The sequence below is a fragment of the Sciurus carolinensis genome, chromosome 6 (genome assembly GCF_902686445.1).
Source record: "Sciurus carolinensis chromosome 6, mSciCar1.2, whole genome shotgun sequence".
Classification (NCBI taxonomy): Eukaryota; Metazoa; Chordata; class Mammalia; order Rodentia; family Sciuridae; genus Sciurus; species Sciurus carolinensis.
The window spans coordinates 105467501-105755858 of record NC_062218.1 but is presented as its reverse complement, the minus strand read 5'-3'; the positions used below and the strand labels follow the sequence as shown (position 1 = coordinate 105755858).

Below are 288358 nucleotides of genomic sequence, written 5' to 3'. Positions count from 1 at the left end.
CTGGGCACTTAGGCTACCAAACCTGGGGTAGAGCCAGGTGTCCTTCTCCTCAGGTTCTCCCTATACTCAGTGGAGACTCAAATGATGTTAGTTCTGCAAGAGTCTTTGTACCAGCTTGAGCACTTCTGCACTGTTCCTCTTTACTCTTATTATACTCCTAATGTTAAACCCACTTTATACAACAGCGAAAGAAGCTAGCTGCCAAGTTTCCTGTATAACAGGAACCCCCGTTGCCCTCAACAGTAATCAAACCAATTACTCCTTTTTCTCCTTTTTTTGTCTTACCTTTTCAGTTTCATCATGCCTGCTTTTTACCAAGTAAACAACTTTTCTTAGCCCCTGCTCTGTTGGTAGGTAGAAAAGGGTTAGTTAAAACAATGCAGCAGGCTCTGTTCCTTCTTCTGTTCTCCTAGCATCATTTGTATCTGTGAAATGATTAAAATTCACATAGCATTTTCACAGATGCACTCGTTGTATATGAACTATTAATCTGTAGGAAGCCATCCCATTCGCTTTGCAAATAAGGACACTGTGGTTCATTGTCACAGTGAAGATCATAATATTATTCACTGAACACAAATTATTCAGAGCTTACCACCATGTGGACAGAGCAATATGGAAACATGTAGGTTTAAAGCCATGTTTGGAGGGGTACAGGGTTGTTGATGAACAAAGGCTTCCCAGAAGAGGTGAAATGTAAATTGAGATGCAAGTGAATTGGTTCATAACCAACGGACAATCACACAGATCCTACCGTGCCCTGATAAGGAATTTGTATTTAACATAATTACAAAAAAGATGTCAATAAAAATTTTAATTAAGGCAGTTATAGATCATTCTGGAAACAGAGATCAAAGAGTAAAACATTGTTAGAAAGGATGAATAAATCTAGAGATCTAATACATAAAAAGATTATAGCTAAAAGTACTTTACTGTATACCAGAAATTTGCTGAGAGTAGATTTTAGGTGCCCTTACCACACACACATAAAGAGAGTAACTATGAGATAACAGATGCATTATTAATTGGCTTAGCGGTAGTAATAACTTTATTTTTGCAACTAATTTTATTTGTTTGGTAAGTGCCTTCCATACTTGTTATTGCTTTGGAGGCATAATTTAAATATGCATACCAAAATATCATAGTTTTTCCTAAATATGTGTAAGAATCAAAAAATATTTTCTTAAAAGAAAGAGAAGTCTCAAGCATCTTGTAGTGCCAGAGAGTAAAGAACCACTCAAACAACAGAAGAATAAGTGCATGTTCAAGAGATGCTGGTCCAGTGAGAAAGTCTTCCCAAATGGCATGGCTAGCACTGGAGCAAGGTACCCAATGAGAGAAAGATAAATAGCATGGAACTGGGTTATAACTACATATAAATGGTATTTATAATGAATTGTAAATCAATTACTGTATACATGAATGAAGAAATATGAGAGAAGAGACAGATCTTCCTTAGAGATAAATTCTAAATAATTTATGTAGATGTCCCATTCTCAGGAAGATGAATTTTTTTTTTTTAGTATGAGAAAATATTTTAATACATATTAAATACATATACAAGTAACATATATATAATACTTAGACTTTCTGTAAAATAAAAGCCTAATTGAAAAGTGGGTCAAAGATATGAATGAGCATTTCACAAAGTGGATATCTAAATGGCCAGTGAATGTATGAAAGGGTAGACAACCCTCCTAGTGGTTCTAAAAATAGAGGAACATTCTGAAACTTTACCATTCATTTGGTTTATTATTACTATTATAATAATTATTTTGAAGTACTGGGACTCCATTATGGAGCCTTCATGCATGGTAGGCAGGTCCTGTATCAGTGGGCTACACACCAGTCCCCATTCATATGATTTAAAAGTTAAAGGATTAACAACATTGCATGCCATCAAGGATGGGGGAAGTACTCCCTAAAGTTTGTTAGAGATAATTTAGTTGCTCTAACTCTTTGAGAGAGAGATATTAAATAGAAAACTGAAATCTACCTGAATGTTTAGCAACAGGGGAATGGTATAGCCAATATATGACACAGTTTTGTTTTTTTTTTTTCGTTTACATAGGGCAATGATGTTTATTTTTTTCCCTTCCCCCCCACCCCTCCCACCCCTCTTTTCCCTCTATACAGTCCTTCTTTCCTTCATTCTTACCGCTCTCCTTATCCCTAACCCTAAACCTAACCCTAAACCTAATGCTAACCCCTCCCACCCCCCATTATACGTCCTCATCCGCTTATCAGCGAGATCATTCGTCCTTTAGTTTTTTGAGATTGGCTTATCTCACTTAGCATGATATTCTCCAATTTCGTCCATTTGCCTACAAATGCCATAATTTTATCATTCTTCATTGCGGAGTAATATTCCATTGTATAAATATGCCACAGTTTCTTTATCCATTCATCAACTGAAGGGCATCTAGGTTGGTTCCACAATCTGGCTATGGTGAATTGAGCAGCAATGAACGTTGATGTGGCTGTATCTCTGTAGTATGCTGATTTTAAGTCCTTTGGGTATAGGCCAAGGAGTGGGATAGCTGGGTCAAATGGTGTTTCCATTCCAAGCTTTCTGAGGAATCTCCACACTGCTTTCCAGAGTGGCTGCACTAATTTGCAACCCCACCAGCAATGTATGAGTGTTCCTTTTTCACCACATCCTCGCCAACACCTATTGTTGCTTGTATTCTTGATAATTGCCATTCTAATTGGGGTGAGATGAAATCTTAGGGTAGTTTTGATTTGCATTTCCCTTATTACTAGGGATGTTGAACATTTCTTCATATATCTGTTGATTACTTGTACATTTTCTTCTGTGAAGTGTCTGTTTATTTCCTTAGACCATTTGTTGATTGGATTATTTGTATTCTTCGTGTAGAGTTTTTTGAGTTCTTTATAGATTCTGGAAATTAGCGCTCTATCTGAGGTATGGTTGGCAAAGATATTCTCCCACTCCGTAGGCTCTCTCTTCACATTTCTGATAGTTTCCTTTGCTGAGAGAAAGCTTTTTAGTTTGAATCTATCCCAGTTGTTGATTCTTGCTTTTATTTCTTGTGCTATGGGAGTCCTGTTAAGGAAGTCTGATCCTAAGCCAACAAGTTGAAGATTTGGACCTACTTTTTCTTCTATAAGATGCAGGGTCTCTGGTCTGATTCCGAGGTCCTTGATCCATTTTGAGTTGAGTTTTGTGTAGGGTGAGAGATAGGGGTTTAATTTCATTCTATTGCATATGGTTTTCCAGTTTTCCCAGCACCATTTGTTGAAGAGGCTGTCTTTTCTCCATTGCATATTTTTGGCCCCTTTGTCTAGTATGAGAAAATTGTATTTATTTGGGTTTGTGTCCATGTCCTCTATTCTGTACCATTGATCTACCTGTCTATTTTGGTACCAATACCATGCCGTTTTTGTTACTATTGCTTTGTAGTAGAGTTGAAGATCTGGTATTGCAACACCCCCTGCTTCGCTAGGAAGATGAATCTTAATTGTCCTCTCCCCAACATGGACTGCACTTACTAACTTTACTCCAAATAGAACACTATGAAAAAGAGATAAATAGGAACTTTTTAGCGGAGAAACACAACCTGGACCACATGATAAATTTTAACATCATCACTGAAGTTCATCCTCATGTTAATAGCATAGCTCCCTAATATGTGATCAGAAAAAATTTTCAGCTCTGTGATAATCTCCCCCAGATCCATAAGTCCAGTCAAACCATGAGAAAAACAGTAAAACAATAATAATACCTTGGGAACATTCTAAAAACTGCATGACTACTTTTCAGAAGTTGTCCAGATCATGAAAAACAAAGAATAACTGAGGAACTGTCATAGACAAGGGGAAATTAAGGAAATAAAAACCTAAATGTAATGCAGCTTCCTCTGTGAAACATCATTGCAAAAACTAGTGAAATCTGAATAAAGCTTGAACTTTATGTTAAGTGATGTGCCAGTTTTGATTCCTTAGTTTGACAAATCCAGGTAATATAAAATGTTAACAAGAAAAACTGGGTTAGGGATATACAAGAACTCTATACTCTACTTTCAATGCTTTCTGTAAATCTGTAAGTCTAGCACTTTCCCAAAATAGAATACCTATTTAAAGGAAAAAAAAATGGTAAAATGTAGTGAGAAGGCAACTACTCAGCAAATTGATCTTGGTGTGAAATAAGAAAGCATCAGTTAAAGATAAAGGAAAACACTGAGATTTTGGAAGTAGGTTCAATGTGACTTGGTGACTAGTTTGGGGGAAAAGGAGGCTGGAAAGGAAACAAGGGGCAGAAGTCAGAGTGTTGGCTAGTAGCAGAACCAAGTCATAAATCCAGATAGCCTGTGCCTCTGTAAAACCTTTTGATGCACAGCCCATCACACATAGGGGAGACCACCTGAAATTTTGGGGGACAATCCAGGCACAGGGCAGAGTGATGTAAAAGGAATAGAAATAAGGAAATAAAGAAAACTTATTTACTGATTCCATCATAGGCCATGTAAGAGCAGGGACCAAAGATGATTCTGAACCTGAAATCTGAAGTAACGATGATACTTTCAAGAGAAATGAAAAGCAAAGTTGGAAAAGAGGAATTGACAGGAAAGTTCAATAGATTCGTTTGATAATGTATGCATGAAATGTAACCAGGGCAGGGAGTGGAAATGCACCACTGTGGACGGAGGCCAGGAAGAGTCTGGGGATGTATGCTTTAGAGATGTGAGAAAGACCAAGGAAAGTGCACAAGAATTGGCAAGGATTAATTTGCTATTGGTAGGTGGGAGCTTTGCTTAGAAGTGGTTACAGGTAGATGTAATTGCTTTCATTATCTTCAGGTGCTCTCCCTCTTGCTATGGATGTTCCCTATTTCCTTATTTGAAATGTGGTTACTTATTAATTGATCTTTTGTCCCCAAAATATGCTACTTCCTTTAGCAATAAGATTCTTTGCAGTCCATATATCACACACACATTTTTTTCTTTTTTTCCAATAAACATTCATATTTCTTAACTGAAATGCTTCCTTATCTTCCTGTTTGAGCATTTAGTTAATCATTGCTGGAGGGGATCAGTCCAGGCTGGGAGAAGAGCAAAGCTTCTGAAAAGTGTGACTCAGGGGTCTATCAATGAGGAAAGCTGTATGGAGGTGCTCACAACAGGTCTGGGCCCAGCACAAGTACTCTCTAACAGCAATGGCTTGCCCCTTTGGCAAAAGTTAAAACAGAAGTTTCCAAAGTTTTCTGCAAATTACATATATGATAAAGATCCCACAATAAGAAGAAAGAGAAAGGGCAGGTAGTTAATGCCAACATTAACATGAACTAACCTATAGCAGCAGTAGACAACTCCTTGAAGTAAGTACAGTTGCAAGCTCCCTAATTCATAATTTCAGACCCAAAAGAAATCAGAAAACGAAAGTTTTTGATTTGTTTTATTTTGTAGCTCATTTGAGAGCAAAATTGAAGAGATGATTTAAGGTTACTTTTAATATATTTTTATATTTTTTATTTATTCTTATTATACATGACAGTAGAATATATTTTGAAATATTATATGTATATGGAGTAAAACTTCTCATTCTTCTGGTTGTACAAGATGTAGAATTACATTGGTCATGTACTCATATGTGCACAGAGGAAAGTAAAGTCAAATTCATTCTACTACCTTTTCTATTCCCATTCCTCATCCCTTCCCTTCATTCTCCTTTGTCTAATTTAAAGTCTTCTATTCTTCCCTCCCCTCCCCCTTATTGTGAGTTAGCATCTGGTTTGGGGGATTGGCTTATTTCACTTAACATAATATTTTCCAGTCCCATCCATTTACCAGCAAATGCCATAATTTCATTCTTCTTTATGGCTGAGTGATATTCTATTTATATATATATATATATATATAATATATAATATTTATAATTTATATTTATATATATATTGCATTTTCTTTATTCACCTGTTGAAAGTTATCTATTGTGAATTGAGCTGCTATAAACATTGATATGGCTATGTCATTGTAGTATACTGATTTTAAGTTCTTTGTGTATAAACCAAGGAGTGAGATAACTGGATCAAATGGTGGTTCCATTCCAAGTTTTCTGAGGAATGTTCATACTGCTTTCCAGAGTGCTTGCACCAATTTGTAGTCCTACTAGCAAATGTATGAGTGTTCCTTTGGGAATCAATCAAACAAAAGAGGTGAAAGACCTCTACAATGAAAACTACAGAACACTAAAAAAGAAATTGAACAACACCTTAGAAAATGGAAAGATCCCCTTCTTGGATAGGTAGAATTAACATTGTCAGAATGCCCATAGTACCAAAAGTGTTATACAACTTTAATGCAATTTCTATTAAAATCCCAATGACATTTTTCATAGAAATAAAAAAGCAGTCATAAAATTCATTGAAAAATAAGAAACCCAAAAAAAGTCAAAGTAATCCTCGGTAAGAAGAGTGTAGCAGGAGGCATCACAGTACCAGACCTTCAACTATACTGCAGAGCAATAGTAGCAAAAATGGCATGGTATTGGCACCAAAACTGACACCTAGACCAATGGTACAGAATAGAAGATACAGAGACAAACCCACATAAATACACTTATCTCATACTAGACAAAGACCCCAAAAACATACACTGGAGGAAAAATAGCCTTTTCAACAAATGGTACTGGGAAAACTGGAAATCCATAGGTAGCAAAACTAAATTAAACCCCTATCTCTTACCGTGCACAACACTCAAGTCAAAGTGGATCAAGGACTTAAGGCAATTTATTTCCTTATGGAAAATCCCCAAATCACAATTTTTCAACTTACGTTTTCACTTTATGAAAGTACCAAAATGTGTCCAATCATTCCATTTTTCACTTTAAGTACAGAGTTCAATAAATTACATGAGATATACAACTCATAACTATGGAGTAGGCTCTATGTCAAGTGATTTTGCCCAACTTTAGGCTACATACTGTAAGGGTTTTGGCCATGGTGAAGGTAAGCTAGACAAAGATAGACTGTTCTGCAGTTGAGATAAATTAGATGCACTTTTGATTTATGATACTTTCAGCTTACTAAGGGCTTATCAGGACTTAACCCATTGTAAGTCCAGGAACCTCTACATATTACATGTTTTTCCAAAGAATTGATTAGAGGATTCTGCCCATGTACTTCTGGACTTTCTGTAAAGTATTGTTCAATTTTTCTAAAATTAAAAAAAAAAAACTAAATTCCAAAATTCATCTAGCCCCAGGGGTTTTGATGGAAGTTTGTGAAAACTGAGACGTAAGTGGGAAGTTTAGCTGAGATTCCCACAGGCAGAGTTTGAACTGCGGTCTGCCCTTCTCAAAGACTGGGCTTGCAGTCATTTTGTAATGTTCTAGAAATATTATTTTAATAGCTGGAACCAGAATTCATCTTAGGTAAAGAGCTGTCTTTACTGAGAAATCATCCTGAAATGAATCTGTTGGATGTGGCATCTCCAGGGTTGAGGCATCATCTGGTTCTGTTCTAGACAAGACAGAAAACTGGTTGTTTGGATCCTGAGTGAGGAGTGTAGAAAAAAAGAAAGGAAATGCCAAGCTCTGTAAGTTGGCTACTGCTGGGAGGTAGGGGATGGGGGTGGAAGGAAGGAAGACTCCCTGGTAAGAAGGGTTATCAAGACCGACAACTTTTTGGAAGTATTTTGTTGTCTAGTATAAGGTGCAATCTCCTTCACACTTCCTTTTCAAGATTATTAAATGTACTATGACCACAAATGACTAGAATGAATGAATTCTTTCCATTTTATTAAGTTCCAATTGACTGAAGAGTATACTTGACTCTGGACACAAAATAAAAGGTCATGATGCCCAGGAGTTTAGTCTAGTAGAGGAGACAAATAAGAACATTGAAAAATTAGAATTCCCTATTTAATGTTCTGTAAGGGAGACATACTTAAGTGCAGAGTGTGCCTGGGTGGGGAAGGGTCACTTTCTGCCTGACTGAGGACCATTATTCCAGCTCTGCCTCCATGCAGCCCCCAAAACTGGGAATATCATATTCTAGTGCTGCTGGAAAGTGCTTATTTAATCCAGTTACTTGGAAATAAGCTACAAAGTTTCCCAGGACTGAAAGACATTTGCCTATTGAGTTGTACAGGTTTTTTTTTTTTTTCTCTCTTTCTCAGAAGTCCATCATTTAAAGGTATGATTACCTCAAGCTGTTTTCTTCCTCTATTACTTCAACAGGAAATACTTATCACCTGCCTTTTTATGTTGGAATACTGGAAGACTTTATGAGGGTTTATGACACAATTTTCTTTCCACTTTGGTAAGTGATTAAAGAAATTAGAGTTTTGAAGATGTAGAAAGGAACATATAGGAAGGGCCTGATAACCATCTTCCAAAATCTACATTTGAAATGTATTTCCCCTCTTAAAACACTTTTTAACACTACATCTCCTTTCAGCCAACACTCCCTATTTCCCACTTTCTTTAGAATATAACTTCTTGAAATAGATGTTGTACCCTTTGTCTCCATTCCCTCTCATTTGTTCAACTTATTTTAAGTAAAATTTATATATTCTTTCTACCAACACCTAACCCATTTTAAGTCTAGGTAGGTGCTTGTGGGACTTAAAAGTACATCAGTTATACAGTTTCCATGTGCTAGGGAATTGGTCAAGTCGAGTCACTTTCCTGACTCCAGGAAAAAAAAAAAAAAACCCTAAGCTGAGTGTCAGGAAAAGGACAGAATCAAGATCAGAAACTTAGCAGCATCTCATGAGGAAAAAAGAGATGGAATATAGCCCATGTGGTAGGGTGAGAAAATGAATGAGATTCAGACATATTTTTAGTGTTTTAGTGCCTAAAGCGTGAGAGGCGGTGATGGTCCCACAGGTCAGTGCACTCTCAAACTGTCCCAGAATAATGTTCTAGGCTGTCCCCTTTAAAACCACAAAGACACAGTGGAATCATTCTGAGGACTTGAAGCATTGGATCATTGTCATTATTAACAAAATATGTGAAGGGGTATCCTGGAGATAATGGAATAAAACTTTCCTGAGGTCGAGGATTAGGATAAAGAGATGAAAATTCCAGAAGAAAAGATTGCAGCTCCTTTTAAGGAACTGCTATTTCCTGTCCACTGAAGTATTGGAGCATTGCCTTAATGCCCAGCAGCAGATAGATGGGATTTAAACATCAAAGTGAGTTTTAGAACAGATGAATCTTATGCTTATGAGTAACATGGTTATTGGAGAAAAACTGCAAACCCTGGAATGACATGTTGACATGGTCAGCTGACATTTACTTTGCTTCGAAACATTTTTTTAAAGGTACTCAAACTGCCTAAGACTAACTAACCATAGGGTTTTCATGAAAATGATGATGCTAACATGTCCAGTTGATTGAAACAATGAGGAGCATCTAAGCTTAGTCAGTCCCTCACTGACACCTGCACAGGGAGGTGCTCGTCACTACCTCCAACATTCTTTCACTATCAAAACTCAAATCCAATGCAGTCATACTTTGCTGGTGGAACTGCAGATTTGTGCAACCATTATGGAAATCTGTATGGGGAGTCCTCAGAAAACTTGATATAGAACCATCTTTTGATCCAGTTATCCCACTCCTTGGTTTATACCCAAAGGACTTAAAAACAACATAGTAACAGTGACATCAATGTTTATATCAGCTCAACTCACAATAACTGAACTATGGAACCAAACTAGGTGTCCTTCAACAGATGAATGGACAAAGAAAATGTGGTATATATACACAATGGAATATTACTCAGTCATAAAGAAGAATGAAATTATGCGTTCATGGGGAAATGGATGGAACTAGAGAATATCATGCTAAGTGAAACAAGTCAGTCCCGAAACACAAATGGCCAAATGTTCTCTCTGATATGTGGATGCTAACACACAATAAGGAGGAGGAGGAGAATAGAAGTTCATTGGATTAGGCAAAGGGAATGACAGAAAGGGAGGGGAGCTAGAAAGAGGAAAGGCCGTAGAATGAATTAGACATAACTTTCCCATCCTTATATATGAATACTTGACCAGTGTAACTCCACATCATGTAAACCACAAGAATAGGATCCTAGTTAGGATACATCATACTCCATGTATGTATAATATGCCAAAATATACTCTACTGTCATGTGTATCTAAAAAGAACAAAACATAGTCAAGCCCTAGAAAGAGAATATCTTAACTCCAGTTAAATTCTTTGTAGGATCAGTTGAAGGCTGTTTTAAGAAACCAAAGTGATCCGATAGGTCAGTGTGGATTTTCCATTTCCTTTAGGGCCTCTACAAAGTCAAAAACCAATAGGCAAGAGCAAAGACAAGACATCACTGGGGACACACTGCATGTAACGTGCTTGATATTACACAAAGAGAGTGCAATGAGAGGGGAGAACCAGGTGGCAGGATGGCAAAGGGTGCCAGAGAGAGAAAGCACATTTGATAAAAAGTCCAATGGGCCACCTCAGCCAGCACAGACAAGAGGAGAGTATCCAGAAACTTGGCCACAACACTGTGGCCAATGGCTTCCAACAAGAGGGACAATACACTGCAATGGGAGAAAACAATATTGTCAATTATTTTAAATGAGTTGACTATCCACAAATCCATGTTGAAAAAAAAAATGTCTATCTTAAGACCTCTTTACCTTATTCACAAGCATTAACCACAAAGAACAGTAATCCTCTAGAATTATATAGAATGTTTTCATGACCTCGAAGACAGCAAATATTTTCGTGAATGGGATGCATAAAAACACTAACAATAAAGAAAAAGGATTGCTGAAAAAAGATGGGTACCATTAAAATTAAAAACTTTTGTTCTTCAGAAGGTTATCATCAAGAGAGTGAAAATATAAGCCACTCAGTAGAAGAAGCTTGTAATATGTAGGAAACCGAAGTTGGCAGAATAAAGAGAACTTTAAAAAATCCGGTTGTCATTGACAATAATGAATTAGGAATCCTGACCTTCTGATGTGTAAGCCAGTGTTCTAAATTAACTCCATTTTATATAAGTTCTATCTGATCTCTGTGACTAGGCTCGAGAAAATTGAAATCTCCTGTCTCATTTCCTTAATCATAAAAATGGAATAATAATGCCATAGTGACTTAAATGATAGAAATAAAACACCATAGAGACTGATGCAGAGAGATTTTGACAAATTCAGTGGTAGTTTTGGTTACAGCCATTAGTTATAGTAGTGGTTTTAGTGATGGTGACAATGATGTAATTAATACAACTAGTTTTAAATAATAGCGTTACAAACTGCTGGAGGGGATCATTACTAATTAAATCAAGCACCGCAAATCTTTCAGCCATGCTTTATAGGATGGGTACTATCAAAACCATGAGGCCTGATTGGAGAGTAAGAAATGAAAAGAAAAGAAGGGTGGTTTAGGAATGGCTGATATTCCCTGGATAATAACATCTCAGGCTGAAGAGTTAAGACGTAGCAATGTCAAAGAGGTCTTCAAATGTCATCACAGGCTCTCTATCTCTAGTTTCTGTCAATTTCCTTACTAGGCTAACCCCGGGCAGAGGGTGTGAAAATCAACAGGTGCCCCAACCAAAATACCCACTCCAGTGAGTTTTATCAGCACCCACTGGAGCAGTTCTCTGAAGTTCTTCTTTACTCAGGTGAATAATGAGTCCTTGGCCCAGAAGGGAGTAGGTCATGCCATATTTGCTTGAGTTCCCAGTGATAGACGCACACAAATATGTACAGAGAGGTAAAGAAGGGGGAATGATTAACACAAGGCTAGGCAATATAAACACACTACCTGTGACTAATTGTCTAGCACAGTAGCAGGATTGCCCTAGTCAATGCCACCCAACCCTCCAGAACAAACAGTATTTCTCCTGTCAAGACACAGATCATATTAAGCCTAAGTGTATCATCCATTGCCCCAGTCCATGACAGAGGGTGATGTTATTACTAGCTAGCAATTGTAATTCCAGGGAAAACGGAGGATGAAGTATTGGCATAATATTTATTTACAATTTTTAGGTTTATTTTCATACCAAATAAATCTATTATGATATGCATTTTAGTTGTCAAGGATGTTGGTTCACTCCATGTCAGATCACAATTGAAATGGCAGATTTATTTTTGAAGCCTGGCCTGTCTTCTCCATGAATTTTATTCACCCGCTTCTGCTTGCTGCCTCCAAAGATCCATTTCCCATCAGGATTTTGGGCCTAATTTATAACCAGATCAAAGAAATAGCCATCATAGCTTGGTAAATTGAGCAAGGACAGAGCTGGGGGTGGGAGTAAAGCAAGAGGGGAAGAAAGGAGTGAAATAATGCAGAGCTACACTCTTCCTGAGGAGTTTGAACAATCAGAAACTGGAAAATGACATGATTATATTTGCATTCTACAAAGTTCACTTGTTATTTCCATGGGCAGCATTTTGAGTAAGGAACAGTAGATGTTGGGAAAACACTTGAAGGAAATAGTGGAAAGTTAAAGAGGAAATACTGGTGTTATCTTAGATATGACAGTAGAACTAGAATATGATAAGCAGCATCCAGAATTGAGGTCATCTTGGGCATAGATCCAAGGAGAGAACCTGGTCACAAATTAGGTATGGAAGATGGTGCATGGTAAGGAGAGAGGAAGAAAGGATCAAGGAGAACACTTAGGTTTGGACTTAAGCAATCAGATAGAAAAAAAGAAGCAGCAGCAGCAATGGGAGAAGGAAGAGAAGAATATTGGTGGTGAATGATCAAAATAGTAGACTGGAACTCATCAGATCTGAGGTGCCTAAAGAGGTCCAAATTAAGATGTCAAGAAAGCACTCAATGTCTTCTGAGTATTTCTCTACAGTAAATTCCAAAGCACTTTATGGTCCTCACTGGTTCCCTTATCTCATCTCCTGTTTTTCAACCACTTTCCTCCAGCTAAAGCATCATCCTTGGTGTTTATAAAAAATCTCTGCCTCAGAGTCTCTGCACTTGGCCATTCTCTCTGTCTGGAATGCATATCTTTGGATATTCCAGTGGTTTGCTCCTCACTTCCTTCTGTTTGAATGTCACTTTTTTAATCAGCAATACCTCTCCAACACAAATATATCCAAAATTTTCCCTGATCTTCTCTTTTTCTCCACAGTATTTATCATAAAGTGATACATTTGATCAGCATTTATGATTTTTGTTGTCTGTCTCCCTCAACTAAAATAAACAGAGGCTCCACAAAGACAGGGACCTTGTCATTTTTATTCCCTAGTATTTTTGTTAGTACAGAACTTACCAGATGTTCAAGATCTGGATAGGGTTCAAGATTTTACTGTACTTAGAAGCTTAACAAGTTGGCCTACCACAGTTTAATGGATGCTGGCAGAAGACAGATTCCTGGGTCAGAGAAGACTACTTATTCTGTAGCAATGGCCAAAGTGACATCATTTGCTCTGGTTTCTCCAACCCCAGTTTCCACAGGATGACATAAAGAGACCCAAATGACACACAGAAAGTGCCTGTGTCACAAGAGAATAAGTCAAACTTTGTAAAAATTCTAAACCTTCTAAAAGGGCAAATAACCCACCTGAATTTTGCCTTGAAAAAAGATATTTCTATTACTCTAGACAATAAACAAACTTGTTCCTTGTAACAGAGGATGACTTAATTTTGTTTTCCAAGAACCTTTGTTATACAAACACCCTAGAAAAGACAGTCTGAAACAAAGGTGATGGATACCTCTACTCACAAGCCTTGCAGCAACATGAGGAAGAATGGAGAATTATCTCCTAACCACACATGGTAGACATGCAGTACATAGTATTTTTTAAGAAAAACATCAAAATTTTGAGTTAGATACTAACATTATTTCAATTTTCAGATGAATCAGTCAAGGCACAGCAAAAGTGAACCAACTATCCAGGAATGCACAGCTACTGCGTGGCTCTAATGGGCACACTCAGCTCCATGGCAAACACTTGGTCGAACTGAATCCTGCCTCGCTCTGACCTGTCCTCCATCAGCCACCTGAGGCTTAGTGAATGGGTGATTGAAAAAGAGAGAATGATAAAGAGTGGGAGAATGAAGAGAAAGAATGGAGAAGGTGTTTTAGCTCTCCTTACTTGCTCATCTATCCAGAACTACAGAGTAGACAGGAACTTTGAGTTCACCTTTCACAAAAAAACTGAGGCTCCCAAAGGAGGAGCTTTCCCACAACCACAGAGAGAGTCAGGGTTCAATTTAACTAGCTGACCTCCAGAACAGCTTTCCTAAGAGAATTTGAGCCGTCCCTTCCTGCCACCTGTTTCACACAGGTGGCTCTCCCCGAGTCTGGAGGCCAGGTCATGACAGTCAATCAATAACCCAGGCCACCTACTACACAACTCGGCAGGTGGAGCCTGTGCTTTCCTCAGCCTATATGACCTCCAGTTGCAGGGTTGTTGAGAGCAGTGGTAAGCTCAGTGCCGTTTTCACCTCACCTCTGGACACAGAACCTCAGCCATGAAGGTGTCAAGCATCTTTCTTCTCTGCGCCTTGGCCTTGTTGAGTTTATCTGGTAGGTGATTTTGCATGTGTCTCAAATTTAAAACTTTTTGTCCTATTGCATTGCTGAACATACAACCTTCTGGAAATTTAACATAGTCAATCTTAGTTAAAATGAGTCAGTCTTGGCTAGTCTTTGAGTTCCAATGAGATAAAATAAGATCAACAGATAAGAAGCATTTTTAACGTAAAATGAGGGAAACAATTCCAGTGAGAGGTGAACAGAGACAGACAGATTTTCCTCTAGGCTGGAGCTGACACTCTGTCAGGGATACCTCAACTTTAAATACCCTTCTCACTGTGTAAGTGCTTAAGGCCAATTTACAAATTTATAATTCTCATGGAATTGCATTAAATAGATAATAATGATTGCCAGTTATTTGGTATAAAACGTATGGTTTGACTGATTCGAATTTTTATTTTTGATCTGCAGAATGTTTTCCTTTGAAACATCCTGCTTAAGTAGATGGAATACATAGGTCCCCAAACTGCATCTTGACAAGGTTAGCAGACAATTCTGAATCCACAGACTTCAGATCAGATTCCTTTTTATCATTGAAAACGATTAACATTTTCAACTTTATATCCAATCTAGCAGAAACTATTACTGAGTGTTAAATCACCACTTTGGCAAGTAGAAGTATATCACTTGTTGTATTTGCTAAATATTTATGGGAGCAGAGGTCCCTTTTCCCTCCTCATGCATATTAATTAATGCAAATAGATTCCTGTGGTGAGCACCTGCTCATCAATTTTTAGGCTCATCTAGATTTGGAAACCCAATGGGACCCCAACAACAGCATCAGGTTCTGACTATTCCAGGAGCTGTTCTTCTCCATGTCCTCAGAGATCGTTGACATAAAAATTAAATCTCACCAACATTTTCTCCTTTGGGTGCTATCAGATTAGTTTCCTTTCCTTTCAGGGAACATTTACCATCCCCTACATGATGATAGCAAGACCTGCCACTTTCTGGAGAATAGAGTGTCTATTTTGACTATTTGTAGATTTGAGAAATGCAATTTGAACCATAGTCAGTCTGTTTCATGCAAGGGTGAGGAAAGGCTCCTTGGGAACTAATTATGAATTGGCAAAAAGGGTCTGGTTTTAATTTATGAAAGGGAACTTAATGCAATTATATCAGGAGACCTGTCACTATTAGCAATAACTGTTTCACAGCTAGTTATGTAAATATCCATACCTTCATCCATAAACTGAGATAAAGATACTTACACTCCACGCATTGTGAGATCAAAGATCTGATTGGTTGTGAGGATGTCAGTGAATTTTCAAAGTCATTTGCTCAGTGCTGACTTCAAGCAGGAAGTACACAATTTCTATTTTCAACGAAATGGATCAACTTTTCTGAAATACCAAATTGAGATACTTTGGTCATAATGAGATTTTTACTTAACTTCTTAGGATTTCAGCAGACAGGAAGTACGTAGAAACCAATCAGACATCCTTGAATGAGAATGGAAATAAGAGGTGGGCAGCAGAGGAGGCCAGCAAAGAAATTCCAGCCTTCTGAGAAAGCAGAAGGTTCTGGATAAGAATAGATCTGCATCTCTCATATAGGATTCAGCTTAACATATCTGATTTATGTTTTCTAGGTAACACTGCAGCTGACCTCCAAAGAAGAATGGTAAAGAGAATTTTAGAATTTTATAACAGGCTGAAAGTTTTGATCCAACAGAAGTACAGTCTAGCAGTCACCATTCAGTTTAACCTAAGGTCAGGATGAAGGGTATGATTGTTAGGAAGACTCAGCCTGTTCCAGGCGAATGGTAAGGCAGTTCCCCTGCCCCCAGTCCTGTTGAAGGACGCATTCACTGATGTCTGGGCAAGTTCTGTGCAGATGTCTGATGCTTGCTGTGAAGGAGCTCATGTATGCACTAGGGCTGCCTGAAAGAACAAGTATTTGGGATGGAAGCTTTTCTCTAGTCCCCTGAGTAGCCAGTTTGACCACGTTGGTGCCGGGGACCAGCCCTAGCAGCAGTTTGGGGTCTCGGGTGGATGGGAAGCGTTGGCGAGTTGGAGAAACAGCAAACAGAGACACCAAGTGTTCTGAGGCTGAATCTAAATCTTTATTTTTCTTACAACTTTTTATACTTTTCTTTTTGGCATTAGTACAAGGAAATATTATTTTTTAAGTGAAGAATTTAGAATTCAATCATCCCCTGAGTCATAAGAACACAAGATAAAATCATCACAGAGAAACAAAGCAGGCATGGCAACTCTTTCAAGGAACACAAAACAGTACATTTCAAGGACCACAAATCAGTACATTTTTTTCCATCTAACACTTTCTTATTATGTAAACTAAAGTAACATTTAAACTAATGATTAACTTATTTCTGAAACAGTATAGAACCCATGACAAACTAACCTTTCCATGAACCCTGCCTTGATGTAGATTATAGAAAAATTTTATTCAAATAATTTTGTAAATACCACATCAAAGCCCAGAGAAACTGATCCCTATGTAGCTAAAAAATAACTTTCATAACTTCAAATAATGAAGAAATCTCAGGCCCCTCACAAATTTTAAATGCATCCCAATTTTTTATTCTTTAATTTATCTAAGTAATAATATAAAGCTTATATGATTTTATATCCAGATATTGTAAAAATCTTCCCAGGAATCCTCACAACTCAAATCTAAAGATACATAGATAATTAATATAGAAGGACAAAACTTTTGTGAGTGAATGTCATGCCTATAACCCCCAAGAGATATTCAACAGATCGCGTCAGGTGTTGAACCATCAACTCCGACAGAGCTGTATCAAGTACCGGAGTGGTGGGCAATAGACGTGGCATGTTGACATAAAGTTCCCCCAGTCATCAAGATGCAGCTTTAGTTTACAATGAACAGCCGAAAATAGTGAACCAAGTTCTTACTCTAGAAAAATAATCTACACCTAACTTTTCCATATTTCCTTTTTTTAAAAAAAAGTAATTTTAGTAAATTTGGAGACCAGGGGAAGAAGTTTCCATCTTCGCCTTACACGTATATCTAGGCAGCTGATAAACCAAATGTTTATAAGTGAATGAATTATTGCATTTGTGATTAATTTTATAAAGAAGCTCTGGTACCATTAGGAACATGATATAGTTGAAAGAAGGTGCCCCTAAGTAAGTGACGGTGATTTTGAGCCATAAAGAATAAATGAGGGCTGGCAAAACACAACTGGTGGGAACACTATAATGGCCATTTGGTAATGATCAGCTGTCATTGGAGCAGAGCATACAGAGTACAAAGTCCGAGAATGGAAGACTCCTAGCGCATTTGCATGCTTGAGGGAAACACGTGCAGGGAAGAACATGCTCCAAGTAGCAACTGGCCCGAGAGAAGCCAGCACCTACAGTAGTTATAATCTGAGACATATCTTCCTCCCCTGAGGGGATCCTCACAACAGCACCATGACATAGGTGGGAAATGGTAGCATCATTCCCACTTTACAGATGAAACGACTGAGATTCAGGAAGGAACCCACAGATGCGCCAACATCACAAAACATGCACATAGTAGAGGCATTACTTATAACCAGACTTTCTGACTCCTGGTCTTAGATTCCTCTCCTTGCAACATTTAGTGTCATTTTCCCGATTGCACCCAAAGAAATTAAAAACATTTAGTGACTTTTGTTACCAACTCAAAGAATAGAGGATGATGGCAAATAATTGTGTTTAACTTCATTTTTAGCCATTATGCAAAATTCCAACTATTGGATGCCCCAAGATTTATAACCCTGTCTGTGGAACTGATGGAAAGACTTACTCCAATGAATGCATGCTGTGCTTTGAGAATCAGTAAGTACAGAATTTTATTTTTAATATGTTTTAAGCTCACTGTCCTCAAACTTTTATATATCTTATCTTCCTAAAGTCCCTAACCCTAACCAATACCATGACTCCTACCATGAAAAAATATTGAATTTTTCTAAAACATATTTTTCCCTTTTTTATATATCTGATTTAATATGATTTTAAACCACTTATAGGACAAAAACCCATGTTTTATAACAAAACAATAGATAGTTGTTTGTAGATTTATAAAAAGCCTATACACAAAATGTTCCTTTAACTTGGAAAAGTAATTCTTACTGACAGCAGTGATTATATTTTCAAAAGTCCCCAAATATACAAATATTAATTTTATAGATTTTGGTGACCAAAACTAAATTTGTGTATCATTTTTAATCGTGGATATCAACCTCAAAGATGTTTCATTTTCTGAAGTGCCTGTAAGTGGGTGATGGGAATTAGACTCAGGGTGCCAGATGTAGGTGTGCCACAGATTTTATATTTCATTCAGCAACAGAACATTTGACACTAGCCTATGCCATCTTCCTTGATCTTATGACTAGGAGAATATAGGTCATGAGCCCACATAAGCCAGCTCCTTATAACTTGTGGCAAATGCCAGTAAACAAGATATAAGTAAAGTATTACAAAAGTAAAGCAGAGATAGAGACACCTTTTTCTCTTTTTAACTAGTGCTAGGGATCAAACCCAGAGATTTGCACACGCAAGCAAGTATTTACTCTACCTCTGAGCTACACCCTTCCCTAGAGATCTCTTCTTGATGAAAGGAATCAATAAAGGATTTGTGAAAAGAATACCATTTAAACAGGACTCTAAAATTTAGCAGCATAGAAAAAGATCATTCTAGGCTAAATATGAGAAATAATCCAAACAAATAAAAGAGGCTCCATAAGTGATTCAGTAAACAGTTATTCTGGGGTTGACTTGTTATTAAAGACTTTGACAGGCTCAAATGACTGTGTACATTTCCATTATGTACTGCATGAATTCTCTTCCTATAAAACAAATCCCCTTCTTGAGCTGTTTTAAACTATCTCAGAAACTTCTCAGAGTTTACCAAGGTATGTGAAAAGAGGTCTCCAGAGTAAGAAGTCTAATATCCTGGAGTTTTCAACCCAAAACAATATGTATTCTGCTCTGTGGGGAATCTGCTTCCACACAAAAGACTTACAAAAGGAATCTGCAACCACTTGTTACTTTTCCCATGACCTATGCTGTTGACATAAGATCAACTATCATATTTCCACCTAAGGGGAGAAAAAGTAGAACAACCTTGAGACTTGGGAAATTTCTAGATGCCAACTTCAAAAAAGCCCAATAGTTAGGGTGACACATTGGGAAAATATGAGCAGAGGGCTGGTATACCTGATTTCTTTTCTTTTTCTTTTTTTTTTTTTTTTTTTTGATTCATTGTATACAAAATGGGGTACAACTAGTGTTTCTCTGTACACAAAGTAGAGTCACACCATTTGTGTAATCATACATGTACATAGGGTAATGATGTTTGTCTCATTCTGTTATTTTTCCTTCCCCCCACCCACTCCCCACCCCTGGAGATACTCGATTTCTTTGGCCTCTAAAACCTATTAATTCCTGCTTGCTCTTTTTATTCTTTCAAATATATGTAAATGTGGGGAAAATGTTTGGATGGCAGAAAAATGTAACACTTCTTCCTCTTTCTATTTTTCTTAGATAAGAAAACAAGCTTATAGGTAAAATTTGTTCTCTCAAATTACAACTTATTTCCTAATATATGATATTACCTTTATTTCTGTCACATATTAAAGACCCCAAACAGTGGGTGAAAATGTTGCTCAGAGGTAGAATGCTTGCCTCACAAGTGCAAGGCTCCAGATTCAATTCCCAGTCCTGAAATACATACATACCTACATACCTACCTACACACATATGTACATACATACAAATCCCAAACAAATTGGTTGCAGAGTAACTAGAGCCAAGCTCTGATCCTACATGCCAGGTTTTGAGATAAGCAGATAATATCCAACAAGGGCTGGCATGTGATAGTCTCCTTGGTCATTATGCACTTAGAAGGTATGTTTCATCAGGACTTTTTCCATTTCTTCTACATCTTCTTTTCTATAAGACCATCACCATCCAGCAGAACTTTCTATAATGGTAGGAATGCTCCCTATCTGTGCAATACACAGCTGCTAGTCACTAGCACTTAAACAGGCTAAAACAACTGAGACACTGAAATTTTTAAAAAATTATTGGTGCATACCAATTATACAGAATAGTGAGTTTATTGTGGAATGTTCGTGTATGCATGTGACATAATTTGATCAACTTCTTTCTCTAGTACTTCTTGTCCACTTCTCTTTCTTCCCTAATACCTTTCCTCTATCCCAACAGTCTCCCTTCTATTGAGAAACTGCATTTTTTATATTATTTAACTTATAATTTAAATTCAAATAGGCAAATGTGGATACCAAACATGCTGACCCATAGTAGACAGTAAGGCTATAGAAAACCAATCACCTCATGTGCTCTGTTTAGATCATTGTACTTACTGTATGCAACTGATTTAAAAATAGGTATTATTACTAGTTAATGATTATAGGACAAGAAAGCATCAAACTTTCTTAAAATAAGTAACCAAAACAGTACAGGTAAGTGGACATATACAAATAGGAATGTCAGATGTTTTCCAGTAATGGAGAAATAGAGGAATTTTTGAGGGCTAGTATATTCAAGGGAAGGATGGCTAGAAACATGAGAGATCAGGAAACAGTCTCAGGAACAATTAGAGGATTGAAGCATATTTAACAATTACAGACTTTAGAGTAGGAGGAGAACAGAGAAGTTTTTATCTGGAGAGGAGGATGCTTGCAACTGGCTGGCATCATATGGGCTAGAGAAATGATTTCCTTTTACAAGACCACACAGATTTGGATCCTCAGTTTTCTAAGATCAAAGACCAATGCAATAGCCTGGGCACCAGCTAAGATGGAAACCTAGTAGGTGGGTCAGTAGTATCAGAAGCAAAAGAAGCAGCAATAGATTGGAGATTAATTTCAGGGATCTACTGTAACACTAGATCTATAAACTCAGTAAGGACAATTTTCCTTTCTGTTGTATGCCTAGGGAAAGTAATAGTAATCAACAAATATGCAATGAAAAATTGAGTTAATAAACAAATGAGAGAAAGACAAAGGAATATATCTTAAACCTCTCTATGTTTAATAAAGCTGGTGTTTTTCCCATTGTGTTTCTCCCATAGATGCATAGAACTTTGGTCAACAAAGTTCTAAATTGTTTTTTCAATCTCTCCAACAGGCAGCGCAAGACTCTTGTCCTCATTCAAAAATATAAGGCTTGCTGAGAGTCAAGGTGTGAAATCCCTTAAGGTCACCAAGTTGCCTGGCTGGCCTGCCTGTTGAATAAATGTATTTGAATACACTTTGTTCTTCCCAAATGCTTTTCCTTCAAACACATATGTGATTACACTGGGGACAAGGAACTTAGCAAGATTCAGAACAGACCATGTTTTAGCAACTTCACAATCCCGTGAGCTCAGTGTTTCCCTCGCTATGCCTTTTCCTTCCCATCTTCTCACATTCTGAGTCCTCTGTCTCTGGAAACGTGACACTGATCATGAATTACAGCACACAGAGGATTGTGGGCTCCTGTAGTCCCACATATAACTACCTACCACTGTAAGGGATAGTTGGGAAACTCAGTCCAGAAACGTCACCTGTCACATTTCACTGATGAAAGTAATGCCAAGCATGGTGGCACATACCTGCAATCCCAGTCACTCAAGAGGTTGAGGCAGGATAATCTCAAACTCGAGGCTGGGGATGTAACTCAGTGGTAGTATCACTGCCACCACCTCCATCATCATTCCTTTAGATTTCCTTAGAATTTAACTGAGCATTTATTTTGCATGGCACAGGTCTGTATATGTGGACATAGAGCTACTATGTCTGGTAGAATAGAGTTTAGTCCTTGAGAGGTTTGATTTGTCAATCCCTTGAATAAATTCAGTCTAGTTGAGAACAAAGAAGAAAGACATTTCTTAAGGCTCCTAAGGATCATAAGCTAGGAACAGACTCAAGCAGTCATGGGTCTGTTCTTCAACCCTTTCCAAAATGAAGGCCATATATAAAGGGAAGAGAGAGGCATAGTATCATGTGAGAATATTGGATTGCTGTTGGTAAAGGACATGTCTTGTTAGTTCAGAACTGGACAACTATTACCATTTTCTGGACAGCTTCTCAGAAAAGCAAAGGAGTGTTTCAACCCAACAGATTTGCAGACACTAGCACACAGTATTCCAGTGGGTGATGGTTTGGTTTTATCCAAGACATGAGCTGACATTCTGGTACATATTGTAAGCAACAGGTTCAAAAGTCTGGATCTAGATATATCTGAGTGTCACCGCCCGCGGCAACAATCCCGTGGATATTTGTTATCGCCTGTAGCAACAATTGCGCGGGTATTTATCGGAGGTGGACTGGAAATAAACTACTTCTATTCCTGTGCTGCTTCCTTGCTTGCTTTTTTAGAGGAAGAGAGGCTTCTTTGAGAGGAAGAGAGACTTTGCTTAGCCAGAAGAGAGACTTTGAGAGAAAGATAGGCTTTGCTTATAGAGAAAGTTTTAGAGAAAGACAGGCTTCTACGCTTATCAGAGATCTATTTCTTCTTAGAGTTCTGCTGCTTCTTCTTAGAGGTAGGTCCCGTATCCTGTGAACTAGGTGCTATCTATCTACGACCTAGAGGTGTGTTCTTAGTTCTCTGCTCTACGATCTGCCTTCTGTCACTGCCTGCTGTTTACTGCTTGCTGCTTCTTCTCTCTGCTAGCTGCTTCTCTCTGCTAGCTGCTGCTTTTCTCTGCTAGCTTCTTCTCTCTGCTAGCTGCTGCTTTTTGCCTTCTGCTTACTGCCCGCTTATATTCCCTCCAGGAGGCGGAGGGCGAGGCCACGCTAGTTGTGATCAGGCAAGGAGCCAGCTGCCCTATCACCATGGCAAAGGTTAAAACAAGCAAGCCCGAGCAGGAGCACTCGGGAACACCTGTGCACGCGTTGTGTGCATGGATTTAATTAAATATGGCCAATGATAAATCACCTGGGTGTGCTTATATCAATCAACCTGCTCACTGCCGATGTGATCAAAACAACCTCCAGCTGGCCGCCAGGTGCCATCCCGGCACAGCCCACATGGCACAGCCCCAAACATCTGAGATCTGACTTAACTGCCACTTCCTAACTCCATTTTGAACTCTCTGGACCAAAATTATTCCATTTTGGGTATTTTTCTTGATAAGACAGAGCTCTCCATCAAAGACTTGCCTTGAATATCTGCTTCATAAACCCATGGATTTGTGCTAAGTCAACTGAGTTTGGAGTGGGGTGTGGGTATATGTGCAGGGGGTGACTGATTCTGAATTAATTTGAGGAGTGGACGCTTGTACCATCAAACCATCCTCAAGAGTTGATCTTGCAAGGGAAAAAGGGACAATATACCAGAGGAATTGATGGTGAGGACTTTGTGCAGTTTACCACACTTTATACGTGATCCACTGTAACGTTACTTTTACCTCCTGAGTAAACTTTAAAAAGTGAAGATGGGGCTGGGAAGATAGCTCAGTTGGTAGAGTGCTTGCCTTGCAAACACAAAGCCCTGGGTTCGATCCCCAGCACCGCAAAAAAAAAAAAAAAAAAGTGAAGATGCTTGACTAATATGATCAGCAAACAAAGTGTCAGAGTTAGGTTTTTAATTTAGGGCTGATTTCAAGTCCAATGTTTCCCTGAAACCACAATCACCTCCCATGGATTACTCACTATTAATTCTACAGAAACTATAGATAACATCCTTCTATTAAAAGAGTCCATGTGTTTATATTCAGCAATAACTAATAAGAGAAATAAGGAAGTGCTCCAAAAGAAAAAAAAATCTACAGCTACTAAAAATAAAGAAAGAGAAGGAAAAGCAGCTTGAGATCCTGAGTTTCTAAAGTGGAAAGGTGGCTAGAGGGCTGATGGAGGCTGAATTGCATCAGGTTGCCTGATACGTCGTGTGGAACAGATCACCCATTAAACTATAAATAACCAGTGAAAAACGATTCCACACTTGCAAAACATAGTTACCTGGCCCTCTCAGGTTTAAGTGAATTTGTTGTGATATTTCGAATATACGTGTCTCGACGTTTAACTCTGACCACTAGAGGGTGCTGTAGTCTGCAAGTGAGTCACCATAAGCAGAGCCTTAGGCTCTCATTCAATATTGTGCTAACCGAAGTTATGGAGGCAAGATGGCTTCCAGCGTCTCCACTGTCATGCTAGAGGATATTTGAAGGGCACCCCTTTTATTGAGGAAGTTTGCCATGGTGAATCATTGAATGCTACAAATCTTCATGTCTAATGGGACTGTTCTGCAAGTACAGAAAGAAGAGTTTGGAAATTATAAGCAGAAGCAAGTTGTAAATCCAGATTATCTACCTTGAATGACTGTGTGCTCCTCTTCTCTTCTCTTCTCTTCTCTTCTCTTCTCTTCTCTTCTCTTCTCTTCTCTTCTCTTCTCTTCTCTTCTCTCCTTCTCCTCCTCCTTCTTCTTTCTCTCTCTCTCTCATCCATCAGAAAACATAACCACATGTCTGGTGGTTATGTTTTAAAGAGATAATTAATATATTAGAATGTGTATAAAAAGAAAAGCAATCAAAATTGATAAGATTTTGAAACTTTGTCTTACGATGAGTGATTGAAAGAAGGAGGAAAATTTGAGCTACAGAATGAAAACTCTCAGATGGATCTTTTCAAACAATTTAAGGAACAACGATGTCAACACTATGAAAACAGAAACATTGTCCTTTCTTCACTGCTGAATTACAGGATCTAACACCTAGGTGGTACCAAATTAATATTCTTTTATTACAAAGAAATGAACACCTTTGGTTGTCCCAAAGGCTAAGAATTTAGACTTAATGGAATGGAGATTAAAGAGAGACTAACTTTGGTCAGTAAGAATTATACACTACAATTGTTAAGGGGCTTTGGTTTAGCATACATCAGCTTGCTCTGGCTCTGCCACTATATAGCTATAGGTCTTGGCAGAAGTCAGCGACTTCCCAAATTTCAGTCCTCATCTCTACTATGGGATTAGTTATTAACAATTCCTTCAAAGGCAATGAGCCCATGACTTGCCAAATAATATATGTGCAGGAAGCATTGGTTTTTGTTATTATTGCTATTATTCATCTAATTGACCTTGTAGCTCATTAAACAGTCACTTTACCTTTTGGAAACTTCTTCAATTCATTGCATTATTAATTTGTCAGGGATTTTGTGGAAGATATTCCTCAATCGTGTACCAGTGGACTAAAAGCTCTCTACTTACATATTTTTAAAACTTTAGAATTCTAAACCATACCTATGAAGTACAAACTCAAGTGTAAAGACTGATAACAAATTTGGTGGGTTGAGAAGGGTATTGTGGCCCTGCCTGGGTGGGAATGGGGTAGTAAATCCAGTGCCAATTATTAGGTCTCCTTCCCTGAATGGACTAAGAATTAATCCTCATCAAGTGCAGGACCACAGAACTACAGCATGTAGTCACAGGACCAAATCATTCCTGAAGTTTTCTTGATTTGGTCTTGGACTATTTGAAATATGAAGCTATCTGATGGGAAAGGATATTTTAAAAATGTTCCAAGGGAGAAGTAAACTCGTTTGAAATGAAACATTTTTCTTAAAAATAAATTATACTGAACCATTTGAGAAAAAGGAATATGAAAAATATTGAGCATTTATTTCCATTTCTCTGATCCAATTTATTTCCTAAAGACCTTTGCTTAATCTAACTATGTAAAAATAAACCTTATTTGTGTGAGACAATTAAGTAAAAAACAGGCAAAGCTCCTATTTTTCCAATATTTAGCACCTCCAACAGTTTCCTTTCATTGTTTAAACAGTAGCTAAATTTTAACTAAAAATATGAAATATGTAAATAATAAAATAGTGTGCACAAAATGAGATAATATAGATCTTTCCTTATAGCCAAGTCAGAAGTCACTAAAAAACCAACAAACAATAAAAAATAAAAACAGCTGATTGGAGATCAGGTCAAAAGCCACTTATTTTGAATAGAGTACTTTTGTAGTCAAGTATTTTTTAAATATGTTAAAAATAAAAAATAAAAAAATAGAGACTACAGTTTAGATACCTTAGAGTTAACTGTCCTTTGCAATTTAACATAATTTTAAAAACCTAACCCTGTACAAAACACTAAAATTAGTTTTTTTCCTTATCAGCATTATTCTTTGAAATTAACCAACCAGCTCTAGACGAATCATCTTCAAGTTTTCTGTGCCTTAAAAAAGATTATATGAGTAAGTCACGAAAGAGGCCAAAGGACTTCCTCCTCTGTACCCTGCAAGTTGGGCCACAGGTGCTGTAAAATTGAGATTCCCTGCTAGTTTCCAGCTTGAGAGTTCCCAGTTCATGAACTGTTCTTTTGTATTCTCAACAAACTCTTAAAATTCTAACAATCTGATTTTATTTTTGACAGATGGTAATAGGTAATTCATCGTTCTCATTGTATTTACAGTCATGAATACGGAGTGTAAAATAGATAATGTTTCTTGGTTTTATATTATCCCTTGTTAAAGGAAGAAAACGAGTGAGAAACTCTGGGGAATTAAGAGTCTCCAGGGAGAAAGTTGTGTCAGAAATAGAAGGAGAAAGCAGGGGCCCTCGCCTATAATCCCAGCAATGAGGGAGGCTGAGGCAAGAGGATCACAAGTTCAAAACCAGCCTGAAGATATGGAGATGTAGCTCAGTGGTAAAGCTCACCTGTACCAAGAATTAAACCCCCTGTACCAATAAATAAATAAATGAAAATTTAAAAGATAGAAAAAAACAAAGAGAAGACTACTAAAAACTAAATTAAAAAATAAGAAAATGACAAAATGTGGAAGTGAGAGAACATAAGCAGAATCATCCATATTTTTTATAAAAAAAAAAGCAAAACATGGACAGAAGTACCTCAAAAGACAAAGAATGAAAAGCAGAGAAAAAGTGAAAACAGGTGAGGATTTTAGTGAATGTGGTTCTGACAGCAACATTGAAAGTAAGTCACTACACTTTGAGCTGCTAGTGCTAAATTTCAGCTTTTTAAAGTCTCTTTTATTTACTAAAATGAATTGCATGCACTTGTCTTGGAACTTACTATTATAGTCTGGGGATCCTTTTACATCATTCTGGAGACATTTAAAATCTTTGAAATAATAAGAGAAATTAAATTTTAAAACTTACAGACGTAAATGAGTCCAAGGTGAAAATTGAAGAAGAATTAAGATAATAAGAGTTAACCTCTATGAGTAACTCTGTGTGCCAAGCCATACATTAAATGTCTCCCCTCTGTCCTTCCACTGAGTACTGACAAGAAGTCTTGAGATTCTCATTTAAGGAAGGAGAAAACTGAAATTCCAGCTCACTCTGATTAGAGCTAGTCATACTGCAGGCCTTGGCCTGTCCATATGTCACCCTGTTGACCCCTCACTTAATTGCTGCTTTTGCCTCTGCCTTTTGTAATAGCACTGACCACCTTCCTTTGAAAAGTCATCTCTCCCAGTCCTGACCATACCATGACATGCTTTCTGGCCTCTGCCCAATTTGGAGTGGTTTGCTCTGGTTGTTTTACTTCCACATGGCTCTATCTCCCCCCCCTCCCCCCGCCACATCTTCTCTTTCTCAGCTTCCCAGAATGCAAACTTCACCTGCTCTGGGCATCCTTCATCCCCCACTGTTCCATTCAGCATCCTCCATTTCTTGCTCTTTATTTGTGCTCACCTATCTATGAGATATATTTCTAAGATCTCTGCCACTACAACCCTCAGGGGTTGTTTTCCCCATGAATTTGTTCTGCTTTCTCTAATTCATCTCTTTCAAATTCCCGTAGTAATTTGTTGGTCCCTGTCTAATTATAGTCAACCTGTAAGTAGCATGTGCTTTCTTAAAACATTGTTCAATGGGTAATACAGCTTCCAACATAGATGAAAGGGCAACTTTTTTTTTTTTTAAATCAATGAGCCACTCTAAGAATATCTACCCACTGTCAGCAGTATAAAAGCAAGAACATTTTTGTTCAATACTATATTCCCAGAACCTAGAAGATGTATTGGCATGGAGCGGTGCTCAAAAAATTATTAAATGAATGAATGGTATCGAAAGGTTTCAATGAGACATAAATGTGAGAAAAAACTATGTGCATATGTGTTTCTCTTTTTAGCTTTCCACATAATTATCTCTGTGGTCTGCATTACACAATCACAGCACATTTCTAGTACACTGTCTCAAGAAATAAAGTTAATTTTATATCAAGAATGTTGGCGTACTCATTATTTTTTTTGAGTTGCGTTTTATTCCAACATTTTTTTTAGTTGTTTTTTATTCCAACATATGTTTGGAAATTGATCTGATCAAATATTTAAAGAATTTAATTGAATGCCTTGATTTAATGAGGTTGTAATGAAACTTTTAACAATAGAAACCTGAAAAGGAATAAAAAATACATCCTTATGGGGAAAAACAGGCACTTAGAAATTAAATATGTGTTTCTCTTTTTTGCTTCCCATTTTGTACTTAATTTTCCATTTTGTACTTCAATATTATCTGTCTGTGTTTGGTGATCTTCAAAAATCAAATTGGATTTTGTTTTAAACTGTGTAACTAATATCCAACATAGATTCTGCCTTTGCAACTACAGATGTACTATGCCACAGTAATTAATGAACTTTTTTTGTTCCCATTAAATAATGCTCCCTCTAGTGTTCCAAATATCAGGCATCAGACGTTCTTTTATACTTACTAACAAAAACAAAAAGGAGAGAAAAGCATGCTATATTTCCTTTGAAAAGTTCTAAAAAGCTAATTAAGAGCTATATGTAGGAAGGAATATCATACCTATTAAAGACGATTATTACTCTGGAATTAACTCTTTCAGGGTTCAGTAGAGACAAGCAAATGCCTACCAGCCACTCTCCATAGAACACCAGCTGAGATCAGTGACTGAGAACTCAAAGACATTCAAGTAAAAGTGGGAAGAGGGCTATTAGCTTGTGTCATGCTTAGGAAATAGGGGACACAACAAGTAATGAAAACAACAACTCAAATGACATTGAGAATCTAAGCATTTCATAAGTTTTCATAACTGATGGAAACACAATCATCATTTCAACTGAAAAGTATCACCGTAATGCCTTCTGAGGAAATAATCCTTATTAAAAATGTACAGTTTCACAGTTCAATGAGGTTGTACAAAGATATGTGGTTATGAAATCACATTGCAATCAAAACAGGACATATTTCTGTCACCCAAAAGTTTCTTGTGCTCCTCTGCAGTCAGCACTGCCCTCTCCAGCCCCAGACAACCCCTGATCAACATCAAGTCAAGGCATCAAGGTTAGGTTTGCCTTTCCTAGGATTCCGCACAGATGGGCTCGGTATTTTGTTGTGTCTGCCTTCTTTCACATGTCATAATGATTTCAAATTCATCTAGTTGTTGCATGCATCAACAATTCCCTTTTTATTCCTTAATAAAATACTACACTGTATGAAGATACCACAATTTGTTTAGCCATTTGTCTTGTTCTTTCCCAACTTTTGACTTAAGCAATTTCCACCTATTATCATTAAAGCTGCTATGCTCATTCTCATACAGGAATTTGTGGGGTGTATTTTTATCTTGTATAAGTACATAAAAGCACAATTTATGTTTCATGTCATAAGAAGTGGGCAGCTGTTTTCCAAAGTGGTTGTATCATTTTACATTTCCACAGAAATATATGAGTTCTAATTATTCCACATCCTCACCCACCTGTGGTATTGTCAATCTTTTTATTTTAGCTATTTTAGCAAGTTAGTATAGTAATATCTCATTGTAGTTGTAAATTTTATTTCTCTGATGACTAATTTTGCTGACAATCTTTTTATGTATTTTTTGTCCATTTATATATTTTTCTGTATTTATTAAAATATTTTGCCCATTTTTAATTTTTTTTTTGTCTTATTATAATCATTAAGTTGTGAGTGTTCTTGATTTCCCTCCCAGTGTGAAGTTTTGCTATGTATTTTGTAAATGTTTATTTTCAGGGAGTAAAAAGTTTTAATTATAAAGAAGTTTATTTAATCAGTCTTCTATCATTCTTTTTACTTTATCTAGAAAGTATTTGCCTACTCCAAAGTCAAAACATTTCCCCATGCTTTTTTTAAAAGTTTTTTCTTAGTTTTATCTTTTATTTTTAATCTGTGATCCATTTTGAGTTTATTTTGGTATATTTTAATCTGTAATATTTGAGATCCATTTTTTTTCATGTCATATTCTGTTTTTCTGGCACTATTTAATCATATTCTCATTTTAAGTTGAAAGAATAAATTAACAAATAGTAATATTCCACTCAAATAGAAAAGAAAAAAGAAATAAAGGGAAGATTGCAAGGAGAGAGGGTAGCAAGGAGAGGGGAAAATGAAAAGAAAAATGTAGGAAAAGAAAGAAAACAGAGGGTAGGAAAAATAAAAGGTCCAAGAACTGCTGAATCAACACCACGTTTTTATGTTTTCTGTGCTAACTTCTCAAAGTCAAGTTGTTGTCTGTATACATGGGCACATATATATGTATATGTTTATAATGTGCATATATATACAACATACGTGTGTATACACACTCTTTGATTCAAGAAATACTCTGAATAGGTAACATCTCAATCCAAAAGAGATCAAGAAAAAATGCATAAACTATTTAATCAAACAAGGCTTTCTATATTTTCTGGTGAATTGTACAGGTTTAAATGTCTCCTGAAGCTTTTAACTGTTAGTTTAAAATTGTGTGTCTTTACTGCAAGGGTATGGAGCCTTGGAGGGGAGGAAGAGATCTCTTTTCTCACTTGACCCTGGGTTCTTGACTGTGGCACCTATAACAAAAGACAGATTAACAGATTAACTATTATATAGTCCCCAAAGTACTATATACCCATAAATTAAAATGAAATGTTTTCAGACTAAAACAAACTCCAGTTAGAATAGACAGATAGGATAGATAGGTTCTTTTATTTCAGATATGGCATAGTGATAAAACACAAGTATAAAATAATATTATCAATTGGAAATGCCTTGATAAATTTTATTGATCTTAAAATGATGTGAAATTAATCCTAGTTGATTCTTTTTAGCTTCATACAGGGGGTTCTGCAGAAAACTGTCTACAGTAGGATCAATTTGATAACTCAATTCTTCATTATTGAACAAGATAGTAAGAAAATGCTTAGTATGGGTTGATTGTGATTAATTATTCAGAATTCGAAGAAGAAACTAAACCAGTATTTCAATCTTGCTCTAAAGCCTTCTCAGAACAAAACAGGCCACTGAAATCTTTTCACTATTCTTAGTACTTATCATCTAATCTTCAGCTGGCCTCTCAGTTCAACTTCCAGATAATATTGGAAGGAATCGATTCCAAATCAGAGTACATGCTGGCCCATAAGCTTCTCCTGTTGAGCCAAGTGTTCCAAATTTAATTATTCAGTCATTGATTAATTCATGCAATCATAATACATTGATCATCTACTATATGCCAAGTGCTGGTCATTCTTCTAATCCCTGGACCTTTGGTAATCACCAAGTCAGGAAAGATGCCTCCCCTCCTGGAGTTCACAGTCAAAGGGAGGAAGGAGCCTTCATTATCAAAAGGAAACAAATACACAAGCAAGGTCACCGTAGGAATGTTAAGAACTAGAGAGGAAATAATATGAGGACATTATAAGAGTGATGGGCAGACCCAGAAAAAAACAGCCACTCCTTAACTGCAGCACCACTAATCAAGAGATAGGAACCATTTCCCACCTCCGCTTCGGCTAGACTTGTGACATACTTTGACCAATAGAATGAGGCCTAAGTGACATTGTGCATCTTTCAATAAATACGTAGAGGGGTCTTTTCATCTCTGCTCTCACCTTCTTGAAGCACTACTTAGTGAGGAAACCTGAGCTAGCCTGCTGGACCAGCTCTGAGGGCAAAAACCGAGGCCCTCCGATGACAGACTTTCCAACTTCCAGGCAGAGGAGTGAGGCCGTTTAGAACCAGTCCCCTGGTAACATTTCAACTGACCACAAATGCATGAGTGGACACAGTCAACAGGGCAAAGACAAGCAGACAAGCCGAGTTCTGTCCAAGGAACTGGTCTACTGAGTCATCAGTAAATGCCTGGTTGATTTAATCCATAATGCTTTTGAGGATTTGTGACATGGCAAGAAGGTAACTGAAACTGAAGCAATGGTGATGCCAGTACTTTAGATGGGAAGGTCAAGGAGGGCATCCAGGAGGAGGCAGTATCTGAGCAGAAACCTAAATAACAATAAACTAGCCCTGAAGAGATTCACAGGACATGACTCCAGGCAGAAGCAAATGTAAGTTCAAGGGGCATATGGCAGGGGAAAAAAAAAAAAAAGGCTATGTGTGCAGAGAAACAGCAGGAAGAGCATTATGGCTGGAACACGTGGAGCAAAGGGAAAAGGTAACATCACTCTTGAAGACGAGATGGAAGAATGAGGCAGACCACACCAGGTAGAGACGGTAGACTACAGCAACAGCCGGGATTTCATTGTAGATAAGACAGAAAGCTACTAAGGTTTCTCAGAAAGGAAGTGAGGTGATATTTTTACAGGCTTAAATCTTATCCTAGCACTGGGGATGTAGCTCAGTGGTGGAATAACTTACGAATCATGTGTGAGGCCCCAGGTTCGATTCCCAGAACTGAAAAAAAAAAACTTTATCCTGGTGTCTGTGTGAAAAACAATAGAAGAATTGAACACAACCAATTAAGTGAGTTATTCTAACCCACAGAATGAACATGGTGACTTTGTTCAGGGTATTGACTATGAAGATGAAGTGGAGAAGAGAGATTAAAAATGTATTTTGGACCTAAAAGTCACATAGTTTACTGAAGATGTGGGTGCAATGTGTAATTACAGAGAGAAAAAGAAGAGAATGATTGGGAGCACTTTGGTGATATCACATGGGTGAATAATTGAGAAACACATTCAGAGTAGCAAGGAGGTAATGGCCATTCCATTTTTATGAATTTTTGTTTCCTGGAGTGGAAATGCACAGAAGGTAATTGGTGATGTGACTGGAACTCAGGGGAGAAGACACAATTAAAGGTATAAATTTGGGATCCTCAGCATGTGGATAGAATTCAAAGTTGTGGAAGAATATAACTATGGGAAGTTTAGATAGAGATGCACGTCTTGATCATATAGAGATGATGTAAAAAGAGTGATCAGTTAAATAAAAGAAAATAAAGAAGGTATGAAGTTATAAAAGATGATAGAAAAAAAATTTTAAATTGGTGGTCAGCTGGATCAAATGCTACTGGGAAGTTCAAGAACAGACGGGAGGAAGATCTGCTGGACAGTTTAATAGGGAAACAGTGAAAAAAAAGAATTTCAGAGATATGTTTATCAAATGAAAAGGCACACGTGGAACAAGGTGAGGAATAAATGTGTAGTGAAGAACTGGAAAGAGTCAGTAAAAATAACTATTTTGAGAAATTTTGCTGAGATAGAGAGCAGAGAAATAGAGCTGCATGCACAGGAAATGTAGTCAATGGATGACTTTGCAAGGGTCACAGTATGTTTATGTACCAATGTTCAGCCAAGAAGGAGAAACTGACGATTAAGGAAGGTAAGGGTTAGTTGTAGGTGTAATGTGGTTTGATGACCTGACATTTTAATCTCTCCAGATAATGTTTTACATTATTTTTAAAAGAAGCTTTTGAAAATGATATTGTGAGCAAGTTTTGCAGCACTGGAAAGTACCTGAGATGGCTGAGACTCTGAATAGACCGACTCCTATTGCACAGATTCTCCTCCTTCAAGGTCACGCCTATGACCCATCTAGAATTCTTTATTTCCAAGAGACATTCAAGGAAGTAAGCAAGGTCTAATTACGGATGGCTTTGCATTTTATGATCGCATTAAGTTAGAAATGCACTGTTGTAGCTTTATAGTCCCATTAAGGTCATTTTTATTATAAAGTGAAAAAAGGAAAGCCTGCAATTTCAAATAAATTTCAGTAGTAAATTTGCTAAAAGTTAGCTCAAGTTGTACTATTTTGTGGTAACTACAATGGGCTGGCCAGATCCTCAGGGACTTGCAAAGAATAGGACTGAAGATTTGATTACTAGGAGATTTGGGGGAAAGATATGTTCACAAACTTCTCAGAATGGCTAGAGAATGTGAGGACATTTGTGTTCCATGTAAATGCTTACCCAAGGGTACCCACCGCAGAGGATGGTCTGAGAAATCATATGGACAATATGGTATATTTTACAGACATCGATCAATCTCTTTCCCCAAGTACACTAGTGAAATTAGATTTACATGCCCATAGCTGTATGGATAAAAGTTTTGCAGCTCAACAACATGGATTTCTTCAGGGCTGATATGGCTACTGCCATTAAGAAATTCCCTACGACCTTGACAGACACTGAGGTCAAATTCTTCTGATAGCATTATTTCTGAGGGACCAGAGAGCTATGTTGTGCTAGGTTAATTTCAGTGGACCCCTTCCACTGAGGAGGAAGTGACTTATCATGAGAAGAAGAGAATCATTCTGGAAATGGATTTTCCATTCCTACATATAGCGTCTTCATAGGTACCATTATAAATGCCTTTTTTGATATTATAATATTCCATATAACATTGCTGCTATATTTGTTTCCTATTGTTGCTGTAAAAATTACTACACAAAGACTTAAAACACTCTGCTGCTTTGCCTTTTTCAGTTTCCCATGGCCCACCTGTATTCTTTGGCTTGGGATCCTTTTTCCATCTTCAAAGTTCATCACTCCAGTCTGTTTCTTGTCATTACCTCACCTTCTCCTTTTCTCTAATAATACCACCCTCTGCTTTCCACTTTGAAGAATGCTTGTGCTTATATCATTGGGACAACCACATAAGCCAGGATAATCTCCCTTTCTTAAGATCTTTAACTATCACACATGCAAAATCCCTTTTCATAGGTTCCAGGGATTAATAGGTAGACACACTGGAGGACCACTATTCAGGTGACCTCAGTAATTGACCAATGAACTTATTCTACAGAAAATAAAGCATGTTGGTGGGCTCACATCTATAAAATTCACAGATTTTTACTATGTACTGACTGCATCAGCCAGAAACATTCATCCCTATAGAACATTAGATTGTATTACTGGAGATACACACCACTTTCTGGCTGAGAACCCCATCCAAAGGTGTGATGTTGTTCTAAAAGACATGGCATATGCTTTGAGTAGCAATCAAAATATGATCCTGTTTCTATTATTACCAGAATTTATGGATTTGGGAATAAACAGATAGAAATATACCCAATAATCAACTTAAATAATTTTGGCTTCTTGTCCCCTAAGTTTAAGTCCTCTTTTTTTTTTGAGCTCTTAAGTCCCAAGAAGAATGTATCCACCACAAGACATGATGGTTCCATTGATCTGGGAGACAGGACACTCACCAGCCCATTTGGGAATCCTCTAATCCTCATGTCACTGAAACAAGTAAAGCAGGGTAATTGAACTCCAATATTGAGGGAGAATGGAATGTTACTCCACAATGGGAGGGGGTGGGTTATGTCTAGGATCTCAGGGATATTCTGAGGTGACTCTCAGTATTTCTATTTCAGTGATAAAAGTTGATGGAAAACAAGAGAAGCTCCTCAAAAGAGATTACTAAAAGCTCAGACTCTCTATGAATTAAGATTTTTTTTATCACCCAATCAGATAAAAAATATTAACCAGATAAGATGCTGCTTGAGGTCAAAGGAACATGGAATGAGTAGAAAAGGGAATTATAATATCATAACTTAAAATATATAATGACTTGTTAATAACCAATCACAGAAATGATGACTGTGGCAGTTACACATGATTTTTGTTTTGCTGTTTATGTAATATTTGTTAATATTAATTATTCAATTTTCTTTCCTTTTTTAAAATTATTTTTAAAAGAAGCTTTTGATGATGCCAAATTTTACAATTTAGAATTCAACTTGTGAATATTCAGGATAAGCATATTGTACAGAGGTTCATTATTTTATGCAAGAGCACCATATTGTTTTGATGATTGTTAAATGAAGTTTAAGGAAGGGCACAAGGGAAGCGAATGAACACTACATAATCAGGGGGTAGACTATTATCAACTCTAGCCCATTTCTCCAGTGCTCTTCTCCGTGTAGATGGCAGAAACAGGAGCTTTCCCTGGTTCCCATATCAGTAGAGGTTAAAGAGAAAAAGAGGAAAGCCATTTTATTTTCCACTATTTGCATACATCCAGTAGTGGAAGCAACATCAGTCAGAGTGTAATCTGAGGCCCTGCTCCACTGCAGTGGTGTGGATCCTATTGTAGGAGCAGTAGGGCCAGAGGGATTGTAAGCTTAAGGGCAGGGAGTCCGTTCCAGCAGCAGCACCTCCAGCAGACAGCTGGCAAGAACAGCCAGGCTCCAGTCCAGGTTCAATGGCAGTTTCTGGTTTCTGAGTAACAGCCTTCTCTTTTGCTCTTTCAGCATTTCCAAGTCTGTTGTAACCAATTATCCGCATTAAATCCCTTTTTGCTTAAAATATTTAGAATGGTCTCTGATATCTGGGCTTGACACTGATAGATTTGAACCTTTGATTTATAAAATATGTAAGAAAACTATTTCCCATTATTGTATGCTCTTTCTAGTAACTATTTCTTACCCTGGACTACACTATTGTTTGGGAAATTGGGATGACAGTCACAGTCAGGAAAACAGTGTGGCATGGTAGAAAAACACTTATGTGATTTTTAGGCATGTTAATATTACCATTCAGGTTATGTTTCCTTTAAAATGGAATAACAGATATGAGGTTGTGAAAAGGATTGAAATAATTATATACTCATTTATAAAATTAATTAATTTAAGAAAAATACCTGAAATCAATAGGAGGAGTGAAGCAATCTGTTATAAGGATGTCAGAGTTTCTATCTATTCCTTCTCTCTCTTTCTCTGTCTCTCTCTATCCTTTATTTACTCTTTTGCTCTCACTCTCCTCTCTTCTAGTTCCACCTCTATCTGTCTATATTCTTTCTTACCATTTCCTAGCCATTATTCCTCCTTTCATATGGAGAGATAGTTCAGAAGCCAGTTATCCCAGTTATCTTCATCCATAACTAAACACTTGGTTTATCAGTTATTATAAGCATTATCTATAGAACATTCCCCTGCCATGTAAAGTGTACATGGTAACTCAGGTATCACTTCATGTCCTGGGAATTATACCAGGGGTAGGTACTTAGAAACAAACCTGGAAGCTCTGAAGAGCATGGCTAAGCAAGATATTGCTCCAGGCTGATGATGAGGAGTCAAGGTTCTATCTGGATATAAAGCACCTTGGCTGGCAATTATCCTTGGGCAGTGGATAAGGATCTAAGGAATAAATTGCCATGATCACAAGATTCATGTAACAATGAGGAAGTCTGTGCTTTGATCACAGGAGAGGAAATTATGAACTTACCTATAAGGGGTATTCTTGCCTACCAGTAACTACCCTCTCCACTATGACCTGTGTAACCTTGACAGCCCATTGCCAAACATGAAGTTTCTCTGAGAACTCAGACAACTTACATGGGAAAACCAGGTGCTCTTTCTGCTACCCACCATGACTCCGACACTAGCCAACCAAGTTGCTGTGTAATTATCTATTCATTCTTTCAGATTAAGGGAATCTTATGAGTTTCTTCTTTTTCTTTCCTGAAAAAGGAAAACAGAGGTTTGGCCATCAGATAGCACCTGACTGTGTCTTCCGCAACTTCTGGTTTCTACATTTGGATAGTCACCAAATCACCAATTGTTTAAATTCTCTTTTGAAAAATAAAAAATAAAAAAGAGTATGTACTTAAGTTTTCCTCTTATGATGTCTCTACATTGCAGTTAAGTATGCTCCAAGACAATCACCTGCAATTACATTTGGGTGGGCAAGTCTTCCTAGGATCAATTGTTCCCCCTGAACTGGGAGAGATCACATTATATGTGAGAGAAGGAAAAGCAAAGATGTAGGGACTTTGAGGATAAGATTTGTCAGAAAGTATAAGATAAGGCACAGAGCAAAAACAAATAAGACATTAGACTAGGATTACCCAGGCCTACATCTTATAAATATAAAGATCAAAACTATTCTTACTCTTCTCTTTCCTTCCTCTCATCTAAGCTCTTCAATTCTCTCTGCCAAGTTTCATATTAATTCAAGCCCACACCTGATATAGCTTCTAAATCTCAACTTTACCTGTTTATCATGATCTTTTTTTCATTATTTCTGGCTGGACATATCAGTTGCCCAAGAAGAGCCAGATTTAACACATGTACACCTGGCTTTACAGATCAACTTTATTTAAGTGGATATGTCCTTCTTGCTGCACACAGGACTTTTTATTGATATTTCACAAAACTGGACTGGAGAGACTTGTCCTGAGAGACTGTTCTACTTTTATTTCATCAGAGCAGTTAGGAAAAATTGATTGAAGAGCCAAAGTTTTTATTTCACCATAAATCAAAGGAGTATGTATTGTGTGTTTCCATGTCTCTCAAAATGCAGAGAATGGAAAAAAATATTTTATTGTTACACAACAGAATTACATGGGTGATCTTTTTATTTTGGTATTAATATTAGATTACAAGTGAATTATATTTATAAAGCTGATATTTGTATAGTCATGAAATAAATACAAAAGTACTAACCTTCAGTGCTTATAAGAGATGATTCATGTATATTTAAGCATCTGAGGACTTTCTTTTTATCAAAAATACTGATTCTCTGGACTGTGAGACTACTATAAGTATCAATGAAAGATTTTGACCAAAAGCCTTTTTTTCAGAGATTTGTGCAACATTTTCTGTATGACATTCTACAGCCTGAACCCTACAGTCAGCCTGCCCCTAGGCTTGACCGCTCTTGCCAGGTCTGCTCTCCAACATACTCCTAACATTCTTTACTGCACCATACTTAAAATGTTTCCCTTTTAGCATGGACATGGCAGAAAAATCATCAGTCCCAATGTAGTGAGATTCATGAGAAGATGAAAAGGCAGAGTTTGGCTGTTTTTAAACTCCTCTTCCATAAGTAGGAGCTACAGAACCATTGAACTGTGACTTCTTGAAGAAAAATTTCATCATAAAATTGGTCAACAATGAAAATTGTTACTGGACCAGGTGCTGCACTCAAGACCTCATCCCAACCACTCAGAAACTCAGCTTAGCACCTTTATCAGGTGAGACTCATGGAGCAGGAGCTGAGAAGTCAAAGGGAAAGAGCATGTATCTCCTTTCCTGCCTCTTCTAGCTCCTGTTTTTACTCATTTACTCCAAACTAAGTGCCCTGCTCATTTGTGCTGCTATATCAAAATACCACCGACTGGATAATTGGCAAACAAGAGGAATTTATTTCTCTGGAAGCCTAAGATCAAGGAATCATTGACATGTTTGGTGTTTGATGAGGGCCATGACTCTCCTTCTAGGACAGGACCCTGTTGCCACACGGTTGCAGAGTGGAAGGTGTTAGGGTAATAAGAGGCCTTCTTAGTTCTTCCCAGCCCTTTTGTAATGTCCATTCAGAAGGGTTTTGCCCTCTGGACTTAATCAGCTCCTAAAACCCCCACTTCTCAAGGCTATCACCTTGGTAATTTAGTTTCAGCGCATGCATTTTAGAGAACATTCAGATCATACCACTAAGTGGGCATTTTCTTTATTCCATCATTTATTGTCTGGTTTTATCATCTTGAAAGAATCAACAAATTAAAGGAAAGCAAGTCTGAAGAAGCAATTGCTCACTGACTTCTAGATCTGTGAATTCCAGAGGCCTAGAGAGGCAAGGAGAAGGGGTCCCTTCCAACTACCCCAAAGCTCTGGCATTTTAATCAGGATAAATATTCAAATATAAAAAATTCAAAGCCTCTCCATATTTAAAATTAGTCCAATCTCTGTGTAGAGGAGGGAATAATAGATGCTTATAGAGGCAACTACTAATTTTAAATGTTATAATTTTAGTATAGATAGAATGCATTTCTTCAAAAAGTCAGTCCCTGGTAGAAAATCTCAGGGAAATAAAAACTCATCTTGGGGCACAGAGTTAAATCTGAATATTTCACTGGGATTGAGAAGGAAATACAGTTAACAATATGTATCCAATTTTAAGGATAAAGGGTAGAATATTAGGACCCAGCGAAAAGGAGAGACAAAGGGTAAGAAGGGTGGTGTAATATAAGTGGGTTCAGAGTGCAAGTTCCACTTGCATCAACCTATAAACTGGCTCGCTAGTAAAGTTCCTCATGGGGAAACACTTGAGAGAGCCAGAAAATGAGGGTACTTTTGAGCAACAAGAAAAGCATAGTGTCCTCCTTACACTTAATAAATCATACTGAATACTGGGCCTCTGAGGCCCTATATCAGATTGCTCTGGTAAGTTTAGGAAATTAATTCTTCATAAATCAGTCCCCAAATCCAACCCCACCTTTACTTTCTGAGGCAGAATAAATGCTGTTTTCTACCTTATACAAAGTCTGCAGAATGGGCAGAATCTCAGGGGGCTAAGGACTTGGCATGAAGCAATGTCTCCTTTCTCTCCTCTCAGGGTCTTCTATGACTCTGTATCCTGGACAGCAAGTGGGCAGGCATCTCAGGACCATGAGAATCTGAAGTATACCACAGGATCCTGCCTACTCCATCCCTGTACATTCCAAATGTTACCACAGTTTAGAGACATAAGCAAAGGGGATGAAAGATGAGGAATGGTTATAAATATTGTAGATCAGATGAAAGTTCCCCTTAAATCTGTCTGTGTTATTCATGACTAAGTTTGGCTTACAGAAAAGTTATTTTAAAATTACAATGAATCCTATATAACCATTTAGATCATTCCTGTAGTGTTGATTGATTTCTCTTTCTCTCCATGTGTACACACACACACAGAGAAACACATATAGGATGATCAAACAAAGAGAGAGAGAAGAAAGAGGAAAAACAGGAGGGAGGAACTGGAGGAGAATAAGGAAAGGGAAGAAAAGAGGGAAATTTTCAAGGAAGTTACAAACATGGTGATCTTTCCCTGAAATACTTTAGTATGTGTTATCTGAAAACAAGGACAATTTCTTTCATAGCAAGAGTTTATTTATCGAAATGAGAAAATCGACACTGATATGATTCTTATTTATATATCTTATCCAAATATTGTGGATTACATCATTAATGTCCTTTATTATAAGTTGGGTTTTTAAAATTCATTTTTCCAGGATTCAGTCTAAGATCCCATGGTATTTAATTGTATCTTCAGTCTCTTTTAAGTTAGATTTTTTTCAGTTGTACTTAGTTGTGTATTGCTTTGAGATTTTGAAAAATGCCAGCAACGTATTTTGAAAAATGTCCCTTGAATTGACTTTTTCTGCATTCCCTCAAGAATAAGAATCAGATTACACATTTTGGCAACTCTTATGGAAGTGATATGTCATTTTCATTGCATCATGTTTAGGAGTCTCATTATGTCTACCTATTTTATTCTCGATTTTAATTCTGATCACTTGATTAGAGGTATCAACCAGGTTTCTTAATTGCAAAGTTATCATATTTCCCTTCGTAATTAATAGGGACCTTGTATGGAGATAGTGTGTGTTTTAGTCAACTTTTTCACTGCTGTGACTAAATGACCTGACCAGAACTGTTGTAGAGGAGGAAAAGTTTATTAGAGGGTTCACAGTTTCAGAGGTTTCAGTCCACAGTTCAGAGGCTCTATTCCTCAGGGCTCAAGGTAAGGCAAAACATCATGACAGAAGAGTACGGCAGAGGGAAGCAGCTCACATGATGATCAGAAGGCAGAGGGACAGAGACTCCATTCTCCAGATATAAAATATATACCCCGTAGTCATGTCCCCAGTGAACCACTTCCGCCAGCCACACCTCACCTGCCTCCAGGTCCCACTCAGTTAATCCTATCAGAGATTAATTTACTGATTAGGTTAAGGTTATAACCAAATCATTTCTCCTCCAAACCTTTTTACATTGTCTCACACATGGGCTTTTGGGGACACCACATCTAAACCATAACAGCAAGAGACTCAGTAGATGCCCTCTCCCTATCAAACTTTTACCACTAGCTTCAATATCCACCAATGATTCATGCTTAAAAGTCTTACTGTGATGTTTGATAAATGACAATTTGCAAACATTGGGTAATTCCTCATGTAGTTATTAATTTGCCTTCTATTATATGAATGAAGCTTTCTTTTTCCACCTACTTACTTCATTTTATTTGGTCATAAGAGGATGTAGTCATTAATTCTAATTTTATTCTATGAATTACATTCCATTACACTATTATTTATTTTGATGATAAAACTTTTCCAGATTTTCTTAGTGGGAGTCCTGTCAAGCCAGTTCCTTTGACTTTTTTTTTTTTTTTTTTTTTTTTTTTTTTTTTTGTGGTGCTGGGGGATTCGAACCCAGGGCCTTGTGCTTGCGAGGCAAGCACTCTACCAACTGAACTATATCCCCAACCCTCCTTTGACTTTTGAGGAGGTATCTCCATCATTCTTTTATTACTTCTGTACTTTGTAGTACAGCAAGATGTTTCAGGCTCTTCTATATTTAACCATCCAAGCCCTAGAATCAGTCATTCCACCGAAGGTTCCTGGTTTCTTTTCTCTTAACAAAATATGGTATTTAGACTTCATGATGTGGATACTGGTATATCATTGCTGCTGATCTAGTCTTTCTGATTTGGCAGAACTAGGATATGTACATAATTAGAGTCTCTTTCTTTCTCCTCTCCTGATCCCATCACTAATTTGTACCCATATCAATAATCTATATGGATCCATTTCTAAATGACCTTATCAATAGATGCTTTTTTAAAAAGTCATAATTGGACTGTAGAAATTCCTTATGAAGAGTTCTAGTCATGAAGGCCTAACTTACACAGATCTGAGATAATGTATTTCACTATGGAGGCACAGAGTAATTAGATTTTCTCCCCAAACCCCTCAGAATGGCAGTTTAGGACTGAAGTTCTGCCTGCAGCTCTCAATGGAAGGTAGGTTAGGTATTTCCTAGTAAACTTTATCCATCTGTTCCATTGTATATGGGAGGCATAAGAAGAAGGACCAACAAAAACAAGAGCACAAATCACCAGAGATACATGAAGCCTTGTCTGAAGGGCTGCTTTCTGATACTGGATTAATGATTATCATGACCCCTGCTAATTCTGAAGTCCTCATAGGCGGCTCAATTAAAATAAAAATCTCCTTTGCCTTTAAAGACTGCGTATAAAAGTTTGCCTCAAAGATAATTTAGAGTGGGAAAGAATATTGACGAGATGAGCAGGTAACATGAAGCCAAGGGTTCTATTATTCCTCTGTGGTCTTCCTTCAATGCTAAAATTCTGGGTCAGAGCAAAACAGTGGGAAAAAATATATAGGATTAAAGGGTTAGGATGAAACTCTATTCTACCTAAATCTTCCATAGCAAATTTATTCACCAAAATATACATGTGAAAACCGATCCCAGATTGTTTATAGCATAAGATACAGAATAAATTCACGTTTAGATGAGGTCCTGCCAAAAGGCATGATCTAAAAGATCCTCTGGATGGCTAGACTCACCAAGTACTGGCGATTCTCCTGGAAGGGGTGAGACTACTTGCACTGTAGATGAAATTTAATGGAGCCAATACTGGAGAAAAGAAAGATAAATAAAACATTTCCTAAGGATTTTCACTGGAAAAGGAAAGTTCCATTCTAGAGTCCAGCTGCAGCTCTCATACACAATCACAAATACAGGGTTTTGCAGGGGGTCCTGATGATAGTCATGGCGTCATTTATCTATTGAAGGGTGAGTTGCAAGGGTGATGCCCACACAAAGAGGACACCAGGAATACTGGAGACACATCACTCAAGTACTTGCTAAGGGAAATGAGCAAGTGCATCAAGATTCCTCTCCAAATCGGGTTTCTCAGACTAAGCTCTGGACTAAGCTATTGTGATGGACTGTCATCATAAGAAGTAAGTAACAATTACCATATACTTGGAATTGTTAGTCTCATTCTCTTAATTTTCTCACCTTCCATTTTATGCACCATGTCTGGGTGTCAAATAGAGGAAACTATGAAGGCTTAAAGGAGTGAAGGAAATGACAATTACTTTGTGATATATTAGTCAAAGCTTAGACAGAAGAAATACGGGAAACATACCAGATGTTAGTGTAAGCATTAAGCTCTTTTTTCTCATTCTCCTACAATTTGCATTTAAAATTCTGCTTATAGCTTCTTACTTGTATTGATCTGAGGGATTGAGATTCAAAAGTGCAATTTAATTTCCATTTCGGCCTTTGGTTCAAAACATACAAAAGATTGTCAGTATGATTTATAAAAAATACAGACATGGGCTGGGGATATAGCTCAGTTGGAAGGGTGCTTGCCTTTCAGGCATAAGGCCCTGGTTCAATCCCCAGCACCCTCCAAAAAAATATAGGCTTTTGTCTTACATTAATTTAGATTATGGAGGTCAAAATTATGCATCAAATATTTAGGAGCTTGTTATCTCACACTTAAGTCTGGAACATGAAGACTTCTTCAGGGAAGGTATATGAAACATATCTATTGTTTGCATAAATATCTCTGTAGAAAGTCAGATCCAGGCTATTTTCCAGAGAATCTAGGAACGTGGGACCTTGTATGATGCAAAGCACTTGCTCTTTTTCCTTGAAATAACCAGGCTACAATGTCTTAGGGGCCAAAATAGAACTGGTTATAAGAATTGAGAAAACATTGGGAGCTCCATTCCCTCTGATTCACAATGTATTTTAATCCCAACAATGAAATATTTGAACCAGATAGTCATTAGTCATTCCAGTGTGTCAAAAGAAAAAACAAAGATTTACTCTCAATTATGAGGACCAGAAAACCCCAAGAAATACAGAGGAATTTGCATGAAGTTCGATGTGCTACATCTTCTTTGCTTTTATGTTCAAAAATTGTTCCATGTTACAAAGGCAGATCACAGCTTGCTGGGAATTCAGGGTAAGTGGTCATGAAACTGTGACCTCTTTCTCCTTTCTGGGTCTCCAGTTATTCTCTTAACTATAAATAAAATTAGGAAGGTCAGGAAATTGAGCTGTTTGGAGATACTAAAAGAAGACATTGTTAATTTAATCCTGAAGTAATGACCTTGAAAACCTCATTTAGAATAATATGGTAGCCTGAAAGGGTGGTTAAATCCATCACTGGTGGTATTATTACATGTGAAATCTTCAGGAGACAAGAGCAGTCTTGAATTCTGTCACTGATACTCTGTTTCCATATTGAAGGCCAAACACTCAGTGCACTGAGAAAGGGCCTGGTCCTATTTTCTATATTATAATGTGAAAACTCAATCATCCTGAGGTTGGTAAGTGACCCTGAGAAGTGCTCCCTGCCCATAAGATCCATTGAGTCTTTGCATTGCCAAGAAGCACTGCCCTCCTTTCTATAGAGAACAGAAACCAAATAGATCCGGATTTCTAAGAGGAGCTTCCATTTGAAGGGAGCATCAGATAGGAAGGGCCACAGAGTTTACAGTTCTGTGGTACAGAAGGGAAAACGGGAAATCCTGAGCTTTGTTCCATGAAGGCCTCTGCTGGACACCTGTAATCCAATCAAGGGACATTTTGAAGCCAAAAAATGTCTGTTTTTCTTTTACCTTCAAGAATTTTTTTCATGAAGACAAACAGTGGAATCGAAAAGAAATTTACCCCTATTCTGTGCTCTAATGTGGAGGCAGTGAAGCAGGAAAAGTCAGACAAATGGTGGGAAGGTGGCATGGCTCTGCACTGCATTCTGTAGCACACTCTTCGCTTACCTGTCTGCAAGGAAGATCCAGGAGATTGGAAAAGGAACTTGAAAATAACTATTTGTTCTATAACCACAATTTGCCTGTGTGGGTGAATGAGTCCTGGCCTATTCGCACTGAAAGGTCACTCCTGCCGGATATGACCTCTAACTCTACTTTGCATCTTCTGCTTCAATATTTCTCTAAAAGTCCCAAAAGGGGTTATTGCAGGAACTCAAGAATCAGTGCAGCAGTCTCTGGTCTTTGAATCAGGACTTGCCCTTCATCAGTACCACTACATAAGCAGAACCTGATGCTTCGGGATGCACCCCACACAGTCTGCCGTGCTTCCCACCACCTTGCAGGAGTCCTCATGTCCTCCGTGACACATGGCTGACCAGTTCACCTTGGCTTCCAATGCCTTCAATCCTTGCAGGCAGAAATTCTCAGCAGGTAGACAGAAATGCTTTCAAGATAGAGCATTCCCTCTCACCTCTGCCTTTTGCTCTTTTAGGGAAGAAGAAAGCTTTTTCTCCTCTTTAGGTGAAGTGAAAACAGTTTTTCCCACCTTCTTTTAGAAGAGCTTTCAGAGCAAGATTACTTGGGCCCCAATGTGTGAAAGTGTTTTTAGGGTGAATCTCCAGGTTTCCTTACAGAGCACAGCACACTGGTGTGGACACCCAGGATCAAGACTGGCTCAGGTTCCAGTGTCTACCTGGAAATGGTGTTTCCATCTGTTCTTTCTTGTTTTCTATTTTCATTTATTTATCTCTCTGCAGTAAAATAGAAGGATATTATAAGAGATGAGGACATGGATGAAACAAGACCCCAATATTTAAGTTTGGGTTTGTTGTGATTCAGTAAATGTGGGTAAAATAATCTGGCAGGACCAAAGAAAGTTGGGTTAAAAGATATGAAATTTCATTTCTCTGACTTTAGTGTCAGAGTATTGTGCCCTTAATGTCCTGAATAAGGTCTCTCTCAGAAAGACAAAAAGAGATTAATGTTCATTCCATTTGCTGATTCAGGTGACATAAGAGCTGGTTACTGTGACCTACAGAAAATCAACCATTGACTCAGTTTATTAGGGATCCTAAAGATCAATCTGTTGCACAATATTTTATTTCAAGGTCTTAGGATAACTGAGATACCATGAGTAAATCTGCTCATCTTCTCCTTTATTCATTGCCTGTAGATACCTAGTTCCTCAAATGTTTTTGTTTTTTGGTTTCTTTTTTGTTATCAGGGATTGAACCCAGGGGTGCTTAACCTCTGAGCCACAAGTCACATCCCCAGCCATTTTTATATTTTATTTTGAGACAAGGTCTTACTAAATTGAGTCTGGTTTTCAACTTGCGATGCTCTTGCCTCAGTCTCCCAAGTCACTGGGATTACAGGTGTGCACCACTTCGCCCAGCTTCCTCAAATGTTCTTAAGGCCAGTTTTAAAATCTAATTCAATAACTAATATGATTGATATATTCATTTTGCATTTGACCAAGACTCCTGATTTTATCAATTTGGAAAATTATATTTTCACAAAAATTAAGAATATTATAATTTATTTGAAAGATAGATTGGGCTTTTATTAAGAATTGAGGGGCTGGGGAGATAGCTTAGACGGTAGAGCGCTTGCCTTGCAAGCACAAAGTCCTGGGTTCGTTCCCTAGCACTCAAAAAAAAAAAAAAAAAAAAAAGAATTGAGAAATTTATTACAAGGAAAAAATAGGTACTTAGAAAAAGGAAGTAGTCTTAGGGTGAAAGAAAAAACCTGAAAGAGATAGGGTAAGAAAAGCCAGGTGGGGGTATAGCTCAGTGGTAGAGCACTTGCCTAGCATGTGTGAGGTTCTAGGTGCACTCCCTGTGAACACAGAGAAAAGGGGGGGGGGATGAGGAAAACTGCTTTTCTGACATTGAGTTTCCCTCTCTAGACTTGGTCCTGTTTTTTTTTGTTTTTTTTTTTTTTTTTTTATTAATCTTCACTCAGAATCAGCCCCACTTGGTCTAGAGCAGTCTTTTCCAGCATCTCAGCAAAATTCTTCAGCTTGTCCAGTAGCTGGAGCTGGGGCCATGTTAAACAACAATGTTCCAGGGGATGCCGTGGGGCAAACACATGCCTCCCAGGGGTTTATTGTCCTTGAGGGGGAAAAGAAAAAAGAAAAAAGACAAAGACCCTAAGAATCAAGCTCCTTTATGGTGCATCTTTCTAACATGGAAGCTCTGGCAGGCTCCAGGCTCTCAATTTCATACTTCAGATCAATTGTAAGAAACAAATCCAATAATAATAAAAAGTAAACACAGGATATAAATATTTTAAAAAGCTGACTTATGAATACGTGAGACAGACCACGAAATCTCTAAACTCCACTTTCTGACCATCCTTTCCTCCATCGGTTTCCTTGCACCTGGCATGTCTTTCAGAGCAAATTAAATACTCGGCTGTCTGAGGGAGAGGGACCCGTGGGATAGTTTGGGGATGGTGAGGTGGGAGGTCTTGGAAAGATTTCCAAAAACATGAGAACTTGAAGGAAAAGGCTAGGGCTTTCAAGAGTTTCATAAGAAAGAGGTAGATATGGAGAAGGTAATGGCATTGCAGAATATCTAGAATTCAGAGAGACACTTCTACGTGCCAGGCATGGACTCAGGTCTTCACAAACATAATCCACCTCAATATTCATTTATTAGGCAATGATGTTTATTATCCTGGCTTCTTCATAGATGAGGACACTGAGGCGGAGAGAAAAGAAATGGTTACAAGTTATAAGGTGGCAGGATAAGGACTACTACCAAGAAAGAAGCTAAACTGGTTGCAGAAGGGAACACGGTTTGATGTTGGGAGACCAGGAGAAGATAAAGTTTATTTCTTGTTTGTAACCCACTTTCCAAACACCTTGGGAATTTCCTGAATTAAAATGCTGGTGTTCATTCATGACCTCACCTGGCTATCTCAGCTTCATTGCTTTCATGGTAGCAAGATAAGCCTTGAGATGATTTGCCTCCTGCATTGCTTGGTGGTTAATTGCTAATTCTCAAGAACACCAGGCCTGGGAAGAAAGGAGAGGCCTTGCAAGCCGTGTGCTTAAACCCTGTCCACCAAGTTTCCAGACTGTCCCTAAAGCTCTGAGGCCTTTCCTCACCATAGACAGTAGAGGCTAAGGTTTGCTTGATACCCTTTTAGAGGAAGAAGTTAATTGTCCACTTAGAAGTATCCCACATAACTCCCTCTGGCTCAGCCCCAAAATGGAATCCATCCATGAGTCCTCGCAATTCCACTTCTAAAATGTGTTTGCAAAAGTCCAGTTTCTCTATATCCACTACTACTCATCTACCCATCATCATCTGGAGCCCAGATGATCACAGCCTACGAACTCATTCACTTTTGCTCAACACTCATTTATTTCCCATAACACTTGAAACCAAATTCAAACTTTTCAATGGTTCTTCCCTGCATTTAAGGAAAACTCCAATAACCTCACAATGGAGTACAAAGTGCTGCATAATTTGGATTTATTACAATTTCATCCTTCATCATTATGCTCCAATAGCATAGGTCCTCAAGAATATTACTCATTTCTGGTTTTTTCTCTCCTCAGTGCTCCACCGAAACTCTCTTTCTCAACTTTTCCACAATGCATATAATCCAAATCTCACTTCTTGGTGTGAATGTCACCCACAGTCAGCCCGCTCTCTCCGCGCACTGTCTTTATTCATCTTCTCAGTCCTTCATCACACCACTGCATTTAACAAAACTCATTGATGTTTGAGTGTCGTTGCTGCTCTTTGGCTGTTGAAGTCCCTAGACTCCACGCTCCACAAGGGCAGGAGCGTGTTTGTTTTGTTCCCTGTGTGTTGCGTGTACCTATTGTACTTCGTGGGTCATGTTATTTCTAGTGCTATAATAAGATATTTTGAGTCCCTGAGTCCTGCAAAAACTCTGAAAAGTGTGGTGCTTCCCCTAGATTACTGAAAATAAAAACTCTACTTTAGTTAAAATAAAATTTACTTGGCTTATTTATAGATTTTCTGGTTGCAGAAAGTTTGGAAAGGGTCACTAGAACAGAACTTTGATAACCCTTCCTGTTTCCTGTGTCGTCTGACATCATGTGATTGCAACTGTCCAGGACCTGAAAGGAAAGAACTGTTTGTCCTTTCAGCATCAAGTGAGGGTTTGCGTTATCACTCACACCTTATGTGGCAAGGCTGTAATAGAGCAGGGGTTGCTCTGAGAGTGTCGTACCTCTTCCTCTGTGAGAAGATCCATCTTTTGACCTCTCTTCATTCCTGTTATCCAATATAGCTTGTCATGTCCTTAGCTATTGATAAATATCAATTCTCCAAATAAATTAACAGAAGAAAATCAGGAAAGAAGTTGGGTTAATATGTGTTAGGAGGGAGAAAAATCTTTCAACAACCCAGGAGGCGCATGCGTGCCAGGTAGAGTGCTAGGTAGTAGGACTAACTGAATGCTGAATAATTTTTTCATTTCCTCTTCCCCTTTTCCTCCTCCCCCCTTTTCCTTTCACTTGCCCCTCTTCTTTCTCCTCCTCCCCCTCTTCCTTCTTCTTCATCCTTTGCCTGAAACAACCAACTCCCACCCCACCCCACAATCCCTCCCATAATATCTTCCCTAGGCACCTAAACAAATTGTTTCCTTCCTTTATTGGCTACCAGAGATCCCTGTATTTCTCTGTCGTAGCCCTTGACATAATTTATGTACTTACACACTATTTCCTTTTAGATTGTAAGCTCCATAGAGGAAGGGCTCATATTACCTGATTCACAGCTACATCCCTGGTACCCAGTACCAGTACGGTTATGGTTATCAGTAAACATCAGTTAGGTTAATGTATTAATAAATAAATGAATGAACTTTATCCCTGACCTCAAATTGATTACAATAAAATAGGAAAGACAAAATTATTTATCACTCATTATCATGAATGTAGTAATTAAGATGTGACCGCATCCATCGACATCATTTATAATGCTAATCCTTGTATCAGTGAAGGTGCCCTGAAGGAGGTTATGGGTAAACCCCAAAGGTTGAAACAACAGGGCAGGGAAGAGACTTTCAGAGGTAACAGGAGAAGCAAAATATATTAATCAGCTTCATGTTACTATAACAAAATACTTGAGTCAATTAACTTTTAAAAAGAAAGTATTCATTTTGACTCACAGTTCTGGAGGTTCCAGTTCATGATTGGGTAGCACAAATGCTTTGGGCCTCTCCTGAGGTGGTACGTAACGGCAGGAACAAGAGCAGAGCTAACTACCTCATTAGCCAAAAAGCAAGAAGGAGAGCAAGAATGATAGAGGGGCTGAGACCAGAGTTCCAAGGTCCCCTTTAAGACCATGCCCCCAGGGACCTAAGGACCTCTTATTAAATCTCACCTCTTGTTTTTATGGTATGGGGGTTGAACCCATGAATTCATGCCTGTTAGACCAGTGCTCTACCACTGAGCTACATCCCCAGCCCAAGGCCACATTCCTTAATGGTTCTGACACCTCCCAATACTATTTTCCTGGGGACCAAGCCTTTGGGGAACAATCATCCAAACCATGGCACAAAGATAGAAGTGCCCACCTGCTATGCAGGGAGTCACCCAAAAGTGGTAGGGATGTAGAGTTTATAGGAAAGTTCTAATACACTTGCTTACTGATACTGTAGATAAAGGACACACAGTGAGGTTAGAATCATATCCTTATTCTTGGTAAGCTTAAGCAAATTCTTACTGTTCACATTTAATGTTATCTGTAAACAGACGATATGTTAATCATCTCTTAGAGATTAGACAGGAGATAAACAATAGTCATTTCTGAACTCTTCACTTTTTGACCCTTGTTTGGGGAACATCAGAATGCTAACTATGATAGAACCTTCTCCAGATATCCTCATGACATCAGGAGTCATGACAGCAGGTTTGTAGAATGACCCCAAGTGCTCTGACTGTTTTGGATGTACGCAGACAAAGGTGCCATGTATGACTGTAGTTACTAAAATTATTTTCACAATGATACTAATATTATTTAGCATTCATCCTATGGAAAGTATCCTTAATACTTGGTACGTACAAACTTTGATCTTCAAAATCAGACAACTCAATGGGGTAGACACTGCTACCATGTCACAGATGAAGAAACTGAGGCACAGAGAAATTAAGCTACTTGCCCAAGAAAGGTCACAAAGAAAATGGATGGTAAATCCTGGACTGAATCCAGGCAGTCTGTCTCCCAAGCCCATGGTTTGCAACTTCCACCCATGAAACTGTGGTACCTCCTGAAACTTTGGTGCTGCTTAAAGCCAAAACCCACACCCTGTATTTTTTCAGACTTCTCACAGAATCCCGAAGTCTAAGTTGGAAAGTTCCCTGGAGAGGTAGACAACCTGGTCATCAGTTTTACTATTGGATAAGAAACTCTTGGAAGAAAATCAGCATTCTCAAAGAGCGCCACACACACCACTGGGGATGTTCTAGAGAATTCCGAGTATACCTGTGCAAACACTTTACGTAGTTATTTGTAAATTTGTGGTAGATAGACATTAGGCTAATATATATGCATGCTAAATAAGATAATTAGTATAATTGTCTTATTTTTACTTGAGAAGTATCAAAAATACATAATATTATAATAACATATTTAGTCTTGATTCACTACAGAAAGTTGTTATTGCATTTGCTTATTGGTTTATTCACCAAAAAATACTTACTAAGCAACTAATAAGACCCAGGCACTGGTCACAAATAATACACAAGAAAAATTTTCTGCTCTTTTACAGCTTACATTCTAGTTGGGAAAAACAAATCAAAAAAATTTAAAAGCACAAATAAGTAATATTATATGGTACATTATACATTATAGTATAAAGTATGCTATAAAATATTAACTATATTATGTTTATAATATGTCAGTGTACTAGATTATAATATTATATTACTAATATTAATCACAGAGAGAGGGCACATGGAAAAATAAAGCATGGTAAAATAAAATAAATAGGTAATGGTTTTCATTTTCATTCTCTGGGGTCAATCTGCTTAAATTTCCAATTTTATTTACTTATGTTCTGCTGAAGTCAGAGATAAATCTCATTTAAAAGTGATAGACAACAAATAAATCTTAACTAAATTAAGTAGTTAGAGAAAACTATTATCAAATTATGATAGCATGGATATGGTAAAAAAAATTTAAAAAGAAAGAAATGAAAAAAAGGAGAATAGCATTCAAGTAGGGACCACCAACCTTTTCCCTCCCTAGTTGCCTCCTGAGCATGTGTGTTAAAGTTGACAAAAGGAGGGGAAAGACCAGAACTACTTACTCAAACTGAGTCAGCTCTTGACACCAAAGGTGAGATGCACTGTCACTGGCCAATGGGGAGGGTCCTGTCACTTCAGCATGTCTGAGCAACACAGTCCTCTGCTTCCTCCTCTACTTGCCTACAAGATCTCTCTGTGGAAAAAGCAGAAGATGAAAAGTAGAGGATACAAGAAGAAGCAAGACGATGGGAACTGGGGATGTGGCTCAGTGGTTAAGCGCCAGGGGTTCAATCCCCAGTACCAAAAATAAATAAATAATTAATTAATTTCACTCATTTATTTTTGGTACTGTGGATTGAACCCAGGAGTGCTTTAGTCACTGACCCACATCCCCAGTTCTTTTTACTTTTTTATTAGAGACAGCGTCTCACTGAATTGCTTAAGGCCTTGCTAGGTTGTTGAGCCTGGCTTTGAACTTGCGATCCTCCTGCCTTAGCCTCTTGAGGTGCTGGGATTACATTCGTGTCCCACAAACTCATTCTTTTATGTTACACAGCCACATTTACGTGATGGTGATTGGCAATGTGTGCAGGCAGTATGTGAGTATAGAGGTTTGGGGAGAAGGCAGGGGCCATGAGCAACACAAAGCAGTATACAGGCTTCCCCTTGAAGAGGACTCAGTATCAAGTGCTGAGGAGGAACTGCAGCCCTTTTCTCTACCACCCAGTCAGTCACCTTCAAGTCAGTTTTATCAGAATAAGCCTCTAGCACCATGAGTGACCTCATGCAGGAATAAAGTCCTTTCATATTTTCATATTCATTATTATAAGTGACAAATAATTACAGTCAATATTTATGGAGTACCTACTATACACTAGACATTGTGCTTAAAACAGCTTTCCATTTAATTTTCACAATGACCCATGAGGATCTGAGATTACTATGTAGATGAAGAAACATAGGTTCAGGGAAGTTAATTAACTTGTCCCAACACATAGCAGTAGTAAATACTGGCATCAGAAATGAATGACTCTGAAATCTGTATTAATTCTACTTGAACTTGCAAAAACCTCTGAGTTAACAAAAATAAAGAATATCTTTATTCTGTGATTATGAGAGATGTGATAATGTTAGAAGAGCTGGTTTTGATTATTTCTCTGCCATTTATTAGTCATGTAGTTTTGAGAAAATCATCTGAGTCTTCCAAGACTTAAAACATCTTTAACTGGCAAGTTTTAGAGAACATGTCCTCTCTTAAGGTTTGATGTCTTGGCCATCTTCATCACCATCAGAACCATCACACATTTAGTGTTTTATCAACTCAATTTTTTCTCCTACCTGAGATTGCCATGCTCTTCCCTCAAAAGCCTTATAAAGCAGTGGCTACCATGTACTACTCTACTACTAATAGTAATAATAGTAAATACTTATTGTACACTTACTACATGCCAACTGCTTTTAGTGCATTATCTCAGTCAATCTTTACAACTACTGCATGCGAGAAATACTAGTGTCATCTATAATTTATACTTAGAAACAGAACATGCTTAGTACTCAACACTGCTGATTTCACTTGCATTTTTCCTACCTCCCTCTCTAACTGCCAGCTGGCTTTGGAACTCTGAACAGGCATCCATGAAAATAGCATGGAATTGCTTGCAGGAAATTGAAACTCCAGGAGTTCGACACTGAAAGGTTTTGGAACTGTCCACCAACTAGTGCTACCGAGAACCTGGGTTGTTCAAAGGAATTTCAGATTCCTCTATCCCAACTTCCTTTTCCTTAGAGGAGTGCCAATACCAACAGGTCCTCTTCAGAGGGGGAGCTGGTAAAACAGCAAAACCTGAGAAGGAGCCGGGAGTAGTGCAACGGAATCAAACAGACTCTTGGTTTATTGAAATATCCAGTCATTCGCTTTGCTTTTCAACAACCTTGAACGGCATTGAATGGAGTGGGGGGGGGTGTGCGGGGGAGACGCTATTAAGGACAAACGAATTTGGAGTAATAATCTTTTATCACACGACGTAATTTTCTCCGTATTTTTTTTTTCTGGTAGCAGATTTAATCCATTTTATTGGAAAACTATAGAAATTTCAAAAATAGCCAGATTTTCATTAAATTTTAATTATTCTTTTCCCGTGCCTTTTCACCCTTGCCCCGTATCTTCTGAAGCCCTGGAATCCAGGATAGGAGAGACCCAAGAGCACCTCAGAGGGCAAAAGCTCAACTTCGCTCCCCTGCAACCCCTGCAGCTTGCTGCGCCCCTCACCCCTCCCCCTTACCCAGCGCTTACCCATTGGCCATTGCCATGACAACCAGCAGCTGCCGGGCCGGCAGCCTCTACCGCAGCAGGGGTGGGGCCGTGGGGGTGGGGGAGGGAGAGGAGGAGCCAGTGGAGGTGTCTGCTGCAAGTTCCTGGCTGCTTCTGAGCTCACCCCATCCTCCAAGAGGGAGGAGGCCGGAGCGGTGATGCTGCTGCTGCTGTCGCTGTCGCCTCTGCTGACATTCTAGTGGGGCTGGAAGGGTGGTTCCTATTCGCAACATCGCCAGCCAGAGAGGAGGGGGGAAAAATCCCAGCAGCCGCGGCTGATGTTGGGTTCGGAGGCTGCATCCGACTTGGTCACAAGGAAAATGGATTCAGTTTGCATCTCTCCCTCCTTTCTACAGCTTCTCCATGTCTCAGCATGGTGAGTAGGAGACGAAGGGGCTACCTTCTTGGTTTAGCTGGTTATTAAGTGACTTGTGTATACATTTGTGGCCTGCATTTGAACAATGACTCCCGTCTCTCAGACTAGGAGGGGGGAGATGTGGAGACAGAGATGAGGATGGAGGGAGAGGAAGGTTGCCAGGGAGAGAAGTGAGAAGGCATCCGCTTGTGTTTAAAAAAAAAAAAAAAAAAAAAAAAAAATTCCGATTTTTATCACAAATTGGCTCAGAATACAGACTGAGCTACTTGATTCCTTCCCTCCCAAGCATAGCAACAAAATCAGGGGGTGGAAAAACCGCTAACAACAAGAAAAGGGTGCTGTTGAAAGGAATCATTTCATTTGCAGCTCTCAAATGTAGGGTTTGGGCCTTCCTCAAAACCCCATTTGGTGTCTCAACCTTCTTGGCCTAATTATCAGGTGGTTTTGTTTATTTTCTTCATTGCTAAGGTGGCCCCAGAATTTAACCTTCTATTTCATACTTTGAAGTACTCTTGTTGAGAAACCATTTGATGGGTCCAGAGTTTCATTTTTAGTACATAGATTTGATTGTGAACATGCAGACATGCACCTTATGGATATTCATATCAGACATACACATTACTTAGCATTTTTATTGCATTTATGAAACATATTTCTATGTGAAGGATGCTTGCTTTACTATCATTTTTATGGGTTTTAAGTGGCCTTGCATGCTTGGAAGTAATTGCATATTTTTGAAACTGTTTCTGGTTTGTATTATCATTCATTGACTTCCTTTGGATTAATGTGAGATTTATTCTTATTATTGTCCCTTAGTTTCTTTGTGACCAATTAAGACAGATGCCTATCATTTGATCTGCATTATGGAACTAGATGTGAATTCATAGAGTGGCTCTTTTCTTTATTTTTAATTGGATTTGTGGGGAGTGATATTGAGGGCCTTGGATTTACAATGAGGGGAAAGGGAGGTGGCTTGTGGTATTATTTTGCATCCAGCATCTTGCCAAATGAATGTTGGAACAAATCAGTTTTCTCAAATTCCACCCCAGCCTTTGTATGTGTGTACCTTGTGTCCCATGCAGCACGGCTGAGCCGAAAGGTGAAATGCATTCATTTTATTTAATAGTGCTGCTATTTGCTGTTCATTCCTTCAGTATCCAGGCACCATTTTATAGTTCTCCCAAATATTATGTTACTGATCTGCTTCTGTAAGTAATTAAGTAGGAAAGTAAGATTGTTTTGAAAATCTAAGTATTCCCCAAAACACGGGATAGCCATTTCCAAAACAGCCAGTTTATACAATGAAATGAAGGAGAAGCTTAGCTGGAGAATGGCTCTTGCTACTATGTGCTGAAATGGTAGGAGGGGGGTTGTAGTTTATAAATGCTTACTAGCATCTGCTTGACCTTTTATTATGTCAAGGTTTTAAGGCAGCTCAGGAAGACTAAAGATGCCTGAGATGAGTAGCATGCAGGGCTCCATTACCACCTAAAATAATGGATTTCATTGAATTAAAGCCAGAAAAATCCTTGCAGGTAAAAGTGTATTAGTAATATCCTATTCATCATATACACTGATTTCAGCCATCAGTCTCTTCTCCAACAGTATCATTGTCAGTGTAGTCATTTCTTTCAATGTAAAATCACATACTTTTTTCTTGTCTTCCTCTTTCGTTTTAACACTGCCCCCTCATTTATAATTTTTACATGTGTAAGGTTTGTAGTTTAATTTCTCTGAGAATAATTTTTCTATTTGGTTTGTATATGGGACACCTTCTTAGTGAGCTAATATAACATGTTCATAGCATGTCATATATTATGTAGAGTCACAACTCTGTAAACTCATGCTTCTATGTACCTAATTATAACAACTATATAAAATAGGACGAGTAAGAAAGTACTGGGTTGGTATGTCATATTAATTTTTTATAACACATTGCATCCTGAATATTTTAATGATAACTTTTGACTTCCAAAAAGTAAAATTTCTGACATATCTATAATAAACTGAAAAAAAAAAACATATGTAGTAGTTGACCATTTCATGCAATGAAAGCAGATATTATAGGGTTTTGTTTTTATTTCCTTTGTGTTGAGTTTTCATTTAGATGTGGTTTTCTGGGCAAAGTTGGTAGTTTGAACAGAGGCATATCACCGTCAGCCATGGACTTAATACTTACTACAGGTAGTCTGTTTCAGCTATATCTGGAGGTCTCGTGTCTGAGGAAGGATACAGAAACTAGGATTATTTCATCTGAAGAAGAAAAAAACTGAGAGATATCAGTTATTCGTTTGATAACAATTATTTGCTTCAAATAGGCTGATGGTTTTACGAAGGGGGTTGTATATTGCTATTTTTTGGAATGTAAAATATGGTCAGTGGGTTTAAACTTCATTAGGAAGAATGAAAATTTAAAATATAAAATGTAGAGGTTCCTTCTAGTAAGTGAGAGTAGTCATGTGGGTAATCAGATAAGGTGGTTTAATCTTCTCTCATTAAAACGTCCAAAAGCATGACATAGATATACATTTGTCTGAGATGGACTAATATCAGACTAGTATCAGACTTCTCAAGAACTCCTCTGATTTTTTTCTAGAGTAAATTGTCCTTTTAAGAGTGTGAGTTGCTTACTACCAGGTACTTCTAGATCTACAACAGACTGCATTTTGTATCGGGCTTCTAAATTACAAAATCTGGATATTTAAAAAAATCAATTGATCATCTGCCTGGAGAAGTTTTTATGTAATTCTGACAGAGTGCAGGGATTAATCTGTTCATTAGAGCCCTTCTTTCTCGGCAACTTTATGGAGTGTGATGCCAAATACCTATATTAAAACTTTTCCCTGATCAGGTCATGTGGTGAACACCTTCAATCCCAGTAACTCCAGAGGCCAAGGCAGGAGAATCACAAGTTCAAGGATAGCCTCAGCAACTTAGCAAGACCCAGTCCCCACCCCCCCAACCCCCAAAAAGAGAAGAACAGAACTGGGGATTCAGCTCAATGGTAAAACATCCCAAGGTTCAACCCCTAGTACCCCTGCAAAAAAATTACTCCCTGTTGTATGTTAATGTATTGTGTAACAAAAAATGTATTGTGTAACAAAAAATGTATTGTGTTACTTAGTAGAGCCTAGATACAAAGTGATTCAAGAGCTACCAAGTTGATGTCAGAAAGAAAATTTTATGATGAAGGATACATACAAAATTATTTTTTTTAAATGTGCTACTTAAATGTGTTGTTTGAGTAGTAAGTATTAATTACCTTTAACCAAAACAATTTTGAAAATGTCATTCTTGTTGGAATATTAAAGTTAAATATTTTAACAGTCATGAAAGCCCTTAGTAAAACTTGTTTTAATTAAAACCTAAATATTTTAATTCTTTGCTTGGTAATATGCTATTTCCTATTTTTTCAAGTGACCTCAGAACATGTTTTATTTCACACTTTAAGTCTCCTTAGAAAATATGTGGAAGGTAAAACTGACATAGAAAATATTTGGAGAGTAAAAACTGTTTTCTATATTCCTAATTGATTCATAAAAAGGTTAGTGCTTTTAGTGCTTTGTTTCTTGTGGTAGAAGCATAGAAGGAAACCGGATTTATTATGGAAATTTCAACATAAATAACTCAATAATAAACTTTCACTGAAATAAATAAACTAGGGTGTGACTTTGAAGTCAGATAAATTACTCCCTTATACATCCCACTATTTTTTTTTATCAAGTGACAACATGTTTTCAAACAGGATGAATTAATGAATTTACAAATAACTGTTAGTAGAACTCATATGATTAGCATAACTTGCATATGCTAACAACATAGAATTTCCTTGGAGGATATAAGTTATACACATTAAAATAGATAATGATGAAAATAATATAGTTATAGTTAGTACATAAGTATCATACATCTTATGTTAATATAATCATTAATAGTTCATAAGTTCACTTCCCATTTTATATTTTTTTGTTTTATACTCTCAACAGTTCTATCAGATCACTAAAGTTTTTATCATCATAATTATTTTAAATAAATGGAAACATATTCACTGAAGTTATACCTGGCCAAATTTGTGTTTGGTTAATGGTCTTATAGACCCAAATCTACCATATGAGAAAGTATAACAAATTGCAGGTTTGATATATAAAATATAAAATATTGTAAATCTACATTATGTGTCTCATTTTTATCTGTATTTTTATTTGAATATTTCAGGTACCACAATTTGCTTTTTGATAATATTGAATTGCCAAACAGACTAAATATATGTGTAAAATACCTGCAAAAACCAAAAAAAGACACAAAAATGTTTTAGAAAATATCTGGCCTTCAGAAAAGCATAGAAGCATTTGTCTAGGTGAAAATTCAAACTTTGTTGTAATATGACATGCACTAAAAAGCTATATACCACCTGCTACCTATGTCCTGAGCATCTCTCCACCTACATGTTCTTAAAAATAAAACTAATGTTGTTATAAAATAAGTGTACTTCAGTTTAAGAACTTTTTGGTGTTTTCCGAGGCAAATACTTCTAAACTTTTCTGAAATATCAAAAATTAATATTTTTCCAAAAACAATCTCATATTTTGGTTTCCTTTATTTAATTTTTTTGGGGGTACTAGGAATTAAACCCAGGTGCACTCTACCTTTGAGCTACATCCTCAGCCCTGTTTTTATTTTTGAGACTGCATCTCAAAATTGCCCTGTCTCAGCCTCCTAAGTAGTTGGGATTATAAGTATATGCCACTAGACCCAGTACTCACTGGTTCTTGACTTTTATTTTTAATGTCGAAGGCATACAGTTTATCTGACCACATGGTAATTCAACCTTGACCAACTAGCACATCATGCCATCTGGGCTATCATTCCATATGTGGAAAAAGGTATCACTCATAATTAACTTTCAAAAAGGTAAAACCTGTCACACTCAAGATAATCTATTTACATCATTATTCGCCAATACAATTAAATTTTGTCTTTCAAAGATTTTTTTACTTGAAAAGATAATACATCCTTATGTATTTTGGAGGAAAATCACAATGCAGAAATTTATAAAAGGAAGATGAAAATTACCTGTAGGCCTACTGTCAGGAAATCATTACTGTTAGCACTCTGGAATATTTTCTTCTACACTTTTTTTCATATGCACATAGAAATGCTCACAGACATGTCATTTCATAAATTCACCATACTCAACAGATGGATTTTCATGTTTTAATTGATAGAGAGTGGCCATCTTTTCATTTTAATAAATATATTTCTAAAAAATTTTTAATCTCTGTTCTTTTTTCTTGATTCAAGCTATTTTTTCCCCACTTAGGGGTCCTTATACTTAGATTTTAAGTACTTCTCCTGACATAGGTAGAACTTGTTTGTTTTATAGCAGCTGTGGAGCCAGGCATTATTTTCAGGAAATATGAGTTACCTTTCCCCGACCTGCTATTGCATCTCATAATGTGTATTAAATTAACCTTGGTCATCCCTTGTCTGCTGATAACTAATGAGTTGAAAACCCAAGTCAGTGAAATCCGTAGCTTGAATCACGAGGAAATTCACCAGGTGTGTGCCTCAGTATCAGTTAAAAAAAACAAGAACAAATCTCTTTCAGGTACATTTACGCCACATATGATGGTATGTATCCTGTAGTTTTAACCTCTATGACCAACTCACATCCTTTACAGAAACATATTTAAGCAACATACATAAGCTGTCACGAGACTTCTCAGAATACACCAAGGTGCATCTTTGTCCACTCCTGTTTTCACTATGTTCATTAAACATGTATATAATGGTTTTCCAATGCCAGCCTGATCTGACTGTTTTCTCTGTTTAAACATGAATGGTTGGATTCATCTTAAACCTGATGTCTGAACTTTGAGTCTAACTGTGTGGAGAGGATATCCTAGATGTGCTCCCTCTGTCCCTCCCTGTGTTTCCTGTGTTTCCTTCATAGCATTTGCCAAAAGTCATGACTTCGGGGCTATTTGATTTTGTTCTTTTTTTTGTTGTTGTTGTTCTTGTTCTTGTTTTGACTTTTTCTCTTCACTAGATTACAAACTCTAAAGGCAGTAAATTGAACTGTTCATGAGTTACTAATAAATGCTTTCACATAAGGTGGGTGCAATATTGGTTGACTGACTGACTGAATGAATGAATGAATTGAGGTTCCTGTGAAAACCCTTTGTCCTAAGATTATAGAGATTTTCACTACCAGTTCTTTAGACTGCGATTCTCATTGTTTTAAAGTATCCATATAGCTGGGGGTGTAGCCCAGTGGTTGAATGCTTGACTAAGATGCCCCCTGGGTTTGATCCCCGGTAATGAAAATAAATAAAGACATAAATAATCTGCACAAAATAGATCATATCCATATGTGAGATATTCTCAGAATGTTGTGTAGCCCTTGGTGGGGAAAATCAAATTCTTAAAGGTACCAAGTACAGTGATGGATTCATCATTAATGATGGCTCACGGGCTAGAGTTGTAGCTCAGTGGTAGAGCTCTTGCCTACCAGGTGAGAGGCACTGGGTTTGATTCTCAGCACCACATATAAAATAAAATAAAGGTCCATCTACAGCTAAAGAAGTACTTAAAAAAAAGATTGCTCACTACATGCTGTGACATAAGAACTGCTGTCAACCTTTCTGTGGTTGCTTTTATGCCTTCTCCAAAACTAAATTACAAATAGGAAATAGTGACATTGTTAAGGGGATACCTTTGAATTCACTGTAATTTATTAAAATAAGTTTGTAGTTTAATTATTAGTAGTAGTATCTAATTATGTTACACACAGTTATTTTGCTATTCTAGAAATCCCTCCTACTAAATTCATTTAAAAAAATTATTCCTTCATATCTTTACCTAAAGAGAAGCTGAAACAGAAATATATTCTAAAAATAAATTAAGGCAGCATTCTGCTTTCATGTAAGTTTGGAAATCAAATATAGAAAGGGTGACATGGAAGCAGGTGTACTTGGCAGGTGCAGAGCCTTACCTTCCAGCCACCCAGGACACTGCCTCCCTCCCCTCTCCCCTTGTGGGTGCCTAGCCTGCTGACACACCGAAACTGAAGTAGGAAGAAAACGTCTTTGTGGCCTTTGTTTGGCATCTAAGTCAAGATCATGGCATTGACTGCAGTCTTGAAATTCTGGAGTTCAGCTGCAGTTAAAATACACATGGAGAACCAGATCTGACCAAGTTTAGCTGACACAATCCGATTAGAAAACAACTCTTTGGTATTATTTTCAAAGAAGGAAATTTTGCCGAGATTATTATGCCTAAAAAAACCTGTGAGTATGTGCTGAAGAAAAAAGGGTGATATTTTCATCTTGCCTTCTGCTTCAAACTGGAAATATTCCCCTGAAAAATGCTTCCCAGTATAGCCACATCAAAAATGTAAACCAAGCAAATGTTTCTCACCCACATTCCTTGCTGACTCTTTCTTGTACAGCATTTCATGGAAAGAGGTAGTTTCCAAAACTAAGCTTAGTTCTTACTCTGTAGTCATCAATGATCCGTATTTAAGGTCTTTAAACTACTCTAAGGACAAACGTATCTGATTTAAACACATTCTCTAATAAAAAAAAAAAAAAGAAATTGTTCACATTTTTAATGCTACAATACTAATGAAAATAAACATTTTAATTTATTATTTATTTTTGATAATTAACCTTATTGACATATTATAATTATGCATAACAGTGGGATTCATTGTGACGCATTTGTACTTGCACATAACATAATTTGGTAATATCCTTCCCCTGGACTTCTCCTTTCCCTCCCTTCCTCCCTCCTCTGTTCCCTTTCTCTACTGGTTTCCTTTATGTTTTTCCCTTTTTTCTTCTCTAGCTTAAATATCATTCTATAACATCTAGACTATTGTATATTCTGCAATTACATGATGAGCAAAACAATCAACAGCTGATTTTCATATAAGGATAAACAATTTGCTGAATTTATAAAAATCCTGTGCAGAGAATTAACATGTAAAACCACAAACTGCTAATTTGACTAATTGGCACTGATAAGAAAGAAGGACTTAGATATTTTGAAGATGTGTGTTACAGATATGAAACTTAGTTTCTTACAAAGTTGCTAGACAATTCAGATTATGCAAATGGATACTCTGGAATTCCTGAGGTTTCTCCGTCATCTGCTCATCTCTAGTTACCTACAACCAAAGGCAGGAATTACCCAGGTGCAGTGGCTCTTTTTCTCCTGCCTTCAGGCAGGAGTAATTTTAAGTGGTAGATAGTCAACCATAAGATGGATTTCTATATTTTAGTGAATATATGTTTTTTAGCTGTATTATGGAAACTATTTGAATTTTGACTTCTTTTGTTTATTTATATATATAGTTTTTTTGTGATGCTGAAGATCAAACCCAGGGCCTTCTACTTGTTAAACATGTTCTCTATCATTGAGCTCTATCCCCAGTACTGTCTTTCTCTTATTTTTAAAACATTTCACTTAATAAAATCACCTATAAAATGTAGAATTTGTAGTATTTTAACCCAGATAACTAAAACATTAGTAATTATTAAAAATAAATTTCATCTTTTTTAAAATGAAGTAAAACGAAGTACCAATACCACCCTCTTCTTGTTTTTTTCTTTTGTTGGTACCAGGGATTGAACCCAAGGGCACTTAACCACTGTGCCACATTCCTACCCCATTTAAAAAATATATTTTTGAGACAGTTCTCACTAAGTTGTTCAGGGCCCTCCTGAGTTGCTGAGGTTGGCTTTGAACTTGCTATCCTCCTGCCTCAGCCTCCTTGGGATTACAGGCATGCGTCACTACACCCGCCTAGCCCCACTGATTTAACACAGGAGGCGTGTCATACTCCTCTTGCAATCTTCTCAGCTGGATTGTCACAACTTAGAGCTTCAGAGTGCATTGCTGCACTTGGAAAGAAGAGAAAGGAAATCGTTGGCTTGCAGTAGGGAAAACTGCTCCTCCAACACTTGAGTGACCATCAGGTTTTCATCCTCCATATGCTTGTAGGTGTATAAGGGACCGAAGTTCAAATGCATGCTAGAAACATACCCACGTCACTCTAATGCTCATATTTAGGCATATTTGACTACAAAACACTGTCCAATCTCTTTTGACTGTCGTGTATGATTTTATATTTTTCTCTATTTATGATTTTTGAAGCCAAGCCAACATAGTGAAGTCGCCTAGAAAGTAGTCACTGGTCACTTGCTTACTGAACTCCAACTAACATTTGCATACTTTGAAAACCTTAATGGTCCATATTTATTTTGTATAATCCTTTTACTTTGGAACATTGATTTTTGACTATATAATCAACTATAATCTAAGCAGAATTGATTGGGTCTCAGTTTACCTGGTGCCATCACTAACCACATTCTTGAGATGCTTAATGCAGTTTGACTAACCAGGAGACCTTTATGACAGTCGCTGATGAAACAGTGGAAGAGCTTTATTCAGCAGATGGATTTTGTACACAGATGCATTCTCCCCTGGGTCACACTGAAAATTGTTTCAGACTTGAGGCTGACTCATCTTTACTCTTTGGAAGAACTGAAAAGATCCATAGTTTAGAGTTTTTCTTATAATTCAAGTAAGACAATTTATTCCAACAACAAAGGAGATAGCTCTGACCCTCTTAATAGCAATGATATGTGATATACTCAGAGCATAATAGGTATGAAAAGTAAATTATTCAGAAAAGGAGAAAACTGTTAAATCCTTTGAGCACTTCTTTGGTTTCTGTGATGCTGAGTGTTTTCATTGGTGTAGATTTTTGCCATCTTCACAGGTTTGGTATAGTAGGCATTTTCTTCCTTTTTGCAAGAGGAAAACGAAGCTCTGATGGGTTAAATACCTTAGTCAGAGCCATCCAGCTAGTATGTTTTAGAGTTGAAATTGGAGTGAGGTCTATTTGATTTTACAGCACAGTTATTAAAACCTGGAGGCTTGGGGCCAGGTCTTACTTCAGGAAAGTGTTTGTAAACTTGGGTAAAATGTTAGTAAAAAGTAGTATGTATATCCAGCACAATATTTTTAAGAACATACTTTTATCCAAAATTTTTTAATTTTGATATGAGAAGAAATACAGGAATATCTGCTTCCTTTTAGAAAGTAAGAAAATTAGCAACAATAGGCCTGCATGTCTCCAGGCAAAAGTGTCTGTGGTTGAACAGGGGGAGGCCATCTTCTGCATGGGTATCCTGCTCCCCATATACACCACCTCCACTCCCCAACCTCTCTCCCCAATTGATGGCCATTGTTCTTCGGGTTAACATGGAACTTTTGTTAATATAGAAACTGAAAATGAACATATAGAATAACCCTGCAGACCAATGTTTGTTAAAAATGAATTCTGTGTATGAAATTTAATACTACAGATACGGACAATCACGATGACATTTCAACAGGATAATTTGTAGTTTCAAGTAATCCCTCTTATGTCCCATCAGTTATTTATTTTATGCCTTTCATGATTAGTAGGCTAAGCCTTTTTTTCACAATTAATACTTCTTTAGGATTTTATTTTATAATGTACAAAGAACTTTTAATATTTTTACTAAATCCACAAAAATATAGTGAAGTAGATATCATACTAATCTATATGACGTGGGTCTTCTGGTCACCCATATCAGATCCTTCTTTCACTTACAATCAACACCAGCCAACCCATGAGTGCCTGTGTATGGAGACAACTAAGTATGCCAAAGGCTCTGTGTGGTTTATTTGGTGGGGTGTAGGGAATATAAATGGGTGATTCTCACAAGTGTACCATTACCATCTTCACCAACACCACAAAAGCTTCCCTGAAGATCCTCAAAATAGAAAGTGTTTGTAGACTCCTGATTATTAGCACCATCCCTGTCCCAAAGGATGTGCTTTTGAAAGGGAAGAGAGCTAAATTTAAAGAGAATGTTAACATGGAATTATTACAGAGAATAAATAATACCCAGTTTCTTACAGAATTCTTTGTTATAGTAAACTGACCACCATGGCTGCTAGGCAGTGGACCAAAACTGTTAGTGCACATTTTAAAGAAGTTGGATTTGAATCAGTCTTCAAACCTTCCTTTGTTCTCTTAAGATCCATCTTTCATTTGGTAAGTCAAATATAATAATGTTTAAATTAGTAAACAGAAATTATTGAGATATATTCATTTACTTTTTGAACTAAATCCAGATTAGAAATTTTCTAAGGATTGCTTTCAGAACATATTTGACAATAATATTATTATAACTGTTTTATTTGCTGTACTGAATTTTTTTGTGTGTGCTGGGGATTGAACCCAGGGCCTTGTGCATTAGAGTCAAGCACTCTACCAACTGAGCTGTATCTCCAACCCTGCTGTGCTGATTTTTGTTTTGCATTATTTGAGGAGTTCCCAAAGAGGGGTGCCTCAAGACCTCAACTCAGGACAAGTGGGGTACTTGGGTTATATGATGGAAAATAATTTCAGCACATGCCAGTTAGAGACATAGATTTATTTAGAAAAGCATATACACATTCAAGGGAAGTGCAGGCTATCTCAGGGGAGAGAAGTCTTTGGGGAGTTGGGGTAAAGTAAGAAATAAATATTCGAGGAAGAATGCCAACCATCTTCAGAGTGAGAAACTTTGGGGGTAAAACAAGGAATTCACATTCAAAGGAGAATGTGGGCCATCTCCAGAGGGAAAGACAGCAACCCCTTGGTGTAGGGTGTTCATATTTATAGAGGGACAGTTGCTAGGGGCTCAACTAGAGGTGAAGCCAGGGCAGAGTTACACAATTTCATGCCAGTTTTTCCAGCGTTCCCACATTGCCCTCATGTTACTGTTTCCAGGGAAAGGACATGGGCCCAGTAGCTCTGGAATGCTTGTTTTGCATTTCAGAGGTTCAAGGATTTTCCCTGTTTTCCAGTGATTCATGGGTGCTTCTCTTATAAGACTATTTTTCATTTTCTGTATCCCCAAATTCCTATCTTACCAATGTATATTGAAGAAGGTGGTATTATCCTTATTTTATGCATAACAAAAGATTGAGATAAAGCAACAACATTTGTTCAACCTCATCCAACTAACAACTGATGGAAAAGATTCTAACTTTAAGTTGGATCCTAAGTTGCTCTTAACAAATAATCTACCTCACTTCCCTTTTTTAATGAAAACTTGACTATACTCTTGAAAATTAAAGTAAAAGAGTAAAAAGACAAACACATTTCTAATGTTATTAATGATAAGTATTAAAACCCAATTTTTGCCCTCAAGGATAAGCAACACTTGGGCTGGAGTTGTGACTCAGTGGTACAGCACTTGCCTGGCATGTGTGAGGCCCTGGGTTTGATACTCAGCACCACATATAAATAAATAAAATTAAAAATCCATTGACAACTAAAAAAATATTAAAACAAAAAATTGTTTAAAAAAATAGCAACACTGTTAAAATTTGTATCAAGATCAAAGTCCACATAACAACAGTGTTCTTAGGACACAAAATAAGGGCCTGAATGAATCCCAGTTCTAAAATAAATCCTTTGAAAGTATTATATTTAAATAGCTATTAAGACATCATGTGTGTTTTGTGTATTTGCAGCAGTGGGAATTGAACCCAGGGGTGCTTTACCACTGAATTATATCCCCAGCCCTTTTTATTTTTTATTTTGAGGCAGAGTCTCACTAAGTTGCCATTGGCCTACAATTTTCGATCCTCCTGCTTCAGCCTTCTGAGTTGCTGGACTAATATTTGTGCACAACATGCCCATCAGGTTTTGTGTATTTGTACTATATCATTCAGAATTCTCTTTTGAAAACAAATCTTTAAATAAGTATTAGTATACTTTTTAAAAATAATTACCCAGTTTTCCTTCCTACTCATAAGACATTAAATACACAAGACAAAATTTTGTTGGGTTTTTTCATAATTCTGCAAACTATGAACATTTTCTTTTCTTTTGAAGAAAGAGCAGTTTCATAGGAATTTTGTCTCTGGAAAAATCCCCAGCAAAATAGATTGAGCAGCATACATCCCAGAATTGAATACTCTGAATAATACAGTTCCTGTGGTCTCATAGACAGTTCCATAGTATAAATTCATGCAACTCAAGACTCTTCTATTTCAGTTTTTCCTTATAAAAGCAGGAGCTATAATGGGAATAGGTTTGATGAGAGAAGACTGAAATCTTGATTTGTTTATCTCTGTAAACAGATCAGGTATGTGGTATAAATTAATTGTGACCTATCCTAATCAGGGGGTGCATGGGGACACTTTAGCTGTAGAAAAATATTTAGCAATATAGAAACATATGTAAAAATGTCCTTTAGGTTTAAAAAAGGTACAAAAATCAAAAGATGAATTTAATTCCAATTTTGTGAAGAGGGAAACTATTACATAAGCATATACATTTTTTTAGAAGGATGAAAACAGTGTAAATTGAAAGGTAACAGAAAGTGATTCTAGGTGGTAAGTTTATGATTTCCAAATTTGCTAAAGTGTATTTTGCTTATCTAATTAGCAAAATGAGGTAAATATTTTTAAAGGAATGATTTTATTATCAAAATTTCTAAATCATCCATGTACACAAATACTTGACTATGTGGAATGCCTCCACAGGGCTTCTGGAAAATGGTTCTTTGGTTCTACCTGGGTCTGCGGTTCCAAGCTGGTTCTCAGAGAAACACATGGTTCCTGGTGCACTAAAGAGAGAAGCCAGAAGGAAATTAGAACCCAGCCCCTCTATGCAAAATACTCACTGGGTATCCTAGGGTTTTGAGAAAAGATCCTGTCTGAAATACTCTGAAACCCAATGATATAATTTATGTAATTGATATTCTGTGTGTCACAGTATCTAATTTCTTCAAAGACTAAAAATTCCAACTTTCACTCAAATTTCCGGCATCTTATTTTCATTATTCCCTGTAGTTTTAGTTCATAATAGTTAGTAGAATCCTTGGATATAACAAGATACTTTATGTGTAACCCTGTGTGGCTCAGTAATAATCCATTTTTTATTGAAAAATCTCAATGAAGGATTATTACATGAGAGACCAAAAAATCCACATCAATTCCTTAAAATCTTAAGCTTTTTCCCTTTGAGAGGTAGGCATAACTATCCCTATCAAGAAGGACCTGCCTAACTTTTGCTGCCTTTTCTGAAGTTTAAATGTTGTGAAATATTTTTATCTTGAGCCTAATAATGGTGATGGTAAAGGTGATGGTGATGTTGATGCTGATGCTGATGATAACTCACACTTTGAGGGTGGAGTCCAGAGTGACAGAGCTCCCAGGAGTACTGTGTGCATGGCCCCTCCCTCCACAGTACAGGGGTGCCTACTGAATTAGCATCTGCTGTATGTCAGGTGAGGTTCTGAACACTTAACAGACAACATCTTTGGAGTCGCTTCTATTGTACTTTTCTGTTTTGGAGGAAACAAAGACAGAGAAATGTCAAGGAACATGCCCAAGTTCAACAGCTAGAAAATAGTGTGCTGAATAACTCCTAAGTGCTGGTCTGTATACTAAGTGTATGGGATAAAGATCAGGACCCTATACTTAAAAGGTTTATAGAGTAGTAGGGATACTGGTCTGTAAACAGAAAGTTAATAATAAAACATTGCAAACATCGCCAAAGAATGGCTTTCCTTTCTGCCTTCAAAGAACATGGTCTCAAACAAAAATTTAACACCTTAGCACCTTGCCACCAAGAGGGGCAGTCTTATTTAACCTAAATCATAGTTGTCCTTTTACTGAAAAAATAAAAATGGAATGTGAATTATTTTATAGTACCTATTTCCTGCTGTATATTGTATAAGGTAATGCTGTATATTATATAGTATATTTTAATATTATTTGGTCAAATCTGTCTCAGTGATGAATATTAAGATTACTGAAATATCTTAATTCACATGTGTATTATTAACCAAAGATTATCTTTTTTCTCATGACATCACCTGGTAAATTTTTCAGTTTTGAGCAAGACAAATATTTGGACATTTTGAATCAGAACTATAAAATATTCTTCAAACAAATGTAAATGGGTGTTCTTTAACTTTGTGATCATGATTTTAATACATAGGAAAAATTAAGTTTAAAAATAATTTTGACACCTACGATGTGTTCTTCTAAGTTAGGTGTGTGTGTGTGGAGGAGTAAGTAGTGAATGGGGAACCTTCAAAGATGAGTAAGACTGAGTCCTAATGGTACCGTAAGCAGTAAGTGTGTAGGCACTGAAATTGTGCCGAGTTATTTGGAAGTCTTTATCAGAACATAAGAACATTCCCAACTGGGTATTGAGCTTGCAGAAATCTATACAGAAAAATTCGGTTAGGAACATCAATCAAAACCCATGGGTAAAGAAAAACACTAAATCTGGAAGACTGGGCTTAGGCACCTGAAGTGGGTGGGAGTGGGGATGTTGTCACCTACCTTGCCTTAAAGTTAAAAAACAATGCTACAGGTACACAGAATCGGGCCATAAACAGCCATTATTCAGGGAATAATATAGAATGTGGATATGTAAAGTAAAGCAAAATAAAATCACTCAAACAAAGCACTGTACAGCTTGGATGGTCTGCTGTATTCTGAATTTCAGCATACCTGAAGGTTTCGCTTGGATTGTATTAGAAAATGAACTATGAGACTGAAGTGAGAAATGACTGTCAAATCCTAAAAGGAAAATTATGAATGACTTTCTAAAGTCCCCCCGCCCAACCCAAACCCTTCCTAGTGTGTGAATCTAATGAGGTCATATGCACAATAAGTATTGGAAAACATGTTAGATACATCGATTCCAGTTACAGTCAAGGGACTCTTTCATTATTATTTTTCTTCATTTAGTCCATAAAAAATAACCCAGAAAGTGAGGAAAAATATAAATCCAGAGGGAAAAAGGTCACTGAGTGTTTAATGGGAGTATTGATCCCGACTAGCTTGCCTTTTCTTTGCTGATTTTCCTCCTTAGAGCCATAATTATTAGTACTCCAAACTCAGTATTAAGTAATCTGTAAGCTCTCCCTCTCTCAGTGTACAGTCACATGTCACTGAAGCAGGAGGCCGTAAAACCATCTCAAATCCCTTAAACTCTTTATTTCTCCTCAAGTAAAAAGGAAGTCTGGGTTTAGATTATCTATGAACACTCTTCTGGTTTATTGCATTTGCTGAACCTTCATTGCATTTGCTGTCAGTCCTGCATCATAATAAATGTTTTCCAAGGTAATTAAGCAATGTCAGGTTTTTTTTGTCATTTTCCCCTTTTTCTCTGTGTGTACATGTGTGTACATATGTGTGATATCATCATTCAGTTTAGCAAACAGATTCTGAAATCCAAACTATGCTTTTAAAAAATGTAGATAATGCAGTATGCTGCTGGGAAATTAGTCACCCACTATATAAATGAACTGAGTGTGTTTCTGTTTCAGCCCAGATACAGCATCCTTCAGTGCTGATATTCAAGCACAAGATAAATGCTTGATTAACAGAAATATTACTGAGAGGTTTCCTGGCTTATTATGGGGAGATACATTAGATCATATATGAGAAATATTTCCACCCAACATTGTGAGCATGTAGTTAGTGGAAGCCAAATGCAGGGGCATTCTCTGCCCTGTGAAATATTTTCCCTTGCACATTCAAATAGTTGCTGTCTAGTTTCTCTTCTTAGGGGCCATGTTGGAAGCCAGCATAGCCATAAATGTGCTATTTTAATATGTGTATTAATGTAGCTCTCCTTGGAAGAAAGAATCAGATGAAGGGTAAATTATTTTTTTCCTACTCATTTCTCAAGACATGTATTGCTGTCATGTATGGAATGAGGAGAGTGTCTCATAATCAGAGACTCTCTTGACAGGTTTTTTTTTTTTTTTTTTCTGCAGTCAGTGTCTAGGTACTAAGTTCTCCTATTTCACAGTCATGTTGTAAGGATGGATCAATATGACACAGTGCAAAGGCACAAAACTGGGATTCAGAAGTCCTGGGTTTAATCTTGGTTCAACTATAGCTAGCTATATGGCATGAGCAGGCATCCTGTCCATTTTTGAGTTTTGCTTTTTCAATAGTGAAAGGAGAGAAATAAAAGATGTCAGCTCCTTTTATCCTCATCTTGAGGGGAAAATAAATGGGAGGGTTTCTTACGTCTTTTGCTTTCAGATATGTAGGTATACTTGCAAGCTGATTGAAGAACTCCTTTGCTGAAATCCTGAGTCTTTCTATGCATTCTTTTATTTGTCAATCATAGGGATCACAATTATTTATGGAACTGGCATATTCTCCCATTAATCTAACTCTGCTTGAGAGAGTGAGGGAGAAGGGAGAAGGAGGAAAGGAGGGAAAAATACATTCCCGAGGAGGAGATCGGAACCCAGGTAGGAGTGAAGGAATTGTAGGTGGCTAAAAATGCATATTAATAAAATTAGAGTATTATAAAAATGCATATTAATTTTATCTCTTTGTAGTATCTATCCACACAAAACATAAAACTGCATAAAATTGTCTTGACTGGCTGGGACATAGGGAAGATAGAGTGAGAGAGCATCACAGAATGCATGTGTTATAAACATTTAAAAAACTTTATGGGACTGGGGCTATAGCTCAGTGGTAGAGCTTGCCTAGCACATGTGAGGCACTCAGTTCAATCCTCAGCACCACATTAAAAAAATAAATAAAACAAAGGTATTGTATCCATCTACAACTAAAAAATTTAAAAAAAACTATTATGATAAAAAATGTTAATGAAATACAAAGATGTTTAGAAAACAGTGAAAATGTAGACTTGAAAACACTTTGTCTATTAAAAATGTTTGAATATGCATGAAGAAAAAAGACCAAAGGAAACATTAAAAATATCATAAGTATTCAGGTGGTGGAAATAGAGTAAAATATTAATTTTTGTGCTTTTCTTCCTATTAACCTCTGTTTCCTAAGTGCCACCCCCACCCCAATGAGCATATACTACTTGGTTAATAAGAAAAGAAGCAGAACTGGGAATGTAGCTCGAAGGTTAGGGCACTTGCCTACCATGTTCCAGACCCTGGGTTCAAATCCTAGTACTGCAAAGAAAAAGAAAGAAAAAAAAGCAAACCAGAAAGAACTTTTAAAATTACCTTTACCTGAGCATTTCAGAGAGCTCCTCATGTATGTTAGGTAAGAGAAGATAGGCCTCATATTTTCTTCCACTATTAGGTAAGCAGTTTGTTTCCTTGATCTTTTTTATTTCACTGTGAATTAAAATAAATAAAATAAAGGCAAGAAGTGAAAACTCTAGGATTTAGACAAACCTACTATAGACCAGTAGTGCTGTCCTGTCCAATTTAAAACTAATGCTACTGAAGTAAAGTCACAGGACCAGGCCACACAATCCAAAGTCATTACACTATCATCACCTTCAATAGAAAAGAACAGAGCTTTCTTGGTGTTCTGTCTACTCTACTGGTTATGCAGATTAATATTGGGGTCATTTTTATTTTGGAAAGATGTGACCAATTGCTTTAAATGCACAAGTACTGGGCTGGGGATACAGCTCAGTGGGTAGAGTGCTTGCCTCGCATGCACAAGGCCCTGGGTTCAATCCCCAGCACTGCAAAAAATAAATAAGTAAATAAATAAATAAATGCACAAGTATTTCTTAATTTCCAAAATGAAGTCTGATAAATCAGTATTGTCCTCTATTAGTATTTATTCAGTGGATACTCATACTGAAATTTTCTAGTCCGAAAAGATATAACTATTGTAGGCATGTATTTCTCTTTCCATGAGTTAAAGATCAGTTGTCATTTTTGTTTGGCTTAACTTAATTCGGTATCACCGCCACTTTTTGTCTTTGCTCCAGCATTCCATCCTGACCCAACCAATTTTTAATATCCTCTTCACTCAACTAGCTTCTCTTAGATTGCTTTTCTCAGACACCGCATATCTATGACCCCGTAATTCGAAGAATCTTTCTCTGGTAGAGTAGTCAGAACACTCTTGATTTCCCTGGCTGGAATTCCTGTCGTGCCTGTGATCACTACTGTACTGTTCAGTGCATAATTGTTCTCCTTGTTTCAGTTGGTCTCATTTGAACATCTAGATTCCACATCTAGACTGAAAGGAACTTGAAGGATTTACAGTCCTCTTCCTGCTCCCAGGAGTGGCAGGAAACCCCTGTTTGAAGAGTGAAACCTGTGTGCTATGTACACCGGGTTTTTTGCATATTATCTCCTGAGCATGACAATTACTCTATTAAACTGGTTTTCAGATCCTCATATGTCGTGAGAGAAGACTAGAACTCAGAAAGGCTGTGTCTTTTCCTGAAGCCATACAGTTGGTTTCAATCAAACTTGTGTATCTCAAGGGCACTAAATGTTTTCGCTATGAGGTCTGGCAACTCACTTATAATTTTATTTAATTTTCTAGTTTTCCTTGCTCTTTTTTTATTTGTTTGATATAATTATGAAGTAAAATTTTAATGGTAAAAATATATTAACTGTAAATGATTCTTAATTATTTGCTCTTAAATGTCCTCTAGTCATGCCAAGTTTTCTTTTCTTTCTTGGCATCTTTCACATTTTTTTTTTTTTTTTTGTTTACCAAAACCACATTAAACTTTAAGTGCCCAATACATTAAATTACTCTTGTATCCCAGGAACTGTGGTTCTATTTCAGTTTGAGATTTCTGTCCATCTCTAAATTAAAATGTTCACCCAATTGTGAAGACACCAGATACTAGAACAAAATGCAAGAGAGGAGCTAGTGATTCCAAATTTAATATCCTGCAGTGCTCTAGGATATAGAGTAACCTGATGCTAGCAGGAGACAGTAGAACAGAATACTTATGGAGAGAATGCTGACTGTTCTAGTGCTTAGGAAGAAAGAGAAGCCACTCTCACTCTCCCCAAGTGAACCTGCCCATTCTCTCTCTCTCATCTTCAGCCCGACCTTGCTTCTGTTTGTCATTGGAATAAACTGACTTTTTTCTTCCCATTAATGCACTGCGAAGAAATGAAAGAGAAAAATTTAGAATACAGGCACCCTAAAGGAAATGTCTGAACACATCATCCTCTGGGTCATTGGAACTGCTTTCCTGGCAGAGTTCTCCTTTGCTCTCAGGATTCAGATGGAACTTGGGAGCAAGCGCACTGGCTGTGGGGGGTCTGATGCTGGGAACTGTGGCAGTCTGAGGCCCTCATCCTTTGTTCTGATCAAGAGGTGATGGCCTGAGCAAAGGTTTATTGTAAGCTTAGAGCATTTTACATGGGTATGTTACTTCTTATAACAGTCTTGTTTTCATTCTCCATTGGCACAAGTTCAAAGGGAAAAAGACTGTCCAAAAGACTTTGGATGTGAACTTAATAGTTCATGTTAAACATCTTAGACATAAACTTTGATCTAGCCGTTATTCAGTTAGGATTGTATCCTACATAGGGAAATAACTGGATATGATTACTTTATAATTTATCATCCATATGATCTATGCTACCAAAAAGTTGAAAACAATCTGTTATGAACAGAATTGTGCCACCCCCAACACATACAGAGAAGCCCCAACGCACAGCGTGGCTCTATTTGGAGGCAGGACCCTTAGGGAAGTCTTTAAGTTTAAACATGGTCAGAAGGGTGGAGTACTAATCTAATATGACAGGTGTCCTTTAAAGAAGAAGAAGGGACACCACGGATGTGCATGCACAGAGAAAGGCCATGTGAGGACACGGCAAGAAGGTGGTTCTCTGAAAGCCAAGGAGAAAAACCTCAGGAGAAATTAAACCTACCATCATCTTGATCTTAGACTTTAATCTTCAGCACTGTGAAAAAATAAATTTCTGTTGCTTAAGCCACCCTGTCCATGACCTTTTGTTATGATAGCCCTAGAAAATTAATACACAATGCAGTCATCCAATAATAGGAGAAAATTACATGAATTAGAGTGCAATCTAACAATAGAATAAATTTAATTATAAAAGAAGGGTTTATGTAACAGTATAGAGAATGCTCCCAGTATGCTTTCTGTTAGAAAAGGAGATAACCAGAAGCCATGCATAGTGTGATGCTATTTACATCAAAATGAGTGTCTGTGTGTGTGTGTGTGTGTGTGTGTGTGTGTGTGTCTATGTGTTCGCATGCACAGTGTCAGGAAAAACATGCAACAAACACTCAATCCTTTCTAGATACAGTTTTCTTCTTCCTTTTGCTTTCCCGTCTTCCTTTCTTTCCTTATAAAGTTGTCTGTCAAGCCTGTTTTCCCCTGCAAAGAACTAGAATTATTTTTGGAAATATTCATAAGATATATGTATTTTTATCTCATATTTTAAAGTAGATTTCAAACGGAATTACACTTATTCAGATTGTAAAGTTCCTGAGATCAATAACTACCAGCAGCTTATAAATTTAAACTTATATATATGCAATCATTATTCGATTACCTTGGTTATCATTATAAGTTAGTCTGCTTTCATTCCCATAATCAAAACAACTCCATTTCTACACTTGTCATAGCTATTCAGCATATTTGAGTGATGATACACCATTTACTATTTCTCAGATTTAGTAGTGTCAAGTGCTGAGAATATGCACTTGCAGAGAGAAAGATCTAGATCTGAATACTTGCCAAACCACTTAAACAGTGTAACCTTGAGAGAAAGTTACCTAACTTTTCTGAGTCTCACTTTTCTTAGCTGTTAAATATAAAGTAATTATACTTTCCTTGTAAGTTTGTTGTTAAGATGAAGCTAGCTAACAGTGGAGAGGATTAAGGGGAAGGATTTTTGTTTTTTGTTTTCTGTTTTTTTGTTTTTGGTACTGGGGATTGAACCCAGGGATGCTTAACCCTTAAGTCACATCCCCAACCCTTTTTATATTTTATTTTGATACAGAGTTTTGCTGAGTTGCTTAGGGACTCCTTAAGTTGCTGAGGCTGGCTTTGAACTCATGATCCTCCTGCCTCAGCCTCCAGAGCTGCTGGAAACACAGGCATGGGCCACTGTTCCCAACTTTTGGGGTTTTGATCTCAGCTTGCTGATTTGTTAGCTGTGTGGTTGCTGACAAGTTACTGCAACCTCTTTGTGCCCCAAGTTCCTCACATATAAAACAGGAACAGCAATGCTTCCTCCATATTGAGTATTGTTTTTGGGGTTAAATATGTTAAAATGTATACAATTCTTGTAACAGTACTGACATATAGTAAGACTATATAAATATTTATCAACTATGACTGATACATAGAATTAGTAGTTTAAATTTTTTGTGTTTTTGACAAACCACTATATATTTTTAAGCTTTTCCTTGCTGTACAACTGATAAGAATACCTTAATTTAGGAGCCTTTTCAAGAATCTGTTACTTTTTAAGCAGATACCAAAGGAATTCTAGAAGGAAGAGCCACCTGGTGCCCTCATTTAACTCTTCAGCTGCTCACATTTCCTTCCAATCTGCCTCATGTGCACATGAGGTCCGATTTAGGATTAGAGCGCACGTGCCTTCAGACATGTGCCTCATGCTTTTCATGATAGGAGAGTGTCCTTGTTCCCATTCAGGCCAGGGAGGAGCCTGTGACTTCTGTGTCCTCCCGACCCCCAACTCCTCTCACCACCCATAGGCTCTTGTACCTCAGATGATTTTTAAAAGTTCCTCTTCTGACCTCCACACACCTTTCAAATATAGTCCCATGGAGGTCTCGCTCTTCTTAGCAAGGTCTGCTGAAAATATTCTCTTGAAACCATCTACACCTCACCCCACATGCTCCTTAACTACCCTAGGTGACTTCCATTTCTTTCAGTCCACTGAGACTGCACCTGTCACACCCCTAACAACCTCTTTCTGAACATGGATGCCAAGTCTTAAGTCTTTTAGTCTCCGGGTTTTTCTCATTTTGTCCACTCAGGTAAGACTATTGACCATTTCCCGTTTAAATCTTCCCTTCATGGTTTCTGTAACTGCACACTCAGTTATTCCTTTCATTTCACCAACTACCTCTTCTAATTCCTGTGGCTGCTCCCTTTTCTATTTTCTGTCCCTAAACACCCAAGTTCACCAACGCACAGGGCTAGACCTCCTTGAGCATGCTGGCCACGCCCTGCCCAGGTAACATCACATGGGCCATCTATAGCAGGTGACACCAGTCTGCAGTTCTGCTTCTCCTCAGGATTCCAGGGTTAAACCCAGTCATCTACTTCACGTTACCCTACTGTGTTTGCTAGACTTTCAGGCAGAACAGGGACGTGGCAGAAGCCGTGTCTTGCATGCAGGCTCCACTCCAACACACACTTGTCCTTCCCTATTTCCATCTTAGTACATGGCATTAATATCCTCTAAAGGTTTAAAGCCAATCCAAAGACCTGTCTTTCATTTCTTTCTTTCTCTCATTCTATTAACAATCCTGTTACTTTCACCTTAAAACATTCCCAGCTTTCCCTTCTTCATCTCCACTTCCTATTCAGAGCCTCCCTCTTCTCCTGCCTGATCAAACTTCCTAACTCACTAGTGGGATGCCCTGCCCCCTCCCATTTCCCAGCTATACACAGTAAATTCTCCTCAGAAAAAAAACAGAACAACTCTTTTAAACATAAATTAGATTATAACTTTCTCTCCCAAAGTGTCTAATAAGTATAAAATTTTTGTCAAAAACCACAGTGCATGACCTCATGTACTTCTTTCTACTGGTCTCTTCCTCACGTCCTCCTCTTTCTTTTCCTCAAACACCCTCTTCTTGGTGTGCTTCTCTCCCTTAGTAAGGCTGGCTGCTTCTTGTCTTCAGATTGCAGCTTGTCAAGTGTCCTGTTCTCAGGAAGGCTGTCTCAGGTCATCCAATCTAGAGGAGCCACCAGATGCTCCCTGCCTCTTGCTGCCATGTGATGATCTGTGTGACACTCATCACTGATTGACACTTGGCTTTCTCTGCCACCAGTACTCTTTGTTCGTTTTCATAGGCCTGAAGCCTAGAGCAGGGTCTGAAGAGTAGGTACTCAGCGTGTGTGCAATAAATGTTCTGGAGTAGAACTCACTTAAACATTTCCTTGGATGACTTCATGGTTCTCAAAACTCTCTTCAACAACAATAATCTGATTACCATCTCAGTTCCTGAGACTTTCAGGTCACTTTCTTTTTTTCTTCCTTTCTGCTTTCTTTTTCTTTCCCTTTCCTTCCCTTGTTCTTTTATCTCCTCCCCCTCTACCTTTCTTGCTGTATATTCTTTTGTTTTGTTTCCTTTTTATTATTAGATAACACCAATGTGAACATTTTAGCCATATATCTTTACCCTTCCAGTTGGTTATTTACCCAGTAATGGAAATCAGTTCAAAGAGTAAGTCATACCTATAACCCTTAACATCTGTTGCCTCTCTTTCTCCTTCCTTTTAGGACTTCATCACCAAAATAGAAGGTGGGAGTGTGAAGAGATAGAGGTTTCCAAGAGCAATAGAGCACAGAGAGTAGAGTCCCTTAGTTTGTGGGTCAGTGATTGAGACTAGTCAGACGACCTTGAATGATGCACCTGGACCACACATGCGTCCACAGATTTTACTCTTGGGATTTGATTTTGCTTCAGTTTTTGTATGCATGTATGGTATCTTTCTGTATGTTCTATGGGAGTTTTCTGTGTACAAAACTCAAATACTTTTATACTCAAGTTCTGTTGAACTTTTCCTTTGATTTACTGTTTATAATTCTCAAACACTTGAAAGGCATCACTCTTTCAAAGATAGAGTGTTCATTTTCAGCTAGTTTTTCTGTGATTTGAAGATAAATGTTAGCTTATTAATCAACCTGAAATTTACTAAGAAATATGTATAAATATAGGTTATCTAAGTTTTTTCAAAATAATTGTCTTTGCTCTGTTCCATATTAAATTTTTGTTTTCAAAGAAATTATTTCTGCTCTCTTAAAATTAATTTTCATCTGAATCTGAGCAATTAGTCAGTAAGCCTCCCATTCCCATCAGAAATTGTTTAAATTATTTAATTGCTACATTTCCATGGATGTGTCTATTTAGATGAAGTTGTAAAACTGAAAATTAGTACACACATTCTAATTACCCCAGCAATTCTATATTCTCATTATTGGTCTAGTAACATTATAGTTGGAGGAGTTAAGTTTAAGGAACATTTATTATTTTCTGAAATTTTACTAAATTGTTATTGCATCTGATTACTCTGCCTAAAATAAAGTCTATGATAACTATGTTTTATTAGATAGATTTAGATTTGTCCTTTATAAGTTAAATAGACACAGGACAGCTTATACATAAGTTTAAAAAAATCATGGAGGGCTGAGGTACCTCAGTGGTAAAGCATTCGCCTAGTATGCACAAGGCCCTGGGTTTGATCCCCAGCACTGGGGGAAAAAATTTGTGGATCTTATTTTGAACTTAAAAATAAGTTAATTGATATTATTTGTATTTGATACAACCCAAAGAAAAGCTGAAGAAGGAGAAAGAAGAGGAAGAGGAGGATGAGGAGGGGAAGGAGGAGGAAAAGGAGGAGAAGGAGGAAGGAGAATTATTAGAGGAGGAGAAGGAACCTATAGATAGAAGTAAATTCCAAATGTATCTACTTTTTAGCATATCTCTATCAAAAATCATTATAATACCTTAAATATTATGCATAAATTGATACTTGGCCTCAGATACAAATGCATCATTTCTCCAAGTTTTAAAAAATGCTACCAGCATAAATTAATACATGTTGAATTCTTACTACATACCTAATACTATGCTAAATGTTCACATGTACTATCTCATTTCATTACCACAGCTGACCTGAGAGGCAAATATTATAGATATTGTTGTGATCACTCATTTTATAGATAAAAAACCTGGGAGCTGAGAGTCAGAACAAGGTCCACCTTCAGGGACAGAGGCTGGAGGCACACCCAGACCCATCTGATTCCAGAGCCAGTGAGAGTCTATTTCTCACTTAGGTGATTTGAGTAGCTCTCATCTGTGAAAGCTAGAACTTCTACGAGGTCTTCTTAAGACTTTTATAAAAATTTTAGGACCAACTTAATCCTGCGGGAGAAGAGATGTTTCCAAGAACATGTCTCTTTAATGGCATGTCACAGTCTGGTCTCTGCTTTCAAAGTTAAGAATAAGGCTATGTTTTAGTCAGTTTTTTTTTTTTTTCTCTTCTCACTGTGACAAAAAGATCTGATGAGAAGAATTTTAGAAGAGGAAAAATTTATATGGTGCTCATAGTTTCAGAGGTCTCAGTCCATAAATGGTTGACTCTATTTCTTTGGGCCCAAGGTGTGGCAGAACATCATGGCAAAAGGGTGTGATAGAGGGAAATAGTTCAGGACTGGCACCAGGAAGCAGAGATGTCCCTGATCACCCAAAGGAATGCCTCAATAACCTATCTTCTCTAGCCACACCCTCCCTGCCTACAGTTACCAGTTAATCCCTATTAGTGATCAATCCACAGAGTAGGTTACAACTCTCATAATTTAATTATTTCCCCTCTGAATGTTTTGCATTGTCTCACACCTGAGCTTTTGGGGGACACCTTGTGTCTAACCTATAACAGACAGTAACTTCTTTTGTGGAGTGTTCTTTCCTACCCTAAATATTAGTCCACTTCACTAGAATGAAGGTGTGTGGAAATTTTCTTTTCTGTCCCAGTGGCTGCTTCTATCTATGGGGTTCTTCGTTTTTGGTAAGCAGTATTTTCTGTGAACGAATAGGTCCCAGTTGGATGTAATCATTATGTGGAACATGCTAACAGACCTGGACCCAGCACCCTGCCTTTTCTTTCAGCTACCAGGCACCCTTAAATTAGCTTCATTCATGATCAGCAGCATTCCTTCCCAAGGACTTTCTTCTTTTTCTCTACAAAAATTAATTTTCTTTAACCAAATATCACAAACTATGTGAAAGGGGAGAAAAAAGCATTTATTATGCATCTCCCATAAATGTGACAGCTTCTGGTACAGTTTCCAGAGCATGGGGAAGTACGGTGCTCTGTAATTATTTGTTTTTGTCTTCCTTCTTGCCTTCCCACTCTCTGCACTTCTGGTGTTTTGTTCGCTGTTGCTCACCTGAGTGAACAGATGGCAGATCCAGAGACAACAGCTAGCACATGGGAGGGCTGAGCACAGGCTATTTATATTGCCAAGTCCTACCAGAGGACAAACGTGTAGCCCTCTACTACTTTGGTGACTCCAGACAACAGAAGGACCTGTCCACCCTCCTTTTCCCCTCCCAGTCTCTGTTCTCCCTTTGCCTGATCCAATCTCCATCTGGTGGGCCAGAGTTTCCACAAGCAGTTGTATTAGAAAGATTCATTAGGCCTTGTTTGTGAAGCTATTTCAATTCCTCAAACAAAAAGAAGCATAAATACAACACAGCATGCTGAGCAAGTTATTTTCTGTTAATGTCTTACAATTAGGAGAACTTTTCAAAAACAAAGCCTTTTTGAATAGCCAAGAAGGTGAAGTATGTGGTTTCTCTATGGCTAAGTGGTTAGGATGCCTAATCCCTGTGTGTACCACAGTAAAGGGTAAAGGCAGGAGACTTCCTGTTATTTATTTATTTTTACTGACTTCTACTGACTCAAATGATTTCTCCTGTAAAAACAACACAAATAAAATGGCTCTGATAGATCTCTTCTCCCTGGCACTTCAGCAACTACATGAAAATATGAAGTGCTTTGGAATGAAATTTTTAATACTTTCATTTAGTTCACTATAGTCCGACCATTGGTAATCACAGTGAATTTTCCTTTTAAACAACATTTTAACATTCACATTGGTCCCTGCTCTTTGTACTGACACATTAATCTGTCATACTATTTTATGGATTGTGTGGATCAGCTTTTCATCACTGTGAGCAACTTACCTGACAGGAACAACTTAGAGGAGAAAAAATTTGTTTGGCTCATGAATTCAGAGGATTTAGTCTATGGTCTGCCAACTCCATAGCTCTGGGCCCAAGGTGAAGCTGAACATTATGGAAGGGAGTGGTGGAGAAAAGCTACTCAGTTCTTGGCAGCTATAAAACAGAGAGAGAAAGTGTGGCTTCAGGGACAAAATATAAACCCCAAAGGCAAGCCCCCAGGGCCCTGATTGCTCCAGCCACACCCTACCTGCCTACAGTTACCACCCAGTACAGTAGTCCTTTCAAATTATGAATCCATCAGATGGATTAATCCACTGATTAGCTCTTATAATCTAATCATTTCACCTACGGACATCCCTGCATTGTCTCACACATATCCTTTCAGGGGGACACCTCATATATAAAACCATAATGTAGATGTTTGTAGTGGTATTCATATAAAGGCCTGTGGTTTGTTTTTTTGTTTTTTTTGTTTTTTTTTTTTTTGTTAGAACAATACAGAATATACACATATTTAGATCAAATAAATGATCTCAATTCTCCTTGTGGGCCTCCAAAGCAAACATATTAAATTTGCTGATACCTTAGTACCAGTAAATGCTCAGAAAACCTTAGCTATTAATATTTATAGACAGACTAATTAAAAAAAAAGTTATTCTGTCATGTTCAGTTGCAGTCAAATAACAAAAACAAATTACTGAGACACTGAGAAGAGCACTAGCTAATATCAGGTTAACCATTATCGATACTATTCATGTTTGAGAAAAACTGCTATTTCTATTGTACCTTTATCTCTTTGGATTCTACACACTTTCCCTAGGTGAGATAATCTCCCCTTGTGATTCCTAAATTTATGTTTTCAGGACAAATCTCTACATTGCCAATTACTTCTTAGACTTTTCTGTTTGAACATGCATGGACCTTCCTGTTGTGTTTTAAATTTCAGAATCCAAGATGTCATTCATGACACCTCTCCCTCCTCACTCCAGTTAATCTACTCTGAAATCATGCTGATTCTCCCTCCACGGCATCTTCATGCATCCTTATCTTTTTTGTCCCCATTGCCAGTACCCTTGTTTTGACCCTTATCACCTTACATCTGGGTTATTTAAATAACCTCTTGATAGATTTGCTAGTGTTTGGTTTCTGCAAAACTTATTTGAAGCTCTTGGGTTTACCTAATAGCTTAGTTTTGATCTTGTTACTCTGATTCTTACAAGCATACTATGAAGTAAAATTTCAATTCTGTAGTCATAAAATGGGACCCAGTTTACTTTGCAAACATTTTACAAGTTGGACATCCCTCATACCAAAATCCAGAATCCAAAATGCTTCAAAATACAAAATTTTTTGAGTGCTAATATGATGCCACAAGTGGAAAATCCCATACCGATGTTATGTGACAGGTTATAGTTAAAACACAGATGTTCTAAAACTACTGTATAAACTGAGCTTTGGGCTATGTTTGTAAGTTTTATATGAAATATAAATGAATGTCTTGTTTTGACTTAGGCCCCAGCCCTATATCTCATATATATACACATATTTCAAAATGTGAGAAAATATGAAAATCTGAAGCACTTGTCTCAACCATTTCAGATAAGGGGATTTAACCTGTATTTCTGCCTGTACAGCTGCCCCCCAGCACACATTGATGCAAGCTACCTTCTAATGATGGGCTAATCTGTCCTCAGATCAAAAGATTTTATGTCCTCCTGCCATTTACACTACCACCTAACGGAGATTAGTGTTTAAAATACTAGGCTTTCAAATTATACAGAATTGGAAGAGAATGCAAATTTTGCAGATAATTAGCTGTGAATTTCTGGTTAACTTATTTCAACTTTCTGGGCCCTATTTTTGTAATATGAAAAGTGGGGCTTTAAAATAAGCTTAACTTACTGGGTTGTGAGGAGTGAGTTGTACCTGCAAGTACAGAAACCTCACTTGTGGTCATACAATGTTGACCACATTGTATCTATTAGCTAGTGACCCAGAATGTACCTCTTAATACACCTGAAATCTGAAATTCTAGCCAAACTTAAAGTTAAAACAGATCAGTAAACTTTCCTGTGTAGTTTTCCTTGACCTAGACTTTTTCCCGTGAAGTCATTATTTTTTTTTTACCAAGAAATGTTTTATTTTTCTTGCAGTAGCTTTGTTAATTGCACATGAAGTCATTATTAATCATCCTTTGATCTAACTTCCCAGAGCATTTTGTAATTCTTTTATTATAGTATACATTGCAATGTATTATTTTTATGAGTCCTCTCTCATATGAACAGTGAGTGTTGGTGGATGGGTGTAATGGCTTATTCACTTTGTATCCTGGGACACAGCACAGATTCAGTCTAAAATAGGCATTCAGCAATTGTTCACCAAATTGAACTTGTTAAAAGTGTGCACATCTTTAAAAAATATATATGGGGCGGGGAGAGATAGAGTTGTAGATGGACACAATATCTTTGTTTTATTTATTTTTATGTGGTTCTGAGGATTGAACCCAGTGCCTCACACATGCTACAACCCAAGCCCCATTTAAACATCTTATTTCCCTCCTCTTTACACTATTTATAGGTTGTTATGCTGAGCATTGAAAAGATAAGCCAGTGATCACATTTTCTAATCTTCCATTTTTATGAAATTATTTTGAGTAAATGCAATATGATATCCAGTCTTCAGAAACCAAACGTGGTGACTAGAATTAAATTTTGAAAAAGCAGGGGTATTGTTCTAAATTTGCATGGCTCTTTGGCACAGTGAAGTCGGCAGGGTTGCATCGCTGCCTTGGGAAGACTGCAGGAATTCATTAGCCACTCAGACAATATGATTTGGTGTTTCATGCTAGTCATCAGGCAGATGTTTAGACCTCGGAGAATGGATACAATGTTCTAAACAAAAAGGCAAGTGCTCAGTGCAATCCTTTAGTTATGATATGAAACATCTTCAATCGAAATTGCATTTGGCTGAACACACAGGGACAGTGTGATACACCAGATTTACCTATAATATTCACTAAGGATCGATTAGTTTTTCTCTCCACCAGAAAGATAGTTAGTACACAAAACGTGTGAAAAATGGCTGCTAGGATTGTCTTTTTTTGTTATTGTTGTTGAGAAATTACATATGTATAAAATAAACTGGATTTCTAGCTCCTTCTGAAAAATCAGACCTGGTCACATTTACACAGAACAATGCTCAGGGGCTGCTGGGGAGCAGCTGCCCACTGAGGAAGGTTGTTGCCCTTCCAGGTCCCATTCGTCAGTACCTGGTTGCCTTCATCCACTTATGCATCCTCTTCTGACCCTGCAGGACAGGCATTTGTACTTTCTACTCTTTCTTCTAAGCCTTAGTTTCCAAGTGTATAGAATTAGTATAGCAGCAACTTGCATGAGGGACTTCAGTAAGGATTAAATTAAGTAATGTTACTTCTGTGAAATGCCTCCTTCAATTCCTGATGCTGTAGTAAGTTCTCTGTAAATGTGTACTATTTCTTCTCCTCAAAGGCCAATATTTATTGAACTTCTTCTATGTGCCAAGTACTGGATTAAGTATGGAGATATAACAGTGACTAGTGCAGGTATTGTTCCTGCCTTCAGAGAGTTTATGTGTTAATACCACCCCCTCTGCAATAAAAAAAAGCAAGTTATAATGCTGTTGGGTAATGTGGGTTTTGTTTGTTTTATGAAACAAGGAGGTCGAGGTCATAGGGTTACTTTCAGAATCACTGCACTGAACTGAAAACAAAAACAGCAGAGAGGTCCTATGAAAAGGTCATTGAGCAGAACTTCCGCTAACAGATCCTCATTTGCATCCTTCCCATGATGCGGCTTCTTCCCCAGAGCGCCCTATCTCAGCAGATGGCCTTGGTATCCACTCAGCTGTTCAAGCCCAAAAGCCAGAAATATTTTGATTCCACTCTTTTCCTCTCTTCTGTCTCTCACAATGTTTAATTCATCAGCAAGTTCTGTCACCTCTTCTTACAAAGCATGTCCTAGATCTGTCCACCTCCCCACATCTGGACCGCTACCAACTGCTGTGGTCCAGGCCACCATCCCCTCTCCACCAGATAACTGCACAGCCTCTTGACACCTCCTCCTGCTTCCACTCCAGCAAACATTTGCTGTAAAGGGCCAAATTGTAAATGTTGTAGATTTTGTGGTGTCTGTTGCAGTCACTCAACTCTTCCCTTGTAACACAAAGTCGGCTATTGACGGTAACGAAATGACTGGGCACGGCAGTGTCCCAGTCAGCCTTTATTTACAAGAACAGGCTGCAAGCAGATTAGTGAGGGTGATTTTGTGAAAATGAAATAAGTTCATGTCACGTACTTATCTTAAATCCCTGAGAAATGGTTTTTCAAAGCAAGAGGAATACATCCCCAGCTTTCTCCATAATGGTCAGGCTGGTCCTCTTGGTCTAGCTCCTCTTTCTGCCTCAGCCATTGTATTCTCCATCCTGATTTTCAAAGGAAACAAGACAATGCCCTTCCCAGGGCTTTTATACTAGTTGCCCTGCACTGTCCTCACCCTTTCAGATGACTGATCCCTCTTTACATTGATCCTGGAGAATACTTCCTAACTTAAATTCAAGACTCCCTCCAAATGACAGCATCATCCATGACTGTTTATGTTCTTTCCCATGCTTACCACCATCTGAAAATTTCTTATTAACTTGGTTAATTTTGTAGAAGGTTCTTTAATTACAAGCTAGTTTAATAAGCCAGAGGCCAAAACTTAGACTACTGTTCTGTCCCCAGGGTTTAGTCCAGTACCAGGAGCAGAACATACTGGGAAAAGGGAAGGTAAGGGAGGCATTAAGAGGAACGGAAGGGATGGGAGAGGATAGAGAGAATAGAAGGGAGAGTGGACACAATCAATGCACCATACATTCATAGATGGAAATGTTACAGTGAAGCCCATGAATTAGCACATATTAACTTAAAAAGCACTTTTCAAAGGAAGAATAAACTATCAGGATAAACCACAGCACCAGTTCAAGCTGGACATCATTAAAGGCCTGCAAAACCTCGTCTCTCAGGGCACAGCTTTTTCTGTCCTCAACTAAGAATTGCAAAGTACAACGGGCCTCAGAAGATGGAATTGTAAAATCTTTTCAACCAGAAAGAATTTAAATTTCAGAAAGAAAAGGAATAAAATCCATCTAACAAAGAGCCTGTGTCATTGCTAAGTGTACCCATGGCTGTGTGGCTGGTCTTTGTCTCCCTGTGGCCCTCTGCTCATGCACGATGTCTGGAGGGAGGTACTTAAGGAAGAGATTTCTGAAAAGAGACTCTACAAAGCAAGGGCTTTGTTTCGGGGTGTTATTAATCTTTTTCTGTTCCTTTTTTTTTTTATTGTGTACTGGGGATGCTAGGCTAGTGCTATACCAACTGAGCTACAGCCTCAGCCCTTAATTTTTCTTTTTGTTTGAAGTATGAAAACCCAAAGATAAAATCTACATCCCCCAAACAGACCCTTTGACTTGAACAGGACACAGAAATTCTTTCTCTTAAAAGTCATCCTGACTCCTCACTGGAAAAATAAAACTATTATTTTTATAGGAAGATGGGAAATAATTTAATAAAATGTTAGTGCATTCTTTTGCTGAGAATGCCATAATGGAATACCACAGACAGGGTGACTTAAACAACAGAAATTTACTTTCTCACAGTTCTTGAGGCCAGAAGGTGGTGGTGAGGTTGGTCTCTGGTGAGGGCTCCCTTCTGGATTGCAGATGGCAGCCCTTTCACAGATTCCTTGCATGGCCTCTGCTCTGTGCATTAGGGGAGAGATTTCTGGTATTTCTTCCTCTCCTTGTCAATATACTAGTTCTGTCAAATCAGGGTCCCCAAATGTCCTTGTTTAATATTAATGACCTTCTCAAACCCTGTCTCAAATACAGTCACATTAAGGTTCAGGGCTTCCACATATGAATTTGAGGGGGACAAATCCAGTACATATCATTGAGGAGTCTGGCACGTTCAAATGCTGCAACGGACCTTAATAAAGGCTTCTCGAGAGCTTGTTTGGAGGTTCCAGCAGGTGAGCACAGGTACTTGTATACCCTTGACAGAAGAACAGTAATCCTTTATCAGGGAAGGTGGTCCTGTTCTACCTAGCACACAACTTCTGGAGGGACACACATGAAGTGGTGAAGGAGGAAGGGGACACCTGCCTAGCCAATCAGATCAGTCAAATCAACTGTGGCAATCAATGGGGTGACAGATATCGCAGCCAGATCACCCTTACATCTGAAGTAAAGGCTTCTTAATGAAGTGGGGGGAGGGTGGATAGTGTGTGTGTGTGTGTGTGTGTGTGTGTGTGTGTGTGTGTTTGAGCGAGGGTGTCTGTGTGTATGTTCTGGCAGCATTAATAGCACCCTGTTTGGTAATCTGTGCTTACTCTTTTTTTTTTCTTTTCTTGTTGACTGTCGTACATTCCATCACTTTTAATAATCTTGTAGCTTTTACCAAATTGAAGATTAGAATTTCTAAATAAACGAATGCTACATGTGAAATTCACTTTCTCAGTGAGACTGGAGAACAAAGGAAAGCCCTCCCCCGGGGCCTTTCTCACACATCTTGACAACACACAGGTCCACAGGGACATTTCTCATCCCTGGGGATGAGAACGAAGCTGTTTACCACCAATGGCCCCCCTTCTGTCATTTCTCATGTGTTTGGCCCTTTTGGGGTACCTTTCCCAAGTGACTTATTTATTTTCTGTTCTCTCATATTCACTTAAGTTTATTTCACAATATTCGTTACCTACCCTGAGGGAGATTTTAAATCTAGACAAGAGCAATTGCTCGAATGATAAGGAGCTATTCTTTAGTTGTTTGACCTGAAAATAATAAACTTTAACCTATCAAAACATTCTTGAGTACTTGCCATGATTTTTCATGAATATTCTTTTTTTATCACATCAGCAATCCTAAGAGGGAGATAGTATTCTTATTTTCTCTTTTTAGATGCAGTAACTGAGGTTTGGAGTGAGTAAGTAGAACAATCAAAAAAGTTAGTATCATGTCCAAGGTTTAATGTGAAAGTTGTTTCTTGTTTATTAGTCATTCATGCAGGAACTGAGCTCAAGTCTATTGTATTTAAGTGTCTGAATGTATGTCAAATATGTTCTATGCACCATTTGATTATTCATAATCCAAATTCCAATATGAAGTTCAATTTAGTCCAATATTGATTGGGTCTCTACTGCTTAGGAAACATTCTTAGGTAGGTTGACAGTGTGAGAGGCAGGGTCCTGCTCTTTAGATGACTGACAGATTGGCAGATATGACTGATACATGCACAACTAATAAAGCGCCAAGTGCCATAAAAATAGCTACCAGTGAGAGACCTGGAAGAGCAGAGGGGTAAGGAATAACCAGCTAGGATCTCCATTCAGGGAAGTCTGGGTTTGAGTCCTGGCTCTTTCACATGTAAGCTGCACAACTAAACAATTTTCTCTAAAGCATAGCTTCCTTCGCTTCCTTCTCTGTTAACTGAGGGTAAAGATCATCTCACTCACTAAGTCTGCTATGAGAATTAAATGAGATAGTACATGAATAGCAATGAATACTGTGCCTGGCACATAGTTAAACTTCAGTAAACACTACCACATATTGTTGCTTTCATTGTTTAGCTCTCAGGAAATCATTAGACTAAAGCAAAGACAGCCAAGCTGCCCATATTGCAGAAAATAAGATCACGGGTTTAGAGCTGAGAGATTTATATGCGTTCTAGACATCACATACCAGCTGTGTAGCTTTGGACATGTTTTCAACCTTTCTAAGCCTCAATTTCCTCCTCTATGAAATGGGAACAATGATGATATCAACTTGTAGCATATTGTGACGTATAATGGTAATGGTATCAGATATTTATATTGTAATTGCAATGTGTCAAGAACTGTTCTGAGAGATTTATAGGTACTGTGTCATATAATCCTCATAATAACCTTATTAAGCAGTACCTATCTTATCATTATCCCTGTTTCATACCTGAGGACTGTGAAATACAAGCTCCCAAGTTCACGCAGCCAGTGGAGTAGTAAAGCCTGATATTTCATACTCTTGAACACTTATGTGATCCTCTTCTCATTTGCTAGATAAGTCTCTGAAACTCTCAGCATTGTGCTCTGAAAAGTGTCAGTATTCAGAAAGTGTTCCTGATTATCGTCATAAAAAATAAGTAAGGAAAAATAGCCCCTCAGAGGAGGTAGCACATGAAATGCAACTTGAATAATATTAACACATTGATTTATAATAAGTATAAATAAATAAGCAAATAAATAGTCCAGCAAACCCAGAGAATTTTTGTACTTAGACATTCCAGACAGTGTAAATAGTTTCACAAAGATTCACAGGCAGGAAGGCACAGGGCATCTAGGGAGAATAGGGAGAATTCAGTTTGGTTGCAACATGGTGTGAGGGAGGTAGTCCAGGGCAATATGTCAGAAAAAGATAGCCTGGGGTGAAACTTTGGGATGGTTTCAATAAAATGTCAGAAATCTGGTGAGAGGAAGTCACTTACTGATTTGGAGTATTAAAGACACTGAATCTCAGGCGGTAACTTGGATGGCACCTTGAGATGGTTTGTAGGACAGTGCGGATAAAGGGGAGCCTAGTAGAAGGCTGCTGAATTCATTCACATGGCATATGATGAGGTCCCGAGGCTGACCTAGGAGCCAGGAGGATGTATCAGAACAGAACTGCAGCCTCTCTGTTGACTTCCATCTTTGATAATTGCCAATCATTATTGCTAATGGCCTCACATTTCAGGCCAACTTTTTCCCTGTGTTGTAATTTGTTTTCCTTCACTGGTTTAATTTATCCTCAGAACAGAAACTCTGTGCCTTTAGAAGTGTGGTTTAAAAAACCCCTTTTCTGCTTATATATGTAATGATTTCTAGGCTTTATCCCCAACTGAGAAATGGAGAAAAGCTCACTTCCCTGTGCTCCCTCGTTCGACTGTGCTTAACTGAATGCCTCTGTGCTGGTGAGACTTCTCTGGTTGCACATGGCACTTCCAAAACATAAAAGAACTTTGTGCTTTAAAGAGTGCCTAATGACTACTGGGCAAAAACATAGGCACTCCAGCATGTGGGCAGTAGGAGGCATTGATGCTTTGTGGAGTCTCTCTCTTGGCCTGTGAATCAGTGCTGTGTGATCATCAGTGAGCACTGGACACTGGCTAGCATTTTCTCAGGGAGTGCTGGTCCTGCTGAAGATTCTTAGGAGAAAAATTCAGTCTTCTGAGTTACAGCACAAACTCAGGGGCACTCGCTCCTTTAGTGACTTCATTTTGGGGGGTAGGATTTTTGTTGTTGTTGTTGTTTTTCGTTTTAGTGGGGAATGAACCTAGGGCCTTCTGCATACTAGGAAAGGACTTTATCACTGAGCTATATCCCCAGCATTTTTAAAAAATTTATTTTAATTTGAGACAGTGTCTTGTTAAGTTGCCAGCATGGCCTTGAACTTTCAGTCCTCCTGCTTTAGCATCCCAAGTAGCTGGGATTAGAGGTAGATACCATGGTGCCCACCTCAATTTCATTTTTTCCTAGTAAAATAAATGACTTAACTGTTCAAAGATGTAGGACTCATTAACAAACTATGCTGAAGCAAAGAACTGAATGGCTAGATTGCCAATTATAAAGTTAAATATATAAACTTCAGCAATGCTTTAAAAGAATGTATATAAGAATTTCTAAGTAATAACCATTTTTAGAAAAATGTGCTTTTATATTAATGAATGAATGAAGACACGTGAATCTTGAGGAAAACACAGTCTTATATAATTAATTAATATTTTGATGAGGATATTATTTGCTCTACAATGATGGGACTAGTTAATTCTTCTTGAGCATTTTACATGGTTCAAGTTCCATAATAAATAGTGTATTTACATATGTGTGTGTATACAGATTTATAGATTACATGTTTTCCTTCGTATACCTATTGTTTTATATATTTATCATATTTATTACATTTATATAATAATATTAATATATTTATATTTATGAACTAGTTTATAAAGCATAAGAAAACCTAGAGTCCCAGAAGAGCAATTGGTTTCAATAAATTGTCATTCTGGCATTTTGGAGTCCTTTGTGTTATTTCTCTTCATATTTTTCCTTCATGGATACAATTTACATCCCCAGATTTTCTCTAGGAGAAGATTGACTGTGGAACTACCACTACAAGACATGTCTGAATGAAGGGCCATGGAGAGTTTTAAAATTCTGATCAAGCCTTGCTACACCAAGGTAGCTTAGTTGGTTGATGGAGTGGCTTCCTCTGGCTGAGTCTAATACATGCAAAAATCCTCTTCTTTCTAATCATATATTTACCTTTAGAGTCTCCCAGTTTGGATCCTATACTCTCTGTGTCTCAAAATTTGTTATCATCTCCCCAGAATTTAGCCCTCTAAAAACATTCTCTATCTTCAACACAACTAACAATCAGAAATAATAATTTTAAGTACGAGTTGATATTGGTTAAGTATAGTTTCATATGTAATACTGTACTCCTATAAAACATGAGGTCTATTTCTATTATACTATGTGAATATATTAATCTTCATTAAAATTCTGGGCACAGTGTTTAAGAGTAAAGAATCTGAGGTTCAGAGAGTCTCTGAATAAGCAAATATACAAAAAGAAATTCACCAAATTCACACACTAAAATTGATGCCTTGTATCCTCATTTCCGAATAATATTGCCCCAAGACTATGTCTTTTCCTAAAAGACACAGCTAACAAAGTTGGTTCTTTAATCTTTGAGTTTCCAGTGAATACAAAGTTATAGATTGGAAGAGACTCTTATTATTCGTAGACTCACTAGCAGATGTGAGAAATGTTATCACTAACAACAAACGGGAAAGGAACAGAAGGTCATAAAAATCAAACTTGATTCTCTGAGGGTTGGGGGTGACAGGGGATAAGTGTCCTTATCCTCCTGCATAGACTCTATGGGTATAACCTGGCCACACCAAGTGGTTTCTAAATGCAAGCCATAATTATGTTGACACAGATGACAAAGACTTGGCTGCTTCTGGCATTCTCCATTCATAAAGCAAAGGGTGGTTAACGAAGCAGAATCCAGCGTAAGTCAGAACTTGGGGAATCTAAGAGAACAGGTCTGTAGGTGTCCAGATCATTTTAACACAGCTCCAGCTTCCTTTTCCTGAACTGGTTACTACTGTGCTGGTGTGCTGTCCTCGGGGCTCTGGTAAGTGTTCCCCTGAGGTTTGTGTGTCTCTGTTTTCCTGAAGGATCTGGTATTCAAGACGCACTCAGTGCAGCTTGCAGCACCTAGAATAGGGACTAAGGGTGGCAGATCTCATTTCCAAAGAGGATCTTGCATCTACATGACAGTGCTATGTCCACACACAGATCTGTATAGTCACAGAAATGCTGTGCAAGATTGAAAGACATGCAGCAGCCATTCAAAATCTTTACATGTTTCTACCATTGCAAAAAATTACTACAGCCTATAGCAACTATGATTAATTTTGTATAGTAAATATTAGAATGATTTTTATGAGGAACACGTATATTTCTTTGCAACTTTTGCTTAAAACAGTATTAATTGGTAATAGGTTTAAAATATAGAATAATTTTTGGAAAATTGTTTTGAAGTTTTTCTTTTTCTTAAGGTTCATTTAAATTATAATTATTAATACATATTAATTGTATAAATCAATGGGGATTCAGTGCTACTTCCATACATACATATACTGTGCATTCATCACGACTGCCTATCCTTCTTCTGCCCTTGCCACCCTCCTCTCCCTCCCTGCTGCTTGCTTTGGGTTTTTATTCATTTGCAATACAACTGGAGCCCCCAAAGTGGACGTGGCTTAAACCTCACTTAACTTTCAGTCTTGGGCAATGAATTTGTTAACATCAAAGTCTAGTAAACCTTCAAGAATCTGAGCACGTTCTTACGATGACATGGTTCAAGTTGGAACCTAGTGATTCCTTATAGATAGTGACTACCACAAAACATAACATGACAGGCTGGAGAAGACCTATTCCTTTGTCAAGTAGAGTTGGGGAACATTTTATTGGCCACCCTATGTCCTCTCCAGGTGCCCTTTGGAAACAGGCCGATTTTGTGTTGGTTCATTTATTTGTCTTTTTCTCTTTCAGAAAAAAATGAGGCAATTCACTTGAGAAAGAGAGAGACGGAGAGAGAGAGAGAGAGAGAGAGAGAGAGAGAGAGAGAGAGAGAGAGAGAGAGAAGAAAGGAGGGGAGGAAAGGAAGGAAGGAGAAGGAAAAAAGAGAATGAGCAAGGAAAGGGATATTGGATTCAGGCTTCTGATTAAACTTGGAAAAATGCCAGCCTCCACAGTGAAGCATAATTTTCAGTTCTATTTTTCAAGTCTGAACCTTTTGGAGAGGAACATGATTAAAAGGTTAAGGGCTTCCAGGGCCTTTCTGGTAGCTTCAGAGTATTCACCAGGAAACCACAGCCAACTTGAATATAATACCCTGGAGCAAAACCAAGAGAGGAGAAAAAAAAAAAATCCACTAGGCAGATTTTCTACATTCATTAGAATAGTAGGTGGCATGGAGCATTCCCTAATAAAAGCCCAGAGTAGCATTGCACAGTTCAATCAGGTAGCCTTTCTGAATTATTTTCTGGGGTAATGGAGCAAGTAAGGATAAATTGTTGATTCCAAACCTCATCCCATTAATGCTCAAGATATTTTAAAAATATCTGTGCTATAAGTTTCCTTTGAAATCAAGGTTTAATGCCTACATTTTATTCTAATTAAAATAAAAGATTTCTCCTCCACCCACACCCACTTCAGTACTATTATTCAACTTCCATTAGTGATTCCTGCATCCTTGGTAGGTTCAGTAGTCTTCGAGTGCTCAAAAGTTCCTTCAAATTAAATGGATAATGTGAGGTTTGTTTAGAAAGTGTGCTTGAGAATGAGGAACACTGGTTTGCCTCAGCACAGCTTTCTTGGCTCCAGAATTATGGTGTCTCCTGCAAGCTGTGTGATCAAGAGCATGAGGGTTACCTCATGAAGCACACTTCTCACCAAATAAATAAATAAGTAAATGAATAAATGAAGAAAAAATCAAAAGGATCAAGGAGTACTTTCTTTAGTGTAATGGGCAGATTCTTAAGATGATGATCTAAAGAACTGATACAGCAACTCAGTTATTTATTGTAGTAAGTGCTCATAATTGATTATGATTATGATTTGAAAGGTTTTTCATGGCAAGGAAACCAAATATTGCAGGTTGGAAAAGAGTATGCGAAATTTTTGAGAGAGAATAAAAATTTAGTCTTATTTCTGGTTTACAGTGCTATAGGTCAAGAAATATTGAAAAATACCTGCTGTGTGTCAGGCATTGTGCTAAATATTTTGTAAACTATTCCTCAATAATTAATTTTTCTAACACCAAAATAGGGTAGGGATGATAAAAAATAAGTTGAAAAAGAAACACCTGGAGAGGGGATGCTGGTCATCATTTCTTTAGGGACAAACTCACTTAACAAATGTAGGATTATATTCATAATGAGAACTTATTGACCCCAGCATACTGCTTTTTAAAATTTTTTTATTTATTTGTTCTAATTAGTTGAGCAGGACAGTAGAATGCATTTATGTATTTTGATAGATCATACGTAAATGGAGTATGCTCTCATTTTTATGATTATACATATTGTAGGATCACATTGGTCTTGCAGTCATACATGTACATGAGGTAATAATGTCTGTTTTCTTGACCATGCTGCCTGAATTAGCCCCTATCTCTCTATTCCTCACCTTGCTTTACTTTCTAAGTAGCACTTATCACCTGCCTCACTACATTCATATTTTTAGTTATTTTTTTATCTTCCTACATGTTTGCAAAATCCATGGTGCCATACTTCATCAATTGTTTCTCCTAGACCTGGAACATAGTAAATGCTCAATAAATTTTTTGAATATTTATGAAGGAAGGAATGAAATTGCTCCTTGCCACATAAAAGCTTAAGAATGCTTTGAAATATTAGATGGCATGATCCTAGGAGCCCAGGGTTTAAAGCAGGTCCCCCTGTATCATAATTGCATTGAATAAATAAGTATCAGGGTTTTTGAGACAACTCAGGAGGTCTCTGATTATCTTAAAGAGCATGTTGTAACCCTCCCAAACTCACTAAAAGATAAAACACAGTAGAATTAATATGTATATAACTCTCAGTGGTTGTGGACAACAAAGAGAGAACGTCACAGATAACATAGTTTCAAATTGTCCTTCCTTCCTTCCTTCTCTTTTTCAGTGCTCTTGATGACCCCAGTTCCTACCACATCATATGCTAACCAATTTCTCTACCACCCAGTGACACCCTCAGCCCCAAGTAGCCGTACAGTTTTTTGCAGTGTGGTTTTACAGCAGCACAGCTGTTGTGCTTTAGTGCAGTGTGCCTGTGTGTGTTTAAATGAGATTTCCAGCTGCAGCTTTCATTCTTTGTCCAACACTAATAGTATTGTCACCTTCATGGTTAAGGTCAGGTGATGTGGGGCAGCAGATGAAGTTCATCTTGAGTGCTGCTGCTTTTCAGCAGTTCACTGATGCATGCGCCCAGAGTTTATTCAGGCTCTGGTATTGATTGCACTGGCCATTGATTCTAAACTAGGAGTGTTAATTCAGTACTTAATTATAGCTTTCAGGCTTCCCCTAAAGCTAGAAAGAAAACGCTTTTTTGTGCCTTACTGAGGAAATGCTGTTTTTCTCTGGTTAAATATCTGGAATGAATATTATCCATCTCTATCAGTTTTCTGGGCAATTATTTTCTTTCACTGAGTAATGAATATATTACTAAAGACTCTGGACAATACATAATATTTTAAAACAAAGATTTCTTATTCTTTTCTAAAAATTATATATATGCATATATTTTTAGTTGTCAATTGATATTTATTTATTTATTTATATGTGGTGCTGATAATTGAACCCAGTGCTTCACACATGTCAAGCAAGTGCTGACCACGGAGCCACAACCTCAGCCCAAAGATTTCTTATTCTGGTAAATTAATCAAGGATGTGAGCAAAATTATTTGCTTCTAGGAAAAAGAATATACTTAAAACTTTTACCTTCTTACATATTAAATAACTTATGCATTCATTTTAGAAAATTTAGAAAACATAAATCAAATCAAAAGGATAGACATTAAATGCTACACATAATTCTCCTAAGAAATAGCATTTTGTCATGTGACATTCTGAGGTTAGAAAAGTTACATTTTTTTTAAAAAATGCAGTTATTGGAATTACGGTAAATATGTTCAGTGAAAATATTTTAATTTTGTATTTGGAGAATTACTGAAATTGTTTTAGTATTTACATAAGGTTTTTTCATGAAGTAATATCCTAATATGTAAATTAGCTGAGCAAGTTGATATTTTAGTTAATCATGGCTTTTGTAGCAGAATATATATGTGTATCTATATCTATATGTGTATGTGTGTATACATGCATATAACTGTAATATACTTTTTTGGTACCCAGGGGTGCTTAACCACTAAACCACATTCCCAGCCCTTTTGTTATTTTTTTTTTTTAATTTTTATTTTGAGACAGGGTCTCGTTAAGTTTCTGAGGGCCTTGCTAAGTTGCTGAGGCTGGTCTCGAACTTAAGATCTTCCTATCTTGACCTGAGTTGCTGGGATGCACCACTGAGCTTGACTGTAATATACTTCTCAGCCTGAAGGGAGGGAGCTCCCCATACTGATCAGCTTCATCCTAAGAAGTCAGGACTAGGTGAGGATGAGGAGTTTAGAATACTGTCAGGGGTGACAATAAATGCTCTCACTGGACCTTCCAGCTCTAGTGATTTATGACCACATTAGAATGCTTCCCCACATAAAAGAAATCCACAGCTGATTTTGAAGACAATGGCCCTCCTCACCAACCCTATATGTGAGACTTTCTCTTCAAGATGGATTGTAGTCATGGTAATAAGACATGCTTTCATTTTCCAAGCATGTATGAAGTGCCAATCACTATGCTGATCTCTGACCACGGAGACAAAACCTGATGTTGGTTTAGCCTTAGCTTTTGTCATGCCAGGGGATTTCAGGAAGATGAGAGAATACACAAGAGAAAGATTTCAGGATAAATTTGACCACTTTCAAATGTTTATGGAGATGCTGATACACTGAGTATCAGTGGGTATAACCTGGCACTGCAGGGCAGATTCATCAGGACAACTTCCAAATTCTACCCTGGGGAAGGCTATTGGTTAACTGGCAGAGAAAAGAGATATCAAGAGGCTTGTTCTTTAGGAACAAAACTATAACCAGACCTATTTGTCACAGTTCCCTCTCCAGTAATGTGCAGTCTCGCTTCACAGTGTGCTGATAATAAACACACTTTGGTTGTGTGTGGGATGGCAGTTAGTCCACAGTTCCTTCTTTAATCTGTGAAAGTGTGTCTTGCATTTTGCTTCTATAGTTAGTCATTGGACCTCTTTACATTCCCACCTTACATCTTATTGCCCACACATAACCTCATGCTGGAGTGTGTACAAGCCTTCTCACCCATGGTGACATCAGGCTAGAGCCAGATTGGCAGATTCAAAGTGGGGCTCAAGAAAAACACCCTGTGATTAGAGAGGACAGGGTCTGGTGTCCAGCAAATAAGATTTTCCATTGTTCAAGAGAGAGCTGTTTATTACGTTCATTATCAGTAATATTTAAAACAAGTACAGTTTGTGGAACATGAATCAAAACACTTCATTTTCATCTTACCATTGCTTTCTTTAAAATACGGATACTAAACATAGTCTTTCCATGATTCTGGATAGACAATAGGGGCTATCATTTATCTGGTCAGTGTAGATAGACCTGCGATCTCTTTTAATGATAGTCTTGTTTTAGAAAGTAGTCCGTCTAGTCTCAGAGATGAGCACACTCTGAACTTGAGTTTATGTGTGTGTGGGTGCCCTTGTCTTTTTCTCATCCTGCAGCCTCCTTGCTCTTCTCATCTCCCTCTCTAAAGTGCGAGCACTGGAAAGGGAAAGCGCAACAGGGACAGAGAAGGTATTGCTTGAACCTGTGCCACTTCCAGAGAGCTTCATGCTCTTTTCTCCTGTGGATTATTATTATTACTATTATTTATTTATTTTTTGTCCACAAGAGAAATAAGCTCAAAGCTGAGTTTGTGTCCATGGGCATTTGTGTGAGTCCTTCAAAGCCTGTTCCATGGGGTCCCACAGTTGTTACTCTCAGGAGCCAGGCATTGCTTCTCATGGCTGGCCACCCTTCAGGCTGCTGTCACTGTCTGAGCACACACCACATAGACCACGGAAAATCCAGTACTCCTTCCAGGTGCTGCTTTGGGACACATGCAAAAACAGCCCTGGGCCACCTCATCTCCTCATGTGGCATGAGAATGAGGAGAAGCTCACATATTCTTTGACCTTTGAGAGAGACAAGAGAAAATGCAGTCACCCTGCAGATCCAGAACACCCACCGTCTCTGGGAAGCAGCTCACTGGCCTCTCGGCTGTCCTCCACACTTCTTGGTGAAATTGCCTCCAGGTTCAAGTCTATTGCTTCAGGGTTCTAGGAGGCCCATCAAGCTCTCACTATGGGAGAAACCTCTTCCCGGAGAGGGTTAAGGGGCAGATGTGACTGACATACCATCTTACAGAACCTCTTTCTAAAACCACCCAAATGAATCACCTTCTTCTCATGCTGAAGCATTTTGTGTCCTATATCTCAATTAAAAATCCTTGGATGAAGTGTCAAAGACCATGAATCTGGTTCTTAAAATGTCCATTCTGATTTGATTTCTCTCTTTGATTTGCATTATCTATTATTCTCAGGCCTTAGAACTTGAACCTCAGCACCCTGTTACTCATGACCATCTCATGACCTGCTGAAATCTTATCCATCATGTGAGAAAACGGAAACTCTTGTCACACTCTTATCACACTTTGTCTTCAATGTAAAGATTAAAACTTAGAAAAGTAACTTGTTCAAGTTCATTTATTAGGTAAGTGGCAGAACAGTATTTGATCCTGAGCTTTTCTCACTCCAAAGCCCAAGCAAGCTCTTAATCATCAACTTCATATTTACTACATACTTACCATCATGAATCCAATGTCCTATAAAGGAAATTCTGAGGTATTCTGTCAGACCTATACATTGAATTTCCATACACTGTGTTTTTAAAAATTTCTCTGCAAAACATTTAAACCCACAATAACATTTTTAAAAATTCATATATATATGTGTACACACACACACACACACACACACACACACATATATTTATGGATTAAATAAGACACTTGTATTAACCTGGCCATTTAAGTCACCCAACTTAATCAAGAATTGTGACTGAATAATATTCCATTGTGTATATATACCACAGTTTCTTCATCCATTCATAGTAGCTGGATTCTGTTCATTAGAAGGATATCTAGGTTGGTTCCAAAATCTAGCTATTGTGAATTCAGCAACTATAAACATTGATGTGGCTGCATTACTGTAGTATGCTAATTTTAAGTCTTTTGGATATAAACCAAGGAGTGGGATAATTGGGTCAAAAGGTGGGTCCATTCCAATTTTTCTGAGGAATCTCCATACTGCTTTCCATAGTGGTTGCACCAACCATAGAAATGAAAAGTTGTACATAGTGAATCAAAATGCAGTCTGTAAAAATAAAAAAAAGAATTTAAAAAAAGAATTGTGGTTACTAGTTACTGGGGATAATAGGGCAAAGGGCAGGCAGAGAGATTGACAGCTCTATTACTATTTAATAGGAAGAATAAGTCCTAATTTTATATGATGCAGTAGGATAAATATAATTAAAAATAATGCATCATATATCCCAAAATAATTAGAAGGAATTTAAATGTATTCACTCTAAACAAATTATAAAAAATTTTTTAAAAACATCTGAACTTAAAAGGCAAATTGCAAAACAACCTGCAGAATACACCACAGAATCTAACAGTATTCAACAAATAATCAAGCCGTAGTAGCATTTAGTTAGTAAGTTAATTATGCCTTCCCTAAAGTCCCAAATGATAATAAGAAGTTGATTATTTGAATGTGAAAAAGTGATAATAAAGGTTAATATAAAAATTAGGAAAAAAATAATTCCAGCTACTGTTAATGAGAATATTATTTTCCAGTACAGGAAAGAATGTGTTTCATGAGCAGAATCTCAAAATCAGTCACCTTATGTTGTAATTAATCCTCATATGTTATTGTAAATAGCTAAACCTAGAGGTCTATCACAGTTTAATTGCATTCTGGGTCAGAATGTCTTAAGGATTAAAAAGTAGGAAAGTCATTCGAAGATCCTGCTCAGTGTAACATTTCCAATCTCAGAGGACAAATCTCTAAGTCAAAATCATCAACATCTCTGTTGAGGGAAGTTAAAATCTCAGTGCTATTTATTAGTGAGTGCTTTTATCTTCATTTATATCTATCTACAGGAAAAAGGTACTTAAATATCTTCTTCTAAAAAGCTATTTAAAGTCTTTGTTTCTTTCTAATTTGTTACTGGAAACAGAACCTAGGAACACTCTACCACTGAGCCATCACCAGCCTTTTTTATTTTTTCTTTGAGACAGGCTCTCACTAAGTTGCTTAAGAACTTGCTAAGTTACTGAGTCTGATCAGAAGTCTCGAACTTATGATCTTCTTCTTTTAAACTCTGGAATTGCAGGCATGCTCCACTGCACCCAGCAAAGTCCTGCTTTATAACACAGCAAGAACAAGGTTACACTCAACAAGGCTAGAACAGGGGACAGAGAAAAAATTCACAGTAATCATCTGCCTCAGCTCTATACTCAGTTTTATTGGGAGATGTTTTGACATTAAAGTGGGAAGTATTTTCATTCAGCCAGATGAAGCATTATTTAAATTTCAGAACATACAACAGACTGGGTGCAGTGACACATGCCTGCAATTCCAGTGGCTCAGGAGGCTGAGGCAGGATGATTGCAAGTTCAAAACCAGCCTCAGCAACTTAGCAAGGTCCTAAGCAACTCAGTGAGACCCTGTCTCTAAATAAAAATACCACACACACCATAAAGGGCTGGGGATGTGACTCAATGGTTAAGTGCCCCTGGGGGCTGGATTGCCAATACCAAAAAGAAAACAGACCAAAAAAAAAAAAAAAAAAAAAAAAGGTGAAGTACACATAACATTCAAAATCTCTATTTTTATAATGAATATTTCTGTAAATATCTTGAATTTTGTCCAAATCTGTGTTCTTTAATGAAGACTGCTGGGTCTGACATCAGGAAGTCAGAAAATATTTTACGTGAAAGGATGAATATTTATCCCTGTGGCAAGAAAAGTGAATGGTGAACAGCATTCAGGGTGAATAGCAATTAAGGATATCTCAGATCTTATCCTATTAAACTGTGTCTTCTAGAAAACTTCCCTTTTCTCCCCTAATTTGGGAAGTCAACTGGGAAATAGTTATAAAGATCTGTTGTCAAGATTGGCCTAAAATTACTCCTAGTTACCCGAATATCTCTAGTAGTAACAATACAGAACTCACATGAAATTTGTGGAAAAAAAACCCATACACTCAACCTCAAAAATCTTTAAAACCCATGGTTTTGATTTAGTGAACTCTAAGAAATCTCCTCAGCATTAACAGAACATTAGCTAATGTTCTTTAAATTAAATGGATTAATCTTCCTAGAATATCTGTTGTGATGTTTGAAATAAAATTTTAATTTTAATCAACCAGAAAATTAAATGAATTAGAAAATCCCATCCTTTGAGAAGCAGATTACTGTATTTCCTTTATAAGTCAGGTGGAGGAAGGAGGGGTGAGAAAGAGGACTAGTTTATAATCATCGCCCCATCTAAGAAGGCCTCAGTTGCCCAGTGTGAACTCAGATCAGAACCCGTCTGTCCAACTCCTGACTTCCAGTTTAGTGCTCATTAGACTTCTCTATGCTGACTTCATTATTTCTACATATGGAGTCTGTACTAGGTTCCTGAAAGTAGCACCACTGAAAATCTAGGCCTACAAAAACAGAATATTGTTAACTAAAGCTAATCATCATTAGGAATTGGATCTCTCAATTGGTGGAAATTTTTGCAGGATGATACCTGTAATAATAATAAGCAATATTTGAAGTGTGCTTTACCATTTGAAAATCATTTTCATATTCTCTGCATTGTCTGATTTGAGTTTCATGCAACTCACTTTGTTCAAATATGGGAACTAAGATAGCTTCAGTAATCTGGTCAAGATCACATTGTTGGTCTTGTTGAGCCAGCACTCTAACAGAGGTCTGGCAGGACAGAGACACATTAAAGTGGAGTTGCTTGAATGGCAAGGATCTCAGAACACACCATCTTCCGGGCCTGACCCATCATATGCTGAACCAAAGGAATCCCCTGAAAAGGGTGTCTCTGTTTCATCTTGCAAAACTACTTGAAGGAGCTACTTGCTTTGCTTTTCTCAGCACAGCATTTCCTTCTTACATAGATGTCTGCAGGGGTCCTCAGTCCCTGCCCCCAACACAAAGGATAAATCAGACTCTGTTCGCACCCATGAGAAACAGAAGGTGGTTTATTAGCAGTTTGCTATGATCTGCATGCAGTTTGTAAATCTTACCCCAAATCAATATCTGTTGTCCTTCTTGGAAAGTGGTTGGTTTTGTCAATAACCTCACATAATAAGATGGAGAAGCAGCAATGGTAAGTGGAAGAATGAAAAGTTAGTCAAGAATAAAGGGGGAAAACTAAGAGGCACAGGGAGCAGAATCAGAAACACCAGCATTCCATGATGGTGATTCGGAGAGGTGAGAATGAAGTAGGGCAGTGACAGCACCAACCTTATAGAGATAAGCGTTCGTTATCGCCCCTGCCTTAGTGAACACAGCCAGGATGTTGCCTATTTCAGTTTTCCTATCTCTGTGCTGCTCTCAAATCTAAAGTGAATATGTTATAACGAGTAAGTTTTTTTTCCCTATTTTTATCTAATTTATTTAATAAGTACAATTTGGTGACAACTATCTGTTGACTATTGTGCTCATCAAAGGGAATGAAATAATACCATCTCTCTAAGAACTTCAAAGTTTAATAGATTTTAAAAAATCCTTACCTCAGCCATGATTTAATTACAAGTACTTTCACACAGCTAATTTCTTATCAATTTAAAAAATGTAAACATCATAAAGATCCTAATCTTAGATATATTCTTGAAAAAAAACAGGAATTCTAATATAACATAGTAATATCAAATGGCATGATGGTGTCAGATATGTCAAAATTTCATGTAATGAAAGATAAATATCACCTCTTAAGCTGGGTTTCAGTCCTGATCTCATGAAAAATTACAGGCTGTGTGACATTGGGCAAGCTGCTTACCCTCTCTAGCCTTAGACTCTGTTCTCAGAGGATGAGATAGCACTTACCTCGTTGGGATTTCACAAAGACTAACAGTGTGATGCAGGCAAGACCCTCAGTAGTTAGTAAATGTTCAGCACACAATTGATATTATTATCACTAATATTAGTTTTAGTGTTATCTCTCATTATTATCTGAAAGAACACGATAAGCCCTGTGTTTTCTCCTATATCCACATTGAGGTAGTCAGGAAGAAATAGCCTTGTATAAACTTAGTATGTGTGAGACCCTGGGTTTAATCCCCAGTACTCCAGGAAAAAAATAAATAAAAGAAAGAAAGGAGGGGGAAAAAAAAGAGGGAGGAAAGGAGAGGAGAGAAGAGGAGAGAGGAGAGGAGAAGAAAGGAAAGAAAGCCCTATATAAAATTCTAACACACCCAACTTTACTACAAGTGATGGAGTCATGACTGTTTTCTGTGTTGATATCAGCAGTTGTGAACTGAACTTCAGTGACCCCACAAATACCTGCTGAAAGACTTTAACAATTGCTCCATCCAAACTGGAGAACATCATGCTAAGTGAAAGAAGTCAAACTCAGAAATGCCAACATTGACTGTTTTCTCTCACATGAAGAATCTAGAGTAAAATAAAGGAAAGGGGGAGGGGAAAATAGGAAAACATGAAGAAACAATCAGATATAAATTAATAGATGAGCAAAAGGATGTCTAGTAGAGGAAGGAGAATAGAGGGGGTGAGAGAAGTCAGTAGGGAAAAGGATGGGTCATGAACTGAAATCAATTTCCATGCATATATTATGAACCCAACTACTGTGTATAACTATGAAGGTCTAGTTTTAAAAACAGAGACAGAGAAACAAAAAGAATTGCTTCATTCACGCGGGGGACAGGCACAAAATAGCAATGATTGCAAATGAAGCCACTAATCTGTTTTATAGTTATTTTGGGCTATATGGGAAATACATGGAGTCACATGACCTTCTTTCTTAGATGCCATTTAATCAAACTTTATACTGAGTCAATTAAATATGCTGAAAATAATTTAGTGAACATGGACTGGAAACACAAAATGGAAGGAATTTGGAGGTGCACACCTGGAGTCTTCATTAACCACCTTTCTTAAAAGAAAACTCAGGGTCAAGGGAACAGGTCACTTGTACAGTTACAGGTTACATTTGCTCAGTAATATTCAGTTTTTAAAATCCATGATGTTCCAAGATTTTCTGTAGTGATGTTTTGTATGCACAACACACTGATCCTAATTGAAATGCTGAGTAGTTTGTTTCTCTGAGGCTCAAATTCTCCATACATCTTCTGAATATCAAATACCAAGAACAATGTTAAAACACTGGGAAATGTGCAGAATAAATGTGTTATGTCGGGTTTCTGCCATGATACCAAGAACAGCTATTTTCCAAACCATCCTCAGCCCCAGATGGCTGGAAACAGAATAGTTTTGAAATCTAGGTGACCTATTTTTCAAAACTATTGTTGCTATTATCTTGGAGGAAAATAATCTAGACAAAAGGAAGAGGGAATGATTGTGTTTGCTGGGACTCTGAATTTGAAGTTCTTTTTCCTGGATAAACATGATTGTGGATTTAAGAGATCATGAATACAAGTGCATGTTATTTTAGGAAGTGCTGTTTTCAGACCCCCTGTAAAAGTCTCATCCAGAATTCCTCCAAATATTTTTCCTTTATTCTGAAAGCTTCCGAAGTAGAGAGACTGTGTAATTATTGTCCAGACCTGGACACTTAGAGCGCAGTTCATAGTTATGCCAGGACAGCAGGTGTGAGTGAACAAGGTCTGTCCACAGTGAACTGGAGTTTGGCTTGTTTCCCTAACACATTGCCTTTGAGCCCATTCATTGCCTTCCAGTCTACCAACCTTACCTCCATTCTTCTGCTAAAGAAAAAAATTATTCATAATCCTTGATAATGCATAGTAAGAAAGACTTTATTTAGTATTATAACTATAGGTAGGGGGACTACTGCATTGGGGTCTTATGGTGGGGAGGAAGATTGGGCTCAACTCTGAATGCAGTGGGAAAGTGGGAACCTATAACCAAGGAGCAGGGAGGGACCAGTGAATGGAAATTTACCAAGAGAAAACATCAGGTATAAAGAGTAGAGGTCTAGCTAACCTGACACGCCAGGATTCTCATGAAGACAGCCCATAGAGATCAGACGTCACCTGGGAGTGATGGAGAATGAGCAACTCAAGCAGATATAGAGGATGGGGAGTTCTTGCTAAAAACTTCCAAAGTTAGTTGCTAAAGCTGTATTTTACAAGTGCATAGATGGACCTCAGGGGAGTTTCAGGACCCTGATCAAAGTCTGGTGAAGCAAAAAAGAACTCTTTGTCACTTCCATACAGTTCTTATCTGCTTGCATTCATTATCATCCTTCTAATGGAAACTGAAAATCATTCAGACTTGGGGTATAGTTAAAAGAATAGGGCAGAGGATATAGCCCAGTGATAGAGCACTTGCCTAGTATTCATGAGGCCCTGGGTTCAATCCCCAGCATCAAAACAAAAACAAAAAGCCAAGCATCTTAGGCTAGGAAACCACCTAGCATATCAGTCTCCAGGAACCATTTATTGAACATTTTCTATGTGCAAGGCACAATGGCAAGCACGTTGCCTATGGTAATTTTACTTAGCTTTTGCAACCATCTTTTCAGATAACTGTTACTCTCATTTTATAGACAGCAAAGTGAGGCTTAGAAAAGTTAAGCCATTTCTATGGTCTTGTAGATGGCATAACCAAGTGCACTTCTAACCAGGCATAGCCAACCTCACCTTTGCTTCCTTATTTACAACTCTCTGCTGCATTTCCTTTAACTCCTCCATCTCCTCTACTTTGTTCAGAAAGTTTTTCCGGGAATAAATATTTCACAGAACAAAGTGTTTTGTTGGACAACATCTAAGCCTGCTAACCCTTGAATTTATAATACTTTAGGGAACACAAAGCTTGGTGATTTTTCTGTATTCCTCCCAGCCCAGTTTTGTTGTTCATTTGTTGTTGTTGTTTTGTTTTGTTTTTTTGTTTTTTGTTTAATTCTACCAGAGCATCTTCTTTGTGTTTCCAAAGTGCAGTCTCAGGCATCCTTTAATTTACCTTCAAGAAGTGAGGAGGGGATATAGACAAGATTGGAATTATGACTTTATGACTAAAAAACCAAACATGGAAGGGGTGAATGTCTTGACCAAGGTCATGGGTCTATGACTAAAATTAATGTTGACCAACTCTTAAGTCAAGGACATCCTGATGTACTATGTGAGAAATTCCAACTTCCTCCCTTCTTCCTTTCTCTTCCCTTCCCCTTCCCTCCCATGCTCACCTTCCCTCCTTCCTTCCTCCCTTCTTTCCTTATTTATCAGGACAGTGGTTTTAAAGGAAAAGAGAACTTAGCACATTTTTGATCCAGCTCTGAGAATCAGCTCCCACTTCCCTAACCTGGGAAGACTCAAACATGAAGAGAGAGCTTCCTTCTGTGTTGCTCTTCCTTGAGTTTGAGCTGAGCCTCCCCTTAGCCTGGTTAACTGGAGGGATTTAGCAAATTGCTCTGACCTGAATTTCTTCTCATTACATGAAAATGTTAGTAGTTCTTATCTTATAAAGTTTCTTGATGGACTTTAGGGGGCAATACCTATAGGAGACATAGCCCAATGCTGGGTACACTAAATATACAACACTCACTATTTTTCTTTTTATTGTTCTTATGATTGAAAACAACCAAAAAAACCCAAGAAAAACATAAGAACATACTGCTGTATACCAACTTGCCTCATTATATGAAGCTGCAGGTGTGGTAAACAAATGGGAGGAAGATGACAGAAATAAGGGGGGTGTTGGTGTTCATCACCTGAGCACATGGTAAGGTGGATGGTGTGAGGGAGCAGCCGTGCATTGAAGTGCTCTAGAATGAAAGGCAGAGTTGGAGCTCAGTGCCTTGGATTCCCAGACCTAGCTCAGCACTCAACAAATACCAAGAATTGAAAAAGTAATCTGTGATTAAAAGATAATTTGTTTAACTTCTTACTTCTCTGTAATCCTATCACCTAGCAGTATGTCTGGCACAAAGTCCCTACAAGTCTGCTTAAGTGAGTTGTTCTTTATCATGACCAGCATCCTCTGGATGTTGAATTGCATTTGATTGAAGTCTCTTTGGAGATGGAAACATGTTTTCCACCAGGTAGTGAGAAAATATTAGGCCCTTGTACCACAGTGTCTCCCAGGTATGTTCTATACCTCTCCTTTTGGAATTTAGATTATTCCATTTTTTCAAAGAGCTGATGTGTTTAGGTTGCCTTTCCTGGGCTACTGTAAAGAGGCAGCTATGTAGAGATATCTGGGGGATAAGACAGAATGAGTGTTTTTTAAGCCAAGTGGTGTTCTTTCCTGTTATCTCTAATGGTGGTTTATAAAGACTGCATAATGAATGAGACACAAGGCAGAGCAGCAATTGCTAAAAATAACTGTGTAAAAGGCACAGAGAGCAAGAGAGAAGTATCAACTTATTACTTTATTTGACCAGTGATTACCTGATTTCAAAAATTGCTTATGATTTTACATGTGGAATTGAGAAAAAAGAAATTCTTTATTTGAAAACTGACCAAATATCACCCTAGAATATTGCCTAAATTAATGTTTATAGCCCAAAGAAAATTGGAATAGAATATATGACCTCAAATATACAAAGTCACATGTTAGATCATGTTTGAATATTTTAAAATTATACAATTATTTCCTATTTTTGGAAGAGTTATTTAACATGATCTATATTAATTTGAAAAGCTTCTAGTTAACATAGATGGAAAGCTGCCAATTTGTGGAATCGAGTTTTATTCTCTGAAGATGAAATATATTTTCACAGATTAAGTAGAAGAAATAAAACTATTTTTTCTTAAAATTTTATGTAAGCTAGAAAGTGGGCTTAAAATTATATTGTTATATGTTAGTTTAGAAAATGTTTATAAGATGCTAAGATATTAAATGCCAAGTAAATCAACACATTTGTAAAATGCATGTTTCTGGATTCTGTGTGTGGTTATGTAAGTTCTGTGATGCTTTTCTTCTCTAGTTTTGATATTAAAATGAAAGTACCAGGATATAAAGTAAAAACAGTTTAGAAAGACCATCTCTTATGAAATGCAAAATTTATTATTTATATTCTAAAATTTTCACTGTCTTTTAATGCTCTATGGTTAAATTTTTCAAAATTCAAAATGCAATCAATCACATAACTTTCTTATGAAACTCATGTTGCAAATCCAAAAGTTGTTTGGGAAATCATGGAGGGAAATTTTCAAGAAAAAACTACTTCTTACATAAGGAACCTCAGATGTATGCAAAATACACAATTAAAAAATATATGAAAAGAGAGAGAACACAGGGAGGGAAATGAAGGAGAGGAGGGGAGAGAAGGTGAGAGGAGAACAGAGAGGAAAATAACTAAAAAGAGCAAGGAGACAAACCTGAAACCTGTGATAACAAGTTACAACAGCATCCTTAAAAGATTGCACAGGTATTTATAAAATCATGAGGGTGAAAATTGCAACCAGATGCAAAATACTAAGATTAGTCATTTGCAGTAAAAGTTGGTAGAAGGTACAAACAGCAGCATTGATTTTGGAAATGTTATAGATTTGTGGGACCCTTTCGAAGTAGTTTAGTCACCTATTTTAAAATGGTGCACCATAAAATAATTCTGTGTCATAAATGATTTGTGAAAACCCAAGATAAATAGGAGTGATAGCCATTGAGAGGAAGGCTGGTGGTCCCATATTTTTTGAAATACTTTTGTCACTAGGTGACTGCTTCCCAAGAAGTCCTAGCCCTGGGAAAAATGAAGAAGGTGCTACTTATTTCCTCCCACACTGGATTGTGTGAGAAATATGATTTAAGCATAATAATATCATTAAATGTCTTGAGAGGCTATCTGTTATTTGGAGAATTTTATAAAAAACCTTCTGCTATGATTATGGTTTTGTCCATTTCTCTTTATAACTTGGATGACCTTTGCTTTATGTCTATATTGAGCATACATTAATAGATATATTAATAGATAGCATACAAATTTAGAATTGGCTTATCCTGCTAGGGGAAATTGAATTTCATCATTATTAAGTTACTCCTTTTATATCCAGTAAAATCTATTTTTCTGTTATTAATGTAGCCACTACAGGTTTCTTTCAATTTGGTTTTTATGTTATATATACTTCGGTAACATTTACATGTTATTTTATGTCTTTATGTAATAAACTCTTTAAAGAGCATATGACTTTGACATTTCTAGTTGCTTGGCTTTTTTCCCACTGTGCTTATTTTTATCTTTTAATTGGCATATTTAATTCGTCACATTTAATGTAATTACTGATATTTGAACTTACATCTGCTACCTCATTATGTTTTCTGTTTGCCCAAATAATTATTTTTCCACCTCTTTCTTGAGTTCTTTTGGATTATGGGAAAATTTTAATCAATTTCTTTCTTCTATTAATTTAGAAGTTATGGACTATTGTTTTAGTGTTAATCATATTATTACCTTATCAAAATCCAAAATTAATATACAGATTTATCTTCCTCCTAGACCTTATAACCATGTTTACCCTTCTTGAATTATACAATCAGATGTTATTAGTTTTGTGAATTATAATTACATATACATATCATAAACAATATTCATATTTTCAAATAACAGATGTTCATTTATGTATGCCCAGATATTTGTCCCTTTTCCTACTCCTCATTCCATCCCATATCATCTTCCTTCTGCCTAAAGAACATCCTTCATGTGTTTCTTTAATATGCATCTAGAATGTCTTTGTTTCCTCCTTATTTTTGAAGGATGCTTTCAGTGGGCACAGGACTCTAATTGGCAGTAACTGTCTTTCAGCATATTGAAAATACCTTCCCACTGTTCTCTGCTGCTGTTGAGAAGGCAGCTGTCAGTTTAACTGTTACTTGTGTGTAGGCTAGCCATCTCTTTTCCTCTGACAGCCTATAAGATTACATTTCCTCTTTGCCTTTGATTTTTGCTGATATTCACTGGACTTCTTGACTCTTTTTGATTAGCATGTTGCATCAATTATAGAAAAAAATTAGCCATTATCTCTTCCTACACTGCCTCTGCCCTGTTCAGTCTCTGGGATTCTTCCATGCCTCTGTTGAAGATAGCACAGACTTTCATGCTGTATCCTCCATGCCTTTTATCCTCTTTCATCTCTTAGGCTGTTTTCCATCTTGCTATCTCTCCCTGCTTTTGACCTTTCTTTCATTTCTTGATTCGCTTTCTCTTCTAAACTCCCAATAAATTCATGCATTGAGCTCTTAAATTTGGTTGCTATTTTTTAGTTTTATAATTTCTGTTTTGTTCTTTCCCCCATCTCCTATATCATTTTTTATATTTCCAAGTTGCCTTTAAAATGTTCAGTGTTGGCTTTTATCTCCTTGAATTAAGGGAGCATAGTGTTTTCCAGGACCTTTGTGCTGACCGTGGTATTTGAAGTCTTTGCGTGCCTGTTGTCTCTTGGTTCTGCTAGTCTTGTCTCCTCCTGTGTTTGGTTACCTTTGTGTGCTGTGGTTGGTGTCTTGATAATAATAGAGTTTGAGTTCACCCCAGGCAATTTGCTTTTGCCTTTCCCAGGTTTGTGGTAATAACAATCTGAAATTACCTTAATCTAAATCAGGTTTTAAATTTTTCCAGGTCACCCAGATCACTTGCAGTCAAACTGTAGTCCTTACTAGCTCCCATTTACCTTTATTTGTCTTTAGAATGTGACACTCTGAGTTCCTAGCCTAAAACAAGGATAGTTTACCTAGATTCCCCCTCTCACCCCATGAGTCTGTCAAAAGCACACATCAGCCTCTGAACCATCTCTCCTGGATCAGCAAATACCACTGTAGCAAAATCCCCAGGAGGACTCTGTGTTCTTGGCTGTGGGCTCCTATTTTCCACCTAGATCTCGGCCTGGTAATTCTTTTTAATCTTGTTTGCTTTTTATTGCTTTTTGAAATTGCAGGGGTTTTCCCCCTAGTCTTTTAAATTATCTTGATTGGTTGCGGATTGGATAGAATCACCCAGTCTGCCATTAATTAAATAGAATCCCCATTGTACTCATAAATTTTACTATTTTTTCCTCCTGTTCATTTCCTCATAAGTAAAACAAATTGGAGGGAGGTGTCAGCTGTTTCTTTGAATTGTTCTAAGCAAATTGATAATGGAAAGCACTAAGAATAATACTCAATACATAGCAGAATGCTTAAGTTTAGGTTATATGGTTTTTCCTAATATTTTGTTGTTTATTTTATTTTATTTATTCATTTATTTATTTATTTATTATTTATTTATTTTGGAACCAGGGATTGAACTCAGGGGCACATAAACACTGAGTTAAATCCTCAGCCCTTCCTATTTTTTTTTATTTTGAGACCAAATCTCTCTTAGTTGCTTACTTAGGGCCTCGCTAAGTTGCTGAGGCTGGACTTGAATTTGTGATCCTCCTGCCTCAGCCTCCCAAGCCACTGGAATTACCGGCGTGTTCCACCAAGCCAGGCTTGTTTATTAAAAACATCTCATGTAAGCAAAATCTGAGCCAACTACATTATATCATTCCTAGCTGTCAATATGAAATGTAAAATGAACCAACTTAGTTTTGTACAATGAATCATTAATACTCAGAAGAATGTTGTTTATTTTTGGAGCTTTCCAGTTTTGACAGTGCCTTTCCCTCTCACTCCCCTCTTCCCATACACACACTTCTAAATCAGCAGCCCAGTTCCTTAAAGGAACCCTGCCTACCTAGAGTTGCTCTGATTTATGAGTTCAGCATAACAAAGAGAATGTATCTCAGTCCTCAGCATTCTGGACAGCACTACTGCTCAGGCTTTTGAGAAGGAGAATGGGAAGTGTCTGCCTTTGAAGGGAAATGTGCACTCATCCATTTCTGCTTTTAAGCGTTCATAGGCATGACCATTATTTCCATCAGAGTGGAAGGGGTGTGTGCTCAGCGCTGCGTGGTTATGTTGTCTAAATCAAGACGGATGAGGGAGCAACAGAGCGAAACGCCCAATTCCTCGATTTAAAATGTCCCCCCCTCCTGCCTCTACTAACTGACATTGGCAAAGCAATTTTGCAATGTGAGAAAGCCTCACAAAGAGATGGGATGCAGCCCTGTGGGAGTACTGTCAGTGGAAGGACTCCAGTCTTTGTTCCCTGACATATTTGTTCCTACTTTTTTGGGTTTCATATGATTTTAGAAAGCTATTTGTGCAAAGTAGGATCATTTTCATACCAAAATAATTTATTTTTATATTTTAATTTTTATTCTTATTTATTTATTTATTTTTATTTTTACAGACTGCATTTTGATTCACTGTACACAAATGGGGTACAACTTTTCATTTTTATGGTTGTGCACGATGTAGATTCATACCATTCGTATAATCATACATGTACGTAGGGTAATGTCATCTATCTCATTCCACCATCTTTCTTACTGAAAATAAATCTTGAAACAAAAATTTGTAAAACACAGACAAAAAGACACTGTCTAATCCGTTCTGTCATGTAATGGAGGTGGAAACAGTTCTAGAAAGCGTAAGTTGCTTCATCACAAGTAAAATTGACTGACTCCCTTCCCCTGGCCCAGGCAGCCCAGGGGAAGCTGTATGTTTCCTGGAGTCGCTGGAAGATGTGACTTCTTCAGGTGCGTATGGGTTGTAACCAAAAAGGACTGGCCAGAGCAGAAGAAGCAGTTCGGCCAGATGTAGTTAAGAAACTGAAGACAGAAGACAAAGACAGAGGTCAGAACGTGGGAGATTCAGATCAGAAAACAGAATTCGAGGTGCAACATGGCGTAAGTTTTCAGGTCCTCGGTTGTGAATAAAGCAAGGTCAGTTTGTTCAAAACTCCGAATAGCTGGTAGGATGTTTTAAGGAGGCATAAGCCTCATAGCTGATAAAGGTATCTTTATCAAGACCATAAAAATCTATCATTTATTCAAAATTTGCTCTGTGTCACAGATTATGATCTATACCAGTTGCTTCTTTAACCCTCTCAAAAACCCAAGACATCAGTGATAATACTATTCCATTTTTATCATTGAGGAAACTGAGGCATAATAAAATGATGTCACCCCCGCGTCCCATAAGTATCCATCTTCCTTAAGCTGTCTGCGCTCTAACCAATACACTATCCTTTCTCTGTGTGTGAAGAAAAAAACACATCCCTTTTATTCACAACTGAGTCCCCACTGCCAAACAAGCTATCATGTGCAAAGTAAATTTTTGTTGAATGAATTAATAAATGACTAAATAAGCAGAGTGTTCCAGTTATCATCACTTTTGTGGGCTGGCAACTACCTAGATATGACTCTAGGAAACTGCAGGCTCTTGGTTTGATGGACCTTTCTTCTTATACCAGGCCCAAGCATCTACTTCTTGGCCCTAATGATTATGTTCATTTACATCATGTTCTCAAAGTGTCCATGAAAATAAAAGGAAGAAAAGTTATTTGTTTTAAGGTAGATGCATTCATGTCTCTATTATTGTTAGTTGTTATTATTTAACATGGTATCTTTTCAACATTTGTGAATGATGTTCAGAACAATTTAAAAACATAGACTTTTGGCTTAAATAAAAAATAACATAATTATTTTTTTTTCCTCTCCGTTCAGAAGCATTCATTTGTCACCTAGCACTTCACTGCCTGGAATGTATCTTTATAACTGATTCAGAAATCTGCATCAAGATATAAAATAATATTGCTCTACATTTGCATAATGTAATTAAGTTTTCAGAGCCGTTTCCCATCACATCTATCATTTTATTTTATGTTTCTTTTCAGCAGAGCCTTGGTGAATTTTGAATTCATGGTGCCATAATAATATATAGTTGAATATCATTAAAACATTGATATTGAGGGATAAAACTACAACCTTCATTTGTACAGCATTATATAAACTGATTCCACATATATTATTTTAATGGACCTCACAACAACTCTGAGACAGGGTTAGAGCAATTGTTATAATCTTCATTTTACAGACCAGGAAATGGAGCCACAAAAGTTAATTGACTTGTTTCTGAAGGTCACCAATCAGTAAGTGACAAAGCCCGGAATGGATTCTAGGACTTTTGATTTTTAAGCCTGTGCTTTTTAAATTCTTTCTTCTCCATGACACTTTGCTGTATATAACATTATAGCTTTTGATTTTAGATATTTTCTTGACCATTATTTTTTTCCTTCCTTCCTTCCCTTTTTCTCTTCTTTTCTGAGCTGATATATTTGAAAGAAGAAGTGATAAAACTGTATATTGTAGCAGGACGTATGTATCTCTATAATGTTATAAATCAGTCATAACATTTTAACATTTTTTTTAAAATATGCAAAAGAAAAAACTCCAAGATTCCTTGAAGAATAAATAGACCAATCCTGCAATTGTGCAGATGAATACACTGATTCCCAAGGAAATTAAATGATTTTTTCCCAAGTTCATGAAGGAAGTTCATTGCCAAAGGCCTCATAATGGATCTCATGCTTTCTAACTCCTTTATTCATTGAATACTCCTCTGGATTTTATTAAGCCTCTATTAATTATAAACCACTCTGTTAGGCACTGCAGGATGCAAATAACAAGTAGAACATGATTGTCTTTAAATAATTTCTAGCCTAATCAATGAACATACACATTGATAAATAAAATGCTATGTAGAATATGACAGGATCTTTTTTAAAAAGTACCATCAGATCAAAAGAGGAAAGACTAGAATAATATCTGCACCTCCTATTTTCTTTACATTGAGTTCAGAGAAGTCATTAATATATCAAGGATTTATTATATTTTGAAAAATCTTGAAACATTATACATAAGTATACATACATATTTAGAGAGATGCTTTTATAGCTTCATGTGATTATGTATAGAAGGCAATTGTAGGTGTGTGTATATATAACTAAGCATAGATGTGCACGTAAGTACTTTTAGTGATGTGTGTGTATTTACAGATTCATGAAAGAGTCCTAGTAGACACTGAGTTCTTCTTACCTCCCTTAATTTAAGTTTTCCCAGTACAATTACAAAATATCACTTAAACACTGCACGACTCCGTAAAGCTCTACTGTACGTCGTCCATAGGGAAGATCTTATGGACGGCCAGTTCAATGCCTTGATTAATTCAGAATGCCCCCTTTTAGATTGAACATCACTCCTAGACCCCTCTGCTCTCATCGCCAGTTCTAGCCATTGACTAAATCTGGGGGGTGGCGATTTTGACAAGAAAACAAACTGTGTTGAGACAGTGACGGCTGTTTCACCACTCCAGGTGAATAAGGCCACCCTACCCTGTCGGGCAGCTGCCTTGGCTCACCCTGCAAGCAACCCCAGCTGCACAGCCATTTAACACTCACAGATTGAGCCAGGAAGGCCCCAGCACTACAAATGCCCCATGCCTTGACCTTTGAGATCACCCACAGTGTGGTGCTTCCTTGAGTAAGGCACAATTCTTTGCATTTTGTAACATTGATTGGGGCTAACATCTTTTTAGGGAAAAAAAAAAAGTCAACTTTAAGAAGCAACTCAATTTCAGGAACATCGAGATATAGTGGGGAAAGTTCAGGTTAGAATAAAAAGAAAACGTGAAAACTGTGAAGAAGAAATAAGTTTAAAGAACTATTTATTCTGTTGCATGATTATTAAACTAATTCTAAAGAAGGCATAAGGGTTGGTAATCATATATCCAACCTGTTTCTACTCCTACATGACTAGCAGTTAATGAAGTCAGGGTCTTGAAATGTGATGTCTTGGAAATCACTGGGCACTTGCTAAAAACAAAGATTTCCAGTTCTCACCTCCCAGCTCCTAAATCAGAATTTACATGGGTGCAGAATAATATCTGTGTTTTTACCAAACTCCTCTGGTAAGACTGATATTCTTCAAGACTTGGTAATTAATATCTGAAACCGAGAGCTGAGGGAAACATGAATCTTTCTTTGGTTCCCATTTCTTTTTTATTTTATTTTGACTTTGCAGTTTTGTTTGCCTTTTTCTTTTCTTTTCTTTCTTTTTCTTCTTATTTTTTGTTGCACTGGGGCTTGAATCCAGGGCCTCACACATGCTGGACAAGTGCTTTACCACTGAGCTATGTCACCCACTCTTTTCATTTCTTATTTTGGGACAAGATCTCACTAAATTGCAGAGGCTGTCCTCAAACTTGCCACCTTCCTGCCTCAACTTCCTCAGTAGTTGGGATTATAAGTATGGGCCGCCACCCTCATTGCCATATTGTTTTCAAATTGATATTATCCTTCCCTTGTCACTCGAATGCTAGTTCTTTTAAATTTCACCTCTTGTATCTAAATGTGTAAAATATTTTATTTTTTGACTCAATAATTGCACACTTCTAGGAATATCTCCTAAGGACCTTTCTTAGAAAACAGGCAAATACTTAATAAAAATGTAAACGATCTCTTCTCTGACTTCCCATCTTGGAAAAAATGCTGAAAAATTACCCCAGCTTAAGTTTTTTTCTTACTTTCCTCAAACCAATGATGGAGCTGATATGGAACAGCCTAAGTTCTCTCCTGTGGAAGTCAGATCAAGGCTCCGTCTAACCTCCTTCTTCCTCTCCTTTTTGTTAAGATTCTTCACTTATTATTCTTACCTGATTTACAGAGCAGTCATTGACTCATCACAAGTTGATTAGAAAACCTACTATTATGCATTACCTCTACAGTCAGTCAAGCATTTTGGAAGGGCAGTGCATGATGGAAATGTTCAATTTTCCACACTTTGCATTTCTCTGAGCAATAGCAGCATGCAAGTTGAGTAAGAGGATCTCAAGTAGTCTGGGAGTGGGGCCTGTCGCTCTGGGACAGTTAGATATTAACCCAATATCTTTTAGGACACGAATAGATTTTTTTCCTAGAGTACTATACTTATTGTTGCATATACTAGAAAAATATTACTAACACAACACAACTATGTTTTATAATGTTTGCCTATGTTGAGGCTAAAATAAATGGACTTTAAGGGGGAAGAATGAGTTGGTCTAAAGAAAAACTAACTGAACAATATATGTGGATAGAGGGAAATTGTGACAAAAGCACACAATGCCGAACATTCCAGAAACTCTGCATTGATGAATGCTGGTTGCACATCTGACCTGGGACCTTGGCATTGTGAGGAGCACATGTTCCTTTCTGGGAATTGACAGGTTGGCTGTTCTCGCTGGGTACTTCACACAGTGCTTGGCACGTAGAGTTAATTAATTTATCTATATTAAATCACAGTGTCTCTTTAACTGCCTGTGTAGAAAAATGTGTTTCACACACCCTCAAAGAAGATCTGGGAGCGCAACACACAGGTGAACACATAAGCTCTGACAGTGAAAAGAAAGAGACATAAATCTCAACCCCTTCCTGACTTGCATTCTCCACGTAAATCAATCAACTTCTCTAGAGTCTGAGTTTTGCCATCTGACAGATGGAGACAATATTCAGGTAGATTGTCACTTTCAGGATAAATGATAGAATCGACATAAAGTTCTAATCTTAGTATGTGGTTTGTGGTGTGTACTAGGTACTCTGGTATTATTGCTATTGTTTGCTTTTTCGTTTGTATCAGAGATTAAACCTAGGGGTACTTAACCATTGAGCCATATCCCCTTTTCTTATCCGCTTTTTCTTTTTTAATTTTATTTTGAGACAGGGTCTTGCTAAGTTGCTTAGGGCCTTGCTAAGGTCTTGAAGCTGGCCTTGAACTTGTGATCCTCCTGCCTCCCAAGCAGCTGCAATTAAGACATGCGCCACTGCTCCCAGCATTGTTTACTTTCTTAAAGGGATGTACATTATACTAGTACATTATACTAGTATTGAGAAAAAGAGTCTGTGAGTACTCGTGACAAAAGATGTTAATGCACAAGCATTACCAAGAAGGGAATAATTTAAGGAAGAGGGATAAGGTAGCGGAGGAAACTACTGATGAAATACCTCAGCCAGGGTCCCCATGCCCTTCCTTGACAATGTGGACTGAGCATAGTTGCTGGCCTCACACCCATTCCTGATACTCAAGTCTCACTGAAGGTAGAAAAGGGAAACAACCCTTTTGAGTCTCTCTAGAACTTTAACCAAGTTGAGTTACTTCTGTGAGAGTCCTTAACATGTTTTAACATCCTCCTGTCAAATCTCAATTTTATTTTTTCATAACCACATGATCTTCCATTATAGATACTGATACTTAGGCTCTTTCTAGTGTTTTACTACCTGAAAAATTACTATGTTTAGCCTTGTAGAAACATCATTTCACCTGTGTGCAATACACCTATAGCATAATGTCTAAATCAATGGGTATGTTCTGTTCAATTGTCGAGTATGTTGTCAGAAGATTGTTCCACAGAAAGCTGGTGCTAGTTACACACCTACTATAATACAGGTAAGTTTCCTCATGTCTGCACTAAAACAGCGCCTTTAAAACATATTTTTTATCTCTGTAAAAATATGCAATTATAGTTTCAAATTGCAAGTCCTTAATTATGCATAAGATTGAGCTTCTGCTCTTCTAACCCTCTGTGTCAAACTGAAGGACCAACCTTGTAGCTGCACACTGTATTCTGAGGATAGGTAAAAGCACTTCATCCTGGAATTGACCTTGAATCACACTTAGCCCAGTTCCCTCACTTTGCAGATCTGTAAGGGGAATCCCTAAGTAGAACAGGTTTTGCCAACTTTCACATAGGACCTCGAACATATTCTTTCCTTAACAAGTTGTCATTCACTGTCTCTGAGTTAAGTGTGGTTTGAATTCTTTTCCCAGCTCCAGTAACCCACTGCTTAAGGTGCAGAAAACAAGTGACTTTGTAAGAATTTTGCAGTTCAAACCCAGCTTGATCAGTCCAAGTTTTCCTGCACATTCATAATGGGCTTAAGTGATGCAAAAGGCATTCCAAGGAACCAAAAAATCAGAGACGATTATCATTAAAAGCAAAGAATATTCTCTCTTGAGCACCAATGTGCATATTCCCAGGAGATTTCGTATGCATCCTGGGCATGGCAGATGATGAGATAAAATCATCTCGCCTGATTTGCGTGCAGATGTTTTCAGGCACTTTGTCATTCACACCCTGCTATGTTGTTAGAGCTATTTTCTCTCCCTGGCTCCACCCCATAAGTGCTGTGTCCTTTAGAAAAGTGAATACACGCAGCTCCGCTGGGCTCTGACTGCCTTCACACCCGACATGTGAAGTGCTGCTGCTTTGGAGAAGCTTCCTCACTCCACCCCACAGCCTTTCTCCACAGTCAGAATAACTGACAGTATTAAATATCAAGGTGATTGAAAGATATTTAGAAGTCAAGGAAGTAAACACTCTGCCCGACTTCACCAATGAGTAAGGACTGAGCCACAGAATCTGTGGAGAAGCTGACTGATTATTGCTGGGTAATTTAGTCCTCTGGAGGATGGATCTCTCCTCCTTGGTTGACCATCTTCTTCCTCATTTACTTTGATGTTAGAAACTCCTTTCCCTTCGCTTACAACAAAGACCCTAGTAGTGAAAAGCGTACAGGGAAGGAAAGGTACAACATCACCTCATAGAGAAGAAAAGCATAGGAGAACTGGAGGTTAGCACTAGACACCCCATTAACTCACTATGGGACTGAAATTAAGTCCCAGCATTTCCTGAATTTTTTTATTGCTGAGGCTCCCACTGCTTTGAAATCCTGGGACAGGTGTTGCCCCCTCATGGAAACCCCTGTTGCAGATTCCATCCATTGCACATTTTCCCCAGGTGTACTTGTCAGGAGTCTTCCTTTTGTCCTCCACAGAAACATAACTAAAACTGATGTTGTAGGAAAGGTAATTATTTATCTCGTGTAAATGGGAAATCTCGAGTATCTCTTGAGAACAGAGATAGGGCTATACTCAAGCCTGTTCGGTTCATCCATTTTTATCTTGCTTCCTCTCAGACTCCCTCCTTCTTGGCTTCTGCTGTTCAGTGTTAGTTCTTCCCTTGTGCGAGCGAGGTAACCACTAGCAGATCAAGAGCAATAGCCCCTCAACTCCAGAATTTAAATAGTCCTACCAAAAGTCCTGGAGTAGAGTTTCACTAGAAAAAATTGTGTCCATCCTAGAATCAGTTACTCTGGATTATTAGGTACCAACTTTTTACCAGAGAAGTAGGAGAGAATTAGAAGGGGAAATTCACCTGATTCTATTGAAATTATACTAAGAATGGATGAGGGGTGGTTCCCCAGTCGAGGTCCTGTTATTAGAAGAATATAGAGATGATGGGCAAGAAAAATGAATGGTCAGTAGTGGCTTAGCCCACTCAGACTGCTAAACAAAATGCCTTGAACTGGGTAATTTAGAAACACAGAATTCATTGCTCACAGTTCTAAGGTCAGTGTACCAGCAGACTTGGTGTCTGATGAGGGCCATTTCCTCCTAGATGGTGCCTTCTTGTTGCATCTTCAGATGGCAAAAGAGGCAAGCAAATTCCCTCACTGATGGCATGTCACTGATGGCGTCCATGAGGATGCAGCACTCTTGGCCTGATCACCTCCTAAGGGTCCGCCTCTTAACACCTAGGGGTTAGGCTTCGACGTATGAATTGCGTGGGGGAACAGGGGGACATGCATTCACACCATAGCAGTATCATCGGAACCTAACTTTTTCTAACACGAAGACTCCTTCCTTACCTTTCAAGTAGAGGTTGTCTTTCATCTTGCACTCGCTGTGCCCATGAGGAGAAGGAATCAGCATTCTCTTCATCTTTAAAACATTCTGCCTCCACTGTCCAACCACAAAGCAGTCTCTGACGGCAAAGTGAATTAACTTACTTCTCAGTCTTTGGATCTACCTCTATTTCCAGGAAGCCCTTTTCCTCTCATCCATAATCCTACTCTTTTTCTTTATCTCATTTCTTTCATTTGTCATGTTTTCTTTCATGGCATCGGGTCCTTACCATATTCTGACCCCACAGTTCCCTAAAAAAAAAAAATTATCACCATTATCAGCTTCCAAGTTTCTACATGTTGTGACCCCCTGCTATCACCCTCTTCCTCCCTCAGTTTCGTACAGTCACAGCGATTCTTCATAAATGTTCCAACATATTGCACATGCTCAAATGTCAGAGCTGTCATTTATTTTGCACTCCCTGCTAGAATGAAATTGTTCACAACAGTTCTGTGCTCCCTCTGAAAATAATTAGAAAAGCCAGATGTGTTACAACACAATGATATTATAAAGGATCAGAAAGCTATAGAAACAAGGAAGATAAGAGGGAATTAAAATCCCAGAGAGGCAACAAACATTCAGAGGCCATCTGAAGATCTGCAGTTGAGTTTTCCCTCAGACATTTGCTAATTCCTGTCTCTGGTTAGGGACTAAGGATGTGGACTTGGCCCTGGAAAGTGTTTTTAGTAGTGAAAAAGTGAGAAAACTCAAAAACATAAATGAATTTCCCCCATAAGACACTTGCTGAATTCTAAAGCTGCTGTTATCACCTCAAATATTACTCCTCTCTAGGTTTGCCCCCTTTCTCTCCTCAGAAATCCCAAGAAATAAACATTAGACTTTCTCAATCTGATTCCTGTTTGTTTGCACTACTCACACATTTGTCAACTGCTCTATTCATATTATTCATATCGATGAGTAATTTCTTCAGATCCGTTTTCCACTTCACTAATTGTATTTTCATTTGTAGCTAATTTTGGTCTCACTACCCATTTATTTTCAATTATAATTATTTTTCTTCTTCCTAAAGTTTCACTTTGTATAATTTTATGTCCCTTACTTCTTTGCTTGTGTTTTCAGTCCTTCCAACATTTTTTTTTTCATACCAAGAATTGAGTCCAGGGGCCCTTAACCACTGAGCCACATACCCAGCCCTTTTTAATATTTTATTTAGAAACAGGGTCTTGCTGAAGTTGGCTTTGCACTCATGATCCTCCTGCCTCAGCCTCTTGAGCTGCTGGGATTACAGGTCTGCACCACCATGCCCAGCTCAGTCCCTTATTTTTAATACTTTTATATTTCCAATATAAAAATTATTTTGTGCCTAATCATTGCCACATTTTAATTTTTTTTAGTCTTATTATGTTGGCAGATCCTCTCTCCCCTCAGGATAGTTTTCTGCCTTGGAATTTTATCTGGAGGAATTTTTTGAGGTGTGCATGCAAAAGATGTTTCTCCAAAGACATTTTGAGTTTGCTTCTCCCCTATTCCCCAGAAACACTAGTCTTTCAACCAGAATGTTTTTAACTAATCATTTGTAGCATGCACTACTGTGAGGAAGACTGGTGGCTCCATGTCAGAAGATAATTTTACCCCTTCTTCCATCAGCAAGTTGGAAATGGTGTTCTATTTGGTGTTCCAGTGCAGCAGGGTGAAATTTAGTCCTCTCTGGGAACCCAGTTTTATGCAGGCCTCATGATAAGTTAGCCCTACATTTGAAAAAACACTAGGGTTTGTTTCCTTCCCCAGTGCCCAATGGTCATCCCATTTGGAAGATACTGGGATAAAGCCAACTACAGTGTTGATTTATATTTCTCGAATCCTGTTTTCATTCTGTTATTGGCTTTTGCTATTGTTCTTAAGGCAGAAATTTTAAGTGATTTTTTTTAAAGTGGATAATATGTTCAAGAAAACTAGGTCACTCTATGTAGAAAAGAAACCCTTCTCAATTCCTCACTATTCCTCAAGACACCCAGCCCTAACTCCGCCTCGGTTGCCTTTTTACCTACCCTTTCCCATGGTCTTACTCGTGTTTAAGACTCCCTCATTGTTTTTCCACTAGTGTAGTAACTTCCGAGGATGACTGTCACCTCTGTCAATCATCCTCTCTTGCCCTGAAAATCTCTGTACATTTATCTTTTTTTATTTCCACCTGGGCTAGAGCCTGAGTCCATCTCGTGTAACAATTGCAGTAGTTTTCTGACTGTAACCCAGCTTGACTTACTAGCACCCAAGTCTGCTTCTGTTGTGCATTTGCTCAAACCATCAGCAATTCCTGTTGCTTGCTAAGTAAGGCATTTACTTGGCCTGAACTGCCTTGCTTGTTACATTTTCCTTAAAATTCCCCTTAGCCTGCAGCTCAAACATGGTGTGCCTTGGTGCTTTTCCTAACGTATATAAAAGGTAGATGTACATTTATATGCGTTAGTAGATTAGGGTCATGAGCAAAGGCCAGGAGGGACAAAAGAATACAGTCCAATTTTAGGAAAAGCTAGGTAATGAAAACATCCTCAATAGCCAAATCTTAGATAAAACAGATTGTGATAAATGAGGCTCAAGCCAGATTGTGAAGAACTTTCAATATTTAGAAAGTGGTATCATTCCGTGGGTCACGGAGCACAAACCAAAGTCCATATTTTATTTACTTTTGTACTACCACTTCTGTGCAACTTTAGGGAGCATCCATGAATGACATCCCCTGACATTGTGCAACATGTCAGTCCTAGTAAGCCTCACACTCTGTAGAGCAATATCTTAAACATGGCGGGCATGTAGTATATGCTCAATAAATTTTGTCCAAAATCCACAGGGATCTGTTTGGTATTCTGTTTTCTGCTTCCTAACCTTTGCTTAGACAGGAAATTAGGGCTATTAGCACCCCCTATAGTGGGAAGATCTCCATAAAATATTGTTAACCTTTGTCTTTCTTTTAACGTGGAAACAACTATCATAATACTGTATTCACATTTTAGTCACTAGATCTGTTACAGCTTTAAAATAATGAAAGTGTTATATTGCATCAACGTGCTAGAAAAATGTTTCAATTCATATATAACCTGTGTCTCAGTTTAAGTCAAGCAGGTATGCCAACATGTAGACTTCAGCTTCTAAAACCCAGTATATAGTAAGTGAATACAAATTATGAGAAGTTCATGAGCATTCTCTCTCTCTCTCTCTCTCTCTCTACACATACACACACACACACACACACACACACACACACGCATATGCACATGCGCGTGCACACCTCCACTTCTGTGGTAATAGAGAAGGAAAATAGAGAAGTGAGACTTGTTTTTCCTGATGGGAAGCAAGGAAGGAAGGAATGTTGCAGTGGGAAGAGCACCATTGCCACTAAATAATGCCTGAAGAGGGAAGCCTGCTCAACGGGCTCTTTACACAGGAAATGTGGGAACCATTAGTCCAACGTCCTTCATAAATTTCACCTATCTGGAGTCTAAGAAAAGAAAGACTACATCCTTGAGAGTCTTCTACAGGTGGGTGCGGCTGGAAGCCAGGCAATTTGATGCCATTTTACTGTTTTTTTTTTTTTTTCTTCTCCCCCTCTCAACTACTAAAGGCTTTTCTTTCTTTAAGCTCGTGTTAAAGAGCACTTAATTGAGTTGGGTTGTTGGCAGCTATCTATAAATTGCCAAATTTAGAACAAGAATCATTCCTTAAGAGTCCTGGGCATTAATACTTGTCATGTCTTTAGCATGATCATTAATATTCATCCTATCTAGAACGTAAGAATGAGGGGAGAAAACCCTTCCAGTCCTCTAACAACAGCCCTATAGAAACCAAATTGCTTGCTTGCATGCACTTTTATTATTCTGTGCTTCAAGTTATTCAGCCTTCAGTGTAGAACTGTAAGCAAACAAAATTTGTCACAATTGGATCACTCTGAATATCTATGTACGGATATTGGCCAGAAGAACCAGAGATATAAAATTTAATGTCTGTGCTTGACACGACAGTTTAGTACCCTGTATTTTATTTTCTTCATTTGACACTTGGATCTGTTTTTACTGTATATTTCTCAAACATGTATTCTGACCCTTCAACAGCAAGGAAGAATGACTTGACAATACTCAGAAATGAGCAAAGTTTGAGAAACAGGCAGATTCAGAAGAAGTAACGTGTGAGAGGCCAAAATTATACACCAGACTGTACAGGCTACAGATGGAAATTGCCAGTCACAAGGAGGGAAGTGGGAGGGAGGCAGGAAGGGAAGAATGGCAAGCAGCCTCTTGGACAGGCACAGCCTATCAATTTCACCATAATGAAAGAGGATCTATGGGAATCTTGTTGGCAAGGGTCGTTTTCCTGCAGTCTTTCCAGCTCCTAGGAAGTCCTGACCTGGAGTAATGACTGCTTGTGGTGTAGACAGCCAACCGAGGAGTCTTACTTCTTTTTTGTTTATCCTTGATATGACTGTGACTCCACAATTAACCACAAATTAAAATGGGAGACACCCAAAAGGAGAATAAGCCGCTGGCATTCCCCAGGACAATGAACTTCAATCCTTTCTAGTGAAAATAGAGCATTAAAGGAAATTTGAAAAGATTGTTGTTTTTCTAGTGTAGGCAATTCTGACGTCCAGCAGATAATTTCACATTAAATCTAAGACTGAATGAGAATGATCACGTTTGACACCATGTTTGGTTATTGTATTCATCAATTTAAATATATTAATTAGCCATAAAATTCTTTGTGCTGTTAGAATGAGATTTTTGTTTGTTTGTTTGTTTGTTTTTGGCACTGGTGATTCAACCCAGGGTCACTTAAACACTAAGTCACATCCCCAGCCCTGTTTATATTTTTTATTTTGAGATAGGGTCTCACTAATTTGCTTAGTGCCTTGCTAAGTTATTGCGGCTGGTTTTGAACTTGGGATCCTCCTCCTTCAACTTCCTGAGCCACTGGGATTATAAGCATGTGCCACTGTGCTGGGCACAAGGTATTGTTTTGATAAAAGGAAACATCAAATATGATGCTTAATGAATTTGGTTTTCTGAAATCTGTCTTGTCTGATCAGAAATTCAGTCTTCAAGTGGAAGAGTATAACAATTAAGCTGAGTTTTTCACAATTTTTGAAATTTTGACTTGATAGGACTGAAACTGAATTACAGAGTGTTGAAATTAAAAACTATCATAAAAATAAATTGATGCCTTTTAAGAAATGAAGTAAGGAATTTAATTCCAGTGTTTTGTTTTGTTTTTTAACATCTCATTTCATGCTCCTTACTGTTGTCAAAACAAAAGGTCTAATGAAGTTTTCGGCACATTTTATTACAAGAAATGTTTGCAAAATCTCTTTCCCATCCCTATCCCCATGTATCATTCCTCTATTTTACTCATTGCTTTTTTTTTTAATATTTTTTTGGTTGTTCATGAACCTTTATTTTATTCATTTATTTATATGTGGTGCTGAGAATGAAACCCAGTGCCTCACACATGCTAGGCAAGCGCTCTATCACTGAGCCACAACCCCAATCCCATTACTCATTGCTTTTTAATTCCTAATGAGGAAAAAGGAAAATGGTTTATAATTTGTAGTTATGATCTAGATAAGTGAGGTTATCTCAATGACTACCATGGTCTCATCAAATGTCAGATGTCCAATAGTAATCATAATAACTAGGTTTTTCTCTGTGCCAGCTACTTCAGTATGTGAGCTTAGTAGGTCCAAACAACTCCTCCATAAGGCAGAAATTAAAGACTGGGCAGAGGGAACCCAAACAATATACCCATTGGCAATTGGCTAGAGTTGGTCTTTAAATCTGGGTTCTGACTCCAGAGCACTGTCCTTAAGTCCAAAACAACATCTTTTTTTTTTCAGTAATTTTTTAAAAATACATGATTATTTGATTACTTTTATATGTAGCTAACCTTAAAGATAGAAAGAAAATAGTAAAAAAATATTTACTGTTTCCATTAAACAAAATCTATGTGTAATTTGTATTATATACAGAAGTGACGGCACAAATAATTACTATCATGCCTTTTGATAATACGATGAAATGATAAAGAACATCAGACCCTCTAACTTACAGAAAGGCATGATTTATTTTCCTGCTTCATGGTCTTGCCTTCTCTACCATCGGCATCAGTGCCGACGGTTTCTCTCGTACCATGAACTGTTTTGTCAATGCTGTCATCGCCCACAGACTTTTAAAAAGACAAATGTTCTAAATCTAACTCAGCAAGAGCAAAAAAGGATGTTGAGAGAGGAGAGCTTGGCTTTGCTTTTGGTTGGGCCCTTTCCCCATGTTGAGAGAGGAGAGCTTGGCTTTGCTTTTGGATGGGCCCTTTCCCCATGTCCCCAAGCCAAGACTACAAGTGCTTTGCTTTCTCCATGTCATTCACCAACCCACACATGCACTCACTCTCTTTTGCTTAAAATTGTGCATTGACTGCTGCACTGCTGGTACGCTATCCCTGCTTTCACAGGGATTCTGCGTAATGGGGAAATGAATATGGATCAAAAAATCGAACAGAAGATCACAGTTTATAATATACCCAATAAAATGAAAACATGCCCTCAAAGAACCTGACCTGGTCTGGAAAACCCAGGAAGACCTCTGGAATCGTTTCCTAGGGCTACCACAACAAATTACCACAAACAGTGAGGCTTACACGTCAGAAATGCATTCTCTCACCTTAGAGGCAGAAATCAGGTGTCAGGAGGAGAAACTAGTCCTTGGTTTGTAGACATATCACCGGCTTCAGTCTCTACCTTCATCTTTTTTTGGCATTCTCCACTGTAGGGGTCTGTGTGTTTGTGTCTTAATTTCCTACTTCTTCAAGGGACACTAATCCTTGAATTAGGGCCCATCCAAATTCAGTGTGACCTCTTCTTAACTTGATAACATATGCAAAGACCATATTTACAAATACAGTGAATTCCTAAGTAACAGGAGTTAGGACTCGTGTTTTTGAGTCACACAGCTCAACCTGCATGAGACAATGCCTTCCTGGAATCAATTGCATTTGAGCCCTGATATTCGATTCTAGAAAGAGACGTCTCTGCAAAGGCCCTGGGGCATGCAAAAGCATCCTATTTGAAGACTTATGGAGACAGAAAACACATGCACAAGGAATCACAGGAGCCAAGGGACTCAAGGTGTGCACCCACAGGTGCTGGCCAGAGGTTCCCATCACAGACTCCCTTCCCAGGAGGTGTGGGCATCACAAACCTGGGCATCTTCACTCCAACTCTGCAGCCCACTGATCAACCTGCTCCCTCCTGTGCCCATGAGTAGAACGAGGGAAAGGAGAATTTGGGCTGCTGAAGGACAGGGAGCCTAGGAGGCAAAGCCGCCCTCAGAGCCATGGTCTGGGTTGTGGCACAGAGTTTGAAGATGACTTGAGTTAAATCTCAGCTTTGTGAGAACTTGAGTGGGTGATTTCAAGATTCTAAGCCCCAGTTTTCTCATCTCAAGATGAGGAGAGTCGTGTGTGCCTCAGGTGCCACTGTGGACATTAAATGAAACAAAGCATGTTCCTTCATAAACTTGTAATGAGAAGAAAGAACGCCACTTGGAATAGGGAAGATAGAAAACCTTGACCTTTTAAGCCTCGCACAGTTCATCCAAATGATTTCATGGTAACAGCAGAAGCGAGTGGAACAGAGGGGAATTACTAATAGCTTTTCCCAATCTGTATCCCATGGAGGAGGTGAGAAGGTTAATAATAACAATAACATTTAATCTGTGCACATTGGAGAAGGCGGGAGTGTTAATAAGAATCCTTTTAATAACTGGCCACATGCACTGTGCTTTATGGTAACAGTGCCTTCTTAGACACAGTTTCATGTAATGCTTGTGTCTTCCAAACTCCATTTAAAACTGAAACTTACATGTCTAGGGGATGAGAGCACTTTTAAATGCAAACCTATCTGCTAGCACACTGCCAGGAGTGGTTGATCACATTAATTTGGAAAGGCTGAAGTGAGGGGCAAGAAGACCATGGCACGCGAAGAAATGGACAAAGGAGGCCAGAGCCAAGCACCAAGCACCCAACCCATGATGGCCCCGGAGACAGGAGAGAAGTTGAACCTAGGACCTATCCTTTTCACTCTGAAGCTTTTGGCAGCTCCAGAAACAGACCCAAATATGTAATTTGTCAGAGTTGTGGTCAAGGTGGGGCTTAATCAGGCAGAATGTGACACAGGTGTATCTTGCAGTGGCCAGGAGGCTGCCGGCAGTAAGCTGCAGACTCACCGCAGGGGAAATTGAAGGTGTTGCAGCACATTCCCCAGAGAGTTTCGGACATGAAGGATTGAGGAAGACTTTTTGATCCCTGAATGAAGTGGAAATCTTTACCCCATATGATTTTTTAAAATGTCTTTGTGCACTTACGTACAAATATGCATACTCGAGAGTGTATATGTATCTATGTACATGTGCATACATATAGCTAGCTCTTTTTACAAGAATGACATTGTGCTTTGTTCTTCATTCATCATTTTTCTCTTGAGTAAATAATGTTTTGAAGTCTGTCCGGCCAGACTGGTTTACAGAGATCTATTTACGTACTTTTAGACTGCTGTATAGTCATTTGTAGACCAGACATACCACTTTAGAAAGCTGGTATCAAGTTTTTCATTGGTGCCTTGTAAAATGCTATAAAACTTTTATATTTCCCTTGCTCGTTTTATTTCACTTTCCTAGAATATAAACTCCACAAAGGCAGGAATTTTCAAATATTCTAGTCAAAGTTCTAAAACTGTGCACCTCCAACAGATAAAATGTGCAAATGCTCTATGGCCATATTTTGCTTCCACATAGTTATGATGTATTCCTGTTGTCCTGTCAGTAAGAGGGCAGCTGTCTTGGAGCAGGGACCATCAACCTCCACTCTTAGTTGCAATGTCTGGCACAGCACCTTGCCTAGAGTGGGAGCTCGGGGTTTCAGAAACAAACAGTAAAGCACACTGTTAAAAACTTCAGTCAGATTGATGTGGCTCTGCATCTCAGCTCAGTAACAGCATCCTGTGCATTTCACATTCTAATGAACGCGAAAGAGGGTCGTTATCAGCTTCCATCTGCTCCCTCCCACCCTCTCCTCTGCTCCCACTCTGGTTTAAGCCACTATAATACCATCTCTAGGCTGGAGTTCTGCAGTGACCTCCAAACCAGGCTCCTAGCCTTCACCCTTATGCTAATTCTTGTGCTCTTACCAGAGCTGTCAGAGTGAAAGGTGGAAACCTCAGTCAGGTCAGGACACTGGTGCTCTTGAACCCTTTGGTGGCTCCTACCCACTCTGGGTAAAAGCCCAAGTCAAGGTAAAAGGTCTAAATAGCACAGAAGGGTGCACACTGCTGACCTCTGGTGGATGTCTGCCCTCGTCTTGGCTGCTGTCCTAGCTCTCATTCCCAGCACCCCACCAGCATCAGCCTCCCAGCAATTCCTGGAACTTGGATGCCTAAGCCACACCGGAGCTTCTGTGCCGACTCCTCCCTCATCTGGAAAGCTTTCCTCCAAGTGCACACATGACACACTCCCTTTGAGACAGACCTCAAAGATAGCCAAATAGCATTTGCTTAGGTCTGAAATCACAACCCTGCCTGTACAATTCCTATCACCTTCTCTCCTACATTAATTTTTTCGGTAGCATTTTGTCATAATCTAGCATAGTACATATGTGTGTGCTGTGCTTTTTGTGTGTCTCTCCCTATAAACATGAGCCAACAATGTTATGTTTTATTTGTTCATTGCTGTATCTTCCAGGTCAAAAACAGCGCTCAGTTGGGAATGGTGGTGCATGCCTATAATTCCAGAGACTCAGGAGGCTGAGACAGGAGGATCCCAAGTTCAAAGCCAGCCTCAGCAACTTAGTGAGGCCCTAAGCAACTTAGCATGACCCTGTGTCCAAAAAAAAAAAAAAAATTTTTTTTTTAAGGACAGGGGATGTGGCTCCATTATAAAATGACCCTGGGTTCAGTCCCTGGTAACCCTCCATGGCAAAACAAAACAACAACAACCACCAACTTTGCTCAGTAGTTATGAAGTGTTCAGTATCTATTTGTTGAAGAAAGAAAAAAACTGATTTTAATACACAGCACTTTTTGACACATACCATGCTAAACCTTCACCTGCATTAATCCATGTGACTTTTATCACCTGTGGTGATAAAGAGAACAGGCTGTATGGTCAAATGCATATTCTCCCAACTCCAAGTTAATCAGTAATCTCAATACACCCATAATTCTTGCCAAATCTCATAAAATATTTACTCAAGTCTCCCTTATTCCCTGGACCACGTGGTAAATCCTCTCTCTTCTTTCCAGACTCAGCTTGGCTGTCCCTTCTGCCAGGAGCACTTGCTGACCTCCCCAGGGAGCTGGGTCTCCCCCACACTCAGGCAGAGCCTGGTCTGCTGTCTGGTACGGCACTCATTACATCTTCAACCTGCAGTTCATTATTTACATGTTGGGCTCTCCCCGTGGGGAAGAGTTGTAGAGAGGCTTCATAAATCATACACTCAGGGCAGGACTAGATGACTTTTAACACCCAGCTCGAAGCATTCAAAAGATAATGCATGTAAATAGCACAGTGGCCAGCAGTAGTAAGTGGTCAATAGTAATTATCATGATGACGATTAGCAGTGGTACTAGTATTCATCTGTCACAGTACAACGTGAGTAAGCAGGTGAAGTGTAGTAATTATCTCCACAAATGCTATTATGCTAGGATATTATAGGCCAGGACCCCAGAGCTTTGGAATATCAAATATTGCTTACTGTACAAGAAGGAAATACTGCCTCTAGAACCTGCTGAGATTCTGAGATGTGGAGGAAGCAATTTTGAGCCTTCGAGATTTTTTTTTTCCCCTAACAAAGCTGTCCATAGAAGGAGTTTAAAACTTGAAATGAGAAATTGTAGTTCCTAATTTCTATGCCATGAGGTAATAAATCAAAGAAAATACCAAGGAAAAATATTTCCTCAGATATAAATTGCTAACATTTGAAAATGCATGGCTTAATTTTCTAAGCTCTCACATACCATTAGTATACTGCAAGATTTAACGTGGGGCAAAATAACACTATGATTAACACAACGGTGACTTACAACCTTTCCTATAGTCGTATTTAGGGGAATAATGTTAAGATTTTGTGGTTTGAAGGACTTCATTACTGCCAACGACAATTTCCCTTTTGCTCCATTTATGTATTTTTTCAACAAATATTTCATTTTCGAGTACCTGCTGTGAGGCACTGTGCTAAGCAGTTGGGATAAAGTGGTTCCTAGGCCCAGGGAAATCCCTTCCTCTCCAGAGTCAAATCGAATGGCTGTACTGAAAAGAGAGAGTGAATATCATAGGAAAGGCCATGTATTTCCTGGAGTGATTCTGTGCCCTTGAGTTCTGAAAGATTTGCCTAGGCGGAGGCTGGTGGTCAGGAAAGGCTTAAGAAAGTCAGGCTGAGAAAAAACTGTTTAGTTTGAATCTATCCCATTTATTGATTCTTGTTTTTATTTCTTGCATTATGGGGGTCTTGTTAAGGAAGTCTGGTCCTAAGCCAACATGATGGAGATTCGAATGAATCAAAATGTGTCTATAAAAATAAAAAATATTTTAATTAAAAAAAAAATCAAAAAAAAAGAAAAGAAAAGAAAGAAAGACAGGCTGATAGCAAACAGCGTCTTTGTGATTTCCAAAAACAGACCTCGTCAAGCCCTATCTAGTTGACTTCAGGACTGGGCAGCTCATGAGGAGGGGCTGGGTTCCACTCAGAAATCTTCTTGGCCCAGTCGATCCCGATTAAGTCAGGTTTACAGGGAAACAATCGTTTTGTGACCTGTTGTGGCTAATGACTGGTTCTCTCAGAAGAGGGGAGAGGCAGCTTGAGAGCCACAGCACCCCAGACTCAGCACCAAGGTCTCTGTGTTTGCCTTGATTCCTGCTCTCCTGATTTCAGCTAGTATCTATTTTTTCTTTTTGTCCCACTTTCCTCACTGAATACTTCCTTTTTTTTTTCTGTAAAGAAACATTATTTTGTTCCAATTACAGAAGCAATATCACAATTAGCATAGGAATCTTTTGGGGTGGGGAAGAAAAACCTGTTTAAATTAAGATCTCTCATCATCTACCACTGTGGAAAAACTTAACTGCTTTCTGAATGCGAGTCTTTATGTAAGTAAACACATGTACTACTTCCTTTTAAATGTTCTAAATCATGTTATGTTGAAGTTCATTTCTATAAAATGCTTGAAAATTGATTTTAAATAAGGTGTGGAATAAATTTTTAATAGGTCAATCAGTAGGACAGAGAGTGCTGCTGTTCCTCAAGTGTGATTTCTATAAAAACACACGGGAGTGTTTCTGGTATGATTGAGTTTATAGACTCTGGGCTAAGGCTGTCTGTGTTATATACTGACTTTGCTTTTTATATCTACATAGTTTTACTCAGTCTGTGTTTCTACTTTGATCTTTTTCCTTACTGTAATACTTACAACATGAAAATATTAGTTCATGTTATTTCTAAGCACATGGATGACTCCTTTAGCCTTAGTGGATTTACTGATGCTATCAATATTCTTCCACTGTCCCATGCATAATGGTTGTGTATCAATCTGACCATTTATTCACTACCTCACTACTGCCTAACAATTAGCACATTAGTTGAACTTTTCCTATATCACAGACCAGCTAGAGAGCATTAAGAAGCTTCAGGCCCAAATATATCTTGATTATGACATTGACCTCACTCTGTGACTTTAAGTCACAGAATTGCCTCCTATCAATCCAATTTTTCCATCCATAAATAAAGAATAATAACTGTATGTATTATTGCATAATCTTTTTTTAAAGTCCAAAATGGGAGGATCCTTATAAATCACTGCATTGCACAAGGGTCAAAAATAAGTGCCCCATAAAGAGAAGTTGTTGAATCATGAAGACAGTGGTGACAGTGAGATGGTTCAGAGTTCTTTCAGCTTACAAAAGAGAAAAGCCCTCTATCCTCCATTCTCAGTCCACACTTCACTGTTTTTTCATGAACATCAGCAGTGGATTCCTTTCTGGACCTCCCACTCTGGTTTCTTTATGTTCCGTTCTGTCCTACACATCACTTAAAGAGTAACCTCCTTAAAAATAAATTGAAACATGCCTCTTCTTTGAAGAATGCTGATCAGATCTTGGTAATTATTAAATAAAATGCAAATTCAGCACCTAGGCAGTCAAGATAGGCATCATTTATCACATAATTTTCCTAAGGCTATGTCTGTTGGCTCCCGAGACTGAACCTTCCATACCTGACACAGTAACAGCAGTACTGTCTTTTAATGATTGATTGATTAATTGAACTGTTATCAATACCTTCCATGTGACTCCCTGACTTTCCTTAATCCTATTTCTCCTTCATGTTCCAGCCTTAGCCCTATTTGTTCAGAAATAATTATTCAGAATCTACTTTGTGCCAGCACTGTTCTAGGCACTGAGATTCAAATACGAGACAGGAGCCAAGTGGATATAATCCTGGTCCTTTGATAATCCTGATGTGTGTGTGTGCGTGTGTGTGTGTGTGTATTTCTCTCTCTCTCTCTCTCTCTCTCTCTCTCTCTCTCTCTATATATATATATATATATATATATATATATAGAAGCATTTGCCTCTGGGACAAAACTCAAAACAGATTCCTAAATATTTTTCTTTCTTTCTTTCTTTTTTTTTTTTTTTTTTTTTTTTTTTTTTTTTTGCAGTGCTGGGATTGAACCCAGGGCCTTGTGCTTGCAAGGCAAGCACTCTATCAACTGAGCTATGTCCCCAGCCCCAGATTCCTAAATATTTTTAAAAACTGATCTTTATCACCCTGTAACTTGTTACTTCATTATGCCATAATATAGCACAGGGGAAATATCAATAGATAGTCAGAATATGGAACATTAAGTGTAATCCTTTATAATAAAAAACGATATCTAATATAGCCAAAAGCTATTTTAGTTAAAGTTTATGTAGTTTTAGATAAGTGATATTGATCAGTGTAAATTTTTGTATTGAAATTATCCTGCCTTTTGAAAAAGTGTAGACACATATCATTCCTCTCCTATATGTAAAAATCTCTGCTCATGTTTGACTTTTTGCAAAGGTTTGGTAGGGTTTTTTTTTTTTTTTTTCTTTTCAATTCAAGGTCTTTGAAAAGAGTTACCAAGGAAACTACGGAATAGGTTATATATGTTTCACTTCCACCTAAAATAGAAAATCTCCCTGTCAGCTATAAATATAATTCTATGAAAATCTCTCCTTTCAATGCTTTCGGTGTTTTTCTTTAACCTTACATACCACTTTTTAACAGTAGTGCACACATACTGGGGTGCCTGCTTTGGCAGGGCTCTGATGCATCTTCCTGGCTCTGTCTAGGTTTGAATACATATTTTTTCCTATTGTGTGTTGTGTTTCTCCCTCATGTCCAGTGAAGTTGTTACCTGTCACTCCACAAAAGCTATAGAATACTTTGAATCCAGAGAGAAAAGACAATGACATAGAAATATATGGCACTTAGAAAATTAACTCTGCTAAACTCATCCTTATGGAAGCCTTCTAAATCCAGACAACAGAATACAATGCAAGATGACTTATCCAGTGCCAAGACAGCAGCAGTGATTAAAAAGTCTTAGCATATGGCTTAAACAAAAATTTTTTTAATTTTATTGTTTAATTCACTCTTACATCGAGCTTTAACTTTTGCCTGAAATCAAAGGAGTTATCCAAGGGCTCTCACAAAGTAAAAGAAATTTCCCATGATAAATCTTATCAAAATGATCTTTGTAGAAACTGAAATATGTTTCTCAATGTCTGTTTTCCTTGTATCAGGATCAATGTTAATTAAGCTGAACTTTTTGGTGCTATGAGAACAAAGATGAATAAGACACAGTTTTACTCTTTAATGGAACTTAGTCACCTAGAGACTATTAATATACATGGCTGTGACCCCATCCTCCTAACTGTTCTTTCTACATCTCGTGTGCCCCTTTAGTCTCTGCTGTCCTCTATTGCCAGAGGATCATAACTAAAGTCAAACTTTCTTCAAGTCACTCTTCTCCAGGAAACCCTTGGTGACAACACATAGCAATGTGGGTGAAGCCCAAATCCCTTAGCACTGTTTATCCCGTCCTCCACCACTGGTCATGATCACATCTCCAAGTGCTTCTGCTGCTGCTTTACCATTCTTTTACCATTTGGAAACGCTTACCAATATTTTTCTCTCTATCATATATGTTTTTTACTTTTAGACCTTCATATTCCTTCCTAGATTATGTTTCCCTCCCTGACCATTTGCTAGATAATTTCCTCTCATCTTACAGATCTTGTTTTATATATCACTTTGCCTAAGGTATCTTTCCTGATTCCCATCTCCTATCACCTGTGCAATTATGACACTGTTTTAAGTGACTGGTTCTCCCTCAGGGAAGGGCAGGGATCCTGCATTTCTTGCTTAGCACAGACGTGTCCTCTACCAGGCATTTTGTAACTATTTATAAATTAATGAGTGAGTGAATTAATGAATGAGTGATGAATGCTATAAAAAACATCTTCCAAGAGAAAATGGAAACCCACATTAGGTAATAATTCGTTCTACCCAATGTTTTGGTCAGCTTACTTGCAACTGTGACCAAAAGACCTGACAAGAACAATTTTAGTGCTGGAAAAGTTTATTTTGGGGTTCATGGCTTCAGAGGTCTCAGTCCCCAGATGGCTGACTTCATTCATCAGGCCCTGAGATGGGGCAGAACATCATGGCAGAAAGGTGTGGAGGAAGAAAGCAGCTCAGGATGTGGCAACACAGAAGCAAAGGAACAGTTGCCCCACCACACACATAATATATACCTCAAAGGCACGCCCCCTGTGACCCACCTCCTCCAATCACACTGGTGCTACCTGCCTACATTTACCACCCAGTTAATCCCTTTGTGGGGATCAATTAAGTGATTAGGCTCTTCTAACCCAATCATTTTACCTCAAAACTCTCTTGCATTGAGCTTTTGGGGGACACCTTTAATCTGAACCATGACACCCAGGGTATGGCAAAGAGGTATAAAGGAAAGTGATATGAGGTGACATTTGATCTGACTTTAAAAGATGAGTAGACAGGATTTCACCAAGAAATTGAGAACAGAAAAGGGAAGTCAGAGAACGGCCAGGGCAGTCAAGGGTTTGCATAGTAGCTCAGTTCTGGATGAATGCCACCTCATTTGGATCTCAACCTAGACATCAGTTCTGCCAAGTCTTCCTGACACTCCCCTGCAGGAGGTTCAATGTCTCTTATATTTATGCTAAGAGCTCTCTCCAGCTGTATACACTATGAATAACATTTCTAGTATGAAGTTTTAAACCTGAGATCTACAAAGCAATTCATCAGGAGTAATAACTTTCGTTGTACTTATGTAGCACTCCTTTTGTGTAGAAAACTTAATGCATGAACTTTAAATAAAATTTAATTGTAATAATTGCTTTTGTTATTAATGATAAAGAGGTCAGTTTAGCAGAAGAATAGGAAAGAGATGAACATAAAGAGATACACAAACGTGGCATTTTACAATTCTGAAGATGCATAATCACTACCATGCTGAATGTCAGCATTTCAGATTCACTTTCTTCTAAAAGACATGTAATGGATTAAAAGCCTTTTGACCCCATAACCACGCCACCACATTTCCTTTATATAGGAAACTAGAGCTCCAGGGTTAGACTTGCTTTTAAACAGCAGCCTCTCTCCTTTACATTAAATTTCTGTGTCGAATTTCACAAATGCACAGTGAGACATTTTTCCTGCATAGAGAAGGGTTTCAGGAATGTTAACACGTCTCTGCAGGCTACCAGGAACTAAGTGTGCAAGTTCGATTCATACATTTTAAACAACAGCATCTCACTGAAAAGTACCATCTTTGGAAAGAATGTAGGCTTAGACAAACAAGGCTTTGTTAGAGTGGACATTTCCAAATATTAATTATGAAAAACTGCTGAAGCATTTTGCTGCATACATGTGAACTCCAGGTATTTTATGACAGTTGCTTTCGAATCATAATTCAGTGGCAACAACCTTATTGGAAACCCTGAGATCAGTAATTACTTTATTCAGCACATAGCTTGGGGCAAACCTGGATACAAAGCCAAGGCCCCTGAGAATACTGATCCTGTCATTGTAGGTCCCATTTGCCCAGAAGCATAGGCATTAATATCTTTCCCTTTTCAGAGATCTCTGTGTCTTCCCTGCCCTGCCTTTTTAACACAAAGAAGTGACAAATTTGTTACTTCTGTCCTTTGTATTAAGCTGGTGGTTAGTGGATAATTATGTCCTTGAAAAACTGTAAGAATGACAATAATAGTAATAATAATAATAATAATAATAATAATAATAATAAAATTTACTAATCATTTCTCATATTTTAACCCATTTATTCTCAGAAAGAGCTCAGTAGGGGCATTCCCTTTCCTAATTGCACAATAAGGTTATCAAACTGTAGAATGTATTGCTAGGAAATTTAATTCAAAGTCAATTTTTCTGATTTCAGATTCCAGGTTCTTTTTTTTAATTTTTTAAATTTTATTTTTACAGACTGGATTTTGATTCATTGTACACAAATGGGGTACAACTTTTCATTTCTCTGGCTGGTACACACTGCAGATTCACACCATCTGTGTATTCATACATGTACATAGGGTAATGATGTCTGTTTCATTCCACCATCTTTCCTTCCTCTGCCCCCTCAGATTCCAGGTTGTTGATCACCACTTTCTACCATTCTATTTTGTTAGATCCCCAGCTGACCTTTCCATTCTTTGCCACATCTATAGCCTACTGGCAATGGAATCTGAATCCTACTCTTTAAAAAGTATCGAAGCTCTGGAGACTGACAGAGGTATATTAGAGCTGCAACTCTGACATTTCATGATTACAATATTTTCCAAGTTAATTAAATTCTTCAACTCTCAATTTCCCAATTTAAAAAATAATGAGTAAATGTCAGAAAGGGTTGAATGGGGTAGCTCTAGAGTTAGCATAGCACCATGCATGGCACAGAGCAAGGAATAAGTTCACTCAGGGTCAGCCAGCTCCGATGCCAGCTCCCTTATGAAGTCTCCATGCCTTCTCCGGCCACTTGGTGCTGTCCTGCAGTTGTTCCCCTTCAAAGTTTTCTAGAATTTTTCTTCCTCTTGCCTCCTCTTTATAGACTGGAGATCAATGAAGGATAGGATTGATACCTGCACTTTTTAACATCTACAAAAAGTCAAGCTCAGTAAACAGTGGCTATCTTTTCTTGATCAAATATGTCGTCATGTTTCTGACAAAGAATTGTGTGGTATTTTAGGATGGGAGAGCCATTAGAAATGTAGTTGGTTCTCACTTAGGCAGCACATATGCTGAAATTGGAACAATACCAAGATTGCCATGAACCCTGTGCAAAGATGACCTGAAAATTCATGAAGCATTTCATATTTAATATATATGTATATACATATAATTTAGACATCAAAATATTAGGATTTCTAGGATATTTTTATTTTTCTGGGCAGACTATGCAGCCAGGACTATAATCTGAGATCAATGCATAGATTTGTCATATTTAAATACTTATGAATTGATTCAACATATGTTTTTAATTTCTTGATTTGGGTCTTAAAGTGTGTCATTATTAAAAGAATAATGCTACTATGACAGTAGCCCAGATATGGAATCAAACCCAATTGACGGATAAACTAAAAAAGAAAATGTGCTGATAGAATACCACTCAGTCTTTAAAAACAAGGAAATCATGCACAACAGCATGAATGAACCCAGATGTCATTATTTTAAATGAAATGAAGCCTGACACAAAATGACAAATACTGCATTATCTCACTTCTTTAGAAAATCTAAAAAGTCAAGTTCATAGGAACAGAGAACAGAACAGTGGTTACCAGGGGCTGAGGCAAGGGGTTGGTTGTAGAGAGATAATAAGAAGATTTTTGAAAATTCAGTTAGAAGAAATAAGTTCTGGAGATCTATTGTATAACATAGTGAGTACAGTTAATGACAATATATTAGATACTTGAAAATTGCTAAGAGAGTAGATTTTAAGTGTTCTTATCACAATAAAGTAAATATGTGAGGTAATGCACACATTTATTAGCTTGATTTAACCATTCCTTAATGGATGTAAATTTCAAAACAAAATATTGTACAACACAGGTATAGTGATTTTCTCAACTACACAAATAATGCTAAATGGGAACTGTTATGGTTTAGATATGAGGTGTCCCTCAAAAGTTCATCCATGAAGCAATGCAAAGAGGTGAAATGACTGGGTCGTAAGAGCCTTAACTTAATCAGCACATTAATCCAGTTGAATGGATTACCTGGTGGTAACTGTAGGCAGGTAGGGTGTGGCTGGAGGAGATGGGTCACCATGTGCATGACTTTGGGGTCTATATCTATATTTTATACCTGGTGAGCAGAGCTCTCCCTCTGTTTCCTGATTGCCTTGTTCTGAGCTACCTTCCTCCTCCACACCCTTCCACTGAGATGCTCTGCTTTGCTTTGGGCCCAGAGCTAGGAGTCAGCTGTCTGTGGACTGGGACCTCTGAAACCATGAGCCCCAAATAAACCTTTCCTCCTCTATTTTTTTCTTGCTGGGTCTTTTGGTCGCAGCAATGAAAAATCTGACTAAGTCAGAAACATTTAAACCTGGAAATTTTATTTAAAGGAATAAATGCTGAGGTTACCTAAACACTAGAAGATAGAAAAGGACTACTGGAAGTAGGTAACCTCAAGATGATTTCAAATGTGGCGCCATGCTCGTGGTCTCCAGAAGTCATAGAAGAGCAGCCTGGGTGAGGAGGGACAGAGGCCTCATTAGCTCACATCAACATCACTCCCTTTGTTTTTCTCACTCAACAGGTTTGTTTTGTTTTGTTTTGCCAATTCCTAAATAAATCTGTAAAGAACCACGAACAAGAAGGGCTTTTTAATATAAGAGGCCTCCCATAAGTGTAAACCCTGAATGAGCATGATTTTTGCACATCTAACATTCTTAACGTAAGTACCTGAAGACAGTGGTGATAGGCTACTTCATTTCTTCCACCTAGGCCAATGGTAGAAATGGAAAACACTCAGATTGTCAATTCTCAAGTGTCGTGAGCAGAGTAAGAACACAACTTGCATTCCTTCATTTAATTGTCAATCCAATGCCATAAGTACTGTAGATACCTGTGCCTCTCACCCCATGTTAAAGGTGAAAAATATTGAGGTCTTAAGAATTAAATGGCTTATTCCAGATCCCATAGCTACTAAACACAGAGGTGAGAGTTAAACTCCATAGCACATACTATACCAGATACCCTCAAAGATACCTATGAACCAGAATCCCCTGGCAGTGACTATCCAAAATCCCCCAGATCACCAAGACTCTCCTGTAGATTTTTTCTTTATTATTGTAAACAAATGGGATACATATTGTTTCTCTATTTGTACATGGAGTCAAGGCATACCATTTGTGCAATCATAAATCTACATAGGGCAATGTTGTTTGATTCCTTCTGCTATTTTTTTCCCTTCCCCCCCACCCCTCCCACCCCTCCTCTCCCTCTATACAGTCCTTGTACAGTCAGTCCTTCCTTCCTCCATTCTTACCACCCTCCTTATCCCTAACCCTAAAACTAACGCTAACCCCTCCCACTCCCCATTATATGTCCTCATCCGCTTATCAGCGAGATCATTCATCCTTTAGTTTTTTGAGATTGGCTTATCTCACTTAGCATGATATTCTCCAATTTCATCCATTTGCCTGCAAATGCCATAATTTTATCATTCTTCATGGTGGACTAATATTCAATTGTATATATATGCCACAGTTTCATTATCCATTCATCAACTGAAGGGCATCTAGGTTGGTTCCACAATCTGGCTATGGTGAATTGAGCAGCAATGAACAGTGATGTGGCTGTATCTCTGTAGTATGCTGATTTTAAGGCCTTTGGGTATAGGCCAAGGAGTGGGATAGCTGGGTCAAATGGTGGTTCCATTCCAAGCTTTCTGAGGAATCTCCATACTGCTTTCCAGAGTGGCTGCACTAATTTGTAATCCCACCAGCAATGTGTGAGTGTACCTTTTTCCCCACATCCTAGCCAACACCGATTGTTGCTTCTGTTCTTGATAACCACCATTCTAATTGGGGTGAGATGAAATCTTAGGGTAGTTTTGATTTGCATTTCTCTTATTACTAGTGATGTTGAACATTTTTTCATACATCTGTTGATTGCTTGTACATCTTCTTCTGTGAAGTCTCTGTTCATTTCCTTAGCCCATTTGTTGATTGGATTATTTTTATTCTTGGTGTAGAGTTTTTTGAGTTCTTTATAGATTCTGGAAATTAGCGCTCTATCTGAAGTATGAGTGGCAAAGGTATTCTCCCACTCTGTAGGCTCTCTCTTCACATTACTGATAGTTTCCTTTGCTGAGAGAAAGCTTTTTAGTTTGAATCTATCCCAGTTGTTGATTCTTGCTTTTATTTCTTGTGCTATGGGAGTCCTGTTAAGGAAGTCTGATCCTAAGCCAACAAGTTGAAGGTTTGGACCTACATTTTCTTCTATAAGATGCAGGGTCTCTGGTCTAATTCAGAGGTCCTTGATCCGTTTTGAGTTGAGTTTTGTGTAGGGTGAGAGATAGGGGTTTAATTTCATTCTGTTGCATATGGTTTTCCAGTTTTCCCAGCACCATTTGTTGAAGAGGCTATCTTTTCTCCATTGCATATTGTTGGAACCTTTGTCTAGTATGAGAAAATTGTATTTATTTGGGTTTGTGTCCACGTCCTCTATTCTGTACCATTGATCTACCTGTCTATTTTGGTACCAATACCATGCCGTTTTTGTTTCTATTGCTTTGTAATAGAGTTGAAGATCTGGTATTGCAATACCCCCTGCTTTGCTCTTTCTACTGAGGATTGCTTTAGCTATTCTGGGTTTTTTATTCTTCCAGATGAATTTCATAATTGCTTGCTCTATTTCTGTAAGGTACATCATTGGGATTTTAATTGGAATTGCATTGAATCTGTATAGCACTTTAGGTAGTATGGCCATTTTGACAATATTAATTCTTCCTATCCAAGAACATGGGAGATCTTTCCATCTTCTAAGGTTTTCTTTAATTTCTTTCTTTAGTGTTCTGTAGTTCTCATTGTAGAGGTCTTTCACCTCTTTTGTGAGATTGATTCCCAAGTATTTTATTTTTTTTGATGCTATTGTGAATGGGGTAGTTTTCCTAATTTCTCTTTCTGAAGATTCATCACTTATGTATAAAAATGCATTGGTTTATGAGCATTGATCTTGTAACCTGCTACTTTACTGAATTCACTTATGAGTTCTAAAAGTTTTCTGGTGGAATTTCCAGGTTCCTCTAAATATATAATCATGTCATCAGCGAACAGGGATAGTTTGAGTTCTTCTTTTCCAATTCGTATCCCTTTAATTTCTTTGGTTTGTCTAATTGCTCTGGCTAGAGTCTCAAGGACGATGTTGAATAGAAGTGGTGAAAGAGGGCATCCCTGCCTTGTTCCAGTTTTTAGGGGGAATGTTTTCAGTTTTTCAACATTTAGAATGATACTGGCCATGGGCTTAGCGTAGATGGCCTTTACAATGTTAAGGAATGTTCCCACTACCCCAATTTTTCTAGTGTTTTGAGCATGAAGGGATGCTGTATTTTATCGAATGCTTTTTCTGCATCTATTGAAATAATCATGTGATTCTTAACTTTAAGTCTGTTGATATGGTGAATGACATTTATTGATTTCCGGATGTTGAACCAAACTTGCATCCCTGGGATAAAACCCACTTGATCGTGGTGCACTATCTTTTTAATGGATTTTTGTATGCGATTTGCTAAAATTTTGTTGAGAATTTTTGCGTCAATGTTCATTAAGGATATTGGTCTGAAATTTTCTTTCCTTGATGTGTCTCTGTCTGGTTTAGGTATCAGGGTGATATTGGCTTCATAGAACGAGTTTTGGAGGGTTCCCTCCTCTTCTATTTCATGGAATACTTTGAGGAGTATTGGAATGAGGTCTTCTTTAAAGGTTTTGTAGAACTTGGCTGAGAACCCATCTGGTCCCAGACTTTTCTTTGTTGGTACGCTTTTGATGACCTCTTCTATTTCATTGCTTGAAAGTGATTTATTTAAGTTGTGTATGTCCTCCTCATTCAGTTTAAGTAATTCATATGTCCTTAGAAACTTGTTGATGTCTTCGAGGTTTTCTGTTTTGTTGAAGTATAGATTTTCAAAATAGTTTCTAATTATGTTTTGTATTTCACTCGTGTCTATTGTGATATTTCCTTGTTCATTCCGAATTTTATTAATTTGAGTTTTCTCCCTCTTTCTCTTTGTTAGTTGGCTAAGGGTTTATCAATTTTGTTTATTTTTTCAAAGAAACAACTCTTTATTTTGTTAATTTTTCCAATTGTTTCTTTTGTTTCAATTTCGTTGATTTCGGCTCTGATTTTAACTATTTCCTGTCTTCTACTACTTTTGGTGTTGGTCTGCTCTTCTTTTTCTAGGGCTTTGAGCTGTAGTGTTAAGTTATTTATTTGTTGATTTCTACTTCTTTTGTTGAATGCGCCCCATGAAATAAATCTTCCTCTAAGTACTGCTTTGATAGTGTCCCAGAGATTTTGATATGATGTGTCTTTGTTCTCGTTTACTTCTAAGAATTTTTTTTATTTCCCTCCTGATGTCTTCTGTTATCCATTCATCATATAATAGTATATTATTTAATCTCCAGGTATTGGAGAAGTTTCTGTTTTTTATTCTGTCATTTATTTCTAATTTCAATCCATTATGATCTGATAGAGTACAAGGTAATATCTCTATCTTCTTGTATTTGCTAACAGTAGCTTTGTGGCATAAAATATGGTCTATTTTAGAGAAGGAACCATGTGCTGCTGAGAAGAAAGTGTATTTGTTCTTTGTTGGATGGTATATTCTATATATGTCGGTTAAGTCTAAATTGTTGATTGTGTTATTGAGATCTATGGTTTCTTTATTCAATTTTTGTTTGGAAGATCTATCCAGTGGTGAGAGAGGTGTGTTAAAATCGCCTAGTATTATTGTGTTGTGGTCTATTTGATTTCTGGAATTGAGAAGGATTTGTTTGATGTACATGGATGAGCCAATGTTCAGGGCATAGATATTTATGATTGTTATATCTTGCTGATTTATGCTTCCCTTAAGCAGTATGTAATGTCCTTCTTTATCCCTTCTGACTAGTTTTGGCTTGAAGTCCACATTATCTGAAATGAGGATGGATACTCCAGCTTTTTTGCTGTGTCCGTGTGCATGGTATGTTTTTTCCCATCCTTTCACCTTTAGTCTATGGGTGTCTCTTTCTATGAGATGAGTCTCTTGCAGGCAGAATATTGTTGGATTTTTCTTTTTAATCCAATCTTCCAGTCTATGTCTTTTGATTGATGAGTTCAGGCCATTAACATTCAGAGTTATTATTGTGATATGATTTGTATTCCCAGTCATTTGACTCATTTTTGTTTTTTGACATGATTTGGTTTCTCCTTTATTTGGCTATTCCTTTAGGCTAGTTCCTCCCGTTGCTGATTTGCATCGTTGTTTTTCATCTCTTCCTCATGGAATATTTTTCTGAGAATGTTCTGTAATGCTGGCTTTCTTTTTGTAAATTCCTTTAGCTTTTGTTTATCATGGAAGGATCTTATTTTGTCATCAAATCTGAAAGTAAATTTTGCTGGGTATAAGATTCTTGGTTGGCATCCATTTTCTTTCAGGGCTTGGTAAATGTTGTTCCAGGCCCTTCTAGCTTTTAGGGTCTGGATTGAAAAATCTGCTGATATTCTTATTGGTTTCCCCCTGAATGTAATTTGATTCTTTTCTCTCACGGCCTTTAAAATTCTGTCTTTATTTTGTATGTTAGGTATTTTCATAACAATGTGCCTTGGTGTGGGTCTGTTGTAATTTTGTATATTTGGAGTCCTATAAGCCTCTTATACTTGGTTTTCCATTTCATTCTTCAGATTTGGGAAATTTTCTGATATTATTTCATTGAATAGATTGTTCATTCCTTTAGTTTGTTTCTCTAAGCCTTCCTCAATCCCAATAATTCTTGGTCTTTTCATGCTATCGCATAATTCTTGTAGATTCTGTTTATGATTTCTTACCATCTTCTCTGTTTGGTCAACTTTGTTTTCAAGATTAAATATTTTGTCTTCAATGTCTGAGGTTCTGTCTTTCAGGTGTTCTATCCTATTGGTTATGCTTTCTATGGAGTTTTTAACTTGGTTTATTGTTTCCTTCATTTCAAGGATTTCTGTTTGTTTTTTTTTTCAGTATCTCTAACTCTTTTTTGAAATTATCTCTTGCTTCCCGTATTTGCTCTTTTAACTGTTGATTGGTGCGATCATTTAATGCCTGCATTTGCTCTTTCATCTCCTCCTTCAATGCCTGCATTTGCTCTTTTATCTCCTCGTTTGCTTCCCTGATTGTTTTAATTATGTACATTCTGAACTCCCTCTCTGACATTTCTTCTGTTGTGCTGTCATTGGGTTTTATTGATATAGTATCTAGGTTTGTTTGGGACATTTTCTTCCCTTGTTTTCTCATATTGGTCAGATGTCAGTGGGACTCTGAGATATTGCAGATTTCCTCTATTGGCTTATAGTGGCCCTGTAGATTTCCAGTGTATCACCTCCCAGCCTTCAGTAGCCTGAAGTCTTGGTGGAACTTAATAATGCAGTGCTTCGGAAGAAAGCTGCCCCTAGCCTGCTACTGGTTCCAGGGCTTGGAGCTGGCTCTGTGCGGAAAGGCTCTCACTGGGGGGCCTGCTCTGAGAAGCTGGCCGTGTGGGAGGAGCCCACCCCTGGAGTGCACAGGGCTACCTGGGGAAGACTCTAGCTGCCCTGTCCTGCTCTGATAAGCTGCCCCTATTCGTGCTTACTGCCTAGGCCAAGCTTCACCCGGTGGGGGAGACTCACCTGTGGCTCTATTTTAGTCCGAGTCTCTCAATGCCTCCCCTTCTTGAATCCTGGGTTCTGGAGCGACTGGGGATGCAGTCACCCTCTAGGCCTCCATCTTGGATCGCCCCATGGAAAGAGCCTGCGGCTGGAGTGGGCAGAGCCACCTGGAGAAGTCTCTGGCTTCCCTGCCCTGATCCCAGATGCTGCTTGCAGGTCGGAGCTCTCCGTTGGCTCAGGGACTTGTGGCTGTCTCTGTGTAGAAAGGCTCTCACTGGGCGATGTGCTCCGAGAAGCTAGCCTTGAAAGACGCCTCCTGCTGGAGGGTTCCGGGCTTCTTGGGGAAGTCCCTGACTGCCCTGTCCTGGTCCCTGAAGCTGCTTGCGGGCCAGAGCTCGCCGCACTGACTCCGGGACTTGGAGCTGGTTCTGTTCAGAAAGGCTCTCACTGGGGGGCCTGCTCCGAGAAGCTGGAGAAGCTGGCCGTGTGGGAGTAGCCCACCACCGGAGTGCGCAGGGCTGCCTGGGGAAGACTCTAGCTGCCCTGCCCTACTCTGATAAGCCACCTGTATCCGGGCCTGCCACCCAGGCCGAGCTTCACCCAGTGGGGGAGACTCACCCGTGGCTCTATTTTAGTCCGAGTCTCTCAATGCCTCCCCTTCTTGAATCCTGGGTTCTGGAGCGATTGGAGATGCAGTCACCCTCTAGTCTGCCATCTTGGATCACCTCTCTTGTAGATTTTGATGGAACCAGACCAAAGGTTTGGGAAGCTGTACTCTAAAATACTACATGATACTTCTCCCTCAGTAAATGTCTGTTAAATGAGTGAGTGGTGTCTGTAATTCTTCCATTAATAATCTATTCCTACATTAAGGCTTGCTTTTACCGCACTCCTCAGTTTAAAATACAAATAATCCTGAGGGTCTTTCCATCCTCTCTAATATCTTTATCAGAGATGTCATAATAGAGAATGCAGACACTGTGACTGTAGGAGGTGTCTGATTAAAGATGGAATAGGGCCACAAGGACAGAGTAAAATTCAAGCATTTCATACCTCACAATATTGCCTGGGGCTTCCACTGACTGACCTTGTATTTATGAGAAGGAAATGTAGGGTTCACCCAAAATTCCTTCAGGTGTTTTATGTTATAAATCTCCCATGAAGATTGGTCCTTGGTTGAACAAGGCTACTATCTCTCCTCCACATAATCTGCTGTCAGACAGCCTCAGTTACAAAGAATGTCTGGGTGGTGCACAAACACCAATCTGTGTGCTGTGACATCTCCAAGAATTCTCCTTTGTGCTCATGAGCATGCACCTGAAAGGTGGGGTCCCTCTTCATGATCACCAACTTCTGTAGAAACCTGACCTTACACTACTTATGCAAAAGCAGCACAAGTGCCCATCAGGTGATGAATGGACACATACAGCTTGTCCATAAAATGGAATATTATTCAACAATGAAAAGAAATGAGTGCCTAGCATGGTGGTGCCCACCTGTAATCTCAGTGACTTGGGAGACTGAGCAAGGATGGCAAGTTCTAGGCCAGCTTCACCAACTTAGCAAGGCCCTTAAAGTTTAGTGAGACCCTGTCTTAAAATAAAATAAGAGATGTATCTCAGTGGTAAAGCACCCCTGGGTTCAATCCCCAATCCCCGCCCCTACCAGAATAAAAGTATAAAAAGAAATGTGGTACAAATACATGCTACAACATGAACGAACCTTGAAAAATCACACTAAAGTAGGATAAGCCAGTTGCATGCGCAGAAGATAATACATATTGTATGATTTTGTTTATACAAAATGTTCAGAATGGGAAAATCCATACAAAAAGTAGATTAGCAGTTGCTTAGAGAATTTGGGAGAGAAATCTCAAAATGACTGCTGATCGATACAGGTTTTCTTTTTGGATTGATGAAAATGTTCTAAAATTGGATGTGATGATGTTTGTACAACCTTGTTAATATACTAAAAACAACTGAATTATACACTTTAAAAGTGTGGTGTACATCAGGTGTGAATTTTATCTCAAAAAAACTGCACCTTTAATAGTGTATTTAGAGAATGAGATTGCCAGGCACCCGTCAATACTGGAAAATAAGTAAGTTCTATGCCACCAGAAGGGTGCATGGGACCATAATTGTGGAGTTTCCCACCTTAAGATATTCACAAGCTGATTCTGTATTGCTTTTTTTCCTCCCCTGAATATTCATCTAATTTCTTTTACCCATTCTTTTTCTTCATCTTTTATGGGATTAAGTTCCTACATCCTAGATTAAAAACAATGAAGTCAGGTACATAGAATTATAATTCTTCGGAAAAGATTATAAATGAAAATTCAAAATGTATCTATTGTACCTGTTGCTTTGCACATTTTGGCTGCAAGCAGTTCCCAAGAGTTTGTACTTATTATTTTTTTAAACTCCTAATTTTATTTGTTCTAATTAGTTGTACATGACAGTAGAATGCATTTATACATTTTGATAGAGCATACATAAATGGAGTATAATCTCTCATTTTTCTGATTATACTTTTTGCAGGTTCACATTGGTCATGCAATCATACATGTACATGAGTTAATAATATCTGTTTCACTCTAATATCATTCCTTCCCTTTATACCCTTTCCCCTCCCTTCACTCCCCCTACCAAAATGAAGTAATTCTATTCTTCCCTCTCCTCCCTTATTGTGAATTAACTTTCACATACCAGAGAAAACATTTGGCCTTTGGTTTTTGGGGTTTGTCTTATTTCACTTAGCATGATATTCTATAACTCCATCCATTTACCAGCAAATAACAGAATTTCATTCTTCTTTAAAGCTGAGTAATATTATATATATATATATATATATATATCACAGTATATAATATATATATGATATTATATATATGTATCACTATATATCACATTTTCTTTACCCATTCATCTGTTGAAGGGCATCTAGGTTGGTTCCATATTTTAACTATTGTGAATTGAGCTGCTATAAACATTGATGTGGTTGTGTCACTGTTGATTTTAAGTCCTTTGGGTATAAACCGAGAAGTGGGATAAGTAGGTCAAATGGTGGTTCCATTCCAAGTTTTCTGAGGAATCTCCATACTGCTTTCCATAATGGTTGCACTATTTTGCATTCCCAACAGCAATGTATGAGTGTACCTTTTCCCCCACATTCTCATCAACATTTATTATTGCTTGTATTCTTGATAATTGCCATTCTGATTGGAGTGAGATGAAATCTTAGAGTAGTTTTGATTTGCATTTCTCTAATTGCTAGAGATATTGAACATTTTTTCATATATTTGTTGATTGATTGTATAACTTCTGTGAAGTGTCTGTTCAGTTCCTTAGCCCATTTATTGCTTGGGTTATTTGTTTTTATGTTGTTAAGTTTTTTGAGTTCTTTATATATCCTAGACATTAATGCGTTATCTGAGGAGCATGTGGTAAAGATTTTCTCCAAATCTGTAGGCTCTCTCTTCACATTATTGATTGTTTATTTTGCTGAAAAGAAGCTTTTTAGTTTGAGTCCATCCCATTTATTGATTCTTGATTTAAATTCTTGTGCTTTAGGGGTCTTGTTAGGGAAGTCAGGTCCTAAGCCAACATGGTAAAGATTTGGGCCTGCATTTTCTTCAAGTAGTCGCAGGGTCTCTGTTCTAGTGCCTAAGTCTTTGACCCACAGTGAAGTGAGTTTTGTGCTGGGTGAGAAATAAGGGGTTAATTTTATTTTGTTATATGTGACTTTCCAGTTTTCCCAGCACCATTTGTTGAATAAGCTATCTTTTCTCCAGCGAATGTTTTTGGCACCTTTGGCTAGTATGAGATACTTGTATTTATGTGAGTTTGTCTCTGTGTCTTCTATTCTGTACCATTGGTCTACATGTCAGTTCTGGTGCCAATACCATGCTGTTTTTGTTACTATGGCTTTGTAGTATAGTTTGAGGTCTCGTATTGTGATGCCTCCTGCCTCACTTTTCTTGCTAAGGATTGTTTTGACTTTTCCGGGTCTCTTATTTTTCCAAAAGAATTTCATGATTGCTTTTTCTAATTCTATAAACAACATCATTGTGATTTTAATAGGAATTGCATTAAATTTGTATAATGCTTTCGGTAGTATGGCCATTTCGACAATATTAATTCTGCCTATCCAGGAGTATGGGAGGTCTTTCATTCTTCTAAGGACTTCTTCAATTTATACTTATTAATTATAAAAGGACAGAATGTTCAAACCTATAACAATGTTTAAAAAGAGAACACAATTCCATCAATGTCTCTTCCTGTCAAAGTTGCCACCCTTTTTTCATCCCCTTGGTGCCATGTCACTTCTCACATTGACTATTGGAGCAGTATGATTTCTCCCCTACCCTTTCTCCTTCCCTAGTAGCTCATCTTCCATGACCAGACAGTTAACATTTCTAAAATACAATATGAGGGATTGCAACCCAGAGTTTGGTCCCAGTCTCAGACAGCCTGGATTCATATCTGAGCTTTGCTGCCACCACTTGATAACTTAAGAAAATGACCTAATCTTTCTGTGAATGATTTGTCCCTGAATTTTTGCAAGGATTAAATAAGAGTAGAACATTCAGGGACTAGGCCATGATGGACTGATGGACACAGAGTAATCAATCTGTCACTATCAGCTCTTATTATTACACTTATATCCAAATGTTGCCATTTCCTCACTTCTGCCTCATTAAATCTAAACTCCCTGGTTATCATGCAAGAAACTTTGAAATCTGACTTCAGCCTATCTTCTCCCAGTTCACAACATTTTCTAAATACATCAGGCAAATCTGTGGCTCCAGGTTTTTGCTCAAGCTCTTTGCTTTGCTGTTCAATATTTTCCATTTAAAAATTCCCACTCTTGGGAGAAAATCTTTGCCACTCATACTTCAGATAGAGCACTAATTTCCAGAATATATAAAGAACTCAAAAAACTCTACACCAAGAATACAAATAACCCAATCAACAAATGGGCTAAGGAAATGAGTAGACACTTCACAGAAGAAGATCTACAAGCAATCAACAAACATATGAAAAAATGTTCAACATCTTTAGTAATAAGAAAAATGCAAATCAAAACTACCCTAAGATTCCATCTCACCCCAATTAGAATGGCGATTATCAAGAATACTAGCAACAATAGGTGTTGGCGAGGTTGTGGGGAAAAAGATACACTCATACATTGCTGGTGGGTTTGCAAATTAGTGCAACCACTCTGGAAAGTAGTGTGGAGATTCCTTAGAAAACTTGGAATGGAACCACCATTTGACCCAGCTATCCCACCCTTTGGTCTAAACCCAAAGGACTTAAAATCAGCATACTACGGAGATACAGCCACAACAATGTTCATACCTGCTCAATTCACAATAGCCAGATTGTGGAACCAACCTAGATGTCCCTCAGTTGATGAATGGATAAAGAAACTGTGGTATATATATACAATGGAATATTACTCAGCCATAAAGAATAATAAAATTATGGCATTTGTAGGCAAATGGATGAAATTGGAGAATATCATGCTAAGTGAGATAAGCCAATCTCAAAAACCAAAGGACGAATGATCTCGCTGATAAGTGGATGATGATACATAATGGGGGGTGGGAGGGGGGCAAGAATGGAGGAAGGAGGGACTGTATATAGGGAAAAGAGGGGTAGGAGGGGTGGGGGGGGAGAAAAAAATAACAAAATGAATCAAAAACTATTACCCTACGTAAATGTATGATTACACAAATGGTAAGCGTCTACTTCATGTACAAACAAACAAGATGTATCCCATTTGTTTACAATAAAAATAAATTAAAAAAAAAAACCTTTGAAAAAAATAAATAAAAATGCCCACTCTTCATTCAGCAAAACCATAACAACTTTGAACAGACCGTTTAAAAACTAGTAAGTTTTTTCCTAAGCTCTTTTTTTCCTGTGTTCCAACAGCAGTTTAGGGGTTTGGGAGAAGTTGGCTAAAGAGAGAATTATTTTGTAGGTAAAGCAGAAAAAACTTCCCAGAGAACTGGTTAAGAGAAACAAGGAATAAAGTAGAAGAAAGTAATGAGTTCCAAGCTTATGTCGGGAACAAGAGGGCATGTGGCAGTGCCATTTAATGATAAGGAGAACCTGCGGAGAATGAAATTTTGGTGGACTAGTAATAAAGGTATTGCATTATTTATGTTTGATTTGAGATGCCAATCAGATACTCAAGTGAATTTGGTAAGTAAGCAGTGAAATCTACATACAAATGTGGGGTTTGAAGTATACTTTTGACTAAGGATATAAAAGTGGAGTCACAGGAGAGGCCAAGAGACATTCTCTGGAGAAGACCAGGGAACTCCATCACTTAAAGATCAATCAAAGGAAGAGAAGCTGGTTAGCCCTGCATTCACCCAGTACCTACTTGGTTTTAAGTACAATCATACTTCTCTTTATGACTAGTAGTGTTCAATAAATGCTTGCTCAATTCATTTTACTACTAAATGCAAGGTTGCTTTTAAGAGGTCTTTCAGCTCTGTGCTTTAATAATCAGGCAAGATTTGCAAAAGCAGGAAGACCAACTCTGGTATCTAGCACAGGATTGAATGTGGTGAACAGTTCTATGATTGCTGTAGACAGGCTCACCCTCCCTGACTCTCCCTATTTCCACGTCTCCAGGGACATACTCCAAAGGGCACAGCTCCAGTGCTCATGAGGGATGGCACACAGCCCAAGATCCCAGCACAGTCCTCAAAGCTAAATACAAGCCCCTTGAGAGCGTAGCAGCTGCTGGAACACATGGGTAATCAGTAGGACACCCCCTTAGTTCTGGACTGAAGCACCTCAATGTACAGCACACTTGTTTTTTGAACGACTACATGGGAAACTTTTTCCAGTACCTTGTCATGTTCTCCCCACTGACATTAATGGTTCAGTATTCATGATTTTCTGCCCCTGCCCCTTGTTCCTATGAGGTATTTAAGTATTTGTAAACCAGGCATTTTGATTAGGCTTTCATCATCCATCACCTCGACAAATTCAGTAGCATTCTGGCTGGTCCCTGCTTCCATATTCTACCCACTCTGCCATCAGAATACCACCCCAAATCTCTGCCCTGTTAGTTGCCCCACCTGCCAGGAATTTCAACAGCATCTACACTGCTCATTGAAAAAATATTACAAAATTCTAAGCTTGGAATTCTAGATCTCTCACCATCTAACACTTCCAAGGAACCTTTCCTTCACTGGTGCCCACCAACCATATCCAGGTTGTAATTAATCAGGCCCCATCTTTTTCACACAATAATCACTGTGACTTCGCTCTGCTGTGTCTCAGCATTGGCCATTTTCTCAGTCCAGGATGCTTTACCTGTTTCTCCAACTGTTGATGCTGCACCACTCCTTAAGTACCAGGCAACAGTGACTTCCTCAGGAGCTTTCCTTATTCACCCCAGGCACAAAGAAAAGTTCTTGTCTATACTGCTGAAATGACTGGTGTGTATTTCGTTAAAAACTCTAACCAGAGAGATGATGGTAGTGATGATGGAGAGAGATTTTCCGTCTTGGAACTCTTTTTTTTTTTTTTTTTTTTTTTTTTATTTCAACATACTGCATCTAACAAAACTTATGGAAGAAACTCCTAACAATATTAACTGAATGTGTAACACATTTATACTTAATCCCCACATCTCACAGTTTAGTCATTACCTAATCTTCAATCTACATACATTGGATTTTCTTAAAATTAGATCTCTGGGCAGTAAGAGATGACCACATAGGTGACTTCCTTTAAGACCCATATTCCTGAATGGCCAGAGTCTTAGTGAGTGACATGGAGGAGATAAGGATAGGAAAGTGAGCAGATTCAGGCAAAAAGAGCACTCCAAGATGCGCAAGACATGTGCTTACAGCTGGAGGATTTTTAGCAGGGCATTGACATGATCAGACTAGGCTTTTGGAGGAATCACTATAAATTCAGTGCAAAATGTGGAGGACATACCAGAGACAGGAGAGCCTCAGGAGGAGGCGCTTGCAGGCCAATCAGGCAGAGAGTGTACCTACTGGCTCTAAGCCCAGGTCTTTGCCAAACAGTCACTGCTGTCTCTGCCTCTTCTCAGGGCTTCCAGGGCAGATGTGGACACCTTTCCAAGGAGCACCATGCAGTAGATGCTGAAACCTCGCACCCCAGGCTAAGAATCAGTAACATGGCAGCACCTGCTTGAAAGGATCACAAACCAACAGACTCCACTTAGAAAGGAACAATGTCCAAGAAAGGGCGAAATAAGGGCGAGAAGCCCGAGGCACTCATTGTCGCCCTTCAAGCTGCCAATGAAGACCTCAGGACCAAGCTCACAGACATTCAGATAGAGCTGCATCAAGAGAAGTCCAAGGTGAGTGAGGGCTTCCTATGGCTGTGGCCTTGGGAAAGTCCTGGCCACGTCCACCTGCAGCAAGCCCAACTCTGTCTGCCAGCCCACCCAGTGCATCCTTTGCCAGAGGGTAACATCCCCTGTACACACGGTGATTCTCTGGTATGTGGTGGAGGGACAGAAAGTGAGATGGAAATTGAGATGTCCACTAGATGGAGATCTACCTCCTCAGGAAGCTGGTGCAGGAAAACTGAGGAAAAAAAAAAAAAGAATGGCCACCATCTCCTACATCTCCTAATACTTAACTGTACAACCTTGGACAAGTTCCACACTTGCTCTTTATCAAGTATTTCTTCCACAGCATTCAGAGAAGTCCTTGGATAATATAGCACTTCTTATCACTCCACTGCCCAATACCTTCCATTGGGTTCCTAACCCTTTCTCAGTCAAAGGATTTCCCTTGCCATTACCGAACGTGACTTCCAGCCCCCTCTTTGATTCATCCCCCACTACCTTCTCTTGATCATGCTGCTCTAGTTTCTTTGCTGGATCAAGAAAGATATGCTAAGCACATTCAAGGTCTTTACCCTTATTCTTCCCCTGGTCAGAAACTTGCTCCTTCCCTCACCTCCCTCGGTAGCTGTTCAAGCTTCCCTCATCTGACCACACAGGTCACTTCTCCCAGTGACCAGCACTCCCCATGGACTATTCTTTTCATTCTCATTTCATTCTAATTTATATATTTATTTATGTATTTACTTCCTTAGTGCTTATCTTTCCCTAATCAAGTGTCATCTCTATGAAGGGAGAGACTTGGCTTACTTGGTATTGCTAGAGCCTAGGTAATATCCAGAATTTTAAAATTTAGCATCTGTTTATAGAATCAAGTAGTGATTGAAAGGTGGTTTCTTCTTTACAACTTAGTTCTTCATCAGTCAGTAAAGCAGAGCCACTATCTCCTGGGGGTGTGAGGAGGTATAAATTAGGTACATAAAATACTTGTGAGAATTAAGTAAGAAAATTGTTCACAAGTGCCCAGAGAGCTGCCTGGCACATAGCAAACTCTCAAAAACATTAATGTTAGTGTTCTTTAGGACGTTCTCTGAACTTCAGTCAGTTACTAACCAACCTTAGAAAAATCTTGTTACTTCTCTGAATCTTAGCTAAATAGATAAGCTAACATACATCTCATGGCTAAGAAAGCATTTTGAAAATATCCATTATGCATTAAGATGTTTTTGCTCCCTATCAACTGCAAACAAGAATATCAGTGTCAAGAAGTCTCATTCAGATAACTATGTAGTAAGAAAGCATTCTAGATCAGCAAGCAGTAGGTCACAAAGCAACTACTATTCTTATTCCATTTGGCCTGGCTCTTCTTCCTTGAGAGGACTATTAAACTTTAAATCATTATTTCCTCAAAATGCTATTCCTCCTTGTTTCAACAACAATAATAAATGGACTTTGGATCTGCCAAACCCATTGCATCCTATTTCAGCTAAGCCTTGGCCTTGGACTAATAAACGCCAACATAAAGTTTATGAAGGAAATTACTTTGTTTCCATAAAACAAAAGGAAATGTGATCTTTTTTGTAAAAAGCATTAGTTTGAGAGTCCGAAGTCCTAAGTGTTATCTTTCTCTTTGGAGGAAAATTTAAGCATCTCAGTGTCTCTCTCTCTAATTCAGATGACTGAATCTGTGTCTCCATATCTGTGTGTCCTAAGCATCACTGTGCAATAGAACAACCTTGGAAGCTTGTTAAGAATTGAGGTTCCTGAGTCCACAAGCCAAGAATTCTAATACAGAAGTCAGAGTGGGAACCAGGACTTGTAATGCTGGGAAGCAGCCCAGGTGATTCAGATGTAGGGGCTTCCCAGGGCTGAGAACCACTGCAGTCCTAAGACCCCTCCAGGGTCTCACCGCCTGTGAACCTGTCCTTGGTTTTCCCTGGGGCAGCATAATCTTTGAAAGGAGGCAGACTCCTTTAATTATAGCAACAACAGGATGACAAACAACCTTCATAGGAAGATGCTTATTGTTCAGAAGACTAGTAACCATGAACTGCCCTGCTTGACAGAGAAAACTCCAGAGATTCCCAAGAAGCAGAGGCCCCAAGGAAACCACCACTGCCAATTTCCCACACATTTGAGCCTTTAAAAACAGGTAATTCTCAAGCTTGAATGAGGCTGCCTGTCCCTCCAGGGACTGGCACAAGTGTCTAAGCCAGCAGGCAAGTGTCATCTCCTCTTCCTCTGCAGACACTAACAGGACACTGGGCAGCAGCCTCTTGAATAAGAAGACAGCCTTATCCTTCCCTCTCCTGACTGCCCCTGCCTTTCACCCTGTCTGTGGCAGTTAATTACAATCCCAGCACAAAGTCTCACTGCCTGTCAGCAGCCTTCCCCAAAGAGCACAGGGAATCTAGAGGGTAAACTACTCATAAAGAAGTTTTATTATAAATAAATATGATTGTGTTTTCAAAGAATGAGGCTATACCAGAAAGACCATGAACAGTGGCACGATGTAGATTTATACCCTTGGTTTGGCTCCAGGGCACTGATGATAAAATGCCAATGCAGCTATTGGGAATGGACTAGTTAAAGAGTGGAAGCCTCTGGGGCAATGGGCCATTACTCATCTTTCCAGCAAGACAAATAATCCCTTTGACATTTGCAGAATATCCAGCATGCAGAGAACAGAGTCATAAATACTGATAATGTAAACAGCTACATCACATTGAATGTTTCCACCTATCACACACCTAACAAGCCCACTCCATCCTTCCATGACCCCAGATCTTACCCTCAGCACCTGAGTGACCCTCAGCAGGTCACACAGTCCTCTGTGTTTTCAGCTCCTCCTCTGTCATATGGGATAATGGTGGCATGTGCTTCATAGGATGTGTGCGTGTGTGAGTGTATGTGTGTGTGTGTGAGAGAGAGAGAGAGAAAGAGAGAGAGCAAGAGAGAGAGCAGTTTGTGTCAAGTGTATTGAGGGTGTTCATGCATCTATTTCATTTGACCCTGGTTACCCACCCTGAGGTGGCGTTGTTGCTATCCTCATTTTACAGATGAGGAAACTGCCTGGCATGTAGGAGGTGCTCAAAACTACTTGCTGAGTGAACTCACATGATCCTTCCTAAATGCTTTCTCAACAACTCTGTCACATAAGCACTGTTATAATGGTTATTTAGGTGGAGAAAGGATTTCCACCAAGGTCCGTCTTTTCCCTGAGCCAGTAAACTATGATATTTTCCTCTGTCTTTTCTCTGGACACCGTGAGGCTGGGTCCACTGCTCAGTGTGCATGGACATGCCAGGGATGGCAGTGAGATAAGAAGTGGATACCAGATTCCCCGGGTTTGTGCTCTCCCTCTGAAACAGATAGACCTGTAGTGAGCACTGTGAACACCATGACAGAGAGGGTGAAGGGGCAGAAGCAAAGGGTTCAAGGGTGGAGGCGGCAGGACAGCAGGCCAGATGGCAGGGTCTCAGAATCAGCTCCAGACAGGAACCACCTACACCAGAACAGCTCTTCAGACTGCAAAGAGCTTTCGCCCCCTGCCTCACCAGCATCACAGCAAGCCCGGGACAAAGTCAGGGCATGACTGCTCTTCTGATTTCACTGAGGAAGAAAATGAGTTTCAGCTGTTTAACTCATTTACTCCCAGTGACACAGCAACTGAGAAACCAAAATGGGAATTCCCTTCGGCAAGCTGGAAGAGATCTGGCTAATGCAGAGCGTCTAACTCTGCTTTGTGCCATTGTCCCCAGGATCCTCTCAGAAATCAGTCAGCCTTCTCTGTCCTCAAGTGCCCAGACCCTCCAGGTTCATGGCCCAAATTTGGGGTTGGGTATTTATTTCTCTCTGTACCTTCACCACTGTTTTCAGGATAACTTAAAGCAAGAAATTAAAAAGAAAGAATCCTTTGTACTCCCCCATGTTGTAAGGCTTCTTATAAGCCAACTTCCTGCAGTGGCAGCTTTTCCCTCTTCCACATCTCCTGCTGCAAAGTTACTTGGCACCCATGAAAATTCCCACCAGTGAGGATATGGGAAATGGTATACTTATACATCGTTGGTGTGAGTGCAGATTAGCATAACCACTTTAGAAAGCAGCATGGAAGGTCCTCAGAAGACTAGGAATGGAACCACCATAAGACCCAGCTACCCCTCACCTTGGAATTTATCCAAAAGAACTAAAATCAGCACATTATAGTGATACATGCATACCAATGTTTACAGCAGCACAGTTCATACAGCCAAGTTATGGAACCACCCTAGGTGCCCATCAAGAGATGAATGGATAAAGAAAATGTGGTATATACACACAATGAGGTTTTACTCAGCCACAAAGAATGAAATTATGTCATTTACTGGTAAATAACTGAAACTGGAGATTATCATGCTAAGTAAACCAAGTTCAACTCAGAATATCATGTGGAAGTTAGAGGTGGGGGGAAAAGGGGATTCTTATGAAAATAGAAGGGAGACCCATAGAATGGAGGAAGGGGATGAAGAAGGAGGGAGGAGGGGGATGGGGAAGCACTGGAGAATGAAATCTACCAAAGTAGTCTATGTCCATACATGAACATACCACAATGAATTATATATATCTATATGTTTACATAGATATATAATTTGTCTGTATGTTTACATAGATATATATAATTATTATCACTAATCAAAATAATAATAATAATAGTAGTAGTAATAATAATAGAAGGGAAATCTGTAGAGTAGAGCAAGCAGATCAGGGAAGGAAGGAGGGAAAGGAAAGGAAAGTTACTGGGAAATGAGATTGATCAAACTATGTGTTATATGCATGTATGAATTATGTTACATGCATAATGAATACCACTATTATGTAAAAATAGAATGTACCTATAATTTTAAAAAAATAAAAAGAATGAAGGGAAAAAAGAAAAAGAAAGAAAATCCTCACCAGCTTACTGAAAGTTTAGCATTCCAGGAACATCCAATGCAAATAACCCAAGTCAAAACCTGTTAGCCTACCTGCTTTGTTAACCTCTTGGCCCTTCCCTTCCCTTTGACTGGGCTCCAGCTTTTAATCCTAGATTCTATGAACACATTAAAGTTCACACCATCACCATCTTTACCTCAGCAGAATTTACAGTGGCATTTTCCAAAGGCCAGACTAGAATGAGGACAGAAGATAAAAATACAACATGCGGCCTGTGTAAGGTATCCACGAATTCTCTTTCTTCTGTCAGAGTATAACCTTTCCCTAGTAGGATTAAAGCTTCCTAAAGATCATTTTCCCCACAGGTCTCCAGGGTGGAAGGGATGTGGAAACTCGTCCTTCAGTGCCCAATTCAGGGCTCTCTTCACCTTGCCCTGACCCACCCTCCACCCCACTACCTGTGCGTATACCTCTTCCATGTGTCTTCCAAGCTAAGAGTCTGTGCCACCAGTGCTAACAAACTTGGTCCATGCAGAGGAAACCCGTTTCATCTGTGAACTTCTCTTTCTGTTTGGGAATAGTTATGGTCTTAATAACATTATATAGTAGTGTCAACCTTATCATGATAATATAGGTCCTTATGTTTATGTTGGTGGTATTAATATAACATTGTAAGATATTATATTATTATATCAAAATTATTTGATAAATTGCACATCTCCTATGTGCTCCAGCCTTTCCAAAGGATTTTTGATATATTGTCTAAGTCAATCCCCACCACAATCATCTGAGAATGATTATCGCCAACCCTAATTTACAAATGAGAAACTGAGGTTGACAGAGGTGAAGCAGCTTGGCCAAGGTTTCACAAAGAACAAGGACATGTGGGCTGGGACCAAACTGTGCTATGCAGGGACTGTCTGTCACTTTGCTTATCTGACTTTGTGATGATACACATACTACCTATATCCTAAGCTGCCCAGGAGAGTAAACATACTGATATGTGCAAAGCCTATTTAGAAAGATATGTAATTTACAGCAGACTCTACAACTCCACTAATCAATATTATTTTTTCTTCTATTAAATATTTTTATCCATTTCAAAATATTATCATTTCCCTATTTTAATTTTTACTCAGGAATAGTTTACCTTTTTTGCATATTTATCTCAAGATTTGAATTTAGATATTTAATCTATTTCCTTAGTTGTTTAATCTGTACTGCAAATAATTTTTAGAAAGTGATTTTATTGTGACATTTTTATTAGCTCTTTTTTCCAAAAATTTGTCACATCCTTTGTCTCTCCTTCACCATGAAACACTTCCCCCAAGATTAATGGAAAATTCATACCTAGAAATCCTCCAAAAGAGGCCAGTTCCCATGACAACTAAAATAAGTGGACATAAAAAATGTCAAATGTTACTCAATTCCTTTGAACTTTCTTTGGTTTTTTATGGATTTTTTAATTGATAGATAGGAAGGCCAGAGCTTTTTAATATTTGGTTTTGTCTTCAGGTTGGAATATATTTTCCCTGCATCTGTATTTTCACTTTTTTCTTTTTGTTCATCTTCCTTCCTATCTACATAAATAAAAGGTTAATGTTCATAATTTGAAAGAAATGATAGAAGGATCACAGGGAGATACAGTCTTATGTACCTAGAGAGAATTTGATATAAATCATTTTAGATGGGGTGTCTTCTATCATATCTAATAATTATATTACCTTATACGTCGTGGTGTTTTCTCATGTGTTTTCTAATTTAACCCTAGAAATAACCATGTCGCATTTCCAAGCAAGTTTCTTAGAGATAGAAGATGGTGAAAGAGAAGTGCAGATCTCAATTTTCTTATCCCCTTTCCATTTTCACTATAGTTTTTTATTGTGCCAGGAAGAATTGCTAGAACTTCCATTGTAACTTATTACTTGGTAGTCCTTGTGGTTATGACACAATTCCAAATGCTCAGTACAAATATATCCTGCTGAAATTGAAGAGGTCTAAGTTTTCATCACTTGAGATTTCCCAATGTCTTATATGGAAGGTAAACTGAGTTTCTAAATCAATTAAAAAATAAGACCTTTCCTCTAAAAAGATGCATTTTCTAGAACAGCAATCAGCAAAGTTTTCATGTAGGGGGAAAGGTAGTAAATATTTTAGGGTTTGTGGGACAGGTACTGCTATGAAACTGCTCAACTAAACTATAGAATAAAAGCAGCCTCAAGTAATATGTAAATGAATGGGCATGGCTGTGTTTCAATAAAACTTTATTCATAAAAGCAGGAAGCAGAATGGATTGAACCATGGCTATTGTTGACCCTTCCTCATCTGGAGAATATGTTCTTCCATTCACTCTATTTAAAGTACTACTATTTTTAACTTATAATCAATATAAAAATGATTTGCAAGAAATTTTGCATTCTCCTGAGTGTATTTTGTGCTTAGAGCAAATCTCACCTCAAACTTGCAACATTCCAAGTGCTCAGAGTGTAAAATTTCTTGCAGTATTCCAAGTGCTTAAACTTGCAGTATTCCAACTGTTCAGAGTGCATATAATGGTGCCATCCTGGAGGAACAGCTCCAGAGCACTCAAGAACAGGCATCTAGGAAGGGGCTAGACCTGGGCTGGAGGAGAGTAGGACGAAGGTGATTTAAAGATGCCTGACTGCTTATTTCACCAAGTTCCTTTGTGTTACAAGCTCTTTTAGAAAACCATACTGAGAATAATCATTGTGTCTTTAAAAATGAAATATTCATAAAATGCTCTGTGGACCTAGAATATACTCTTATAGATTAAAGGTATGTAAGCTGTTGAGGTAAGTAAAATCGCAAATACTTTATAATTACCATGATTTAAATAGACTTTGAATCTTAATTTTTTTTATACTCAGAAAGGCTCTCAACTACTATTTTGTGAAATCTTACAGTTTGACAAATGGCAGAGACACAGTATCACTCAGCTAGGTATTACTCCTGGGATTTTCTTCTCTTTTTCCAAGTTATTCTGAATGTGTGTGTGAGTGTGTGTGTGTAATGATAGAGATGGAGAAGACAAAGGTCCACAGCAGAGATGAAAGGCAGGGAGGAGGACACAGGACAGGATCACTGAGAGGCTTTTTCAAGCTACTAATGCCAAGTCCCACCCTGATGTCTTGAATCACAGATTGACTCTATCAGATTAAGGCAGTGAGTGTCATTGCTCAGGAGTTCTCCATCATTACTGCACATGTAACAAAACACAGAATACTATCTTAGCCAGAATTCTTGGAAGGTAAGAAGGTTAGGGGAAATACTTCAAGCCACCTGGAGTTTTGGTATGGGGACAGCAAGGGACAGGGATTCAACTCAGCGTGGAGAAGGATGTAAAGAGTCATCGGGGATGTAGAAATAACTACCTGAGTGCTGAAACAGAAAGGACTCTAAAAACTGCAGTTTTTTTTCTGTTTTGTTGGTTGGTTTATTGGTTGACTGGTATTTACATGTGTGCAAGGGCATAGAGCTTGTGAAAGGAGCTAGGGCGCTGTACTAAGAGAGGTAAGGTTAAGGCTATTATCAACTATTTTTCACCTTCCCCATTAGGAGTAGCATATTCTGTACCACCCGTGTGGTTTTATAATATCATCTTAGTCACCAATGTATTAGCCTAATCACAGTATCAATCTAAGAGCTACCTGGAAATGCCAGTTTGGATCCAACTAGGGTTATAGAGTCTAAAAAGCTCTCCAGCTACAGTGTATTGAATCCTTCTCTTCCCAGGGGAAACCCATTAAAGCAATACTTCCTAATTTTAACATATATTCCAATTGCCTGGGGATTTATTAAATTGCACATCCTAATTCATAGGTCTGAGATGGAGCCCAGGATTCTGCATTTCCAGTCAGCTTCTGGGTGATATTTTATTTTTTGTCTGCAGGCAACACGTTGAATAGTGAATAGGCCACGCAGAACTTCAAACATTTGTCTGAACAAAGTCACACAAACAGTCGTAGGCATTTCCTCCTTTTACACACTGCATTTCTAGCTTTAAGGCTGGTGGTTCCCTCCCCTCTGAGCACACCACGGCCTGGAATTTGAAAAGCGATGAGGAATTAAATGATCACAGTGGCGTAAACTGTAAATCCTGCCTGGGAGCGCACCTTTTCTTTGAGGCTTATTTCTTTTCATCCTTTTGCCACTCTGCCTTTAGGTATCAAAGCTTGAAAGAGAGAAGACCCAAGAAGCAAAGAGGATTCGGGAGCTGGAGCAGCGCAAGCACACAGTCCTGGTGACAGAACTCAAAGCCAAGCTCCATGAGGAGAAGATGAAGGAGCTGCAGGCCGTGAGGGAGAATCTCATCAAGCAGCACGAGCAAGAAATGTCAAGGACAGTGAAGGTGCGGGATGGAGAGATCCAGAGGCTCAAGTCGGCTCTGTGTGCTCTCCGGGACGGCAGCAGTGACAAAGTAAGGACAGCGCTCACCATTGAGGCCCGGGAGGAGGCCCGGAAACTGTTTGATGCGGAGCGCCTTAAGCTCTTACAGGAAATTGCGGACCTGAAAACGGCCAAGAAGCAGGTGGACGAGGCTCTGAGCAATATGATCCAAGCGGACAAAATCAAGGCTGGGGACCTCAGGAGTGAGCATCAGTCCCACCAAGAAGCCATCTCGAAGATCAAGTGGGAGTCGGAGCGGGATATTCGGAGGCTGGTTAGTAATCCCATCCGACCACACGGTGCAGAAACCTTCTCTTTTTAGGCTCGAGCTCCGTTCGATTTGCTTTTTCAGGTGTTTCCTTGTCAGTGGATGATAGGCAATGCCCAATTATTGTCCCGTGCTCTATTCAAAATGCAGGATAGGTCATCAGGTATTCAGGTAGCTAGATAAACAGATGGAGATACCCAGGCCCAAACAGAAATTTGTAAAACCTAAGAGAATTTGTAATCACCCTTCTTGTAGTAACTGGCTCTTCCTATTCCTGCATTTTTAGAGAGTATCTATTTCATGAACATTGTTTTCTTTGACATCTATAAAAATACTCTGAATTATGAATGCTTTCAATGTTTACATGTTTTTATGAACTTTCCATTTATAAAACCTCAATGGGATTTTTACAGGGCCTAGGGAATGTTTCTGTGATTTTCAAATGTCTGCCAGTGGCAGCCACTGAGAACATCCTGAGTGATTCACCAGTCTTTTCTCCAGGATCCATGTCTGAAAGCAAGAGAACAGAGTTATAAAACTTTTATTCAGCTTGAAAGTTGATCTTTTCTCAAAATAAACAGGGGTCATTTAAAAAAGAATTCCTTATAATTTCTTAATTGGCTGGTCAGCTATTTGCAATATTCAAGATTTATCTCAGTCCCTGCAGGTTGGGTCTTTCCTTTTAACTTATATCACCAAAAGCCACATAGATCTTTCATCATGCTCAAAAACAAATGTAACCATCATCTAAAAGCTAAAATGTCCTACATTGACCATGTCAGTTATCTTAGAAGCAGTATTTATGTTCATTTATACTCAGACTTTTAGTATTAATTGTATATTAGTTATATCTTACTAAATCAACCATCACTTATTAGAATGTACTTTATGCTTCTCGAAAAATAGTATTTTCTGAGAAAAAAACACTGTATTTGTCTTCCTGTGTCTGCCAATTCTAAGCAATTGTTTTCTAAGAATTCTAATTATGTTCTTAGGATATGTCTAGTATTTAAATTTTAAGACAAAAGTGGTTACCATAGAACATTTTAAGAAACTGAACGTGTATAATTTTCTTTGTAATATAACATAGTATGACTGTGAAATATTGCTGTTGCCACACTTTCTGAATTTTTATATCTGAAATACATACTGCATTGTTTGACAATAAAAACCAAACACAGTGCAGAAATATTGGTCCCTGCTCTGTCTTTGGTTTTTAAAGTGACAATGGCTAATGAAGAAAGAATCAAGACTGTGAAATCTGGAGTCAGCAGGTAGGTAAATGAAAAACAAGTTCTGCATTAAATATTTTTGTTAATGGTTTTCAATGTAAAACGTATGAGTACATCCACTTATTAATCTGTAAATTTTTATTTATTTATTTATTTTTAGTGATACTAAGAATTGGTACCAGGGTTCCTATACCATTGAACTAGATTGCCAGTCCTTTACATTTTGTTTGTTTGTTTGTTTGTTTGTTTGAGATGGGATCTTGCTAAATTACCCAGGTTATCCTTGAACTTGAGATCCTTTTATCTCATCCTCCCAAGTAGCTGGGATTACAGGTGTGTGCCACTATGCCTGGCTATAAATTTCTTCTATGACTTTCGTACTAGCACACTGTTGAAATAGACATAAAATCACTCTTAATAACAGTGTAAAATTTAAACTACCTGAAAAGTGGTCTGAAAATTGAGTGCAAACAAAATACCACAGGAAATTTTTTAATAATACATATGCATGCATCTTCTTTTTTTCCTTTTTCTTACCCATCTCTACTCATATTCCAACTCCATTGTTGGAACTGGAAGGGACAGAAATGAAAGCCGATTTATCTAGGAAAACTTCTCTGAGAATTCAAGTACATACCCCTTCCCATCTAAAGGCTAAAGCTTTGCTTTATTTTCAGTATTCGGAGATCAGAGTCCATTTTCACCACCACAGTGCTGAAGAGCCTCCTCATTGCAAGTTACAGAGAACCACTTTGAGAATAGGGGCAATCTTGGGGTCAGTATAGCCTTGGTCCTGACAGAATGGACACTAGAATCAGAAAACTGAATTGAAAACCAGGCTTCCCTACTTCCTAGCAAACTGTCTATGACCAAGGTTTAACCTTTCAAGTTCTCAGTCATCATTTATAAAGGAGTAGTAACAGAACACACTGACTAGGATTATAATGTTCTGACTGTTGCATTTCAAATATAGTAAAAGATCAGTAAATCTCAGCTGTGATGATGGTGGTGACCATATGGGCAGTGATGGAATGCTTCCCCAGCAAGTTGGGTTAGGCAGAGTGCATGGGAATTTGGAACACACAGATCTGCAGCTGTGTTGAACCATGAAGAACATTACCCGTGGTGAGCCTGACAAATGACTGTGTGAGTTAAAAATAATGCTGGACCTGAGAGTCCTGCACAAGGCTATAAAAACTGCAGATGATACTTTCCCCCAATCATCAGAGCAGAACCTGGTTCCTTACCATGTTATCAGATGCTGCCTTAGGATCCTCCATAACATAGCCCGTAGCTCTTCCAACATTGACCTAAAATTTAAATGTGTGACGTGGAAGCAATAACTCACTGGCATTTACGTGTGGAAAATACTTTACCGTACACATGTTTAACAATTGCTGTCCCAAATGTATTTCTTTCTTTTCTCTGGTCTAAAGAACATACAAAGAAAGTGTACAACCAGAGAAATGAAAATTGTACCCCATTTATGTACAATGAATCAAAAAATAGTTTAAAAAAGAAAGTGATTTCTTAAATATAAGGGCACACTTTTAGGAAGAAAATAATAGCATGATGTTTGTGTTGTGTCTTTTCCCATCTGCATTTCAAATATTTACATAGAATGTAATATAAGGGGAAGAAAGTTTTCACCCAATAACTATGCTCTCTTCAAAAATTGTTTGCCAACGTTTACTTCATTAGCCCTCATCCAGAGAGATTAAAAATATTTCAGTCCAGTGGAAGTCTGGTCATTTGTTATTGAATGCCTGTGCCCATTAGTTGACAAATACATCTGAGGCCATACCCAGGCTTAGCACAAGTGAGTGCTGAGATCAATAAATATATCCCACAGATGTAGGAGGAGAAATAGTGATTATTACCAGGTATTTTCCATCCCAGTTCTAGTCCTGACCATGATTTTCTGACAATAATGACAAAATGTTTGCCAAGTACTGGCTGCTCTGAAATATGGATGAGAACTGGAAAGAACCATATAACCATCAACCATCGAGGGGACCTTCCTCTGAATTCACCAACTGACTGCAAACATTTTGGTCTTGGAAGATCATTAGGCCAGAGAGAAGTCTGCAGTTATAAATGACCAGTTAATATTTGCAATCACTATTTGGATTGAACTTAAATGCACATTTCCCTGAAGAGAGGGCAACACAAAAATTGTCCTGGGAAACATTGTAGTAGAATATTCAGTATCCATCTTTATTAACACTAATGACCCATTCTCGAGTTGGATTTCCTTTCCATAGCTAACCAACCCAGACCATTTCAAACAATACATCGAATGAGAACATCTTTACAGAACACTAGAGAGGAAAAATTGCTCTCCTTGCCACCTAATTAAACTAGGATGATCCTTTATTACATATTGTTGCCCCATCATATTCATGAGCTCAATACACTTGTCATATTAAGGGTATTTTTTGCCACTGTATCAATCAGAAGAAAGAAGTTCTCCTACCATTGAAAAATGCATTTCTTTACAGCATTGTTAAAATGTCCTGGGTCTCATTTCATTCAGATGGATGAAATCAAAGCCAAGGACAGGATCATCTTTTCCCTGGAAAAGGAATTGGAGACCCAGACAGGCTATGTGCAGAAGCTCCAATTGCAGAAGGAAGCTTTGGATGAACAGCTCTTCCTGGTGAAGGAGGCTGAGTGCAACATGAGCAGCCCCAAACGGGAAATCCCAGGAAGGGCAGGAGATGGCTCGGAACACTGCAGCAGTCCCGTAAGTCCACTCAAGTTGGGGTTGAGAACTCAGGAGTCCTCCTTTATTTAGCCTCCAAGTTTTACTTTTCACTTAAGCTCTTTTCCTATTTACTACCCAGAAATCAATTCTACCTCCTACTATTAAACCAGCTAATTTCTTGGGAACAGGGTTTCTAAATTCATAGACAACAAAGTGGTCAGCACTGCATTAGCAGATCACATGAGAATTATAGATCTTTTTAAATCCTTTGTAGAATGCTTCTAGCCAAGCAATGGCTATGCAAACTTCAGTCTATTATAAGAATCATAAATGAAATGAAAATATTTTGCCTCTTGCTAAGACTGGTAAATTTCCCTTGTGTGAACAGTTGAGTTAGAAATTGGTAAAGAGTTATAATCTATGAAGGTCAAAAGGCATACCTGTAAAAAGAATAAACCATTTATAATCATGTGTGAAAGCTTCTAGTCTGATTGAACTTGCCATTTGTTTACCTGGATTTTGCTCATTTTATATGAGAAATTATTTTTGAAAGTATAGCAAAAGAAGTCAGCTTGTAGGTAGTTGGGTATTACCTTTCAAATTATGTAGCTGCTAAAAAGATGAAAATGTATTATTTAGGAATAGAGATGAGTTCCAAAGTACTACTTAGAACAAAGTAATGAATAATTTATGAATTGGTTTTCAGGATATATATATCCTAGTAGGTGGTAGAAAGCATACTGATCTAGGATGTAGCAGATGTACATTTTAGTTCTATCACTGATACTTACCTACACTGTAGCATAATTGTCAGGGAATGAGCCCCAGAATCAGACTCCTTGGTTCAAATTCTGGATCTGACATTAACAGAGTAACCTTAGGCAAACCACTTCGCTGTTCAGCATCAGTTCATTGGTAAAGTAGAGGCTATACTAGCACCCCAGAAAGCAGTTCTAAGGATCAGACGAAATAATGAATGAAATGTTCAGCACAGTATCTGGCATATAGTTAACAGTCAATATAGATTTGCTGTTGATCTGTTGTCATGAGCCACAAGACCTTGAATAAGTTATGACCTCCATGAAGTTTACCTGTACTGTTGAATTCCGTAGGATATTATAAATCTAGGGATATGATGGTTATGAAACTGGTCTGTCAATAGCACTCTCAAAATGAAAATGATATTAGAATTGCAAGCATTTGATAATGATAATGATGGCCTATGGACCACTAGGACAGAATTAAGTCATGACTGCTGTGTAAGGTGATTCATGATAATTCTGCCCATGGGAAAACCAGTCACACTGGGCAAAATATTTTAGTGTAGACTACCCTATAAACCACTGCCTTTAATACCCAAAGGAAATGTACCTTTCCTCAGTCTGATCTTTTTCTCCTGTAGTATGCAGAAATTTACAAAGCCCATAGCTACCTCCTAATCTGTCCTCTCTGTGGCAGAGTGTAAGATCAGGACAGCTTTCTAATTATTAGTAGAAAGCAATATGCAGCCATGACATGAGGAATGCTCCTTGAACCTCACGTAATCACCACACAACCTTGGTCTCCAGCACAGAGCTCAGATAAAATGATCCAACACTCTGCCATAGCCCCTGCTATGATTCTGGACTCCTGCAAGTGTCTTCCATGTGGAATTCATCTGTAATTTCCACCTCGCTTGATCTTCAACCCAAGTGGTGAATATTGGGAGTTAGAAAAGGGTAAATATTTACTCTTCTCTGAACAAGAGAAATTTTGATGTTACTTCATAAGCTAGATAAGAAATGAGCCTATGACTTTAATGAATGCATTCCAAAACTTTGTGAAAAGTATTAAAGATGAAATCCCATTTTAATTTTCATGTATAGGATTTGCGAAGAAATCAAAAGAGAATAGCAGAGTTAAACGCCACTATAAGAAAATTAGAAGATAGGAACACTTTGCTTGGAGATGAACGAAATGAATTGGTGAGTTGTACTCAGTCAAGCATTACATCTTGGAAATAGGTATTATATTATAGCAATAACGTAATAGAAAAAGTGAACGGGTAATAAAGATACAGTTCAATAAATATTCAAAAAGTGGTACATCTACCTAACCACCACCCAAATAAATGAGTGATTGCCAGCTCTCAAATCCTCTCCTCAGGATCCCTCCCATTCACCATCCTTATGAAGATGACCACTGTTCTGACGTCTAATTTCCATAGACATCACCATTTAAACGGAATCATAAAATATTTACTCTTTCATGTCTGACTTCTTTTGCTTAGCTTTATGTTTGTGAGATTCATCTATTGCTAGGGAGAACCCTTTCTTTACACCATAGTATTCAATTAAAATATCTCAAGGTATTTATTTATTTTGTGGCCAAGGGCTATTTGTGCCTTGTTCAACACTTTTAAGCTGTTAAGAATGGTGCTGCTACCTGGTGAAAAATGTGTCCATTTCTGGTGGAAATATGCAAGAGTAGAACTAGAGGATCCTAGAGTATTGTGTAGTCAGCTTCCACAGTAATTACAGCTTCCTAAAGTTGTTTTAACATTTACAGCTCCATCAACAATGTATGAGACCTGCAGTTTCTGCACACATTTGCCAACTTGCAAAGATAATTGTTAATTTCAGCCCATTTCAGTGACCATGAAATAGATTTGTGTTTTTATTTTAATTTTGACTTTTATCATTTCCAGTGAGGTTGGGTAACCTTGCAAACATCTTCCAACCTTTTGGAGGCCCTCTTGATTTTGCCTTTAGCCTCTTGCTCAGTTTCTATTGTGCTGCCTCTAATTTTCCTATTAAGATTAAGGCTAAAATGATGAGAAAATATCACTTGTGGGATATTGTATTTAAAATATCCTGCCCTGCGGCTTACTATTTACATTTTTAATGGAGTTGTTCATATAAAGGAGTTATTTTCGGCCTCTCCTTTAAAAAACAAACAAAAACAAGAAAAAAAAATGCATTTTTAGGCCATAATTGTCCTTCCAGGTCTGGTTTTAGCCTCATCCCCCAAGTTTTGATGTCTCATCATACATCGTTATTTTATTCAAAATCTTTTCTAATTGCATGTAATTTCTTCTTTGATCCAGAGTTACTTAGAAGTATTTAGCTTAATTTCTAAAAATTTGGAGGTTTTTGATTTATCTTTTTGTTCTTGATTTCTTCTTTGGAAGAATTCCTTTGGAATTTGTAGAGATTGACTTTGTAGATTGAGCATATGGTCAATTTTAAAAATGTTTCATGTTCACATGCAAAGAAGATATACTCTAATTATTAGTTATAGTTTGATTCAAGTTTAAGTCTATTTAAAATTTTCAGTAACCTTACTGATATATTTGTCTGAATGCTTTCCCAAAAGTTTTGTCTGTATATCCTCTTAAGTCTGTCAATTTTGCTTTATGTATATTTCAAGTTATTTCACTAGATGAATATCAGAATTCGTTGCAAGATTTTGGCATATTACCCTTTTATCATTATGAAATACTTTCTTTTATTTAGGACTTGACTTAAAATCTATTACTAATTGAACTTAATCACATTTTTCTTTTAGTGTTTGTATGAATATATATGTGTATATACTTAAATATACAAACAAAAATACATGTATATGCTTTATTTTCAATCTTTATTCGTCGCATTTTAGATATGTCTTTTAAAAGGAACATTTTGGGGGGTACCATGGAACTGATTATTGATATATGTTTTGTTAGAATTATAATTCTAAGAAAATTTCCCTGTCTTTCTGCTGATCTATATTTTCTGTCAATAGTAAAATTAAGTAAATTTAAATATTTAAAAATTGTGTCACTGACCTCCAGAAAAGAGATAAAAATTAAAATAATGAACTTAGTAGAATAATTTATTTGTACATGTATTCAACATTTAGTATTAATGATTCAGGCACTGAAGCTCAAGAACTTAGAACTATGTAAGATTATTTAGGAAAATAAATACATATCTGGACTTAAGTATAAAATGGGAGTTTTCAAATGGAGATCGGAATGGAGGGTGCTATTTAAGAATCTCAAAGGGAATGTTTTTGAATATTCCTTGATAACTAAGTCTCCTACCTCAGCACTTCCCAAAACACCTCTCAATAGCAGCAGTAACTTTAAAAATTCTTCTTAGAAGTTTCTGATAACCCTTCCCTTTCCTTGTGTTTATTGCTCCTCCCCCAATACATTTTCACATTCAGAATCACTGTTACGAAAAGAATGTACTGATCATGGGAAATTAACTTGGAAATCCATAATATGTAGGTTGATCAGCCATAAAAAATATCAGCCAAACAGGAGAGTTTTGAGAGTAAAAGGGGGACCACTTACATTTGCCTCAAGACAATATGCATAGATTTAGGCTAATGGTCCTAAATTACAAAAGCAGTCTGAGCAGCATTTGAAGACAATTTTGGTTGTCACAAATGACAGGGTGTTACTGGCATCTAATGGGCAGAGCAAGAATCCTGCTGAACATACACCATAGTACTTAGAACAACCCCTGCAACAAAAACATTTCTTCGACAATGTCAAAGGTGTTGATGTTGAAAACCCCTGCCCTAGAACTGGGGAAATGAGACGTCACCTCTGATGTTGTGTGAATAACAATAAAATCATATTTTGTCTAGGTTTGGTGAGAATTATATTCCTAATACAAATGTCAATATTATATATATACACATATATATATTTGGTTGTTCAATAACTCTCTTCCTTAAAAATAAATAACTTTAGTCTGAATCAGGTGATCTCAGCAAAATCTCTGAGGAAATGGCTGGACTTTTGGAGACCAGTAGTCTTGAACTCAGGTCCTGGTTGCATTACTTGTGCATTACTCTGTGATGAGCGGCTTTATCACTGGGAGACAATGAGAGGCCATCCCAGGTCCAGTGAAGGGGGCTGAAGGGAGTGGGGAGATAGGAGCGACTAAAGAGAGCAAAGAGAACTCCTGAGTGTTTCCAAAAGCAGTATCTCTGCAGCACCTTCTTTAGGGTAATAGATAACACAGGGTTTTAAAGAAACTGATGAAACGCCATTAAAGGAATCTGGAAACAAAGAAGCAAATCTGTTAAATGGAGGACTGTAATGTCAAAGCAGGCAAAGGAACTCTGAGGGTACTTTCTCTCCCACCAATTGACTGCCCCCTCCCCCACCTCCCCAGAGACAAATTCTCACGTTTCTTCCCAGTTAAAACGTGTGCGGGAAACGGAAAAGCAATGTAAACCTCTCCTGGAAAGGAACAAGTGCCTCGCCAAGAGAAACGACGAGCTGATGGTGTCTTTGCAGCGCTTGGAGGAGAAACTCAAAGCCGTTACCAAGGAAAATTCAGAGATGGTGCGTACTGCAGGTTCTGCAGAACTGAGGTTTCCTTCTCTGTATTCCTTCCTTCTTTGTAATAGCCCAACTTGCTGTTTTTCTCAGCTTATTTTTGAAGCATGATGCTATTTGGGTTTTTCCTTATGTAAGTAAGGAAGCTTTAAGGAAGAAAGCAAAGGAAGGCTGCTGCCTCTGAATTTTATGGGGTTTCTAAATTTACAGAACTGAAGGAGTGCTTCCAGGAGTCTGAACACTCTCCAAAAGCAAAGCTTCAGTGTGCTTCCTCAGCCATAGACACCTCTTTCCAATGTACCCTTTACAGACCTCTATAGAGGGACACCTCTAAGAATTGGTGTTGTAGATGGGAAATGGAAACCTTCACTGACAGTATGTATGAACAAGTATCCTTAACAGATTTCCAACACAGCTATAGAGGTCTTCAGAAAATCCCCCAGTGACTTCAACATATTATCACGGATAAAACACACTTGAGGTTTTTAGTTGGTGTATGTAAAAGTGTGTATTCTATGAAGAATGTTTAGCTGGAACCTCATAAACTTTCTGCCAGTGTTTTATATGAATGACTGAACTTTCGTATTTTTAAAGTTTCCACCTGTATTCTTTTCAAATCCAGAAAGAAAAAATAACAACCCACCCACCCTTGAAGAAATTAAAATCTCTGAATGACCTCGACCAAGCTAATGAAGATCAAGAAACAGAGTTTCTAAAACTTCAGGTTATTGAGCAACAGAACATTATTGATGAGCTCACAAGGGTAAGCTCTGGATCAATCTGCAAACTCTGTGTTGTTCCCAAGGACAAGTAGTGTATTAGTCAGTTTTTCATCACTGTGATCAAAAGACCTGACAAGAACAATTAAAGGAGGAAAAGGTTATTTGGCTCAAATTCAGAGGTCTCAGTCCACAGACTCCATTGCTCTTGACCCAAGGTGAGGCAGAACATCATGGCAGAGGGGTGTGGAGGAGGAGAGCAGCTCAGGACTTGGCAATCAGGAAGCAGAGAGAGCTCTACTCATCAGGGACAAAATATAAACCCCAAAGGCATGCTCACAGTGACCCACTTTATCCAGCCACTCCCCAACTATCTACACTTACCTCCCAGTTAATCCACATTAGTTTATTGATGCACCAATTATGTTAAAGTTATCATAACCTAATCATTTCACCTGTAAACCTTCTTGCGTTGTCTTATACATGACCTTTTGGGGGACATCTCATATCTAAACCATGACAAGTAACCAACAAATCAACATACTGTGGAACACTTAATAATTTTGGATTAACCCCAGAAGTCCAAGTTCAAATGTTCAGTATATAATTATGTTTAGGAGACTCTATTCTAAAGATATTTTATATCATCAAACTGCTTTAGACCTTCTCATTTATAATATTTTGTTAACTAATTTGGTAGCATAAATAATAACTGCCAAGTACTTTAAAAGAGCCTTGAAATGAATTGTTATGTAAGTTTGCAGGGTGAGAGTATGTCTTGCAATTGTCTTCCAGTATTAAAATCTTGAGGCTCAGTGATTAAATATTTTGCTTATAGTAACAGGACCATATACCTCTTACTACCCAACACTTAATCAATGTCTAACACATAGATACAGTTTAGTAATTATTTGCTGAACAAACAACAACATAATTACATGACAAAACTGGAATTCCTGTCCAATTTTCTGAGCATGCTTTAGTCCCTGCTGTACAATAGGTAGAGCAGTTCTTCTACTGATCACAGCTGGCTGAGGTTTGTATTATCTGCAACATGGGCTGAGACCTTGGATCCCTTTGAGTTCTCTTCTTTGCCTTGCTGACTTTATTCTGAGAATGATATCTTTGCTCCCTTGCACTTCAGGACCAGGCCAAGGCCTACAGACTTGAGAAAATAGAAATGGGGGTTAGGTGATAATCTGCAGAATGGTTGAGCAGGATGGTTCACTGCCATTAAGAGAGGAACACTTATGACTTTGTTTTGTAATTATTTATTGTTTATCCTTTAAACAATTTCTATGTTGAGTATATGCTGTAATGCATATACTAGTAAGAGGGTAATCTAAGTATTATAATGTATATACATTTTAAAAGTCTCAGCTATGGCTGGGTGCAGTGACACCTAGCTGTAATCCCAGTGATTTAGGAGGCTAAAGCAGGAGGATGGCAAATTTGAGACCAATCTCAGCAATTCAGAAAGGCCCTAAGGATGTAGGGAGACCCTGTCTCAAAATAAAACACATTAAACATTTGGGGATGTGACTCAGTGGTTAGTTAAGCAACTCTGGGTTCAATCCCCAATAGCAAAAGAAAGGAAAAAAAAAAAAAAAAAGTCTTAGCTACAGTGAGGTTTCAAGACCAAAATGTTTTTACTTTTAAAGGCAAAGGAACAAAAAGCCTGAATGTCATTTGCTTAAAACACATTATTTTTCAAATGTGGTCTGAAGTTCTGGGTTCATCCCTTCATTTCCACATCACAATAACTAATAAATGTCACATTTTCACAAGTCCAGGAATTTACCTCACTTTGAACATCCTGGATTAAGCTATAAGTAAGTTTCTTACATAATTCTGGGCTGTTCAGACATGTTTATCAGAACATCTGCTTTAAATTTGTGCAGTAAATACATGGAGTGCTTGATAAATAATCCCCAAATTCCCTCAGTATTTCCATTCATAGCAAGAACAAATCAAAAATATTTATCACTATAATTCCCCTCTAAAAATAAATAAATAAAAATAAAACAGAAACATTGGATGAATTCAATGAGCTAGATACTGTGCTCCCTGTCTCCTCTTTACAGACTGCAGAATCCAAACAAAGTTCCACAAAATAGCCAAAAGATAGTTTTCTGTACTTTACAAATGAAGAAATGAAAAAAATAAAGTTTCACTTCATTGTGATGTTATTCTCTAAACACGAATCTGAAGTAATCTGGGGTCTGAGAAAAGAGAAGAACCATGCTTTAGGGAGATATAAGTAATGATTTTCAAAGCTACTTGATTTTTAAGTATAATTAAAACAGAGGGTTCAGATTAGAAACACCGTGCACTTCCTGATGGTGAGGCCTCAAAACCAAATAAATCATCAGGAAAAGTACAATATTTTTATTCAGAAAATACTCCAGTATCAAACCCAAAAGTTGCCCAAATTTTCCAAACAATGATCTTATTTTAAAGAAAAGTATATAAGGCCACAATCTGTTTTTGAAAAAAAGAAAACAAACAAAACTGTATGGCTATATGTATCAACTGTAGCTCTCACAAGCCCTTATCTATTTTCCAGGACAGAGAAAAGCTCATCCGTAGGAGAAAGCATAGAAGAAGTTCCAAGCCAATTAAGGTAATGAGAAAACTAGGTTATCAGGCATTTGCCACAAATAGCCAGAGAGGTGAGCTTGCCAAGGAATCTTCCTGCAAAAATGTGATATATCAGATGTTCCTGAACTCAGCAAACCATGAGCTTTATTTGCTAAAAGAAAATCTCTTCTCTTGACATTTCTCAGAGTCTGAAAATAATTGTGTTTGCCTTAATATGACTTTCTATTTTGAGTCTTATGGAGAAAACACTAAATTCAATGTAGAAAGTCTTGCTTGACAAGTTTAAAAGTTACAATCCAAGAACAGACTAGAGGTAGACATGCTCCCTCTGTATAATATTAGAGTTTGATGCTCGTCCTATCTATATATTTTCATTATTCACTTAAACAATAAATATTGTTGATAATAACACTCTCAATCCACAGTATCAGGATAGCCTCTTAGAGCCCACCGAAGTCTTGTTATTTAGTTTGTTTGGTTTCAGTGTTTGTTTTTACTAAGTGCCTCATTTGATTTGGATGTGGAATTGGATGACAATATTAAAGATCTGAAATCCTCTTCATGTAAATACCTAACTTTTCTTTTTTTATTTTAATATTTTATTGACTCCAAGAAATATGTTGTTCATATGTTCTTACCTATAAAATTGGGTTGGAGAAGGCATTATAGTATTGCATGTCAGCATTTAGATGCCTGGATTTTCAAAGTCCCATGAGCACATTTTAAATAGTAGAGAGAGTAAATTACTACATTAACTTATCAAGATAAAAACTGTCATGTGAAGGAGGCTATAATATGAATGAATTCTTTTTGAATAAGTCAGAAATGAAATAACATGGGAGAAATGTTCATGGCCACTATTGTGCTCCTGCCCAATACTTTTCTTTCATCAAAGAAGCGTAAGAGTGTCTTGGGTGCTCATGGGCATGTACGTGGGCATGGTGTTTTGAAGTGCCAGCTTTCCCCACCTGTGATCATGTCAGCCAACACATGCTTTCCCCTCTGCTTAGAGGCCTGTTTTGGACCCATTCATTGGCTATGATGAGGACTCCATGGATTCAGAGACATCTTCCATGGCCTCCTTCAGAACAGATCGAACACCAGCTACTCCTGACGATGACCTGGATGAGGTAAGCTCTTCCTATGCTTGTGTGATGTTGTCACCAAATCTTTCCTTGAAGGGGAAGGAAAAGAATTCACTTTTCATCTCTTTTATGATGCGCACACAGTGATCTCACAACAGTGACCAGCAGAGACAACAGTTGGCCTTATTCATCACCTCTCTCATGTAAAACTTCTAAAACCTCCTTTGCAATTCAGCCCTATAATTTGAAAACATCTTTCAAAATAAAAGTCACTCTCCAACATCCTTCATCTAGGAAAGAACAAGCTCGGAGGGCTTCTGGATACAACCTACATTTCTGTGATCCACCCTCAACAGAACAATCTAGGTGGTTTCATTAAAGTGAAAAGTCCTGGACCCATACACACATCCCCTGACTCGCAATCTGGGCAGTAAAATCCCCCAATCTTCATCTTCACAAAACTCTCTAATGATTGTGTTAGTTCTGAAGTTTAGGACCTTGAACTATAAAAAAGTTTTTATAATTTATCTAGGGAAGAAGTTGTGGATAGGAATTATTGAAAAGAAATAAGAGTAAAACTGAGTATCATTTTCCTTGGATTTAGATCCAAAATCTGTGTGTTTATTTGCATTTGAATCTAAGTTGTCTGATATCCAAGCATAAATGGGTATAATCAGAAATGTATAAATGAATAAATCTTATTAAAATAACTTCTTATACATTTTTGCAATGTAAGTATTACACTACTTGTGTCCATACATACACTTGAGAATTAAAAATGAAGTCAAACAGAATGTTAAATCAAACAACCTTTCCTTCCCTATAAAAAAATGGTTCAATATTAATATTCACATTGAACACAGGACCTGAATGCAACAAAATTACTTTGGGATTGTTTTATTTTTTTTTTTCTTTTTTCCTTTTTATTTTCAAACCTCAAGAGTTTAGCAGCTGAAGAATCAGAGCTAAGATTTCGACAATTAACAAAAGAATACCAGGCCCTCCAAAGAGCATATGCCCTGCTGCAGGAGCAGACGGGAGGTATCATCGATGCTGAAAGAGAAGCCAAGGTTAGTGCCCAGCTACCCAGAGTGTTCTGAGTTAGGTTGGAGTGGTCACAGCATGAATCTCAGGCACATGAAAATGTCAGTAGCACCCTTCTCTCCACTGCAGCTTTTGAACTGTTTTATCTTTTATGTCAATACACCTTGGATCTAAAGACATTATAAACAATTTAGATTGATGCTTTTGTTGAGTATACAGTTCTATTCTTGCTATCTAAAAACTTAGATTTTCAAAGCTAGACAATATTGGATTTTGATAAACCATTTAAACCATTTATTTAGTTTCTTGCTTGGAAAAAGAACTTTTATCTTTCAAAAACAATGGCTAGCGAGTTTCTTTTCTTAGTGAATAATGGTGTAATATTACATTGGACAGCCTACCGAGGATTTTCATAAACTATATCTCACTTAAATCTGGTGACATCTCCCCAAGGCAGTTTTTTTATTAAAAGGGAGCTTTAGACAGAAAGGTTAACTGAATTGCCCAAGTTCACACAGCCAGTAAACAGCAAAGCTGGAATTCCACCTCACATCTCACTGAGTCAAATATTTTTTCTATTATGCCATAAGCACCTCACACAAGTCTATCTTGAAGGAAGGAAGGAATGAAGGAAGAAAGGCAGGAAGAAAGGGAGGAATAGGGTAAGGAAAGAAGAAAGGAAAATAAAAACAGTACTGATACTTAACATTTATGAGTGCTGGCCATGTTTCAGACACTGAGCTGTGCACTCTACATGCATCTATGTGATACTAAACAACTCTATGAATTAGGTATTAGTATCTCCTAGTTGCAAAAGATGCAAAAATCATTTAGTAGAAGTTAAATGTGCTTAGTGGAGTTAGATTATTTACCTTAGGTCACAAAGCTATGAACCTAGCCTTCTGGCTCCAAAGTCATAGCTACCACACTATTACTGCCTTATAGACCTATCAAGTGATTTTTTTTATCTCATTTTGTTTTTGAACAGACTACAATATACTGAAGAGTCTTGTAGCAACTGCTGTCAGTTGTTTAGAAGGAAAGATGACTATTACAGTTATATATGTTAAATTGTAGCACACATACACATGCACATTTGCGTACATAAGGGAGTAAGTTTTGTTTAGTTTTGTTTTTTTAAATGAAACTTTGGCTTGGAACAGACAGGTGAGCCACCATTACAAAGGGGTATACCTGAATGCCATCGTATGTTTTCTCAAAGCTTGTAATGTTTGTGTTTTTCACTACCAGTATTTACTGAGCATTTTTACTGACACAGGAATGGGTGTTTAAAATATTAGAATTTGGATTTAGATTTAGGTACAAAGTGGGCTCTGAAAGAATGGGTAGATGTGGAGATGCAAAATGGGACAAGGCTTTCCAGAAACAGAACTCATTCAAATGGAGAAGTGGCAAGTTAGAAACTAGGATTTATGAAACAAGAATGTCACTGGCAGGTAAGGGGTAGACTGCATGCTGAGGAGGAATAGGAAAAGATGGGCCTTCTTGAATGACACGCTAAAGGGCTTGGACACTAACCTGATGATAAAGAGACCCACAGAGGGCTTTAAACAAGAATTTAGATCATGGAAGTAGTTTAGAAAGATACTTTTATCATAGAAAGTTCTTTTTTTCTCTCATCTCTCTCACTTGTTGAGTAACTAGTGAAGGAACGTGAAAGAAAAATTCAAATTGATGTAGGACAGAAGAGGCTGGACACCAGAGGAATTTTCAGGAAGCCGGATTATTTAGCTGCAGCTGTCCAGAGTATCTATCACTTAAAAATCTCTGGACCCTGAGCCTAGAAATTCCTTTAGATTTATACTCAGTGGGGTTGTTGCATGTCAGTGGGTGGGTACATAACAGTTACTCTTTGTCCCCTATTTTTAGGCTAGACAGAGGTTTTACAAGTTTTTTTTTTTTTTTTCCTGAAAACCTGGCATTTACTAAAAAGAGGAAGCTATAAACCACAATGCCCTCTGCAGAAATTTTTACTGATATCCTGTGTAAAAATCTCAGTTATGAGGGGAGGGTTTCCTCTAGAGAAGCTTATATGTTACAAATATGGTAGGGGGGGTCTCTTTCTGGGGATACCTGGTCTGCTTCAGAATGACCATTTTGCTTGTTTAGTTCTGGAATTTCCTTTTCACCAGGCTCAAGAGCAGCTCCAAGCAGAGGTGCTGAGGTATAAAGCCAAAATCGAAGATCTGGAAGCGACGCTGGCTCAGAAAGGGCAGGTAGGCATGTGGTTGCTACCTCTTCTGCAGATGTGGAACTCAATCTGACCCTCCTCTAGCTCACCCCATGCATGGGCCAAACCCAGAACACGCCTTGGCTCTCCACAGTGACCTTTCTCAAACTGTGTCAGAATGTTCACTCTGTATTTCTGTCCCTGGTGTTTTTCTGGCCAGAGTGTGAAACCAGCCACAACAAGGAATGAGGTGGGGTGAGAGAGAAAAGGCCAGAGGAAGAGGAGCCCCATACAAATAGCCTAGAGTTTTCACAAACTGCTAAGACAAAGACCCAGTGGACCCTCAGCTGCATTCTTTGCCTCTATGCTACATCTATGGTTCTGCATTTTAATGTTTCCATTCATATGTATCTAGCCTGTGTGCATTCTGACCCTTTTCACTTTTTGCCTGTGTGGTCACTTCTGAGTCCCCAGAAGTCTGGTCCTGGATTTTTCAGACTGAAAAAGGTAGAGGTAGCGAGTGAGGGAAAAGGAGGTGAAACCTTCCTGGCGACTAGAAGGAGCTGGCAGGGTGGGTGTCACTTACCAGATGTTGGCAAACAAATACACCGGGTGGAAAGAAGACAGCTCTGACCAAGTGGTTTGCGGACACGTGCTCTTTCGTGCCACTCTGAAATGCTGACTGCGCGATATTCTTTGTCAAACAGGATTCACACTGGGTAGAAGATAAACAACTTTTCATTAAGAGAAACCAGGAGCTTTTAGAAAAGGTATGTTGGGCAAAATACCCTAGTGGGGCAGAGGAGAAAGTGTCAAGAGATCCAGGAGCAGCAGGGGGTGCTCTCAGGAGTGGCACAGGGGCCAGGGAAGGGGAGGCTTTTCCGGCGCTGCTCTGTCCTCTGCTGCGTGCTCAACCGCATCCCCGTCACCACCATCACCATCAGTTAAGTGGCACGTGTGCATGGCTCCACGCTGCGCATTGTACAGACTTGAAGGGGTGTGATCCCTGCAACTCGCTGATCCGTTAACCGTATATGTATGCATATTATACATATGCATATGTATATACTGTACACATAGATATATATATGCACACACATGTACACATTCTATGTGGTGTCTACCTACCAAAAATACGCAGCTCCCACCACAAATATTGTTTGTGCAAGGAATGAGCATATGACTCTTAAGACCGTGCTGCAATTCAGCAGAGATTGTGTTCTCTCTTTTAACCTTTTTCATTAAGCTTGAGTGTTTTGTTTGTTTTTTTTTTTTTCCTTTTCTTTTCTTTTTTCTTTTGGCACCAGGAATTGAACCCAGGAGCACTCAACCACTGAGCCACATCCCCAGATCCGTTTTTTATATATATTTATATTTTATTTTGAGACAGGATCTCCCTAAGTTGCTTAGAGCCTCACTAAATCACTGAGGCTGGCTTCACACTCCCGATCCTCCTGCCTCAGCCTTCCGAGCCACTGGGATTACAGGCATGTGCTGCTGTGCCTGGCTCTTTTTTCTTTTCTTAAGGAAATAATCTTTTTTTAAAGATGCATCCAAAACAAAACAGCATGTCCAGGAAAATTGGTAAACGAAGTGCAATACAAAAGCATGATTTCAGCCCAATATATGAAATTAATTTTGGTTGCCTGAACATCAGCTTTTGACTTGAGGCAATTTTACATTAACAGAGAATGATTTAAGTTCAATGACAACTTTCCCTTTTGTATTTACCTTCTACAATCTAGTCAAGGATAAAAAAATAAACATTATTCCTGATAGAAACAGAATTTGAAAGCTTATTTGAGTAAGAAAAATAATTCTGTAGATAAGTCCAGAGGTATGTAGAAATTATTTTGGGATTGTTTCTACCAATATTTTCTATCTTTGATAAGTAATAAGAATTAAGCACCATGAGAAGGGAGAAACAGATGCACATCTCCTCTTTCCCCAACACCAGTCCTGCAAAGTCTTATTGCCTGCATGATGTAAGACAAAGCTGAGATACAGAGGGTGCATAGGTATCCAAAATCGAGAACCCGATGCTCTTGGAAAGATTAAGTGTCCCTATAAGAAACTTTGTTGTCCTTAGAAACCTCATCATCCTTAGCCAATGAACTCAAATCTGTGGACAACTAATCTAATTGTTTCACTACCAGAATCAGCAAATATCCCATCACTGACCCAATACAAGATTCCAGAAAGTACAGTCTCCTTTACTATCGAGGTCAGCTTCTAGAGATGTCTGAAACTGAGAACTAGGGTTAAAAAAAAAAAAAAAAAAAAAAAAAAAAAACTTGAATTAAAGGCTGGGATATAGCTCAGTGGTAGAGCAATTCCCTGGTATTTGTGAGACCCAGGTTTACATCCCTAGCACTGCGAGAAAAGAAGGAAAAAAGCTTGAGTTGGTTACATTAATTAATAACACGTAATTTCTCCACCTTTATTTTCCTATTAATTTCAATGTCTAATAATAAGTGTTATTTGATTTTTTATCACAAAAACTGATTCCCGTTATGGCTTATATCTGATTTCTTTTAGTCTTTTTTTTTTTTTTTTTTTTTTTTTTTTTAATTTGGTCCAAAAGGAGAAATTTTGAGCTCTGGCTTCTAAGAATAAATTGAAAACAGGAATGACAGTAAAGTTAAACATTTTGCTTTAAAAGTATATGTTTGGGTGAGTAAGATTCATCCTGTGATAAAAAGAAATAGCCCATGGGTTCGTATTTCTAAATTTGAGATTTTAAATACTTACTATGCATAATACCCACCCACACAGCTAGTGTCAAAGGAAGCCCAAAGTCTATTGCCATTCATAAAGATTTTCTTATCCCTTACATTCATAGATGACTCATATATGGAGCCTGTTTATAGGGGGAGGTACATTTGAACACAACTAACTTAATTCTATGCTTCATCACATTGTATAAAGGTCCTATAAGAAAGTCCTATAGGAAAACAGAAAGAATGGGTCACTTCTGAATGGGTTGACTCCTCCCACCCCAGGAAGGTTCTTATGGACCTTAAAGCTTGGTGCTCAAGAAGCGTAGGGTTTTCTCTGTAGAAAAGAAGATAGGGAAGCACTTTGCAGAGAGGACAGAGAATTGTGGAAGAGTCACTTCATCTGGGTAGATTGGGGTTGCCAGATTTTAGTGTGTATGTGGTCAGTCATGTGAGTATACAGAGGATGTTTAGGGATTATATAGATAACATTTAAAACTGGATTTAAAGTTAGATGGTGAACGGATTACTAAAGATTTTGAACTCCATTAAGGAATTTGCACTTATTCTGTAGGTAATTGGAATTTAGTGAAGTTTTGTATATGATAAGCGTTGTTTTTAAAAAATTATTATACATTTCAAAATTCCTAAGAGCATAAATGTCAAATATTATCACCAAAAAAATGATAAGTATTTTAGGTTATGGATGAATTAACTGGCTTTATTGAATTATTCCACATAATATTCACAAATTATAGCATCACTTTTACCCTATAGACCTATATAATTATAAATTGCCAGTTTACAATAAAAAATACTTCCCTGGCAAGTGGTAACTCCAGAACTGAGAGGTATCAATCCCCCTCATGGAAACCCTTGACTGTGTTCTGCTCTGCTATGTCTGACCCACAGGAGCATATGAGTAGCCCACATTACTATTCACAGGAGCCCTAGACATTAGCCCCAGAAACAGAGATGTCTTCCAGCATTCTTTTCTATGACTCAGACATCTTAGCTGAAGGATAACTAGAAGGAAAGCCAAAGACTATTTTACTCACATCTTCTTGGGAATTTTGTCATGGCCTAGATGATTGATTCACTGAGTAAGTGAACGCTATCCATGCTTGCTTTGCAAAGTTATAGTTGCTTTTTGCAATGCTCACCTAACTTCAGGATTTACTTTATTAGATAGAAAAACAGGAGGCAGAAAATCACCGGCTACAACAGGAACTACAGGATGCCAGAGACCAGAATGAGCTGCTGGAGTTTCGAAACCTAGAACTAGAAGTAAGGAGATGATGATGATGGTGGTGGTGATGATGATGATGGTGGTGGTGATGATGATGATGGTGATGATGATGATGATGGTGGTGACATCCACTGAGCACCTCAGAGAGGGGCTGAATGAAGATTTTTAGATTCATACGCTCACGTGGACCTCACAATCACCCTCCAGATCTTATGGAGGCAACTAAAACTAAATAACTTGCCCAAGTCCCCCAAGCTGTGAGTGGTAAAACCCTGAAACCAATCAGAACTCTCTGCTCACATTCTGTGCTTTTCAAACCCTTTGCCTTTATCCACAAGTCTGATGATTTTTAAATCACTTAAATAATGGATTTAAACCTCATCATTATTTCATTGCTTTTCAATAATGTCCATCTTTCATTAAATCTTGACTCAGAAGTGTCACTTCAAGAATTATGTTTCAAAACATGTTAAAGAAAATACATTAGTTAAATTTGAATTGGTAAGTAAACGTGTTAATCTGTAAAACATTTTTCAAAAAGATACTAAGAAGCAAGGTAATTTGTTTTAGGAAATACCTTTATTAAGAGACCAAATTTCAGGTATTTGATTTGGGTTTTATTTTTTAAACCAAACATGTAAACAAATCAGATTTTGATTATATCATGCATAATTTGGCTTATGGTTGGTTTGAATGTATGCTGATATGTAAAATTGTAAGGAAAATTCCTGAATGATTTCTCTGTTATTTTACCAGTGATTTTTCTTGAGGCTATTTCCAAATAGACTTGGATAAAAAGTTAGTAGTTGCTGTCCTTCAGGGAAGAAGAGTGAGGCATCTTTTACAGCCTACAGATCTCATTCAAAATGATTGAGTGGATTGAAAAGGCTATTTGCTACCATAAAACTTCTTTGCAAGGCCACTCTGATATCTGAAAGTTCTAAATATTCATGCATATTAAAGTGGAACTTCACTTTCTGCATTCCCCTAATCAAAAAGTTTGCAAGAATGGATGACACTATCTATCCATTTTTCTTCCATATTGCCTAGTTGACTGGTCAGTTCTTTTCTGTTAAATTTATGCATGAACACCTTGAGTTTAATTTTTTGGGGGGAATGGACATATTGATACACTGCTGAAATTGCATAAAGATACAACCAGTATAGTGTTTAATCAGTTGCTCTTTATTTTAAAATTCTCACAAATTCTTTGCTGTATTTCAAGGAGAGAGAGAGGCGATCCCCTCCATTTAATCTACAAATCCACCCATTCTCAGATGGTGTAAGCGCTCTACAAATCTACTGTATGAAAGAAGGTGTCAAGGTAAGCATACATGAAATGTTTTGTTTTTAAAAATTAGAAAAACTGGTAATTGGAAAAGGGGAAGTTGTTTATGATTGTTTTGTTTTTCAGTCACTGAATGGCATTTTAATACGAACCATGGAGGAATTGCAAATAGTCACATTTGTTGGAAAAATCAATAGAATATAAATGTGTCACACACACATGAACAGTAATACCAAATAACACAGGCAGACATAATCATTTAGAGAAGAGCAACATAAAGAAGGTATACAACTAAAATATTTATTAAGATAATTAGCCTTAGTTAATGAGGGGAAATAAGAAATTAAGTCAATATTTCAAGTAGCATATTTCAAAGACTGAAATGTAGCTCATTGGTACAGCACTTGCCCAGCCTGTGCAAGACTGTGGGTTCCATCCCCAGCACTGCAAAAATTTTTAAAAATTAAAAAATAAAAAGAGAGAGAGAGAGAGAGACATCAAGTCTGCCAGATAAAAATGTATTTGCTGAGTCCCTTTGTTGTGACCTTCTAGGTGCTATGGGATTCATTATCATGGGATTTTGGAGTTAGAAGAGATCTTTGAAGTCATCTAGTTTGCCATCTCTTTTGATATATTTAATTTAGGGAGGATTTCCATTTTGGAAGTGCTTAGGTTTTATACCATGTCACTTATTTAATAAAATAAAATCTACCTTTAGTGTTAACAGAATACATTTTAAATATTAAGGTTAAATTGAAGTGACTATGTTTCCCAGAATATGTATTGTCCTCCAGAGTAATGGAACTGCACTGTGAGTTTCTCTTCCCGAGCTGTAGCTGTGTTGCCTCCTGCTGGTCCTGGTCTCTCCTGTACCTTCTGCATGGTCCTTCTGCTCCTCCACTGAGCTGCCATACATGCCTGCTTCAGTTGCCCTCTCTCTTGCTATCACATAGAGATAGACTTTGTCTTTCCTGGTAGTAGGACACTGCTGAACTGCTGTTTGAATATGAGTAGGAGGGAGTGGTATAATGAGGTTTAAAAAAAAAAGTGAAATAGAAATTAGGCTGCAAAATTGTGCTTCCTTGTCTTCCATCTTAAACCACTTTGTGGTGTTTAAACTTCCGGCCTTCCTGGGCTACTTGAAAATTTGTAAATCAAAGAGATTTTTAATTTAATTTTAATTCAATGAAAGCATTTCTTTTTGTCTTTTCCTTAGGTACTTTTTTCTTGGATAAAGCACAACTTAATTTTAATGGATTAGGAATCCTAATCCTAAACAACCTAGTGGATATAACTTATATCCAAGAGAAACATTTCAGAGTTTAGCTGCTTCAAACAGACACAAGAACTAGAGTTTCCCATAAGCTGTTTCTCATAGGATGAAAGTAATCTAACCATAAAAAAAAGGAATTGCATTGTAGTTTTCTACAATAACAGTCAAAATTCAACCAAACCATGATTCGTCTAATAAGAATAAAATTAATTGATTCTTTATATTACTTTTCTTGGATGCCTGAAATCTATCATGATTGGAAAAAAAAAATGGCAATTATAAGAATACAAGTTAATGACCATACCCCAAGTCCTTACTTCATGCTAGACTCTCACATTTTCATTCTCTACACCAGCCTATGAGGTAAACATTTATTATTTCCCTTTAACATATGAGAAAGCTGAGAATGAACTGTTAAGTAGTTGTCCCAAGTTCACATGGCCGGTAAGAAGCAGAATGGAAACTCAGAACCAGGTATGCCTCATGGAAAACAACCCACAAAAACTAAGGGCCCTAAAATGACTTCTCTGACTTGGTATGTGGCACTGGTAGATTGGGAAGTCACATTCATATCTTTGACTTGAATGCATCTTCTTGATTTTGCAGGATGTGAACATCCCTGATCTCATAAAGCAGCTTGATATCTTGGGCGATAATGGGGTAAGTAATGAACCGATTAAGTATGATAAAGATATGAATTTTCCTAAAGAAGAGGTAAGAAATACTTGCCAGTGTATCATGTGTGTGTTTAGCAATTGAGACGCCATTTTCACTTACAGATGTAGCTTCCTGGAGAGTCTCTACAGTATATTAAACAACTTTGCCAAAGGGGATGTTAGGGTCTCTTGGAGGTAGTGGCTGAAATGGACCTGGTAGAGTGCTTTTTGTAGGCAGGTTTCAGATCTGAATGCTGACCACATCTGCAGTCATTAAAGCTAATTACCATCTGATGGTTGCTCAGAGGCATCCAGTATAAAATTAATCAGTCAGGCATTTGCAAATGCGGCTAAATACTAGGGTTGCTGGCAGCTCCATAAAAATGACACAGAAAGCTATAATCCTTTTTCTTCCTAAAAACTCCTTCTAGACAGGGTCAAGGCATATTAATTCAGTGGGGGACCATTCATTGCGAAACTAACTGAAAGATGTATGTAGGTTCAAGACCTGAAAAATTATCAAAGGAGAAAACAGAATCTATGGAATCACATCAAAATGTCTATGAAGAGACTGTTCTTTATTTGGTTTCTGTTTTTCTCATGATTATGAATGAAGTATCCTTGCAGTGACATAAAATAAAATCAGTATTAAGGAAAGGTAAAAAGGCAAAAAAAATCACACTTTGTATGTCTCAAGTTTTTTGGATTAACTCTTTATTAGGAATTATTACTAAACAATAGGAATTTGTTTAGGTTTTGTGTATACATAAAGAGTAGCATCTATGGCACCAATTATTTTCTGCAGTGTAAATATCATAAATATGTTCAGCTTATTAACTTTCTCTTTTATTTTTCACAGAATTTAAGAAATGAAGAACAAGTGGCCATCATTCAGGCCAGTACTGTGCTGTCCCTAGCAGAGAAGGTAGGTAATAAGTCCTACTAACACTGCATCATCTCCATGTCTGGTTTAACACCTGACGAACAGGGTAGGATGTGGAGCACATTCCCTTTGCACATGACTTTGCATTATTGAATAGGTAATAAAAATGACCAACTCAGATAGAATGAGAATATACTCCCCTCCCCCGCTCAAAAACAATAAAAGTCTACACACTGATTTTACAGTGGGTGGACAATATTTACCTTAAAGTCCTTAAAAAATATAGCATTCTTAAAAAATGGGAAACTTCTAGACTACATTATACAATCAATCCTGACCAAGCTGGAAAGCCAACAAAGGATTTCATTGAATGTGGTAACCTGGAGCATTATTCTTGTCACACTCTTCCTCAGGTGTATACACACCTATTGTTCCCCATTGATTCTGTAGCTTGGCATGGCTCACTGCAGTCTCATTCGGAAAGCCCTGTGTAGAGACTGTCAGGAGAAAAGCAACACTGATGTGCTCTTGCCCCCTTGTGTTCAACTGCGGTAAGTAGTAAGGCAAGAAGAAAAGGAAAGACAAATGGAGAAGCCAAATAACTGGTTGTGTTCAGGGTGCCTCAAGAATGAGTGTGTACTTGAGAGTCATGTGCACACATTCAGATAAAATTAGAGTTGTACTGTATACACTCACTGAGATGCTTTTTAAGTTCTGAAATGAATAAAAATCTGTTAGAAATTAAATAAAACCAAGCACATATAGTCAGCTTTCTCCAATCTGAAATGAGGGAATTTTACAGGTCAAAATATGTTACTCCATAGAAACAAAAAGTTGTACCCCATTTGTATACAATGAATCAAAATGCAGTCTGTAAAAATAAAATAAAATAAAAGACACAGGGGGCTCAGTGAATTTAAATTGATTGAAATTAAATACAGTAATCATAATAAAATATCATCGTAGTCACACAAAAAATGGTTACTCCAAATAATGACATGAAGGAGAAAAGTTAGGCAGGGGCAGGAGATAGCAAGAAAGAAGTATTGTTTCAAAATAAAAAGGGTACTTAAGAAATATTAAAATGATCCTTTCCAAATCCTGATGTAGGGAAACCAAGTGTTGTTTTTTTTAAAAAAAGGACATTTTTGGCTAGGCAAATTGGCACATGCCTGTAATCCCAGCAGCTTGGGAGGCTGAGGAAGGAGGATCACAAATTCAAAGCCAGCCTCAGCAACTTCATGAGTCCCTAAGCAACTCAGTGAGCTCCTGTCTCAAAATATTTAAAAGGACTGGGGATGTGACTCAGTAGTTGAGCCAAAAAAAAAAAAAAAAAAAAAAGACATTTTGCTGACCACTGGTGAAATTTTAATATGGACCAGGCATCAGATGATGAAAGAAATTGATGTTAATTCTGCAAAGTATGAAATGGCCTTTTTTTTTTTTTTTTTTTTTTTAAGGCCTTACCTGTCAGAAGTGCATGTTGGAGTGCATACATGTGAAATTATATAAAAGCTGGACTTTGCTCTTTTAAAATCTGCTTCCTTCACAGTTTACTTACAAACTTAATGACTTTCCCTCTCCTCTCCCCAGCAGATTAGTAGCAGCACATTGTCCCTAATACAGAATCCAGGTCCAGAATTCAGAATTTGACAGAGGGCCCCTGGGATTTGACTTACTGTTTACTTTTCCACCATCTCCTCCTCCTTTCTTTCTCTCTGCCTCTGTTTCTAGTTCCTTTACCCCATTCTTTTTTACCTAAAATAGGTTTCCATCTTGCCTTTTTCTCTATGTCTGGCTAAATTTTTGTGCGTATGTGTGGTGCTGGGAATAGAACCCAGGGCCTTGCACATGCCCAGGCTGGCCTTGAACTTTCCATCCTGCACCAGCTTGGGATTACAGGCATGTGCCTTCCTGGCTAAATCCTAATCAGAAGGCTTCCCCAGTCAGGGCTGTGTTCCCACTGTGTTCTCCTGTGTTCTCCGTGTTTCCACACTGACCTGTGCTTTGCTCCTTGGATATTAACAACCGCATTGCACCTTCCCATTTACTTTTCTACCTACCACTGAACTCTGAGCCCTATGAGGGCAAATATGGTGTCCCTTCTCCTTCCCCTTTCCCCTGCCTAGCTTTTCAATCAGAACAGCAGGTAAATAGGTGATCAGGAAGTGTTCACTGAAGAAGTGAATGCATGAATTCATGAATGCTCACAAGATATTGCTCCTGTGACCCGAAGGGAGAAAACACTATTGTTCTAACACATTCTAAGTATTTATTTAGTAATGATAGAGAGTCTCATGAAGTTGGAGTTATGATGGACTGCAGTTCTTTAGTGCAAGAAAAACTACCTGAAGACTACCAAGAAAATGGAATAATTCTTTGAAAAGTGTAGACTAAAGAGGTGAATGGGAAAATGACCTTGTGTGCTTCACATTTACTTAGACTCACCAATCTAAATCCATCGATGTCCTATGTGAGTGTGGTGCAAAATGCATTCAGTCATAATGAACCCTGGCATGGAGTCTCTTTTGAGCATTAACTATTGCTCTAAGTATTTATCATCTCAATTTTGTAAACAGAATCTAAAGCAAAGAGAAGGTAGGTGTCTACACAAGGTCACACAGCTAGAAGTTGATAAGAGTCAGAGTCAAGGCCCAAAGTCCTTAATAGTAATGTTGACCAAACTTCTCATCAGGCATCCTATTAAAAGCAGGTATTTGGCTGTGCCGAGCGCATAGGAGCTGGGTTATTAGCACTGTGATATACTAGTGCATGGCTCCACTTAGCTCCTTTGCAAGGCAGCTGTCTGTGGGTTTCAGTTGAACAAACACAGATAGATGACTATGTACTTAGCACTGGGTTAGAAACTGAGGAACCAGATGAATAAGACAAGATCTGCCCTAAAGTGCTCATGGTCTATGCAACTGTTTTCTAGAGCAGATATTTGCAATTCACAGATTAAAGTTACCTCCTGTCTTGAGGACTCACAGATAAGATTTACTCTCAAGTATTTCTAAATGTTAGCCTTGAATTTTCTGAGACCTCAAATTTGAATAGCAATTGTACTACATGGAAGTTTTATCTTTAACATTAAAATATAATAGTGCGCTTACATGAGAGAACACAGAATAGGTACTGCAGTAAACCTGTATATATGTTATCTCATTGTTTCTCACAACCAGTCCATAGATAGCTCTATTTCACTTTATGCATGAGGAAACTAGGACTGGGGGTATTCAGTAAGTTGTCCTGGATCGCACAGATTATAAGGAGCAGGACCCAACATAAGGATCTAGGTCTAAAGCTCATAATTAAAGATTTACAGTGCTCTCAAAAACATGATTTAAAAAAGAACTTGCTTCTGGATGAAAAATGAGCCACAAGCAAAACGAAGAATTTTAGTAAAACTCAATAGTATAAAAAGAAACTGTGACTTTTGACTGAACTTTTTTCAGGAGGAAGCTACACGTATGTACAAAGAACTTAGAGATTACCTCTCCAGCCTCAACATGTTGTTTCTTCCAGTATGAATGAATGGAATACCACCAAGGGGTGGCCAAACATGGTGTCTGTCTGTGAACACCAAGGCGCTAGTATGCTGAGGTACTCTGTGTACCACATCATGTATCACAGATAAACTAACTAGAAATGCCTGGTGGTGAAGAACACAAATACATGCAGCACTTGATGAATAGTGCTTCACATGGATTTTCTATCCTTTAATCTTCACATTATTATTAACTCCACTCTATAGATAAGAAACTTGAAATAGAGAGGTCAGGTTAGCTTTCAAGGCTACACAGACATCAAAACCTAAAAAGTCATGGTAGTCTCCCTACAGAATCCCACACTTAATCAATAAGTCCAGTTGCCTTCAGAACACATCAGCTGATATTTAACTTGATAGAGACCCATTGTAATAATTGGTTCTATTAAACCATATATGTGATATGCCCACATTGATTATTCAAAGTTTAAAACCATTTAGGGTATTTTTCAATGCTAACATCAATACCATACAACAGAATGATATATTCTGAGTACTAGGAAGCGAACTCCTTTACATGTAATTTATTAGAAATGTCTCCACTTAAAAATAATTCTTTACCACTTTGCTATAATCAGTTTTGCATACTAAAAATGTATTCATTATTTTCTCCAAACTGGAACAATTGGACATAGTGTCCCTTCTACTGGGGATTTCCTTCTCATTTTTGTCCCAGATATCTCTCACTCTTTCATCAGATCTCAGTGCAACTGCTACTTCCAAGAAAACATCCCATGGTATCCCCAGTGGAGGCAGCCTTGTGGAAATGTTCACCATTGCAGCCCTAGAACCTAACACAGTGCCTGACCAGAGGTAGATGCCAGTGAAGGCATCTGTTGAATGAATGACACATGGCAGACTCTAGCCTTGTATCTGAACCAAGAGGAAAAAAAAAAGTGCATTCAGTTTTCACTAGGGTTCTGAACCTGCTTTCTGAGATCTAAGGGGAGGAGACTGAGGAACCAGGAACGAGTGAACAGTCTGCAAGCTATCAGCCAGATCACTCATATTACACTTTTTTTCTTGTTAATCCCTAGTGGATCCAGCAGATTGAAGGAGCAGAGGCTGCCCTACACCAGAAAATGATGGAATTGGAAAGTGACATGGTGAGTACAAAGACGAGGAATTGTGAAAATTAAGAAACATTTATAAGGCAAATGGAAAATGGAAGTTGCCTTTTTCAATTTTATCCAACACTGATGAAAATTTGTTATTTCCCTGTTGTATACAAATCATGGAATAAAATTTGAGAAGTATTCAGCAATTTTAAGTTATATTCTCCGAAAATAGCATTCTCTGAAAAGCTGCAGAAAATTGAATTAGATGTTTTCTTTCTTAATAATTAATAATTTAATAATTTCTTTCTTAATAATTTCTATACTGCATATAATTATCAAGTGAAAATTACAGAAATGGTGACTGAAAGTCTGATGGTTTAAATTCCCAAGTCACCTCACATCTATTAGGATGATTACTATTCTAAAAAAGTAGAAAGCAACAAGTGTTGCTGGAAAAGATGTTGAGAAATCAGAACCCTTATGCACTGTTGGGAATGGTGCAGCCCCACTGGGAATACAGTATGGTGATTGCCCCAAAACTTCAAAATAGAATTATCATACATTCCAGCAATATCTCTTCTGGAGTTATATACATACACACCCACACAAGAATTGAAAGCAGGGTCTGGGGGATTTGTGCATGCATAGTCATAGTGCCATTCTTAACAATAGCCAAAAGGTGGAAGTAACCAAAATGACCATTGGATTGGTAACTGGATAACAAAATATGTATATTTTCTAATATAATTCAACCTTAAAAAGGAAGGAAATTCTAACATAAGCTACAGCATGGATGAACTTTGATGCCACTGTGTTCAATGAAATAAACTAGAAAAAGACAAGTACTCTATAATCCCACTCATGTGAGTTACTAGTCAAACACATAGAAAGAATGATGTTCAACAAATTATTTTATGTGCATGTACAAATATGTACAATGTATCCCACTATTATGTCTAGTTATAATGCACCAATTAAAAATAAATAAAAATAACAAAATCACTATTTGACTTTTAAAAAGAGAGAGAGACTGTTGTTGCCAAGGACTGAGAGGAAGGAAAAATGGAAAGGTATTTATCTGTTTGTACATTGGTTGCATAACAATATAAATATGCTTCTCATTATTACCAAAGTATACATTTAAAAATGGTAAATTTTATGTCATTTAAAAAATTAAATCCCTGAGTGTCAGAATTGGTTATTATTAACCTACAGCAATGTGCAAAATTTTATGACAATTCATAAATATTATCATTATTATTTTTAAAACATGTAGTATATTCCTATCAGGGAATTCTGTAATCTAAACAACTTGTATTTTTATAGCACATAAATCATTTACTTATGTTCTATACAAGTTCACAATTACCAAGAGGATAGACTCTGCAGTCAAAACGTTTAACAAGAAATGTCGGGGCTGGGGATATAACTCAGTTGGTAAAGTGCTTGCCTTACAAGCACAGGGCCCTGGGTTCGATCCCCAGCACCAAAAAAAAAAAAAAAGAAAAAAAGAAAAAAAGAAATGTCTATATTCAAAATCACCCTTGAAAGCTCTTCAAATGCAGTTACTAATGAAGCAGTCATCCTGTACCAGCTGGCAATGGAACCCGTGGGTGATGAGGAAAGTCAATAGCAAAATTGCTACACATTCTCTCAAATTCCAGCACTACTGAAGCTTCCCCAGAACAGGAAAAGATCCTTATTCCTTCAGTTAAACACCAAAAAAAAAAAAAAAATAACAATAATAATAATAATTGACTCACTTATGACAATGTTGTGCACACAGATGCAGTTTTAGATCCTAATGGCAAGATGTCCTGGATATGAGAAGCCCACAGGAACTGGGGTCAAGTGAGGAAACCCCAGTGCTGTCTCCAGCTCACAGCAGCTCTGGGGCAAGGGCAGACATCTGCTCATCAAGGGGTAGCATGGGCACAACTGACCTTCCACCTAAAATGTTATTTGGGTCTGTGTTTACTAATTGTACACAGACAAATTTCAGCAAGTTGAATTTGTTTATTATAGAAATTTCATAATATTCTTAAAAATATATATTATCACAATATAGAGTTGTCCCTTTGTGTTCACAGGACATTGGTTTCAGGACCCCCTGCAGATACAAAATTCACAGATGGACAAGTCACTTATTATAAAATGGCATGATATTGGGATATAGACTTCATACATCTTCTCATGTCCTTGACATCATGTCTAGATTATCTGTGATACTTAATACAATGGAAATGCTACTTTTTAACTTTTAAACTGTACTTTATAGGAAATAATGATAAGAGAGTTTGCACACGTACAGATGTAATTTTTTCAATATTTTTACTCTGCATTTGGTTGAGTCCCTGGATGCAGACCCAGCATACTCAAAGGGCCCACAGTATTTACACAAATGGACTTATTATTTAACATGCATCTTGTTGAAATCTGTACTTAATCATGTGCTCTCCAATTGGCATAAAATCTTTTGGAGCTTTCTATGTGGGTTTTTTTTCATCATGTCTTTTATGCCTTGTTCTATTGATTTTCACCTTCCCTGAGTGAGACAGTGAAAGTTGGACTCTTTCCTTAATAAAAACCTCTGATTCTACAAATACTAGTGATTTGTTTTACATTGGAATTTGAGAAATCATTAATCATGTGCTTTATATACCCCTTTCTATTAACTAAACTGATTCTTTTATCAATGTGGCCCTTATTATAGGAACAATTCTGCAAAATAAAAGGTTATCTAGAGGAAGAACTAGACTATCGAAAACAAGCTCTCGATCAAGCGTATATGGTAAGTACAGCAACCAGTGGAGCCACCTTGAGAATTTACCATTGTACACTATGAAGTCAGGGATCCTACTTAATTTGTCATGCTGTGTAGTTGAACAGACCACAATGTGCAGGCCATGCACTTACTGGCCTCTGGTTCTAATTTTATAATAAGAACATCCTCTTTTCTGTTATAGTATTACTAAAATGTTAGATAATTATACTTCTTTTTAAAAAAAATTAAATTGAGACTTAAATAACATTTAGATGAAGGACCTATTGGATGGCAGTTTAGATGAAAATGAAATTTTATCAAACAACTCTAGTCAGTTGGGAGTCTAATCTACTGGTAGAATAATAATATTTAATGTTTCTTATGCATGGTTTTAATTAATTTAATCCTTATAATTACCTTATGAGACATGGATATCACTATTGCTATCTTCCATATAAGGAAAGCCTTGAGAGTAAAACAGAACTTTCCCAGGTTGGTCAGTGGGTATTGTATAGATCTGACTTTAGATGCTGAGGCCTTAGCTATCCTAATCCATGCACAGCAAGTGGGACTATGTTGGTAAGTGGACTCTGCCTTTTCCTCCCTGATGGATATGCTGATAGAGACTCAAATTTTTCTACTCTGTCAAACTCATATTACAAAATTGCTAATATTGGACTCCAACTCATATTCCTCTCTCCTTGTGCCCTACCCCCATTCATAGTAATAAATCAAAAGGAAAAGAACAAACCAGAGGAATATTTCAAGAAGTTGCTAGCAGAGGTTTTTATAATGCTTTCCTGGAAGCAGACTGAGTCACTTTTGGGAAAAGAGTGATCCACTTAGCCCCTTCTTATAACAAAGATGAATTAGTCTTCCCCCTCCAAGAATAAAAGGCTCTGGCATTGTTTGAAAGGAAGAGAATGATAATTGGTCACTAATTAGAGAACAAAGAAGCAAGTAATTTTTCCTCTCCCTTCCTACCCTCTCACCCTTGTCTCTTTTACCTATACATAATAAAATTGAGCTGGGTATGTATGTGATTCCCAAAAGTATTGAGTCCTCATTTAGAAAACCATATTTAACTTTTCATAGACGAGATATGCTTAGTCAAGGACAAGAGCTAGGAAAATATCCTTATTGGGACATGCCCAATTACTCCTTTCCAAAATCACAGGGAATATGATTATATATTTTGGCATCTGTATCTGAAGAATATAAAAAATCAAGTGAAAACCCTGAGATATAAGAGACAATAGACCCTCATCTATCAAAGCAAAGATTCAGAGAGAAATGTTAGTGCTAGGGCTACCATAAATCTCAGCATATTAAAAAAACAGACCAACTCCAAGACTCTAGCCCATTTTTGGATCATATTCCCCAATTTTTATTTCAAGAAAATAAAAAACATGGAGACCATCAAGCCATCTTCAAGTATAGAGAATTGTTGTGTGGCATTTTGTGCATGAAATACATCTTCAATTTCAAGTATTTTATTCTAACTTAGATCGTTTAATTCTAAAAGAATGACCATCATGATAGATGCTTTCAAATATCTGAAGGGCTGTCAAGTGGAAGAAAGAATAAACCTATTCTCAGCTATACTTGAGAATAGAGGGAGAGAGAGCTATTTTAACACAGGGCTATTTAAAAATGAAAAGTGTATGAAATGGTCAGGATCCCAAGACAGAGAATGAATCTCTGCCACTAGAGCAGTTCACAGGTGGTCTGGATGACCTTTCTGGACTCTCACAGAGGGAATATACAGAAGGGTAGTTGGGCTGGAGAAACTTTGAAATGTCTTCTATCACCAGGATCCAGTGAGACTGAAACACCCATCCATGTGCATATCCACCCACACCTGTGCATTCCCACACCACACATAAATGCTCCTTTCCAAAGTTAGACCTTTCTAATTCTATTTGCCAGAGAATCCAGGAACTAGAAGCTACTTTGTACAATGCTCTGCAGCAAGAAACTGTTATCAAGTTTGGTGAATTATTAAGTGAAAAACAGCAAGAGGAGCTGAGGACGGCAGTAGAAAAGTTACGGCGGCAAATGCTGAGGAAGAGCAGAGAGTATGACTGTCAGATTCTCCAGGAGAGAATGGAACTCTTACAGCAAGCCCACCAGGTGAGGACCGAGTCCCGACATCTGTGTAGGCCAGTACTAAGCAAGTGGGACTTAGTACTAAGTACATGGTGTTGAGTATAAGTATGGAGAAGCTCAGGAGACTTTCAGACACTAAAATACTGTTTTCCACCATCACTGGATACAGGATGACTGACAGTTTGTAATAATTCTGTCTTGAGAAAATTGGCATTTCAGAAGCATTGCATACTGCTATCATTTTTAGAATTACATTGTCATGAAATATCATTTGACTCTCATGGGCAGGACACTGTCTCTCCAGGGCAGAAATAGTGCTTCTCTTCTATTACTTATTCTAGTCTGTAACGGAGCCTCATTAAATAATCTGAACAGGGTGAAAGAGAACAGGGCTTCTCTTTATTCCCAGAACAAACAGCAACAACAACAAAACCTAGAAGCAACTCTATACTAACTGGCATTTGCTACATGTCAGAAACTAAACTAAAGGATTTACTTATATACCACTTTATTTAATATTCACAATGGCCCATGAGGTAAGTAGTCTTATCCCAATTTAGGAGACAAAAATTGCACAGACAGCTATTTGCCCAAGATCACACAGAGAGTAAGAGAGCCAGGCTTACAACCCAGGTCTGCCTGATCCCAAGGTTAGTTTGTGCAGCCATTGTTCAGCACTGTAGTAGGCAGTTTAAGTCATCTGTGGCTCATAGTCATCTAAACAGCAAGACTCAAAATACAGTCCCTTGTGGTAGTATATACCCGTAATCCCAGCACTTGAGAGGCAAAGGCTAGAGGATCACAAGTTCAAGGTCAACCTCAGCAATTTACTAAAATCCTGCCTCAGACTAAAAAACAAAGTATTTTAAAGGTCTGAGGAGTTAACTCAGTGGTAAAGTGTCCCTGGGTTCAATTCCCTGTACCAATAAATACATATATGCATACATAAATACTCAAAATAGGCATCCAGTACTAATTTCCAACTAAAATTCTTAATTCTAATTCTTCATTCATGTCTTAGCTTGACAAGTGAGGGATAAGGTCCTGGCCAAAAAGCAGATTCAATAAGAATTCCAGAATTGAAAATGCCAGGCTGTAGTATTCAGTATTGTGACAAGCAACTGGTATAAAATTCAGATAGTATGAATAGGAACTGAAATCATGTGACTATCAGTGATCAAGAGGAGTGGAAAAGGAATTAAGACTGTAATATGGCATCAATAAGAACAGTTGGTGGGAACTTGACATTTGGCACACTTCAGATGCAGCCAGGATCTCTGCAGGCCTTTAGAAGCTGTTTGCCCAAGTTAGCAAGGAAGTCTGAAGTACTTTGTCCCAGAGACAAACACACATGTGGTTCTACTGACTCACTGTCAGAGCCCATCACAAAGGCCTGGGTTCTGACCCATGCAAAGTTTCTAAATCCTTCAATAATAGACTCTGTGGCATCCTTGCATTACTTCCATGCATTCCTTCTATCAAGGGATAAAAGTGTCCTCTGCACAAATTTCTTATGCAAAAATGACATTTAATTGATTTCAGCAAATTGGGAGTTTTGTTTTAGAACCACAGAAATGTTTATTTTTAAGATGGACTAATTGATATCTAAATTTATGATTTAAAAAACCTGATTTTCCATTTGAGTCTGTCTTTAATCAGTTAGCTGAGGTACTTCACTCCTGAAAGAACTACATTTAGTTAATTGACCCAGTCTGAGCGAAAAGGCACATTATATTTCTGAGCTTCAGAGAGTTCTGTTGGCATTTTCCATCTCCCTAAAAATTGTTTCTTAGGATATGCCTTTTCCAGATATTTCTTATTTTTCTTCCCTTTTAAGTAGTAACTTATTTCAGAGAGTGATTCCAGAAGATATTGGTCAGGATTTTTTGTGTATAATTATGTGGGGCGTATCACTGACCATTTATTAGACTTATCTGCTTGAATGTTTCAGAGTGAATTCAAATATATATCCTTCTCCTTATAACATTGCCTCTTTTCTCCCCATATACCTCTGTTGGTCAGCAGAATGACCTTATTGTTATGGGACGCAACTTAAGAACAGACCGATCACCACTGAGAAGTCCAAATTTGAGAGTCTTTATTAGCCAGCCAACTGACTGTCTCACACAACACCCCAAAAATGGCTATTGGGAAAACAGCCCCGACCATAGGATTGCAGGGGGTTTTATACCATAAATCAGTACATCAACCATAAGTGTCTGTTGCTATAATTCAAAATTACAAACTAACATCATGAGATCTAAGATCATTAGCAGAGGGGGAAGTGGCTCAACATGACCTTACTTAGGTACAAATTAACGAATGGTTACTAACATCTAGGCAATCGCTGTTGACATCACTGTTGACATGGTACATTGCTTAGGAAAATAGAAATCCAACAGAGAACAATTTTTCATTATACAAGAATTGCCATTTCATCATTTTGTGTTGCCAAATATGTCATGCTAAGTAACTGATGATGGGTGCAGAGGCAGGGTGTTCCCATGGGAGAAGCTAAGCAACTATTGACAGGTACAGAGGCCGGGCATTCCCATGGGAGAAGCATTTCCTATGCAACATGGAGTCCCAGAGCAAAATGGAGTCTGTTTAGTCATTGCCCATATAGCCTGGCCTATAACTTTTCCATGGAGTCAAATCTGTCAGCCTGTCACACTTATCTCAAATAGCCTATGCTGGAAACACTCTGTCCTTTACCTCCAACAGTTAAAGAAGTGCCACATCCAACTGGCATCCCCCACCAACTGTTTTTGAAGCTGGTCCATTTTGTTCACACTTGTTATTGTAGGCATGCTCAGGACCTTCCATTACTGCTACAGCTTTCAGGTGCTCCACATGTCTCCTGAAGTAACCCAATTCCATCATCTGTGCACTGATTCAAACCTTTAAATGTATTTTCTAGTGCCAAATATTGTGCATGACAGAGAATTCACCGTGGATCCTGCCTTCACAAAATTTAGGAAACATCTATGACATAACTTGATAAAAGGCACTTTTATTTTTTTTATTTATTTATTTTTTGCGGTGCTGGGGATTGAACCCAGGGCCTTGAGCTTGCGAGGCAGGCACTCTACCAACTGAGCCATATCCCCAGCCCGATAAAAGGCACTTTTAAAAGCACCTATAGGTGCCATGGGAACCTAGTTATGGGGAAGGCTTCCTGCTCTCCTCTCTTCAGTCCACTATGCATATCATCACAAGTTCTTTTTTTTTTTTTTTTTTTTTTTTTTTTGGTTTGGGGATTGAATTCAGAGGCACTTAACCACTGAGTCACATCCCCAGCCCTTTTTATATTTTTCATTTAGAGACAGGGTCTTACTAAGGGTCTTGCTAAGTTGCTGAGGTTGACCTTGAACTTGCAATCCTCCTCCCTCAGCTGCCCGCCATGCCATGCCCCTGGGATTACAGGTGGGCATCACTGCACCTGGCTCCACCACAGGTTCTTGTCACCTTTCCTCATGATACATTCTGCCCTAAAGTCCCCATGGTCCCAATTTCCTGTTGAGTTAAGTCCTCTCTCAGGGCCAAGTCAGATCTCTTTAGGGCCCTTGTCAGCTGGCTACCCCTCTCTCCAGAACCTGACTTAAGACAATTTCCAGGGCATATTTTCTTCTACTCATGCAAAACTTCCTGATACACCTGGACCTTGATTTTCCACCTCCAAGTCTTTGCATTATTGTTGACCCCAAAATACCATCAGTTTTCACTGCGCTTATCCAGTCATTCCAACTTTTCCAATTCCAGTTCATGATCTGCCTCCTTCAGGATCCTTTCCCTAATAGGCCACACATTGCTGTAGAAAAATCTACATTTCATTGCCGGGCATGGTGGTGCCCACCTGTAATTCCAGTGACTCAGGAGGCTGAGGCAAGAGAATCACAAGTTAGCAAGGGTATGTTAGCAAGACCCTGTCTCTAAATAAAAAATAAAAAGAATTGGGGATGTAATTCAGTGACAGTGTCCCTGGGTTCTATCCCCATTTACCAAAAAATACATAAAACAAAACCTACCCTGTTATACACCTATTCAAAACCAGGTATTGAGGGCCTGCCAGGCACCAAGTACTGGAAATATGATGATAAAAAAAGACATCAGGGTCACTACTCTCATCTGACTTACAGCTGGAAGGGGACAAAGCCACACAAATGAGCAGTGACCAAGGCAGTATCCAAGAGTGGTGCCAAGTGCTATGAGGAAAATTGTATGATGCATAGGAATGTGCACATGAGTCTGGGAGTAGGATCGGCTCCTACTTTAGACCACTTTCAGAGCAGGCCTCTCTGAAGATCCGTAAAACTCAAGGAAACTGCCACCCAAGGATCTTGACAATGTGTTCCAGAAGATAGGAACAATAAGGGCCAGGTCTCTGGGTTGGGAATCAGTTTATAATATTCAAGGAGCAGAGAAAAGGCCAGTGTGGCAGGAGCACACAGAGTCAGAGTAAGGTGTATAGGAGGTAAGGTTTGAGAGCTGAGAAATGGCCAGATCACGTGGAGCCTTCCCAGAGTTTGGATTTATTCTGCACACAATTCAGCTGACTTTTTCTTCTTTCCCTTCTTGGCCTCTTAAACTCAGGGGACTGTGTGATCATTTTCACATTTTCATAGTTCACACAGCTGCCGTAGATGGATGTAGGTTGGGTGAGAGATGAGGCAGGAAGGGCTGGTGAGGAGCTCTCACATTATCCCAAGAGGGACGTTAGCGACTAGGTGTACTTGGTAGCAGTAGAGGTAAAAGAAGAAGGTAGAAAAGGTATCTGTTTGGAGCCCGAAAAGGTTTCCTGTTGGGTTGGATGGCAAGGGGATGAGAACAAAAAGAAATGAAGCCTACATCATACAAAGTAACACAGTGGATTCACCTAACAAATATAGAAGCTTCTCCACGCCAAACACTGTACCAGGAATTGGAGATTGGTGATGGACTTATACATGGTTTTTGCCACTGTTTACTTTGCTATATAATTTTGCTAATTCCTGGGTTTTAAATTTTGTATTCTTATCTGGGTCTAATAGCTCTTTGAGATTAGGGACTAATTGTTGCCTATATCCTCCAATAAATCTAGCACAGTCTTAACCATAACAAAATATGTCCAGCAAGCACAGAGTTGATGGTTGAACAAGTACTTGGAAAATCTCATATATTCATGATTTTCTCAGTATAATACTTGCCTCCACATCCAGGAGACTTGCCAAGGAATTACTTGCACTCTCGAGGCAGAAATGTCTAGCAAATATACTCCTTTACTGCATGACTGTGGAGCATAGGCAGCATCGCTGAAATACACACCAGCACACACTTCACACATATACACACAACAGCATCCCGTCTTCTCCAGCATTCATTGCCTGTGTCATTTCAAGATCCCCCTTGATTGTCTCACTCTGACCAAAACACACCAACCCCTCCTGCACAAATCTCAGGTCCTTTCTTTTAGAGCAGAGTTTCTCAGTCTCAGCACTACTGACATTCTGAACCAGATAATTATTTACTCTTTATTGGGGAGCAGGTGGGAGTGTCCTGTGTATTACATTTAGTAGGATATTTAGTAGTCTTATGGGCCTCTACCTACAAGATGCTAGTTGTACTCAATTCCAATTATGACAATAAATAATGTCCAGACAATTAGATATGGTGACAGTGCACAAAGTCGTGAACCACTGAAATATACATGTTAAAATAAGCATACTAGATTTTTAAGAAACTGTCCAGACACTGTCAAATGTCCCTTCAGGGTAGGGGGACAAAATTATTCCCAGTTGAGAGCTAAAATTCAAGTTCAGGTACTCTTTGTTGCAGCTTACCTTTTTTTCTCCCCACATTGCATTATAAAAACCTCTCTTCATATATTGTCTCTGCATTTTGCTTCCACTGTTGTGTTCTTAGGCTTTAGTTCTCATTTCCCAGTTGTTCCCAGCAGAGGATTAAATAACAAGCCTGCACAAAAGGCCCACGTGCATGAACACATGGGTTGCCAGGTGTGATTGTGAAGACTTTTTTTATTTGTCAATAATTGTGTGTGTAATATTGATATTCAATCTCTGCTATTAAAACTAGAGGGATTTGGTTCCATAGTTAACAGGTAAGTTCAGAGACTCCCAGAGGTTTTTTGTCATTACTATTAGTTGTGATATTTTTGTTACGATATGTTTCCTCCCATCTGAGTTTATCGGTACCCTTCTGAGAATTTCTTTTGAAGCATAATTCCTGTGTTTACTGAGTATTGACCAAATCTGTTTTGTAAAGAAATTCCACCCTGAAGGATGGTTAAAATAAGGTTGAAAATAAAGATTAGCAAAAATCAGTGGGATTATTTATTTTTGGACAAACAGATTTAGCCATTTTCACTGTGCTAACAAAACTCCAGAAATCTCAATCTGTTTTATAACAAAGTTTTTTTTCTTTTTTTTGTTCACTGGTTCTAGAACATACTGCTCTCTCTACAAGGATGTGGTATTCCTGAATATCACACCAACTCACAATCCCCTGGTCAAAATAATTCTCATGGTCAAGTCCAAGGTTAGCTAGGTGGGATCCACACCTCTTCCCTGGGGAAGGGATCTGCAGGGATAGGCCTAGTAGAAAGGGGTGGTGTGTTAGTCAGCTTCCAGTCATTACAACAAAATACCTGAGAAAATCAACTTAAAGGAAAAGGTTTATTTTGGCTCATTGTTTCAGAGGCTTCAGTCCATGGTCTGTTGACTCCATTGCTTTTGGGCACATTGTGACACTGTGTCACAGTGGGGAGCCTGTGGTGGAACAAACCTGCTCACCTCCTGGCAGCTGGAAGCAAACAGAGAAAAAGGGGATGGGGTCCCAGTATCTCCCTTAAGGGCACACCCCTAACGACCAAGCTTCCTGTGAGGACATGCCCCCAGTGACCTTCCTTACACTAGACTCCACCTCTGTTCCACCACCTCCCAACACTGCCACAGGCTGGGGACCAAGCCTTTAGCACGCTGACCTATGGTAGACATGTAAGATCCAAACCATTAGAGTAGGGAAATATTTTTAATATAGTCAATGATAATTTTCCACCATAAGCCTGGGTAACTTTTGAAACAACCTTGTTTATACAGAGAAGCCTACATATGTTTCCAGCTACAGTACAAATGTGAATGTTTCAATAGAATGTTTTGAGTTTTAGTTTGGTGAATGACTTTTCTGTGTAACTTAATACCTACCAATGTTTTCCTTTTTATTTTTTCCTTTTTTCAGAGAATCCGTGACTTAGAAGATAAAACAGATATCCAGAAAAGACAGATAAAGGACTTAGAAGAAAAGGTATGCATCAAGTTCAATATCTGTTTTATCCTTTGTTATTTAATGAGAGAGCAGTCTCAATTTTGCTGCCCATGTCCTTCTCTCTTCTCAGTTACTGTGGACCTGGCATAGGTACCTGCAGGTATAGGACATGTAGCACTCACCTGCTGTTAGGCCCAGGGATCCAGCAAAAGCTGGACCACCAGTGACCCAGCCTTGACACTTCCACCTTTTGTGTTGGTTCTTATTCCTTTCTGTGTTTTGTTTTTCTTTCTTGCTTTCATTTCCTTTCCAAAACTTTGTTCTGAATTTTTTTTTACTCCACTCTTTCCTTTAAAAATATTTTTAGCACCTTAAAAAAAACGTTTCCATTATTATTCATTAAAAGCCCTTTCATCCTTGTGCTAGTTTCACTTCAACAGTAATTCAGAATCCTAGGTTGACACATGATAACTATGCCTCTTGTCACTTCCTCTGCAATCTGAAAGAGAAAATGCTTCTTCCAAGTCAGCCAATGTTTGTGGGCAGCAAAACAGTGATTCTTAAAGAGGTCACTTGGAAAGGGTTGTGTGTTGGGAGAAAGAATGAGGCTCAGGCAGGGATGCTGTGAGTTTAACAGCCTTGCATAATAAAGAACGGTCCTGCCCAAAAGCCCAGGAGCATCCTCCTGAGAAATACAGAAAGGACAGCAAGGAGGTTTTCTCTGGCATCCCAATCACATTGAATGGAGATAGCTACCTAAAATCCCATATTTAAAAAGGATATGTTGTTTTTCAGTATCTTCCATGGACACATAAGAGTAAAATAGCAAACCATCTACCATTCCTGAGACAAATGTCAAGGTGGGATTCATCTCAAATTGCCTTTATAGCTAGCCTTATGATGTGAGGTCAGAGGGAGTGGGTGGACTCCAGTGGCCCGGCCACCAAGCACCAGATTCTCACACAGGAGCTTCTTCGGAAACTCTTTTGACCTTGAGTAAATGACTGCACTCCTTATGTCTAAGCCATTTCTAGAAGATAGGAATGCCAACTTTTGTGCTCACTTCTCATAGGTCCCATGAGTAACAAGGTCACGTGAAAATTAGGAAATACTAAGAAAATTATCAGTCCAATTTAAACTAATCTTTAAAATTTCTACTCCTTAAGTACACATCCTCTGTAAAATTTTGTTTGAATTTCCCTCTTTTCAGAAGTGGTCTATGTCCTTCTGCAAAGGCAGAGATAAAGCAGAATAAGCCAAGAACTGAGTCTAATCTCCCAGTGACTGGCAGGAAGAGCAGAAGGCAGGGTTGCTCCCAACTTCCCTGTGGTCAAAGACACACCTTGTCCATTCACACACGTTCAAATGGCCAGCCCTTGGCCATGCTTTGCTCATTCATAAACTGCTAGGTCTGGCTCAAGGAGAAAGTCAATGTTAAGGCAGTTCTGCCCCAGAAATGTATCATCTTACCACTTAGTCTCCATTTAACTGAGGTTTAAAAAGGGAACTAAGGGGATATATCTATTAAGGTCATCACCCCAACCCTTCCTAAAGAGATTCCATAGAAATTTTGGGAGAAAAGGGATTAAGATTTCATTCATTGTAAGAGTATAATATGAAATTTTTCACAACCCTTTTGCTCAATACATTTCACAGTGTTTGTGAACTTCCTAAACATTTATGATAATGAAGGAATATACTTAACAGAAAATAAGGACTCTTTATCAGGGCCACATACTTCAATAAGATGGTAAGTTAAGCCACTTCAAAGACAACCGAGTTGTTTCTGATTAGAGATGAATGAAAGATGAGGTTTATACTAAATGGTCTATTCAGTTGGCCTTACTCTTGCACACTCTCCAAAAAGCTAAAGAGCATTTATGTCAGAGATACTCTCCATTCTTTCCCTTGAATTACTTGATCACCTACTAAGAGTACATGGAATCCCTTCTTTGAGGCTCATTACCATGTACATAATTAGTATAATTCAGGTGTTAACAGCATACGTTACAAAATTACCTCAACTATGTATAACCGTTCACCATGTCCAAAGCGTTTCCAATGTCATCATTTCATATGATCCTCATAATTACTCTATAAGACAGAAACAGCAGATGTTATGGTCTTTTTTATATAGATAGTAAAACAATGGATCAAAGAGATTATGTAATTAATTTATGGGAAATCAAGAACAGGGGTCAGGATATGTAACTCCAAGTGCCATGATCTGCCCACCGCACTGCAGGGACCAAGAATTTCATCACAGATTAAGTGCAGGCATCTGCTTATGTTCAGAGAAGTAGCTCTGATGTCAGATCTTCTCACAGTAATTGTGGGAAGCCTTCTGTTTCTCTCCATCTCTAGCTTCCCTGCTGTGGGTATGTCTTCCAAGATTTTTTATTTAAATGGACAAAATTTCTGCTTTTCAAAATAACAGAATAGTCACCAAACCCATGACTACTAGCACCATATGTATAACTTGATTATACAATTTAGCCACAGTGAAGCAAGAATCTTATAAGCAATGGCAGTAAAGGTATGCAAATAATATGCAAATAATATGCACACTACAAGAAGCCCATAACTGACCCTTACTCAAAGATGCTATAACCAACAGGATCTTCCCAGTGTGAAATAATTGAGCAAAAGACTTATGGAATCTGTGAAAGTACATCATCAAGGAAATCAACATGTTTTAAAACTCACCTGACCTGTGACCTTTTATAATTAACCTACAGTTGATTGTACTCCAGTGCCACACAAGCCTATGTTTGTTCATCCAATTATTTGCTTCTCTAGTGAAGGTCCTCAGTAAAGAGAGACAAATCTGACTTCATTTAACAATCATGAGCCAAATAAGAAATGGTCTGTCGGAGAGGCACCATAGCAGGAACATCACACATTCATTATCTGAAATGCCCATTGATGTAGGAGCACATTTCATACCAACAGGAGGCACACACACCATCACTTGCTCAGCACAGACCCTGCTGCCCCAATGTAATTACTAATAGCATCCCATTTCCCTCTCAGAAGTGATCCACTGTGGATAATTGATCATATGTTTACCCTACATATTAATATTCTCTCTGCTGCACCTTGATCCTGAAACCTATCTCATTAACCAAACAATGATAGTTTAATGTGTGATAAGTGTATTTTCTGATCATATTTTGGTTTTTGAATACCCTCCCATACATAGAAGATAAAGACAGTGATATATACTGTAGGACTCGGGATATCTAGGTTCAGGCTTCACTGTGACATGAAGATGCCCTACAATTCTAAAATATGTGAATCAGCATTATTTAAACACTGGCATTGCTTTACCAATAGATAAATGAAAGATATGAATTTTTGAAACAAAAATGTACTTGTGCACATGAGAAATGGGAAGACCCAAACAATGTGGAAAAGCTTAGATTTTGTACTACCTGAATGGCTCTACAGAAATTCAGATTCACATAATCTTCTTCTTTTTCTTCTGCAGTTTCTGTTTCTATTCTTGTTCTTCTCTCTTGCCTTTATTCTATGGCCTTGATGTCAAGGTGCCTCTTAAAGGTAAGATTCCGTTTAATTCTCAAAATGTGGTTTTAAGTGGTATCTGATAAAAAGGGTGCTGCATATAGTTACTATGCTGTATTTTTGAGGAACAAATACCGTTGGTTTGGTTAGCCAAATAATGAGAAACAAATCCAATCTATTTTGGTGATTGTTAAAGACATAAAAGGGTTATGAAGCATAGTGGGAATTAAATTCTTTTTCCAGTTACCTGTATTACTTTGAGAAGTCACAGTGCCTTTGGATCAGTGTTCTCATAGCAATCTGCCATTAAACGGAAAGAGTTACTTCTTTATCTGTAGAGTGAAGAAATAGGACTGGGGCTTTAGTGTTTCTTCCAGCTTGAAAATGCTGATTTTGCCAGGCATGGTGATACACACCTGCAACTCAGGAGGCTGAGGCAGGAGGAGCGCAAGTTCAAAGCCAGCCTCAGCAACTTAGTGAGGCACTAAGCAACTTAGCAAGACCTTCCCTCAATTTAAAAAAAAAAAAAAAAAAAAAAAAAAAAATGGCTGGGAGTGTGGTCTGGAAGCGCGGGGAGATGGGGCGACAGTGGTGCAAATGTGGAGGATCCCGGCCACTGCCAGAGTCACCACGGCTGCCAGGTGACATGGCACAGCCAGAGAATTAAAGTCAGAGCCCAAGCTGCAGTGCCAGTTTCCAAGCAGGTCCTCCACCCACTAGTCGCTGTCCCAAAGCTTCATCCCTGAGGCAGGCCAATGGGCCCCCCTTCTGCCTCAGGTCTTTCTCTTCCCTTGTGCTGTTTGTTGGGAGTGTGAAAGGAGGAGGCTCAGGGATGCTCCAACCCCTTTTTTCCTGCCCATCGCAAGTGCCACTACCACCAGGGCCTCACCATCTCTCTGTTCTCCCGCCTCTTTGGCAAGAAGCAGATGCATACTTTGACGGTTGGACTGGATGCTGCTGGCAAGACGACCATTCTGTATAAACTGAAGTTAGGGGAGGTGGTCTCCACCATTCCTACCACTGGTTTTAATGTGGAGAAGTAGCACATGAGAACATTTGCTTCACAGTATAGGATGTTGGGGGTCAAGATAAAATTAGGCCTCTGGAGGCATTCTTTCCAAAATACCCAGGGTCTTATTCTTGTGGTAGATAGCCAGCCATGATCGAGAAAGAATTGAGGAAGGAACCCAAGTACTGCAGAGAATGCTTGAGGAAGATGAGCTGCAAGATGCAGGGGTGCTGCTTTTTTGGAACAAACAGGATTTGCTATGGCTGTCAGTGAAATGACAGATAAATAGGCCTTCAGTCTCTGCCTAACAGCACATGCTATGCTCAAGCCACTCTTTCTACCCAAGGAACTGGTCTGTATGAGGGACTTGACTGGCTGTCAAATGAGCTTTCAAAACGTTCAGTGAAACTGGATATCTAACCAAGGACACGTTTTGATAGAATTGGTCCAGGCTTGTTACAACAAAATTAGTTTGCATCTTGGTTATTAAACTGTATCTGGAACTGGTTTGGGCGAATATTACAGTGTTTAAACTTATTTTGTGGTCAATTATTGTTTACCAAGTATAATGTTGCTACTTAGCAATACGTTTGGTTTTGAAGAAATTCTCCTTGGGGGTAAAAAGTATCATTTTTAAAATTTTTACTTCCTTTCAACCTAAGTGCCCGGACATAGCTATTGTGACACCGTTAAATAAATCAGTTTTGAATGTTTTTTTGAACCCACAATGAATAATGTTTTAAAGTTATCCCCTTGCTACTTCACTGATACCTATGTCACTCCTGGGACAGTCTGCTGATTTAAACATGTAGAATTCTATTTGTATTTATTTCTATTCCTTGCCAAAAGAATTTTCTAATACTGCTTGTACCAGCCAGCGAAATGCTCCAAAACACTATTCAACTCTCTTGCACTGAGAAACTTAATATTTTTTTCCTTATTATTGACTCCTGACTTCCATCAGTCAAACTTAACCTTAGTATGGTTTGGATTTGATAGCTTATTCTGCATTGGTTGCAAAGAGTTCATATTGAGATGGCTTTTAATATTCAGCAGATTGTCTTCCTTTATATTGTTATCTTTTTTTATGTTGCATAGTTCTGCTGATGTTTTGTCTATTGGTGAACGTATCTTTCATTAAGAGTTATTGTGAAAACTCGTCAAACACAATGAATAAGTTTTCTTTGTAAACCATTTGAAATTATTCCTAGTAAGATGATAATTTTTTTTAAAAAAAAAAAGGACTGGGAGTGTGGCTCAGTGGTTAACTGCCCCTGGGTTAGTCTCCAATACCAAAAAAAAAAAAAAGGAGAGAGAAAGACAGACAGAAAGAAAATGCTGATTCTGAGAATTTAACAAGCCAATAATGACTACTATTTTTTCAACCCTTTTTCTAGTCTCTCTTCATCAGACCTCAATGAAGTAGACTATTAAGTAAAATTGGATCTTGTTTTTAAATAAATTACATTTCAATGTCAATTTAGGAAGGAAAAATAGGACTTGCCATTACCAAGTCCATATCTCATGAACACATGCATAAGTAATCTCAGCCAGTGATTTCCAATGCTTAAAAATAACAGATTCCAAGGCCCTACTGCAGACTCAATGAATCAGGTCACTGGAGATGGAGTTGAGATAGAGGGTAGAAGGTGGAGAGCAAGGATTGATCTGCATTTAACCAGCGTAACAGGTGATTCTGCTGTCCAGCCACGTATGGAAACCATAAATCTCAATACCATGGTTAAAAAGGAAAAAGGGCTAGCTACTATTCTAAATCCATTTGCCACGATGCGTGTCAGCTTTGATTATCCCATGAAGTTACACTATATAAAGATCCTTCCTAGAATCCAGCTCATTTAACATTCTTTTCCAGCAAGTTGAAAATTGGAAGAGAGACCCTTTCTCCCTCCGTGAGTATCAATTGTTACCTGCTTGTAACACAAACCAGGAAGAGGGCTTTAGCATGGCCTGATACAAGGCAAGTGAAGCATGTCTTCTTAGAGCCGCCTCTCTGGCTTTATTCCTTCTTCCAAAAGATTTTCTTTTTAGACTGAAAACTGTCCTTTGGTGAGAAGGGTGAGAGCCTTGCAGTACACAAAGGGGAAGCCTGAGTCTTAAAGCAAAGGATAATATCTAAACAGAAAAAGGGCAAGTTTCTATAGGAATGGATCAAATTGGCCAGTGTCAGAAAACAACTCCTGCCCCCTAAAAAACAATAAATAAAGAAACAGGGTGAATAAAGTTCAGTGAGAGACCAGTAATAGATGATAGTTTAAAGGAAGAAAAAAATCAAACTTCATAAGTACTAGCTACAAAACCACAAAGTTTCAATATTGACATCAATAATGGCTATGATAGCATATGCTAGGAGTTGTTCTGAACATTAGATACATTTAATCCTCACCAAACACCCCTGGGTGAGTGTTGCTGTTATTCCCATTTTACAGTTGCATGAAACTTTCCCAAGACCATGAAGCTGCAATTGGCAGAACTAGGACTTGTATCCCAATACCTCACTCCAGAGTCTAATTTTAACTTCTAAAGAACAAAGGGCCTCTCTCCCATATTTTGAACATCATTTATGCTCGCATGTGTTAGCAGTCAAAAGCATTGTCTACTGTTTCTGTAGTACGGCTTTTGCAGTTGGTTTTTGCAGTTCTGATATGCTTATCTCTATATCTTTTCCCATTCTCTGTAATTCCTTAAAGAATGTGCAAAATTTGATTTGTTTTCCTCCAAAATAGCACATAATTAAAACTCAATGACTGTTAAATGAAAGGCTATGATGAGAAGTAATAATATAAAGTAAATGAATGTGATAATGAATCTCATCAGTATAAAATATATGCAGGAAAATGGGTGAGTAGTGTAGCTTTGAAGTCAAATATAGTTTGAATCCTGCCATTGACCAGCTATGTGATGGTAAGCAATTTATTCATCTATGTGAGATTAGGTTTCCTCTTCCATGAAGTGATTATGTTACCGGTAGCATGGTGTTGTGTTGAGAGAACTGAATGAATGCATGTAAAACACTTACCACATTGCAAAGTTAAATAATCAACAACTCAGTAATTAACATTAAAAGGTTAGCTATCAAATTTATTGAGTTTGCAATATAAATATTAGAAATGATAACTTCTGGTATTTCCAGGTAGTTTATTGCCTAAATCCAAATATGAAGTTGCTTTTTGTCACCTCTTTTTGGTGAAAAATCCAGATTTTAAAGTAAGGTAGTATGACATGACTGAAAACTGATTAATGTGATTAATGCTACTTATGTCTCTAAAGCAGGCAAGAAAGAGGACAAGAAAAGAAGAAAAGTGCTTTTTTGTCAGCAGGTTATAGAAGTAAACTGCAAATAACCATAAAAAGATTTTCTAGACTAAATAAATGATTTTTACTCTCCTCAGAAACCCAAGAGTAACTTATGTATAAACATATTTCTTTCTTAAAATGAAGTGACTACTTCTTTTCTTTTAGCAATTATCTAAGCCATTATTTTCAGTGGTGATATGGAAGCAGCTAAAAGCTCCTTCACTGCTCTTAGTGCCTGACAACTGAATGATTCAGCCACATGGATTACCTTGGAACTTTTGCCTTAAACAGGTGGTTCCAGAGGTATCATCTGTTTAAGCATTCTTTTTATTCCGAATAGCTAGTGTACCACTGCATCTGTTATATTCTTCCAGAAAGACAGAATGAATAGAATAGCATAGAATAGGATAGGATAGGATAAGATAGGGTGGAATAAAGGGGTTCTATTAAGGGAGTTGACTCATTAAGTATGGAGACTAACTCTCACAATGAACCACCTCCACGCTCCAGAGAAGCCATTTGTGTGGCTCAGTACAAGTCAGAACAGAGAACCATTGAAGCCAATGGTGTGACTCTTAGCTCAGGCTTGAAGACTGGAGAGTCCCAGGAGGCCACAAGTGAAAGTTCCCAAGTTGGAAGGCCAAGAAACCCAGATGTAATGTCTAATCCATTCACTCTGCCCTCATGGATTGATACCTCTCATGGGCCCCACATCCCAACACTGTGGCATTGAGGATTAATGCAACTTCAATGTTTATTGGGGGAACACACTCTAGACATAGCAATCACTAACTTTTTCATGTTGGACAGTTACACGGGGAGAAAAAGGAAGGTAAAAATGAGAGGAGAAGAAATATAGCTGCCCCCAGGTTATTCATATCCCAGTTGCAATGACCCGCTGGAGAGTCCCCTCTTCTGAACAGGAATGGATTAGTGAAAAGGACAACACCAGCTTTGCTCATTATGAAGCTGGGAAGACCAGACAACAGACAATAGTGACTTCTTAGCCACCTACCCTGGCCTAGTTCATTTCTGATGACATTTCTCAGGGGTTAATCACACATTCTTGAATTTAACAGCTCAATATTCTTACTTTGAGAGATTTTTTTAAAAAGTTAAAAAAAAAAAACCCCATGTAGTACTAGCTTAGTCTTCTGATAATAAAAAAAAAATTAAAAATTAAATACTGTATTATAAAAATAGTCACACCACTGGTTAATGGTTACAAATCATCATAAAATATGCAAATGGCACTTTTTTTATATTTACATTTTTTCAATCTCCCAGAACCAAAGTTTACAAGTGACTTGTGGACAACAAATGACCACATGCAATTTCTACTGTACTTGTTTAAAATAAAAGAATTTTGTTTCTTATTGTTTTATATTAGTAAAGAAAGTCTACAAGATGAATCATTGTATGCCAGTTAATCATACCTTTCTTTATGTAAATATATCCATTGGCTTTTATCTAGTCATAGTAAAATTATTTCCATGTCTGTCTTAATAGACATATTGAACTCAGTAGATGTAGAGAAGGGCTTAAGCTATATTTGCTTTTGTAATTTCATTAGCTATAATATGCCTTATATATGCCAGGTGCTGCATAAATTTGAAGTTGACAGAAGGGCAGATGGATGATTGAGTAAATACCTGGGTAAATGAATTTGAAAGCAGATTTGTGACATGTGAGGGCAGAGACATCAATAGTGTAGTAATGTAATAACAAGATAGCATCTTGAATTTGTTCCTTATATATTTGGAGATTATTTAGAGAATTCAAAGCAAAGACTATATAACCAGATGCATTTCTACCCCTCTGCTGTAACTGGAATATCCTCACTGGGCTCACTGCTTCTCTGTTGATACTCCCCCAGCAATGAGAGTGAGGTTTTCAATCCCAAATCTCATCTTGTGTACTTCCATGGAAAGCCCCACTGTTAGAATCCAGTGCTGGTTCCTTAATGTGTCCAGCAATGGTCTAACCACAGACAGTTTCCCGGGCTTCCTGTTGCTCCATTTTCCCTTGATGAGCCACACTCCCTCCTGCCTCCTGCAAAGTTTGCTCAAACTATCTTAGTGCATAAATACTTTCCTCTACTTCACCCAGTAAACCCTGCTCACTCATCCTTCAGATCCCCACTCAGAGAAGTCTCTGTTGATTTCTCTTCTGGTCAAATTTTGCATGCAATTTGGATGGATTAACATACACACATATGTATGTGTACATATACATATGTGTGTGTATATATATAATTTGGAAATATGTATATATATAATATTTAATGTCTCCCTCATTGAATTTAATGTTTGTTTATCCTTATATCATAAACACCTAGATAGCGCTTAGCACAGTCAATAATCACTAAATGCTTTTGAAAATAGTGCTAGTGATATTATGATAAGGAAGAGGCTGTCTTGGATTACAGCCTTAAATTAATTTAATATTCATTACTTTATATTTATAACAACCCTTCAAAATAGATTATACTTCTCTGTCTTGCTCTGTGTCACAATAACAAAATCCTAAATCTGGGAAGTTAATAAATAACATTAATATATTTCTCCCAGTTCTGGAGGCTAGGAAGTCTAAGACGGAAGCATTGGCAGGTTTAGGGTCTGCTGAGGGCCCTCTCTGTGCTTCCTATGTGGCACCTTGTGGATGTGTTCACATGGTGGAGGGGACAGAGGTGCCTGACTAGCTTCCTCCAGCCTGTTCACAAGGCACTACTCCCATCCAGGAGAGCATTCATGGCCTAATAGACCATCTCTTAGGGATTAAGTTTCAACATGGATTTGGAGGGGACATAAGCATTCAAATCATAGCTCACTCCAAAGTTTAATTTCCTGCTACTAAAAAAAAAAAAAATTAGCAGATGTGGAGTACATAGTTCAGTGGTGGAGCAAGTTGTTAGCATGTGCAAGGTCCTGGGTTCAAAACCCAGCACCCCCAACCCTGGCCAAATTCAGCAAGGAATAGCATCATATTTAGTTTTTCTATATTATTTTTTGACATTACATAAGAAAAATCAATAGTATAGAACCTGGCTCATAGACTCTTTAAAGTCAGGTTCTTAGGACATACCAAGCACTCTGTCTTGACTCATGCCTTTTTTTTTTTTTTTTTTTTTTGGCACCGGGGATTGAACCCAGTGGTACATAACCACTGAGCCACATCCCCAGCCCTTTTTTAATATTTCATTTAGAGACAGGATCTCGCTAAGTTACTTAGGGCCTTGCTAAATTGCTGAGACTGGCCATCCTCCTGCCTCAGCCTCCCAAGCCTCTGGGATTACAGGTGAGCACCACCACGCCCATTTTGACTCAGGCGTTTTAAAATGTGCTGCCATCTCTACACATTTCCCACACCAACATCAACCACCATCCCTTTGTCCTTCCCATCTCCATGGAAAATCAGGATTGTCTCCATCCTCTGGCTTTAGTTAGGTTCCACTCAACATTATGATCTGCTTTTCCCACTAAGATTCTCATCAACCAATTATTTCAGTGTTCAGTGTCAATTTCTTCATCTTTAAATGTAGGTAATGAAAATAGCTACCATTTACTGAAGACACTATACAATCCGATCAAGTGAATATGAGGGTCGAAGGAGTGAAAACTGTGATTGACGGCCCTTCGGTTTTGTGATGTGGAGCTGGTTGGATGACAGAGCCCTTGTACATACTAGAGTCACAATTCAGAGTGATGTGCTACATCATTGACTTAGTCTGGTGGCCTGTTGTAAAGATTCAGAAATGATAGCTGCAATTGCTGTTTCATGGCGAAGGAAAGTACAGCTCAGCACAATTAAGCAACCTATTTTAAAGAATCCCTATGACCCCTATTGTGATCTGGATAATTGCAGCTACTCAGAGGGTCAATTTGAATAAATCTGGCTTTCCTATAAATGTATAGTTCCTTTTACAGGTACTCCTCAATTTACAGAAATGTAACATTTGAAGAGAATTCTTATAAGCTCATTTGTTTTTAAAACCAACACATTTACTCATACGATGGGTTTTATTTATTTCAGTTTTAATAGGCAGAAATTACCTTCACAAGCTTTGACACAAAGTAGGGTATAATCTCTCTTGAAATATAAATTGAAAATTTGTAAATAAAAGTCTTTTGTGTTAGTATAGCTTTATGTATACAAATATTCAAACATGCATATATCCCTTAAAGGGTCTTTTATATAAATGTTCAGATCAGCTCTCCTTTTTACCAGGGAATAGATGATTATAGTTGCAATCAGTTGTTTAAGGTTGTCATTACAGTGGTGTGCAAATACGAACTGAGTCTGTTTTCTTAGGTTCTGTCATATATCCCTCTCTTTCTTTAATTAAACCTTAAGATGGTTCCCTACCTTGTCAGTCAAAAGTCTTGCCCAGTTTAGAAATTCAATCTCAGACTTTGACCTCATTTTCTCCCTTGTCCTACCTGAGTCATGAGTCAGGTACCCAATGGGGAGTGGGTTCCTGCTCTGCTGTAAGGGGCATGCTCCTACCTTCAAGGCTCGGCCCTTTTCCAGGGGAACAAAGGGAAAGGCATCCTGCCCATAGACCATTTCACTGCCCCTGTTAACCAGGTCTTGATGTCTTTCCTCTGAGAGGGGAGAAAGACTGGCCATCCTAGGAGACCTGTGAGTTATTCAGAAGGCTGTAGGAGCAAGCTCCATGCACGAGTCCCACTATTGCACCCAGCCTCTTCCACTGCCATTTTGGTCCCCATATTATTGTTGGTGTAGCCCACAGCTCCCAGGTGGGGAGGCAGTTTTTAGTTGAAGAATGGACAAGGAGACCACTACACTACTGCCCCCATGTTGGCCCCATCTTGTCATCTCTCTCCAAGTCTTCACTCAGAAAATCCAGGGAAACGAGTCTATGTTTGAGCCATAGAAAGCAGGTCTCCTCTTGCACACAGCACCAGTCTTATCATACCTTTAATGCCTTCTCCACCCTCCCCCAGTGTGACTGTCCCCAGCCACTGCTTTTCCTTTCCTGCTCCTTCTCTATAACTTCATCACTCTTTCATCCCAGTCTAACACAGTCTTGGAAGTAAAGTGACTCTACCAATAGAGATTCCAAATATTTCTGACTTTTACTCACAGCAGGAATTTCTCTGAATCTTTAATTTGCTAATATGTTGTATCCTGGAAGTGTCCATTTGGGTACTAAGTGCCTTCTTTTCCCCTACTTAGGATCTTGGTCAACATTTCAGGACAGTAATAAAGTCTTTCTAGTGAATTAGTATCTTCACTTTATAGACGAAGAAATTGAGGTTTTGCAGCCTTATATAATTTGTCCTTGGTCATGTAACACATGATAGCACATCCTCTGCTATTTGCAGCTTTATTGGAGGAGAGAGCGTTAGGTGCTAGACTTTTACCCAAGTGAAAACCCAGACACGTGGACCTGAGGAGGAACAGGGCTGAAAGTCCTGACTGGCCTAGCTCTAGCACCGCACCTTTTCAGGGACATGTCCGGGAAAACCCTGTGGCAGGATTTCCAGGGAGTTCTCTAATTAGTCCTTAGTGTAGAAACTACCTGTCAATGACTGTAATGATGGAGGAGAAAGGGTGACATAAAAACAAGTCACTTAAGGGCATAGACAGAACTGTTTTTAAAATAGCCTTAAATTAATGTCAAGGGCATGATGCTGCAATCGAGTTTTAAGATACGGCCCTGAAGTCCCCAGAGGAAAAGGCAATAAAGATAATACCTAATATTTCAGGCCACTTAATATAAGACAAGAAACTTTATTTGCTCTACATATATTATTGTGCAACAATTTTTGAAATAAAGACTTTTATTTTCTCATTTAAAATTAAATTAATTAAGCTTAGAAATGTCATAAAACTTGCACAAAGACGTTCAGCTCAAAGAGATGGTAAGGAATTGAAAAATAATATTTTTATTTATCTTTATAACACTATTGCTTTTTTGTGGGGTGGGAAGGGACTCTGGGAATTGAAGCAAACTTCACTCTTTAGACTTTTTTTTATTATTCAGCCGTTAACAAAAATGATGATTAAAGAATTTTTTTCTTTGTTTTACAGAATAACCGAAAACAAGGAACAGACCCCAGAAAGGCAAATGCTTCTAAACCTTCAAAGATGGCAAAATTGTTTACACCAGTGCAAGGGAGATCAAAAGCTAAGCACTTCCCTGTAGCCAAGACTGCAACTTGTACTTTAAAGCCATTATTCAAGGTTTCTTACTTGACAGTTCGTACATGACCCTGTTGAAAATCTACAATATATGCTGCATTTAATGAAACATGTATATGTCAAACCAGAAGAAAAGACTATAAACATATATTGTGTAAAGAAAAAAAAATCAGCAATGAAACCAGTTTCAGCAGATCAAGCAAAGATGTGTCTTGGGCATGGAACCAAAGTTACAATGAAACATTCAACCCCTGCTGTGCAGGGGGGGCATTTTAATGTAACACCACACCCCATGGAAATACCAGTCCTCAAAATAAACATAATTTTAAAAAATCAAAACAAAACCAACCACACAAAAAAATAAATAAATAAGGGTGGGTGGGGAATGAAGCACGAGGAATACCTATGAGGAGCTATTTACAATAAAATGTTTCATTTGAAAAGTCTGGTTTCTTACTACAGGGATTTGCTTTTCTGTCTTTATGATTTTTTTAAACTCAGGAACAGAGACATCTGCAGTGTGAAGGGAAGAAAAGCACTCTCCATTTTGATTTTCTGCAAAAGGTGGAGCAGGTGGAATGCATTCCACAGATGACAGATGAGAAGTGGATCACAGTGACCCTGTCTAAACTGGCAACCAAGTCAAAGGACTCATGTGAATGTAACATGAGATGTAAATGCGGATTGGATGCTTCCTTATTCTTCTCTCACATCTGCATTCCTTCACCAACAATGGACTGATCTCATTCATATAAGAAGATGATACTCTAAATTACAAGCTCCCTGACTTAGTTCTGTTTAGAACGCCAACATCCATAGGGAACATGGGCCACAGAGCACCTCTGAATCCTTCAATTTTCATAATTGCTGGTTTTCAGTTTAAAATTGTGTGCAAATGAGTATGTTATATGATTTGGGTTAAAACTTCATAGGGGTGATAAGTAAACTTCTACTGACAGTTGGGTTTGCCACAGAAATGTGAATATTAAAACTTCCTGATATACCTAGAGCAATCTGACCTCTTGTCATTTAGAGTGATAAGTTTTCTTCCTGGTCAGCTATCAGCAACAAGAAGGCTCTACTTTTCTATATAGAGGTACCATTATGTTGCTGATAAGGCCATTTTATACCAGAGACAATTAGAAGACCAGTATTTTTCCTAAGTTATGCATTTCTGAGTTTGGTCTCAACTCTGAGAAAAAATACATGCTCCTGAAAAGTTAATTTTACTCCTCATTTACTATAGATAACAAGATAACCTTGATTTTTCAATATTTCAAGGTTTTATTTATGGGGTTAGAATTCCCATGCATAGAGAATGTGTGTAGGGAGCAAGAAACTCTTTCTACAAAATGCTACACATATCTTTCCATATGTGAGTTCAGTGTCTTTTTCCTTCAGTTTTAGTGCTAACATTTTCAAAGCCAGAACAATAACTGAAGAATCTGCAAGAAATGCTAGAACACTGGGGACCCACTTTTTGTCCTTGTATGTACTGCTGACCCAGATGTCTTTGGCCCAGTCACTTAACCTCTCTGTGCCTCAGTTTCCTCATCTGCAAAATGGGGTTGAAATGCTTTTTCATGAAATATTTTATTTGCAATTCTGGAACAAGAGGTGCTTAAAGTAGCACAAAGTGCTTTGTAATTATTATAACTGCTGTATTTGACTTGTGTTGTTGAGAAAAAAGATTCCCCTGTGTAATAAAATAGTGCTTCAGTTTGGTTAAATCTAAGCTTTGCAGCACTGAAGCATTGCCATCAAGCTACCTGAAACATTATTAGCAATAAAGATTGAAAGATCCCAAATGAGGATCTCTAATCACCTATAGCAAATAGTCATCTCATGCTATTGAACAGGACGGAAGAGTGTGTCATTTCAATGATAAGCATCTCCCAGCTCATGATTGCATCAAACAAAATTCCACTTTGATCACTGGGACATCCAACCATGAAAGGAAGGCTTGGAAAGAATTGGCAGTGTCAAACAATAAGCCTGGTTATACTTTCATTTGGAGGGAAGGTCAGATGATATGTCAAACTGGGAATGCACAAACAGAACTATCCTGCTGAATTCTTTGCCAAGTTTGTTTTTCTGTGGCACTGGGAATTGAACCCACGGACCTCTGGCACACCAGTCCAGTGCTTTACCAACTGAGCTTCATGCCCAGCCCATCCTACTGGGTTCTTTGATTAACTAGGTAGGTTCTAAATTAAATGTGAAGAGCAGGTTCACTGTGTAGTAAATGTGTAACAGGGTACTTCTGTTATGTCTATCACCTAACTTTAGCAAACCTCATTCAGAAAATATGGAAGAGGACAAATTTCTCTCCCATAATTCAGACCTTTCTCTTCAATTGCTCTTTTCTTACACTCCAGGGCCTATCTGAGCAAATCTGTACTCCATCAAACATACCTTCCTTCTCTGTATCCAGCATTCCCCACCAAGAAACTTGTAGGTTAAAATATATATCCAACAGCTCTTCCTAAATAATTAGAAACATTTGCAAAACTTGTGTGTCTTCCTCATATGTCCTATCTGCTTGTCTGCTATTAATTGGACTGTATCATATTCCCAATCATATGAGAGCAACAACAGTTAAGATGATCATCTGAGACGATTTAGATGAGTTTAGGGCTGATGCAAAAGGAGATGTTCTTCCTTTCTGCTTAAGACCCAAGTGATCAAGCAAATTTCTCTAGATTATAAGCTAAATGGTGATATTTTTGTTAAGTCATGCTCATGATCTACAAAATTATCCTTGGATAAGTCTAAATACTTTTAGTGATACATCTTTCTGTCATCTACTTCACAATTATAACAGCATCAGGAAAATTGTGTATTTATGTTGCAGTCACTTATGGATACACAGAAATGGACCAAATCTAAATGCATGCTTCCTTTACATTTAAAGTTCAGCAATAGTAAACAGGATGCCTTGTTAATAATAGAGAGGTCTACCATGGCTCCATTTCTTTAGAAAAAAAAGACAATCCCCATTCTGATATTTAATTTTTGTATCTGTACTATCCTGACATATTTGGCCAATGAGTTAGTAGGAATCTGAACAATGAGGGTTCATTTACTGAATTTTTCTTAGGCAAATATTTGTACCCTTGAAAAAAAGTAACTATTTAAAATAGTTTGAGATAAATTAAAAATCCAATTTAGCACTGTTATTCATTCAGGACAGAAAAATTTCTATGAGAGGCAAGAAATGGAGAGAAAAACTCTAGTTGATTACCACATTAGAAAGCATGTCACTAAACTGTCCTTTTTTTCATTTATTTTTTAATATTACCCAACTTTCATTTTAGAAGATAATAGAATATTCTGAGAAAATCATATTCCTTTAAACTTATGTCTTACAAATTAAATTATTGCCAAAGTAAGGTTTTAGGGGCTGAAGAATTAATTTCACTTTGATTTTTTTTCCCTCAATGCCCGAATAACTGCTCATGCAGGCAGTATGGGTCTTCCAAACTCAGAAGGACAGATGTGGAGAGGGCGTGGTCACCACTGGGGTAGAAAGGAGGATTGGTTCTCCACTTGTTATTGAAGAAATAAAGTTTGCCAAGGAATTTTTGCTACAGTCTTTTATTTCAAACTCTTTGATTGTTTTTCTTTTCTTTGGTTTTAAATAAACCACTGGCAAACTTGTTCCTTTCTGCCTATTTATTTCCCAGTAAATCCATTGTGTAATTTGTATGTTCCTGTCTTCAATGTAATTCATAAGCTCACTATTTTTAAATGATGCATGTCTCTATAACCTACATAGGTTTTCATGGAACCTGTAAGAAGAATATTTATTGGTTGTATGTTGATGTTTGAATTATTGGACCCTCTGTGTTATGTTACATCAAAAGATGGACAACACAGATTTTATTTCTTTAATATTTGATTGCATCCTTTTGATCTGTCAGAGTGGTGCAGAATATATACATATACACATTCAATAGAATAATAATTGGTTATATTATTTGGGGGTTACATTGCTTGTTGCCCTTTGTGAAATTTTCATGACAAAGTTTTGGTAGTTTTAATAACTTTTATTAGTTTAATTCATCATTTTAATAATTCAGATTCATCTACCATATTTAGAAAGCTCAATACAACTTTTGAAAGATCAGTAATCAAAACAGATCTTAGATGACTCTTTATATCTTGAAGGAGTGCTTGCAGGAGGGACCCAAGTCCCTCCTTAAGTGGACTTCTGGGTTCTAGAGGTTTGAAAAACATTAGGCACAATTCTTAAGAAAGGAAACTTCCATTATGTCCAACTGCCTCATTTCTTCTGTGTAATATTCTGTCTTGAGACTGAATTTTCAGGCATATTGGCAAGAGAATTCAGCACAACTGAGGGTTAGTATTGATCCTTATAAAATCTCTTGAAGTGCCAAATTCTTTGATTCCACTTCAAAACTGGCCAGTTCATATTACTTTGCTGTCTTTAGTTTGACAGTTTTTTTACTTCTAAGTAAATCTATTGTTGCAAGTCCAAGTTCAGTGTTTAATCAGAATTATAGAAGATAGACTTAAGGGGGAAGTGTGGCAAAAGTAGAATTTTGATTTACTTTATTTAACCTAAATCAATTTGGTGAGGTTTCCTGTTCTTGCTTTTTTGCACTGAGGTCTTGACATCCATGCTCATTCTTCCTTCTTTGTTATAGGAAATGTTCTATAGGGTGGGAGTAGCATACACAGAAGACTTTTGAGTCCAATTTTGTCTATGATAAAGACTCCACAAACTTTCTATGGAGTGAATGATGCAATTTCCCAACCAAAAACAAATTGAAGGATCCATTAATAATGCGAAATCACTTATATTTAACAGACATCTCACAAAATGTGCCTATTCCCCAAATTAACCATAGCACCTTCCCATAAGGCAGATCAAAATCTAAGCATTTTATAAATATGTGATGTACATATATGCACATATATATTCTGTACATAGTGTGATGGAGTGAGCACTTACCAGGTGTGTGCTTCTGTCCTAGGATGGAAGAGGCAGTTCATGTCTGTTTAGCATCTAATGTCTGTGTTCATTCCGTCCTTGCCTGCCTCTTCTTTCTGCTCCCCCATCTTCTGTTCATTTCTGCTATTTCCTATTATTGACTGTGGCAGAGACTATTTATTGAGTTTTCAATTATCCAGACCCATAAGCCAGAAATTTTTTTGGAATAGCAACAAAATATCCAGAACAATATTCAGTATTAATATCAGCCAAAGGTCCCATATCTTTATCAACTAAAAATCCTATCCAAGCAGGATTTATGCATGATTTAATCTTCAAAATACAGTTCTCTGGGGACTCAAGTATTGAGCTAATCTGAACAGATGATTCCTCAGATTTCCACTGTATTACTGCAGCCAGGGGGCCAATTTTCCAAAGTCTCCCTCCAATCAGCTGCATCAATTAGGGTTCTCTCCATCTCATTAACACGACTCCATATACTGCTTCAGTGCTTGTTTAATAATGAAAGAAAGATATAATTTGACTGAGTTTCTCAAGAATGGTCCTGTGAAGTACACTGGACATGTACATGTACTGTATGTATTACCGTAGAGATTGGAAACAATTTATTGTATGTAAAGTTTTATGAATTGGTTATTTTATAATTTATGTATTTAATATAGGAATCAATGAACTCTGGTGTTTTAGTTTCTATAAAAATAAAACAAGCTGCATTTTTAAAAACTTTATCTTGTGTTGTTTAAGTGGTCGATATGGCTTTTTTGTTTTGTTTTAATTTTTTGTAACTGAATTCTACTTTGGGAAAACAGGGTGGAAAATAGTCATGAAGACCAACAGAATAGAAGAGAAGACACAGAGTCTGATATTTCACAAGGATGCCAGAAATATATCTTGGAGAAAAGATAAATTTTTTTAGCAAGTAGTTAAAAAAACTGGGATAGTTATATATAGAAAAATGAAATTAGACCCTAATCTTTGACCCTGCACAAAACTCACATAAAAATGAATCAAAGACTTAGGAATTAGACCAGAAAATTTACAGTTGCTAGAAGAAAACACGGGGCCAATACTCCAGCATATAGGTGCTGGCACAGACTTCCTTAACAATAACCCCAAAGCACAAGAAATAATACCAATAATCGATAAGTGGGATCTTATTAAACTAAAAATTTCTGCACAGCTAAGGAAATGATGAAGGGCGTGAAGAGACAGCCTACGGAATGGGAGAAAATCTTGGCTTGCTACTACTCTGATACAGGATTAATAGCCTGAATACACAAATAACTCAAAAAACTTGGCAACAAAAAAGCAAATAACTCAATCAATAAATAAGCAAAAGAACTAAACAAAAACTTCTCAATAGAGGAAACATAAAAGGCCAATAAACACATGGAAAAATGTTCAACATCTCCAGCAATCAGGGAAATGAAAATCAAAGCTATACTAAGATTTTATCTCACTCCAGTCAGAATGGCAATGATCAAGAATACAAACAACAATAAATGCCAGCAAGGTTGTGCAGAGAAAGGAAAAATTGTACAGTGTTGGTGGTATTGCAGACTAGTCCAATCACTTTGGAAAGCAGTTTGGATATTCCCAAAAAAATTAGGGACAGAATCACCATATAACCCAGCTATCCTGCTCCTGGATATTGTCTCAAAAGAACTAAAATTGGCATACTACAGCAATACAGCCACATCAATGTTTATAGCAGCACAATTTATAATAGCTAACTTATGGGAGCAAACCAGATGCCCATCAATAGATGAATGGATTAAGAAATTGTTATACACACACACGCACACACACACACAAACACACACACACACCAAATAGAGTTCTATTCAGCCTAAAAACAATGAGATTTTGGCATTTGCTAGTAAATGGATGGAAATGGAGAATGACATGCTAAGTGAAATAAGCCAAACTTAGAAACTCAAAAGTTTGAATGTTTTCTCTCATATACAGAAGCTACAGTAAAATAAAGGAAAGGGGCAGGAAAGAATAGGATAACATACAGAACCAATCAGATAAAAATTAATAGAAGAGCAAAAGAAAGTCTAGTAGGTTCAAGGAAAGAGAAGGTGAGGTGGGGGAAAATGGGAGAGAAAAAGGGTAGAGAGAAGGGGGGTGGATCATGAACCTAACCAGATTTTTATGCACACATGAGCATGTTGGGATGAACCCAACTACTATATATAACCATTTAGTTCTAATAAAAAATTTTTTTAAAAAAACAGGATGAGACAAATCAGAACCATTGGTATAATGGCAGGAAATAAACTCTACATCATGGATACCAAACAGATTTCTTCTTAATCTCTCCTCCAAAACTTTGAATATTTATTGTGCCTGTAGATGCACTATGATAAGGAGACCAAGGTAGATTTACACTCATAGGGAAAGGACCATGATCATTAGATTAGTATCCCTGTTCTGAGTGTAGTTTGAGAGACTCATGCTGGCTATTTTCCATCCTTATTCTAGATATTACTTCCCTTCACCTATCCATGTACCTTTTTCCAAACTTTATAGAACCATGGTATGTAACAACTGTGAACATCTGTTATATTTCTGATCTGGACTGTTCCCCAAAGACTCACATGTTAAAAGGCTTGTTCCCCACAGCAATGCTCAGAGTATTCAGCAATGCTCAATACTTTTAGGAAATTATTGGATCATGAGAGCTCATCAGCAGATTAACCTATTTGATGGATCAACAGTTTGAATGGTGTTTTGGGAGGTGGTGGAAACTGTAGGAGGTGAGAGAAATCAAAGTAAGTAGGGCATTGGAGAGTGTTCCCTAGAAGGTTATTTATTGTGCCTGGCCTGACACACACATTCTCTCTCTCTCCTCTCTCTCTCTTTCTCTCTCTGTCTCTGTCTCTCTCTGTCTCTCTCTCTCTCTCTCTCTCTCTCTCTCTCTCTCTCTCTCTCTCTCTCTCCAGCTACCACGAGGTAAGCAATGTTGCTCTGCCACATTTTCTACTATGATGTTTCTGCCTTGAAACCAGCTGACCAGGGACTGAAACCTCTGAAACCATGACCCAAAATAAATATTTCTCCTTTTGTTTGTGGTAGGTTTTGTGATCATAGCAATAAAAAGTTGACCAACACAGCATCGAATTTCTATGGCCTCATATGTATGGACCTACCTCAAAATAGCTTGCAGCCATGAAACAAATAAGGAATCTATAAAGCACAGTATGAAGAATAATTTTGTAGATCCATGTGTTACTCACTTTTCTATTACCGTAGCAAGTACTGGAGATAATCAACATATATGGAGAAAAGTTGTTTTATCTATTTATTTATTTTTCTCATTGTCCTGGAGCTTTCAGTCCAGGGTCCGTTGGCTCTGTTGCAGTCAGGCCTATGGTCAGGCAGCACATCATGACAGAGAGTAAATAGCAGAACAAAAGCACCAATTCACCTCACTATCAGGATTGAAGAGAGAAAGGCATCAGGGTGCCACGGTCTCCTTTGAGAGCATACCTTCAAAGACCTAAAACCTCCCACTAGACTGCAACTCTTAAAGTTTCTACCATCTCCCTATAATGCCATGGGCAGGCAACCAAGCCTTTAACACATGGGCCTTTGGGAGACAGTCCAGGCCCAAACTATAGTTGTTCCAATATAAAGAACAATTAAAAATAACATTAGTACTTGAGAGTGAACTCAAAGAGATTCCAACTAAGATTTCTTCTTTCAATGTAACCCTTTCTCTTCATCTTCCTCCTCCTCCTTCTTCAGTTCTTGGAATCCAGGCCCCTCACATGCTGAGCAAGTGCCCTACCACTGATTACTGTCCTAGCCTCTCTTTTATCTTTACCAGCACCAAAAAAAGAGGGGGTCACTCATCAGTTCATTGCAATGCTCTCTCACTCATTCAGAGGAACCACCTATGTGCCAGAAAATACACTAAATTCTAAACACTGACCAGAATAAGACTTAGCCGCGGTCCAAGGACATCACAATTTATATTATTTCATGATGACTTATGAATAACTAAATATCTATTACAAAATATTTTTATTTCCTTGTGATGAGATAATTCACCAAATTTTCATTTTGCCCTGCCTAGAAATGTATAAACAAATCTAAAACTTAGTAATGGCATCTTACCAATTTCCTTTTCTCTTTCCATAATGGATCTTACTATTTTGCCTCAAATTTGTTGATTGGCCTTTAATTTACAACACCTCAAATCTCTTTTTGAACAGTCACAGGATATAAAGTCAATGTAAAAAATGCACAACAGAGATTCTTAGAGGCACTTGGGAAATGTGCAGAACTCAATATTCAAATCCTGGAAATAAGGTAACGGCATGACTGTATAATTTCTCTTTAGAGTGGTTTCTGCAACAATTCAGAGCTCAGTTGTAACCCTATAAAGTTAGAGATTAACTTATAAAAATTAATAAGATTTGGTGCATTTTTTTTCAACTTGATAGAGGGGGGGAAAAAACCAAGCAAATAAATGTTGGGTTCATGTTCTACAAACACATTAGCACGTTGTTTCTAACATTGCTTTCATTTCATCAGCTCTTTACCGATTTCAAATCCTTTTTCTTTCTTTTTTATTATTTAAAATTTTTCTAATTTGTTATTCATAACAGTAGAACGCATTTGACACATTCAAATCCTTCTTAAACCTGCTTAACCATGCCACTGGTTCCTATAATTAATGAAATAAATAAAAATTGCATGCATGGTCATTTATTTTTATGAGAATGACACTTTCAAAAATTTCATTAAAATTTTTTTTCAAAAGGCATTCTGTGTTGAAATGGTGAACACTAGGTCCTTGTTCTTAAGGTACTTATACTAAAATGAAGCAGATAAAGCCGAAACAATGAAAGAGAAGCCAATGCAGGATGGTGAAAGCATAAGGGTACACATAAGGCCATGTGTATCTTGAATTAAACTTTAATCCAGACCTCCTCCTTCTCCTGGATTCCCCAACTCAGCAACAGGCACCAGATGGAATTAGAATGGGATCATGAATTAATTCTCTTCTTTCCCTCACTCTTTGCATCAAATCCTTCACAAATTCTATTGATTTTAGTTCTCCAACCCACCCTCTCTTCTCCAACATTTCTCCTGAGAGTTTCTCCTCTGAACTCTTGCAGCAGCTTCCTAGTCATATTGACTGATTCCAGGTTTGTCCTTTTTAAATATACCCTACTCACTTTCAACTTGATTTAATGTGCGAAGCATACCAGGTTGTCCTCCTCTTTAAAGTCTCTCCTCAGTTTTCCATTGCCTACCTACAGTGAACTCCTAAATGCTTATGGAACGGAGAATTTAACATAAACGTGGGCTTTAGGACTGGAGTGAGCCATTTCAGAAAAATCGAACCTAGCACTAGAAAATAAGATCAAACTCTTTCCTTAGCATGCACATTTGTGTTCTGGGGCATCAAATTTTAGAGGTTTATACCATTATATCCCATCTCCCCCAACACACACACACACAATGTATGCACACCCTGGACCTTGGCAGGTTTGAAGGACTGGTAGTTCTACAGGTTTCAGGTCAAATTCATGATATAAATTTTGCTTTACGTATTATTTTTAATTTATTTTTATTGTAAACAAATGGGATACATGTTGTTTCTGTTTGTACATGGAGTGACGCATACCATTTGTGTAATCATACATTTACATAGGGTAATGGTGTTTGATTCATTCTGTTATTTTTTCCTTCCCCCCCACCTCTCCCACCCCTCTTTTCCCTATATACAGTCCCTCCTTCCTCCATTCTTGCCCCCCTCCTACCCCCCATTATGTGTCATCATCCACTTATCAGCGAGATCATTCGTCCTTTCGTTTTTGAGATTGGCTTATCTCACTTAGCATGATATTCTCCAATTTCATCCATTTGCCTGCAAATGCCATAATTTTATTATTCTTTATGGCTGAGTAATATTCCATTGTATATATATACCACAGTTTCTTTATCCATTCATCAATTGAAGGACATCTAGGTTGGTTCCACAATCTGGCTACTGTGAATTGAGCAGCTATGAATATTGATGTGGCTGCATCTCTGTAGCATGCTGATTTTAAGTCCTTGGGGAATAGGCCGAGGAGCAGGCTAGCTGGGTCAAATGGTAGGTCCATTCCAAGTTTTCTAAGGAATCTCCACACTGCTTTCCAGAGTGACTGCACTAATTTGCAAACCCACCAGCAATGTATGAGTGTACCTTTTTCCCCACAACATCACCAACACCTATTGTTGCTAGTGTTCTTGATAATTGCCATTCTAATTGGGGTGAGATGGAATCTTAGGGTTGTTTTGATTTGCATTTTTCTTATTACTAAAGATGTTGAACATTTTTTCATATGTTTGTTGATTGCTTGTAGATCTTCTTCTGTGAAGTGTCTATTCATTTCCTTAGCCCATTTGTTGACTGGGTTATTTGTATTCTTGGTGTAGAGTTTTTTGAGTTCTTTATATATTCTGGAAATTAATGCTCTATCTGAAATATGAGTGGCAAAGATTTTCTCCCAAGAGTGGGAATTTTTAAATGGAAAATATTGAACAGCAAAGCAAAGAGCTTGAGCAAAAACCTGGAGCCACAGATTTGCCTGATGTATTTAGAAAAAGTTGTGAACTGGGAGAAGATAGGCTGAAGTCAGATTTCAAAGTTTCTTGCATGATAACCAGGGAGTTTAGATTTAATGAGGCAGAAGTGAGGAAATGGCAACATTTGGATATGAGTGTAATAATAAGAGTTGATGGTGACAGACTGATTACTCTGTGTCCATCAGTCCATCATGGCCTAGTCCCTGAATGTTCTACTCTCATTTAATCCTTGCAAAAATTCAGGGACAAATCATTCACAGAAAGTTTAGATCATTTTCTTAAGTTATCAAGTGTTGGCAGCAAAGCTCAGATATGAATCCAGGCTGTCTGAGACTGGGACCCAAACTCTGGGTTGCACTCACTCATATTGTATTTTATAAATGTACTTTAGATTTGCATTTCTCTTATTACTAGAGATGTTGAACATTTTGTCATATATCTGTTGATTGCTTGTAGATCTTCTTCTGTGAAGTGTCTGTTCATATCCTTAGCCCATTTGTTGATTGGGTTATTTGTGTTTTTGGTGTAGAGTTTTTGAGTTCTTTATATATTCTGGAAATTAGTGCTCTATCTGAAGTATGGGTGGCAAAGATTTTCTCCCACTCTGTGGGTTCTCTTTTCACATTGCTGATAGTTCCCTTTGCTGAGAGAAAGCTTTTTAGTTTGAATCTATCCCAGTTATTGATTCTTGCTCTTATTTCTTGCGCTATGGGAAGGAAGTCTGATCCAAGGCCAACATGTTGAAGATTTGGACCTACTTTTTCTTCTATAAGATGCAGGGTCTCTGGTCTGATTCTGAGGTCCATGGTACAATTTGAGTTGAGTTTTGTGCAGGGTGAGAGATAGGGGTTTAATTTCATTCTGCTGCATATGGGTTTCCAGTTTTCCCAGCACCATTTGTTGAAGAGGCTATCTTTTCTCCATTGCATATTTTTGGCCCCTTTGTCTAGTATGAGAAAATTGTATTTATTTGGGTTTGTGTCCATGTCCTCTATTCTATACCATTTATCTACCTGTCTATTTTGTTGTCAATACCATGCCATTTTTGTAACTATTGCTTTGTAGTAGTTGAAGATCTGGTATTGCGATACCCCCTGTTTCATTCTTCCGGCTAAGGATTGCTTTAGCTATTCTGGGTTTCTTATTCTTTCAGATGAATTTCATGATTGCTTGCTCTATTTCTGTAAGGTACATCATTGGGATTTTAATTGGAATTGCATTGAATCTGCATAGCACTTTGGGTAGTATGGCCATTTTGACAATATTAATTCTGCCTATCCAAGAACACAAGAGATCTTTTGATCTTCTAAGGTCTTCCTCAATTTCTTTCTTCAATGTTTTGTAGTTTTCATTGTAGAGATCTTTTACCTCTTTGGTTAGATTGATTCCCAAGTATTTTATTTTTTTGAGGCTATTGCAAATGGAGTTGTTTTCCTCATTTCTCTTTCAGATGTTTCATCGCTTGCATATAAAAATACTTTAGATTTACGCGTGTTGATTTTATAGCCTGCTATTTTGCTGAATTCATTGATGAGGTCTAGAAGTTTTCTGGAGGAGTTTTTTGGATCCTCTAAATATAGAATCATGTCATCAGCAAATAGTGACAACTTAAGTTCCTCTTCTCCTATTCGTATCCCTTTAATTTCTTTAGTCTGTCTAATCGTTCTGGCTAGAGTTTCGAGGACAATGTTGAATAGAAGTGGTGAAAGAGGACATCCCTGTCTTGTTCCCATTTTTAAAGGGAATGGTTTCAGTTTTTGTCCATTAAGAATGATGTTGGCCATGGGCTTAGTATAAATAGCCTTTACAATGTTCAGGTATGTTCCTACTATCCCTATTTTTTCTAGTGTTTTGAGCATGAAGGGGTATTGTATTTTGTTGAAAGCTTTTTCTGCGTCAATTGAAATAACTATATGATTCTTATCCTTAAGACTATTGACATGATAGATTACGTTTGTTGATTTATGGATGTTAAACCATCCTTGCATTCCAGGGATGAACCCCACTTGATCGTGGTGCACAATTTTCTTAATATGTTTTTGGATACAGTTTGCCAATATTTTGTTAAGGATCTTTGCATCTATATTCATCAAGGATATTGGTCTAAAATTTTCTTTCCTTGATGTGTCTTTTCCTGGTTTGGGTATGAGGGTGATATTAGCTTCATAGAATGAGTTTGGTAGGGTACCCTCCTTTTCTCTTTCCTGGAATATTTGAGAGGTATTGGAATGAGTTCTTCTTTGAAGGTCTTGTAGAACTTGGCTGAGAATCCATTGGGTCCTGGGCTTTTCTTGGATGGTAGCTTTTTAATGGCTTCTTCTATTTCATTGCTTGATATTGATCTGTTTAAATTGTGTATGTCCTCCTGGTTCAGTTTGGGAGGAGCATATGTCTAGAAATTTGTCAATGTCTTTGGTAGTTTCTATTTTGTTGGAATACAGATTTTCAAAGTAGCTTCTCATTATGTTATGTATCTCAGTGGTGTCTATTGTGATATTTCCTTTTTCATCGCAAATTTTAGTAATTTGAGTTTTCTCTCTCCTTCTCTTTGTTAGTGTGGCTAAGCATTTGTCTATTTTGTTTACTTTTTCAAAGAACCAACTTTTTGTTTTGTCAATTTTTTGGATTGTTTCTTTTGTTTCAATTTCATTGACTTCAGCTCTGATTTTAACTATTTCCTGTCTTCTACTACTTTTGCTATTATTCTGTTCTTCTTTTTCTAGGGCTTTGAGCTGTAATGTTAGGTCACTTAGTTATTGACTTTTCATTCTTTTCTGGAATGCGCTCCATGCAATGAATTTTCCTCTTAGTATTGCTTTCATAGTGTCCCAGAGATTTTGATATGTTGTAATGTTGTTCTCATTGACCTCTAAGAATTTTTTTATCTCCTCCCTGATGTTTTCTGTTATCCATGTTTCATTCAAAAGCATATTATTTATTCTCCAGGTGTTGGAGTAATTTCTGTTTTTTATTTTGTCATTGATTTCTACTCTATGTCCATTATGATCTGATAGAACACAAGGTAGTATCTCTATTTTTTGCATTTCTTAAGGGCTGCTTTGTGGCATAACATATGTTCTATTTTGGAGAAGGTTCCATGTGTTGCTGAGAAGAAAGTGAATCCACTCTTTGATGGATGGAATACTCTATATAGTCTATTAAGTCTATGTTATTGATTGTGTTATTGAGTTCTATGGTTTCTTTGGTTGGTTTTTGTTTGGAAGATCTATCTAGTGGTGACAGTGGTGTGTTAAAGTTACCCAGAATTATTGTGTTGTGGTCTATTTGATTCCTGAAATTGAGAAGGATTTGTTTGATGTACAGGGATGCACCATTGTTTGGGGCATAAATATTTACTATCATTATGTCTTCCTGATTCATGGTTCCCTTGAGCAGTATGAAATGTCCTTCTTTATCCCTTCTGACTAACTTTGGCTTGAAGTTCACTTTATCTGATATAAGGATGGAAACCCCCGCTTTTTTACTGAGTCCATGTGCGTGGTAGGTTTTTTCCCTTTCACCTTTAGTCTGTGGATGTCTTTTTCTATGAGATGAGTCTCTTGCAGGCAGCATATTGTTGGGTCTTTCTTTTTAATCCATTCTGCCAGTCTATGTCTTTTGATTGATGAGGTTAGGCCATTAACGTTCAGGGTTATTATTGAGATAAAATTTGTATTCCCAGTCATTTGGCTTATTTTTGGTTTTTAAGTTGGCTCGGTTTCTCCTTTGAGTGGTTTTTCTCTAAGGTAGTTCCTCCCTTTGCTGACCTACATTGTTGTTTTTCATTTCCTCCTCATGGAGTATTTTGTTGAGAACATTCTGTAGCGCAGGCTTTCTATTTGTAAATTCTTTTAACTTTTGTTTATCATGGAAGGATTTTATTTCATCTTCAAATCTGAAGGTTAGTTTTGCTGTGTATAGCAAAACTATAGGTTGGCAACCATGTTCTTTCAGAGCTTGAAATATGTTGGTCCAGGCCCTTCTAACTTTTAGAGTCTGGGTTGAAAAGTCTGCTGCTATCTGTATTGGTTTCCCCCTATATGTAATCTGATGCTTTTCTCTCATGGCCTTCAAAATCCTATCTTTATTTTGAATGTTAGGCATTTTCATTAAAATGTGCCTTGGGGTGGATCTGTTGTGATTTTGTGCATTTGGTGTTCTGTAAGCCTCTTGTATTTGATTTTCCATTTCATTCTTCAGGTTTGGGAAATTTTCTGATATTATTTCATTGAATAGGTTGTTCATGTCTTTGGTTTGTATCTCTGTGCCTTCCTCAATCCCAATAATTCTTAAATTTGGTCTTTTCATGATGTCCCATAGTTCTTGGAGATTCTCTTCATGATTTCTTACCATCTTCTGTGTTTGGTCAACTTTATTTTCAAGATTAAATATTTTGTCTTCGTTTTCTGAGGTTCTGTCTTCCAAGTGGTCTAGTCTTTTGGTGATGCTTTCCATTGAGTTTTTTATTTAGTTATTGTTTCCTTCATTTCAAGGATTTCCATTTGGGTTTTTTTTTTGAGAATGTCTATCTCTTTGTTGAAATGATCTTTTGCTTCCTGCACTCGCTCTTTCAACTGCTTATTGGTATTATCAATCATTGCCTACATCTGCTCTCTTAACTCATCCTTTGCTTCACAAATCATCTTAATCATGTATAATCTGAAGTCCTTTTCTGACATTTCTTCTAACATACTGTCATTGGATTCTATTAATATAGAATCTAGATTTGTTTGGATCATTTTCTTCCCTTGTTTTTTCATGTTGTTCATGTATCTTCCCCTCTAGCAGTGCCGATCTGGGGTATTGCAGATTTCCCCCTATAGGCTTATAGTGGCCCTATAGGTTTCCAAAACCTTTTCTTTAAGGGGAGATCAATATTAGCAGTGCCCAATTCAGACACTATGCAATCCTAGACCAAATAGCCCCTATGAGGACAATAACAAAATTGTCATAATAAACAGAATGAGTTCAAATATTATCTTCAGTATAACAAACAGATTTGCAATAAGGTCTGCAGTTTCTAATTCAGGACAAAGAGGATGCAAAGGGATATAGGATGTAGCTGTTAATGGGATAAGAAAAGAATATACAGAAGTTCTAGATAATAGAAAGGGTGAGAGTGTAATCAAAAGAAATTGGATGTTAACATGCAAAAAGGGAGAAAGAGACTCTGAGGGAGCAGGTAAACAAAAGGAAAAGAGAGCAAGAAAAGTAAAGAAATAAAAACTTAAATTTTTTCAATAAGAAGAAAAAAGAAAATCTACAGTATAACAGTCATATAGTAATGAAACCTCCCAGTCTTCAGTAGCCTGATGCTTGAGGGGTACCTGACAATGAGCTTCAAGTCTCCAGCAGGCCTCTCAGGATGGGATTTGCCCCACCTAAAGATCGGAGCTACTGCTTACAGGATTATTCAAGATGGGCGCTCTGGCTTCCAAATGTGTTAACAAATGGGGAGCTGCAGCTCAGGGTGTGGACGTGGTCGGCTGGAGGTCCTGGAGGCGGGATGTGGTTTGTCAGGCAGGGGTCCTGGAGGTTGGGTGTGTTTGGTGTGGTTGCAGGATCCTGGAGGCCGGGTGCAAACAGTTGGTCTGGGGTCCCCGTGATAGGATGCAGTCAGTTGGACTGCGGGTCCTGGTGACAGGGAACAGTCAGTCTACATGAGGGCCCCAGAGGCAGGGAGTGATCGGTTGGGCTGAGGGATCCTGGAGACGGGGCTCAGTCAGTCCGGCCAGAGGTCCTACGGGGCCTGGCTGTTGTCTCAAAATGGCGGCAGCCACATGTAATCAAACCTGCAGGTACTGTGACAGAGAACTTCCAGGCAACAGCATGCAGCTGGCGCTCCACTGGCGGTCTGCGGTCAGTCTGCTGGCAGCTGTCAGACGATGGGGAGGTGAACCTCAGGTGGTGGGTGATAGGTAGGTGAAAGGCAGGCGATGAACAGGCAAGAGGCAGGCAAATGGCGGATAATAGGCGCCTGACAGTGAGCAATCTGCACTCAAAAAAGGCGTCAATATGCTGGCAGACTGCAGATGATCACAGTAGACAAATGGGGTAAAGAGCAGGGGATCGATAAGCACAAAAAGTGCCTCACCAAGAAACAGATAGCCTCTGCTTGAAACCAGAGCAACGGGGCAACAAGGAACGCAGCCTCCCTCCAGCCCGCCATCTTGGATCCCTGCTTCATGTTCTTCATGACCACGAACATTCTCCTATTTTTCTTCAAATCTCGATATATTTTACACTTGATAATTCACTTTAGCCATCATCTTCAAGAGAGATGGACAAAATAAACTTTATTCTCCCAAAGTCTTCTCGTATACCTATTTCACGTACCATGTATATTAAGTTGCTTATTCTGTACTTCTCTACTTAATTCCCTAATTACACCTGAGTTGTATTTCAGTTCAGAGAATATGCCTTTTTTAGGTTTTTAATCTTCAGCATCTAGGACAGGTCCTTGTACCCTGCAGAATTAGTCTAATTCTGTTGTTTAATGTATTAAACTGCGGAGGGAGGATTAGGTTCTTGTTTGAGTAATCAGAGAAGGTTCCATGAAGGAAAAATTGCTAAACTGAGCCATTTTATAGAAAGTTAATTTGTTGGGGCTGGGGATATAGCTCAGTAATAAAGCACTTGCCTAGCTTGTGTAGGGTGCTTGGTTCTATCCCCAGTATTGGGAAGGGAGGAATAAAATTATTTTATTGTTTTTTGTAGATTTTTTTCCCATTACTTCCTTACTTTCTTTCATTCTTTTGGTTTCTTTGGAAGTAATTTTTTTTTTCCATAAAACCAAAAGACCTTCTGAAAACATAAAACAAACTGTCACATTCCCTGTTCATTTCACAGTTATTCTCTATTCCTCTGTATTCTACTATCTGACCACAGGAGGGGAGCATTTGTCCAATAGTCCAGAACAAAGTGTGTGCTTAATGAAAATCTGAAACTGATTTTACATATTTTGTGTTCCTTGGTTTTCATTTCTCTACCCACATCCATATGAAAGCAATAACCTAAATATAAGCACAGCCTTGTCCACTTCTCTGGCATGATTTTTCACCATGTGAGTGTTTGCAGCCTCTCATTTCAGGGAGGGTAGGTTGTTGTCTTCACTGGGGCAGCAAATTCATTTGCAATCACAAAGGCCCAGGGAAACTTGGCGACCAGTTACAGTCTCCAAATATTCCAGACTGGCTCAGACTCAGACAAAAGGGGTCAAGGCAGTTCATCAGATTCACTCCCTAATTCCCCACCTCTGAAACAAGTTTCCCCCAGAGGATAGGGAAGGCGTGTTATTGTGTCTAGAGATTCTCTTACTGTGTAGATAGCCTTGATTTTTTTTTTAAATAACTGTGTTATGTTTGAAATATCTTTGTCAAAACATATTATGTTTCTTAAAAGTGATTTTTAAAGGAGAAAAACAGGGACTGGTCCTTAAAAAATTTACCTCCCAAGAAGCAAAAGAATGAAAAATAGCAATAATTTATTGTTGTTCTTACAAAACATTGGTTACATAAACTTTTATTCCATTAGTCCACCATTCCTAACCATAAATAGCGTTTTATAAGTCACTGTGCAATTGGCCAAGGATTCTGGTTTCTTGGTGCTGAGATCTATCTCCCCAGTCATTGAGGGGCTGCTATGGTAAAGCACAATTCAGAATAAGCCAGGTGCTTCCATTTATTTGAATTATACATGGAAGTAAATCACAGACCCACTGATGTTGGCCTTCCCTCTTTTTTTTTTTTTTTTTGCTTACAGGTATAGAGTATATTTGGAGAATGCCATGCCTCACCTGCATGTTAATATAAATGGTGATTGGCAGTCTTCTTCAGGGGGATGTAGAGGTTTGGGAACCTACAAACTCCTTTTTGTTGGAATGGGTATTTTCTGGGTAAACCAGTGCCTTCTGCTGAGCTGAGAGTTGAGACTTAGGATAGATTTTCTGGTTGGGTGGCACAAGTCAGTTGACAACAGAGTTTGGAGCAGTTGTAGGAGTGGCACAGGCCTCAGGATTGACAGGACTGAAGGGAGTTTTGCCAGAACTGTTGGTGAAGTCACAGAGGACATCAAGGAAAGACAAGCGCTCCTTCTCAGTAGGGGGAGGCTGGGCCATGGGGTCCTCTGCTTTCTTCTCCAACCTAGCTCCCCCAGCATGGTCTTTGGTGGGGGCTGGACCCTTCTTAACCTCTTTCGTCCTGGATCTGGTCACCTTCTCAGCCTTAGAGGGGGAAATGTGTTCCTCGTGCCTTTGACCATTCACTTCAGGGTTAATCCAGTGTGAAAAGAGCATCATCGTATTTCCCAAGTCAGCTTCTGGAGTTCCTTGGTTCCTGGGGACAAGTGCAGAGTTCTTCTTTCTCTCCTTCTGGTTCACAGGAATCCCAGGCTCCTCGAGGCTTGAAGAAGACAGAGCTCCTGTATCCTGGGGCTTTTTTGGCGCTTGAAATTTCTGCCTTTGCTGAAGGTGATCAGGCCAGACATTGTGGACACCAGCTGCATCAGCTGAGTGGGCAGCTAACTGAGTTAAAGATTTCTGACCCAGTAATTGTGACAGCACGGGGCCAGATGCCAGGGAAAACTGTCTGGAGTCCTGGGAACCCTGCTCACAAGACACACCTGATGTGGACAATGTGCCTGGGCAAGGAGGGCCCTGCGATGGCCCCAGTAAAGTAGGGGAGATCTGATTGTTGTCATACTCCAGCAATTGCTGAATCTCCAGAGCTAGAGAATTGCAGATTTGGCAGCAGGATCTGCACAAAGGAGCCGCCGTATACTTTCCACCTGAGGAAGCCAGCCCTGGCTTTTCATGACAGAAAGCAGCTTCCTCAGCTTCTCAGCTTCTTCCTGGGAGGTTTTCTTAGCTCTTGATGTTTTATCTCTAGACTTTTGTTTGACTCTTCCGTGATGCATTCCTACATCCCCTCTTTCTGACCTTTTTTTTCTTTCTACTATGTTACAAGAGGCAATGCACATACAGGATCTGACGGACTGGGTCCCAGTCCTATCTCTGCCTCTAGGATATGTGCTATTGAATGAGTAACTTAATCATTCTCAATTGCCCTTTCCCTATGTGTAAAGTGAGATAATATTATTATTTAACTTGTCAGCCTGCTCTGGGACTCAAATAAGATTTGCAATAGGATTAGTACAAGAGTTTTAATCAGTGCCTGGTCTATAGAAAAGGTTCAATAAATCACACTTTTGTTAGTTAAGTTCTTCAGTTTATTAGTTAGCATAGAAGGATGTAGTATAAAAGGGTAGCATAAAAGCATAAAGCATAAAAGGACCATAAGAAAGGATGCTTCTTACCCCAGACATTCCTGCCTTCAGGATTTTTACTAACCAACCCAAGAGCATCACAACATTAAGTAAATAGGCAGTGATTTATTTAAAGAACCAAGCAAGGACTGAAAATTGTAGGTTAGTGGTAGAGTTCATAGATAGTATGTCCAAAACCCTGGATTGGAAACCCAGATGCCCATACCCCCAATCCCCCACAACCAAGACAAAAACAAAAACAAAAATACTAAAGGACAAAGTAAAAGTCTTCCTGTTCAGACTAGGTTTAAATGGAAGTAGAAGAGAAACAAGCAAGTTGCAGGGCAAATCCCAGGCACAATGCAAGAACCAGACACTGCTGGAAAGTCTGTTCAATAACTTGCAATACCTGATTGCATCACAGGAGGCGCTATAGAAGAAGCATTTTGGTCTGGGGCACCTCTAACTCAGATATTACTAACTTTCATTTGAGCTTTAAATGTTTGAATTTTCATTCATGTACATCACAAGGAAAATCATTTTATGACCTGGAAAAGAAATTAATATTCATTCATTTATTCTTCAACAATATTCATTGAACAGTTACTATATGGCAGGCATGCCTGTGTATGAATGAGGCTACTTGTGAAAGTGACCTGCCTGTCAGCAGAGCAAGTAAATAACAGAACCAAGACCTGGGTCAGATCATCTGACTCCAAGTTTAGTGATCTTTTCATTAAAAACAAAAAAATCAACTTATTTAATCTTTAACATACTGTAAAATAATATATTAAAATAATTATCTTTATAGCAAAGACATGCTTCATTACATATTAAATAGCAATGTAACAATGAAAAGCCTTATTGTATGTATTTCCATGCATTTTTTCATATACAATGTGGCCTCTAGAATGGTCTAAGATTACTGACTTTGAAGCCTGTTTAAATCTAAGCTCTGTCCTCTGTTAACCTATAACCTTGACCAACTTACTGAATGTTTCTGAGACTCAATTTTTTCATTCATAAAATGGAAATAATGCAACCTGAGATTTTATTAGTAAAGACAAAATATAATGGATTAAATTAAAGCATTACAAAAATGAACATAAAAGGCCTCCAACAGATTCAATCATTACTATTCATGCTCTTAAAAACTTCACTAGTGAGGAAAGCAACACATAAAAGTTCAGTAACTTACCCAAATTTATTCAACTAGTAAGTAACCAAGTCAGAATGTGAATTCTGAGCAAACTCAAAAACTCCCACTCATTCCACTGTTATGTTTCAGTGTGATTTTGCCTCCAGTTTCTTGGTCCTTAAGAAGTGAAAACATCTAGTCCACCCCACAGCACTTGGAATGGGCTTTCTATCTAAATTAATCAATACATGTCTATGATGTAAGCAACACATTTAGTTAAGGGGAGAACACGGCATAGGAAAATATTGTTTTTGTTTTACTCTTTTTATGTCTGTATTGATATACAAAGTTTGAGAGGAAACATAGCTAAGTTTTTCAGAGAATCCCTGTGGCTTTTGACTCCTGGAAATTTTAAATCAAGCAGGTCTTCTCATCAGGTTCCCATCATCTGACTCAATGGAGAAGACCAGTTCCTAAAAGTTTTAGAGAGAATGGATGGAACCATGAGAAGAAAGGACACGTCAGTGTGGGCATAATGAAAGTGAGTTACTTCCAAAAAGGTCCTTTAATAAGGTATTAGAATCCATTAATGGAAAACCTTGCTTTTTTATTCAATTATTTAGCTGTCCTATTTTATAACCCTAAGGAAAAGAAACATCATGAATGACAACTACTTTCTTACTAGGAAGGAAGGAAGGTATATCTGACAAACCCAGATAGAAGAGGTGTACTGAGAACTGGGATTAACCAAGATGAACTGCGAATGACATGCAGACAGTAGCATGCTGCAAAACAGGCTTTTCTTCTTTTGTAGGACTGGGTATTGACCCCAGGGTTTTGCACATGCTAGGCAAGTGCTCTGAGCTACATTCCAGCCCCTAAACAGGCTTTAAGAAATTACACACCATTTATGTATGAGTTATCAAAGTGTATAAATGCATTCTACTGTCATGTACAACTAATTAGAACAAATTTTTAAAAATTTTTAAAAAGAAGGGAGGGGGAACCTTGATTTATACTTTCTGCAGAATTCTCTGAGGTAATTATTCTACAAGGGTTGATTCAAACTACCAATGACAGAATTTCTGAATGCTTAATCACTGGCTGCCCAGCTAGTATAAGCCACCCAAGCACACTACCAGTAGTTTTGGAAAGATGAAGCCACTTCCTGCCAATTTGCTACCATCAGGGTAATAGCATGGCTTTTCAAAGGAGATATGTGTTCACCATGTAAATTCCCAAAGGTTCCCTCCCCACCCTCACTCCTAGTAATGGTGATCGCTGAGGAAAAGGTTAAGATGGAGCATCATCAAAAATGGGGACAAGTGGAACCTGGTGAAATTGGAATAAAGTCTGTAGCTGGTGTCCTACGAAGGTCAAAGTCCCTAATTTTGCTCTTGTACTAGAGTTGTATAAGCTTTAAACATAGGGAGAAGTTAAATGAGGCACTTCATATTGTTTTTCCAAATTACTATACAATTTGTATTTAAAATTAAAAGTTGTTGGGGGGAAGCAGGAAGAAGGAAGGTTGAGAAAGGAATCACAAACAGAATGCAGAAATTTTCAAATGATATAAAGATACAGAAAATTTTCCCCCAATTTATTCTTATGTCAGAGAAACAATCCTGATTGTTGGACAGTATTTGAGACATCTTTCTGTGTAAATAGGCAAATAGAAAAGGGAAAAGTTGGGACTACTTTTACATAAATAGAGTTTCATAATAGAATCTACTTTAAAATACAGGTAAATTATCTAATTGTGTTTGAAGTTAACAGAAGAAACTGATATTAAGTTGTAATATCAGTAAGTTTCAAATGTTTGTTTCCATACCCATTCACAGGCACACATAGACACTGGGGCATTGGGTTTCCTGTACAACCAGACCAGAGCCTGTGGGACCATTTCTTTGGCACTAAAATTAAGGCTTTTAAAATTATAAGTTGAATTCATGTATTTCCTGTTCTCAGACATCATACCATTAAGAAAGAAAACATTGAGAGAACCAGCCCAGGAAAGCTTCAGAAAAAAATGCAAAAACCACTAAGCATTAACTCTTCAAGATACTTTAGAACCTTGATTGAAAACTAGGAATTTACAGTTGACTCTCTGCTTTATTTCAAGGCAGAGTTCTTTTTTCTTTCCCCATACATTTTATTATGAAAAGTTTCAAACTTGCAGCAAAGTTTGTGTGGTTTCCCATAATTTCACCTCTTAGATTTTACTATTGCTGTTTTGCTGTATTTACTTTATTCATTTCCTGGTTATCTTCCAATCTCTCTGTCAGTATTTATATGCTTCAAAATAAATTGTAGACAACATTTTGTTTAATTTAAAGGATGAGCATTGCATGGACTAGCTAGAGTTCAATAGTTATCTACTTCATTTCCTTTTTATGTAAAATTTACTCTCAATTAATTACACAAATCTTGTTTATTTATATATTTTGCCTGTTCTGGGGATTGAACTCAGAGCCTTGTTCATGCTTGAGAACCATTGAATTATATCCCTAGCCACAGACCACCCCCTGGCAAACTTTTTTGAAATATGTTTTTATTAGTGCATTATAGTTGTATATAATAGTGAAGTTCATTTTGACTTATTCATATATGGATGAAATATAAGTTATTCCATTTCAATCCCCATAATTCCCCTTTCCCTCTCCACCCCACTATCCCTTTTTCCTTCTACTTTATCTATTCGTTTTCCACCAGACTCTACTGATTTTCTTGCTATTAATTTGTTTTTTAATTTTTGTATATGAAGCTGAAATTCACTGAGGTATCTCCTATATGTACATAGTATAGTTTCATCAATTGCATTCTATAGTTCTTCCCTTTTCCTGTTCCTCCTCCCTTCCTCTTAATTCCCTTTTTCTATTCCGTGGATGTCCCTTCTATGCAGTGGAAGCCCACCTTTTCCATATTTTTTTCCAGCTTCCACATATGAGAGGAACATTAGACCACTGACTTTTTGAGACTGACTTAGCATGGTGTTCCCTAGTTCTATTCATTTATCCTCAAATGTCATAATTTCATTCTTCTTTAAGGTCAAGTGAAATTCCATTGTGTATATATACCATATTTTCCTTATCCTTTTATCTGTTGGTGAACACCTGGACTAGATCCATAACCTGAGTATTGTGAATTACACTGCTATAAACACTGATGTGGATGTATCACTATAGTAAGGTGACTTTAGTTCTTTTGGATAAATACCAAGGAATGGGATAGTTGGGCAATATGGTGGTTCCATTCCTAATTTTTAGAAGGAATTTCCATACACAGCAGAACTTTTGACCATACTGCCCTCTTTTGATCTTTATCTTGAGGTCACCAGTGAGGGACAGTGTTAATGAAATCAAACATAAAAATTAACATTGATATTTTACAAATTCATTTTGCAAGTATTTCAATAAACTACTTTACAAATGTAACACATTTTACAATTTTAAAAGCTTGGTGCCATCCTTACCTCCTCTGACTATCGTAACAACTCTGAACAACAGTTCATGCTGATATTTCAGCCCATTTAAGGAGCAGCGAAGTCAGAATCACAGAAGACAAGCAACTTGCCTACGTCACAGGGAGTAAGTAGAGGACCATGAGGTCTGACAGATTAATAGAATTTTGTCCCTTTTATCACATGTTAATAGAAGACTCGTATGACTGTAGAATCTTAAAATCCCCCATTCTATTACATAGTAAATGTAATTCAGCACAGTGTACAGGCTACATCATGGCTAAATCCTTTACTGGTAGATTTTATACTCATTTTGATCCTTTGAGGTAGATATTATTATTATCCTAATTTTGCAAAAGAAGAAACTAAACTTTGGAAACATCAAATAGGTAGAAAGTAAAAAAGGATCTGGGATGCTAGCCCATGTTCCTCTAATGCTAAATCCTGCATTTTTAACCAGAGTGGGCTGTATTGTTTTCTCTGAAGAATAGAAAGAAGATCAAACAAACAAAATCCAAAATTAATTAAAGTACAACAGGAAGGAAAGAAAATTGACCTTTGGGACCATCGCGTGTTCTCTTTCTCTCTCTCCTCCTCCTCTTCTCATGTTGGTTCCCCAAAGACATTGGTTTCTCCCTCTTCCATATGCAAAGGTGCTGTCTAAAGCAGCTGGATCTCACTTATACTAAAGAGCACTTGACTCGGGATTTTGAAATTCATTGTTCCTGAAGCTTCAGATCAGGCCTTAGCTCATCCCTTGAAAGCTTAAATTGCTCAGTTCTCTGTAACTGGAGATTTGGGGTAGAAAAACAATTTTTTAAAAAAAATGGCATACAGTGCATTGATTTTTGACAATGTGTCAAGATAATTAAGTCAGGAAGAGGGGATAGTCCTTTCAACAAATGTCCTTGGACAACTGGAAATGTACATGTAAGAGAATGCTTTTGGACACTTACCTCACATTATATGCAAATTTAACTCAAATTGTATCACTAATTTAAATGTAAAATCTAAAAACTCCCAGAAGGAAGGTCCAAAATCTTCATGATCATGGATGCAAAAGCAACAAAAAAAAAATTAGATAAGCTGGACATCATCAAAATAAAAAACTTATGTGCTTTCAAAAATACTACAAAGAGCACAGCGAGTTAATGCACACCTGTAATCCCAGAGGTGCAGGGGGATTGAGAGTTTAAAGCCAGCCTCAGCATGGTGAGGCACTAAGCAACTCAGTGAGACCCTGTCTCTAAATAAAATACAAAATAGGCCTGGGTATGTGAATCAGTGGTCCAGTGCTCCTGGGTTCTATCCCCAGTACCCTCTCCCCACAAAAAAATACTACAAAGAAAGTGAAATTACAAATAACAGGAGATAATTTGGAAAGTCATGTAGAATGAGGGGCATGTATCTAAAATATAGAAAGAACTCTTAAAATGAAAAGTAAATAATCCAATTTAAAAATGGACAATGGGGACTGGGGATATAGCTCAGTTGTTAGAATGCTTGCCTTGCTGCCCATGGTCCTGGATTCAATCCCCCGCACTCCCATACAAAAAAAAAAAAAAAAAAAAAAAAAAAAAAAAAGGACAATGGATGTAAATAGTTTACCAAGGAAGATATGCAAGTGAACAATAAGGACATAAAAAGATGCTCAATATCATTAGATACAAGAAACTTGACATCAAAATCACAATGATTTTGGGAAACCAACCAGGATAACTTGTCAAAAAGGAAGATAGTAAGGCTGTTAGCAAGGGTGTGGAGAATTGAATTGAAACCCTTATACACTGCTGATGAGAATGTAAAATGATGCAGCCATTTTGGAAAGTTATCTGGCTGTTCCACAAATATATTCACTAAGCGACCTAGTGATTTCATTCCCAGGCATATTGAAAATATGTCCACACAAAACTTGCATATGAATATTCACAGCAGCATTATAATATCCCCAAAGTGGAAATAACCCAAATGACTACCACAGTCACATGGATAAATTGAACATATTCTAACCATACATGAGAATACTATTTGTCAATAAAAGAAAATGAAGTTTTAATACATGCTATAAACATAATGAATCTTGAAAACATTATGCTAAGTGAAAGAAGCCAGTTAACAAAGATCATATGTTGAATGATTCCATTTGTATTAAAAGTCCAGAATAGACAAATATTTAGACAAATGTTAAGGAGATACCAATGACTACCCACTCGGCAATGGCATATACTGAACTGTTGGTACTTGTAATTTGGTTGGATCACAAGCACATCGTCTGCATGAAAAGAGCTAATCTCAAAAGATCAGTTACTATAGGATCTCACTAGTATTCTCAAAATGTCAAAATTATGGATATGGAGACTAAATTGATGGTTGTCAAGGGTCATGGGGAGTGGATGGAAATGATGGGTGTGGCTATATGGGGGTAACGAGGAGAAGCTTTGTAGTGAAGAAATACTTTGCTCAAGTTGTGCTTACAATAATCTATGCATGTAACAAAATGACAGAGAACTAAATACACCTTGTACAAATGTTGATTCCCTGGTTTTGATATTGTACTATACTTAGGAAAGGTATAATCAATGGGAGAAGCAGACTGAAATACACAGGGAAATGCCTCTGTATGTTTTCTCATCTTCCTGTGGATATACAATTATTCCAAAATAAGGAGATATATATGTATAGCTATTTGTATATATATACATATGTATGTGTATATATAGCTAAATAGATATATATGGATATATATAGATATACAGGTATTTATATATTCAGAGAGAGGAGAACAATGTAGTTGGCAGGCACTATCAATGTAGACAGCATGTATAAATGTACAAGAAAAATGAAAAATTCACTACAGTTGACTCCACTTCTCCTCATATCTCCCAGGCACACTGAGATAAAAGCCAAGCGAAAAGAGACATCTTCTGGAGAAGCTGGAATTCCTCGATGCCTTGTTTGCACTGAGAATATACACAAGTAGATATTAAACCAACATGACACACTGCCTAAAATTTGCTAACTTCTCAGTATCCATAGCCACAGTAGAATCTCTTCTCTGGCGGTTTCTCAGTCATGGCCAAGATCTCCCAATCTGTGGGAGCCATGGCTCCATTTCCTTCACGGCAACTTTTCCCTTTCAGGTTTTACAGATGTGAGAGCCACTTTGCTTTCACTCTGCTTCCCTTTCACCGTAGGGCAGCTGGTTCCCAGCTCTGGAGTAACTTCAAACCTTGTGGTTCAGAACATGCCAGCAGCGGCCAGAAGGATCCTAATCTTTCAGTTCCTGGACCATTGTGAAGAAGGGATTTGGGCCAAGGTAATCAAAGACTGACTCCAGTTCTCAACAAGAGCCAGACGGCAGGCTGGAGGGCGTCCCCTTTGGAGCCAAGCTCGGCTTCTCATCTTTACAAACTCCTTTAGTAGGGTCTCAGCTCATTCTTCACTTGGTCATGCTGCTTCCCCAATAGGAGTAGGGCCAAATCTCAATGTCGTCGACAGCCAGACACAAACTAGGATTCTAAGGCCGCACGGACCCACCAGGCCAGGGTGCACTCAGCAAGGAAGCCCTCACCACAGGGGAACCCAAGTGCCTTTGCACCTCTCATTGTGACCCTCCAGGCCTTCCACCCAACTCTAAGCCCACCTTTCCAATGTCCTACCTCACATCATTTTATCTATTTTCTCAACTCTTACAAAATCTCATACAGTCACATCATAGTTCAATTACTATTGCTAGCATTGCTAATGACAGTGATCATTTAACAAAAACTTACTATTTTCAGGACTCTATATACAGTATTTAATTTAATCATGACAACAACTTTTGACAACAAAATTTGTTATCCAATTTTCAACAAAACATTGGAAAAATCTTAGGATTGTATACTTCCAAAGTCCCTATTCTTAATGTTTCATTCTGCTCTGTAGAAAGAGTTGTGTCTGTGGTCAGTACTGTAACCTCTAGACACCTGGGCTTGAACTCAGCTAGGTGAGTCACTTGATAAATGGCACTTGCATGGCACATAGCCATCAAAGCATCATTTCCTCATTTGTGAAAATTTGGGGAAAAAAAACAATGCCTGTCTCACTAAAATGCTGGAGGGTTAAATGAGAGAGAAAAGTATTTAATGGACTCAGCATGATACCTGACAATAGGCCTTTGAGAGGAATGAACCTGGAGCAATTAGCAGGAATAGGGGAGAGATGCAGAAAATGTTACAGCAGTGGCTAACAGGAGAAGCAGTAATATTTGACTTTGTGATGTGGTCAGAGACATCTGCATGAGAACGTTCCAGAGCTTTCTCCCAATTCCAGCAGCTATTGCCATCTGTTGGAGTTTAGTCCTAATGAAACCGCAGCCATGAGGTCCAGGCCCTTGTGGCAATTCCTCTGTTGTTTCACGGGACCCTGGTGGCATCTCTAAGGCAGTCAGTCATTCAAAATAATGTCTTTGAAAGGGACAGGTCCAAAAATAGTTACAGCTAAAGAGCTCCGTCTCCTACTACGCAAACAATTCCAAGCCAGCAAGCCACCAACATCAAGGGAGGGACAGCCTCATCCAGAGAGTGGAAATCACAAGAACACTGACCCACATCTCTGCTGGGCCCAGTATTTCTTTACCATCAGCTCACTGATCCTAGGACTCCAAGGTTTCTCTTACTGGTAAAATAGTGGAATTTGAAAAGAACAGGGAGAAACCTTAAAAACGTATTTCATAAAAGAAAAAAATAGAGAACATTTATCTCCACCTTTTTCACTGTACAGAATTTGGTTAACATTCATCTTAATTTCTCTTATTTTATCACAAACCTATAATATCTTCATTATGGACCTAGCACAGTATGTGAATAAGTATTTGAGAATGACTATTTGTTATTATTTGTTTCATAAAAACCCAGAAACAGAGATTATTCTCAGTTTACAGAGGAAGAAACTAAGAAATCTACATAAGGTAAAGAGATATTCCATAGACACAGCAGGAATAGGTGAGCTCAGACCAAATGGTTCAGTAGCAGGAGGGTCACCTTATGTGATGACAGCAATGTAGAAGATACTAAGTAATTTATAAATACATGAGCATATTAAATTTAAGCTATGGTTATTACAGTTGTACATACATAAAAGAAAATTGAATTTTTTACCAATGATTGGAGGCTTTTTTGACCCTCCAGAAAAACAGACCACATATTATACTACTGATAAACTATAATGATAAGGTTTGAATCTATATATTGCATATTATGTAGACTCAAATTAAGAGACTACTGCATTCTCTCTCTCTTCCTCCCTTCGTCCACCTTCTTTTCCACTGTCTAGTACACACTCCACTATATTCTCTGTTCCTCTAATGCCCTGTCCCTTCATATGCTGGGTACACTTTCAGAGGCAAGAGTTAGAGTAGGTTATGGTTTTATATAAGTTTTCCGGAAGAAGTTGATAATGAAAACATCTTGGAACCTCGGCTCCTTAAAAGCCAGTCAAAACTTTGCTACAAGATCCCAATGTCATGATAAAGTATTTTCTCCTAAGTCTGCCCGGTAATATCAGTTAAGATTTCTCAACTCCCAAGTCTCCAGAATTACTGCTCCTTAGAGCCAACTTGAGAGCAATGCCTGGTGTCCCCATAATTGTTGAAAAGAACATTCTCTGATGGCCTAGACGCTCTGCATTCAAACACTGGCACTGGCAGCAGACAGCTGGCTGAGTCTGTTTATAGCCAGCTCCATTCTGGGAAATGATCAGATTGTAGGGCTCCCAAATTCAGATCCCAAGCTCCTCCACCCCTCAGGCTGCAAACAATAGCACTTCACACAGCAGCAGCAGCAGGAAAAACAACAGAAAAATGCTTCATGCTCAAATTTATTTGATTAACACTGGATTATGTTATTTTTACATAGGTCTGCTCAGAAACTTTGTCCAAATAGTCATTATGAATTTCCAAATACGCTGATTTTATAAATATATTTGACTGAAAACTTGTTTACAGGATTAGGCAAGGCAACTTTAAAAAAAAAATATCCTACACTGTGAAGTCTGTGGAACTAGGGTTTGGGAAATCATGTTCAAACATCAGTGTGCTAACCAGGATACCCTACTTGAGAATTTCAGATGTGTCTTAAAAAAAAACAAATACTGAACTAATTTTGTACTCTAAAATGAAAAGACAAATTGTAGATTCGTTATTTAGTTAGTTCCCCAAACAGATAACTCACTGAACTTGGGCCTGAAACATTTTATTGTTTTTCTCCTTTCCAGGACTCTAGGCCACTTCCCTCTTTATCTCCATCCTCAACTTTAATTGCAAAAGTGAAAATCTAATAAATGCTGAAAAGGCACCAATAAGCACAATGAAAGGCATCTTTCATTCAATCCTCAAGCCAATGCTATGCAATAACTATAATTATGATCCCCATTCACAGAACAGGGATCTACATCTTGTAGTAACAGGCATTCTCCAAGACCACTTGGATGTTTGTTGGAACACAGGTGCCCTCTCTGCAGAGCCAGCTCCTTTGGACACCTGTTCCTTCTCTGCTGTGTCAGCACCAGAGCCCAAGCTGTCTGGCCCTCCTTGCTGCTCCATCACACTTGGCTTGAAAAGCACCTGCACGAAAGAAGAGGCTCTTTCCACTTCTCAGTGCTTTAAAAGTGTGGTGGGTGTTTCATCAGCACTTTTCATTTCAAATAGAGACAAAAAATATATCCCAAAGGATCAAGACATTTGCAGAGGGGCAGCGAGCCCTGACTGGATGTCCCTTCTCAGACAAAGGCTGTGTGCATCTCACTCTTTTGTGAGCTACTCCACACTTGAGGGATCTTCAGGGAACACAAAGGACATGTGAAAAGGGAAGAGCAGTCCAGCTGACTGATAAAAAGCCCTCTCTGTGTCCTGTCCCTCCAACTTGGACCCCAGTGAATACCATTTGTTTAAATAATGATCAGAACATAATAGATACGATGAGGTTGCCAAGAGCCCAGTCATTCAGCTCTGCTTGGCTAACAGGAAAAAAAAAAAAGAAAGAAAGAGGAAAAACACCCTGATGTGGTCACTGGTTCACTGGACTCAGATTTTCCCTCACTGAAGTTTGAACTGAAATTCCAAGATCTCTCAGTCCTAGGGAATCCAGAAGCTGACAGACAGGACCTCCTCCTCTTCTCAAATAAATGAAAAATAAATAAATAAGTAAATAAAAATGGGGCAGAGAAGACTGGTAACTAGTTAGAAATAACTATCAGAGCAGTGAACTTTAGTTATAGTTTCTTCCTACTGATCCCCCTGGTTGGGTGAGTGGGGAGGGCGATGTATTTGAAATGGTAGAAATGATACAGAGATATGGAATAGGACCTTGGGCATCATTAGATTGAGTTTTGAAGCTAACTCTTCCTTGCTTAGATTATCCACTGTTGATCAAATAGTATTACTTTACTGATAGTTTCCTTAGCTGAAACAGTAGAGAAAATACAGCCATCAGTTTTATAAAGATTAAATTATTTACTGTGCCTAAAGACTGTGAAAATGGAAAAAGCCTGCTCATCCTTGGAAGCCAGAATCCCTACCATCAAAAAACAATGAATGGCACCTTACTCTCTTTCTATCTCCACTCTCACCCAAGTCAAGAACTCTCCTCCTCCCTACTTTGGCCAAATGCCACATTAAAAAACAGCACAAAAACAAAAGCATGAAATGGTTAAAATCCAGTACAGTAGTTGCTACTCATCATGTACCAAAACATAACTACAACATAAATTCCTGTTTTATTCAAAAGAATAGAACAGGCCGGGCATGGTGGCACACTCCTGTAATCCCAGCAACTCCCAAGTCGCAGGTCAGCTTCAACAATTTAGTGATGCCTAAGCAACTTCGTGACACTCTATCTTACCTAAAAATAAATAAGTAAATAAATAAATAAATAAATAGATTTTAAAAAAAGTAAAGGGCTGGGAATGTAGCTCTGTGGTAAAGCACCCTGGGTTCAATTCCCAGTACCAAACCAAACAAAATAAAGCAAAAACAACAAGAACACGAACAAAAACCATCATAGAAGAAACTCAGAACTGTCAGCACTGCCCGTTAAGAGATGGGCACTGAGGAATGAATCTACCTAGTTTTCCTATGTACATAGAGGAATACACCATGGCCATGGTGTACATCCACACGATTTGGATCCTGATTAGAATAAGATATATTCCGTGCTTGTATATATATATCAAAATAGATTCTACTGTCATGTATAACTGAAACAAATAAATAAAGGAAAAAGAAAAAAAGATGGTCACTGAATGTTTTTCCTGCAGATAGAGACTGGCTCTTGACGTCCACACTTCTCTGGTAGTTCTGCAGCCTGACTAGCAAAGCTCATGTTGCTAATGAATTTCCCTTCATCCAATTCTCTGTGTAACCAAGGGGTGGTACCAGATGGCAGTAATAAATCTGCCCCGCAACTGGAAACCTGTACACCTGAAAAATGGTACCTCCTACACAGTAAGTGCTTAATAAATGGAAACCACTTTTTAAGTGTAAGGCATGGGCAGTGGGGTGAGAATCTTCTAAGCTGGTAAGACTATACAACTACCTATGCACCATCAAGGTGACTGCAGAATATTATCCTCAAATTCAGTAAATGTCTTCTAATCTCCATATCAAATTTTATCCAGATTTATGTTCTCTTTAAAGTCAAACTCCTTAATCAGATTCCTAATTAACTTATTCTCCAAAATATACCAAAACAACATCCTCTTGGCTAGCTTTCCCCCATTCCTCTGTCCTTTTTTCACTCTTGTATGACTTCTCTGCTGTATATGAACTCTACAGTTTATAGCAGAAGTGTACACAAATTATTCTAAAAATGATTTGGATAATCTCATACGTATTTACATTAACACTGTGCTCCCACTCACACAATTACAATGTAAAATCAGGAAACTGAGAAAGAAGTGATCATGTCACAACAAAGAAACCACCCATTTCTTCCCCTTCCCACATCAGGGAGTTTGCAGAAAAGAATTTGCTACGCACACATTAAGATGCTAGAGACTTTATCAGGTTTCATGGGATAAACAAATCAATTGCTACTGAATGAATTAGACACAACTACCAAAAAATTTCAAGAATGCATTTGCTCATTAAGTATCTGAACATGTACATCTTGAAATTTTATCTTGGCCTGATTTGGCCAACCAATTAAACTATTTTATTTCATTTTTTTTCTTTGCCTCGCTAGCATGGTCTATCCTGAAGCTGAGCCCACCCAAGCTGGTCCTTCTAAAGAATATAACTGGGAAATTTGGGTCTCAGTGTGAGGCCTTCAGAACTTAATCACAGGAGGTCAGAATTAGACAGTCCTTAAAAATCAGTTCTTTCATTGTATATACAAAGGACTTCATGGGACACAGGCAAGCACCCAACAGGCTCAGCCCAGCATCTTCCCCTCCCAAAACTAGATCCAGTGTTCTTGTCTCAAGTGGCTCCCAGTGCAGGTGAATCAAGTCCTTTCTCCCATGGCTGCCTCTGCTCCTACTTTAGGGAAATTAAGCTGACTGACTAGTGATCTGCCCTTGCTAAAGGGGAAAAAAAAAACAGGTTTTATCAAGAATTACAAATGAAGTAGCTGGAAATTCCCTAGCTAAGACCAGAAACACACAAGGCTAATTCTATGCTCTTCTGCTTTTAGTAAAAGAATTCAAATGATAATGATTGTGTCAAGGAAAACACAAGATCCCAACAGACTCCTGGAAAGGAGCCTTTCTGCTGTGTAGGGAAATGAGTATGAAGTCACAAACTAGAGAAGCCAAGAATGTAGACACAAAAGGGATGTAGATGTGTCCAGTGGGGAATATCTAAATGGGAAGAAAAGTTGAAGTCAGCAAGATAGAGAAGCCATGGAAAGGGAGAGTTGAGAGAGAAGAACATGTCTAGCATGTAGACAGAAAAAAAAAAAAAAAAGAAAAGAAAAAAATGAGAGAATTAGGAACAATTATTTTTTTCAAAGTCTGAACATATATTTGAGATTTATTCATAAAAGAAATAAATCAGCATATAGGTTGCTATACAGTAAACAGAGACCTCTGGGATCCTGTTAGTTTGGGATCCTGTCCTTTATTAATTATATGCTTTGAAAAAAATGTGTTAATTTATCCTTCCAAATTTGGTGCCTTGGGCTTCTTTAAGCACAAGAAACCATTTAATAAACATTTCTTTCAGTTTTGATGGCAGATTTGATTCTTCTAGTGGAGTGTGAGGAGGGAATGGGAGATATGAGAAAAGATACAACAGAATTCCTTTATGACTGGATTTCAATTCAACTATAATAAATTCAAGGTTCTTTCTTTCTTTCTTTCTTCTACTTCTTTTATTTTCATTCTTTTCTTTTGGCACCAGGATGAGAACCCAGAGGTGCTCAACCACTGAACCACCACATCCCCAGCTCTTTTATTCTATTTTTTATTTAGGGACAGGGTTTTGCTAAGTTGCTCAGGGGCCTGCTACTACGTTGCTGAGGCTAGCTTTGAATTACGATTCCTCCTGCCTCAGCCTCCTGAATAAATTTGGATTTTTATGACCCTTTCTTTTTTCATAAGAGAACAGAGACCTAGAAGTTTAGAAATTTACCCAAAATAGCATGACCAAAACTTGGAAAACTGGGTTGGAGTTCTTTCCATAACACCTGTCACCTGACTGCTCCGCAATGTACAGGCCACAGGCCACCAGTGTCTGCATCCCTGGGAGTGCCCGGAAATAGTGGGAATGCAGAAGCTCAGATCCAGCCCAGACTTTCTGTGTCACAGTCTATGTTTTGCCCAATTCCCAGGTGACTTATGTGCATGTTTCAATTTGAGGAACTGAGATTCCACCTTCTACCCATTCCAGCTAGAGAGCATTCATCTCCAGTGACAGCTTAACTCTGACTTAAACAGCTGAGAGCCGGTCTGTAAGAAACCTGAAAAATCCATGCTGCTAAGACACTTCAGAGGATAAAAAGCAAGCTACGAATTAGTTTCCCTAGAGCAATCACACTTAAAAATAAATTTCATATATAATAGCCATGTATATCCATGCAGGAAATAAAAACTGGAAGGATTTAGATTAAAAAGTTTTCTCTGGTGATGGGATGATGGGCAATTTTGTCTCTTTATTTCTCCCTTTCAACTCCTATTTAGTTTTCTTTAAGATACCTGTTAATGTTTAAAGTTTTGCTTTTTAAAAAAAGCATCTGGCCAGCAAGGAATGAGAAACCTAATGGACAGGAAAGCTGAGAACCAGCATGAAAGATTCCAACAGAGTCACTACTGAGTTTTCTGCAGTGCCTTGGGGGAGCATTCCAGTGTATCAGCCTGCGGCAGCCACTGCTCCCCGCCAGGACGGGCTCTTCCTTCTGGCCCCCAGGGGGCAGCCCTCTGTAAGTTTGCAAGAGCCTGCTCTTCTCCCATGCCACACCAATAATTGGCGTCGCGTTGACCATAACTCGCCTGCACTGAGGCTCTGAAAGATTCTGGGCACTCTCACAACCACAAAACGCTACAGACACGGAGGAGATAGTATTTAATAAACAGAGGCAAAATCCCCAAAGAAACAGGACACAAACAACCCACATGGTTCCTCTCCAGCACCAAGTTAACTCTGGGTCCAATGATATCTTGTATTGGGGTGGGGCACCCTCCCAGCTCGGCCAGCACACAGGGTTCCGGCCCCTGAGGAGTGGTCTGCTTCTATTCTCACCAGCTCTCTGGCCTTGGGCAAGGCACCTCACAGCTCCACCCCCTGCTTCAGCTTCCTGATCCTCAGTCTGGGGGACGTAATGGGTGCTATGAAAACCGTGGAGAGAACAAATGCTGGAGTTTCCCTGTTGTGCTGGTTAGTCACCTGTCCTTCACAGCTGTCTGTGCCTTTCTCTTAACTAGTGTGTGCCTTGAAATGCTGGTGTATTTGCCTGCTGGTGTCTGTTGGGCTTGGCCACTAGATTAGACCTCAGAAGGAACCCAGGTGAAAGGAAGTGTAACGCCTTCACTCCACTTCCTTCTTGCCAGATAGCTGTCTTAGAGGAGTCATCCCCAGAGCAATAGTGCTACCACTTTATTTATTTATTACTATTTTTGTTTACTTTGATTCTGGGGATCAAACCCAGGGATGCTTAACCACTGAGCCACTGCCCCATCCCCTTTTGTATTTTATTTAGAGACAGGGTTTTGCTAAGTTGCTTAGGGCCTCACCAAGTTACTGAGGCTGGCTTGAAACTCACAGTCCTTCTGCCCCAGCCTCTTTAGCTACCGGAATTACAGACATGCACAACCACATCCAGCAGCTACCACTTTATTATGCAGGACTAAAGGTGAAAAGGCATTCTTGAGAACTTAGGGATGTTTTGTGTTAACTATTAAATACTAATTCTTCTTATTCACTTTGTTGACAAACATTCAATGTATAGACCCTGGAATTTGTGAAATGGGAGCAACTTTCGGGTATTATCTAATTTATTAGTTCCTATGTGAATGCCAATCACCTGGTATTCAAGGAGTTATGGAAGGAAGCACCAAGTATATGTGCTTGTCTGTGGCATTGCCTGCAGAGGGAACAAATGATGTGTCTCATGCAAAAGCACTGTTATTTTCCAAGCCTACTTAGAATCATGACAAAATACAAAGTTCTGTAAAAGCATTACTGAACCCACAAGTGTTGGTAAATCTCACATATTTTCTCAATGAAATTAAAAATAGAACTACTATCATAAAGGGCCATTGTTTTAATATTAAAATGGATTTAAAAAACTGTGGTATATATACACAATGGAATATTATTCAGTCATAAAGAAGAATAATATTATGGCATTTGCAAATAAATGAATAGAATTGGAGAATATCATGCTAAGTGAAATAAGCCAATCTCAAAAAACCAAAGGTCAAAAGTTTTCCAGGGAAGTGGAGAATGATATATAATGGAGGTTGCGGGGTGGGGAGTAAGAGAAGAATGGGGGAACTTTAGATTATGTAGAAGGAAATGAGAGAGAGGGGGGATATAAAAATGGTGGAATGAGACAGACATCATTACCCTATGTACATGTATGATTACATGAATGGTATGAATCTACATCGTGTACACCCATAGAAACGAAATGATGTACCCCATTTGTGTCCAATGAATAAAAATGCAGTATGTAAAAAATTTAAAAATAAATAAATAATTTCTAAAAATTTTGGAAACAACTCATTTAGACTCATTTCCAATGAATTAACTCTTTTTACTATTTTGATTTACCATTTTGGGTAAATTATATCCCTGGCCTTTGACTGGTACAACAAAGACTAATTGAATTTTTCATCTGTGTTCAGTATTGAGCTAGACATGTAGAGTCTTCTGAAAAGTGAAAAAGACCATTTCATGGACCTTAAGTTTATGATGAAGGCTTTCATTAAACAAAGAACGGAAGTAGTTACTAAAATTACATTTGTACTTTAAAAATGATCAGTGTACTCCTTTTCACTCTTGTTACAAATGGGTATTCCACTTGTTACTGTGTATTTCTAAAGATATTCACCTTAAGGTGTAAAAGGATAATCCATTAGTAGTATTTCTTTTATAATTAGCAGCATTTTTCCTTATTATTGGAAAATTGAACCTGGGGCAGATGGTAAATGTGAATACATGCATTTGTCATTAAAATATTCTGGGTTGTATTTGAACAAATATGTTAGTGTTTGATTTGCAGGATAAGTTCTTGATTTTTAAGCGTATACACATCATGTCAATTCAGAATACAGTTAAAACTGCTGTGCTATGGATATTGCGATTTTATGAGGTCATAATGGACCAAGAGAAAGGACCTTTATTTTGTTGAGTACAGAGGTGCCAGAGTGATGAAGCTGAACTTAGCTTCATTTGCAAGATCTCTGAGATCCTGTAATGTTTAGGGAAAAGGAAACTTCATGTACATTGAAAATATAAATCAATATCACCAAGGACTGTGGCAATACGAGCCCTAAGTGAATGCAATCATGGAAATGGTGGAGAACTGATGAATACTCTAATCCAATGCAAAACCTCCTGGCAATTGTTGGGACAGGGTTGTACGGAAGCAAAACACCAATGTGATCCTGCAATCTGTATAATCAGAAAAATGAGAGAACACACTCTATTTATGTATGATCTATCAAATGTATAAATGCATTCTACTGTCATGTACAACTAATTAGAACAAATATAAAATAGAATAAAAAAATAAAAAGCAAAACATGAGACTGGAGCGTCCATGATGGAAAACTCAGGGCCTACCTGATGCCCCAAGGACACTGTTCTCAGCTACTTGCCTGCTGAGAGTGGTTTTTAGCTTATTTATTTACTGTGGTGCCGGGGATAAAATCCAGGGCCTCGTGCATGCTAAGCAAGTGCTCTACCACTGAGCTACATGCCTAGCCCCCAAAATGATGGTAGAGATGTATTTGGTTGATGGCATGAAGGATGAATGATGACTTCTCATCTCATTATTAAACGAACTGTCTAGTCTCTGTCATTTCAGAATGCTGATGCGCATCAACTTACTCCTCAAACCACATGGGACAGTAGGATAATCGGTCAACACCCAAGCCATACAGTGAGATCCCAGTAGCTTCCTCAACTATAAAATTAGGATGATCCTAACCCTATCTTGATTGCTGGGAGTTCTAAGTGGGGTGACGCATGTAGCAGATGTGACCACAATGGCTTACACATTGCAAAGAGGGAAAGCTACCGGTCGTCATTGGCAGTACTGTCGTGTGGTCGTTAGGCAGTGGAGCACGAGCTGCTCCTCACGACATTCTTCACACCTGTTGCAGTGTCTGGCGCATAGACCAGGCTCAAACTTCGTGGAAAGAATAAACAAAAATATTATCAGGCACCTAGGATGTCCACAGTTTAGAATTCAGAACAGTGAAAGGTTTCTCTTTGTGTTTCATTGACCCTATCAAAAAAGAATCCAGTGAAAGATCACCAAAAAACCTTACCAGGACATTGAGAAAAGTGAAAAATTCACCAGTTTTATTCGAAACAACAGAAAGAATGTGTTTCCAATTAGGGAAAATACTCTGACCACCAGCGTCCAAACACTTATTTCCTGGAAGAAAGTAGAAAAATCCAAATCTAAATAAAAATCAGCAACTTCTCCAAGGGCCGTGCTCAGGGCCATATCTTCTAGTATCTCAGGAGGGAGTAATTTTCATCCAGGAATTAAATAATCTTCCCTTTGCAAACCCCTTTTTATAGGAAAAATTCCTTTCCTGTTCCCCTTGGGGTTTTATTTCACTTTGTAGGTTATTTGCAATGTTCTGGTTTGAGGGAGCAAAAGAGAGAGAGGACAAAATTCAGGACGAGTTTCTCCAAATGTCAGGCGGGCAGTGCCAGGACAGCTGGGCCCGAGACCCTGCACCCAAGGAGGGACTGGTGTGGCTGGAAAGAATGTGAGCCCAACCTCATCTGCTTTCTTTTAATACTCCCTGCAAAAGGCCTGAGTTACTGCATTCTTTTCCGATGTCTTACATAAAGTCAGATTATTAAGTGCAGAGACAGTCAACTGTTCTCTGTCCTCCTGGCTAGCAGTTTAGTATCACCGTAGCAACGTCAATAAACAGAGAAGTAAATTAACCTCCGAAAGAGCAAGAGTGCTGACTGTGCTGTCCAAATTACTCTCACTCTCCCTGCTTAAACAGACAGACAGACACACACACACACACACACACACACATATTTTTATAGTCGTTGTTATTGTTGTTCTCCTTGTTAGATCTATCAATTAATTGCCCCAGTGAGAAGTCGTAAGAGCCCAGTGTGGTTCTCCGTATCCCTTTGTTTAAAAATACCATTTATCCATTTATTATTCATCATTACCTGCAGAATTAAGTCTGATTCCTTAAGACAAAGTTCTCCTTGATATCTTTCAAAGCCAGTTCTTCACCACTAGTTGTCTAAACCCTAGGGGAAAAGGTCTAGGGACAAATTTCTATCTAAGATTTTTTTTGGTATGGGCACTTAACCACTGAACCACATCCCCAACCCTTTTTCTTTCTTCTCTTTTTTATCATTTTGGTTTTTTGTTCGTTTGTTTGTTTGTTTGTGGTACTTTATTTAGAGACAGGGTCTCACTGAGTTGCTTAGGACTTCCCTAAGTTGCTGAGGCTGGTTTTGAACTCATGATCCTCCTGCCTCAGCCTCCAGAGCCACTGGGATTACAGGCATGCGCCACCACACCCAGCTAAGAGTCATTATTGTTTGACCTTGGTGCCTCTGTTTATTCCCTCCACTATGAACTCAATACCACCAAGCAACCTTCAAACCCACTCCAACCTTTGATCCCAAACTTCTCCTGCTCTCCGTCTCTCCCACCACAGCCTGGACCAAGCCTTGTCCAGAGCCAACATGGATAACGTCTGCATAAACTACATAAACCTTAGAACTGGACTCAGCACTTTTCCTCCTGCCCTGCATGGTGAGAATGATGTTCATAAACATAAATCTCAGTAGATCACTCCCCTACTTAAAGTCCTTCAGTGACTTTCCTGGCATGTAGATTAAGTGCAAAGAATTTAGGATGCCTTCATGAGTGGCCTGGGCCCTGGCCATCCTTCTGACTTTATTTCTAAACGCTTCTCCCACTCCTAGCCTTTATTTCCATTCCTTAAACATGCACAGTCTTTCCTACTTCAGAACTTGGCATTTCTTCTTATCTTTCCTAAAACAGTCATGAGATTGACACCCTTTCCTTGTCATTCAGATCAGTTGAAATGTACTCTTCTCAGAATTTCTTGACCATTCTATCTACAATCAGTTCCACCCCACTCAAGATGCTATCAAATTGTCTGATTTTGTTTTCTTACTAGCACTTAACACTGATCAATATTATCTTGCTTATGTATTGGATAACTTCACTGTCTGATTCCTTCCATTAGAATATAAAGAGGGCAGCAACCATTTATGATTTGCTCACTGCAGAAACCCTAGGACCTAGATGACATCCTGGCACACAAAAGTAATTCATAAAACTGTTTTTTGAATGAATAAATGAATGCACCCCATTTTCTTTTTTTAGTTCTATTATTTTTCACCAATTATCTACAATTTTTTAATTTGTTCTTTTTAGTTATATGTGATAGTAGGGTATATTTGGCCTTTTATGCAAACATGGAGTTTATCTTATTCTAATTGGGATCCAGTTCTTCGGTTGGACGTGATGGAGATTCACTGTGGTATGTTCATGTATGTACATAGGTAAGTTGTGTCAGATTCATCCCACTGCCTCTCCTATTTCTGTCTCCCCTCCCTTCCCTTCATTCTCCTTTGTCTAATCCAATGAACATCTATTCTTCCCTGCCCCCCTTATTGACTGCTAGCATCCGCGTATCAGAGACAAGATTTAGCCTTTGGTTTGGGGGAATTGGCTTATTTCACTCAGCATGATAGTCTCCAGAGTCACCCATTTACTGACAAATGTCATAAAGTCATTCTTTATGGCTGAATAATATTTCATTGTGTATGTGTACCACATTTTCTTTATCCAGTCATCTGTTGAAGGGTACCTAGGTTGGTTCCATAGGTTAGCTATTGTAAATTGACCTGCTATAATTATTGATGTGGTCCCATCACTATAGCATGCTGATTTTGTCCTTTGGGTAGAATATGCCCAGGAGTGGGATAGCTGGGTCAAATGGTGGGTCCGTTCCAAGTTTTCTGAGGAATCTCCACACGCTTTCCAGAGTGACTACACCAATTTGCAGTTCCACCAGCAATGTATGGGTGAGTGTACCTTTTCCCCCCACATCCTTGCCAACATTTATACTTACTTATATCCTTGATAATTACCATTCTGACTGCAGTGAGATGAAATATCAGTGTAGTTTTAACTCACATTTCTTTAATATGCCCCCAATTTCAAGACTGTGTTTGCATGCTATCTCTCTGGTTCAGTCTTTACTACCCACTAATAGGAAAGTCCTCTCCCTCCCATGCATATCTTCTACATAGCTTTAATTGCTTTCTCTTTTTTTTTTTTCTTCTTTTTTTGTGATGTTGGGAGTTGAACTGGGGGCCAAGCATCCTAGGCAAATGCTCTACCACTGAACTAAACCAGCAGCCCACTTACTTTTCTTTAAAGGGGTGATTTGTACAGCTGTTGTGTTTTCTCTATTGAACTATAGCTTATTAGCTACAGTTATGATTCATTTTTACAACCCACCACACATATGCCTATATATCAGAGATGCCCCCAAAATAATATGAGAGTTTGACTTCTTATCCCTACCATCACCCACAGGCCCTGGCCTGATCCTATAGTTTGATTTCTTAACTACTAACACCAAACATAGGTACTGCTGAGGACCCTTCACCACTTTCCCAAGTCTGCATTTCATGTGTGAGCTGTTGCATACAGTCCTCTGCAAGCTGAAGCACCCTTGCCAGAGTCTTTGTTGAAGCCACAGCAGGCCGCTCCACCCATACCGGCACTCTATGGGGGTGAGCGCCAGAGCTCCAACTCTCCAGGGATAGCCCTCAATCCATGAGGGCAAAAATTGGGGATAGATGCCTCCATCTCCTGTCCTTTCTCTGGGCCATTTGGGAGGAATTCTAAATGGGTTTCAGGTGCCCTGGAAGAACTGAGCCCCTGGCAGCAACCTCCTGGACCTTTATACTGGATCTTTGTCCTTTCTTTTATCATCTACTCTTTTCACTCTTGTCTCCTGAGATCACCTCCCAAATTAATGATCTGTAACTAAGTTCCTTGTCACAGGCTGTACTTCAAAAGAATTCAAAATAAGACATCAGTTTTTCTGTGAAGAATCTGCTTTGCTTTCATCAGATGTTGCTGGAAAAACTGGATATCCAGTTTGAATTTGAATCTTTACCTTATGCCATATACAAGAATTAACTTGAAATGGATCAAAGATCTAAATATAAGAGCTCAAACTATAAAACTAGAAAAAAAACACAGGGCTAAAACTTCAGAATATCGAGATGGATGTGGTGGTGCATACCTGTAACCCCAGTCACGAGGGAGGCTGAGGCAGGAAGTTTGCAAGTTTCAGGTCAGCCTTAGCAACTTAGTGATATCCTAAGCCACTTAACAAACCCTGTCTCATAATAAAAAATAAAGAGGACTGGGGATGTAATTCAGTGGGAAAGTGTCTTGGTACTGGAAGGAAAAGCACAAAAACTTCAGAACGTTGGACTTGACATCATTTCCCTGATATGACATCAAAAGCACAGGCAACTAAAGAAAAACAGATAGATTGAAGTATATAAAAATTAAGAACATGGGATGGAAGAGAATATTTACAATTAATTAGGGAACTAATAACTAGAATATATAGAGAACAACAACAATTAAAAAAACTACTCAACTAAAAAATGGGCAAAATATTTCATTAGAGAATTCTTTAAACAAGATGCAAAAATGGCCAGTAAGCACATGAAAAAATAGTCATTATCACTAATCATTAGGGGAAAAAATCAATTTCACAATGAGATGCATGTCATATCCAATAAGTGGCAATTATTAGAAAAAAATAATGTGTCCATGAGGATGTGAAGAAAATGGAACTAGCAAGAACATAAACCTCTGTGGAAAACAGTATAGGGTTGCCTCAAAAATTAAACTTGGAATTATCATATTATCCAGCAATTCCTCTTCTGGGAACATATCCAAAGTAATTAAAAACAGGTTTCAGGTGCTATGTACACCCTGCATTATTATTCATAATACCAAAAACACCCAAGTGTTTATTGACAGATGAGTGGATTAACAGAATGTGCTATAAACACAGTGGAATATTAGTCAGCCTTCAAAAGGAAGGATATTCTGACACATGGTATTTAGATTAATCTTGAAACATTACACTAAGAGAAGTAAGGCAGTTACAAAGGAACAAATACTGTATGGGGGCCTTAGTGTAGTTGAGCTCCATTCTCCCCTGACAAAGGGTACCAGAACCTCATTCCAGAAGTGCCCTCCCTATACTTGGACGAAAGGAAACTCCTTATTGATGAGGACATGGAGACACAGAAGAATCTGAATAACCAGGCCTTGCTAAATTCACCCTCACTCGTTACCATCAGATCCCATCCCCTTATCCACTCACACTTCTTCACAACTGTCTCCCTTCGTCAAACCTAAGCATTTACACACTTGGGTTTTCTTATTCCTTTGGATCTTCGTTTCTCAAGTTTGCCGTGTCACAAGGCAAATAAATAACTCATGCTAAATAAACCTGTGTTCTGTTCTCTTATTACTCTGCCTTTTATCACACATGCCTGAACCATGAACCTAGCAATGGGTGAGGAAAGGAACCTCCCCCCTACCGTGATGATCATTGTACAACTCTCTGAATATAAAAAAAAACCATTGAGTTGTGTGATTTAAATGGGTGAATTATACGATAGTTGAATCATAACTCAATAAAGTTGGCATATCAAAGCACCAAAAAGAACCTTCTTTTCTTTGCTGTTTGGCAGCCCCTCTGCTGAGGCACGTCATCAATGACTGTGGCCACCCATGGCATTCTTCCTCATGTCCCCAAATTCAAATTCCTTTCCTCCTCCCCATCAAAATCAACTCTCATCTGTCCCATTTCCTTCCTGTCTTGTAGTCTAAAAATGGCTATGATATGCACTTGTTTTTAAAGGCCTGAGTACCTCTATAAATAAACACATTTGATTAAAAGACTATGAAACGTAAAAGATTCAACTAATATGAAAGGTCCAGGAAATATGGCAGACCAATAGGAAGGATATACTTAGATCAATGTCACAGCAAACACAGTGAAGGCTGCCTCTTCTCTTTTTGCTGCCAAGAGGGATAGAAATCACAGTCATAGGACTGAACTTCACTTTCCAAAAGGGAAAAATGGAGAAAATGGTACTGTGTCCCAACAACCTGAATCACCGGGCTTGGTCAGCAGTGCACTGTGTTCTGGTTTGGATATGATCTCCCAGAAGACACCGTCCTGGGATTAATGGAAGAAGCTCAAGTTTAGGAAGGGCAGCCCATTACTTACCCACTGTGCAATTCCGGATGAGCCACAGACATCTCCGAACCCTCAGTTTCTGAGATCAAAATCTAATTATTCCAAACCCAGTGCCTAATGCCCAACCTGACTGTGGATTCTCACTGTCCTGAGGGGTAGGAATTTGATTCGAGTCTCATTTCAGTGTGTACTAGCTTGGACAAGTCATGTAGTCTCTGGCTCTCAGTTTCCATACCCTTGAATGACTTTCTTGTTCCCCCCACAAAGAATGGAATCTGTGGCTCGATTATATTTCCTTGAAAATTTCAAAAGTATATAAAATTCTAATTAGGATTCTCACTATTTTGTGTGGTAGAATGAAAAATTTAAGAGAACTCAAATATTCCTCAGCAGAGGATGAAGTTTAATGGTGTATTCATATAGTGGTATCATAAGTAAAAATTTTAAAAGAGATCTTTATAATAGCTTTAGTATAAGGGGCACAGAACACTAAGTGGGAAAAGAAATCAAGCTGAAGAGCAGGATTGTTAATTAGATCTCATTTTAATTTTTACTGCATAAAAAGCATATAAATAGTATATGAATATGTACATGTACTTTTTTATATCTACAGAGATAAAAGCTTAGATATGTGTGAATTGTAGGATACTCTGTGGGTGTTATATGGGTACATGTGGGTGTTGGGGATTAAGGGATAAGTTAAATTTAAGGTTACAATCTATCAGACAGGATATCACTTTTCCCATTTCAGAGCAGGCAACTTTGTGACAAACTGCTGCACTAAGCATTATTCATAACTAATTTAATCACAGGAGCAACCTGAAGGGTTATTATTATTACTGTTAACTCTAGTTTTATTGATTAAAAACTTGGAGGCTCAGAGAGGTTCAATAACTTGCCCAGTATCACACAGCCATAAACACCAGGACCAGCTGGGGTACTGACTTCACATTCCTTTCTCTGTATTACTATGACAAAATGAAACCCAATATTATGTATAAGTGTAACAAACTAATAAAAGCTTAAAAATAAATGATTATCAGCAGAGTAATTCTGACTCCAACATGATTGTTTTCATCAAAATAATACCACTTACGGATTTTTCTTTTTCATTTCATAGAGAGGACACTTCCCAGGTAGGATTAAGGATGGGCGAAGGAACACTTGTCCATATTACATTCACGTCCATCAATATATTTGTTCTTACCAACAGGCTGTTTTCAAATTATAATTATTAACTCATAAATATTTAAAATATTTAAGCTACCTCTTTGTTTCTGCTATCTTCATAAAGAGTCAGTAAAATGAGTGAGGGGGAAACACCAACATTTAGAAGTCAAGAACACTCCACTCCTTACTTGCTTCTGTGTACTACCTCTGTCTCCAATAATCTGAAGAAGGAAGAGTATCTGTAGTTAAACCCCAGCACATCCATGGTACAGACAACCTGAGTGTTTTCCTCAGCACTGCCTGAGAGCAAAAATGGGGTGGAGAATGACTGACTGAAAAGTTTCCTACTGCTTGAGGATTAAAAAAAAAAAAAAAAAAAAAAAAAAAAGTAGTTTAACTGAAACACAAGTTGCCAGTTATCCAGAACAATCCAAACAGAAATAGTACACTATGGGAAAATGTTGACTGGTCTCATAAAACTCTCTTTGGCTAGTCCAGCCAGTTTTCTAAATAAGGCAGGAGGGAGGGCAGTTCAAGAAATAGAAAGAGGTGTGGGGACTCAAACATAGCAATTCCCCAACACCCACCCACACACAGACACACACCCACACACACCCACACCGAGGCATGGTGTTTAGTGATTATCATGGTTACAGGAAATGAATAAAGTGAGTTCAGATTCTTGCTCAGAATCCCTTTATATCAGGACTTCAAGCTCTTTGATTTCCCCTATTTGTGAAATCACATCCTTCTGACTTCACTTCTCACAGGAAACAATTGCAACGTTAGGGTTTTTATTGAGTGCTTTGAACACGACCACGGAATTGTAAATTGAAGACATTCTGAAGGCAAAACGACGTGCTCTGCCACTAGTGATTCAAAGAGATTGCTTCTCTTTGTCCCCTTTTCCTCTTTTGTTCCATGTGAGTCTTGGCCTTGTGCTTTTCTTATGCTTTTGGTCCTGGTGCAACTGAAGCCTCCCATTGCTTATTTCTTCTACTGGATCCTGTTCTGCCTTTAAGGAGAGATGTTTATTAAAGATCAAAATGAAGGGAACTACTTTTGTTTGGGTTGTTTACCTACAGGAGGGGCTGGAGGAGGTCGCTTAATTCATAGCAGAAAAGACAGTTCCATGCTGTCCAGGGACAGAGACTGCCAACCACTCACAGACCCATTTCCTCTTCTTCCTGGGCCTTCAGCCAGAAGACATCTCCCAGACCTCCTTGTGGTTAGGTGCAGTTGGCTCATCAGAATCTCCCAGCTGTCATCCTCTGTGCTCTTTCTCCCTTCCATGACTGGATGCTTACAAAAAGCTCAGGAGACACAGGAGCTATGTGAGGAAGGCAGCAGAAGTGCAGAAGGAAAGGGACCTGGTGTCTGCCTTGCCTGTGAAGGAGGGCGCACACCAGAAAGAAACACCCCACTGGCCTTTTACTGGGGCAGGAAATAAACTTCTTTCGTATTGGAGCAACTGTGCATTTGTGGATTGTTTGCTTCAGCTGCTATTTTCACTTAATTTATACAAGTTTTCTTCCACTTGTAGAGACTGGTACGAAGGAAGCAAAGACTAAGATTTTGCTCAGGTCAATGGATGATAATGTCAACAAAATACCAGGATTGTCCATTTTGGTGGAGAGAAAAAGGGCCCACAAGATGAACTGCAGGACCAAGAAATTAGGACCAAAGAACTAAATAGTTCTGTGTAACAAGACAAGACGATTTTTAAAAGTTTTCTAGAGTAATCTAAGCATGGTGAAGAGGCTCATAGATATACACATTCAGGTTATATGTATATGTAGATAGGAGATATGAGAGGAAGCACAAAGGAGAGTTTAAAAAGGAAGAAACAGCATGAGAGGACTTAAGGAGAAATCGGCCAACCTCAGTCACTCCGTGGTTGACTGCCCACTAGGACACTGAACATAAAACCTTATATTAATTTTTATGTCACTGACTTTTTTATGATATGTCAAGCCTCCCTTCAGTTGATGTTATACCTCTTCATTTTACTGGAAACTCTTAAGGACATCAAGAAAAACATGCTGTGAGTACAACCAGGTCACACGCATCCTAGAAGAGATGAATAAAGACAAAAAGATGGGTAACTGTGAAACTTCAGCAAAATAAGGAAGAAATGAAAAGGTAAAAATTGTCAGCTCTAAGGAAGTATGAAGCTAATGGGAGGACAGTGAATTTTCTACTATTTCTAGTGATATGTAGAGATACAGAATATTCTTAACACTGGCTCTGACCTTAGACTGCCAATCACTTAACCCTGGTTCATGGTTAAGTAGTGGTGTAACTTTGGGCAAGTTCATTTATTTCTCTGGATCTAAGTTCTAGATCCTGTCAAAAGAGAAAGCATACTAGAATATATCTTCTGATGGTATTATGAGGAACATATGAACTAAATGGTAAGAGCAGTGAATTATATCTAGTAAGCCTTCAACAGTTTTTATCCATTATTATTGTTGTCATTTTTTTATTATTATATGTGGAAGATAATGTAGTGAGGTCTGGAACTGGTGATGAGCAAACCTTTAATAGAATGTAGTTTTACGAAGTGATTTATGGGGCTGGGGAGATGGCTCAGTTGGTAGAGTGCTTGCCTTGTATGCACAAGGCCCTGGGTTCAATCCCCAGCACCACAAAAAAAAAAAAAATAGTAGTATAAGTGAATGGAAAATGCCATTGACAAAGCATAAGTGATTGCCCAAAGAAATGTTGTCAAAGTGATGTTATTTCCTACCAAGATGGCTAATTAAAAAAAAAATTAATCATTCTCAAATTCACACTAGAATGTTTCTATATTGCTAGTAGGAATAAGAATAAGTACCAGGTGCCATGGTGCACACCCATAATTCCAGTGACTTGGGAGATGAGGCAAGAGGATTTCAAGTTTAAGGGCAACCTCAGCAACTTAGCAAGGCACTAAGCAACTTAGCAAGACTCAATCCAAAATAAAAAAAAATTTTCAAAAAGACTGGGGATATGGTCCACTGATTAAGCACCTCTGGGTTGAATGCCAGGTACCAAAAAAAAAAAAAAAAAAAAAAAAAATAGGTACAACCACTATTTTAGTTTGAATCTTAAGTGTTCTCTAAAGGCCTCTGTGTTAAGGTTTGGTCCCCAGTTTGGTGCCGTTGAGAAGAGGTATACCTTTAATAGGTGGGGCCTAATGGGGGTATTTAGGTCATGGTGGGGTGTGCATTTAAAGGTGATTGTGGGACCCGCAGCTTCCTCCTTTCCCTCTTTGTTCGCTGACCATGTAGTGAGTGGTTTCCTCCACCACATGCTACCTGCAATTGCTATCTGATAACCCCATCAGAGATCTAAAAACAATGATTCTGCCTGATCATGGCCTGGAACCTCAAAAGCCCTGAGCCAGAATAAATTTTTTATCTTTATAAGCTGATTATATCAGGTATTTGTTACAGTGATGGAAAGCTGACTAACTACTTGGAAACACTGCTTAGCTTTATCTATTAACAATGAACCTGCATGTGCCAATGGTTAAGATAATTTATTCCTAGATGAATAGGTGTGTACTCAACAGAAATACATGTATTTGGTTATTAAAAAACTTCTTACAAGTATGCTTATCACAACATTCATCTTACTATCCCCAAGATGCAAAGAACTTACCAAAAGTAATACCACATAACAATACAATGAAAAAAGGAACTTCTACCACATACAACCTGCGTAAACTTCACAAGAAAAACCTTGAAAGAAAGAAATCAGACATGAAGGATTAAATACTATATGGCTCACTTATATACAATGCATATGTAGTTGTAAATACATAGTGTTTAATACTAGATATTAAAATGAATATATATACTCTTTCACTTGAGGGTAACAATGACCTGTGAGAGAAAGGGGTAGTGACTAGAAGGAATGTGATTGGAAATTTAAGTTACATTCTAGTTTTTTGTCTGTAAAGTGTTTGCACAGGTGTGTTTACTTTGCCATAACTTTGTGGCCCACACACTTTTCATTTATGCCTTTTCAAACTTCAGTACAAAGTTGTTTTTATAAAGAAGATCCTTGATCAGTTTGGATTCAGCATTCGCCTTGGCTAGGTTCAAGGTGATACTTGCTCTCTGCTTGTAGGATCACAAATTTTGGTCTCCATGTTTGCTCAGAGATGGAACAATACAAAAATCTCTGTCCTCACCACAAAATGACCTAAAAACAGTGCCATTTCTTAAAGGAACTATGCAAGTAAGTCACATGTTACCACAGGTTACCCACAAGCCAAAAATTCCATTCGGAGTTGTTCCCAGGTTTAAACTAAAAAAGATCTTCCATTGCCACAAACCTATTTTTCTTACGTTGCCATTGCTCTTCACAGTAGGAATTTTCATTCTCTTTTTTAATTAGCTATTTTAGATTCAATGTTGAAATGCATTTGAATAAGATCCTTGCAAAAAAAGATAGCAATTTGTGTGTCTTAATGTTCCAGAAAGAATTCCATTTCAGTCATCCGATCATTTCTACATTTGGTTATTCCATTTTCCCCAAAATATTTCATCATCAATTTAATAACCAGAACTCCCCATGAAGGACCTCATCTTTATCATTGCTTGTAACTCTTAGCCATCATATATTTATTATGTAGTTGCTTCTTTAATCTCCTTCTCACTCACAAGACTGAAACTTTCATTAGGCCAGAGATTAAATCATTGCTATTTCATTAAATAATGCAGCACCTGTAAGATATATGAACAAATAAGTGACTAAATGTTTTTGGCATTTACCAATGCCAACATATTGCCAAATATTGAGGGAAGGATACAACAAATAAAATCTTAGGCAGATACCTGAAGTATCAAATAAAGCAAAGAGGAGTTTAGGGTACATGGTTTTCTCCAGCTGTCTCTATGAAATTCTTAGGATCTTCAAGGCAGTATATGAACACCAACTTACTATATATATATGACTATGTATATATATATGTGACTATGTGTATATATATATATATATATAATTATATAGCTCTGCAGTGTGTAGAACTATTCATTTATTCAACTAGAAGGAAACTATATATATATTCATATATTTAACTAGAAGTTTCCTTATTCCTCCAGGAGACCTACAAAGAAGAGCAAGGTAACGTGGAAACTGGTTTGACATTAAACCATCAGCAGCAACCTTGTTAGTCCACTAAATTATTTTATTCTGTACGGACTCTCCTTTTCTACCTTTCATTAATTTTCTCAAACCCATGAAGATATCAAGTACAATAGTAAAAAAATCAATCTTATTCATTAAGCATTTATTCAGTGCTAATACAAAGGGTTTTACACATTATTATATGTGATTCTGCCTGTCATTTTGTAGATAAAAAAATAATTTAGGCTAAAATTGATTTAAAAACTAGACACAAATTAAGCATCTACTTAATTAGGATTTGAGTCAAAAGCATTGGTTTATGCAGTCATTTCATAAGTATTTCTGAAATACCTACCTTGTTGGATTTAAACTTTAACTTCTGTACCTAAGCAACTCTAGTTTATCACTGACAGAGTCTTGTACCTACTAGAGCAAGATATTCTTTTTCATTTTTATCATGAGTGATGAGTAAATCTTTTAGCTTATTATTTAAAAATTATTATTACTATCAATTTCTGAAAGACATTCATTTTCAGTCAGTGTTTTAGTTAGCTATTTCACTGCTGTGACTAAAACGATCTGACCAGTACAATTGTAGAGGTAGAAAGGTTTATTTGAGGTCTCACGGTTTTAGAGGTCTTAGTATATAGAAGGCCAGCTTCATTCCTTGGGGCTCAAGGTGAAGCAGAATATCATGGTGGAAGAATGTGGCAGAGGGAAGCAACTCACATCATCAGGAGCAGAGAGAAAGACTCCACTCTCCAGATACAAAATATATACCCCAAAGTCACCCCCACAATTTCCACCTCCTCCAGTCACACCCTACCACTTCAATTAATCCCATGAGAGATTAATTCACTGATTGGGTTAAGATTTTTACAACCCAATCATTTCTCCTCTGAAACTTCCTGCATTGTCTCACATGTGATCTTTTGGGGGACAACTCACATTCAAACCATAACAGTCAGGAAGAGAAATAGCTTGCCTTGAATGTTGTTGTATCCTAATTCCCTGAGAAAGTCCATAAAAGAGTGCCCTTCTGCCAGGTAGGGTGTCAGTCTTGCCATGACCTTGACCTTGACCTTGATTCTTGATGCTTGATGGAGCAGATCAGTCAATGGAGGAAACCAAGTAAGAGAAACTAATTCCCCTGTTAACTTTGTGAGAACTGAAAGGTCATCCAGGGAAAAAAGTAAAGAGGACTTTCCATCTCATTGTCTGTATTTTATGTGTCCACTTGTTGTCTGGCTGTTTCTTTTCTGATCTCAGATTGGACCTGCACTTCTACTCAAGCATTAGTTTAAACTGAAAATCTTCAAAGCCCTTTCTCCACAACTGGGACTTTCAGAAGGAGAAAAGAAGACAACAAAAAAACAACTCAGAACCCTTTTCCAAACTGTGATTTTTTCCCCTGTTGGGCCATTTGGTAAGCTAATTAGGAAACACAGTATATCTGTTATTTTGTCTTTTTTTCTCAGAGAATTCACAGGCATACACAGAGTTGGCAAAAATATGACTCTAAGACATACATTGTATTGCAGGGTAAAATTACTCCAGAGAGAAGATTTCATAGCTGCTGAAGAATATGTCAGGATAATGACCTGGAGAGGGAAAGTGCTTCTCCAGAAAATGTGGCTCTGATCATAAAGGGACTATGTGACATCTAAGAGTTGAGAGCACATGAGATTCACCCTAGCCCTCAAAAATCTTGAGTCTGCACAAGGCCAACAGTGACTGTGTGGGACTGTGTACCTCCCTGTGTTTTGGATAAAGGATACAATGCATAATACATGAAATTTCTACTTTTTCATGTATAATATTTTATTTGCAAGAAGCTATTGAACAGAACATTGTGAAATATTCATAGAAGAATTCATAGAAATGATAATGTACTGATATAAAAGGCATTCGTAGTTCCTTCACTGCAAAAGTGCTTATTTTTATTTACGCTTTCCTGTTTGGATTGGTTCATTTGTTAACAAATTCCATAAATATTTATTGGGTCTCTGTCCATGTGTCCAGCACTGTTTAAAGCATTAGTGTTATAGCAATGAAAAAGAAATGAACAAAATCTCTACCTTCTCAGGGAGGATAAATATAAAATCAATAAGTATATTTCATTATATAAGAGAAGCTGCTTAAAAATAAAGATGGAAATGGGGAGAGTGAAGTGGGACTGTTTTAAATAGGGAGGTCAGAGAAGACCTCTTTAAGAAAATGACATTTGAAAAGACTTGAAGAATTTAGTAAGAAACCATGATTTAGAAAAAGAGTGCTCCAGGCCGAGGGAATTCCAACTTCAAAGGTCCCTGAGATAAAAAACCTCTTGGTACTTTAGAAATAACAGCAAGAAGGCCAGTACAGCTGGAACAGAGTGAGTAGAGGAGAGAATTACAGGAAAAAGGTCAGAAAAGTAATAAGGAACCACACCATTTGCCGATACACGGCCCAGATGGAGCAGAAATAAATGCAAATGACCAGAATTCAACAGTGCCCACATCCAAATCTGTTTGCTTGGAGATCAGTTATCAGAACATAAGAAGTGGATATTATTTATTTAGTAGCAAATAGTAGTTTAAAAATAAAGAAATTGCTCTTTGCAAAAACATTCAAGAATCAAGAAAACTTCAAGGAGGGAGTATGTTTAAATTAGTTGACAATAGAGAAAAGCACAGAGAATTCAGAAAATAATAGGTGTTGGAGAGGATGTGTGGAAAAAGGTACATTTATACATTGCTGGTGGGGTTGCAAATTAATGTAACCACTCTGGAAAGCAGTGTGGAGATTCCTTAGAAAACTTGGAATGGAACCACCATTTGACCCAGCTATCCCACTCCTTGGCCTATACCCAAAGGACTTAAAATCAGCATACTACAGAGATACAGCCACATCAAAGCTGCTCAATTCACAATAGCCAGATTGTGGAACCAACCTAGATGCCCTTCAATTGATGAATGGATAAAGAAACTGTGATATATATATATATATATATATATACACACACACACACACACACACACACACACACACACAATGGAATATTACTCAGCCATAAAGAATAATAAAATTATGACATTTGTAGGCAAATGGATGAAATTGGAGAATATCATGCTAAGAGAGATAAGCCAATCTCAAAAAACTAAAGGACGAATGATCTCTCTGATAAGTATATGACGAATGATCTCTCTGATAAGTAGATGATGACCATGGGGGGTCGGGGGGAGGCAAGAATGGAGGAAGGAGGAACCTATAGAGGGAAAAGAGGGGTGGGAGGGGGGAGGAAAAAAATAACATAATGAATCAAAAACTATTTACCCTATGTGAATGTATGATTACACAAATGGTATGCCTCTACTTCATGTACAGAGAAACAAGATGTGTCCCATTTGTTTAAAATAAAAATAAATTGAAAAAAAAAGAAAAGAAAAGAAATGTGAGGCTTTGATTAGACCATCCTAGATAACTCTAGACATATCTCTACACCTCAGAACTCAAATTTGTTGAAAGGGTGCCTCAATTAACTAAACTGACATTCATAAAAATGCAATTCAGATGGGCTTAATTCCTAAAGGACTAATTTCATGACTCACAATTTCAGAATTAATTTGAGTTATCAACTGGGCCATGTCAAGGAACCATCTTTCCTTTACTCCATTCTGCTTCCGTGCTTTATCCTGAGGAAGACTCCCTCGTGGTGAAAGGACTACAGCAGGTAGATTTCATATCTTCATGCCATTCAACCCAGAAAATGGGAGAAGCTCTCATCTCAGAAGAGTGAGGTACTTTTGAAATTACTCACCGAATATTTTCCTTTGTCTCACTGACCTAAACTAGGTCACAAGCACATTCCTGAGGAGTGGGGTGAATGTCCTGCACTGATGAGTGCCCGCCCACCTCTAGGTGAACCCTGAGCTACAAAGATGCATGCATTCACTCAATCCATCAATATTTACTTTATGACTAATATACGACCCACATTGCTCTCAGCATTTAGAATATAGCAGTAAACAAAACAAAGATCTACATCATTATGTTGGAGAGATAGATATTAACATACCTAATTAATGAACTATGTAGAAATGTAAAAGGAGAAAAGTGCTGTGGAATAGAGCAGGGTAAATGGAAGCTGGACTATGAGAAGTTGAAAAAAGACAGTTTAAATGAAATGGTTGATGTCAGTCTCATTAGGATAATGACTACTGAAGAAAGCATTAAGAAGAGGAGGGAATTAACCATCAGAATATCTTCAGGAAAAGCTTTCCGGGCAGAATGAACAGCCATTGCAAAGACCCTGAGGCACAAGTATACATGGCACCTGAGGATGGAGTAGGGGGTGGGCAGTTTGCAGGCAAAATGGAGTTGGGGGGGTACTGGAAGTGATTCTTAAGTTTTCTGAGCATTTGATGGGTGGACTACTATTTGGAGTGAATTAGGGGGCCACTTGCCTAGTTCTCAGATGAGGAATTACATCATCTGACTTATTTCAAAAGGAGCACCCTCACTGGTGAGATGTGAATGAACTACCATGGGGTGAAAGTTGAAGGAGTAGGTCCAGTTAGGAGGTGGTTGAAGTAATCCAAGTGAAAGAAGACAGCTGCTCAGACTAGGGTAGTAGCAAGAAGTGGTAAGAAGTGGTCAGACTCAGGACATGCTTGAATATTGAGTTAATAAGTTTTTCTGTTGAGTTAGATGTGTGAAAAGGAAGAAAGAGTTAATGATGATTTTAATTTGGTCTAAGCAACTATAAAGATGGTGTTACTCATAAATGATGTAGCGGAAGCCGATGGGAACAGCAAGATTTCATTGGGAGAGTAGAAATTCCATTTGGGCACATTACTTTGAGATAAGAAGGTAGTTGGGGTAGGGTCAGAAAAAAAAAAAAGAAATGTAGAAAGGAGACACAAGAAATGGAAAGGAGAGTGGAACATTAATATGAAAGTTTTGTGCTAAATTTCTTCATACCTCCACTCTCCAGGCCAGTTCTCTCTCTCATGCCTGTCACTCCCAAATTGCTGAGGAATCTACAGATTTCACAATCTTAAAGTTACTGGAAACTCACCCTTTTGTGAAAACTGTTCTATGTACTATGAATCAGTCCACTATACATGATTTTAGAGTAGATTGAGCAAAGGAAGGTATGAAGCCTGTAACATAGGATACTTTGCCAATATTATCTATTGATCAGATAATGGAGAAAGCAACCACTTAAGGACCCTGAGAATTGCCAGATCACCATAAACCATTCTGTGATCACTAGACTGATGTCATCTCCACTTATCTTTCCATGCGCACCCCTTTCAATTTTCCTTTAAAAAAAAGATCCTGAGACCCCCCAAAATGCTTCACATTCTCCTTTCAATGTATACTCCTTGCTTTCCTAAACACATTTCTGTACCCCAATATCTGACACATGCTGAAATTCTCTTCATCATCAAGTCTTACATTGGGGGACCCCTCTCTGGGACCTCCTTGGACTCCCTCCATGGAAGTTGAATATAGAAGTCTGGTATTTGTGAGGGATATATTTGGAAGTCATCAGCATATAAGCATTTGAGATAATCAAATAAGTGAGAGATCCTGTTAGGAGGTCAAGGGAGACTAGATCATTGGATTTAACAATGTGGAGATTACTAGTGACCATGACAAGAGAAGTTCCTGTGGAGTGGTAAAGGGGACCAAGAGGAAAAGATGTAGTAGAAAATCTACAAAAGTGGTTTCCAACCATTTATTTTTCTCTCTGTATGTGGACACTACTCCTCACATCAATCAGGAGACTAACTCCTTTTTGTGCATCCAGGTTAGCCTTTATGACTTGCTTGACTGATAGAAGTGACATTCTGGGATGTGCCCACTCCTCTTCAAAACTTACTCTTGGAAACCCCCACCTCTGAGAACTGAACCCCATTCTAAGATAGGCTCAAGTCACAGGAAGAGGCCACGTCTACACATTCCAACTAACAGTGCCTGTTGACAGCATTAACTGGCAGTCACATGAAAGAGCCACAGTGATGTCCATCTCTGCCACTCCATTAGATGACTTCAGCCTCAGCCACCACCTGAATGCAATCATGTTGCAGGTTGAGTTCCTCAGAAAGCATATTGCAAAACAGGAAGCTCATGAAACAGAACTTTTTGGATCAATACCTGTGGAAGGAAGAGCAGGAAGAAAACGAGCGAAGGAAGAATTGAACTGGCATGCAATTTCATCAGAATTCTCAGCTGACCCTGAAGGGAATTCTGAAGATGGGTTGATTCTTTATACGTATCCCAAGTTGAGCTTTATATTCCTATATTAATCAGTCATTGGAGTCATTAATCACCCTGGAAAACTGAGGGAGATAGCACAGCTGAAGTAATTCCTGAAAGACACTGATAATTAAGTGCTAATTGCCAGTCATATCCCCACAACCAAGGTAACAAAACTGTCATTTCTGAAGTGGGATCTGATTGACATGTCAGTGTTTCTACAAACTTTATGATAGATCCCAAGAGTGAGCAGCCTACTTAAACCCAGTCCACCCACAAAGTCACAAGGAGTAGCAATAAAATGTTGTTCTAAACTATTTAAAATGGGGGAGGGTGGTATTAAGCAGTCCTGGATAATTAGAAGAGACGATAGATGGACTGAGCTTTGAAGCATCTCGACATTACAAGTTCAGAAAGAAGGGAAGGTACAATGGAAAGACTGCGCAGGACTCACTAGTAAAACTGGGGATACAGCGAGTCTGACATACCAGACTTGGGCCTCTCTATCTTCAATCCATTCTGATCCTTCTCCCTATCTGGTCTGTAGTGAGTGGGATAGACCCCTTAGGGCTGCTGGTGCAAGATTCTGATGTTAGGTTTCCAGCTGGGATTACTTTACAGAGGGCAGAGACTAGGAATTGGAGGCAGGGAGAACAGAAGCAGCTGACACCTTCCCTCTCTCCCTTTCAGGTGTATCTGCAATAGTGGCTGTCTCTCCCCTGGCTCTAACTGCTACCCGACCAAGCCTGGTCCTTGCTTCTGCGGCCTCATGCAGCCGTGGGCTCTGCTACGTCTCCTCCCCTCTGGTCCCCCAGTCTTGGTTGGAACTGTGTTGCCACCATTGCCTGGGTTTCCTCACTACGACCTGTGAACTTCTCAGTGCTTTTGTCATTGATGTCATCAGGACCCTGCATTAAATCCCCTTAGAAAAATAGCAAGAATAGTTTGTTTTCTTGATTAGATCCTGACTTGATTAGGTTCTGAAAGACAAATGAAGGATGAGTAATTAACTAGGTTAAATGCCGCTGAGACGTAGTAAGATGAGAGCTGATTGATTTTCAGATTTAACCACATTGAGGTTATTGGTGACATGATCAGAGCAGTTTTAAAAGAGTGGGGAGCAGCAAGGGACTGAGTAATCAGTGACCATCTCCAGGACTGAGGTAGGGTCAATCCCCCAAGGGATCTACATGGATGGTGGCAAAGTAACCAGCATATCTACTCCCAGCAGGAGAGAGGCAGAAGACTGGGGTCCGAGATGGAACTCAACTGTGAAGGGTCAGCATCAAAGCTCGAGCCTTCCAAGGAGCAAACTCAAGCAGCTGGGTACATGGCAGAAACACATGCAAAAACAGGGAGTTCAAACCACAAAAGAGACATTCAGAAACTGGTTGAAGCAGCAGAAAATTCAGAATCCTTTAAGAGAACAGTTACTTTCTGCTTTCTGAACTTCATTTGGGGAGCTGGACAAATCGAGTAACAGTTGATTGTGGAAAAGTTTATTTTAAGCTTTTTGTGCTGATAAAATATATTTACTTGCAATAAACATCAGAATACAACAACAATTTTGAGCAATGATTCTACTTGAGAGAAGCTAACTCAAAGTCATAACCCTAAGAAAGGAAATATTAGGCATAGAGGTGAATATTGAACTATTTTTTATTAGAATACAAAAGTTGGAAACACCTTAGTTGTTTAGGAATACCCTATGTAGGTAAAACACAGAGCATCCACTCAAAAGACTGTCATGAAAATCACAAAAGGTTATGTTTCCACCCACAAAAATACAGACAAGTTAATGCTCAACTTTTAAAATGAAGGATGTAACATTTATATAGTAAATGTAATTATAACTAAGAGACTGGTGCCCATAATTAAGTAGTGCAGGGGGGTTGAGCTCCACACCTTAAGTCTTTTTAATGTAGGCTTATTTCAGAGACTTTAATCTTTGTTTTGAACATATTCAATTAAATTCAATTTAGCAAACATTTTGTAGATGCCTGTTCTTTGCCAGGCACTGTGCTGGATGCTGGTGGATACAAAGACAGTCCATGTAGGGAGAGAGACATTACAAGACATAATAATTATAATACAATTTACTGAATGATATAATAGAGGCATATGCAAGGGACTGAGGGAACCTATGAGGAAACGATTAACTCTACCCTGAGGGAAGATGTCAGGCAGTGCTCTATTGAATCAGAACCTCAAAGGACAAGAGATCAAAAATTTCCAGAAGAGGTTGAGGGTTCATTTCATGTAATGGAACAGTATGAGGATGTGTATGAACATGCCTGGGATGTTTAGGGGATGATAAGAAAGGCAGATAATAAAACCAGTCACAGAGTTTTCCCTTTTTTGCATGTAACCCCTGGCAATATGTCTCTGTAGATTCTTCCAATAAGAAGTGGAGTCTCTCTTCCATCACTGAAGCGGGATTCATCATGGCCTATGGACAACAGCAAACGTGAAACTAGCAGAGGCCAGAAGAGTGATTCTGCCCTGGGGTTTCTGGACTGGGAGCGCTGAGGCCACATTGTGCATGAGCCAGGAGGATCCTTCTATTTTTCTATGCTTTATTATTGATCGCATATAATTTTTTAATGGTAGGGAAAAAAAGAGACTCTTCCAAAGGGGAGAAATTTCAGATGACTAGAGACAGATTATTCCCTAATGGAGAAATCCCATATTTAAGTGGGAGGTGCAATACAGAAGGGTTTCTTTCACTCTCAGTTATATATCCTCACTACCAAAGAGATTGAGCTTGGGGTGGTGGTATACCTTTCAAACCTTTTAGGAGTGCTTATTCTCAGATTTGAGAGGATCTGTCTACAAATCTCCCCATCCAGAATCAGCACTTTTTGAAACAACATACTCTATTGTTTTAAAATCTAAATGGACAGCATAGTGTTATGCTTTTTTTATAATGCAGGAAAGTGTGTGCTAACAAAAGAGAAAGAAGCTCTCAGACATTAAGTTAAGCTCAGAAGAATGTCCATGTGAACCAGTACAGTAATTCCAACAAACCTCAACAACAAAGAAATATCTGAGATTCCATTGTAAATGAGGAGAATCCAACAGTTTTGTTTTGCTTCTTTTTAAGGTTAACCGAGAGGCATCAACCAATATTATCCACTTGGCTTTGATCATAACAAACATTCCAGATATCTCATGCAGACAAGGAGTAAAGGTCTAAACTTCAGTTCTTCCCACATCCCTCAAGTTATTTTAAAAGATGAATAAAGAGTGGATATGCTATTTTGGTAGCCCAAGAGATTTCCAATCACATATACATACATATGTATGTATTCATTCTCTGAAATTTAGCATTCTTCCTTTCCCTTAGGTCAGGTACTATGTATTTTTTTTCCTACTCATAATAGTTCAAACTTCCCTTTACTCACTTATAAATTAACAATGAGCCTAATATTTTCAACTTCCAAAAGTACCTTGAATCAATAACAGGGAATTGTATGAGGCAATGAATGCAGCGTAATTTGAAAGTATGAGTCGATGGACAAAGTTCCTGTAACCCATCTTTACTACTTCATTGCTAAATGACCATAGGCAAAGTGCTTACCCTCTCTGAGACTCAGTGACTTCCTTCAAGAAATAAGGATAACAATAGTACTTCCCTCCAAGGGTCATTTTGTGGCTAAATGAATTAATACTTGTGAAGCATCTAGAATGGTGCTCAATACATTGTGTATGTTTAATAAAGTGTTAGCTATAATTATAATCAGTATCCTTTGTGTCCAGCTCCAGGAAATTCTTTGGAGATGACTCTACCCACCCTTCAAGATAATATGGTGGGACTGATAGTTAATCTCTCTAGTTCATTTAAGTGAACATCTGGTCTAGTTTTCATTCCAAACAATATCAGTTGGAATGACTCGGTCAGACCATGACTAAATAAGGCAAACATTCTCTAATTCTACTGTACTGCTGACCAAAATTGTTTTTCCTCTTCTGCATTGGGCCAGAAACAATGTTAAAACAGGGTTGCAATTCATTTGTGCCACAGACAAGGAGTGTTTAAACTAAATAGATGAATTTCAACTACCAATATCTGTATAAAATATTATCTTAGGAGCAGAAATAGCACCATTCATGTACTCTAGGAATCTACCCACCAAATCTTATTTTGTATAACAATTCATCTCCCAAAGAGAAGAAAATGGTATCAATATGACTGATACACAAGTGACAATCTTCATCAAAGAGGCATATTGCTCTGTAACACGTAGTACCTTCTTGTCCACAAAATCTGGACGCCCCAGAGATGCTTGAATTGGCTCAGATTCCTCTGCTCAAGAATTATAGAGATAAGGCTTTTGAGGTTGTCTGTAGTTCAATCACCATATTTTACAGAGAAGACAACTTAAAAGTAAAGCAGAAAACTAACATATTTAAGGCCATATGACAAGCTTAAGACAACAGAAAGGCATTACCTAACTCCTAAGGCAGTGGTTTCACGTGATCCCCAGGCATCCTCAAACTCTGCTGCCTGCAATTCCAGAAAAGATCTTGGCACTTTGACATACAGAGATACATCAGCCTGAATTTACCTCTTCTGTTGTCCCTTTGCAAAACTGAAAAGTAAAACCAACATTCTTTTCCACCTTGGCCATCTGGACACCATATGTAGCATATCTGACTATTTAAAAAATAAAACAAGTTGTAGGTGGGGCAAAAAGAAAAAACAGAAAGTGGTCAACAATGCATTGTATATGGGATGGTTCTACTATTTATTACTGAAAAACCAGGATGGGTGAGGTCATGGACTATATTCTCTATAGAGATCACTTCCTCTACTCTCACAAGAGCTCCATGGTGTAGTTAATATTCTGACTGCTCTCCAGCATAAGAAAACTGAAACTTAGAGAAGTCAAGCCAGTGGCCTCAAGGCCACAGGTACAAGTGTCTGAGTTCAGTCATAAACTTCAGATATCTCACACTCCACCTGTGAGTAAGCCTTTTTCTGATTTGGGGCTATCCCTGCGACTGGTGGATCTGACATTGTCTTACTTTTTTGCTTTAATGCTCATGTGAAAATATGCTAGGTTTGTTGACTACATGCTATTTTTTTCCAGGATTTTAATTTTATTTATTAACAAACACAAAATACTTAGGTGTCTGATGGTATTCTAGCAATATATGACTAATATGTGACACACACACACATACACACACACACACACACACACACACACACTCACATCATGTATAACCTTTACCATGATCCAATAAGTTAGGTAAAACTTAAAATCCCCATCTTACAGATAAGAAAGCTCAGTCCTTTATCTGACATTACACAGTTTGTAACTGAAATACTCTACCATAAAATTTGCATCATTAAATGTTGCACTTTTTTTCTCCTTATTCCTTTGTTTTTAGATCAAGGAGTCCCATTTTCAAAAGTAAACTTCTGGAGAAGTGTTTTAATTGAAGGCAGATTGGGTGGTCCTTGATCTCTCTCCCTGTCATTTTGCCCAAGGTTAACTTTGGGCAATACCAAGGATCACAATTTGAAAGTCACTGCTTTAGAATATGCTTAGCCAGTTTTTCTTCCCTATTAGTTCTTGTAATTATTGTCTGTTCCTAGCCTGAAGGAATTATATTGCAACGAACGCGAACCTGTGAATAATTTTGTAACTATTAAACAGATCATTATAAAGATTATGTAATAGCATAGCAAGGTGGTGATAACATAATATTAAGTGGGAAAAAGGAAGACGAAATTGCAAGCATTGTATGATTATACCTGGGTAAAAATTTATCTGCATATACATTTTAGAGTGACTGTATTAGAGCACTAGGATTATGGGAGATTTA

General features: G+C 38.0%; 3 protein-coding genes, 1 non-coding gene and 1 pseudogene across 6 annotated transcripts; 4 read left to right on the top strand and 1 right to left on the bottom strand.

Annotated features, from left to right (window-relative positions):
• The first annotated feature begins 14355 nt into the window (after nt 1-14355).
• Spink1 (serine peptidase inhibitor Kazal type 1) lies at nt 14356-21747 on the top strand. The gene is made up of 4 exons (XM_047556613.1): nt 14356-14491; nt 16092-16123; nt 18188-18294; nt 21610-21747. Exons 1-4 carry the CDS (start codon nt 14437-14439, stop codon nt 21653-21655), a joined length of 240 nt encoding a protein of 79 aa, XP_047412569.1. The 5' UTR covers nt 14356-14436; the 3' UTR covers nt 21656-21747.
• A 34085-nt stretch (nt 21748-55832) lies between these two features.
• Jakmip2 (janus kinase and microtubule interacting protein 2) lies at nt 55833-229259 on the top strand. Of its 3 annotated transcripts, XM_047556185.1 has the most exons (22): nt 55833-56125; nt 158013-158285; nt 167371-167868; nt 171631-171840; nt 173667-173765; nt 176981-177127; nt 177744-177884; nt 180407-180463; nt 181452-181571; nt 182468-182596; nt 184724-184807; nt 185469-185531; nt 188667-188765; nt 189953-190051; nt 191895-191948; nt 192804-192869; nt 197412-197480; nt 200146-200223; nt 202126-202329; nt 209539-209604; nt 213056-213126; nt 223472-229259. In XM_047556185.1, the coding sequence occupies exons 2-21, from the start codon at nt 158157-158159 to the stop codon at nt 213104-213106; spliced, it is 2463 nt and encodes an 820-aa protein (XP_047412141.1). In that variant the 5' UTR covers nt 55833-56125; nt 158013-158156; the 3' UTR covers nt 213107-213126; nt 223472-229259. The 3 variants fall into 3 exon arrangements, with proteins under 3 accessions (XP_047412141.1, XP_047412144.1, XP_047412143.1); XM_047556188.1 differs by lacking the exon at nt 158013-158285; XM_047556187.1 differs by lacking the exon at nt 185469-185531.
• Nucleotides 142320-142423, top strand: LOC124987719 (U6 spliceosomal RNA). The gene has a single exon (XR_007109241.1). It is a non-coding gene; the product is annotated as a U6 spliceosomal RNA (small nuclear RNA).
• LOC124986371 (ADP-ribosylation factor 4-like) lies at nt 213106-214519 on the top strand (annotated as a pseudogene).
• A 13855-nt stretch (nt 229260-243114) lies between the features above and the next one.
• On the bottom strand, nt 243115-244064 carry LOC124986370 (protein FAM205C-like). The gene is given in 2 exon segments (XM_047554763.1): nt 243115-243902; nt 243905-244064. Coding segments are annotated over 2 exon segments (948 nt in total).
• Between the last annotated feature and the right edge of the window lie 44294 nt (nt 244065-288358).

Coding starts and splice junctions, on each gene's coding strand:
- Jakmip2 (XM_047556185.1), top strand. CDS start 158,157: ATGTCCAAGAAAGGGCGAAATAAGGGCGAGAAGCCCGAGGCACTCATT. Junction 173,766..176,980: donor GAGATGAACGAAATGAATTG/GTGAGTTGTACT, acceptor GTTTCTTCCCAG/TTAAAACGTGTGCGGGAAAC. Junction 177,885..180,406: donor TTATTGATGAGCTCACAAGG/GTAAGCTCTGGA, acceptor TCTATTTTCCAG/GACAGAGAAAAGCTCATCCG.
- Spink1 (XM_047556613.1), top strand. CDS start 14,437: ATGAAGGTGTCAAGCATCTTTCTTCTCTGCGCCTTGGCCTTGTTGAGT. Junction 14,492..16,091: donor GGCCTTGTTGAGTTTATCTG/GTAGGTGATTTT, acceptor TATGTTTTCTAG/GTAACACTGCAGCTGACCTC. Junction 18,295..21,609: donor ATGCTGTGCTTTGAGAATCA/GTAAGTACAGAA, acceptor TCTCTCCAACAG/GCAGCGCAAGACTCTTGTCC.